Below are 288,358 nucleotides of genomic sequence, written 5' to 3' on the forward strand. Positions count from 1 at the left end.
TAACTGGCTGTAAATTAGCCTTGTGATTTCCGTGAAATAAAGTCTGCCTACAGGTGTAACAGTCTCTGTGCAGTTTTGTGACCTGCCATGACTTGAATTCTTACAGGTTTTTTCGTAAAAGCAATCAAGGCAAATTTAATTCTTTGCACTCTCATTCAATGAATTCAACACATGGAAAGGTCACTGCTAAAGCAAAAACCTATTCCATAAACCTCTTTCACTGTCTGGCTAGGATTAAAAATGAGCTCTTCACGGTAAACACTGTGCAAGCAACACGGGCTTTTGCAGTCAGCGTTTCTCCTAACTTCCTCAGTTTGATTTAATATCATGGAAGGTGTGGTGGCCATTTCAAGTCTTGAACTTCCTCTCTTGCCACCAAGTGCAAATTTAATCTGTTAAGGGTCAAAAAGCAAAGCTGCAAGACAGGCAGAATGCAAAAATAGCTTAAGTGTTATTGCCTATAAAAGCTTGTAAAATTAGGGGGGGTTGCGGCTTCATCCGCCGTGCGACCGAAGGTCGCACACAGCACGCTCTGATCCCCGGCCTGGGACTCGAACCCGTGGCCTGGGGCGGAGGAGGGCGGGTGTTGGCACGTGCGCATGCGCGCCGCCGGCGGGGCGGTCACGTGGCGGCCGGGCCGGGCCGGGCCGGGAGATGCCGCGGCTGCTGGAGAAGCTCCCGCCGGGACGGGCGCTCGAGGTGGGCTCCCCGCCGCCCTGGGCGGGCCAGGCGGGCGGGGTTCGCCGCGGACGGGGTTCGCCGCGGGCGGGTCGGGAGGCCGCCTTCAGGCACCTGTGAGGGAGGCAGGGCCCGCCGGCGGCGCGGGGCCGCGGAGCGGGCCGCCCCTCCCGCCAGGCCGCAGTGCCAGAGGACTGTGCTTTGGGATCCTGGGGAGGCCCGCGGGCTCGGAAATGAGCGGCTTGGGCTGGGCTGTGCGGCCCCGCAGTCCCGGTGCGCGGGTGACCGAGGCGCCCCTTGCCTCGGCATCTCGGCAGCACTGTAGTTGTGCTCATAGCTGTTCAGTCCGCATGTAAGTCCAGGGTGAATGTGAACCACGTTGTGATTCCTGTGGCCAGAGCTCGTGAACTGCCCTTAAGGGGACAGTATTCAGGGAGTACCTGTTCGGGGCTTTTTTGTGTGGTGCCGGGGCTGCAGTCTGGAAGCATTGAGGCAGTCCCCAGGGGAGGGAGGGTTGATAACTGAAGTGCTTGATCAGTCTCATATGAGGTATGGATTAACCGTGAGAGAATTATGAATTATGTATCACATCGTTTCAGTTCCTTCATAAGATAGTTGATGGCATCTGTGGCCGTGCGTACCCTCGATACCAGGATTATGGCAGTGTTTGGAGCTTGTCAGAGTGGATGCAGGTTTTAGAAGAAACTATAACATATTTCAAAACTGCAGTTGGCAGAAATATGTCTGATGAAGAGGTAAGGGCTCATCACTGATTTGCCTTGACTTGGGGAGATCATGACTGGAGTGATTTGTTTTGTAGTTTGTTTATTGTAAAATATTTTAATAGTGTAGGATTTGAACGGTAGTGGATTCACCTTAAATAGGTAGAAGGTAAGCAGCATCTGGAGATACACTGCCAGGACTTCTACAACAAAAAGTGAAATAGATGCTGATTTTTAAATATTTTTCTAATATCACAGGATACTTGATAAAATACTGGTGTAATCACTTAAATTGGTATTTTGAGTATCCCCACATTAAATCTGTGTCTATAATACTGCTCATTAACAATAAAACCAGTTCACTTTTTTGTTTGGTTTTCTTTATTTGTTAGTACTGCATTGAAGTGGTGTAAAATGTTGACTGTATGTAAGTAAATTTTGTAAAAAAAATATAAGTGTGAATGGAGGACCATGTGGTATAGGGACTGTAATTCAGGACATTCCTATAGCCATGAACTTTGCAATATCTTGTTCTATTATTAGGAATATTAATTCTTATCTCTTCAAAACTTGCAGACCTAAATCGGAGTTGTTTGGGGGTGTGATGGTCTTTTGATTTTAGAGTGGTGTGTGAGAAAGCTGATAAAACCTCTATTCTCTGGTGTCTTTTAATTTAAATGATTTTTCTTTTCATCTGTGTGTTGCTGTGGTAAACACTGACTCTTAACTATTAAAGACAGAGAGCAACCACAAAGGGCAGCTTAGATACTGTAGTTATTGCAGGTGGTACATATTAATTCTGTGGTTCATAGTGCAAGTAATCACGGTTTTAGTTTTTATTTTTGTAGGCTGCTCAGCAGATAATGGAGTTAAATTCAGATTATCAAGAAGCAATCACAAAATGTCTGAAAGGTAGAAAGGAAGAAATCAGGAATGCCCTAGTAGAAAATGTACATGCAATCTCTTCTGCCCAGCTGCAGGATTTTGACTGGCAGTTAAAGGTGAGAGTGTTGCTTTGATATTGTTTGAAAGAAATGTTCTACAACAGAGAAGTAACTTGATAACAGTCCCATTAGCCCTGCTCCCTCTGCAGAACGGTTCAATTTTTGTAGGTACTGCAAAAGCATATTAATGACTGATGCAAAAACATATCAAAGACTTGCCAGAAACTTGCAAATGTAAATTTTAAAAATGAGTTTTATTTTGTTTTCCCCCTTTTTTCTTTTAAAGCTGCTCAGGGTGACTTGGTGCTATTCACATAGCACTTTGAACACCTGAAAGTTTTGTAGGCTGTTATGATTTTGAGGCCTGAATAAACAGTGCTTTTTCTCAAAGGAAGAAAAAGAATATGCTTAATTTTAAGATTAGTTGACTGATTCAGGAGAAGTTTTCTTGACTTTCTTCAAATGTTCATATTTTTGCAATGGACATTTAATAAGTAGTTTGAAATAATTTATCATTAGACTTCCTGTTTTGGTAATAAATCAGTGATATTGGAGTTGCCTAAGTTAGGATGGTGGTTTGAGGTAATGAAGACCTTAAGCTCCATCAAAGACTTAAAAACATTACTTATACTGTTTATATTTTTGCTTAGACTGTGAGAGCTGTTAAACAGATTTGTAGAGCTGTTAAGTAGTTTTCCATGTTTACAAGAGTGCTCAATAGTTTCTGCAGCAAACAGCTTTGGAAATCAAAGAACAATGACTAAAACAGACAAGCTTTTGCAAGAGCAGATGTGGCATCATATTGTGCTTTAGATGAATTGTTACTGGGCTTGATCTCCTGCTAACTGCATTTACTGCTGACAAAAATATGGACATATGTGAACTTTTGTTTTTTGTTTGTGGCTTCTTTTAAATTTTTTGTCTAGAGAATTTTTTCAGTTTCTTTCTGTTTTGTGATACAATTTCTGGTACATGTCTGAACTATTATTTTTCTTAAAACCACTTTTTTCCCCTGTGAGCTGGTTATGATTTTTCTTTATTTGCTATGATTGAAGTCTACTGCATTTTGTTCTCTGTGAGAAGGGTGGTCTTTATTCAATATATTGTTGGTACTAACAAAAAAAAGTCCCAATAATGGAGGAAAAAGCCCTGAAAACAGCAGAGATGACTTATTTGAAGTTAATTTTGTCATGCTGATGTTTGTTCTGGCGTTAAAAGCTCAGTATAAAATACAGATGTGATATTATGAAAGACTAAAACTTTAATGGCTCCACCTTATACTTTATTGTTGTTGTGTCAATCTGCATAGCTTGCTCTCTCCAGTGATAAGATCTCTATGCTGCAAATGCCACTCCTCAATCTTGATTTGGATGTGAGAGAGAATGGTGAAATTAAGCCAATTTCTATAGAGATGAATAAGGAAGAGTTGCAGAACCTAATAAATGCACTGGAAGCTGCTAATAAGGTAACTTTTACTGATTCAATCTTTTGTTCCTGACTTGTTAGGTACTGATTTATTTTCAGCAGAATTCATAGAATCAGAATGATTTGGGTTGAAAAGGATCTGTAAAGGTTGTCTAGTCTAAGCTCACTGCAATGAGCAGGGATATTGTTGACTAGGTCAGGTTGCTCAGAGCTCCCTCCAGCCTGACTGAGGGGTAGGGCATCTGTGTCCAGTGTTTCACCACACTCATTGTAAAATACTTCTTCCTAATATCTAGACTAAATCTAATATGATTTCCCCTATCCTATGCTGAAAGATTGGCGAGAACACCCATGTTTCCCTCAGCTTCACAAAATGTCAGTGTCTGGGAGAGTTACTTGGTTCATATTAAGTCCTTTAATTTCCATGGCATATTGAATCAGGAAGAAAGTCACAAAGATTACAGTATAGTGACCCAAGAAGAGAATTTCAAGTGAAACTATAAGGCTTCTGAGACACTGAAGGGTCTCAGATTTCTTAACAGAAAAGGCTAAGGAAAATGAGGATTTGAAAAAAATGGTGTTTACATGAAATTATAGCCCTTAAGAGCTTTCACAGCTTGCTTCTGTATGGATTTTGTTCCCTGCAAAACTAAATAAAAATAGTATGTGAGCAAGGATTATATCAGGACAGACTTCAGTGTTCACATGCCTTTTGTTTTGCTTGAGGGTCTGTATGGAAACTGGGGGATGTGGTCATCTCCATACTTTTGTGGGCACATGAGGAGGAATTCACTTCAGAATTTGTCCCTTGTATCTGGTTTGTGCAGAAGGAATCTCACTGGACCCTGGACTTGATATTCTACTTTTTGATTACAGGCAGCTGAAGAATGGTTTGCATGCAGTAAAGGGTAAAGAAAGTTATTTTAAGTGATGGTTTTGTGAGATTGTAAAAGAGAGTAATGATGTGCTGTCCAGAGGAAAGATGCTTATTCAATTGCATGTTATACCGAAACAGAAAGCAAAAGGTTTCTTTTCATAGGCTGCTTAAATTTTGTTTTGGACCAACTTTAATCTCATTCCTTTTCTCCTTTTTGCAGGTTGTCTTACAACTGAAATGATGGAATTCAGATCAACAGTATCTGCTGGTGATGAATCCCTAAATGATTTGGGGAAAATGTGTTTACTGCTAAGTGGAAAGGTTTTGGTGCTGTAAAATACTGAAGTCCAGAAGAGTGTTATGACCAAATGAACTACTAATCCTTCAATAAAAGTAATAAATTCTTTTATGTGTTTAACCAAAAATATGAAAATCTAATGTACAGTTGCTTTTATTACTAAAGACTTATAGACATTTGGAAGAAAATCACTTAAAACATGTGCCATAATTGTTTTGGTAAAACTTTGGCAGTGACTGCACAGGTGCCTGGTAAAACTAAGGCATCTTACTGGCATTGTATGTTACCTTATCTAAAGTGCCATGCTAATAAAGAACAAGAGAGTATTTGTAGCATTAATGTATTTATATTTGTAAATATGGTAAATAAACACCTGACTTTGTGTGTGAATAATTGTCATGGGCTGTTTTTTGATTTATGAATCACTAAAATCAGTCTTTTTAGATGTTGGGGAAAATGACCATTACAAACAAAACCAGTGTAGAACAAAGAACATTTGATGGATGTGAGCTCTGGAGGTTATCTTGTCCAGCTTCATGCTCAAACACAACCTAGAGCAGGATGTACAGGCCTGTCTCCTGAATATTTCCCAGTGATCGAGGCACCACAATTTCTCTAGGCACCCTGTACGGTGCTCAGAAGTTGTAGAAAAAGCACTGCAGCTTTATTCAGAGTAAAGCTGTAGTTTTTAGCTTAGTTTTTGTATCTTAGTTGGTAGCTTTTCAATTAAAAATATTAGGTGCAGTGCTGGAGAGGAGCTGACCTATATAGACTATGAGAAAGAGCTCACTTAATACAGAAGGTAATTGTAAATTGTAAATTCTACTCTAAACTTTTCTGAAAGTTTAGTAGTATGTGACAAAAGTTAAAAGCACTAACACTAGGGAAGGGTACACCAGAAATCTTATGGTTTCTACTATTTATTAGCCATTTTTCCATACATGAAGAACAAATGATCTGTAATGCTTACATAAATACTGATGTGTGGTTCTCATTGTGTGCATGTGTGTGTCTTAGGCAAGTCTTGTATATAAATAATAAGGAAATATAAATAATATATTTCCTTATAAATAATAAGGAAAATAATTGATGACTTTATTCCCAGTTTTGAAATCAGGGTCTTGAGTTTATTCCACTGTATTTTGTTTTCATATATGCGAAGTTTCATACACTAATATAAAATAATGGACTTCAGAGTACTGGTCACAGAAGAGGACAAGAAAGAAGCCCTGTATAAAGGCTTCTATAAAAAGGATTTTAATGGGTTTAATAGATAGGAAACCTAAATATATTGTTTCTCTTATTTGTACTGATACATTTAATCAGATACTCATGTTCAGTGTCAGCAATTGAAGAATGAAGAAGTGGAGAAGTGGGTAAAGAGTTGTAAAGATGAAAGAGTGGAAGATGTATCTTAGTGAAAGGAGTGCAACCTCTAACAGATATGGCTTGATCATAGTCCTGAATTTCCATAAGCAACAAATTTCATAATGGATCAAATAACAGATAAAGGCCTTGTATAAATGGTACAAAATTCAAACTAAAAATCAGGTTGGAATTGATCACTGTTTAATTTTATTAAGAATCTGGAAAGAGTTACTGCAGGTTGTCCAGCAGTGTGTTAGGAGGATGCTGGTTTTTAAATTGTGAGTAAGGAATAAATTTACCAAGTCTCTTTATTTTATTTATAGGTATATTTGTGTTGACTATGCTTTTTCCTTTCCTCTAGATCTAGTTGCTTTATAGGAGAATATGGCCTTATGTGTTCAAATGCTCCATGTATTGTGTGATGCATGTCTGAAGGTGTAACTCTTGCTCATCTGATGGGCATGTATTGCTGAAAGGCTTTTCTGGAGAAAAGAGGCTTTATTTTTTGTTTTTATTGTTGCCATGCTGTTTTTTATAATTTAGGACAAAAGGACTGGAAACTATTTTATTTATATTTGCAGATTTAATAACAGCAATTTATTTAATAAAAGTGTATACTATGATTTGGGATGTCATTTAGATATAAGAAACTTGTGTGCTGATATATTCATACAATTTATAGATGTACTGTGAAAACAAAAAAACCTATACCTAGAAAGTCTGTACTTCAATGAAAGGTGGATATTTAAAACTAATTTTTAGTCTGTTGCTGAAGTGAACTTTTGTGTCGCTGCTTCTTAGTTTTCAAGATGAACCATTCAAAAATACAAAATAGTGGTATTTTCTCAACAAAAGGCCACAAATAATAACTTCCATTTTTATGTACAACCAGTGAAACGTCTGTTGCAGAATCTGCTACAGACACTACTTTCAATATTTGTGACTTTTTCTTAATAGTAGCCTTAAAGTGTTTACATAGCTTCATTTTAACTTCTCTAGCAACTTATGTAATAATGGATTTTTAAATTAAGGGTATGTGGTGGTGTTCATTCTGTAGTATCATATATTTGTCTGTCCTTTACTGCAGCACTGAACAGAAAAGGCTGAAAAAATCTTTTTTCAGTGATTTTTTGCTGTAAAAAGAAGACAGGTTTCTGATGCTGCTGTTGTTGACAGAAATAAATGTGCAATGAGATGCTTTTTTTATAGGTGTTAGACTTTATTGAAAATCTGAGTATTTTTAATATAACCATCAAAATTATATTTTTAATAGGGGGCATAACAACACAGTGTGAATGGCTAGAGGGGGACAGGAGCTCCAGTTGACAAGCAGTTGAGAAGTAGCAGCTAAAACACGGCATTGCATTTGAAAAATGCATCCTGACCTTACATCTCTACAGGTAAATGTAAGGCACAAAATGGCCTCCAGCAGATGGCAAGTAAAAGGACCAGAAAGAATGGAGAACAGAGCTTGCTCTTTGTATTGTCTGTCAGATTTTATTTTTCTTTCTCTTTGCTCAGAGAATTAGGTACTTCTGGAACAAGCAAGGTCTCCTGTTGTGACAGAAAAGGCCTTTGTGGAGACTGTACCGGACCAGATTAATGAAAATGCTAGAGCTTTCACAAGACCCATTACACTGGTGTCATCTTCAGCTACACTTTGCTGAGTGCAGGTAGACATGAGTGGGTAGCAAATAGGACAAACCTACACAGGACAAAAGCATCTGAAACAAACTCATGGCCAGGAATACATCTTGAGGAGAGTTTATGGTGTGAGGAGCCCCACTGACAAAGAAACTTGGGCCTGTGACTAAGAATTAGGCCAAAGGTGTGAGAGTTTGAAGAGACTCCATTAGCATTAAAGAACTGAATTTTGTCCTTGTTTTTCTGCTCTATTTGCCTATATCTGTATTTTCCTGCATTCTTCCATGTGTGAGCTCATTCTAATTAACTGGCTACAGCATATGGATTAGTTTTGGAGTTTGCACATCCCACCACACTAACTGGTAAATATTGTTCCCAGGAGATGCTGCCTCTTTGGCCCAATTCTAGAACATGGGTTCCTATTCTCCCAGTCCTTACCTGGCAGAGCAGCTCGCTTCTGTGTCCTGCAGTGGCATGGGCAGAAAGCCCCCCAGCTAACCATCATAAATATGTTCAAGAAATCTCCCTGGTTTTGCAGGTACTAAGGAGAGATCTCTTGACTATGTAATTTACACCAGAAACAAAACTTTGCACAGGAGGCTTTTTGAACCAAGAGCTAATGAAATCAGTACCTACAATATAATAGACACATTGTAGGAAGTTTTAATTTCACCACCTAAAAAGCACCTACAGAAATTCACATTGCATAAACAGACCTGCAACTTGAATCAGAAAATCAGCATATCTTGATCCAAAATATAAAAGTGAATTGTAAAAATAATGTTACTTGCCCTCTGCTGATGTTCATTGCACTTTTCTTTGTTTCACAGAAATCTTTCCTTGATTTCAGAAAAACTTTTTTTCATATCAACCATGTCAGCTTTGATCTTGGTATGCTAAAGGGAGCCAGAACTGCATATGAATAGCAAATTGTCAGTATGGAATCGACTGTTGTTATAAAACTGCTTTTGCAACAAAGCAATTATATATGCCAAGAAGCTGTGTTTTTAAAAGATGTAAATATGTCTGTAGAACATTTCTGAGTTCTGAAGCAAGCCTTTCTGATGGGAAACATGTTGAGACATAATTATGCTTTCCTCTGAAAGGTGATTTTAAGAACCAGTAACACCCTATCCTGAAATATGCACATTTTGCTATAATTTTGATTTGTGACTTAGTATTTATAATGCAGTATCAGCAGTAAAGGGATTTTTGCTCTTCTAGTACTAAAGAATGCTTTCCTAAGTGCATCGAGATAGTCCATAATGGTTTTTTTACTCTTTAAATCAACCTTAATTACATTTGGTAGTATACACTCCTTCCTCTGTAAAATTTTAGTCATACCTGCTTTAGGCCTTCTCCACAAAGACCATATGACTCCCACCAAAACCTGGAAAAGGGGGAAAATATCACAAAGATTCTTTGGACTTTTGCAGGCCTTTGTGGAGAGTACTACATAGAGAAGGCTCTGGCTATTTTCAGGAATTGGGTTACGCAGCTAGTTTAGCTAATAGAGTAATGAAAGGCACTGGAAGGTGTCGGGCTTTTTCTAACTAGGAACTGCTACAGGTCCACAGGGACTGCTTTGGTGATGGACTATCTGTGGGGAAGGATACCTAGCATCATATAGATTAAATAAATTTTTTTGATGACTACAGTAGTTTTTTGGGGAGAGGGTGAAGGCAGTGGTTTCAGATCTGCCATATTTCTGTTGATATTGTTTTAAATGGGAGCCAGGGCAACGTTGGATCATCTAATGAGAACTACTATTAACTTCTTTTGTAAAACCCAATTCTGAATTCTTTACCTATGCCAAAGTCTTATTCAGCTCTTCCTTGAAATGATGATTAGCCTGATTTATTTCAGAAATTTTAGCTATAGTGTACAACATTCAAAGATTCTTCTGAAAATCTAAAAAAAATCAGGTAATATGTTGTCAGCTAGATCAAAACAGCAAATGATATTTCAGAGATAGGAACAAGAAGACTGGTATGTTCACAGATGTGAATAAGATGGCTGATGTTCTCACCAAAACGCATGATCTGATGAAAGAAACCATCTTTATTCCATTTCTGGCAGTGTGATTGATTTTGTACTTTTGTATGTGACTGTGCAGGTACAGAGAGCCAGGGATGAGTTAAAAGAAATTGGTGAGAGATGATCTCTAGCAATATGACATGCTTCTGCTGCCATGTAATTATTTTAGTTCCTCATTGGTATTGATAATCAAATGCAATTGGACTTTGCAAAAAAAAAAAAAAAAAAGTAAAAGAGTGAGTACCAAGCCATTTCTTAGATTGGTACGAGCAAGAGACAAGAAGGGATGTTTTTATAATTCTTTGGGACTCAAGATTACTTACAAAATAATTGAGAAATACACATGTCAAGGAGCAACATCATTAGAGTTAATTCTGCACTCCAAGGCAGCAAGTAGACCAAAGTCACTTGGTCTTCTTTTAAGAAATGCCAGCTTTTTTATTTGTTACTTAATTCTTTCAGCCTGTGCAAATACATTTTGGCATTATTACATGCTGAAATTCATTATTCTTGTGTGATCTCTTGCCTTTCTTGGGCTGCAGGGTGATTGGTTGCCTAAGGAGGTAGGAGGAAATGCACAATCACAGATGTGGGGAAGTTATGCTTTGTAATAGAGAAACCACTTTTAAAGAATTTTTTTACATAACAGATATAATCTAGCCTTTTTTTTATTGAGGATGCATGTTAGCAATGCATCCTCAATATGTGAGAATTCATGGGAACAGGCTCCTTGGGGATGGGAAACATGGCTCTCAGGTCCTAGGTGACTTTCCTCATGATTTATGTCGAGAAATCTTCCACTTCCAGTACAAAGGGAAGGAACATTTCCTGTAAGGGTGAACTAGGTGGACCAGCAGATATTCCGAAATTGCAGTCTCTGTACTGTTCAGTGGTAGCATAAAGCAATGTAATGTCGAAAATATTCCTGTTTCACTGAAAAGACTGTTTTTTGTGTCTAATAAGGCTGGAGTTCATCAAGCTTCTTTTTGCCAGCGAAGAGGGGTGAGCTTTGTCCTCTGCTAAGCTAGCTGCTTTGTTGAAACTTGTAGGAATGTAGTACCTCAGATCCTTACTGTTCTTTTAGCTTTTGGTTGAAATTATCAATGGTTTCAAATATTGTTGGGAGACTCCCAGGTAGGCACACAAATACACATGCTCAGGGACAGTAGAAACTCAACGCCACAGGAAACTGAGCTAAAAATGACTTCCAGTAGAAATTGCATGTGAGCTGCACAAACTGCATGGGAGTTTAGCTAAAACCTAGTTAGCAATAGGACCTTACCTGTGCTGATCTTGAAGTCTGGTTCCTCAGGGTAGGGAAACTACTGAAGTACAGCTGTGAGGGAACTTAGCATTACAGCATTATTCACATTTATTGCATAAAGCCAGCCACATTACTCCAACTTATTGATGGGAAGAGATTGTGTTTCTTTTGTGCTCCATAATTTGTAACTCCAGATGGCAATGTACCTGGGTAACCCATAAGTGGACTCGTTTTGCTATGCCATGCCACTAATAACCACTCACTTTTCTTTGCTGTCAAGCTATTGCTCTCAGGTGAGAAATGTTTTCTTCTACTTTTTTCTCCAGAAGTAGTTGTACCTACAATTAGTGGCTCTTGCCTCTGTATGTGATGGGTTGTTAGTCCCTGCTGCCAAACTTTGCACCAAGAGCTGGCAGCTGTTTCCTGACTCAAGGTCGTGGCTTCAATCTCTTGATGCAGGCAGGCCTTGGTGTGTGCTGCTCAAAATGGACTGTGGGGCTGGGATTTGAATAGGCATGTGTTCAGTGTCTCCTGGGGCAGAAAGGTAGATCCTGCTATTTTGGAACATGCGGTTCTTAAGGAGTTTTGCATCTGCCCTGCTCTTGTTTTGTTAATGGCTTTTACTCTGGTCCACAATTTTTTTTTTTTTTTTTTTTTTTTTTTTTTTTTTCTTGGAACTGTACAATGTAACTGATTTTAGTCCACATACCTATCAGAAAAATATGTGTATGCAGTTGTTAGGGACCTGCAAAAGAAATGCTGAAGACCAGTAATGCTGATCTTTGCCCTTGTAATCAAAAACAAAGGATCCTTTTTTTTTAACCTAAAGTCTTTTTTTGCTGTCATGTTGGATGTTGGCTCTTCTAAAATGTTCACTGCAGCTGTGAGGAGAGGTTGCAGTATCTCTTCACCACTGGATCAGCTGGGCTTAATTACTTACCTGAGATCTGTCTGTGAATATCTTTGGGAAACCAGGTAGTGCAAGACATGAATCACTGATGGTTGTTATATTTTACACTACAAATCTGGAGAATGCATTACTTTCTTTGAATTACGTTCTTTGAATTAGTTTTTGTGTAAGTACAAAGCAGGCGAATTCAATGGCTCATGGACTTAGTCTGTTAAGTCTCATGCCAGTTCAAAGAATTCAAAACTATTTAATGGGATATGTGTTTGCAATGGACAGCACATATGGTCCTACTGCTGTCTCCCTTCTGGTGCTATTTTTTGCAATTTTGGAAAGTTCAGTTTGCAAGACTTCCTTATGTTCTCTGTATTCTTTATTTTACAATACCAAAATAATATTGTTAGTTTCCACTGAAATATTCTTGATATAAACATTGTTAAACTATGATTAAAAACTTCATCCAACTGCCCCATGTGGGATTCTTGTTTAAAATTATTTGGAGTTGTTTCAGGGAGGGAGGGGATAAGCATACATAGCCTATTCAGAAGAGCCATTTGTCTGAATTAATATTTGTCCTAAATCACCTCAAGTTGTACTTAGTGGCTCATTAATCTTGTAAGATTGTGCAACTCTGTAATAGACTGGAGGTTAAAGGTTGTAGCAGCAGAGAGAAGACATCTGAGAAGACCACCAAGTTCTGCTGAACTTGGGATGAGATTGGGGCTTTGGAGCCCACAGAAAAATTGATAGTTTCAAAGACTCCCTTAGATTAGCAATGCCAAATGCCTGGTTTGCAGCCTTACAACTTTTGTAGTGAGTAAATTAAATCTATTCCCTTTCTTGTTTGGTGATTCTGTGATTCTACCTCATTCTGCAGAAACCCACTGCACAAACAAAGGGAAGGGGCTGCAGGCCCTGGTCTGTGAGAAGGTGCAACTTGCACAATGTGACAAACCATAACATGTAGGACGGTTTAATTTATTATTATGTTCTGATTAAAGAGATTGCAATGTTACTTGGCAATAAGGTAATCAGCTGTCCTTACTGCCAGGCAACGAGGAACTACTGAAGAAGTTTTCCACATCACTTTTTTATTTGTATCCTGACCAATGTTTCTTTCTGTACCAGCTTCCATTGATAACACCACCTCAGTACCTACATAGACTCTGTTGGCTTGTATATCTTGACTCTCCTAAAGTATGAAACACCTGCAATACAAAAAAAAAAAAAAAAAAAAAAAATTAGCTATGTTAGGCAAAATAGTGTCAGTGCTGTTAGGAAACAATTAGAAATAGAGAAGGAAAACTGATTTCATATAGATAGAAGATGACTGACCTATTGCTTCTCAGTTGCATAGACGTTGCTAGCCCTTTGCCTGTGGCTCCTTGGCTGGAGTTGTGTCAGGCAATAGGCAGCCAGGTAAGAAAAGGCAGCTCCTCAGGAGGAGTGCACCCAGCATTGCCAGTGTGCCATAAGACTCAGCTGCAACCTGGTTCTCAGTGGAATAAAGAAATCTGAAGGAAACTGTGTGCAGAAATTTCCTCAGATCTGTTCCCAGAGATCTACCGACTTTTGGGAAAATGTTGCAATTGCCAGCCACAGGAAACCTAGGCATTAAGAAAAATCTTGGCCTGGGGTATCCCACAGAGTTGCTTCAAGGAAACAACATTTGTTTGTTTTCTACTTTTTAATACAAAATTACATATGGCACATCTGTTCTCATAAGTATCAACTTTGCTACTTTGTGGAAATAACAGAATTCAATTGAGATGAAATCAGCTGATTCCTTGCTTGGATACTCAGTGGGATTTCCCTCTGCTACCCTTTCTTTCTTTTGAAGATGTCTGTCTATGAAAATGTTATTTGACCTCTCTTTGAGTGATATTTCTCAAACACACTATGGAAATACTTCCCAGTAAAGCTATTATTAGGTTTGAAGTGAAGCATGGTGCAACAGTTATAATCCTTTGAACTGTAATTTCTTCAAATTTCTCTACACTCTAAATGGTGAAAGACAGTGACATAGATACTACTAGTAGTTTGACTGTGTTGATTGGAAGCATGCTGCTGTGAGCTGCCAAAGTGTGATAAGAAACAAATTGGGACAAATTTCCACTTTAAAAAAAAATTAAATTTGGCACAGAAAGGTCATAAACTTTGTAAAAATCAAGGTAGACCAACTTTTCTCAAGATGCTCCATAAAAGCTGATCTGTACTGTTCTGATCTAAATGTTGTGACCCTGGATTTGTGTCGGGTTGTTATTTTTTAAAAGCTTAAATCTAGAAGTGTTCCATGGCGGCGTATCTTATGTTGAACATGGAACATTATAGCTACTGCAGTTCCTCAGAGTTAATGAAATTAAGAAGGAAAAGAAACAAATCCTATTATGTTAGTCTGTGGTAACATTATTACATAACTTAGTGGACATAATACAGCCAGTAAACAACATTAAAAAGAATAAACATGATGGGAAAGACCATTCTGGACCACTTGTCTATCAGGTTAACATCAGTCAAATCAGGGATTTTGACTTTGATCTGGGATGCCCTCCTGCGTAAGTGTCCTTTTTTATGGAGCCTTTGCCTGTCCAGAGCACTCCTGTTGTAGAGATCTCTGCTGGAAGTGGCTCTTCTGTACTGCAGGTTGGCACTGTCGTACGTGTACGTGGTGGCTCGGGGGTCATGGAGGCTCGTGAGCACCTCTGAGCTGCAAATGTTATTTCGTAGTTCAAGTGGTCCCAGAAGCATGTTTCCATGGGCATCCACCTGTGTCAAGGAAGGAATGGGGATTAGACAAGCTCCTCAGTCAGCCCAAGGTGTTTCTCAGATGGCCCTTTTGGCTCTAGTGTCAGGGTGCTGCTGGGGCTGCAGTGACAGTCCTGTCTAGTACAGCATTCACAAAAGTGAAAAGATACTGAATATGCTTTCCTAGTGTGAAATTAAATTAGCTATTCAACATCTAACCACCTTCCATCCTTACTTGGCTCCTTGGTCTTGTAATTCAGTTGATTGTCTCATCCTCTGTGAAGTAAGACTTTTGTAATTTTATCTTTTACTTGGACCACGACCTTTATGAAATACTGATTTTTTAAAGTCTGGTGACTGGCACCTGAAGCTTTCACATACTCAAGATGAAAAGAAAATGTTGCTGTCACTGCCCATTTTAAACAGTTTTCAACTGTTTTAGTGCTGCAGGTTAGTTTCTAAAAGTTTTGTAACAATGGGTTCATCATATGAAGAGCATGTAGATACACATGTATTTTATCAGTTATTGTAAAATACTTGTGGTGAGAACTGAATTTGGGCAAATACTATATTACAGGGATGAAATCATAGTACATTAACTTGTTCATATGCAGATAGAATAATCCATTTTATTCAATGAAAACTTATATTCAGTTGCCTTTTTATGTGTTAGTACCAGAAGCAGCTGTTTCAAATATGTTTGTCCCTTTATTTGTGCTATTAGTCAGAGCACTCTTTTAAATAACTAAGCAAAGAACTGGAAACTGCAAGCAGTATGTACATGTCTGGCACAAACAATTATATATGTAAGTAAATATTAAATATTTTTGTATCATTGTCTTCTCATGTATGAGTGTAATTAACCATTAATTGCTACATTGCTGTGAAGTGCTCTCCTTTTCAAAAATCTTTAGTTTTCTACATATTTGTATTAAAACCTCTTTTGAAAAGTTTTTGTGGTATTTCCAGGTTAACTTCTAATTTCTCCACAAATACTTAATAGATGTTTCAAATTCACAGATATTTAAACATCCACTGTAGCTCATATTAGAGAAATATACATCTGAACACTGGCCTCTTAAAAGAAACTTCAAGGTCTTCACCTCAAGGCTTGAATATTAATGTTGTTTTTGGTAAACTGTGGTATTGGACCTATCCCAAATTTGTAACAAACTCGATCATGTCTGTGAATGCCTTTATATCAGTGAATAATGCATTAATTATAGACAATATCTAGTTTTGTGAAGCACCATTGATATGCAGTGCTTTGTTTGTACTCTGAGCTTTACATTTTTAGTAAGACATAGCAGTGCTAGGAAATGATATAATAATCTACAGCAGATTTGAAGTACGTGCAAGAAAAAATTCAAACAAAACACACAGGGAAACCTAGTTTTTGTGGGTTGCTGCAAAGGAAAGATGGGACCAAATAAAGTTTCAGTTCCACCTGGCAATGGGGAAGATGTTCCTTCCCATCATCAGGAGAAATCTTTACATCATTAATGAGAGCATATTTGCACTGTGCCAGACTAAGCACTTACTAACTGAAAGAAAAGCGGTAAAGGGACTATTTGTACAAAAGCCACACAAGAGAACTGTGGGGTAAAAAAGCTTTCTAAGTGAAGTAATAAGTCATCACAGATAGAAAATGCACTATTCTGGTTTAGAAATTGATTCTGTATGTGCTGAAATGAGCATTCAGTGGTAACACCCCAATTCCCAACACTGTTTTGGTGGGAAAAGCTCACATGTTCTGGGTTAGAAAAGTCAGCTTGTTACAAATCAGCATGGTGTTTCAAATGTTTTCTTGAGATATGGGCTAGACAGTTCATACTTTTTAGGTCAGTTGTTCACATTTAAGAAGAAGGAAGATTTAAGCTAGGGTCTCCTACTCTCCAGAGGACTGCCATGACTATGGGACTATTCATTTACTCTGAAGACCTGACATGCTTTCTGTGGAAAAAACCCATTGATCTCAGAATTGTCTCTGTGTAAAAAAGATTTTTTTTAAATTCTCAGAAATTTTGACAGGTGAATATTTTCAGTTTTATGAAATAGCTCTTTGAGCTGTCTTTGATTACATAATCTAATGTGGAAGTTAATTGACTTCAGTGTTATAATAATAGTAACAATAATGCAGGCATTATTAAGCAGTTATTATGACTTTTCTTTTGGGAAGAAAGCTTGTAGCTGCCTACATCTGAAGTAATTCAGAGGGATCGTTCTTAAACTAATATATCCTGACAATTTGTTATGAGCCAAGCAGTACCTGAATTCCTGCTCTAAGCATTCTGAATGAACCTGTTATTTTTAAAATGAATTTAATTTAAACTATTTTAGGCAAGATGATTTGTATGTCATGAAGCAAGTTGGTCTTTAAATTGCAATCTTTGCAATTCAGAGCCAAGAGCCTTACACTGATCTTGACTAAATTAGCTCATGGAAGAATAAAAGATTTTCTTATGTACCTGGTCAAATGCTCTGTGTAATTTCCCACATCATTATAAACCCTTTCAGTATATTTTGAAGCTCACTGCAAAGCATTAAGACTTGTGCAGCTGATCTCCTGCTGCTGAGCCAACAATTGTGCTGAAATCATTCTCCTCAGATGAACTTGGTTCATTTTAATCTAATTGTAACACTAACTTCTTACCTTTACTAATTCTCACACTAACTCACACCTCCAGCCAAGGTACGACCACCCCTCACTGGGCATGTGCTCCATATTTTATTGACTCTAAGAGTGAAGTGAGAGAATTCTACACCAATCAGTAACAAAGGTGTGTATAACTAGAGTCACTCAAGTTCCACGAAAATGTAAAGGAACAGGATACAAGTAAGTTGGAATGGGGAAAAGTCAGGGAAGACTCCATTGTAACTACTGGCATCGTTTGATGGGCTGAACCTGTCTTCTACCCCACAGGAATGCCTGTTGGGTAAGAATCACTCTGTGTGGGCTGAATACTTTCACTGGGAATTAGAGTTTGTCTGTGTATTGCTTTAAATATGGTCTTGCAGTCAGATACTATCACTGGCAATCCTTGAACCTTAACCAGTCACCATTTTTTATTAATAAATAGTGATATTCCATAAGCTGTTATTATGAGTCCTTCCCAGGTGCTGGCTGTTGCTGGCAGTGGGTAACATCAATAAAGACGAAGGGGTCATAAACTGGGAAGACCTGCTGAGGGGTCTTCCTTAGGCTGTCCCTGACTAAGTCAGTCAAATCAGCCTGTGATCCAGCAGGGCAGCTCCATAAAGGATCCCCCTAACAGGATGCTGACAGACTGAGCTCAGCTTTCCTGGGCCACTGACAAACACTAAGGGTTGAATGAATGTCCCCACACTACGGGGGATGAAACATTTTTTCATGTGACACTTAGAAAATTAGTTTCCTGCTTAGGATCATCCAGTGATATTGTAACTGTAAAATAGATAAATTAATAAAAAGAAAACAACCCAAAGCAACAGGCCTGTACTGACTGCATAAAATATAGTCAGACAGCTCTAGGAGAAGTGCATATTAGCCTTCCTTGACAGAGAATGGGTCTCAAATGCTGTCTGACTCAAATGCTGTTCAATGGCTGTCTGGAATGAATTTTTAATTTATTTATTTTTTTTTTACCTTAACTGTTGGGAGATAAAAGGCAAGGATGACTGTTTTATCTCAATACAAACCCATTGTTTCTTCCTCTTAAGGTGAAAGACTCAGGGCCATGTTACTCACACAGGGTGTCTTATTGGAACAAATGCTGTAGTGTTACCACAAGCTGATCTGCAAAAAACCAGCTTATGATTAGCAGGGCTATACTAATTCACAAGGAGATTTACTTGAAGGTTAAGATATTTGTGTGGTTATGTGCTTCCCTTCTTTTTCCAGTAGCCACTGTATTGGAAAATTGTAAATTTTCCTTGAAGCCTGTGTCTGGTCTCTGGCTTTCTATCTCAGGTGTTTAGTGTTTCACAGGATATTTAGAAGGAAAGTGTGATGCTGTGCAGAACTGGGGAGACAATCTATCACTTGACTTGTGTTGATCAACCTTTATAAGCCTTTTGATGGTGTAGCCCCTTTCCCACTCACATTATGATTGCTTCCTACCTTTTCTTCATACTTAAGAGATATCTTCTGTGTAATAACTATTCATGCTATAATTGTCTGGGGAGAGAGAAGCGGTAGCATGCATGGACTATCTAAATATTTTCTTGTTGTGTGGTTTTTCCTATTTATCCATAGCTATGGTGATGTCAGTGACATCTAGCTTTGACAAATGAACAAGGAGATATAAACAGTCTTTATACTTTATTCAGAGAAACAGAAATATTGTTTGCTACAAATTAATTGTTTTTGTATATTAAAAATAAAAATTGCATAAATTCTGAAGCTGGAGAGATTTTATTTCTATCTTCTTCAGTCTGTGGAGCATGGAACAGCCACCTATGAAACAGCAGTTCTGTTTCATTTTTCATCTGGTCTTCTCTATACTCTTAATATCGTGGTCAGTTTGCTGAGTGTTGCTCACACACTTAAAGCTTGTGTTATCTGGTGGAGGAATTTGAACTCTTTTAGTCTTTGGAGTTGTATGTCAGATGGGAATGATCGATATCTTCACCTGGCACAAAGAGATGAAGCACCGTCACATATCTTCTAATAGTTACAGGTCCCTGTATGGACAAGTGGTGTGGGTCAAGAGTAAAAGAGAAAAAATGTCCTATAGCTATACATACTTACAACTGTACTTCTGTTATGCTCAAAAAATGACTTTCCCCTGCTCTGGTGCAGGCACCATAATACCAGTGAAAAATCTCAAAAAATGATGGAGAGAGGCTGGGAGCTGTTCCACTGGAAGTCACATAACCTTCCTGTGTCCCACTGCTCTGGTCATGTGCACTTTTCCTGCCAAAGACAGAAATACAACTGTTGGAAATCAGCATTTCTATGCTGAGTAAAATTAATGTTCACAATCTCTCACATCAGTGTGTGGAACACAAAATTCACTGATACCCATTCACATGTATGTTTATGTATATGTGTGCATATATTTGTATTTACAATCACAAACCTGCACTGTACAGGCAGAAAGCAGTCTGTTTGCTTAAAGCACTCTTAGTCTCAGAATGGGATTGCTGTCTGAAGTGTGAGCACCTAGAAATCCTGGTACAAAGCATGTAAGACTTCATTTTTCTATCACAAAAATGATGGTGTATGCAATGTTGTGCTTTAAAAACTTTCCATCCCATTCTGAGTACTAATCTCAGTGTAATCTTTGCTGCATAACATTTAGACAAAAGCTTTTAGTTATGAGTTATAGCATTTTGTTAGTTAACAAACTCTCCAAATATGAAGGAGAAGAACTTACCTGCACTCTTATCCTTTACTCAGTTCACTGCACTGGGGCACATGTAGCCAAGGCTGACCTCTGAAGAAGTCTTGATTTCCTCTTCATCATGAATCCTTGCTGTGCTGCTTCTCACCTAGGCTGGGTTATCTCAGGAGCTGTTGAGGTAGCTGGTCAGAATTTGTGGGTTATGTTGTTTTTTCCCTTCCTTATTTTCCATAGAAATGGATAGACAATTTCTGTGCATGACATTCCATACTGGGGTGGCTTATCTCCTCTGCTCTGTGGAAGACAGTACTTCGTGGAGTCTTGGAGACTGCTGATTGTCTGAACTGAATTTGTGCCCTCACTGTAATAAAGCATCTTCTACACAATGGGACAGAAGGCAAATGGAAGTAAAAACTTTTAATGGGCTCATGAGTTTACTGAGACTGAGGATATGATGGCTTTGTTAATGATGTATAGCTGTAGTGGTGGGACACCAAACACACAGCTCTAGAATTAATAAGATATTACAGAGTTTCTGAAATGCACTTCCTGATGTGTATGCGACACTGTAGCCATCTGTCAGGATGAAGTCTTCGTAGAGTTCTATGTGTTGGTCTCGAATACAGTTTTGTCCAAATGTTGTCACCTCAGGCCACAACTGTAAAGAAGTTTATAGGACAGCCTGGGCAAGATCTCGTTAATACTTGGATGTAATATATTGTAAGTAAAGCACAGGAAGGAAGAAAATTTTTGGTTTGTTAGGATATATATTTTCCTCTGAGTCAGACCGGGCCAAATACACCTGAGGCTTCAAAGGATTTGTTTCTGAAAAACTGGGAAAAAGTGCAATAGGTTTATAGATGTTTGCAAGTGTTCAGTGATGTATTGCAAATTAAACTCTTCCTCGTTAAAAATATGTCCACAGTATTACTTCCTGAAAGTTTTCTGGCTTGTTTTTGAAAGAGGGGATGTAGGGATAGTGGTGGTGTGCCTGAATTTAGCTGAGGGAAAAATTCTGACATCTATGAAAGCTGTTATAACCTAGCAGCAGCATCCTTGTCTCCCTCAAAGGTCAGTGCTACAGGCTTCATTCAGGGCTCACTGAATCAACAGAGCTTGTCTATGCTTTTTATTTTTGGTGAAGTTACTGAATGTAAAGAGGAACTTTATTATAAACATTTCTTCTATATCACCTTCTAAAGCAAAAACAAAAATACAGTTGAAGTGGTAAATATTTAACTTCCTTGTACACCTTGTATTTCTTCTGCAAGAAATACAAAGAAGAAAGAAATAGGTGTCCTGAATAATCATGTGCATTTTCTGTATTTTCCTACTCTGTTTTCAGTTGAAGATGGGACAGACCATACATTGCTGTAATCTCCTTAAAATACAATTTTTCTCTAGGCAATCTTAAATACTTTTGCACATGTGTTCCACCTGTACTTATCTCTATCATCATATAAATGAACATTTTCACAGTAAAAGTAATGTTTGAAAAGATAGCTTGAACATTTTACCTGGACTCTCTTTGTTTCCAGTCTGCTTTTCTCTCCTGTAGCATGTCCTGCTCTGCCTGCTGTCTTTTTTTGACGTTGAGGTCCTTTCCCAAAGAATATGTAGTTTACAAAGGCATATTCCAGCAAGGCCAGGAACACAAACACAAAGCATCCCATCAGGTAAATATCTATTGCCTTGACATAGGGAATCTTTGGCAAGGTCTCCCTGAGGTGGGTGCTGATGGTGGTCATGGTCAGCACAGTTGTGATTCCTGTGAAGGAAAGAAACAGACACTGACTAATAAGATGAGGAAGGAGATTTGAGCACAGAAGACATAATGGCAGCATTGCACTTCTCATGTAGATGGTGTAATTATGTAAGCAGGTTCTTAGCAGCCAAAGGAATGTGTTTTGCAGAACTGGAAAGGAACACATCCTTGCAAGTCTGCTGATAGCACCTTCCTTGGCTTTTCATACAGTGGAGGGTGAACTAAATAACCTCCAATAGAAGTTCGTGTTGGAACTTCTTGCCTTAATTTTTGCAATAACTGTGCTAGGGAATGTGATGTTGGCTGACCTGGATAGCAAAAGTTGATAGCTTTTCTTTCTATGTGAGAAAATGCTTCTTACTTCATTTACAGCAGTAGCTCTGCTTGACCCTATAGGTGACTTGCATTGCTGTGGGGATCTGCAGTAAGTATCTAGCTTTTGGTATAAATGGAGGATTGAAAGGAGAAAGGGAAGCCTTTTGATAAAGTGATGGTCTTTGATGAAGAGAAGGTCATATATATATATGCTTGTACCAAAACAACTTTTCCTGTTAACTAGGTGCTTGCAAGTAAAGCATTTCCATCTCATTATGTTATCCACCACTGAACGACTTTTTTTTTCCTCATGTGTTTTTTCTTTTAGCTGGCTGAAATTACTTTTTAGTCTGCTTTAATCACAGGTCATTACTGCATGTAGATAATAGCTCTAGGCACAGGTGTAACAAGTTTAATTTGCAGGGAGATGGGACAAAATGGCTTTTTGGCAATTGAGTTGAAAAACATATATGCCTTAAAGCACAGACAGCACAGCAGATCTTCATTCTTATGGAAAGTTGTAGGAAGGAATGTGGTATGGGAAAGAACCGACTATAGGTAAACCAGACTTATTTGGTGCAAGCTGGTATATCTCCACTGATGTCAGTAGGATCTTGTGTATTCCTTCCAGTCACAGATCTGGCCTGAGAGAAAACTTTTTAACATCAACAGGGATTCTTCATGCAGCACAGTGTAGATACCCTTAGACACCTGAATTAGACTTTTACGCTCCAGTTTGGAAGCAAGATGCTTTTGGCCTGATCCAAAGACCATTATGACAACAGGAAGTCAGTCAGAATCCCAGCCTAAGTGCGGATCAAGAGCTTCAGCTGTAGACAAGGTCACACCTGCCTGCCTTCCTGACAACCAAAGTCCTGTGCTGCCTGTGTAAGATCACAATTAATGACGATACAACCAGCAGAATGGATTGGGTGCCACTGTTTGCAAAGGCAGCAAGCGTCCACATAGTTCAGTCATTTTGAGAAGGATTTACCTAGAGCAACTCTGGCTGCAGAGGCATCGTAATTGATCCAAAAAGACACCCATGACAGAATTGTGATCAGCGTGGAAGGCATATAGGTTTGCAAAATGAAGTATCCAATATTTCTTTTAAGCCGGAAGCTAAGCGATAGTCGAGGATATGCTCCTGAAAGAAAGAAGTCATATAATGACTAATGCCTCACAAAAGGTAGGCACTGATATTTCTGGGCTGGAAAAGGACGGGACAACTTTTTTTAACTTGTCAGTGCTTACCTGTTGTAAATTCCACTCTCTTTGATACCATCTTGTAATCCACAATAGAAAATTGTGGGAGCTCGATGTTATTAACTCCTGTTACTGCTGACTCTCCATTCCAGTAAAATTCAATATCATCAGTAGTGTATCCATCTGAAACAGAGGCACAATTTGATTATTGACTTTTCTTTGTGTTTTATTACTTTGCTTAAATAGTTGCAGTTCAAGTGGAAGGAGCTGCTGTTAATCAGGAATTCAGCCTTCTGTTGTGTGACATTCCTGTTACACAGAAGCCTTCTCTATGCCCCAAGGAAGCTTCTAGACGTAGAAGAGGAGAAGACAGAAAACAAGGACAGAATTCATTATTAAAGTTTGTTTTTAGCTAGCTCTAATGCAACTACTTTTCAGTCAGGCTTGAGCTTCTCAGTTTGCCAACAGACAGATACATCATCAGCAAAACTTTTAAACTCTCTTTGGAGGAGCTCTGACAGTAAAACCAGGTTCAGTTCCCAGATTTTAATTTGATTTCCTATGCAGGACGTGACAAAATACAGAGTTGGGAGCCAGTGGAGACAAAGATGATTCTAGAAGAATTAAGGTGCCTGTAGTATCACCTGACTATGTCTGTCAGAGCTGTAGGTAACCCTTTGATATTCATGAAGCATTTTATATTTTAATTAGACCATGCCATCTTTGATCTTCTGTTATCACAGAACTATTTCTTTTTTACTCCAAAACTAGCACCTTTCTTCTGTTTCCTTTTAACAGTGATGTTCATTATTTATAATGTAATTAAAAATTAATTTGCTATTATATCACTGGAAATGTTAACATTATTGTTGCCATTTTCAGAAATATTTTGATTGAACTCAGAAGTGACTGAGTTTCAAAAAAATCTCACAATTGACAACATTTTTATACTAATATTTAAACTTGTTCCACTTTATTGCATTTTTCTACTTTCCCCAGATAGCTACCAGAGGAGAGAACATCTCATGTATTTTTAAATTTTTCCTTCAGGTGTAGGATTTAATCAGATTTAAATCATATAACATGGATCAAATAAAAACATGTGTTTGAACTCAAAGCTTTAGAAAACTTGACAGTACTTTTGCCAGTTGAACCAACTGTAGCCTTAGAAGCCTCCACAGAGTTAGGAACCTATCCTTTCATATGCACAAGTAATTCAATATCAAGCTAAGGAAATTAGTCTTGAGATGTCTTTTCCTATGATGGTGTTTGGTAATAGCCTCATCCCTGGAAGGCTGACCACATGCAGAACAGATCCATGGTTTCCCTGGTGACAGTCAGAGAAGCTCTTATGACTTTCTGCCAGGCTCCAGAGTTTGCTTGCAAAGTCTGCAGCTATTGAACAGCTATCTTTTGATGCAAACACACAATGATGGGTTGAACAAGTTTAAATGTTCACAAATTTTATTTCTGAACTGCTCAGTGCCATGGTGCTTGTCCTTTCAAACCAGAACAGTGTTCTAACTATCAGAATTGCTCTGAAAACCACACTAACCTACGTAATTTGGATTGCTGCTGCAAGCTTAAAACTGGGTTTCCTATTACTTATGCTATTTTCTTTTTTCTTCATTTTTTTTCAAATGAACTATCCCAGGGTGGTGACACAGAGCTCTGCATAACTGGTTTTCATTCCTTTTCACTGCAAAAGGTCAAGCTAGCTGCTTGGTGGTGAGACTTCAGCAGCTGCTTTAAAGGCTTTGCACACAAACCCCAGGGCTGACATGAGCCACAGGTAGGGTGTGATACAGAATGGTTGAAAGTGAATGAAGACTGCTAAGACTGTTCAAAAGACCAAGACTGAGATTGGCAGGGAAGTGTTAACTTCACTTTCTTGCAAATCTGTTTCATAAAAACCTTCTCTTGAAGGATTTCTCTTCTCAGAAAAGGCGGTGCAAAACAAATGGCATTGGAACTGTCATCTCATACTGAAAGGGCATTGATTATGTGTAGACTTCATACCACACAGATATCCTCTACATGAGGTAACACCCATCCTTTGTCTTTAGGGGACAGAATAAAAACCAAAAAGGGCCATCATTACCTAGATGTTGAGCAGCTACCTGCTGCAAAGCCACAGGTGAAGGTTTAGATGTAAGAATCCTGAACTCTGCCTCAGAGTTTGGAAAAAAACATGAAAATGATTCTTCTGTTCTGTGCTGTCATCATCTGTTGCCCTTTTCACATCCTGCCCTCCAATTTTGCTCTGATTGTTCCATTTGCTTGGACAGTGCAGGCTGGGACCCAGGGCAGTGAGAGGAGCTACCTCCAGTCCTCAGGAGCTCCTGACTTTACTTGCAGCTTCTTAAGGCAGCCACAGCCAGCCTCTCTGCAGTTTCTCTGACGTTTTGAGGAAAGAAGTAATCGTTTGGCACCATATTGTGGCTGAAATTCCCTTCCCTGAAGGTGAATTATAAGTGATTTAGTTGTTAAAATCCACAAAGGTGCCAAATAAACACCTGGGATATCAGAAGGCAGATTTCAAAAAGAAAACAGGGACAACCTCCTACAAAAAGTTTGCACCATGTTATTGATACACTGTGTGGTCACGTTGGATTTTTGCAAAGGGAAATGATGTGAGTTTTGTAATGCAGACAATGTGCTCTCCTCTAGTCTTGCTTTCTATGGCTTTGGCTACTAAGCAAAAAGTAGAACTAGTAGGTTATAAAGTCAACTAACCAAAAGCAAGAATCTTGCATGTGCGGTATCAGCTGGTGACAAGCTGTCACTGCTGATAGGCCATATTTTTAATCTCCAAAACTTCCAAATACAACAAAAAGTTGAATGTGAGCTACTACTTTTTCTGAATAAATCGATTTTTTTTCTTGAATTAAAGCTTCCCTAAAGTTGATGGAAATTATGAGAAAGGGATAGTGATGTTTTTCATTCAGGAGCATTCACATTTTTTAGGTCCCTTTAGTAGTTGAGCTCCCTTTAGTAGTTGTGGTTTTAGGTACAGTGAACGTCAGTACATTCGTTATTTCCCTGGCAGTCATGGTAATATCTCTGCTAGACACTAACAAGGTGTAAATTCTGCCTGGGCAGTTCATTCCCTGACAGGATTGTTACTGTGTGATGCCCGTTCCTTTTGTGTTTTGCACATTGTTCTAGGTGTGTGAGAGGCATTGTTTTTCATGGCTGACAATGGCTCCCAGGTTCAGGAATGTCACAGGTGCTTGTGTTTTATAGGTGTCGAAATGGCTTTTTTCTAGCAAACTTAGGAGGAAGACAGTTGGCTGCAGGTTAAAGACAGGAATTGATGTCAGCTCTGAACAGTGAGCAGGTGACAGATTGCTCCTTCTCCTTTTTCAGCTGGCTTTAAGCGAGGAGCTGTAGTGATGTAAATTAAGAAACCTTTAAGTGTGGAGCAGTACTGACTACTGGCTAGCAGGCGATGGAAACCCCTTATTTCGAGCAGCAAATGCCTTAGCGTTTACAAAGAAAGAACAGCTATTTCAGTGATAGGAAAAGTGACTCTTGCCACTGCAGTGGCCAGTGTTAATGCTGGTTTGTTCACCGAACTTATCAGTACTGCCCAGGTAGTCCCTCGGCAGCTCTTTTGCCGTGTAATCCTCTTCCCTCTGCGTACGTATCCGTAACACCAATTTAAATGCATACCTCTGCTTTTGTGACAGGGAGAGCAGCACTCGCAGCTGGACTGTGATGTCCGAACACGAATTTCATGAAAGCCAGAGACACCGCGGGCCTGCAGTGTTTCAGCGATGCTGACAAGAGCTGTCGCGGGAGAACGGGAGAGCGCCGGAGGGCCCGGGCGGGCGCGGGGAGCGCCGGGCGCCTGCGGCAGCGCGCCCCGGGGCCGCGCGGGGGCGCCCGCGCTCCGCCTTGGGGCCGGGGGTGCCGCGGCCGGGCGGGATTGCGCGGGGACCGCGCGGAGATTGCGCGGGGATCGCGCGGAGATCGCGCGGGGATTGCGCGGGGATCGCGCGGAGATTGCGCGGGGATTGCGCGGAGATTGCGCAGAGACCGCGCGGAGATTGCGCGGGGACCACGCGGAGATCGCGCGGAGATTGCGCGGGGATTGCGCGGGGATCGCGCGGAGATTGCGCGGGGATTGCGCGGAGATTGCGCGGAGATTGCGCGGGGATTGCGCGGAGATTGCGCAGAGACCGCGCGGAGATTGCGCGGGGACCACGCGGAGATCGCGCGGAGATTGCGCGGGGATCGCGCGGAGATTGCGCGGGGACCACGCGGAGATTGCGCGGGGATCGCGCGGAGATCGCGCGGAGATTGCGCGGGGATCGCGCGGAGATTGCGCGGGGATTGCGCGGAGATTGCGCAGAGATTGCGCGGAGATCGCGCGGGGACCACGCGGAGATCGCGCGGAGATTGCGCGGGGATCGCGCGGAGATTGCGCGGGGATCACGCGGAGATCGCGCGGAGATTGCGCGGGGATCGCGCGGGGATCGCGCGGAGATTGCGCGGGGACCACGCGGAGATTGCGCGGGGATTGCGCGGGGATCGCGCGGAGATTGCGCGGGGATTGCGCGGGGATCGCGCGGAGATTGCGCGGGGACCACGCGGGGAGCAGAACGCGTTTGCTCCCAGCTTCTGCAGCGAGCTCGTTGCTGTGCTGGCATCCCTAGCAGTCTAGCTCGCTTAATCAAGCAGTTTCCCTAGGAATTCTCTGCGTTGTTTTGTTGATCTAAATAATAAGTGACCGCTAAAATTTTATTTATTTGTTGTATAATTAATAATCGTCCCTGAAAAAATATTTGTTCTACTTAAACCTTTTTTTTTGCTTGCTAGATTCTTTTCCATGTTCAAAACCACTAAAAAAACACATTTAATTGCCCAGCTCGAGATTTAAAACTTCTACTTCCTAGAAAATATTGTCTAGAAATTAAAATACAGCACTTAATTGCCTTTTTTTTTTTTACTCTCAGCATCTGAGTGTTTAAGTGAGAATGCTTGCTCAGAAGTACCACAGATCTAAAAAGTAACTATATATACACATGGCAAGAAATAGGTTATGTATAAATCTCCCTGTTCACAGAAAAAAATACTTTAGAAATGTTGCTGACATTGTGATATAGCCAAGTTTAACAGTGTATGGGATGTCACCAGGCTGTTCTATTTTACACTGCAGCACTTCTCAAATATCTCTGGGATAACTGAGGATGTGTGTTACATTCACAAATACAAGTAATGGTTCCACTATCATTAGCAATTCAAGGGAGATGTCCAAACAGAATCCTTTTTCCCTTCTGATTCTCTGGGGCAGGTAGCTCTGAAACACCCAGCAGTCGGGTCTCTTCCTTCGGATCTAAATAGGTCTTTTCAAAAGGCTACAGCAATTCCATGTGCATAAATTAGTTGACCCTGGATAAGGACAGGGTCCTTAGGCTGAGGCTGAGGCTGTACCCCAACCCTCTTCCATTCCTCTTGGGCTGTGTCTTTTGTAACAACTTAGTCTTTGCTGCTAAATGTCTTTTTTTTTTTTTTTTTTTTTTTTTTTTTTTTTTTTTTTTTGTTATTATTCCTATGATTGCATTTAAACAGGAAGATAATGCATTTCTTCCACAGGCCACCAAGGCAGTCCATACAGTGGTAAGTATATTGTACTATTTAATCTTAAATCTGACATGAATGGGGCACAACACATCTGAAGATGTGTTTTGGAAATCAGTGTAACTAGTTAACATTAAGGTAATAGAAAAGGTTTCCTGCCACTTGTGTTTGAGTGTGTATTTGCATGTAAAAGGTTTTTTTTTTCACTGAGAAATATTTTTTTTTCCCTGGGGATATGAGTTAGCCTTAGCAACACTGGCTCAAATGAAAACTTGCTTAGACTGCTGGAGTACTAAACATTGTCAGTTATTTAAGAAGATTTCTCAAATAAAAATAAATGTTATGTATGCGGCAATCTGTTCCATCCCAGTTGGAGACATAACTTCCTATCCATTAGAAGAGGAAAATAAACATTATTACAGCATAAAGTCACTCTTACAAGATCCTAGTTCAAAGAATGAATTATAACTTTGCCTTAATTTGCAGGTACCTTTAATGTTGGTTCAGTTTTACTTGTTTTCATTTTTTGCCAGTGAGACTTGACACCAACCTGAAAGACCTGTGGGATAGATATTATTTGGTTTTGCTTAATATCTGCTTAATGGCTAACACAGCAGGGCTTGTCTGTATCACTGTGTCTCAACTGAGGGAAATGAAGGATTCTGGATAAGTAGTCAAACTTGTATTGAAAATGCCTTCCAGTTAATTTGGCTCCTTCTACTGGATTATGCCAGTGAACACACATCAATATGTTTTAGCTAGTAGGGCTTTCATGTGCAAGAGTACCTCCTGTAAGGCATGTTGGTATTTTTGTGTCATGGTCACTAGTAAGAATTTCATTCTCATTCTCAATTCTCGGCTGTGAAAAAAAAACAAACTAAGGAATTATTGGAAAGGGAAGCAAATGCACAATTCTTTGTTTGCATTTCCATATTCATGCCATTCACGTTGTGCTATTTCATGGAGTTTCCTTTCTTTGCCCAAAATAGCAATCCTAAACTGACTAGAATGAAGGACACACTTGAGTCCAGTGAAGAAAGGACCTGTCTGAGTCATGATTCTTTATCCTGGAGGCAAGGTGGCTGATAAAAAAAGTCTGTAAGAACCTAAGTTAGCATGGTGAGCTTGAAGAGCACATGATTATTCACAGACCAATGGACTTTCAGACCAAGAAAGCAACAAATCATGTCTCGTGGCTAGTTTGACAGAAATAAAGGGAAATTCAGCATATAGATAAATTGGAGAAATCACGCATTGACATGAGTGTCCTTAATTTCTGCTTGTTCAAAAGCTGCCATAGAATCACAGAATAAAAATCTATCCAGGTTGTTAAGTATGATACTATTTCCGACTGGATGCGGCGAAGCGCAGAACGCTTACTGGAGGTGTTTGGTGAGGAAATATCAGCACATGTGTCCTAGGCTCTGTTCTACCTTCATTGATATGTTCTGCTGGCCACTCTCCGAGACAAGATGATGGGCAAGACGGACATTTGATCTAAGACAGTACAACAATAAGGGGTCTGACATGTTCCAATGCAGCCTAATTTACCCATCTCATTTCTTTCACCTTTACAACACATTCCTTTAGTCACTGGAGTAATGACTTTTAGCCTGATGTTAAGAGCCTCTGACTCTACACATCTCTGTGTAATTCCTGTAAATCTAACTGTGATTAAAAAGTCTTGATCGTGTCCACACATTTTGTGTAGTAATAAGCAGTGTGCCCATAGTAGCTTAGAGGATGTCACTGAAAGTTCCTTATATGCAAATGTTTAGTGAGCAGTGCCTGTGATTCAAATTTGGACTTGAATAATTTTGATGACCTATTGTCTAAAAAATTCCCACCAATAATATATTGATTTTTAAATTTTTTTTCAGAAAGCAGGCAAACAAAATGTGTTCATGACTGGTGTCCTCTTGTACAGCCCAGACATTTGTGTAATTGTACATGTAATATGTACAAGGTGCACAACTGCTGTCAAAAGGTCAGCCCTAATACACACATCATACATCAGTTTCTACAGACTTTTAGCAAGTTTCTCATCTTATAAGTTATTTTGAATGGCTCTGAAGCATGAAGTTTTAAGATGGCACTTTAGTTACTTTGGTAGTTACATATGCTGAGGAACATTTTGTTTAATCGCTTCCACATTTCTCACTCGTTTGCCTGGATCCTCTTCTTTTGTGGGGTTGAAACCACCAAAGTTCTTGAGTCACACTGTCATGTTCTTGTCTAAAGACTAGTCAGCAGTGACTAGTGCAGCAACTATGCATGAGGAGATTAACCCAGTCTCCTTGCCTTGTATGCCATTTCACTTGCTGGTGGTACCAGACCATTCTTGAGAGCTTGGAGCTGGAAAGAGAGTATTTGTTTCTTTTCAGTAGCAAGTGTCAGAAATCCCAGCCATCTTCTCTTCCCTTCATTCTGAGATGCTTTTTTCCAGAATCTGTTTTGCTATTTCTGCTTCTTCCTTTCTTAATCTTCTTTTAAATGGACATGCTACTGGTTACCAGCTGTATCTCAACTGCCAGAAAGGTGAGCCAGAGCTCCTGACCTCTTCTGGAGAGGTTTGCTTGCTTTTATTCCCCCTCTTTCTTTTTTCCTTCTAACCTTTGTTCCCCTCTGGTTTTATGAGGAGGAAGTAAATATCCATTTTCAGGAGCTGCAAAATGCAGACCACATATTGTTTTACTCTAGTCCTGGCAGCACAGGCTAGGAGTGCTGGACTCAGGATGAAAGACCTGGACATGTTGAGAGAAATCTGCCCTCTCCTGAAAGGCTTGTGCAATCCTTCACCTTGTTTGCTAACTCAAAGGACTTCCACACCTTCACACGAACATGATGAAGGTAACTTGCTTGCAGTGCTGTCAGAAGCACATTTTATGTAGAATTTGTAAGTCCTATGCAAATCTTTTTTCAGCCCCACCAGTTTCTTCCTCACTCGTTTTTTCTCATTTGAGCTGCTGTACAATAGATGACTCTCACAGTCTGAGCCATAATCCTGGAAGTTTTTTTCTGACTTGAGTTGCTTTACAAAGTTAAAAAGGGAACAACACTATTTATAAGCACATTATGTAAACATTAGCAACAGAGGTTCAGCTGCTTAGCATTCAATTAATTTAGTTCAGTCAATATTGCATGGTACACAGTTTTGTCTGCTCATATTGTAAACACATCTTGCCCTTGAGCACTTATTTCATTTGACTAATTAAGATCTACTTCTAAGTGCTCTCATTTTGTTGCCAGGCAGACTCGCCCAACTTTAGATACAGCTGTTGTACTTGGTGAAAAAGGCATTTGAAATCCAGGTCCATCTGGTTGGTGCTTTAGTGTGTCAGGACAAAACCTGCTCTTTAAGGCAGTAGGGTCTCTGCTTTCCACAGGACTCAGACTGGAGATGAATCAGGACATTGTATGTTTCTTACCTTTGCCAGCATGTCTTATACAAGTACACATATTTCTGTGCAATATTGTGTTCTCGCCTGAGACAGTGAAAACCCTTTTAAAATTTTATTTATTTAATTCAGGTGCATAAAGTTTTTCAGAGAGGTAAATGTGGAAATGTGGGAAATGGATTTGTAGAAAGAATTTGTTGTCTCACCCTTCTCATGAGACTAAAAATGAATTAAGTTTTTAAAACACCTCTCAGTTGCCCCATCTCTAAGCAAAAAAAAAAAAAGTATTGTCCGACATGAAACCAAGCACAAGCCCACTGTACTTGGACGTTTTATAGAAATAGTGAGAATGAAGTTCTCATGGTGGTCTGCCCTTTCTTTTCTGATTCTTCTGCCCCCTAGGGGAAGAGGGGAGTGACTGAGTGGCTGTTTGGTATTTAGCTGCCAGCAGAGCACTACCGGTGGAGTCTCACAAGAGCAGACTAGAGGGACACAACCACATCCCTTTGGTTCAGCCCAGGGAGTTGTTATCTTCCTGGGCTGGGAGTGCACAGTGCCAGCTCATGTTGAGCTTCCCATCCAGCAAAGCCCCCAAGTCCTTCTCCTAAGGACTGCTCCCCTTCCATTCCTTAACCAGCCTGTAATTGTGCCTGTAGGCACTTACAGAATATAAATGAGTAAGAATGGAAATAGATTACTCAGAAGACTGGCCACATATTCTGAGCTAAGTCACTGAGAGTATTAGCCAAAATTGCACCTCACCAGGAAGTTGCAGGAAGAGATAGCAGTACTGGGTAGCAATCTGGTAACCTTTAAGTGCTGCTTCAATCAAACAGGTCACAGCTCAGATCTGTAATTAGAGTTACAGTGCAGCCTTTCCATTTCCCTGGACATCAGCACTATGGCTATGTAGCCCTGATCCTGGGGTCCAATTCCTCATGTGAAATGAGTCATTGTGTAATTCAGTTTCCATCTACATGCTGATGGTCCCTTTTAAAAACCAGGCTTGCACTCCAATGGTAACAGATATTTGAAAGACTGAGGGAGACAAATGGGCACCTCTCTGCACAGATGTTTCCTTCATGGCTAGGGAGATCTGAGCTACAAGTCTGGGAAACCTGATGCCGCTGTTTTCAGGGAAGCCTGATGAATTGAGGGCTGCCAATCACCAGAAAATAGAAATTAAATGAAAAATTGTATCAGTATGAATGATGTCTTCAAACAAAACTGAAATGCTCAAAATTTTCTTCTTGGAGTTTTCCACATGCACTGTGGTTTCCCCGTAACAACCTATGCCTCTTTGCATAGTTGCAGTCTACTCTAGCACTTAATGCTTGTTGCTATGGTTTATGAGAAGGGTGAATTAATAAATAAAGCTGTTAGAAGTGGTAGCAGAAAGCTAATGGAGGAAGCAGTAAGAGTTTTATCTGAAGGGCTCAATTCTGTTCTCTGTTCTGCAGAGAAGTTTCCTGAGGGCTGGAGGACTTGCATGTGAGTATACTGTTCACTTAATAAAACTACTTAATATTAATATTGTCCCAGGTTAGGTAAGTCATCTTCCCACACTGAGATTTGAGGCATTGTGTTTTGTTATTTGTCAAGAAGCCATACATAAAGATCAAGTCAGAGAAGGGATAGGCACTGAGTAGATGATTTCTTAAGATTTATAATATCTGTAAATACAGATGCATTGGGGGAAAGGCTTCATTTTCATAAAGTGAAGCAAATCCATGAATACCAGAATCTTCCATTTTTTTTCTGGGTTTTTTTCTTTTATACAGCAATTCACACCTTGGCAGAAGACACATTGCCTTGAAATACATAAACTATACTTATGGCTGTGACATTCTAGAACAACTGTATTGTCTCAAAGCACAGTATACCAGCTCTTCCAAGATTGTTATAGTACCGGGTGCAGAGATTATTTTTCCTTCAGCTCTGACTGCAGAAATACAGACTAATCTAAGAGCACAGCTGCTTCTGGAGAAGTCAGACCCTCTCCAAATAAATGCTTTTTTTTTTTTTTTTAAGCAAGCTAAGCTTTTTCCTTTTGCTGTTCCCCTGGCCTGACAGGTCTCAGAGGCTGAAGACTGAGACTGGATGAGGCTTTGCTGGGAAGTGATTCAGCTCCAGATTTCCTGTCCTCTGTAGTCACCAGGGGACACCCTGGGCCGCATATTGGTACCTCTGAAATTACTGAGATGACACTAAACAAGAAGAACAGTTGGTGAAAATAACTCTGCATTCCTCTGTGTGTAATAGAAAAGTGCTTAAGACATACCAAGCTTTGCTAATTTCATATGTTCATGTTCTGGAATTGTTGAATGTCAAATATTTGCTATTAAAATCTATGCATGCATATAAAGACAAGCTATCAATCTTTTTGAAAATAAAATGTGAAAGTCATAAAGACTAAACTATCTGCATCTGAGTAACTTGTAAATTTGTGTGCAGTGTAAAAATACATTCTGAAAGTAAAATAACTGATTTATAGTCCTCTGGGGAAAGAAATATTCTCAAAGTGTGGAAACAGAGCAGTCACTGTGGCTTAACACTAGTGTGCTGTGAAGAATTAATTATTTTAGCTCAGTGGCTGACTTAAAAGATGAGTGTTAAGGAATGACATAAACTGAGCCAAAAATACATTTTAACTTTTGATGTGAAAAAAAAAAGGAAGCATGCAGTCCTACTTGGCTAATTTCTCAGTTGCAATATCAACAAGCTATTTGTGAATCTGCCTCTCAAAGTATCTAAAAAACAACTTGCTTAGCTTCACTGCTCTGTGCTAGTCTTTCTGTCCCTGTGATGTCTAAATCGACTGCTGTGGATGCTCATGCTGTAACTTTAAAACTTTAAAACCTCTCATGTTTTGCTGCCAGCATGTTCTCTGCAGCTCAGAAGGATGGCATGTCAGAAGCTAATGTGGATCCACAGATTGTTGTGTGCGTGCAGAGTCTCCACGGGCGAGCCCTCTGAGAGATTATTTGCAATGATACAAGCTCAGTATGTATATTCTGCACAGGGTATATGGGGTAACCTAGGCTCTATTATCTAAATGCCTTAATAAATTATAAAGTGAGTTTCAAATTGCAAAATGTGTTGCCCAGAGAGTAGTCACTTTGCTGTCCCATTGGGCAATATATGGGATAACTTTGGCAGCCTTTTGTGCTGATCTCCATTCCTGCTCTTGCTGGGGTGTTTTGTATGGTACTGTCTGGCTTGTTTTCTGAGTATGCTGTGATAAAATGTGCTTTTCTGTGTCCTGCTGTTGCCTATTCTTTTGTTAGGCTTTGTGGGAGCTTGAATATGGCATTTGATCCAGGGGCAGAGTCTTTGTGAAATAAGGTGATTTGTGCATGTCATAGTGCAGGCAGCACTGGGAGTACAGCAGGCATGGATGGAAACCCACGTGCACACTGGTGAGTTGAGAAAGCTGTCAATAGGATGACATGCTAAGAACATCCTGTCACTAATGGCTGGCACACTAAGTGAAGATGGACAGGCAGGAACCCTTCTGACTTTTTCATTCAAACAGTTTGCATTGCATCACATCTCTGCACTCTGCATTCAAAAGATGCACTGTTTGAATGATCTGAGTTTTGGAACCTCTCTCTCTTCTTATTCCACCAAGTTTGGAAGAAATTTAAAGCTGAGTATGTATTTTAGAACACTTAAAGTAATTGGCCAGAAGCAGAAGAGAGTTTTTATTCCCAGTGTTATGCTGTAACAACCAGAGACAAGTCAAAGTGGAGAAAATGAGGGTTTTTTTTTTTACCCAGGGTTCACAGGATCCATGGGAAGCAACCCATTCCAGAGAACAGGTTTATGGCTGACCTGTGTCATGGGAGAGCAGGGGCAGTCTGGCAGGAGAGTGAGTGAGAGAAGCTCTTCATTTACAGATGTGGCAAATCTAAGCAACTGGTATTGGGGGGCTGCCCTCTTTAGGAACATCAGAATTAGAATTAGAATTGCTTAAAAAAGGCATTGTGTTCATCATCCTTCCAGACTTTTTTTTTTTTAATTGGGAAGGGGCTTTGCAACTGGCTTTTAGAATACTCTGAGCAGCAAGCTACTTTGAGAAAGGAGAAATTATGCTTTCTGTGGAACCAATTTGATACGCTTGGTGAGAAGCAGGATGAGACCAGATGCCCTTTTAGTGGTTTTGGATACTTTAGGAACAATATATAAGTGGATCCAGCTCAAACGTCTTGCTGCCTCAGGTACGAGAATAGCAATATTCATTAGTGAATTTTTATTGCTAGGCATGAATAAATTACTAGATATCTGGTGCCTGCAGACAGGCAAAGGAAAAGCTGTATGAGAAAGCTTGGATTTATGACAGGTTTTTCATCTCTGAAAAAAAAATCCCTATTTGTTTGAGGTGTAGGTTCTTACATCCTTGGTAGTTCAAATGCAGTCATATGCTGGATCAATGCAATCTTGTCTCAAGCAGAGAGATGTGATGAATCTGTTCAAATCTCATTCCCTCAGATGGCTCTGTGCCAACAAAGGTGATAATGAATGTTTAGGTATGAACTCAGTTGTTTTTTTTTTTTCTTGCAATAAACTATGTAGAGGTTCAAGTGGAGCATTTTATTGATTTACTTTAATATCACTCTAAGTTGGCTGCGCTTTCATAGAAGCATTACATATATTTAGGGTTAGATCTATTTCTATATGAAGAAGGGACAGCCATAAAAACAATGGAATTAAAACAGAATCGCCATTTCTTGTACTGTAGGCAACTGAATAAATCTTCCTCTTCTCCCCAAGTATCTCTGTTCAGGTTTCTGTGGGCTTGTTCAGTTCACCCATTCAAGTGGTTTCTGAGGGTGCTGCTGACAAGGCTAATGCACAGTTCAGTGTTGCAGTGTTGAATCATGCTGCAGCATTAACTGTTGTCATAGAGACACAGATTTTTGAGTCCAAAGGGACAATTTTGATAGTCAGCTCAGACCTGTTGTAAAACACATAGTAGCTTGCCAATAAGTAAATAACTTTGCCAAACTGGAGCACAGCTGGGCCCTCCCTCTCCCGTGACAGTGAAACACATTTCACTGAAGTTTGTGAGATGCTGTAAGTAAAACACCAAATGGGAATTTCATTTATTGTAAGAGTGATGCTGTCAGCACACATTTTTTTTCTGATGAGTGAAAGCCAGGTGCAAGCTTACTCCACAAGATCCTGATGTTACTGTGATACTGGCAACCTCAGAGGGACAAAGAGTATTAAAACAATAACAGTATTCTGTCTTACCCTCTAGGTAGTGCAGTGAGGTTAGCAATTGTACTTGTAAAGAAGGATGCTAGAGTGGGGCAGCTGTATGCAGTCAGAGACCATCCCTGGGTGATATTATTGTAGCATTTTGATGCTACTGACCCTGGTTGATTGCCTCCTCCTTCTGCTTGCTCCTTTATCAGCTGTGTGTCTGCACCCATGCCAGTCCAGAGCCTGTCGTGGCTGCTGCCAGGAACAGTGGACTTCTGCCAAGGCACTGGGTTCTGAGCTGCCATAGCAGTTGTAGCCCTTGCCAAAGGCTACCTGATACAGCAGAACTAACAGCTGGGGGATTTAACATCTTAAATTGCCAAGCTGACATCCATCAGAGCTCATGTGAGAGTGCCAAGCAGTCTGTGTAACCTCCAGCCGAGTACTAAGTCTCCTCTTCCCCAGTACACGCTAATCTGTGAGAAATGGATTGTTACAGATCCCAGCTCCACTGATGAAGCAGTTTCAGTTATAAAATCCCTTGATTATGTACACAGAAGTTTGCAGTGGCCATCATGGTATTATACACTGGAACAGGTGTAAAATGTCTGATACGGTCTCCCCATCTTCCAGTGCAGAATTTGGAATAAAGTGAACTGGTTGGGTAAAGCTGTGAAAAATGTGTTTGAAGGAACATGTGCAGCCAAAATGCTCCACTCCTAAATGAATACATTTCCCTCATTATCAGCCATACATACATAGCTTCTGCAGTCCTGTAAGATAGCTTTAGAAAAGCTGGAAATGCAATTTTAAAATGAAAATAATCTGCTGGCTCAATAAAGGCATGCATTATCCATGCCTTTGCTGTGCTGCTGGACAGGTTTGATAATAGAGCAGCATTTGGTTCCTTGTGCTCTTTTCCATTCCTGTGTCACACAGCTGTTTTGCTGCTATTTGCAATGCCTGAAGTTACTCACTGTTAAGTATTATTAGAGAACAATTCTTATCAATTTAGGTTTTCAGGGACTGTCTGGCTAATTACCACAGCATCCCTATGAGGTGAAATGACTCAGTGCCTTTCTGCTCACAAGTAGTGCAATGTTCATCTATTCTTTGATGAATTAATCTGTGGGACTTCCTGGTTCCTCTGGAACATACTCCTTCTGTGGCAGGAGTCAGTTACCTTTAAAAACTCATGGGAACCCAAAAGAAAGCCAGGTTGTGTGTGCTTCAGCATTGGTGCTCTGTGGCAGTGCTGCACAGCTGCACAGCTGTTGTGGATGCATTGGGGAGAATTCAGATTTTGGAGGGCAAAATGTGTCTCCAGATTGCTTGTTTTAGAAATGGGGAAGCACCCTGGGACTCTCTGAGAAGCCACTTGCCTGCCAACCTTTGTGAATGAAGGAAATCCTGTAGCTCTCACAGTACAAAGTACTGCTCTGGAAGCTGGTGCCATGGGTTAAGCCACAAAACTGTGCACAGTCTAAAATTGAACAAGCCCACTTTCCAGTGCTTTGAAAATGGTTTGACAGTGCACATACTGCACAGTATCTGTCTAGTGGTGAGAAATGCTGCTCGCTATTGCAGACTTGCTTAGTGATTTAGAGACTTACTTAGTGACTACAGCACCACCTTCCCTGGGCCTTTTACTTAAGGATTAGCTCTGTCCTGGGGTTTATTGAATCCCCATCTGTCCCAAAATTGTGGTGGATAAGCCTTTCTATCAAAGAGATTTTTTTTTTTAACCAAAAAAAAAAAGTAACAGTTTTATTTTCAACCTAGCTCAGTGAACATTTGTATACTGTCATGACAGAAACAGAACAGAAGCTCAATAGCTGAAGGGTGATGCAGGAGTTGGAAGGAGAGCTTGAGGGTGGGAGTCTTATAAACTGGCTCTGTCATGGAAGCAAATGGCACATGCCTAAGACACATGGCATGAGCAGAGAAGCCTTAGTCATGGCTACGACCTCTTTATTCACCTATTTCATTCTGTCCCCTCATTACTCTCAAGGGAATAAGTGGGTACTACTGAGTGCAGAGTACTCTGGACAAATGGCTTACTTGTACTCAAACGCCTAAGAAAGAAGCAGGCAGCTTGGCCTTCAGAACTCTATTCTTCCAAATATGATGTCCTGCTTTAGGGCACCGGAGGACATATGATCAATAATTTTCAAGAATTTTAGTCATGCAGAGAAGAACTGTGGTGCATTAGAAGGTATGTTTTAGGTGGACAATTGTCAAAGACACCAGTGCCCCTGATACATCTACTGCTTGTGGGCTTCCAGTAGAAGGTAAGCACATCTGTGCTTTTAGAAAATCATTCAGTTGTTAGTAGAACTGACCTAAATACTTATGAGAAGAAGTTGACTCTCCAATTTTCACCTGTTGCAAATTGTGATCAGCTCAATGAGTCTTAACATATCAACATATGTATCTCTGGAGACATGAATTATTTATACAAGTGTTCAAAAGGTCTGAAAAGCAATTTTCTTTTGGGCATGTGTGACTGGCCACATGAATGATATGGTATTCTGTCATCCCTGATTGTGTTAGCATTTTAATTGCTTATTCCATCTGATGCTGATTTTGATTCTTGATGAGGTCTCAGTGGTAGTACTAAATCCATTCTCACTGAACATTTAACCCTACAAAGCTTCATTAATGTAAAAGCTTGTGAAAAGAGAGGTATAAACCAGTAAAGTGTCAATCTGATTTCATTATTTGGGCTGATATATGCTAGCTGATAAATGCTTACCTACTTTCATCCTCACTTACTTATGACTGAGCAGGGGACTTCAAATCAACTACCTCCCAACAAATAAACTAGGTATGTGTTCAATATGAAGGCAACTTCACTATTGTCACCCATTTTGGTTGCTGTGGTATTGTACAGATATCTGTTTCCTCTGCTAATCAGGTGGAAAAGCGATTGAGGAGAAGTGTTATGCATCATATTTTGAAAATCAAGATTTGACTCATTCTCCAAAGCATCCATTACATGCCTTAATAAGTTTAAGCCAGAAGATGAGCCAAGTAGCAGCAAGCAAGAAAACTGTTTTGTGCCAAAAATAGGCAGGGAAATGCAAAGCCCAAGGATGGGAAGACAACCATGCATCTTAACAAGCAACTTCTTAGGTCCTGTGAAGTGGTGGATTGTGACATTCTGACCGAGTTTTGAACTAGCAGAAAGTGGCTGGGGACATTAGTAGCATGATGGGAAACACTGGAAAGGGAAGCTACATGGCCAGCATAAGAAAGATTCTTTTCCAAAACCTTCACAGGCACTTCTCTTAACAGCCACCATCATAAAATAAAGAGATGATAACAAAAATTTGTAAATGCATGTTCCTATGTTCATGGAAGACAATGATAAAGCTCTCATTAATCTTGGTGCTGAAGGATCAAGTTATTTCCTTTTATAACCTCCAAACAATTTGGTAACAGCAATTGATCAATCCTGCCACCACCACATGGGATGGATATTAATCTTGATTTTAGAGACGAATGTGCTAAGGTGAAGTAATTAATCCAGGTTCAACAGTGCTTAGGCACTGAAGATGGACAGTGCTTGATTGTTGTCCCCTGAGCTAATCTTCAAAATATATCCTCCTCCCTTCCTTGACAAGAGATTTTAAAAGACATCTTACAGGCTTGGATCAACCAGTATTGTGAATGAAACACATTTTGGCTTGTGTATTACAGAAATACATTTAGTACGTTCAGTGTGCAAGCTCACTGAACCCATAGTATTTGAACAACTTGCTCCTGTTTTGCCTAGCCTGTGAATGTGGTTCAATTCTCAGCTCTCATTTGGCCAACCCTTTCCCTCCAATAACTTACAACTTTCAATTTCTAGTGTGCAGTTTTGTTCATCCAGAGGATATCTGCGTAGATCCATCATGCAAGCTGCTGTTGTTGTGATCCTGTAAGAGGAAGGTGAAAAAAACCAATGAGACTTGAAACCACATTTTACTTGTTTGAGACGGCAAGATTTTCTTTAATGGGTTTTCTGTTTGTTTAAATACAGAATGGTATGCACTTGGATTCCTGGCATGCAGTCTTTATAGAGCTTGTAAACATGATTAATTTATGCAGCACAGTATACTGGTTACAGCATAAAGCATAAAGCTATATGTTGAATATTGTAGAGAAGAATTTTGACTCAAAAATTTACATGTAAAAGTGTTTTGAAGAACAATTCAGTGAGATTTCTACTTGGACATCTTTTTTTAAATGTTCCTAATTGAGACGTCTTCAAATTGTTTAGCATATTGTTTTATTTATAACTCATACTGCTGATATCTTTCTTTTTCCATTTCGTTGTCACTTACTGCTGTTTAAATTTTGTCTGATAGGTATGTGTATTTTCATCCATGCTGTGGAATACCTGATAATACCTTATTCATTATCTTTATGCTTTCATTATCAGTTTATCATTAACTATGATAATTGTACATGGCATCTCAAAAATGGCATGAGGCAATCAAACACTAGTGAAATATAACATTGTACAGTGGTTACTTCATGAACATTGAGATTAACTATGATTGCAGGCTGGATGTTTCAGATCCTTACTTCTTCTAAGAGGGCATGTGAGTTGATAGTTGGTCCCTAAGGTATTCTCCATGGCCTACGACTTTTTGCAAGGCATTTCCTCTCCCTTGTTAGACCATAAATCACAAGAACACCTAAGAAAATATTTGCTGATAAGTCTGTGACAGTGTGGGAGGAAGGTTAAATGACTTCATGAGGATGGGGATCAAATTTTAAAGCTCCCTTTGAGAAAGACAATTAGATCAGTGTTTTCAAACTCACAAAAGTGAGTAATCACCTTCATGTGCCTTTTTTTTTTTTTTTTGGTGATAGATGGGTTCTTAAATGCTTATAAAACTTCTGAAGTTGTGAATGGGCAAACTTAGCTTCTAATTTTATTGGTCTCTCTCCTTCTCTCTCCAAAGATTTATACCAGGTAAAGGCAGATAACCTCTTTTCTTGATCTGGATTTGGTCCTGCTGTTCCAGTTCCATGTTAATGAATACCAGAGGAACACATCTTGAGATTTTATTTTTGATGTGCTGAAAGTCAAGCACACTTACATGCTGTATTGGGGGGATAATCCTTGCTGTCCCTGAACTGTCAGAATTTAAAAGGGAAAAAAATGCCACATGCTTTATTACTGCGACATGCCTCAAAATCTCCTAAGTCTACAAAATGCATCTGTCATATGGAACATCTAGCAAGGGCTGTAATAAGAACCAGCCCTTGAAAGTACTCTGGAATACTGTGTAAAGTACCATGAAAATGGTACATTTATACCTTTTTTCAGGCTGATTTTGTCACATTAAATAGAAGTGCATGCATCTTAACATGCATTTGCCATAAAAAGGACTTCAGCTGCGGTAGGATCTCATTTAGCTTAGCCATGTACAATTATACCTTACTGAGAGGCACTGAAAAGACACTCATTTGTCAGACACCTGCTTAATAATGTTTAAGATCACACATAAAAATATATTAACATTAGTCACAGTTAAATGCTTTTTAATGAAGGTTTCATAGGTAAATGTTTTGTTCCCAATTAATAAATCAGCCTTTATGGTAATTTAGTTCACCTGTATCAACCAGAGTGTTTTCTAAACCACTGTGGTGAGGTTACACTCCCCCTGCTACTTCCTCAGGCTGCTCTATGATCTCAGGGACTCCCACTAGGCCTTGACTTTTGGGCAATGAGTTGAGTGGTGAAGTGTACCTTGACCGTGCCAGAAATTCTTGCATGGCTAAAGTGGGGGTGGCACTCTCTGTACCAGGGACTTCTGCTGCCCCTCCAAGGTGGGGAATAAGAGATAATCAGTCATCCTCTGAACGCCCTTGAATGTTATTTACCTGAATTGTAGCCTGAGTGGAACCGTACCGTCGTTTTTAAGAATTCCAGTAATTGCCAGCTTGGATGGCAGCCAGGATAGAAACTCACTACTGACTAAAGCCAAGCATTCTGTGACTCTAAGCAGCTGTTCTAAGAGATGTCCTTTGAGCTCTTCTGGACTGCAGTGGATGTACCTCTCTCTTAGAGGACACCTCTCAGAGCTTTGCAATACTTGCTGCACCGTCACTGAAAACTCATGGTGGGACCCACACCGGCACCCCAACTCCCTCCTCAAGGTTCAAGTCTCACCCAAATAGAAATGATAAGGTATTTAACATTAGTATTTCATTGGATTTGAGGGTAATTTTTAACAGGTATATCTTTGTAAATTTACTCAGACAGAGACATTGTGTCTGCAGATGTTTGTGTGTGTGAAGTGATTGAAGCACACTATAGCAAGTATAGAATGAATGTTGCCATCTTGGATCTATAGTAAGTCATGCAACTCTCATCTGCACCCTTACACTTTTCTAAACTGTTTCTGATCTGATTTTCATTTGTGTGCTTCATCTTTGTAGTAAGTAACAGAGTAAGCCTTTCCACAGCACTTTGTGAAGTTGTACAAATTTATATTAAACCTGCTTTTGCTAATATATTTAACAATGATTTTTGAGTAATTCTAACCACTCATTTGTGATAACCAGAGCTTGAATTTGAACCAGTTATTCCTAATGGCAGGGTATCTGTACTACTGACTTCTGCAGTTTTGCATATTTTACATAAGTTACATAAGCAACAGCAATTAGCTATTCTTTACATCATCAATGCAAATTGATAGCAAAGTAGTAATTAATGCAATTGTTTATATGTGAAATTGAAATGTTCTACATAATCTTTTCCCCTGACATTGTAATTCTGACAATTGTATTGTCTTCTCCACCAGCCTGCCAACACAATATGGTCCCTCCTAAAGCTGGAGGTGCTTAAACTTTATTGGGAATCTTAGGTTTCTATGCAAATAGCTATGTGTAATTGCAGGAGTGCTTCAGGATTCAGCAACCTTCATTACCCGTAGTTCATAAATCTGCCTTTCAAGCACGTTTCTCACTCTTGATAGAGCTCAGCTGTGTAAAATTGTTAATGGCATTATGCTCTGGATAACCACAAAACTTATTTAAGCAGATAAATTAAACCCAGATGAAATCATAGTAATTGTCTTGCTAAAAAAAAATAAATTAAGTATTTTATTATAAATAGAGTAAATGAATCCCAGACCTGTTAGTGGTTGCACTGTCTCTGGGTGGAGAGAGTAACTGATGGCTTGCAAATGCACCAGAAGCTTAAAATTAAAGATATTCAAATGCAGAATACAGGGATGTAATGGCAAGAAGGAGATTGCAATACTCTGAAGATAGGGCAAAGCTCCAATAAATCTGTGTTCAAGAGGATTAGACCTGAAAGACCCTTGGGACAAGCAGTTTGTGGCAATGGCAGAATATCATGAAGCTCTGTAAATATTTAAGTGGAGGATTAATCCTACACTTGAAGCAGAGCTATTTATATCTCAAAGTAGGATGTGTTTCTTCCAGGCTTTCCATTCTTAAAATACATTTTAAGTTCAGGTGTTGGGGCTAATTTCTTTGTTTGTATAGTGCCTTTTATTCTACTGTCCTTACATTCTTTAGAATCATTTGGCTACAAATGCTAAAAGTGGGATTATGCAAAGAAGACAAGCAGTTAGGTGGAGATATTTCATTATGCTACTTAATTTCACTCATGTCAGTACTCAGACATTCTGAGATGGAATGAAGTCTGAACTGCCAACAGGCAAGATAAATAGTATTTGCATAAAAGCAAAATCAACTGATTCAATTTTTTGAAATTGTGGCTTGGGGTTCCAGTTATTTGATCCACTGCTTAGCTTTTTCTTTGATGCCTTATTCTCTGAATATCATATTCTTACTCTATAATCAAGTTATTTTTTGCTAAATATAAAATTAAATTTAAAAAAACCCCACTGATGTCCAGTATTTGCAAAACTGACTTCCTTAAGTAATACTGTCAGAGATTTCCCTGCAGAGCAGCAGGTTTTGTAGGAACAAATATTAAAACTTAGTATTTTGAGTTAAATCATCAATGAGCAGTTAAAATAAGTTCAGAATGAATACAGGAAGTAGATTTATTGTTCAGTACTTAGATAATTTCCTTAATATGCTGTCAAAAAGCTGATCCTCAATTCTTGGACAAGAAATAGACGGAATATTTAAGACAGCAATAATAATTACATGTGAAGATGATAAGAGCTAAACAATGCAAATTCTGTTGTGAAATGTTTCCTTCATTTGGAGGTCAGGTATCAAATTTTAATATGTTTGTTCTTTTTTTGTCAGTCAACAGAGCATAAATTATAAATGTACGTGAGGATATGAACTGGGATAGACTAATTTTTTTTCCTTAAAAGCTAAATGAAATCTTCAAATCAAATAAAGAAGAACCATGCTTTTCTTAACCACTGCAGGGGCTAGGGCTCTAGTACATGCTGGAAGTAGACTTTCATACTCCAGGTAAAAATTTGCTATTATTAAATCAGTGTTAATTTAACTTCACTGGTATCAGGGAACTTAGTCCCCATGGAACATCAGAACCCAGATCAGTATCCCTGGTGTAACTGGTTTAATTTTTCTGAAACGGGAAGAATCTTGATGTTTAAGATTGAGTGGGGATGTCTTGTAAGTAGAGTTACTGAAGGAATAGAGGAAGGCAGAAAAAAAAAGTACATTTAATCTGCAATTTTTTTCTCTGTCCAGGCCATGTACAAGGTTTACAGTTATCATACCTGCTGACACCATAAATTTCCAAGCACAGCCCAAGTGCTTGACCCTGGGAGAAATGTCATTTCTGCACCTGCAAACATGCCCAACTTCTACTGCTTGGAGCAGCCTACTTGTAGGGTGTACATTGAGCATCAGCATTATTGGTTTGGTATTGGGTATTTCATATAATGTTGTGTGCACTTGGGAAATCTGTATTCAACAAGCCTGTGTGTTGCTTGTCTGGTCAAACTCCATTAAAGTCTATTAAATTCTATTAAAAAAAGGAGTTATGAGTATTAGTAAAATTGGCAAGGGCCAAAAGGTGATTAAATAATAATGCTTTCACAGATCTCATTAGGAGCTGAGAGAAAATTTGCAGTATTGGATCTTTAGATTTAGATATGAGTACATTAGCAGGTGAAAACTTTTCTATTTTTTTTAATTGGAAAACAATTATATTTCAGCTAATTTTCCCAGTAGGACATATATTTGTGATTCTAGGGTGATAAGCTGTCAACTGCTAGGTCACTGCTGTAGACTGCATACTTTGAGATAACACTGAAGTTTATAAGAAGAGCTTTTCTATGATTTAGCTTAAAAAGTACAATACACATTTCCTTTTGATCTTGCTCAGAGAAATAGTAGAACTGAATAATCATGACAAAATAAAAAGGACCTTGAGGAAGATGTGTAAAGAGTAATACACAGCTCAAAGACTTTTATAATATTGGGTAAAGTGACCTATAACACTTAAGTTGCACAAAGATTAGGCACAGAAAAATGGGTAAGACTATGAGCTTTCTGTTGTATTTTATCAATACCCTGAACTTGTCAGTGTTTGCTTGATTTGCCTCTCCTTCATCTTTGTCCCTTTAGTGGCCCACATTGAACCTTGAATGAAATGTGAGCAGCTTAGCAATAACGTCAGTTGCCTCGGGTATCAAGGTCTTGAGCTAGTAAAGCTGCAGCCACAAAGGGACACATGGGAAAATTTTGCAATGTCTTTCAAGGGCTGAAACATTGCTTTTAAGATAAAAAAGAGCTGCAGTGGTCAGCGACAACACCCCCCAACAAAACCACAAGAAACTATTGAAAAAAACTAGAAGAAGAAATAACTAATTGTAGCACTGACTAGTGCTGTAGCACAGTAATGGTCACGGATTTGTCCTGAGACCTGGAGGAATCATTCTGGGTTTGTCTTTCCCTGTGTCGCTAGTAGCATTCCTGAGAGTGAATAGACTTGTCAAATGTAGAGGAGGAATATTGGGTTTTCTCTGAGTTGTAAATACAAATGTCTGTTTTCAAGCAAAAGACAGGCATGAAAAGTTAATCTGCAGGGTGTCAAATTAATCAACTGCACTGACTTGAAATAAGAATGCTAAAAAAATAACAAGTTAATGAAAACATGACTCCTATTGCTCTTTCCATTCTCATATGTTCTCCCCAAAAGCTACTGAGCTGTCTGTCTGGGCTGTCATGTTGTCCTGTAGGTCCTCTGAAACACTCCTTATCCCATTCTTATTTCCCCCTGTTTGTATCAATTTAACAGCTGCCCAGACAAATGAGGCAGAATTTGACTGAATTGATTCTTGTACTGGAATCAGTTCATCAGTTGGGCTCCATGCCAGGCCCTAAAGATAGTTAAATAGCACCATATCAGAAGAGAGTAATGATGAAGGCAGTGCTCCCACAAAATGAATTTTGTCAAGTTATTCCCATTCCCATGTCAGTGGTAATATTCACCACCAGTGAATTGCCATGGTCAGCTCATTGCTGGTAAGCTGCCTGAGCTTTGTCTGAGACCGAAGTCCTGGAAGAGTCAAAACTCTATTCTTAAAGAATGTTCCCTGTCTGTCTCAGCAGCAGAGCCTAATCCTGAGCTATATATTCAGTCTCAGGCAGGGGCAAGCCACTGAGCACAGTGACATTCGCTGAGGAGAGAAAGAATGGATTGTGTCTGTCTTTATATGCCCAAACAGTTACCGGGTCTGATGTGGGATGTATTGATTGGAATAAGCATGTGTCTGGTCTTGCTGTTGTGGTCACTTCAGTTTGCTTCAATTAGTATTCTTTAACATGACCCAGGCACTAGTTTATCACATCTGTTTTGTGCCTACAAAGCTATGCAATGGTCAAATGCTCTTCTGCTAGACTGAACTGACTGTGAATTTGAAACCTGTTATCCATTTGCTGTTTATTCTTCCTTGTATTTTCTTCCTTTTTTTTTTTTTTTTAAATTTTGTTTTGTTTTGGTTTTTTTTTTTGTATGTTTCTTTGTTTGAATGATGAAGCGTTGTTTACTGGAAAAGGTCATTAAAGGTCATTGCTGATCTTCCTTTAAGTATTCCAGGGTCAGAAATCTCTTGCAGAACTTGGAGCATATGGGTTTTGTGATGAAGGCTTTCAGATGCAGCACCCTGCAATAATGGTGATCTACAGGGCAATACTGCCTAAGAACTTGCCTGCGGCAAGTGATGACTTCAAGCAGAATTCTCTGTTCCTTACTCTGTTTTTTGTTGTAAAATTTAAGCTGGTGGTATCATTCCCACCTTTAACCTCTCTTCTGAATGCAAACAGATATTATCAGGTGTGTTAGGCAAGTGCTACTGAATGCTTATGTGAACACTGTGCTTTTGTATTTTATGTCCTGCTTGGCAGTTGTTTAAAAAAATTTTGCTGCTGGAGCTGTAGATCACTTTTTTCCTCCTGTATTTTTTTCACAGAAAACATTGACTTCAGTCAGTGCAAAGTAGGAGTGTATCAAAGGTTACATAATTTTCAAATAGAGTGTTGTGGGCATGAAAATATTTTGGGGAAGGGGACGTCACATTTCAGTTGTCTTGGGAGATTTACCTTGGCAGTCCAAGTAATTGTCAGTAAATTCATCATTTTTTGCTTAAATCCTTAATGATTTTCTGCTGCCAGAACTCTGCTTCAGCTACATAGTTACACAGTTAAATAGCTGCTTAGTACTATCACGAAGTAGGGATGGGGTGGGGAAAGGCAGACAAGCTGACTTGCTGGCTTCTGCCTTTTCCAAGGGGAGAATCTGAAGCTCCAGCAGAGCGGTGGATATGAGGCAATGGGAAAGGGAGAGCTCATTCATGAAGGACATGAGGAGAGTGGTGGTGAGACAAAAGGTCTGTGAGAAAACATGTTGTTCTGACTAAATTAGAACCTTCTAAAATCAAAACCTTAAGTCAGATATGTACTTCGTAAAGATAATATAAAAGCTTTATTCTGTTCAATGTAGTGCATCAGAAATAGTTCAGAGTAGAGTGAAGATGAATGGTGGAATAATGAAGATGCTTGTAAATATCAAGAATAAATATTAAAAAATTACTACATTTTTACAGTGTAAATCTTTTAAATATTAAACAAAACTGTGTATTTGATGCTTCTAAGCCAAATTTCAGTGCAATGAGAATTTTTACTGCACAGCTATAAACCCATGAAAATAAATTTTACAGTATAAATCCCAAGAGGCCTATAACCATACCAGGGCAACTAAGATACTTCAATAAAAAGTGCCTTAGATTTGGAGCTCAAATTTACTGCAAATAGTACTTTAGTTTGACAGTGCAAATATGTTGCAAGATAAAACGAAATAAAGCGAGCCAGATGGGAAGTGTTTAGCATTAAGGAAGGTCCAAGAGAGAAATGAAGTCAGAACTGGTTTTCAATCTGTCTGAATTAAAAAAAAAAAAAAGGTGATAAATCTGTAACTTTTTCAATGTCTCTATCCAAACTTCCTAAAAGTGACTAAATGCTAGAAAGGTGCAGATAATATCCACTGACTGAAACACCCTGCTCAGGAGAGAATATAAGTCTGCTAGATGGCAGCAGTGATGTTAGTGTCATCTGGTATGGTCACCTTTTGGGTTGTTTGTTTTGTTGTTGCTTATTTCAAAATAAAACAAAATTAGACACCAGCATACTTAGACACGCTGCTTTGGCAGAAGCACAAACAAGGCAATATCTTCCATATGCAGCCTGGTTTGGAAGGCTTCAGCATGTGCTTGGTCAAAACAGCTGGTGGTTTCTGGTTTGTTTGTTTTTTTTTGTTTCATGTTTGGTTTTATCTTTGTTTGATTTTGGCTTCCTTGGGTTTTTTCTTTTTTTTTGGGGGAGGAGCGGAGGAGAAGAGATGCTTTTTTCTTCCTGTCTTGATTAATCTCAGAGCAGCAAGCCTGACAGAGTTCAAGAAGCATTTGGACAGTGTTTTCAGGCACAGGGTGTGATTTTTGGAACTGTCCTGTGCAGGGCCAGGAGTTGGACTTTGATGATCATTGTGGATCCCTTCCAACTCAGAATATTCTGTAATTCTGTGATCTTTAATATTCTGCAGGCTCAGACTCTGCAGGCTTTTGTTCTCTCCTAGCAACACATCTGCATTTGATTTTACAAGTAGCTGACATGTAATTCCTCACAGTCAGTATCTTGTTGTGCCTGTTTCTTCTATCTTTAGCTTTAAGAGCACAGTACAATAGACTCTTTCTAATGCTATTGTGCCTTTATTTATGCAATGTTTATAAGGACAGAACAAGTTAAAAATCTACTTAGTTGACAGAGATGCTCTTTACCATGATGTTAAAATACTGAATTAAGACTGAAACTTATAAAACAGACCAACTTTTCTGCTTATGTTGTCTGAGTAGTTAAGGAGAATTTTTTGATAAAAACCAGGTTGTTTATGGTGTTAAATTCTCATTTTGTGTCGTTTCATCATAACCTTTCTGTGTTGCATGGCTTCTTGAGTCCCAAGAGGTAGTTGGATAATTTTATTTAGTTTTTTTTAATCATTCTCACAGGACATGAGGAAAATACAGTTTGGCATTGCTATGTGATTACAGTGCCATATTTTCTGTTGAATTTCATAGTTCATAAGTTCTTCCCTGAACTGTTTTGATAATGTAAGTCAAAATAAATTACATGGGCATTCTTTCATTAAGATAAACTAATAAAAATGTAGAAAAGTATGAAAGGCATTGTGTCAACCTGTAGAGTTTTGAAACTCTCATCCCTATATTTTCTATCCTGTATATTTTTTGCTATTATTCTCAAGTCTAGTAGCTAAATAACATATTACTGTTAAGGTTTAGTGTCCAGTGGCTTCACAGAATGATTTCTTTTCCTTCAATGAACACCTTATTTTTGTATCGAAGGATGGAGTTTGATGTAGAGCACTTTCTGAGAGAAATGGGTCACGATCTGGATGTGCGTGATTTATATGTTTAAAGTGAAGGTTGAGCTACCCCAGCCTAGGCCTCAGATGTGGGCCTCAGAGGCCTGAAAGCCTGTCGCGCAGTTAAGAATAAGTTTGTGGCGCAGTCAGAAATTATGTTAAGGTATAACAGAAAGTACTGAGCTATCTAGGTGTGAATTAGTATAGGTCTGCAGTGTGAAACTTTAGCCACCTTAAGACAGGAACAATGTTTGCTTGCCAATGAGGGTGTAAACTATCTAGATTGTAAACTATCTAGAAGTGTATAAAAACTACTGTCTGTAAACAATAAAGGGAGAATGCCGGATTAACCATATTGGTTTGGAGCTGTGTTTGTTCCTGTCCAGCTCACCTTTTTATTTTTGGTCCCTGTATCACTTGGTGCCTGAACAGGGACAGGAGACTCCGATAAGTTCCAAAAAGTCGTTCAATTAATAAAGACTGTCGCTTCTGTGATAGCGATGGGGAACGGCCCCCAAAACGCTTGCAGGAGGGAGGGACGGGGTGGGGTGGATCTCAGATCCCAAATAGCTTTTAAAAGCGACTGGGATTGGCATGCCACAGCACTGAAGCCTCCTGTGAAAGGTCTCCAAGTTGTTTTTGTTTTTGCCTTTTTTTTCCCCTGTTTCCTTTTTTTTTTGCAACTAGAGATCACTGGAAGCCTCTGAAGCTTAGACGGTGCCCGCACGGCAGAGGTGCTATACCCTCCACGGCGGACATAGACGAATCAGAGCAAGGTGGCTGGAGCGGGGTCGCTGCTGGGTTGTGTGAGGGATTTGGAGCGCCCTGCAAAGGTTGGAAGGTAAGCCACGAGCCGAGATAGAGAAAGGCAGTCAGAATGGATATGGATTGGCATGCGGCTTTGCGACTCCTGATTTATGTCCTTTCAAAGAGAGGTGAAAAACTCAAGGACACTGAATTAGAGCAATTAGCTGTTGTAAAAAGCACTTTTCCCACATCTACTTCAGACCGTGTATGTCTCCATGTCGTGTTTATAATAAAGTTGTTGTCCCAGTTCCCCTATCCCCAAACAACCAGGGAAAAAGCGGCTCCAGTACCATCCCCAAGCCCTTTCCATCTACAAAGCAGTCACAGCAGCAGAAGAAGCTAAGAGAAGAGGCCACTGTGCAAGAATCCAAACAGAAACAACTGTCTTTTTTATATTATTTAAAGCGGGGAATTGTTGCATCCCAGGTTTGGGTTTACATTATGGGTTTTTTTCTTTGTTAGTTTTCCAGTTCTCTGTACCCTCGTGCATCCCCCGGGTTTTTCCCTACTCCTGTAGTTTCCGTGCCCATCTCCCCGTTCTCGCGGTCCCACTCACCCCAAAGTCTCATGTCCGCCCCTGCCGTGTTCCCATTGGTCGCTGTAATACACGTCATCACCGCGATGTCTGTACCCATTGGGCGGGAGGGCTCCTCGTCCGCCCTGTCCCTTCCCTATTTGATCCCACTCCTGGGATCAAAGGAGCATGCTTGAGGCCATTTGCATCCGTGCGAAGCTGGGATCGGCTGCAGCTTTTCCATCGCAGCTCTCGCAGCGAATAAAGCATCCAGCCACCACGCGGACGGATTTGGACAAATTCCCTGCCTCTTTGTTTCTTCCCTTGCGCCGACGGCAAAGCGCGGCCAACAGCCCACCCCGGAGCGCGACAGCAAAAGCGCCCGGAAACTGTGGCGAGCCCCGGCCCTGACGAAAAGCTGAGATGCCCAAGCCAGGCATTCGGGAGCTGATCGGGGCAGACAAAAGTAAAGAGCAGCCACGATTAGCCCTATGGGCAAGAGATAAAGGCAAATTACAGAAGCCCTCACTCCTCTTTAGCGAGACAGAATGGCAGGAAATAGGGTAACTATTGTGGAATTCGGCTGTAGAGGGCGGAGAGGACAAAAAGTCCATTCTAGAGTTTGGAGCTGTTGTAAAGAAAGTCTTACGAACCTTGCAAAGTATGTCAGCCGGGCAGAAGGCAGCCGAGGCAGCAATTCAGGCATTTGAGGGACCTGGGGTTGAAAAAACAGAAATTCCGAAGCCATCTCAGGTCGAGAAATTTTTTGGTATTCATGATATGTGGCCAATGCGCGGACAGAAAGCCCAAGTCAGCGCATCTGTGCTGGAAGTTGTAGCACATCTGGAGACGCGAGCGCAGACAGCGGAAGTGACTCATCCGGCTGCCAGGCAGAATGAGGGACAACAGGAAGGGAGGCAGCCGCACCACTTCCGGGGCGGGGTGAAACCCGAAGGAACAGGTGGAGTTGATGATGAAACGGGGCTGGCTCAGGTGACGGACCACGAGGGCGGCGACCAGGGCAGAAACTAGAGCGATTAGGGTGGCGACGGGAGCGGGGCGGTGCCGCCCCAGCACCCCCCAGGAGGCGCGGCCACTGCCGCTGGTGTGCGCACGTGTGGCGAGCCCACCCGGCTGCCGGTGCTGACATCCGAGACCCGCGCGTGAAGAGGGGCGGCCCCGCCGCCGGTGCTGCTGGCAGAGACGCGTGGCGGGGGGAACGGCTTTGAATCTAGCTGCGATGGCGGGACAGCAGAAGCCACAACACAGACTATAGAGATACAGCCCACCACAGCCTGGCCACGTTACACAGAGGTAGCCCGACATTGCCCACTTTCCTCAAATTCTGATACAGACGAGTCAGAGTCAGACCATCCCAATTTTAAAAATCGTAACAAGAGGCGATCACAATATAAAACTCCAAAAACAAGTACTTTACAGCAAAGAATAGCTCAGCTTGCTAACCTCTCAGCTTGACTAACTCGGTTAGAGGACTCTCCCTCTGAGTAATAAGGGATGCAAAGCAATCAGACTGCAGCATTCATCGCAGCTGTTCAAGACACCATGTAACAGCAAGGACACATTACTGCAGCTACTTCATTAAAGGAATTCCCAGTGATGATCTACAAGCATTTCTGCCTTGGCTTCCTGGCAGTGATGCCAACTGTCCTCAAGTTTGTACCTCTGAACAGCAAAGAGCTCTGATTGTCTGATTTGAGGTTCAGGAAAAAAAAATGGAGAGAGAAAGAATATTTTTTGCAACCTAGTTCAAGATGTCACACTTGCCATTGTTTTTCAATGGCAAAGGAAAAAGGGGGAGTCCCAACCTGGTTCAGCAACAATTCTGCTTGAATGGGTGTTGTTTTTTACCTGTTCAATGCAAGAATCATGTACTGACAATGTTAGACCCCCCCGATTGATGATCAAGGCCTGATTTCGGACTGGGCACAAATCCAAGGGGTCTGAAAGCTTTAGAATTGTGGCAGATGGATGTCACTAATATTCCAGAGTTTGGTAGGCTGAAATATGTCCATGTCACTGTAGATACCTACTCAAAGTTTATTTGGGCAACAGCACAGACAGGGGAAAAAGCTCTCCATGTGAAAAGGCATTTGTTTGCCTGCTTTGCAGTTATGAGTGTACCTGTAGAAATTAAGACTGACAATGCCCCATCATATGTCAGTCAATAAATTGCCATATTTATGCAGAAGTGGGGGGTGAAATATACCACAGGGATCCCTCACTTCTCTACAGGTCAAGCTATTGTAGACAGAGCAAATCGTACTCTGAAAGAATATCTAGCAAAACAAAAGCAGAATGAGGAGATTGATGTATCTAATTGTTTGTCAAAAGTATTGTTTACCCTAAATTACTTGTGTTTAGCAGAAGGTAGAGAAGAACCTGCAGTTGTAATACACCACCAAGCAGTGGAAGAAGGAAGACCACAAGCAATTCCGGGACTTTATGTGTATCACAAGGACATGCAAACAGGTGAATAGCAAGGGCCAAGTCCTGTGTTGTTTAATGGTAGAGGTTATATGTGTGTTTAAACAGGTACTGGTCCAGTTTGGGTACTGAGCAAATTCACCCGTGTGTGTCCACAGGCAGAGATTCCAGCCAACCGTGATAACAACACTGACGACAGCGACTTACCTGGAACATCCCACGACAAGTCCAGTTCTGATGAAAATTAATTTCTTAGAGTATTAGAAATTAAGTTAGATAATTATCAGTACAATTTTAAGTTTAGTATAAGTATAGTTTATATTTAGAATTAAGTTTAGAAGTAAGCCTGTTTCTTTCATGTTAAGAAACATGCAGAACAATCACAAACGGGAAAAATATGTGGTGGGTCACAGTGTTTTTGTTAAGTAGTGTTTTTGTAACTAAAGTATCTGGAATCCTTGATATTGATAAAAGACAAAACATGTGGGTCACGTGGGCCAATCAAACAGGGCAGGATTCATTCTGCCTGTCGTTAAACACACCATCTAGTCCTTTCCGTACTTGTTTAATTGGAGTTCCACTGGGTTCCATGGCAGAATTCAAAAATTGGACCCAAGCCAAAATAGACCCAAAAAGTGTTCTGGAAGTGCAAGCTGCTGCAGTTGTGCAGAATCTTAAATTCATTAGTCTCCCACCTCAAGAATTTGATCTTTTGGGCTCTGTCCCAGGAAATTACTGTTTGATATTTGGGCCTCATGCCATGAAACCAAAACCAAATTAACACCAGCCACATGATAGCAACACTTGGTTGTCTCCCAGATACCAACTGTATTGTAACTATTCAGAATATTGTAATAATCAGATACAATCCGTGATGCCATCAAAAGGGGTGGCAAGAAAACTGGCACCAGGAACTTTCCTCATTTGTGGAGATCAAGCCTGGTCTGCAGTGCCTTACAAAGCTATGGGAAGCCCATGTTACCTTGGTAAATTAACTCTGTTTGCTCCCACCATCCATCAAGTTATAGGTTTGCCCCAGAAGCCTCGACGAACCAAACGGAGTCCTCTCCAACTAGAACCTCATTGAAAAGACCATGTATCACTTTGGGGGTGTACCTCTGTGGTAATATCCTCAATTTTTGCCCCCGGGGTTGCATCAGTGCAAGCTCTCATGCAATTGAGATCCCTGGCCTGCTGGACCTCAGAGCAAATTAATACCACATCTAACATGTTAAGTGAGCTTGCCGCTGACGTGAATGACGTTTGTCATGCAGTTCTGCAAAACAGAGCTGCCATTGATTTCCTTCTTTTAGCACAAGGACAGGGTGTGAAGATTTTGAAGGCATGTACTGCATGAATTTGTCTGACCACTCTCAATCAATCTATAGACAATTAACACAACTGAGAGACAATATGAAGAAAATTGTTGTAACCTCTCAGTTTACTGACTGGCTCAATTCTTTAGGTTTCACTGGGTGGTTCATGGAATTAGTTCATTTTTGTATTATAATTTTTATTACTATTATACTTATTTTAGTCTTTATACCGTGCATATTACAATGTGTACGAAAGGTAACTAGCCACGCCTTCGAATCCATCTGGGTAGCTCAAAGGAAAAAGGGGGAATTGTAGAGCAATTTCTGAGAGAAATGGGTCACGATCTGGATGTGCGTGATTTATATGTTTAAAGTGAAGGTTGAGCTACCCTGCCTAGGCCTCAGATGTGGGTCTCAGTGAGGCCTTGGAGCCTGTGGCGGAGTTAAGAATAAGTTTGTGGCGCAGTCAGAAATTATGTTAAGGTATAACGCAGTGTACTGAGCTATCTAGGTGTGAATTAGTATAGGTCTGCAGTGTGAAACTTTAGCCACCTTAAGACAGGAACAAACAATGTTTGCTTGCCAATGAGGGTGTAAACTATCTAGATTGTAAACTATCTAGAAGTGTATAAAAACTACTGTCTGTAAACAATAAAGGGAGAATGCCGAATTAACCATATTGGTTTGGAGCTGTGTTTGTTCCTGTCCAGCTCACCTTTTTATTTTTGGTCCCTGTTTTAGTTTGAAACCTTTATAGGAGAAGTTAAAAATGGGTTTGGAAATGTTACATTTTAAAGTTCATATATTGCATCTTCTACTACTCTCATATATTCTTCCTGCATGTAATTTAAAGATGTTTTGGAAGGGAAAATATTTACATATACGTTTTACTTATTGTTACCCTTACACAAAGTAAGTGCATACCTGGCACACTGAGAAGAACTGTGAAAAATTGTTTTCCTTTGATCTTCAAACTCCTTTTGCTATGTTCAGGACTTTCTCTTTGAGTATGCTAAAAGCTCTTCAATTTAGCAAATAATTTGCTAATACTGATAAAATTTCCTACAGGTGACTGAGTATAGCAGAAGATTGAGTTATTCCCAGTGAAAGCAAAACGTCCTGAACAGAACTGTGCAGTATTCAGGCAGATTTACTTATAATCTTGTGAGCATGCAGGCCTTTGATTTTTTCTTAAGAAAATGCTTTGATATTTTCACTGGCATCTTAAACATAAGCCTGACATTTTGCCATTAGGAAATAACAGAAAAAAGGAATTAAAAATGGAATAAAAGATCACTAGTAGTGAAAGCTCATACATATATATCAAACAGCCATCACCTCAATGCTCACAAAAACAGAAACTTCCATTGCCATTGAGGAAACTTTTCCAGCTTATAGGGAGACTTACAAAATATCCTCAAAGACTGATCTGGAAACTAAGCCTTATGTCTCTATCATTCCCAACCACAAGAGTGAAATTATATGGGTAAAAAATACTTGTGGAAGAGGCTGCTGTTGATAACCCAGGCAGTTTAATTACACAGAGCTCTGAATGGCTGTACCTGCAGAATGGAGGAGGTAGGGACTACAGTATGGGTTGAAATATTTTAGATGAGTTTTTCTGGAAAGAAAATACAGATTATCTGTGGGTTACAGCAATTGTTCTAACATGTACTTACCCTGAAATGTGTTGGTTTGGTTTGACAATGATTATTTTTGGTATTTTAATCTTGCAGTCCTGAAATGTTTGAGTTTTGGTGGTAGTTTTTTTTTTTTTTTTGGTTGGTTTTTGGTTGGTTTGGGTTTTCTTTTGTGTGTGTGTGTATGTGTTAATGAAATGGAATAAACCTAATTCTGTTTATATGTTCTTTAATGATAATCACACAGATCACCCATCAGTTTGAATTCCTTCTATTTAGCAGATAGGCTGTCCATTGAATGATTATCATGAATTCTGAGAATATGGGATATTTTAAAGTACTTTGAGTATTTAACTAATGCTAAGCATATGTGTCAGCTATGCAGAGTTCTCCTTTTTAGTGATTTGCTTATGAGACATAAAATAAGGTTGCATTAACATACTATATATAGCACAATTAAGTATTACTGAAACATCTGTGACACACCTTCAAAACAAAACCCTTCTCTTTTCTTATTTTCTCTCAACAGAGTCCCAGCAGGGGGCTCCCAGGTAACAAAAATCTGTAGCAGTCTTAATACACACTTGATGCCCACACTTGGATGTCAGCAAATATTTTAAAGCTTTCTAGAATCTGAGTTAAATTACTCCTTAGAGTAGTCTTTTTTTTTTTTAAGCCTTTTACTTAAAGCAGGTTTTACTTGCTGAAGTCTTTTGGCTCATCTTGAAGTGTTTCAGTGGGAATTACTTTTCCTTGCATCCAAAGGTAGATAGATGGTGCAAAGTTGAAATTGTTGCCTTAGGGGTTTTAAAAATCTGGCTGATACAGGTCTTGTTCCAGTTAAGGCTTATAATATCCCTGAGATACATCTTGGAATCCTTATGCACTTTAGTAATTCTCTGTAGATGGGTTAAATTTATACTCTGTGTTACCAAATTATATAAAGAGCAGAATTATCAGTCTCAGGTAAAGAAATAATTTAAAAAATGAAATATTGGCATACCTTTCTAGAATCCTGCCAAAAAATTTAAAAGTCCTAATTTTATAGCTTTTCCATGTACTTCTTTCAGTGAATGACTCAACAGCTGGAGACATTGTAACAAGACAAGTATGCCAGTAACCAAATGTATTTGAAATTGTGCCAGCTGGCGTTAATGGAATATTTCTTAGGAAATGCTCTGGCAATCTTTTATTCTCACTCCTCTTTCCATATGAAAATCTGACTAGAGATTTGTGAAAAGTATTCTTTTCTTCAGAAAAATTTCTCCAGAAACACTTATTCAGGTATGGAAATATTTCTTGCAGAATAGTTCAGGGCTAATCAAATAGAAATTGAGATTTTTTTTTTTAATTGAACTCCATAGGCATATTCCACAGATAGTTTCTGACAGAAGAAAATAACAGGAAATGGGTTAGACATTATTTAAATTAAATCCTTCACAATAAAATTTGTGCAGTTTTTCTTTGTGTCCCTTGGCCAGGAGATATTAAAATTGATAAATGCAGCATTGAAGATATATGGGTAATTTAACTATATTAACTGTTAGGCCTTTAAAAACCTGCTTAATATTAGCTCTCATTTTACTAAAAAATAGCTATCCTTAAGATATTGGGTCTTTTGTTTGTAAAAAGGCTTATCAGCTTATCAACAAATCTGAAAACAAGTTTGAAACACTTCATATCTACTACTAAACCTCAAAATATTAAGTTTTCCACACCAGATTTATTTTTCAGGTTCTTGATTTATACAAATACAATAGGAACAGGACTGGAAGTAGATTTATACTTCCAATATAGCCATTTCATCACACTGTCTCACATAGTTTACAAATCCATCTATCTAAAGACTATGAAAAATGCTGCATTTGCAGTCTCTTGTGATTATACTCTCAGAGGTTGCTAGAGAGGCTCTGTTAAAAGAGACATCAGCAGCATGCATCAGAACATCAGATAATTAAACTTCCCAGGCCTGAGAAGTTCCAAGTGTTTAAAGTTCCCAGGTTTCTTCTGCTTGTGCCGTGATCCATGGGAGATGTCAGATTACCCTTTGCACATAACTTATCTTCTCAGACTATAAACTCCTCTGTCTGATGCATAGAACTGATGGTACTATAGGAGGGCATATATATTTCTTCTTGGATGACTGGTGTCTGGTTGAACCAAGCCTATTGTTATGCATGTGGCTTGGAAAAATTCGTCTTTGGCATTTTCTTGTGAATTTTAAGAACTGGACACTTTGCATATGTGGAAAACATTTAGTTTTGCAATAAGTAAGCATAAGTAATTTGTATGTGTTTTGGTTTGAATTTTTTTTTTCAAAGAGAAGCTAGGTGTAATGAGTATATATTCTTACTGACTTGACTCTAGAAAGGACCTGTGTGTGTTTTTTCCATTTGTAGGCTTGTGTTTTATTTAGTAATTTGGGTTTTATTCTGTGTAGGTGTTTTCTGTTGTTGCTGTATCTGGGATTTTGTTGTTTGCTTTTCTAATGGAATTTCAAAAATTGGAGCCAGTGTTTCTGTCAGTGGGACATGTTGCTGGTATTGAGGTTGGAGACTGACTGCTGTGTTACCCTGACCTGTGGGCAGGTACCTCAGCTGAGGTGTAACCAGCCACTCTGGGTGCAGACAGCATTGCACCCACGCTGGGGGAGCTGCAGCTCCTGCCAGATGTTGCTGCCTGATGATTTACCCAGAGACTGAGGAATAGTTCACTGTCAACTCAGACTCCTGTGTAGGTCACTTACATATACATTTGCCTACTATAGGTTTTAAGTGCTGAATGATTTTCAAGTTGCTTTGTCCACACTTTGACTCCTGCTTTAGGCTCTGAGTAACACCAGGACTTCTGATATTTCTAAATTCTTCCCTGGAAGATCATGTCTAATTAGATTTGTAATCCAAAACTACATGAATTATATTTGAAGTACCTACCTCCTGTCTGCTCAGCTTGATTTCCTTATTAATGGTTTTATAAATGAAAGATTTTTATTTATTTTTATTTCTCACATATTTTGCCTCTTAAAATGAGGCCTGGCAATTATAACACCATGTATGTTGATACTACAGAAGTGCCAAATACAGAAATGTACTACTGTACTTTATGGAGTAATTAATTTTATATTTTACACTTTATTATACTCAAGGGCTTGGCTATTACCTAGATTGTGAATTCCCTTGCAGTTACTTTTAAGCCAGGCCAATGATATTTGAGAAGAAAGGCTAAGCATCTTTTTAAGTGGCGATATTTATAGAAGAGTGAGAGTTAAAGGGAAAATATATTGCCTGACAATTTTTGGAATGCATTATTATTTGCATCTTTGCACTGTCCTCAAGAAATGGATTTTAATTTCTCATAAAATTACTTAAAAACACTGCATTTGAATGCTGTAGTGAATTAAATCAGTGCAGGGTTGTTTTTCACACTAATACCCTTAAACACTTCATATGGCACCAGCCAACCTCCTGCTTGCTGCAGCTCTGACATGGCCTGACTGCTCTGGGCTTTTGAGTAAGGGAATGTCTCTCAGAACAGCAGCCCCCACAACCTGGCATCATTTACTAATTTTCCTTTTTCACTTTTATGTCGCTAGCAAATAGGCTGAACCAGCATTTGTTCAGGATTTCAGCAGCTTTCCAGGTAGTGTTTATTAGGAAAGTGGTTGTCTCTTTGAAAGAACACCTAAATTAAGACTCTTCTCTCTTTTCTATCTAAGTGCATTTATCAGTTTGGAGCAGGTCTGGTAAAATACTTGATGTCTCCCCTAGGACCTTAATTTACCTGCCTGATACATTTATTGTACAGAAATGGCACAAACGTCCTCATCCTATGCTCCTCTGATTTTTGGTTGAATAACTGTTTCACTGATCAACATCATTATAAATTAAATGAGTTAAGTTAGTTCTAAGCAGCTAAAATTTGTATTTTGTCCTTCAGTATTAACTGTTCTCAGCATGCTTAAAATTAATAGTAAGTAAATTGGACATCTGCAGCAAAGCACAGATTTAATTACTATCCCTTTTAAATTTTTATAATTAGAGATTTTATAATTTCTTTTTAATTAATGTCTTTTTAATGAAGTTCAGGACCTGAAAAACACACATAATGTGGTACATACCAAAGATATGGTGATGTGAAATATACTAAAATATGTTAACATATCAGGACTCAGCATAGATCTATTTTATGTACCTGTATATAGCCTTATTTAAAAACATACACTAAACAATCTGTACTGCTGAAATATATTCCAGCTGTATAAGTTAAATTGCAGTGGTTTTTAAAATGTTTTTGCCTTTTTCATTCAAATATTATATATTATATATTTTTAATATTATCAGTGTTGCAACTGTATATGTCCATTTGGTGTTCCTTGCAAAGTATAAGTGGCAAGAAATGTGTTAAAAATCTAGTATTTCAAGGAAAAAGCAAATATTATGACATTATGCAAATTAAAGCACTAAATTCCAGAGTATGCAGATTAAGCATGTGCTGCTTCACTGGAGTGTATCTAACTGGCTACGCTGAAACAACAGGAGTTACATGGCTCAGTTGTGAAAAGCTTGTGAGGATTTTCTTTCTGGTTACTCAGCTGCAGGATATCTCTGCATCTGAGCTTTTACAGTGTGTAAAGGAGAAAGCTGAGCTAGTAAATACACAAAAATTCCTTTCTCATTTAATGCCTACCCCCTAAAACCAACCAAAGAAGGAAATAATTGTTAAAACTTGCCTATAGTATTATTGGGTGAAGTGCTTCTTAGAGTGTGTATATAAATTTATCTGAAATACCTCTTGATCAAAAGTACTTCAGTGCTACTCTCTGTCATTAAATTTTTTTTCACTTGATTTTTATCTCCCAATATGTTTGAGCCAACTATAATAGTGTTAGTTATACACATTAGAGATAAGCCTTGGTAGGACTGGAGTTCTTTTAAAAGTAAGACAGTAAAAGAATTGAAGACCATTTTATTTAGAAGTGCAGTTTTGATGTAGATGAGGTTGACAGTGAAAGAGTAATAATTTCAAAGTATTGGAAGATATTTGCACTTCTAATATGGGAGAAAAAGAGGACTTAGTCAGATTTAGTAGGCAGAACACAGCCTGTAAAATAGAGGATAAGAAAATAATCCAAAATCTATTTATACCAAGATGGTAAGAGATGGTGATGGCTGGAAAATATGTAACCCATACACTGCAATGTCTTTCAGCTTTAACATAAAACATTTGTTAAATATTGTCTAATCATTTTTATTTGTTTTTTTGATAATATTAATGAGATTAAATAGTTATTAAAAATAGTAATATACTTAAATAGTTGACATATAATTTCAGTAATCTGAATTTGATCTAGACCCTGCTTGAATTAAGTAGTCTTTGAAAAAAGCTTAGTGGGCTTTGCACTACAAAATGCTTATTTAGTTCTTCAAAGTGCTGTACTTGATAGCTGCAATCAATTACAGCATCTAAAGCTTGTGTTGAAATTCAGGCCTGTGAAGCCAGTTGTGACTCCGGCAGACTGTTTATGTACTTCAACTACTGGTTACAGGGGCCAATGCTCATATATTTAAAGCTGAGTCCATGTTCAGTTCTTGTGTGTTTCTGCTGGCTTTTTTAATAAACTCTCTACAGAGATCAGTTCAACCTGAAGTATGTCCTCCTCTTCCCTCTGTATTATATGAAAGAAATGATGAATAATTGCTTGATTTATTTTTGCAAAGTTCTTGTATATTTTTAGGGTCTATAAATATAAAGAGTGTCCCAAATTGGTTCTCGTGAGTCTTAAAAAGCTCATTGCTAAGTCTTTTGCCATTGATGTGTGGAAGAAATATTTTTCTAGGACTTTCAAAATTATCACCTAATAAAATACTACTTTATAATTTGTTCTGTATTTTTTCTGTAGTGAAATAAAGTGTAGCTTTTTATTTCACTATATAGATGACATGGATTTTTCTCATTTAGAAGAACTGCAGTCTGGTTTTTTTTTGGCTGGACCTGTTTAGTAACACAAGTAGGACAATCTATTGAGTACAGTGTAAATTGGCTACTTGTTGCCATGATGGATTGTCCTCAAAAGGACTCAATAACTGACTCTTTAAGGAAATCCATGAAGGTGTTTAGAGGAAAGCCAAAACCCTATAATCCCAAATCATGGCAATGCAAAAGCAATCCACAAACTATTAAAATTTCACTGCAATAAAAGAGCTAAACAACTGTATAGCAAATTCCTTTAATAACACTCTCAGCTATATTGCCAAAATTGAGGTAGTAAAAAGGTAAGTCTTCACTTAAAATTACTTTCAAGATCATACTAAAACCTAAACATTCTGCATTGAAATACAGCTTTTCTTGCATTCCACCTCAAGGATATGCTTCCATGGATATTGCATGAATAAATGGTTAGTAAATCCAATGCTAAATTGATCAGTTCTCATTTGTGAACTGGCTGGAGGTAAGTGAATTTGTCTGCCAGTGTTTGCCTCACAGAAAACCTTCTTTGTGTAAGAAGTGGTGAAAAATCCTTATGTTGAAGACAAAGATTATTCTTCCCCTTGTCCTCTTGCAATTACAGCAGTGCCTAGCAAAGTGGCATCCTCTGCTGTAGCAGTATAAAAATGTGTGGTCTCACTGAAACCAAAAGTTTTAGATGCTCCAAGCCACCTCTTCACACCTTGTCATGATATGCTCAGTCCCCCTGCCTTGAAATAAAGAATTGCTCTAATCAAAGGTGGGTTTGTGTCTGAACATGAGGAGAGAGAGAAGTCTGTGTAAAGGTGTCACTGAAGGTATGTTACACTTCCTAACACCTAACTCTGATGAAGGATATGCTCCTTCCAACACGCATGAAATTCTGCTGTTGTTTACTGTGAGGCGATGTCATGATACAAGAACAGATGTCTCCAAAGCAACACTGTCATTTTTCTGCTAGGGAAAATCTGAGAAGAATTAAGAGGTGGAATAAAATACTAGCAAAGGATGATTTAAATCAGAGCTTCCATTCCTGACATCGTGACATAAGAATCTGAATACGAAATTCAGTACAATAAATTATTAATGGTTCCTTAAATATCTCAAAGACACATTACATGTCTAGCATCTTACTTGAGAAAAGTGAGAAAGGATAAGCAAAAGAAGCAACAGTATGTATTGGTTTAAGATTCTGGAGCTTTGGGAGAGATTTCCAGATAATCTTGCCTGAACAGGGAATAGAAGTAATGAGAGACACTGCTAGTGCCAGAAGTGTGAGAGCTAATGGCATCCAATCACTTGTTAAAAATGGGTAAGGGGAAAAAAAAAAGGAATAATCCAATATTTTACCAGCTGTACAGGCACCAGGCTGGCACTGTCTCATACACCAGCCTCACAGTGCTGCAGGTTTGCACATTGACCCAAAGGGATTTTTTCTTTGTCTTAGAAAGCAGGTGCTATACCACAGAGAATGATAATAGCTGCTGGTGGGAGTACTTGACAGAAACTGAAGAAACGTGATCTTCAGGTAGATAATAATTAACAGCGACACTCAACTTCCCTGGGATATTTGAAATGAGATTCAGTGGAAATATTACCATGGAGTTAAATGCATTTGTGTGTGTAGTTCTTGGGTGAAAGTGTTATTTGGTTTGTAATATTACACGTTTTTTCTACTGTGAGCAATTAACAGAACTGCCTTTTGAAGCAGGAGACATAAGAACAATGTACAATTTTAGAGGTCAAAAGGTTTAGGAGTATTCTCTGTCTGCACAAGTTCATAGCACACATTAGTCTTTAAACGGTGGGGACATAGCAGCTGAAAGTTACTGGACAAAAATAGCTAAAGGAATTGTTGAGTTTATAATAGAAATAATAAATAATGGAGACATAGTGAAGCGATAATGCTTTGTTACATGATCTAAAACCACTCCAGTGTATCATGTGCATGTTCTCCTTGTTTATTCATCTGTAAAACCAAATGGTTAACCTTGGCTTATTTCTCCTCACCTCTGTTGAGGCTGAACATTGCATCAAAGATAAACTGCTGTGTACATGGGTGCAAGCAAACAGGTTATTTAGAGCTGTTATGATTGTTCCAATTTCTGTTTAAAGAGGCCAGTAAAATTTCATAACTGAGCCTGAATGGAAATATTAATTCTGGACTGAAAATAGAAAAGCTGTTTAGGGAACAGGAGGCATGAGGGAAAGGAAGCATTTAAATCATCCTTGAGATATGGTTAAAGACCCTGACTAATTTTTGAGGAACTCAGACTCTGGTTGTAGCATAATTGGTGTTGTTTTTCTTGTTCAAGTCATGCTAGGCCAACACTCTGTCTTCAGCAAAGAAAATGAAACTCGCAGGTCACAACCCCTGTGAGAGGTTTGGTGATACTGTCTTCATGCTCTCTACTGCACTGATGCTAAATCAAGGTAATATGCTGCACAGTTTCTTTTCTTCTTGAGAGACTAGATTGGAACTGTGGTCAAATTTCTGAATGCTGAATTTTACCTAAAAGTATTTTCTGCAGTGTTTTGTCATGTTTTGTTTCTTACAAGGCATGTATGTCACCTGGAATATGAAAAAAAATGATGCTTACATGAATTAAAGGTAGCCTATAGGCTGACAGAAACATATTTGTTACCATGAGGAAAGTGACCACTCGTAACACATGCAAGTTTAGTGCAATAACTGCCATCTGTTGCATGAAAAAAAAATTAATGTATCTTCATTTTTTCTTCTGCTTATTTGTTATTTTTGTCTTTGATTAGAGCTTTCTTGTGGGATGGGGACACTACATGTGTTTTTACTCCCAACTACAGGTGAAAGTCTGTTCACCAGATGTGTCTAAACAGCTGCCTTTTCTTGGACAAAACATGGTGCATGAGCTTGAGCTGTGAAAAAGACCTGACAGCTCAGCATCTCTTCCTGCATGCAGCTGGTGATGGCAATCCTGTCAGTGTGTATGGGCCCATCTGGCAATATTTGGCCTTGCTGCACCCTGAGACCCTGCTGCCTTCTCTGGGGTGAGAAGGTGGGGAAGCCCAGCAGTGTGGGAGATTTGGAGGTTCCTCTTGTGGCAGTGTGCATTAAGGGCATGAGGCAGGGTGAGGGAGGAGAAGGAAATTGCACAGAATGCAAGTGAGTGGAATATTGAGCACTTTTTATATTAGTGTGGGACTTTCTGCCTTGTTTTGTTTTGTTGTTTTTTTTTTTTTTTTTTTTTTTTCTATACAAGCAGTGAGTTTGAACAGGGAATTAACTAGCAAGGCTGCAGCTGTTGCAGAGTTGCAGAATTGCTGCATTACTATTCAAATGTAAATGGTTATTGAATCATATTCAAACGAACAACCTTGTTATGAGAAGGAAACCATCTTGCTGTTGCAATGGAGGTTTGCCTGAGCAGCTGTGAGAGAAAGAGCACGGGCATTATGCTCAGGCAAGGTCACAGCTTCCCAGCCGTGCTGCTGTTCTGTGGATGAAACATGTGATAGGGCTTGCAGCAGGTTCACCAGACTTCTTTTGCTATTTCTGCAGAAGGCTGTTATTGATACCTGATGCATGGCATGTGTGTGGGAGCACATCCATGGCATGCATTTCAAGGTGTAGTTTTGTAGTTTATATTGTATACAACTGCTTGTGAGGAAGCGCTTGGCTCTAACTCACGTTCTTGCCACTGTGCAAATTCTGGAACATAAATAAATTTAGTTCCTGGCCTTAAAAACAAACACGTAAACAATCAATCAAACAAACCAAGCAACCAAAAAAAATAAAAGGAGAAATACTTTGAAAATTTGTCAGACTGGACCAAATAGTCCTCTCCTAAAAACTGTCCCATGGGAGTCAGTTTGACTGAAAGGAACTGTAGGAGGTCTGAAGGCAATGAGGAACATGTAGTCTGCAAATGCTCAAGTTTAGCAGATAATAATGTCAGCCTTTGGTCTAACAGCTATTTCCGCATGGGTCCTTTATTTTCTTTTTCACAACTGAAGTAGCAGTTTTGCTGTACCAGAACAGATCTGGCTGTATTAATATTAAAGTGCCTGTGTGGTTGTTGGTAGCAACTGATGCAGTGCCTGAGAATCTGACAAGTTCAAAAACAAATTCACAACCAGACAAAAGAATACTTTTAAAATAACTTTTTGTTTCTTGAGAAGCTTGGACTGATGGGTGGAAGGCTGCCTTTGCATGGTTAGTGTTGTGTTTATGTTTTTATAGGCTAAGAGGTAATTTTAAAATTCTGTTTTCACTAAGCTCTAAGTTATACTTTCCCAAATATTGTTTTAATTTTCAGTTGCTGCAGAAATTTGGGGTTTTTTTACTAATTCCATCTTAAGTACATTTTTGAGGTATTTCAGTTAGGTTTTATGCTTTATGACTTCTTTTCTGATTAACTGAACTATGTTGTCAGGTTTATATTCTCTAAACATTATTTTCACTGTTGAATGATAACAATGATCAAAGTTTGTTTCAGGCAGGCAATATTATTTCCAAGCAAAGCTACCTTAACTTCAAAAATAATATCATAACGGCCTAGCCAGGCTCTGCAGCAATCTCAACATAAAAAATAGCTTGGTTTAGTTTTAATCTTACAGTTGTGTACCTTATCATTAGATCACGCCTGTTCAAACTTTAGGATATATTTTTATCTACAGGGGTGAATATGGTTTGCATTGTATGAAGAAACAGTCGTGTAGTGAAGAAGCAGTCATAAACCAAGGCAGATAAAGGAAAACCTATACTCAGGCATATAGATAATATTTAAATAATTTATGCAAATCTACAAATTTCTCCTTTGTATTTTCTACCAAATATCAAATTTCTTCAAATGACTTCAAATTTTAAATTCCCATAGTCCTAAAGAACTGCTAGAGAAATTTTAGAAGGAAGGAAGTGTTTGTGTAAGCTGTGATTGATTACTAGGTAAGAACCATAATGAAGAACTCTTTAATAGTTTTAACATACTCAGAAGAGCTGAAAGAAAGAGGCATTAGGCTTCATTAGCTATGGCTGTAGCTGATAAAGGTAGTGTTGCTGCTCTGTGGAAAATCCTTGGGTATGTTGTGGTCAACTAAATGGAGTATGTGCTGACTCATACGTGAGAAACCAGGAAAAAAGCATAGGAAAGTGGCATTGATTCTACCTGCACTTCTGCCAGCACAGACAGATTAAAATGCCCAACATACCGTAGGCCATAAAGGACTGTCCCATCTGGATGGAGTCGAATCATTCGGTTTTTCACCGTCACCCCATGGACAAATGATTTCTTGTCATTTTGGAAATACGTGTCCGGTACCCAGAGCTGGTCAGCCACTCTGTTGTCCAGAGTTAAGTTCAAAGGTATTCCAGAATAAGAGAGCCTTTTATCCCTCCAGGACTGCTGAAAGTACATGGTCAAGGTGTAGTCCTAGAGAAGAAACAAGAAGGGCTTTTTGTATTTTCATACCGAATGACTGACCAGAAGTTTATTTTGGATGAATCTCCGTAACTGAATATCAGTAGCAATAGGAAATTTAAGGATCATCAAGACATTGTTACCATTAGGTATGATCATGAGTCTTGGCTTGGTTAGTGTTGAACTTGACACTTACCAGTGGCAAAGACGATACCTAGCTTTCATAATCTCTTGACCCAGAGGGAATAGATGGCACGTTTGGGTCTCCAGTCTGTGGATCAAACTTGGTTTCTAATTTTTTTTTTTTTAATGTGAAAAGAGCAGTGTTTAGTAACTGAGCTCAGCTAAATAGCATTGCATAGCATTTAGGATATTTTTCTGATATTTCCTCCTTCTAATATTCACTCCCTTCACTCTGAAAGATTCTTCCCACAATGCAGAAAGGCCTAGCCCTCCTCAGAAAGACCAAATACAACCTCAGAACATCATGGATAACTTCCCATTCCGCCTCTGCTGGAGTTGCCAAATGTAATGACTCTAGATAGCCAGGCATATCTTGTCTCAGCCTGGAAAATGTGCTGCTTTCTGTCCTTGCCAATTGGATTTTACTGTACAGAAAATCAACAACTTGGCTATCATGTTATAACTCCAGTGAAATACCATTTATACAGCCTTTCAGCTTTCACTTTGAAAAGAAATTGCTCTAAAGGCTTGCAGTCTGATTTCCTCTCTTGAATACGTCTTTCTGGGAAATTGATGATTTTAAAAGTAGTCAATTTTTTAAGTGGAAAAACCCATGTACTTTGTAGCTCGTGGAGTTCTTAAAAGATGAGCAGAACAGCAGTATGTGGACTATTAGTTTTCTCTTTGTCATCTCCTCCCCCAGCCTTGTTTTCAAGTGACAGGTCACTTTGTCACAAGTTTTTATGGTAGAAGTGCATCAAAATCATAGCTATTACTGAAAAAATTGGTCTGGTCGGGAGTAAGATTTTCTTTTATGTGATAGAAAACCTTACCTCTGTCATTGTCACAAATCCTAGCCTGGACTCTAATTCTTGATGAAACAGCATAAAAGCTGTCTGATACAATTTGCGCTCTTCATCTACAGTGGCTTCTTAAGACTGTATCATTGCCATGAAATCAAAGCAGAGTTACCTTCCAAAAAGAATTTCTACCTGAAATTTCACATCCAACAGAGCTATAATACAGACTTGAGAGTGAAAGTCCTTAATAAAAATACTCTTCTTCCTTGCCCTGGGGCAGTAGTTTTCTTTGGGTTTTTTTTTTAATGGATGAAATATCATGATTGATGATCAGCGGTTATATATATTAGGACATTTACTTCCACTGTCATCACAGATCCCAGATTTGCAAGGACTTCATAGATATGCCCTTTTTCAGGCCTGCAAATTGGTTGCTACCCACAGCAGACACAAGAAGTTGTATGCTGAAGGTTTGTTCATTTTTTTTTGCTGACCTGGGTCACTAGGAAGAGGTCAGAACATCTTTCCTTTTCAGACCATGCTGGTCAAGGCCTGGAACTACAAAGTAATGCAGTGAGATATATGCTGCACTTTGCTGAGTAGGTGATTTAATTTAAATAGGGGTACAGAGGAGCAGGAACACCAAGGAGGAAAGTCTTTGAATGTACAACTTGAATGGAGGTGGGTTAGAAGCAACACTTAATTACTCTTAGCTCCTCTTACACATATACAAAGACCAGTTGGGAATTGAATGAGAGAAAACAAAAATTAAAAACAAAACCAAAAATCAACTGAGTGTGAAAGAACAAAACAAAACCTTCACCCAACACCACAAATACCCCATAAGCTCCCACCGCTATTCTGGTGCAGTTTTCATACATTTTATCTGTTTCCTAATCTGCCCTATTTCAAATCTCTTTAGGTAAAAAAGCTTTCATAGATGACTGATAAAATTCGAACCCTCAGTGCTGCACCTGCTATCCTCTACATCTCCTGCCTGATCCAGCAGAGCCTATGTAGCCTGCAGCACAGATGGAAGAGAAATTCCAATTATACATAATTATCTTTTCTCCTTCTTGCTTGTCTTTATATTTTCACTAGGCCTTAAGGCTGCTTTTGTGGAATTTTTATGCTGTTATACAGAAAACCAAACAATTGAGCATGGTGTCTATGTAATGGTTCTCAAAGCTCAACCAAGAGAAGAATAGCCACGGTATGCTACAAGAGACCTTAAAGGATGTGATCAAGTGAAAGATAAAGAAATTCTGTCCCTTCACTATGACTACTAGAATTTGAGTTGCTATTTTTAGCATCATAGTCTGTTAAAAAAAAAAATTGTTTCATCCAGCTGTGCTTTACACAAAATGCTGCTGTTGGCAACACCACAGTAGAGAGAGTGATCCTCTGATCTGCAATTGTGCTGTACTATGGAGAAGTACATGACAAGTCAGCAAGTGTTAATGAGGAAAAAAAATCTGAGCTTCATCCTAAAGGAATCTGTGTTTCCTAACCAAGCAAATTTTCTATTTTTTTCCATTCCTCAGTACCTGGACATATTACTCATTCAGTATTTAAATAAGAAAAATAGTCTGATGTCACGATTGTGAGAGTCCCTGTTGAAGTAAATTGATATTTTAAAAAGCATAGTCAAAGACTGTTTTAATGAAAAGCTAATTATAGTTGCACTATAATAACCCAAATTTTATAGTTATCAAATTTCTAATTGTTTTTTTTAATGCCTTACCCTTCTTATCTCTCATTGGCAAAATATTAAATGCTGGCAAGCCATATGGCTAGCCACATCTTGGAGGTTCTTGTATTATTTTTTGTATTGTACCGTGGTGTGAGTGAAGTGAGGATTTAGTGACTACTTGTCTTCTACCATGTAAAATTTGCTGGGGATTTTGTGGTTTCAAGCTCTAGAGTCTATGAATAATTTCTGAATCTGTTACATCTGTAGTGGTAATTGGCTGCAGAATTTTTTTAGCTTCTTATGAAAGCTTCCCAAGATCTCAAGCATAAGTCTAGATATGAAAATAAATCACACTGTATTTAACTTTCATATTTAAAAAAATCTATTCATGAATTTAAGAAGCAGGGCCCAATGTAAAATTAAAAAAGAGAATCTGTTTTTGCAGCTAAGTGTTCTTTCAAATGATTTATTTTTAAAAACAATTCATGTTTTATAGAAACACACCAAACTTTTTTTTCTGAACTGTACTTTTCATCATTTAAAAAAACTGTAATTCTCCTGAAAAATCATGATATTTCAGTAGATTTAATAGTGCTGTTTAGGTATCTCATCTAGTTTCCATTTTTTCCTTGACAAATTTTGATTTACCAGTATGAGATTTTTTTATTAGTAATTGTGCAAATTTCTTGTTTCTTTTTATCAGAGCAGAAATTTGTAAGTGTGTGTAGGTAGATGTGTACTATAACTTATAAGTAAATCTGTATCAGTGCTTTAATAAGGTGCATTAGGTTGCTAAGACAAATACTTACATGCCAGTCCGAGGTAAGAGAGGTTCTGTGAAAATGTGAGTAAGAGAAACTAATCTATTTAACTCAAAATTGAAAGCTATTTTATAATCTGAATTTAAGAAGCATCATAGACAAATACTGGTACCAAGCCTCAAAGTATAAATTTCTCAGTAAAGAAAATGAATGGACCATTGAAGCATATTGTACTTCAGGTCAGTAAGGAATAGACTGAAGAGTTATTGTGCAATAATATTTCTTTTTTAAATTCTGTTTTATTTCCCTATTCTTTTTTTTTTTGGTGGAGTAAGAATATATAATGTAAAGGCAAGAACAGATTTCTTCCTTTCCTGTTAAACCTCTGTAGATCTCTGAAACCAGAAAAGATACATTAAAATAACTGAAGAATTTGGACTTGCTGGTAATTTCTACTGTGTGATTTACCAGTTCAGTACAGCAGAATATAATGTGGAATACATTGCTATATTATAATCTAACCTTCTGAGAGACACAAAACTAGAACTTCACTGTGTTTGTCAGCTGAATTATGGATTCTGGTGGAATAAAAGATGAGTTCACATGTCTGCTGTACTGCTAGTTGTTTTTTTCTTTTACAAAGTCCACATTTAAAGGAGAAAATAGGGAATCTTTTAGTGTGCAATGTTCAGCTTGGTAGTCTAAAAGATCTTTTGTTTTTTCCTTTTCCAAGATGGCCTTAATCTAAGTTCTGCTATCATTTAATGAACTGAAGAGCAGGTTAGCACATTGTGATATATTTCAGTAATAGCTGAATATCAAAGCACACTCTGAAAGTCTTAACAGCTAAAAATTAATAATGTGGATGCAGTTATTAGCAAAAGTTAGCAAATCAAGTATTTTGTGAATATTTGGCTGTTCTAGGTCAATATCAGACATTAGCTCTCTACATGAGTTTGCACAGCAAAATGAATGCACGAAGTGCACCAATGTCATACGTCTAATAAACAGCAGTGTATATTGGTAGTTATGAGATGAACACTATACACCCAAACAATCTTAAATTTAAATTTTGTCCTTGGGAACCACCCACTAATACAATATCTGGCAGCCTCACAGAATTGTGAAATTCAGATATGTTACAGCAATCCAGACAAATGTAACTGAAATTGCAATTTAAAATTAAGTATGGAGTGATAATCAGAATATTAATATTGACCGCAATAATGCTATAAATACAGAAAAGCGATATATGTAAATCCTGCTGTGGCTGCAAACTCTTTTTAATTGGGAAAGAGTATTCTCCATGTTCATCTGATACAAGAATAGGAAGGGCAGAGTTTTGAAAGAATGGCGAATATATAAATTTGCAAATTGTAAAAAATTTTACTCATTCCTATGTTGCAAGAATGCTAATGTATCAGAAGCAGCTGTTTGTTGTTCACCAAGTTAATTGTCCTACCTTGGAACTACAAGGGAAGCTCGATATCTTCACCTGCAAAAGAGCTATTTTATGGTAAGAGGACACAAATGGTGATGTGGGGTTTTGGGTTTATGTTTGGAATTTGTGTATGTTTTGTGTTGGGGTTTTTTTTGCTTGTTTCTTTGCAGGCTGTTTTTGGTTCACCCCCACCTCTTGCCTGCCCCTGATGCTCAATTCCAGATACTGCACAGAAATTAGTGGAAAAAATTTTAGCTAGAATTAAGGAGGAAGAATATACTGGTTCTACTCATGTTCTTTTCTAAGAGTTTTAGGGGAGCTGCATCTCTTTATTAAGTCTCCAGTCCAGCTAAGCAAGGAAACTAGGGAAGTAGGAGGCACAGTACTGGACCAATTGTACTTGCCTTTCTTTCTAAGGACACGGTTCAAAGTTCCTGCAGTTGTTTTCAATGAAGACTAATGCAGCATATGTTACCCAGCTCTTCTCCTCTTCTATCCAAAGTAGTGGGAAGAGAGGAGAAGGAGCATGTACTCAAATTATTCAGTATTCCCTGGTCTGGTTCACAGGAGGCCATGGTTCTTGTGAGCTACACTTCTGACAGGGAAAATGTAAGAGAAAGATGGGACTCCAGGACAATAAGATAAACCCTTTCTATTTTCCACACAGGAGCTGTTTGGTGTTCTTTAACAGGATCAGAATTTTTACACAGCAAACTTCAGTTTTGCAGAGATCATATTTTTCCCCCAGAAAATTACAGATCATTTATAGATGTGAGACTTCTGTAGGAGAAAAAGTTGTGTGAGGTCTTGTTAGGCCAAGTGCCAGGTCCTATGCTTTGGTTAAACAGCCCCAGGCAGTACTACAGGCTGGCAGCAGAGTGGTTGGAAAGTGGCCCAGCAGAAAAGGACCTGGGGGTGCTGGTAGACAGCAGGTGAACATGAGCCAGTTGTTCCCAGGTGGCCAAGAAGGCCAGTGGCACCCTGGCCTGTATATTAAGAATAGTGTGGCCCACAGAATCAGGACAAAGATTAACCCCCTGTACTCAGCTGGTGAGGCTGTACCTTGAGTGCTGTGTTCAGTTTTAAGCCCCTCACAGCAAGAAAGACATTGAGGTGCTAGAGCACTTCCAGAGAAAAGCAACAAAGCTGTTGGAGGGTCTAGGGTGTAAGTCACATGAGGAGCAGCTGAGAGAACAAAGGTTGTTTAATCTGGAGAAAAGAAGGCTTGGTGGGACCTTCTCTCTCTCTCTCTACAACTACTTGAAAGGAAGTAGTCAGTCTTTTCAACCAGGCAAGGAGCAACATGAGAAGAACCACAGAGTTCAGGTTGGACATCAGGAAGATTTTCTTCACAGAAAGGGTTGTTAAACATTGGAAAGGACTGCACAGTGAGGTGGTGAGGTCACCATCCCTGGAGGTGTTCAAGAAGCAACCAGATGTGGCACTTAGTGCCTTGGTCTGGTTGACAAGGTGATGATCAGTCAAACGTTGGACAACGTGACCTCAAAGGTCTTTTCCAACCTAAATGATTCTGTGATTTTTTAAATTTTGTTTGATCCAGTTGGTAGTTCCAATTGCTAATAAAGAGTCTTGCATTTTTGTTGTTCAAATGTGCTGATAATTCTTCAGGAAAGTGTTGGCATTTATAACTTCACAATTACGTATGTGGCATCACAGTTGGGTCTTACAGAAAGAAGCAAAGATCTAGCAGGAATCCATATGGCTGTAATGATGATGCTCTTTATTGCTCAAAGCACAGCCAAGAACAAGATTAGACTCATAATAATGTTGGAAGTGAAGGCATTACTGTATTGGGACCCAGTATTACTCCTTGAAGTCAAAGGAGAAGTCCCCATGACTGCAACGGGACAAGAATTACATCCAATCATTACTGGAAAAGCAAAACATTTCTCAGTTGTAAACTATGTATTTTGTTGCATTGTGTTCAGTGTTTTAGTAACATGACTTAGCAGAAGCAGTAATAAATGCTTCTGACATGTAAAAGGGTTGTTGTGACAGTGGTGTTTCATTGATTTTGTATTATTTAACACAGAGGAGGGTAAAATCCCAATTTTGTTGTTCTCTTTTGCCTCCTGAGGAGAAGAGTAAGGACTTCTAAACTTAAATACAATAACCCACTGCCTTGTCCTTTGCTGCTTTTTTCCCCTTTATTTGAGCTTTGCTCACCTGAAAGTCTTGAATGTGCCATTTGCTCTTTGTATTGGAAGAAGAGAGATGATGTTACTAAAAGTAATATGGATCACTTTGATTAGAAGTGGACCTCCAAAATTTAGAAGGAAAGTAAGACAGCAGGTAAGCAGATGAGCTACTGTTATCCTCACTGCAAGCTGGAAGCCCAGTTCAAATTTAATACCGTGTATGTCTTAAGTGGCTATGTTGCCAACAAAAGAATCAGAACATTTCCACGATATGATTCATATTCCTGGAAAGATCAATCAACTGCTTTTAGTAGGAAACAAGCAATGGTATGTATTCCCATGATATTTGATTTTGCTTTTGAATCTGCTAGTCTTTTTTGTATAGAGGGTAATACTGTCATAAAGATGCATGAGGGGAGGAGTAGAGAACAGGAGAAATATGGCACAGGAGATATGCACACTTAAGTAAGATGTCATGGTAATGAATGCTGGAGTAAAGAAGTAAAAATGTAGTAGCATATACAGTAACTATATTCAATGTGTTCATGTATTTTTTACAGGCGGAATATAACAGTGTCCTTGATACTTTGGCTCCAGTGAGGACACTTGGTGTTTCAGAAAGAACAACTGAAGAGAAAACAAAGGAACAGAAAAGCTTCTTACTGCCATGTAGCCCACAGACCAAGATACGTTTATAAAAGCCTACATGCATCTTTTAAGAGCAAATGTAGACAGCAGTAAGAGAAAAACATGTTTTCTGTCAGATATTTCTCTCTGTGACACGGGTAAATCCAAGTTTTTGCTAAAACCCTCCAAACAAACCCAACTTGTCCAGGTGGCCCATAGCTGTCTATCTGTGTCTGAGGACTCCAGTTAATGCTCAAGACCAAGTATTGACAACTACAGTGGAAAGTTTTTCTAGTATTATATACTGCTTTGTGCTGAAGTCCAGAATATTTTAGCATCTACAACATCCTTTTCTGAGTTTTACAAAAACTTGTCTGTTCATATGCTGGCATGAAAGGAAATGGTGGAATGACATTTGAGGACTGTGACCTTGTGCTCAGGAAGTGCTGTCCTCATCCTCTCTGCAAACAGGTGGAGAAAGTACTCCAAGGAAAAGAAATTTTAAGCATTAACTGACATCCTAAAATACTTCATCCAGCTTGGAGATGAAGCATCAATACAAGGAGTAGGATTGGGCATTTGGGGGAAAACTGTACTTCCCATCTTCTTGTGTGGACTATATGGATGTGGCTCTCTACTGATGGGAGGACTGGGGCATAGATGAACTCTGAGGGTTTAGCACATGAAATGTGATGTGAGGACTAAAGCAAACTAAGCCAAAGATAGTTGGGAGGGTGCAGCACTTTCAAGTTCCCATTGAGGAAAAAGATTGGAAGAAGGAAGAAGAGTGAAGAATTAATTAAGCCCCACTTCCCTTGCTACCTATAAGCAAGATAATTGGAAAGCAGCCTGTTTTCTATCAATGGTTGTTGCTGAAGCACTTGATTATTTTTTTCCTTTGTAATTTCCATCTAGCTCAGCAGGGGTGAACTATGAGACTGTTACGGAGTGCGTTGTGTGTCTAAGGAGGATGACACAGTGCTAAGAGCTCAGTAGAACTCCTTGTGGTGTCAGTGCAGAGTGCTGCAGGTGAAGCTTAACTGATTGCAATCTTAGGAGAAGATGGAAGAGGTTTGTTGACTTTTGTCTTGACCCCTGTTGTATAAGCACTGACAGTACCAGAAATCTCACAGGAACTGGACAGAAAGTTAAAGAAAACATAAGAAAGTGAGTATCAGCAATGTAAAAATGAATTGGAGTCACTAAAAGAAAATCCCCACAAACCTTAATTCTGTGTTAAGCAGGGCCTTATCTTAAGCCAAACTTTAAAGTAAGAAATCAGAAATAAAGACAGCCAACCATAGCTAGACTCTTTGGCTCCAGAAGATGCTTAACTATGAAGGAGGGAAGATACATATATCTTAGTATGAAGTTGGGCTACCTTTATAAAAACAGCAACTGATTTTTTTTAATGCCTTTATATATTTATAAAATTTATTTTTTTACCCATTTAGGAGCAGGAGTTATTTCTACTTCTATGGGTCTGGTGATTGAAATATATTTGATTCTACCTGCCTGGTTCTCAGCTGTCATTCTACTATATCAAGTCTCTTTAGTTTCGAGCGAAGCAGATGGAGGTCAAAGTGACATGTGATGAGTCAGTGGCTCTACCTGGAATAGAAACAGTAATTACATAGCTGCTGCCACATCTTTAAACTAGTGTGTACCTTACTGGGGTGTTTTTGGTGTGTGTGGGTATTTTTGGTGGTGTTCTTTTTTAATTGGTTGGTTGCTTTGTAGCTTTGTATGTGACTACTAATTATTTTCTTTTTTTTTCCTAAATGCTCAAGACAGCTTTGTTTCATTGTTCATTAGGCTTATGATTGAATAGTATTCTATAAAATGGTCATGATTATAGTGACTTATGTGGCCAGAGATATTTTTCCTGTGTATTTTTGGCACCCTGACTGCTTTACAGGTTTCTAACCCCTAAATCACAGGTCAGGCTGATACTAACATTTTGTGCTGTATTTGGAAACCAGGGATAGAGGAACATTATGTCATTTCTCCTTTATAACGACATTTCTCCTTTATAATGACAGTCAAAGCAGGGGTATTTTGTGCTTAGAGTGGATAACACTAAGGGTATTACTGACACTGTCATTGTACTAGAAGACTACTGCCATGCTGGTTGCAAAATCCTCTGGGAATTTCTAGTCCAATCTCCTGTCAGAAGCAGGACTGTCACCAACCCTGTCTCAGGTTGAGATATTGCTTTCTCTAGCAAATCTTGAAGACCCTCAAGAATGGGAATTCCACAATATCTGTGGGCAGACTCTTCCAGTGCTACATTACCTTTTCGGTAAGAAATATTTTGTGACATCTACTCTGACCCTCGCTATGTGCAGTTAGTAGTTGCTGCCCTTCATTATTTTGTCTGCCACTACTGAGAGTGGTTTCACTGCAGTCTTCCCTTCAGGACACTGAAGGCTGCCATGAGGTTTTCCTTTGGCTTTTCTCCTTGCCAACTGAAGTGAGGCAAGTTCCCATGTCTCTCCTGACAGGTTATGTGCTCAAGGCCCTGGCCACATTGATAGCTCTTCACTAGATCCTTTTCAGTTTCTCAGTATCAGGAAAGAAATGGGAGACACTGTTGAAAGCGCACCCATACTATTACAGAATATGGGAGGGTAATAATTTCCCTCTGTGCTGCCCATATCCCTGCAGTCACTTAGTATACAATCTACATGATGGAAGTGCACTTTGTGGCTTGTATTCAGCTGCTGCTTAATCCATGAGTTTCCCACCCGCTGAATTCTGAGTTTCCTGGCTGGACCTAGAGATGGGTATGTTTGTTGTTTTTTGTATCACCAGAAACCTCCTCGATGACACGTGTTTCACAAGGGCAGGCAGCAGTTTTGAAATTATTAGCAGTGAACTCCTCATTAACTTTTGACCCATGTTGTATGCATCTTCATTTTACAATTAATGTAACTAGAGAAGCCTTTGTTGTTGCCCTGTCTCTTTTTACAGTCACGTCCAACTAGGATTCAAAGCAATATTTTTATGTTTCACGGAATCAAAGACTCATTTAGGTTGGAAGGGTCTCATTGAGATTGAAAGAGAATTTGAGACATGAAAGTCAGAGGCAGCCTTAGCTGCTCCTGAAATTCAGGGCTGTGATCCTGCTTTTTGTTGCTTTTCTTTCCTCTCAGATTCCTGAATTCTACCATTGCATAGTCATTGCAATTAAGGCTGCCTCTGACTTTCTTATCTCAGACAAATTTTTTATTCTTGTAACTACAAGGTCTAGCAGATTATGTTTTCTTGTTAGCTTCTCAGTTACCAGGAAGTTGTCATCAGTGTGTTCAAGAAGTCTTCTAGATTTCCTGAGCCCTCCTGTATCATGTGTCTGGCAGATAGAGCAGTGGTTAGTTTCCCATGAGGAACAGGACCTGTTCACATGAGACTTCTTCCAGTCGTTGGAAACCAAACAATATTGGTTTGGCTGCTAATCTTGATCCATAAGCTGTTGTTTGGCTTCTGATCCATCCCAAAGCAGAGCTCAAAGTGTTCCAGCTGTTTTCTCACATAGAGGGCAGCTCCATTTCCTCTCCTTTCCAGCCAGTTGACCAGTAATTCTTGATGGTTTCCTTGCAAGTTCTGTTGCCTTGTTTCTCCCTCCTGTATGCTCCCTTCTGTGTTTTAGTTCATGGAGAGGCTTCTGTCTTAGCCTGCCAGTTCTGCTGGTGAAATTCTGGCCTTCTTGCATGACACAGTGGATTGTTCCTGGTTTTCTTAAAAATTCAGCCTCATCTCTTTCTGCTTGATGACCGCTTGCTGGGGAATGTTACTTAGCAATTACCCAAATAAGCCCAATTCTACAGTCCTGATGTCCTGAGTCCTAACTCCACCGCTCAGTGTCTCAGCTATCCTCCAGATCCTGAATTCTGTCATCTTGGCATCACTGCAAACAAAATGTCATGTAAATTCTAGCTTTTTATCTGGGATGTTTCAACAAAAGGCTTGAGGAAAAACCCTTCATGCGATTTCCCATGAGCTGCATAATTTAAATATTATTAAGCTGCTTACATGATAATCTAACATCACAGTCGGTGAGTATACAACACTGATGTAGACTCTCTATGGAAAATTTGCTTTTGGTTTTTGCAGGGAATCAGATTGCCTTTAAATGCATGTATTGTTGACACTAAATCCTCAGAGCAGAATGCAGAGTGTTGATAGTAAAGGAATTTGTTTAATTTTAACAGCATAATCAATTGGGTAACTAATGGCACTGGCCAATTTAATATGATTAATCTGACTGAAACCCTACAAAAGCAGTGCTGTTGCCAGTCTCATGGGAACCAACATTTCAAAATACCGTATGTTATGTGTAGACATTTTAGGAGAAGAAAAAAAAACCAAGAAAGAGCAAATAACCCATCAGTCAGTTGGAAAGCATCTGATTAATACTCTTGAGTACTGATTAGGATATGGAGGTGCAGGCTCTCTTTTCTGCAAAATATGTAACTAAGGAGACCATGGGATTACTAATTGTCTGAGGAGTTGAGTAACTGAGTGCAGAAAATTGGGATTGGTGCCAATATACTGAAAATCTGGGAGAGTGTCTGCATGTAAATGACTTTATAAATAAAACAAACCTCAAAATCAGTTTTATTTAATGCTAAGGGCAGTAAAACCTGTCTCTGAGACTGAAGTGTCAGAAGGCTTTCACCTCAGTGAAGCCCAAGACAACTGCTATTCCATCCCTTCATGTGTGACTGCACACATTTGAATAACTTAGGAAGTGGAAGGAATCCAGGTTAGAGATAAACTTTGTCATTACTATTTTTGCATGGTGTTTTTTTATGTAGGTACATTCATTGATCCTGTCTCCACCTCCAATGGCTATCCAAGCATTGGCTCTGTGGCAGGAAAGGACACCTAAGAGTGAAGGACGAAGCCAAAGCAGCTTTGCTTCACAGCTTGGAGCAGCTGTGAAGCAATAGTTCTAGAGTGGGATTTACTGTCCCAAGAACGAGGCAGGAAAAATGAAAGGATCTTGTGAAAGATCACAGGATATACGTACCACTGTCCTCAGTCAAGGCAATTTTCATGTCTTCTAGTCAGAGGAGGCCAGGGTGAACCAGAATGAGTTAGCAGTGTGCTGCCAGGCATGGGGCTACAGCTGAGACCAGGTTTGGTAGCTGTGTACAACTGTTCTACAGTGTCAAGTCAGAGTGACAGAAGAAGCTTAGATCTATTGCCAAGGCTGCACCAACCCTTCTCAAATGACTGTGACACCCAAGCATCTCATGGGTTCTAGTAGCATATCTACTCTCTTATATTTGCTATGTAAGTTTATTAGCATTTTCACAGTACTAAAAAACTGCAGGAGCTCAGCAGCCAGTCAACTGTTTCAGTATTACCTTGCCTCTGTTTGCTCCAGCATGGTGACCTCTGAGAGGGGCAGATGGAAACTTGCTGGCAGAAGCATGGAGCTGGTTTGTTGAGTTTATTGTCTGGGGTTTTTTTCACATGTCCCTGTGCTTCTGAAATAATAATTTTTGGTCCATCCTGAAAGGTCAGAAGAAATATCTGTAGCAGTTCTTTTGTACCCAGCTTCACTTCCCTTGGTGCTTTCTAGAGACAGCTGAGTCACACTACAAAGGATAAAGTTAAAACATCTATGTGACCCATACTTGATGATCACTGATGCAGATGGCATAAGACTGGTGTGTCCTGAATTTATTGCAACTGATATGATATATGCCAGAGGGACTATTGAAGGCTGAGGGATCCTAAATCCATGGGTTGTTGTCCAAGAAATATTTTTTTCTGAAGCTTTAATTTCTGGAGTCATTGTAAAGCCTTAACTGTGTCAACTAAAAGTCCTCATGAATATTATTCCATTTAGAAACAAGCAAACTGCTGTTTGTTACTGGTAAGTTTTCACTGTTCTGCTAATTAGACAATTTCAGTCCAGGAGAGGAATGGAAATTCAGTGTGTTTTTGTAGTGAAACAGACGTTGTTCCTATGCATTTATTCCTCCTTCTACAATATGACTGCTTTTTGTTTCTTAATGCCTCTACTGTGTAGTAAGACTAATTTTCCACTAAAATAGACTTGTATTTAGCCAGAGAAGCTGTACATGCAGTTGGCCAAACTGTGAAGCTTAGGTCTGTGACACTATTGTTCAAAGCTGGTGTGGTATTTTCTCACCTACAGCTTTTTGCAGGACTGGTTTAACTTCTTGCAGAGCTAATCACAGGTGCTGTTATCAGAGCAGTATGAAGTGTAGCAGTTCAGAAGGCTTGGCTTTTCTGAAGACAGTGTTCATAAATGAGGTGTTTTTGGACACAAATGGAAACCAGTGTCAGTGAAGCAGCACTCCTATAGAGGAGTAAACTATGGGAAAGATGTAACTCTTTTCCTCTTGCCACCTACAAAGAGTCTGTGGTAAGAAGGGGGTGACAGTGAGAAACTGACCTGGGGGAACTCCAGGAGATCAGCTGTTTGGAAGTTTTGATGCATGAGAGAAGTAATCAACTCATGCCATTGTTCCTGGTATGAACAACAATGCAGATGATGGGATGGATTTCTTCTTTGTGGTAATGGCGGTGAATCTTGCTAATCTTCAGTATGATAAAATAGCTCTGGCTGGTGGCTTCTAATCAGAATTAAGGCCCTCACAGGTAATGAGACAAATGAAGCTACAGCACAACGTAGGATGCAGCACCATGCCATGCAGCAAGAAAATCTTTGAAGCGATATGACAAGTGCCTTCAGTTAAGGTTCCTGATGGTATGGTGTAGGTGAAGTCAAGTATGGATTTAGTAAAATGAACCTTTTCCATATTTTATTTGTTACTTGCCTTACTTAATCGCACAAACTTTGATTAAATAGTTACAGAACCAGTGGCTTTGCATCAGTAGACACTGAATGCTAAGAGATAAACGTGCTGGCTAGTCATAGGACTCTCCAGATGGATATGTTTTGTCTGAATGGCTTTGTAGTTTCTCACTTATTTATAACAGGAATGGCTGTTAGATCTGCTAGGGTATAGTAATAAATTTACTGAACTACAAAAATAATTTATCCTCCTTCTTGCTTTCAGCTAATTATAACATCTTAAGGTATCTCAGGATAGTATGAACATCCGTTCCCTGAAGATCGACTCTTCTCGGACAATAATTATAGAGCTAATGAGTGGAGTGGAGAATGGAGTTTAGGAAACAACAAGGGACAGCTCTGCCTTTCTTTGCTCTCACCTTAGTACATTCCTTTCACTAGACTGACTTCCTAACATACCTTACAGCAAAATTTCTAGATGAAATAGTCCATTTTCTTTGGAAAAGGATAGAAAATCAGATAGTGGCTCTGGGACTTGAACACCTTGCTCTAACAATTGGTGTTAGCAGATCATCAGAAGCAGATAGTCCTGCCTCCTTTTCCAACCACTCTGAACCCTAGAGCACAATACCACAAACAGATCTCCAGCATTCACCAGTGTTGTCACAGGGAGATCATCTATAATTTATCATAATTTGAGTGATATAAATTACTCTTCTGGTATGCTTTTCTATTTGCTATTTTTAGTGATAGAAGTGACACCTAATTTGCACTTGTTAAAACAGGTTTATGAAAGTGTGTTGTAAATAAATCTTGGGAGGAATATAAATTACCGTAGTTCAGGGTAAAATAACTTCCCTTTTGTGGGTCAGAATGAAAATAATGTCGGTGGGGGGAGATTGTTCCACTTCTCTGTGTTGGAGGATTCTTGTACCTTTTTATATAGTATTGGATGCTGGCTACAGTGGAGACAGGACTTTAAATGGACACCAAGTCTTAGCATGACAGCTCTCTTGTTCTTAGACAGCGAATGTAAACTCTAGGGTTTCTCCTAGATTGCAGATGTGATAAAACAGACAAAAAATGTTGGCGTATTGAGCAGTGAAATAGCTGCAGAAGAATTAGACCTTTGTGGCTTCTGCAAGAAATGCGTATATAGGTAATGTAATCCTACTAAGAATACGTAGGGGACAGGATGGGAGAATAGCTTGGTTTTGGCTACAGCAAAATGAAGTTCAGTAGGCTTAACAGGTATCATTTGTGGTCTGCTGCAATGGCAGCTGCCACAGTTTTATGACACAGATAATGCTTTATGTCTCACCTCCAGGGGAGCAACTAAGACAGCTTAGTCCCTGCCCAGCACTTGTTTTTTATCGTATATCCTCTCCTATCACCAACCTGATGTTTGGGAAAAAGCTTTTCTGTAATGGGGATATCTGCTACATTAAAGATTAGTGTTCTGTGTGAGAACAGTGTTTTTATTTCTCCTTTTTTGTATTTACAGGAAGAATTCTTGTTCTTTAATCTTGATTTCAGTAAGTTTTTAATTGTATTCTGTCTTCAAATTCTGTCTGCAAAGATTGCTTGTCATAAAGATACCTATTTTCTACAATGTAAGTGTAGATTCAGCAGTAGGTGTCAGTTCAATATTGGGTGAACTGTTTAAATCTCTCCCCAAGCCTTTTCCTTCTTCATTCCATGGAGAGTCAAAGTCTAACAACTGAAAGGTAATCACTATGGTTACAGCATCCAGTTCTAGCAAGAAATCCAAGATTTAAATCTTAAAGCTTGTAGCAAAATATATATATTTGAGACACCCCCAGACATTTGGGATTGTGTTTCCAAGTGTTAAAACAGGCATTGACAGTTTGAGGTAATTCCATTGCAATGCTCTGCTTGCAAGACAGTGGTCTGCTATTATAAGTGGATTGCTTACATAAGAGTTGAAAGAATACTTACTAGTTTAAAATGCATCTCAAAGCAATACAGGGTTTTCAAACTCAGAAATCTAAGATTTAATCACTGCCTGGTTTGAAGGCTGTGTCAACACTGTCAGCCAAAAGAAAGATTAAAACTTGGATCTTTTCCAGCTGCAAATATTATGAAGACATCTTTCTGAGCCATTTTTAGGCATTACAAGAACCATGGACATTATGAAGCACCAGGGTTTTGCAATCCTACAGCAGACAACTTTATGGCCCAGGTGGTGGATATTTCATATATTGAGGTCCCTCACCCCAATTAGTAACTGATTTAAATCCATCTGTTCACAGATGGCAGAAAATCGCTGCTCTACCACAGTTCTCTCTAACAGATAGGTATCCATCCAAAAGCCAAATTAACAACCCAAGACCAGAATTGCCCAGGGAGATTTCTTGAGATGATATCAATGCCTGAGCACTGTTAGTGCTGGATTAGTGGCTCTTTTCAGAGACAAGTCTAGTGGGAAAATCTAGACAAATAATGCTTTTAATCTGGCAAATGTGTCTTCTGACTGTAGCTCAGGCATAGGAATGAATCCAGATAGAGAACACCTAATCTGGACCATTCTATAGTTCAGGGTAAAATACAGGATTATGCTTTATGCTTAATGGATGGGGAGAAAAGGTGTAGAGTTCTGAGAGAATGGAATTTCTAACATGACTGTTAACTAGTGTAGGGCAAGAGATTCTACATCCCAAATCATGACAATGTGTGTTTTGTTACTGAATTCTCAAATTGGCACTACTTCCTAATCTCAAAGGGCTCATCCTACCACTTTTCATAACATTTTACAGTATCTTTGTTAATTCTAGAGAAAAGAAGACTTTGAGATGATGTGATTGCAGCCTTCAGTATCTGGAAGGAACCTACAAGGAAGATGGAGAGAGGCTTTTTACAAAAATATGTAGTGACAGGACAAGGGAGAATGGGTTCAAATGGAAAGTTTAGATTAGATATTATCAAAAAATTCTTTACTGTGAGGCTGGTGAGGTACTGGAACAGGCTGCCCAGAGAAGTTGTGGATGCCCCATCCCTGGCAGTGCTCAAAGCAAGGTTGGATGGGGCTTTTAGGAACCTCCCCCAGTGAGAGGTGTTCTCACCCAATGCAGGTGTGTTGGAACTAGATGGTCTTTGAGGCCTCTTCCAACTCAAGCCATTCTATGGTTTTATGACTTATTCTCTAGATACTTTTTCATAATAAAGTGCAAAACTAATTAGAATTTTTAATCAAATCTTTAAGCAAAGCCTGTTCAGTTGTAAATAGCACTCAGTATTTTTTTATTTGATATATGACTTTTTCAACTTTATGATACTGGTTTTTAAGTCTTTGAAGAAATTGAAATCTTATATAATGTTTAACTGCAAGTAACTTTTCTATTTAGTGACTCATCTTAATTGTGGTTTATTTTTGTCCTGAATCTATTAAATATAATATTAGATGTAGAATATTCTCTGCCAAGTCTTTGGACTGTACACCTAAGTCAACTGTATCACAACTAGCTAGTACATATTTACCACAGGAGTTGTTTGTTTGTTTGTTTTGGTACATAAATTAGGATGTGGCAACTGCTGCTGCTGTTCTCGCTTGATTTTTAGGTTGAGGATGTTTAAAAGATGCATTGTTTCAGATTAAGTTTCATTTGTATATGAGGTCTGAGTTTAACTGATAACTCCTTTTACCCTGGAGTTTTTGTTTTGCTTAGAGGAATCTCAGGAATGATGTAAATTGTGTGGTGCTTTTTTTGTTTGTTTGTTTGTTGTTTTAATACCATAAGGGACAAAATTAGAAACAGCTGGTGATGAAATAAAATGCAACATATGCTTGGCAACAGTAGATCAATGTCACTTCTTGTTTATTCTGTGACTGATTCCCTAGATAAAAGAAATCTGGTGGACCTCAGCTATCTAATGTTAGTAAAACATATTTGATGGCATGATATAAATGGAAGACTATCGGTTTAGAACAAAAGAAGTGTCATGGTTTAAGCCTAGCTGGCAACTAAGCATCATGCAGCCACTTGGTTACTCTACCTCTCCCAGCAGGATGGGTGCAACACAATTGAGAGGGTAAAAGTGAGAAAACTCATGGGTTGAGATAAGAACAGTTTAATAACGGAAATAAAACAACATTAGTAATAAATCATAGTGAAAATCTAAATCACAAAGAGAGAGATAAAACCCAAGGAAGATAAGTGATGAAAATCAAAGCAATTGCTCAGCACTAGCTGACCACTGCTCAGCCAGGGCCTCAGCAGTGGCACCCTGGCCACTTCTGCCCTGGTTCAGTGCTGAGCATGGCACCATATGGAATGGAATATCCCTTAGGTCAGGTGGGGTCAGCTGTCCTGGCTGTACCTCCTCCCAACTCCTTGTGCATCCCCAGCCTCCTCCCCAGTGGTGTGGTATGAGGAGCTGAGGTGGCCTTGCCTCTCTGGAAGCACTGCTCAGCAATAACCAGAACATTCCTGTCTGATCAGCACTGCACAAACCCAAAACACAGCCCCATACTGGGCAACTGTGAAGAGAATGAACTCCACTCCAGCCAAACCCAGAATGGGTAGAATGTAGAAGAATGTAGTATGTAGAATGTAGTATGTAAAATGCAGTAGAATGGTTAAGATTCTAATGGTTTAAAGGGGCTGCGCTAGTACTGTATGATGAGCACAGAAGTAACATGACAAAGGGAGATTACAGGCAGAAATACTCAAAGGATGAGATTTGGGACTAATTTTTATTTTCTCTTATATTTTTTCTGCCACTAGAAAAATCAAAATGTAACAATGAAATTTGCAGCTGATATTAAAGTAAGGAGTCACTGTTACCATCAGAGAGTATCAGAATATCACAATGATCATCTTGAGTGCTGGGGTAATAAAAGTAGGATTTTATTCAATACTGAAATGAAATGAATTATAAGGAAATATTTTATAAGATGAGACCTTGTTGGGGAATGGGATGAGAAAAGATATGAAAGAGCTGAATACTTACCTATCTGATATGTCACTTGAGCATCAGGAAATAGCAGCATCAGAAGGAAGCATGAGGAATTTGGGGTTTGCTGTTAGGGGATGGAAGGGTTGGCTTTTTTTTTTTTATGTCAGCAGACAAATGGAAAATGAAAAGAATTTTGGATCACCCAAAAGTAAATACTTAATTAAAGTTCCTTGAAAATATTTTTAATCAAATGACACCTCATATTTGCTTTTTTCTTCTTTTTTTTTTTAACTACTTTAATAAATAATTAGGTAGACATGAATATACTATAAAATACAATCTTAAAAGTTAATATATCAGGCTGTTGACACAGTATTTTTTTAACACTGGAGAGGTCAAAATTTATAAATTGTGAAAAGAAATAATAATTTAAAAAAATATTTCTGTTGTGAAGACCCTCCCCAAAGTTCCCCTTAAATGATTCAAAGTGTGTGGGTGTTCAGCCTCTTTCTAAGGTACACCTACCAGTTTTTATATGAATTACAGAATCATGGAAGTTGGAAGGAAGCTCCAGAAATCCTCCTCCAGCTCACAGCATATCCAATGAGATCAGGCTTCTTGGGGCCTCATGCACCTGAGTTTTGAATATCTCCAAGGATGGAAACTCCACAATCTCCCTGGACAACCTGTTCTAGTGTTTCATCGTGCTAACAGGGGAAATCTTCATCCTTATGTTCAGTTAGAATTTCTCACATTCCAACTTTTTCCCCTTGTCTCTCATCTAATCCCTATGTGTGTAAGTTAAATGCAGAAAAGCTCATGTACTGAGCAAAAAACTTCATTAGAACTGATTATGATGATTAATGATATTACATGATGATACTGACTTTCATATTCTTCTTACATATTCCTGCATGATGTTTTAACATTTGCTTTTGAACAGGAAATGTCTAACTGTTTAAAAGCATGTTAAAGTAGCATTATGTTTGACAACACAAGATAGCATATGGTTAAAAGTTTCAACTGCACTATCATTATCTGTAAAATAACTTTTTCTCCACTGAGTTTATATTTTAAATTCTTGGTTGAAATGCTTAGCTTTAAACATATACACAAGAAAATCAAGTAGATCGAAGGGCTTCTGTAATTTGCTAAATCTTCTTCACTTACAGATGAGGGAAAAGTTCTCACAGGCACGTGTTGAGTTGGTGATTTTAAACCCTGACCTGGTGGGGAAAACGTGTCTCCAATTCACGTGTAGGAAATTACTTTCATTCACATATGGTATTTTCTGAGGTAATCTCCTGCATTATTTTACCCTGTAATATTCTAGTAATAGCACCTGTGTGTGTCTATGCTGTTTTTCTTTTTAACTTAAAGTGTTTCGGAAAAATACTGAGAAAAAAATTTTTTAGCCATGAAATGCTGTCATGTCTCAGCAGAAAAATGACAGAAATGGAGCTCATGAAGAATTAATCTAGAACATTTTACTGTGATTGAATTCTTACTAATAAAGAAGAAAATAATAGTGAGAGCTTTGAGTCACTTTGAGTAACAGCTGTTAGAAGTCAGATGTGTTTTACTTTGTTTTAGACTTTTGTTGAATTCCCAAGTGTGAAGAAAACTGAGGGATGAGGAGGAAAGGAAAGAAAAGCAACATTTGTAGTTTAATTGTACCAAAGAAATGTTGGGAATCAAATATTGTATTTGCATGCTTATAAAGATGCACAGGTAATTTGCAAATATATCACACATTTTCTTTAGCTAGTGTTTGCAAGCAATATTTCTTTCTGGCCAATGTACAGTGTATAAAGGAATAATAGCTCAGCTCAAATAATAAGTCTATAGGAATGCTTCAGTGTGTATTTTGGCATAAGAATTGGCTTCCAGCTAAGCCTTTTGTAATCATCTGAAAGCTTAGATAGAAGAAGATTTGACATTTGATTTTAGAATACCAGTTTGTTTCCCTTTCTTTTCTCTAAGGTATATCATATTTCCTTAATAAAAAAAGAAACATTTCCCTAACAGAACATACTGATATTACGACAAAGGAGCATAATAGAAGCCATAGGGACTAAGACAGTGTTTGCATTAATTTCTCATTTGTTTGCAAATATTTTTAATATCAATTTTTACTTTGATGTGGCTGTTTTGTATGGCTATGACAAATAAGATACTTCCTATTCAAGCCATGGTGCTTCTGGCTCTCTTCATCTCCTGAGCATATGCTATAAAGCCACTGAGGAATCAAAATAAAACTGGAGCCTGTACAAATTTTGAACATAGTGCAACCTGCCTCTTTAGTTTTTCTGTAAACACTTCTTTGGTTAGGTCAACAGACAGCCTGGTTTTTGCCCAGGCTTACAGAGCTTCTTCCATCAGACTGCAAAGAAAGGCTACAGGAGGGTGTGGTGGCTATGGCAATACAACATTTGTATGGGGGCAAAAAGAAAGTAAAATTGCCAGTGGAGATGCTGAGAAAGAGGAAGAGAGTATCGCAGGAGAAAAAAATAAAGATCTTATTTCAGTCCTGGGAAAACCTGGAAGAAGAAATTACAGGAGAAAATCAGAAGCTTTATTGTAAATTTATCAGGGTGTTAATGTCATACAAGAATAGTTTCTGAGCCTCTTGATTTTTATACTTGGTTAGTTTAAAATACTGAATTGCTCTCTCAGAACTTCACAAGCTCTTACATACACTTCAGATATGTATGAACATACAATTTGATCATCTGAACTTTGGCACAAGTTTTCTCAGGCACCTTCTGTAACTTTTTGATTGCAGTGTCCTCTCAGGAAGAACATTCAGCTTGACTTAGAACAAAACTTTTGTCTGCTGCCATTCAATCCTATGTTATTACTGAGCACACCATTCCTTTGTTTCCTTAACTGAATTTAGATGCAGTGGGATGGGGGTCCAGGTCCTTTTCTTGGAAGGAGTTAGTAAAGTAAGATCTTTATTATCTTAGCCAAGCCTAGCGCAATGGGGCTAGAGCTCTAACACACTCTATGAAGGTTTGTTACAGACATTCTAAAGTGGAAAGATGTAGGCAATATAGCCAGCAGCAAACCCAGGAAATTCTAACAAAGTAACATGGGATTCGCAGAGCTCTTTAAACAATGAAAGGCAGCACACCACCTTTCCACAAAAAAAAAAAAAACTGGTAAGGGCAGATGTTGACTGCCTTTGGAAATCAATCTTTTCTGACAAATGCATTAATATGTATTTCCTACAGCTGGTAGTATCAGCTGTAGGAAATCTCCCTGATCTCATAAAGACAACTCCTACATTTCACAGATGGTGAAATCTAAATCTGCTTTTGATGCTAGTCTGGATCAGTGCTTTCATGAAAGAAATCTAAAATCCTAAAATCTAAAACCCTTCCCTTAGCTGCTGCTTTCCACTGCGAGTGGCCACATGTAATTTTTTTTCCTACAATGATGAGGTAATTTTGAAAATGCTTGTTAAGAGATACAAAATAGGTAGACTATTTTGGGGACATTAATGGAGAATTCAGCACTAAATTCTGTGATTATACATGCTAGCCACTTGACCATTCTTCTGAGTTTTTCTTTTTGTGCTTCTATTTCTCTAGCAAGTTGAGTAAATTTAGCATTTAATTGCTATTCCTGTTCTGAAACTTTCAACCTTCTACTTTGCAACTGAAGCAGGGTTAATTAGCCCACCCTAAAGTTCAAATACCCTCATTAGTGTGAGATTCACTAGCCATCAAGTATTACTGAATAATGATCCCATCAAGAAAATGTATAATATTACAAAGTGAAAGCAGCAGAATTTTCTGAATGTTTTGTTCACAAGAACTTACATGTTAACGAGCACAGACTTATGTCTGACAAGGACCTTTAAAGGAAATAGGAGAATCATATTAAATTCAGAGATATGCTTTTGATGTCTGTTTTGCTGTATTTCAGGTAAATTAAAAAGTCTGTGCATGCTGCTTTGACTATTCTGACAACCTGAATTTTGAAGCAATTGGCCTGAATTTCTGCAATTGTTTCTGTTTTTGTTATTTGCTTATTGTGTACCACATAATTGGTTTTTCTTTCTTAGTAAAACTGATGTCTTTTATGTAATGAAGTTCACTTGTGAACTGACTAGTTTTGAACACACTAGAGGAATATGCCCATTATCCTACATAGGAAAGTTTCATATTACTTTCAATCATGGGAATGTGTTTACAAAGACAGTATTTGGAGAGGCTTTGCTTTGGAGTAAAATGATGTTTCACTCCCTGCAACTGTATCAGTTCCACCATGGTTTAGAATTTTAACATAAAACATGCCCCAAATAGCAAAAATATGCCTTTTTATGAGTGCATCACACATGACAAAAAAAGAAAATTCTCAACATTTGATCAGTACTTTAAAGACATACTTGCCAGAGATACTCATGCGATGATGAATATCAGAATACCAAGATAAAGATTTAAATTTTTTTTTTTCTGAACCTAAGAATTTTATTTTGTCTGAAATCCATTTCTTTAATTTTTGCTTCCAAAATCCTCTCTTACAGGATAGTCTATTTTTCCATCGTAGCCTTTTACTATGTGAATATAAAAAAATTCATTTATCATAGGAATAACTGCTGATTACAGAAATGACTAGTATGAAAGGCTGTGTCAAATTCTTTTATATAATTTGTTTTTTAATGGACTTGATATAAGGTGCTTTAGAAGATGAAGGGAGAAGTAACTCTACAGAGAAATGATGGGTCAAGCTTAACTAATTCTGAAATGAATCCCTAAGAAACATGATCTCTTTCCATAAAGAAGAAAGGCAAGTTATTTGCTACTCAGTTAATCCTTTCCTGTTGAAAGCATCACTGATCATGAAAGCTCACAGATCACCGGGCCAAGGTATCTCTCCTCTCCAACAGTGACACAAAGCTGGACCTTCAAAGCATGATGGTTACTTCAACATATTTTTTCATAGTTTTCAACATTATGATATACTTTTCAGCTTATTCTAGCTAGCATGTCTGCTTTGGTTTTTTCCTCTCTCTAAGGCAAGTCTAAAGCCTACAATCTGTTAGATGTTTTAAAGCTCAGCTTTCTTATACAAGTCTTGTACTTTTCACAGAAGCTGGAAGATGCTGCAAAGAAATGCCTTGTAGCACTTATCTTCCATTTGCGCAAGAATCTACATCAGAATATGGAATTCAAGAGAATGAGGTTTCTGTCATATGTTCCTAACTCACTTTTCTTCACTGTATTCAACATATTTCAGCAGCCATTGTTAGCTGTAGCGGATATTTAGTTTATTTAGTGGTATTTCATGTAATTTCTCTTGACTATGAAAGTAGAAAAAATTTCTGTTCGTTTTCCCGTAAGTCAAGTATATGTGATGCATGCTTAGACACCTAGTCCTTCCTGCTTCTTATGTCTTCCTAATTCCAGCATCATCTTAATGGGAAACATTATTATGTGTACATAAAATGGAGTCCACAACCTGGCCCACAGCTGACTTCCAGGTGACACTGAACCAACAAGTACTAATCTCCAGAGCTCTAATGGTCAGGAGCCTGAAGTTTTGCCTTCTTGTGTCCTATTGTCACTGGTTCAACTATGTTGAGCAGATGTTCTCTGCTGTACCCTCATTAGACCTGGTATATCAGGCATCCCAGCCAGAGGACCTATTCAAACAGACAGTGGCTTTAATTTACCCAAATCCATAAATTTTATCTGGGAGGAAGACAAGGTGAACAGTGGAAATAATGGATCAGCACAACCTTTTTGCAGCATAAGCTGGTGGTGAACTCCACCTGTGGTCTGGAAAGCAGGGTGAGCAACAGGGTGCCCATGACCCTCAGGCAGGCCTGTGCAGCTCTGCTGTTGACAGCAGATACACCAGGACACCTGTGATCTGCTGGAAGGTGTGCTGTAGAGTTACTTTGTGAAAAGTCCTTGGTACAGGGACATGACCCCAGCCTGTTTTTGTAGCCTTCTAGATCACCTCACCAGTCATGGTGAGGGCAGTGGATTCAGGCTTGGAGCTCATTTTTGTGAGTAGACTTGAGTATTTACATGATTTGATCAGCAGAAGAGAGGAAAACATATTTATATTTGATTGCATAAATAATGGAAGCAGATTATTTGAACTGAACAGTTTTGTGGTTTTCCTAGAGGAAGTGAATCACTGTTTTCATGTTTTTAGTTCCTCATATGGCATTTGAGGAGTCCCAATGACATCTTTGTTTTACAATATTTCAGAACTTTTCTAAGGGTTCTAACTTTTCTTTGGCAGCACACAAATTACTTGGTGAATAATATTTTCTTCTGGCTTATGACTGGACTTTGTCTTAAACAATAATGTTTAAAATAAAGTAGCAAATGTTGGCTTTTTGTTTTCTCTTTTAATGTTTTTCCTGCTTTGGCATCTCCCACATTTATTCTTCCTCTTCTGTAATTTCTAGCTGGATTCAATTAATAAAAACGTGCCCAAGACATCTATCTCTACATCATGAATTTTTTTTACCTTTCTGAATTTATATCAAGCTATTTCTTGGTGTACTTCTTCAGGGATTTCTTAGTCAGCTGTCTGAGTCACAGAAATCATATGGGAATTTCTCCTTCACTTTGATCCTAACAAACACTAGGGTGGTGCTGGGTGAGAAATGCTTTCTGAAACTCAGGGACAGGAATACACACTTCTCCTAGAAGTTCAGAACATTAAAACCATCCTGTGTTGACATGAGTCAATACAGAAGTAGCTCTTATTTAATTTTTTTTATGGTAAAGTCTAAGAGTATAATTATGCTTGCCATGGTGAGCTGTTCTTTTGAGTTCAGTACTTACCAGCTTGCTTTCCCATTTTTAGTTTGCATTTAATTATCATCAGCCTCTAATACTGGTAGGACAAATTGTCTCTCCAACTACATTGCAGAAGAGTTCTGTGTTTTTATGTTTTCCTATCTTATGTATCTTTGGCAACCCACCAAGGATAGACCATTTTTGTTCACTTTTTTGTCCACTGTAAGTAGACCACAAATAGTCTGATTAAAATCCTGTGTCTGTGTAGGTGGGGGAAGGAGGCTTGAATTAGAAAAGAGTTACGTAGCCACCTGAGATGAAGCATCTATGAATGACTGTTGGTGAAGCATCAACAGACAAATAAGTAAAAAGAAGCTGTGCTATGTCTGTTTGAGAATAATAGTTACTGCATATGACAATACTTACTTGCATCTGTATGAGATTCAGCAAATTAGCACTACATGTAGGTTCTGATCCAGGGACTGGTATGGAAAGACTAGTTTATAAAGAAACTTATAATATGGACAAGAACTGGAAAGATGTTTTGTGCCTTCTTCCCTGACACATGCCTTCTTCCCTGACACATGTAGTAGTGACATGTACTATCTGGTCCTTTGTGAGAAACCAAGATGTAGGTGCATCAGAACCTTGTGTTAGCACACGGTTCACTTCATCATGAGCACACATCACTTCATGAACACATGTCTACCAGAAGGAAAACTAGATATGCCAAGTGCTTCATTAGTGAGGTTTCAATGAGCATTAATTGATTTAGGGCATGTCTCTCTTAACTAAATGTTGGGCTTATACTTGTGTTGACTAAACTCTGAGTAGTTTACTTGAAAGTATAAACTTCAAGCCTTGAATAAACAAGTACACAACAAAGGAGTTTAGAAAGGATGATCTTTAGAACCAGATCACAATGTCTAAAGGACCACATGGCACTGTAAGACTTTTACAAAAGCCAAAATATAAAATAGGTCACTTATCCTGCTGAGTGGTGGCAGATGTTAAAACAACTGTTCTGTAAATGAACTCTGCTCTGTGCTAAAGAGCCACCTATGGAGATTTGAGTCAAAACCCTGTGATAAAACATTTTTGAAATGGACTCATAAATATTGTGCCACACAAATAGGAAAATAATTAAAAAAGAAAAAGAAAAATATGCTCAAAAATTAAGTTGGAACAAACATGAATTAATGCTATTAATTTGTCTGTTTTACAGAATATGACATTGCTAATCCTTTGATTACCATTTTTAGTGTAGATTGCCAGCCCAGTTATACTGCGGATATTATTTCTTTCTCCAGAGGACAGTTTTATGAGCAAAACCTCCTGGGCAATCACTTTGGAAATCTGACATGGGATGCCAGCAGTCTTTTTTGGGACATACTCTTCAAGGATTCTGTTTTTTGGAAAGGGAAAAGTCTAAAAACAATCCCTGAAAAATGTCCTGATAGAGTTTTGCTTTGTTTAAATGTCTTTTCTTTGACACACGATGGAGTGTCATGCAGACTTTTAACAAGTTCTCAACTATTTCTGCCTTAACTCCCATGACCTCAATTAACAGGTCTACAGTCTACAACTACACCCAGGACTTTAAAAGCCAGGCACAAACCCCAGAAATGTGCCACATGCTGAAACACTCCCAAAGAGCATGTGTATGGCTTCTAGCAGTTTTTAAAAAATCAGGCCACTTATCCAAAGATGTAACTAAGAAGAATTTGGAAACAAGGAGAAATGAAAACCATTCTAGCCCTAGAATGCTGTCAGAATTTTAAAAACAAGGCTTATTGGCAGCTTTATCCACTATGTCATGCTTTACTGTTCTAATTTTTATGTGCTATTTTGCCAATACTTACTATTTTACCTATTTACAACATTCAGTGGCTTGTTTTATAAACCATAGTAAGACTAGACATAGTATAGATTTTTTTTGTTGCTAAAATATGTCATGATAATGGTCCAATCTACTGTACAAGCGACAGGTAAGGCTGAGGAATCCACTATACTCTACTATAACCACTTTCAGAAATTTATTATTTATATTTCTTTAATGACCTTTGTAAGTCATTTATGTGTGGCATCTTCAGATGCTGAAAATAAAGACTTCCAAGCTATATGCTAAACTCTGAAGGAAGAAGAAAAATAAGGTTGGGGGTTATGGGGAGAGCTTAACAGACTATTCAAAACCAGTTCCAATTCACAATTAACAAACAAATCTGAATGTCTTCTTGCAAATTAATAAGCTGCTAATACCAAGAAATGTAAACATAACAGCATTTGTGTAAGAATGATTGTGATGAGTTTGCACTGAGCATTTTTCTTGTTTTTCCTTGGTTCTAACTTCTCTGTGCTCCAGCTCACTCACCTGTAAAACAATAAATCTTGGCTATTTCACAGAAATGTTCTGATCTTAATTAATTACACTCATTAAAGGACTGTAGTTATTTTATTGTGATATAGAAAATGTCACACTTTAATTGGTAAGAAATGTCAAAATCGGTATACATGGGAAGCAATATGTCTCTTAAAAGCTCTTTAAACTTTTAAATTTGAAAATCAGAAGGGAAGAGAAATGAAAAATAAATCAGGATAATTTTTCCCTTTGCTTCTAATTTAGCAAGACTTGTTCAGATTGAGAATGTATAGACTTTCAGAACTGGAGACAAAACAAAAGACAGCATAATGTCTTCAGCCTAGAAAGAGGGTCTGGAACTCCATTACCGAAGGCATCCTTTTAACCTACCACCTACTATGATATAGCAGCTGAATCCTTTGGAAAGCTATAGCTCTGGCACTAGAAATAGTGTCTTTGTACTGAGTATATTTTTTGAGACCTTTTTCTTTGATTTAGAACCAAAGCAAAGTGTATGTGTCATTGCCTGGGGAACTGCAAGCATGTGGATCCTCTGAAGGCTTTTAGTACATTTCTGCTTGGTATTTTGGTAGACTTGCAATCCCAAGCGATTTTTGGATTCCTTAGGAGGGAAATTGCCTTTCATCCTTTCAAGTAGTTTGGATATAGCAGCTACTCTCAACTTAATTAGTATTTATTGCTTAAAGCACTCCCTGCAGCTACCCCACAGGAGAAAATTAACATTTGGTTAAGAAATTTGCAATTCCTTGATGCAAATCACAGAGGGAAATATATATATATATATATATATACACATGCACACACACACACATATATATATATACACACACATATTTGAGGAAATGTAAATTCAGGCCTCTGGGTAGGAACACCACCATTCACTGGTATATACTGGAGGATACTCACCTGGAAAGTAGCCTGAACATAAGCCAGAAATGTGCTCTTGTTGCAGAGAAGGTTAATGGTACCTTGGGCTGTGCTTGTCAGATGGCGTGTTGCCAGCAGGTTGGTGAACGTGATAATTTCTCTACTCAGCCTTGGCAAGACCAAAGCTGGATATTGTGTCCAGTTCTGGGCTCCTCAGAACAACACACATGGAACTACTGGAGAAACTTTAGTTAAAGGGTCACAAAAGTGTTTAAGGGACAGGAGCACCTTTCCTATGAGGGAAGGCTGTGAGAGCTGGGACTATTTAGCCTGGAGAAGAGAAAGCTCAGGGGAAATGTCATTCACGTCTGTAAACGCCTGAAGGGATTGTGAAAAGAGGACAGAGCCAGGCTCCTTCCAGTGGTGCCCAGTGACAGGACAATACTGAACAGGCACAAACTGAAACACAGTAAGTTTCTCCTGAATGTCACAAAACATGCTTTCACTGTGAGGGGTGACTGAGCACTGGTACACATTACCAAGAGGTCATGGAGCTTCAATTCTTGTAGACATTCAAAAGCTGTCTAGGAATGGTGCTGTACAACACACAGTGGCCCTGCTGGAGTTGGGTTGGACCAAACTACCTCTAGGGGTGCCTCCCAACCTCAACAATTCTGTGATTTTTACCAAGGTAGAGTTTATGAAAAGTTTGCAGTTTTTAGGTGGTTTAAATCCTGGATGTTTATGTAGCTACAATGCTGACTGAGGAGAATTAGGCTTTTCTGACTTAGGCAATCACCCTTCACCAATACACATTTATTCAGTAGTTTGAAATGTTTACTGAGATCATGCAAAAGGTAAATTAGACTCAAATGGGTTTATCTAAGCTGTAGTGCTTCACACATTCTGCTAGCACATTGCATGCTGCATTAGCTGCTTTCTGCCTTATTACTCTCTAAAGTTCTAAATGTTGTGTGAGAGATTTGGCTTTCCACATCTGATAGCTCTGCTGCTGCAGTTAGTGGTAATGGGTGAACTAACAACCAGTTTTACAGAGAGGGGATAAAGAAGAAACATCTCATGAACAGTAATATACCTTTTCCCTTATGTCACAGCAAGCTAGAAAGTGAGAAATGCAGGCAAATGAACAAGTATGTCATGTGCTTTGGGGACTTTGAGCTGACATACAGTATTAACAGGTATCTATTATAAGCAAGGGAAATTTTCAGGCATCCATTCATTAGAAAAAAAATGGAAAATCTTGTAAACTTTTTATTTTTGCAAGTGTTTTGTTTGTTTAACTTCTCAGTGAAATTTCTGGGTACCTGAATTTTCTCTTGCTTCCCACTTTTGCACTTCATTAACACTTTTGTTCAAAAGTTCTATGGAAGAGACATTCACTAAAGAGACACACTGGGCATGTGGTGAGCTCAACTGGCTAAAACACTTCCTGGAGTCCCATATGTTTAGCTTTGACCTCTATATATAATTTCTGTGGCTGAGGTAGAATGATGGTAATCTGCATTGTCATTTTGTTTCTGATGCTGATGTTTGTTGAAAATGATGTTGTTGTGCCATACAACACAGGCAGTTAAAAACAAGCATTCATGTAAGTGTCTAGGAAGCATTTGGATGATCCATTCTGAAGTGGATCTGATATAGAGACAAGCAGCTCCAAATAGAAGTATGATATGAACTAAACTCACTCCTCATACTGAAAGGGAGCTTAATTATATTATTCTATTTACTGTAAAATTGTAGACATCATATTTATTTCAAACTGGTTTAAAAATAGGAAATGACTGGATTTTTTTTTCACGTGGAATAGATTCATACACACAGCACCTGGTTTATATTGTGAAGTGTGCTTTCTAGCCAGGTTAATGGGTAAAAATCTGTGGCAATGAAGAACTGTACTGACTAGTTTGGCACTGAGATGACTACAAGGAAGAATAAATCTAGAGCCAATAAGGTAACAACTATCAAAATGATTGTTCTTAATCATTTGTTGTGTTATGAAGAGAGAAGAAGCCAGTAGTCACTGAAGAAGACTTTAATGCATAACATTTAGCCACCAGTAGCAAATTAGGAATTTAGGATTTGAATGTCTGCAAAATTATTTACAAAAGAGAAATGAGGAGTTGCATAGTACAGCCTGCAGCTGTGATAAGTGAAATCTCTGGTTACATACAAATTATTTCAAGACCAGTGTTCCAAACAGCTCACAGCTGAACCTAACTCAAGACTGTCAGCTGATGGCAGCCCATGTAATACAACAATGAAGAAAGAACATTATGGCAGCAGAGAGAATCAGAGGAAATCTACAGCTGTGATATGTGTATGAAAAGTCTCCATTTTCTTTGAACTTTTCCTTGTATCAAGTATCACTCCTACTAATGCTTCAGATTAAAAAAAAAGAAGTCTGTTGAATATATTTTTCAGTTGCAACAGAAGCTTTTTTTAAGAATGAACACATTCAAACATATACAGGGTACAACAGGAGATTTCTAAACTACAGAACAACAACTTCTAGAAAATACTGTTTCCTTAAGGAGGAAAAGATACGTTTGCTGTGCCTGTAGGCAGCTGGCCAAGGTGCTGAACACTGGAATGGGGGAATGTGTTGTAGTGGCACAATAGTGGGGTGAAGGCATACCCCAGTATGTCCTGAAAGCCTGACTGTGCCTGGTTATAAAAGATGCAACATCAAAGGAAGCAACATTTGGTAATTTGCAAACTCAGGTGTACTCTTAAGAACTGGAAAGATACCAGGGCAAAGAGACTATTTCTGCAAGTCTTATGTGCTGGAAAAGATGCTGAAATTAGTTGCATTGTGGACTGAAAAGGGAATTTGGAAGGGATAAGGGGCTGAAGTAAGTGCCAAAATCCATTTTGTGTCTGAAAAAGTTGAACTTAACAAAAATTTAAAGGAAAATTTTATTGTTTAGTAGTGGTCAGACGTGCCTTTTATTTCATATACTAAGTGCCTTCGTTATGAAGAAATTTTAATGAACTAGGTCCCCAAACAGCAAACACTATTGGCAGTAGGATGTGATGAGTTATTCAAGCAGGATAATCCTGGCAGGGTGGGGAGGCTCTGCCTTCAGAGGCACAACACTGTGTGTCCTGGGTGGAAGAGGGCTTCTGTCAAGGGTGTACTGTACAGCCGAGCTTGAAGTCATGGCACCTAATAAGTGTGCAGCTTTAACTTTGGTGAAAAAGCAAGTCTCTGGCCTACTTGGGAAGAGTGTCTATAACATGAGTTTCAGATGCACTTGAATTGTGGCACTTGTTGGGAATGGTGTAAGGCAGCCTTAAAGACTTTTTTTTGCCTTTTGAGAGTCTCTAACACAAAGCCATTACTTCTAAATAGTACAAAGAATGCTTAGGGCAATACACTGAAAAATAAGAAGCCCAGCAGAAGAGTATGATGATTACTTCCAAAAAACTGTTTTTGAGAATATTTGGCTTCTGGATGAACAGAATTTATGAAGCTAATAACTCTTCTCCTGGCTGGAACTGATAGAAACTGCCAGAAGCAGGACCACTGTTGGGCAGTTTGGGATCACTTGAAGTATCAGTTGAAGTTACAGCTCCTGTTATAATGGATCTGACCAAAGATACATGGCCTTTGAGAGCTTCTGCATAGTAAAGTAAATTGGTTTCTTTTCCTTGGGGCCTTGCAGCCAGGTTTTCATGGCTTTTGCCTGCACTGCTGGGAGGTAAAGCATCACAGTGAATAGACAGGGCAGCTAAGCTGCTCCTTTAGAGGTCTTGTGCTCACCTCAGACCTGAGGCCCCAGGAAGCTGCTGTACCAGCTCACTCCTCAGAGAGTGACTTCTTGGCTTTGAATTGCTAACTCTGGATGACAATGATCTATAATGTATTGCTCACTCTGCTTTTAAAAACAACAGGAAGGACAAAATGCCACAGTGAAAAGAAGCAAGGGAACAGCTAAGCCATGTTAACATGCTTGGAAAAGAACAAAGCCCAAGCAAAGCCACTGTTAGTGTCAGAGTTCCTTGGCTGCCACATTCAATCATACAAATCCCAGTGATGTTTGCAGCAGATGTGTTTTACTATTTACGATGGGCTGTGGGGAACTTGACTTTTAGTTGGATTTGTTTTGGTGCTACCATCTTTGTTGCCCTAGGCTGTTTCAGGTCCTCTGAGAGTCCTGGTGCAGAGCTAGTTTTTTTCTCAGATATCCTTAAAGTTACTTTCCTATATGTATCACTGGAACACTTTTTTTTTTGAGTTGACACCATACTGAATGCAATATTGTAGGTCATGTATTTTCTTAACAAAATCAGGCAGAGGGGTAAGCTTTCTGCTGTAAAATTTCCTTATTGGTCTGTCAGAAAGAGTGAGCATTGAGGACCAGGCAGTAATTTCCCAGAAATACGAAGAGCTGCATTTGGTGTAAATGTGATGAATTAGGCAGACTTTCAAAAGGTTGCCAAAGGAAACATTCTGCAAATTAGAGAGATCGTCTCAGATCTACTTTTATTTAAAAATCTGTATCCACACTAGTTTTGAGCAAGGACAAGAAGATGCAGCAGAGCATCATGGCAACAGATGATCAGCACCCAGCAGTTGTGAGGACAAGACACTGTTACCTAGCAACTTCTCAGAGCTGTCTTTTATAAATCCATCCTGTCATGGATGTCATGTATACATCACAGTTGGTCTTCACAGATTTTGCAGTACTTAGTACTATAAAATATATCTTCTGAGCAGTAGCATCCTTGGCAGGTATTAAATCATGCCAGTCCAGGTTTTTCTTGCCCTACCTGTTCCTACATCAAGGTGATGGCTGTGGATTTTTTTTTTTTTTTTTTTTTGCATAAGTTACCATAAGTTGCTTGAGTTCAGAGATGGGGCAGTGTTTGTGGGAGCTGTTGTTTCTCAACCTCCTTCCTTCTTTCTCAGATTGAGAAAGAATGGAGAATGATCTGTGTTGATTAACATGCCTATAAGCCGCTCTCCATCTTTTGCAGCAGAAGGTGACTATGATCTGTAATTTTTTCTTTCTTAGGTGAAGAACCCTTACTCTGACTCAGTATTAAAATATGATATGAATAAGTGGAGATATCCTCAATTTTGACAAGTGCCACTTTACTATACCTCTATAGATTTCTCAGACAGATTATTTGATTCTGCATAGACATTTTGGATGTTATAAGATTACAGATATTCAGCAAGACTGATTTAAGGCCTTAACTTTTCTTTCTACTCTTTGCCAAATAATCACATTTATTTTGAGATAATGCAAGTACACCGTTGTTTCCAATGGCATTTGGAGTAGGAATTTAGAAATTGCAATCTTTCTTTAATGAAAAAATACTGTGCTAATTCCTGCATTACCCTTTTAAATTACTTTCCATCCTTTGTTATAAGCAGAGGGAGTGCAGCATCTCTTGCTTTAATAATTATCTGTAATTTGAGGTGTTATGAACGGGACTATTTCTCTTGGATTCTATGACAGTACAAGAAGTTCAACAAGCTGAGCTTTCTCTATGGCTCCTAGAAGCTGATAGACATCACATCTCATAAAAAACCAAAAAAAAAAAAGAAAAAAGAAAAAAGAAGATGATATTAAAAAAGAATGTCAAGTTTTGAAGTGACCAAATGCAGTAGTAAAATATTGTGGCTTGTGACTTCCTCATGGTTACTTTAAGTGACTTGATATTAACTTGTACACTATCAGTGATACTGAGAGGACTGAGTTCCCATTCTGGCTTTATTTTGTGGGTTTTCAGTATTCTTTCTATGGGAGAAAACATCACTGGAAATTGTCACTATCTATAAAAATCTCATAAAGAAATTTTAGGATAGAAGACTGTCACAATAGTGGTGAATTCAACCTTAAACATGTTTAGTGACAGAATTGTTGTTCTGTTTAGTTTTTCTTTGTATGTTTTTTGGTTTTGTTTTGTTTTTGTTTTTTTGGGAATGGATTTGTTTAAATTTCTGTCTGTAATAGAAAAAGCAATGATTTTAATGACAGAAAAGGTTCTGCTATGTCTTTTCCTTTACCTATTTTGTATTTGTGTCAAGATCTTGATAAATTCAGAAACCAGCCTGAAAAAAATGTGATGTGATTCAGTTAATAACACATTCAAGTTCTGTACTCAACAGTAATACTGTGTACAGTATCCCCATCCTGTATATATATATACTGAATGTGTATATATACAGGACTGAGAATAAGAAGCAGCCCTGATCAAAACATAGCTTACAAAATGAATGTGGACTACTGTCAAGCTGTTGCAGAAGGAAAAGTGGCATATGCTCAAGTGGGATGTGTAAAGAGAAGGAGAATCTTGTATTTAAAACTGCTGGTATTTAACACAGCTTGTATTTAACACTGTACAGAGAAGACATATAGGGGATAAGATAGATCAGTCTTCAAATACCTGAAAGACTATTGCTGACTTGACTTGCTGCTGACTTTTTGACCTGTGAAGTTAAGACAGGATGGGCTTAGAATGCAACAAAGTAGATGTCAGTTAGCAAGGGGAAAACTTTCTAATACCGAGGATGCATTTTACATCAGTTACTTCAGGGCGTTACAGGGGATCAGTCACTGTCAGTTTCTAAGTCCCTATTAACCACAGGTGTTGTGCAGGTACTATAGCACCAGTAACTTGCAACATTCAAAGAAATGGACTGTGGGACTTTCTCAGCTTCTCTGGAATTATGCCAATATGTCTAACTGCATTATTTTGTTATCAGTATTTGGTAAGAGACAGGACAAAAGGTAACATAGTTTTGAAGTACATTAATTTTACAATTAACTTTACAATTATTTTACAATTACTCAAATACCTATTCATGCCAATTCCTAACATTACAGTAGCAAATGTTAATAGCATCTAAAGAAAGTGTCCTAAATACATATAGAGTGATCTCTATAATACAAATTATCCTTTAACCAGACCCGCAGGTCATCCTCAGCTGCAGTCTTGCTTTTGAGGTTCCCTACACCCCCAAAACCTTTATTGTCGTCTATTACCACTCCTAACTGGAAAATTTCCTACAGACAACTTTTTCAACCCCCTTTACCCTTACCGTGCATAGTCTTTCAATCTGATGATGACAGGTGGTAAACTGTAATCAGGACCACCCTTTCTAATTCGTGAACTCAGGACAATGGGCACTGGAGAAGAAAAAAATGTTTTTTCACACCAGCTGGATTCCTACATGCTTTTGTTTTGGCTCAGTTGTTCCCTTTATCAAAGTATTAAGACTTGTAACTTAGATGATGAAGTCTTCTGAGTCAGAGCTACCACCTACTGTTTGATTAACATCTTGCAGATGGGTTTTCCCTCTATGTAAAGATGTCTGTGTCTCTCTTTGGTACTTGCTCTCTTGCCCTTCACTGGCTCAGAGTGCCTAAGGCAGTGGATCAACTTAATAACTGGAATGATTTCAGGTTAAACCCTTGGCAGGACATGAGTAGAGCACTCATTCTGCAAATGGCTCTAAACAGCAGAGCTTGATTATTTGATTAGTGCCTGATTTCCAGTTAAACACTTAATAAATCTTATTTATTATGGTATGCTGTGCACAATATGTGGCATATGAAAGTGGACAGCTGTTAAGATGCCCACTTTGCTGTTCAGCATATTGGCCAGCCAGACAGAGTGCAAATGAAGAAAGCTGCCAAGCCCTGTGTGAGGACTGGGCATCACAGGGAGAAGAAAAGAGGGCATGGTAGGGAAAAAAAAAGGTAGATGGGTAGTAGCAATGATGGAAGATAAAGGAAGTGTTTTAGGACCTAGGGGAGGGGGCTGCAGACACAGCTTATCAGGTGAAGCGTAAATATTGAACCTACTTGTTTCAAGTGGATTTACCATCTGTTTTTTTTTTTTTTTATTGCATTATATTGCTCAACATTAAAACACAGGGTGGAGCCAAGATAAAATTTTGCAACCAGTTAGTTGCTGAGCAAAGTGAACTGAGCACAAACTAAGGGTTAGAGCACAACATTCCCACCTCAGGGAACCTGCTCTCATTCACAGATTTATTAATTGGAAATGCTCCTTTTGGCCCTGTGAACTACACTGGAAGATGGCAAAAATTTTAAAAAGTCTTTCAGAAACACTAGTCATTGAGCAACCAGAGAATCTTAACAGGAAAAGGAGCAAAACCTGTCAGAAGTGTGGACTTTAAGATTTTTGGGATACTCTTATTCCTAGGAAAATCCATGACAAAGTACTTGGTAACATAAAAGAAGACAAGTTTAGAAAAAATGGCATGTTTCTAACATGGAACTTCTCCTGTTGTTCTTTTCTGGCAAAAACGTCATTCATTATCAAACTATTTCAAAGAAACTCCTTGTGGTAACACATCTGCACAAGTCTATTTGGTCTAGATAGGAATTGAACTCAGGGAACCTGACTTTTTTAAGCAAAAAATTAACATACCTCCCTGTTTTGAAGGTTTATCGACAAAAAAACCTAAGTGCTGTTGATTGCAACATTAACACTTAAATTGGTACAGAGGGCAGTAAGGTGCAGCATTTTTTCCTATAAAATGTAACTTGATTAGTATAGTTCTTTTTATGTTTTTATGTTTATTTGACATACCTTATTTTTAAAGGAAGTTACATAGTTTCTGTCTTTCATAATTTGTGGGTCTCTTAACTGCCACCATGCCTTCAAATTTCAGCCCCATAAGCCTTGGATGATGAAGTTTTCTTCAGCTGAAAGTAATTTTAATTTGAAATGTACACAGAAAACCAGTACCTTATTTTTTTAACTCAGCAGTGCAAGTCTGATGGCATCAGATGCCCCTAAGACCTAGTGCTTCTATGACTTAATTACACAAATTAAGTCTACAAATTAAGCCTGACAATATCTGAAATTACTGTGATTTGTTCTACCTTCCCAACTCCATTCCCATGCTTGAGAAATCAAGAGCATAGGCAGGAGAAGCATTACTGTGCTCCTGTTCATTCCCTGGCTGCAGCATTGGAAGCAAAGGGACTTGAAGCCATGGTATGAAATGCCTCCTCCCAGCACAGGGATGGGGCACACATAGGCTGTGGTTTTAAGAAGCACTGCATGTAAGAAGGAGGCATGAAATCAGCTGCAATAAATAACATTATTTCTTTCCAGGAGCCTTTAATTGCTTTATACTCTTATGTAACTGGGACCACTGAGAGTGTGGGTGTGTGTTTAAATGCACATCAGTGTGTTTCTGCCACGTCATTTCCAGATGGCAAATATGGAACTGGAGAGTATCTCCAAATAGAGCTTTGCTACAGCCACTCACTCTGCTTCAGATTGGGAGTGGAGAAAAATGTTTATAAACATTTGCAACTGATTCAATTACCCTGGCTTACTGATGCATTTTATTGCTGATTCTTGATTTTTCCTCTTGCTCACTATCTCACATAAACTGTCCCCCTCATTTAATAAATATTTTTTTCTCTTTATATGAAGTGTTATTTCACTTATGAGTTGTTATGGTTTGACACTGGCGCAATGCCAGCGCTTTTATGAAAATGCACTTCTCTAAATAACTGCGGTGAGATGTGATTAGGAATAGAGTAGAGCAGGTTTAAGCTTGATAACAAAGAAAAAAGCTTTATTAAACTACTACTACTACTATAAAATACAGGTACTAAATTCTGGATGAAGACTTTCTAAAACACTTCTCCTCCCACTTAATTTCCAAACAAACCCACAGTGAGACACTACTCAGGATCTTGATTAAGTTGCTACCCTTCAGATAATCAATACTTAGTCTATTAAGGGAGACAGGAGTCTCTCCTGTGCCACAGACCCCCATGAAACACAGTTGTTACCCTTGTGTCTCTATGTTACACATGGCAAACGCCTGGAGAACTTCTGTCATGGCGACACTTTTTTTTCTATGTTACAGTGCTCTCACTACTGCGCATGGACAGACTGCTCATAGGGCTCTTTTAAGGATGTTTTGCTAAGGACCTAAGAAAAACAACAGTTCAGTTTCTCATCTTGGGACTACAGTCCCCCCCATTTTCCCCTGGGGCCGATGGTTTAAGAACAGAGATCTTCTTCTTCTCTTCTTCTTCTCTGAAGACAGAGGGCCTCTCCACACCTTCTTCAGCTTTCCTCTGGTCTCTCTATTCCTCTGTTGGTAATCACTGAAACAGGTCTCTTGGTCCACCACTGCATCCCCTTAAATGCAGTCTCTGTTGCAGGAGAATTTGGTTTAATATATGGCTAATAAGAAAAGTCCAGCCACAAGCCACTCTATCATCTCCTCCCAACTCAAAAATTTCCTCTTCCAGCATCTCAGATCCCAGACTGTCTCTTTTCTACTTCAAATCAAGGAGGAGTAATATTTTACAAAGCCTTAATTTCCCAGGAAAGGGTTAAAAGTTCAGACTCCCTGGACGGCTGAAATCTCTGCCCAGCAGCCAATTCCCAAGGCCAAGGCTGGGCACCTTCCCACCTTCCCCCCCACTCCTTCTCCTCCGCGCCGGCAAATTACAGGTGCCGTCCGGACTCTCTGTCTCTTCCCTCTGCGGGGGGGAATGACAAAGGCATCTCCGCTTCTCTCCACCCTTCCGTCCACAGGAGCTGGCTCGGTTCCAGTCCTTCTACCCCTCGACTCACCTCGACCAGGCTGCATGGCTTCCCCTCCCCCACCCAGCCCATGGCTGGGCAGGGGAGATCTGCACTGCACTCTGACCGGAACTAAAGAGAGAGAGCTCCTGAGAGCTCTTGCTTTTAACCCACTGTGTTCTCAGAGGCATATCTATACCTTCAGTAGTCACTCCAGGTGCCAATATCTAAACTTGACCACTGATTGGTGTGACCCAACTTCTTAAAAAAATTAACTTCCATATCAAACCACGACAAGAGTATAAGAATTTTTTATCATACCTTTGGCAGACATTTTATGCATCTTAAAATTACAATAAATTGACTGATAACTTGCTGGGCAGACATTTCTTTCTCTACGACAGTAAAAATGAGCTTAGATTATTATTTGGACCAGATTCCTAACATCTATGGGGCTGTGCTTTGACCTGAAAATTTCTACCTTGGTAGAACACAAACAAGGCTCACAGTAGGCGAACAGTTTAGTTTATACATTTTAAGCCTTCATAATTGCCCTTCAATAATCTGAAAAGGTTTTGTCAGGTAGCAGAAAAAATGAGAGAGCTAATGTAAAAAATAATTTTTACATCATTAATAGCTGCAGCAAATTCTCCATCTGAATCCAAGCCTAACCCTCTAGACAGATCCCCATCCTGGGATGGCAGATGGAGGGATCAGTTCAGGCTCTAGATTATTTTGCAAATTTCTCTTTTGGAAACTGAAGTAACTCTTCTAGGATGAATTTGAGAGTATTCTTGTTCCTCCAGAATTAACCCTTATACTAGCCAAAAACAGTATGGGAAGACTTCTGGAGTTAGAAGGTACACTGTATGGAAATTCAAGCGTAGAAAACTTAAGCTTATTTCATATGTAAGTGCTCCTTGGTCCTTATGGATTCAGGACAGCGAAATCACACTTTGCAAATTGTGCAGGACATGTGCAATGATAGCAAAAGATTTTCCTCGTGGCAAAGCATGCTGTGTCAGGATCTGTAGATTTCTGTTGTGAAAAGTAAATGGAAGATGCAGCATGAGCTGCTTCGTATCCACCCATATATTCAGTGGGCTGCAGGTTTTGTACCAGTACAAACAAATAAATTTACTGCCTTGAGGATAAGACAATATAACTCACTAATTCTGACAAAAAATCAGTGTCACAGCCACAAGAGCGTGGCTCTCAGACACCATCTACCTGCGTGGTTTGGAAGCAAAGGCTGAATGAACTCTGTTTCCTGACATTTGTGTCTGTTTGTGTATTCAGTTTCATCTAAAGCAACTGCTTTCCCTGCCAGTACTGAGCTCATGTACCCACACTGTGCCCTGCTGTCTGGAGGAATGTAAAGAGAAGGTTGCCAGCTGCCTCTCCCTCCCACCAAAGCAGCTTTAACTGCACAGTGTTTTCCTTCAGTGTCAGTGCTGGCAAGCACAGCAGAACCAGGGGTGTATTGCAAGAGGAAATTACCTTCAGGGATGCATGGGGAGAGGGCACTTGAGTGAGTTGTTTCAGGGAGAGGCTGGAATCTGGAGTAGAGTTGGGGTCACTGCTGGGGGAACTACAGCATTTCCCTCCTGTGTTTACCCCTACAAATTTTCTGTGTCCAGCACTTGCTTAGTTTAGGTAACTGCTTATTTTACCTGAGCCTTTGTCTTCACTAATCACAACTTTCAGAGCTCTGTTTTAACCTGTTCTGTCTGGTAACCACAAGCCAGTAAGGAATAACAGTTATGTTCCCATACATTGCACCAGCAGTTAGGAATCATGTGGCGATGCAGTGGGAGCTACTGACTTCCTGCCTCACACCCTTTTTAGCACATGCAGTCACAAAGGAGCAGGATGCTGCATGTGCTCCAGTTTGTAATTCCCAGTACAACCACTCATGCAGAGCTGCTGAGCGTGTATTTCAGTTAGAATTACACACACCATGTATTCTGATGATGAATTTGCTACATGACTAGAGAAAGCTAATAAATTATTTATGACTTGACAGATTCCTGTTCATAATCCTTGTGGCTACTGCTGTATTTCTGCTAGATTTTAGCACCTTTGAGAAGGGACTTCATATTAAGAAATTTGTCATCTGAAAAATAAAGTCTGTCTGTGCATTTGGTACAGAGGGACTTGAAATATCCAAATAATCTTCTAAGCAGGCTTATTTTATCTTTCTAGGGAGGTTTTACAACTTCACTGTAGAAAATCCAGAAAAATATATTGTCTCTCTTAATAAAAAATATCTTTATGATTTAGCTTGTTATTCTTACCTCTGCTGAAAATGTGGTCATGTAAATGTTGTGTACTAAGAATTTGTAATACAGGTTCTTGCATAGACCGACATAGATTTCTAGACAGGTGAAGAAGCCCCCCTTGACAAGGGAATATGTCCAGTCCTTACTCTTTGCCAAGGCAATGAAAGAAGATTTTGATTGTGAGTTTTCATACATTCCTACTTTGTAAGTTTGCTAGATTTCTGCTCAACTCTTGGGGAAAGAGATTCCCACCAGAACTGCATATGCAAACATTTTAATCTGGTATGAGTATGGTTTTAATATTAGGCATTTATGGAGGTAGGGCAGGACCTCAGATATGTTACACCTCATGTTTTCTTACTCAAAAATATGCAATTACTTGTATAGAAGCAACTTAGCACTGCAGTAGGATAACTTTGTTCAGACCATTCCTTAAGGAGGTGTTGTGGTTTAACGTAGTTTGTTTTTTAGTTGGGGAGGGAGTCCACGAGCTATGGAAGAGATTCCCTGTAAGGACCTTGGCAGCTTCCTCCAGACCTGACAGAACCAATCATCTGGCTAGCTGGAATATTGACACTGTTAATCCACTCAAGAAAGCTGAACACGTCTCTGTGAAATCACATTTAGAAGCAAACAAACCCTGGGAAAACTCTCCTTTCTGGCCTTTGAACAGGTAACTGGATGCTGGCAAGACCAGGACACCAGGCCAGGCCCCGCTCTGATGCACAGCCAGGTCAGCTCAGTGCGCGGCACGGCTCAGCCGAGATTCTGCTGCAGCCGAGTTCCAACCACAGCCAGTGGGCCAGGACGGCTCTGCTCAGATTTGGGCGGAACTGAGCTGGGCCCCGCTCTGGCCGTGAGCTGCTAGCCATCCTGCTGGGGCCGTGGAAAATCATGTGGCTAAGAACAGAGGTGGCCCTGCAGCCCCATGCAGAAAGCAGCCCCATGAGCGTAACTGAACGTGGCAGGGGCCAGAAAACAGCCATGCAGCCAGAGCAGCTGGTGCCTGTCAGAGATCACATAACCATCCACAGGCCCGCGTAAGATAGTAACTCTTTCAGTGCACAGATTAAACTTGCAGACATCAATCCTCTCTCAAGTGAGAAAAAAGGAAAGGGTGAAGGCACGTAAAGAAAATAACATGGAGACACCAAGGTCAGTGAAGAAGGAATCAAATCCCAGGTGGGAGGAGAATGAGGAAATGCCTTAGTCTTGGGCTGAAATTCTCTTGTGAGGCTATGGGGAAGATACAATTGATATATCACACTTTTTTCCCCTGTAACTCATGGACTGCATTGAGGGCATGTAGTGTTCCAACTAAAGCCGTGAGCAGAGGCACCCACAAGCAGATGTTGAAGTATCTGTGATCCACTGAGAAGCTTGAACAGAGAGAAATGAGAGACATGAAAAACCTTGCCCCAGGAATGGAAAAAGAAAACCTCTGTTCCCAGAGATAAAGAAGAGAACTTCTGTTTCTATTCTAGAACATCTTATCCTTAAAACTGTACTCCTATAAGCTGAAATGACCCATGGTGGTAGTTGTGGGAAAACTACCCACAACAAACCATGGGAAGGACCTCACAATTGCAGATTTATGGGTGGCTGATATTTGTGAAAATTGAAACCATGAGAGAACTGTTCCTTGTGGAAAAGTCTCCATGGCATGGCAAGAGAGACTCCTCTCTCCATGTGGACTGAAGAAAGATTATTTTAAGAGTGGTAAACTGACTGAAAATACCAAATTTGTCTCTTTACGTTGTCAGTGGAAAAAACAAAGTTGGGGGGAGGAGAAGTGTTCTGAAAGTTTATTCTGATTTCTTATTAATTTTCTTCTAATTCTGTTAATAAAGTTTTCTTATACCCTTTAAAATCTTGAGCCTGCTTTGCTCAACTCTTAATCCTTATCTCACAGCAGAAAATGAATAAATAATTCTAGTGGGTACTCTGGTGTTTAGCCAGCACTAAACCCACTACAGAAAGCATGAAATCAGTTACTCTAGAACATGGAAACTGTGTTTTGCACAACTGCTCAAGCCCAAAGGCAGCCAAGTGAAAAGACAACAGTACTGTACCCTTCTCCTGTGATGAACATCTGGTTTGCACATCTACACCACGAGCAATCAGTTAGGAAGACAGCTTCTGTCTGGCTAGGTTAGGCTGAGTGACCTGACCCCATGCTCTAGTTTCATGCAGATGACTCTTTTGCTGCAAGTCTTGCTACAGGCAACCTAAATGGCTTCTGACTCATGCCTGTACTGAAAGAGAAATGGTTCAACTGTATTTCTGGATGCCAAGGCAAAATTAATCATCCCTGCTGAGTCTGGACTAATTATTTTGGGCACAGTGCTGCTTTCCCACTTCTAGACTAAAACTAGTATCTTCATGTTATCCTGCATAAAATGGAATCCCTGGAAAGGGATTAGCTTGATGATTATCTTACACTCCATCACAGGGTGACCAATCATTGCCTTGGATACCTCACATTCTCCAGGTATGCTGTAGAGTGTGGTCTAATTCAAGGTGCCATTCCACCTACTCTATCACACCACTGCAGGCCTGAGACAAAGTGCTGCTATTCAGATTTGGTCTCATGAAACTGAGTGGAAAGAGCAGGGAACAGGGCTCTAAATTTAGTCTGTTTAGAATGCCACACCACTCAGTATTCCCATCTATTTTCAAAGCTGCAATAAAGCAGCATGGCAATACTAGTAAATGCCATTAGTTCTTTGAATTGAAATAATTACTTCCAGCCAACAGTAATACATTAGGGCAATTCTCATCTACTACATTAGAGTAATTCTTGTCAGTGTGAACATAATGAATCTGAGGAGTTTACAATACAACCATCCAACTAAAACTTGGAATATAAATTCTCAGCCAGTAATCACTTCCTTTTTTGCCTCTTTTCTTTTTAGTCAAGGCAGTATGATGTTTTTTTCCAGTCAGAGAGTCATAAAGTTTCCATTTGAAGTTTTTATTGGTCTTCAAAAATGTAGTTGATTGGTAAATGTGATTTTGTTTTAAATGATCCTTCCCTTTTCAACAAATATAATTTTCAAGCTTTAAGATATTTACCTTATTTACCTGACATTTTTTTTTTTTTCAGTTAATAGATTATAAATTTTCATTACCCAAATATATTGATATATTGTCATACATCTTGACTGGGCTATGAATATTAAAGTACTGATCTTGTCCCATTTTCTTTAGAAACCTTTCCAGGAAAAGAATATCTCAAGGATACCAAGAGTGTATTCTTTTTTCTCTTTAGTGTTTCATAGCTGTATTAATAAAAACAGCATCCTCAAAGAGCATCAGCATTATGTGAGCCTTTGAAATGCTACAGAAGCCAGTATTTGTCACTGTAGTTCTTAAATGTGATACTGATTTCTCTGTTGTTGGTATAACCCCCTGGTATAAATGGAGTTATTGACTTATGTTGGAGAATTAAGTCCTGCTGAGGCTGTTACCACTACAAAGGTTCGGGAATGGGACTGGGAACTTGATTACAGCTCCTTCTATTTGTGAACTGGTCTTTGCTGTTCCTACTCTCTGTCTGGACTACAGTCCAAACACTACATTAGTGACAGCTAAATCTGAAGTGATTTAGAGACTTCAAACTGGTTGAGAAAACAGTGTGTTTTGATTCTTCAACTATTTGTGCTAAATTTTGAATTATTTTTGAACAATCGTAGTGAAAAGAGAGGAGAGAGCAACTCCTACTTGCTCCAAAGAGATGTTGGTTAGACAGTGAGCAAACACTCTCTGACAACTTTTAAGACATTATTTCAAATGCTCTCTGACACCTTTAACAAATAACTTCAATACCTTTAAAATGTACCTTCTAATAATCACATCTTTGGTTATCAATGGTATTGAAATATGCTGATGGTTCTAATGTAGAAAAGCTTGCTAGAAAACTTGATCTATGTCACAGGTTATGAGAAGACCTGTACAGATATTGAGTAATACCATTGGTGCTTTTTACCCAATGGCAGATTTACAGACAGCTAGAAAATCCCTCAGATTTGAACAAAGAGGAAACATTGAACTTAATGGCTGCACTCTGGAATGATTACTGAAAGACAATATCCTGCACAGCAAAGGGGAACCACCAGTCACAGGATTGTATCTATTTATTTGATTTTCCTTTATGAGCTATTTGTGTTTATTTGTATGATACTTTGCCTCACTGGCAATCACTAAAGGAACGCCTCTGGAAACCTGAAGTGTTAAATATTCCTTCTGTTTCTTCTTCACAACTAACCTTCCAATACCACTGTAATGGAGAAGCAGAGTTTTATGCAAGCTGAGCAAAAGGAGTGGATGAACCGTCAGTTTGACCAAGAACAACAAAATAGGGAAAGAAACAAAAAAATTTACAGCAATGTATAGATAGGAAAGTCCAGTTTTTCTGAAATGTCAAAATTTACAAAAATGAGAAGCAATTCTGAATCTCTTTCACGCCCTTCCCGCCAGTCTTCATCATTATACTATCTTCTATATTTTCAGATATTCTGAACCAAATAGTTCTGGGAGAACTTCCCAAAGAAACTAAAAATAAATGCAAGTAAATGCAAACATTGTGACCAAGTGCTGTACCAACAGATTTGGCCGCATCTGTCCATGCTGGCCACCATCCACTTGGTTTAATTCAGGAAGGATTTTTACTTGATTTTGCTTCCAGTTGTTTTCATTCCAGAACAGATGAATTACAGAAAAGAAAGTAAAAAACTTTGTAAAAAAAGTTGTCTCTGCAGCCCAGCATAGAAACAGATTGTATCAGTGGTTTGACAAACGTGTCAGACTCACTCAGTGAAAACAAAATTGCTTTTTATCTTGCTGTTCTATAATCAGTTTACAGATTATAGAAACTTATAGAAAAGACAAAATAGTCTAAGACTTGGAGAATCCATAAAACCACTCTTTTTTTTTTTTTTTTTGCTATTGTGTGCAAGTCCAGTAGATATTGTTAGTTTAAGTCTCAGGCTTATGATCAACAGGTTGGAAGAGAATTTTAAAAGAAAAATGCATGTTTGTAGGTATCTTCTTTCATAAAAAATCCCCTTAACCACTTTTTTTCCCCAACTGTGTGAGCAAAAATAAATTCTCAAGTGATTAGGAACTTGAATTATGAGCATTCAAAGAAACTCCTCCATGATCTGAAAATGCTGGAAGCAAGTCATAGTCACCTAATAAAACATGAAAATACAGATGCAGAAATATATCATACAGAGAAATAAATCCTTCTTTGCGACTCTGTTTCTTATGCTTAGGTAATTCTTCTTTTAAAATGAAATCAGAATTACCATAAAACATCATCCAGTCCTTTAGTAATAAATCTGATGGATGTTGCTAGAACTGGTCATGTTGAGAAGCTCAGAGCTCAGACCTTCAGCAAAAGAAAAGAATATTGCTACATAAAATACAACTGCAACTCTACAGCTGACTTAGGAACTGAATCAGGCTATCTAGAATCATAGCCTAAGGCTCTAAAACTAGCCTTTCTAGTCCTGGTTCAGGGAAGAACACCACTGCCTTTTACATGATCTCTAACAACTTCATAAATTATGTCCTTGTTCATTGTCCTGTGCAGTTTTTTGTTACCAGATAGCATTTCTCTGCCTGATTCATACTTTTGACTAAGTAAATGTTTAAGTAACTGTGGCCAGGCATTCATATCTCTTTTGGACGTTACTTTTTTTTCAAGTATCTTATTTTTAAAGGGTTGTTTTTTTTGCTTGGAGAGTGCAATATACACACAGTTCTTCTGCTGCTGGTCAACTATTGTATTCCAACAGATGCAAATACTTGTAGTGGAAAGCAAGGGACAGATTAATGGGTTTTGAAGTATTTTTTGCAACAGATTTTTGAACACTGACAATTTGTTAGCAGCAAATGTCAAGTGAAGCAGACTCCAAAGGATCCTACAAGAAAACCAGTAATACCCACTTGAAAACATGGGAAACATAAAGAAACAATGGTTGCCACAGGTACAGGAAGAATGGTTTGTAAAATCTTCAGGATAAAATTTGAATTTCTGCACTGCACTGTGTTTTAATTTACTATTTAGTTCATCAAGGGAATCCACTGATATTTTCCATGGAACACCCTAAAGGGAGACAGAGACTCACAGTATTTTGATTCTATATAAACTGAATAACAGTATTTTAATTATATTTAAAAAATGTTTTATCTTTGTGTAGAAGTAGCAAGAAAGCTAAGAGTAAATTTCACAACACTGTTTAATATCATGCTCAGTTGTTAGTACTGTCTGGTTTACAAAACATTTTCTGGAGCAAGGAGGCTATAGAGTAGAGTTGGGAATTTGTTTCAGTTCCAAAGATGATAATATCTGTTCACAATCATGGTAGAGCACTACAGGATTGGTTCTCATCTTTGGGAAGATTTCTGTGAATTTTGCTTTTGCTTTGTTTGTTTAGCAATGAAGAGTAAAGTGATGCTTTAGATTATTCCATTCCATTTTCCAGTGTTAATACCAAGTCCCTAGCATAACCTATGCCTTTTGTGGACCTTGATGTTAATGATAATCACTAAATAAATACAGGAATTTAGGAAGCATTTTTCAAGACAGTGTTTCCCCCACCATAATTCTGCCAAAATCCTCCTACTCAAATCCCTAGTTATGCAGCTACCCGAGCAAACACATTTAACACTAGTTATTGAAACACCAGTTCTGGCTTTTTATCATTTAAGACACAGCAAGGGATGAGGACAAGAGATAGGAGCCATGGGACAGCAGAATGCAGAGTGCTCTCTTTCGAAAGGAAATTTTCTTGGCCATCTTTTCCCATCCAGCTAAATACAGGCATTAAAACATGGTATAAAATAAAATTTAAAAAATTAAAGTTAAACTACATTTTGTATTTCTCTTTTTATTATGCTTACAAGTATCTAGATAGTAGAGATTTAATCTGTTAACAGATGGACAAAAAAGCAATTGTTTTGTATTTAATTTTTAATGTTTAATCTCTTCTGAGAGATTTTGTTGCTCAGACACCATCTTTTACTTTAATGAAAAATGTAGTTATTTTTAAATTTTGATTGTACTATGACAGATTATATACAATACACCATCTAGTACTTATATTTCAGTCTAACATGCTCTAGGTACATTATTATCATATTATTTACATATTTTTTCCTGCTGATCCTTTCTGAAATACATTTCACTGATCCTCTGATAGATTTTTATCACTTGACTCTGAACTCAAATTGTCAGTAAGACTGTCTGGGTGTAACACGACTACAAAGAAACCGAGAAATTGCCCATATCTGCTAACAAGGTATTATATCACTCCCTGCTAATCTGAGAAATATATTCTACCTTGATGCTTAGAATCCACTTCAGGGAAACATACTGCCCACCCTCACCAAACTCAGAAACATGCTGGAGAGAAGATGACTGGTTTGTTTTGGTTTCTTTTTAAGCGCTGTTCTTGACCTCAGTCAAAGGTATGCCTCACTGTCTGCACTGAAGACTCACACACTATTTGCTTTTCTTGCTTCCAGTACCATTTCAAAATGTCAGTGTTCTCCCTGGAACCAGACAAAAAACATCGAATGCCATCTAAATGACTCTCAAAGTGCAGGCTAATTTCAGCAGGTCTGTAAGTAAACTCCAGCTGGGTATCTTCCTAAAAGGTACCAGAAGTCCCCCTTCACATTGCCATGCAGGTGTCCTGTTGCTCACCTTTTTGACAATGAATCAGACACCCTGTGAGCTTTCAGCTTTGCTGACCCTTTGTGCATATCTCATGTCAGAAGATATTGACTATGAAAAAAAAAAATCTGGTAATAGCCTACTGCTGCATATTCAATGGAAAACCCAATGCTGAGAAAATGAGCTGGATTGATGACACTAAAAAATGTGTTTACTTATCTTATTGTAACATATTTTCACTCAGCCTTGCATGAAAATTCATTCTTGGCACTGATGTGGAAAGCAGTATAGAAGTTGCCTATCTACTGAAATTCATGCTGTGGAAAATACCCTCTCTCCAGGAATTTGATTGTTTCAGGTCTGTAATAATGACCAGGCTGAGTGGTCAAAACCTTTATCTACATCCTCATCTCAGAGATGTTGATTCCAAACTTAGTTCAGTCAGAGTACCTAAGAACTTGTTGAGAAATAACTTATGCAAGCGAAGTACCTTGAACCTGTTTACTCCTAGTTCTTTTCACAAACAAATTTAATATATATAATTTTCCAGGATGACAACCAGAAAGTTAAGTGAATGAAGGAAGTAATGTATTAAAATAAACAGGTTGCAGGTACATTTAGGTAAGATTGCTTAGATGTAAGAACAGGCATGAAAACAGAATTAATAAAATATTATTTATAGTATTAAAAAAACAGTAGGGCTCTGCTATAAGGAACAAAATTACAGGGAAATGAGGAGGTTTGTGAATGATATACTGAATTGCAATTACTTTCCATCCAACATCTGAAAGATGCTTTGTTCTGGAATACATACATATGCAGAAGTTGGCTTTTGAAAATATACTTTGTCTGCTTGTCCTCCTTTCATCTGAATATGACTCATTCAATACAGACTAGCTACTGCCAACTTATAATAGTGTTGGTGAGCAAGGGTCCTGATCCAATGTCAATGTGTAGTGAAAGGTACAACTCCAAAATGGACTACTCCCATGATGTGTAATGGCTTTACACATCAGTTGTTAAATTTTATCAGCAACATCTGAAAATACACCTAGGAAGCAGAAACATAGCCAAGCATGCACTTCCAGACTCCCTAAGGCAGATCCTTACATAGGCTGGTACTTAAAATGGCGTATGATGTGCTGTTTTTTTAACTTGAAAGTAAGTAAAATGACCATTGATTTTAAAGATACCATATCAGAGGAAAAACTTGAGGGAAAAAAAAGCACTAATGAATGTAAAACAAAGGAGAAAAAATGACTGCTTTCATTTTGTGAAAGGAGCAGATGCTTATATGTGATACCAAAATCATAAAATGAATAGATAAGAAATAATGTCTTGGAGTCAAGAAGAACACCCTGACTGAGATAGGGAAGGACTGCTCAACAGTGTTCTGATTTTAGCTCCTGGAGTCTTTCAGACTGGCTTGGAGTAAGAACAGTAAATACACAATGAAGGATAGGATTCTCCTCACTTAGTGGATGGACTAGGTTAGATAACTTCTCTCATTTCACACTTTACTCTTAACAAATGTATCAGGTTTTGACATGGATCTAAATATCTTGTCATTCTTAGGTCCTGTCATTCATTATCTTTAAGCAGCTAAAACACCAGTTCACTCAGTTATAGGGACTTCTTGTCAAGTGCATGAAAATTTCCAATTGGCATACACCAGCCATATTATCTTGTGTTGCCTTTGACTGGTCCTTCTCATAGAGACATGGCCAAAAGAATGAATCCAAGAAGCAATTTTATGCACCAAACCACAGTATCCATACAGTTTTCAGATGCCTTTACATTAGTTGTGCAACTGGTCTGATAATGTGATAATGCTTGAATCCCGAGATTAAGAATTGCTAAGTGAACAAAGTGTTCCTTGCTTTGAATTTAAGGAGTAACATAAAGCAGGGAAAAAAAATCTTTGTCAAGGTCTCATACTGCCTAACTTTAGCCTCCTAACATTAAAGAAATATTAGCATAGACTTTATATGATAGGATTAATAAAGAAAGAGATAAGGATACTTCAAACAAATTATTTAGAGGAGGGAGGAAAACTTTCCTCTTTGTCAGTTTAAGGAACCTGCATTACCTCTCTGGTGAGTAGACTGGTAACAACTGAAGGTATTTGGCACTACTGCACTCAATGCTCATTCCAGCATATCAGTAGCAGTGTTTCAGAATTTAAGTACTTGACCTCCTCATCTACTCAGGAACTTAAACTAGGTATCCACATTCTTTTACCCCAGGGATGGCTGACTTTAAAAGTGCTACTCCCAGCATAAGACACAATTTACCAAGAGGCCAAAGGGCTGAAACTGCAGTGCAGAGTTGTCTAAGAGCACATTGGGCCTGGCACTGACAGAGCACCCAGTGAAGTAAGTGTCCACTCTAGAAATAAGAATGGCAGGCCTAGGAAGAGTATTTTCAGTTATCAGCCACACACTTTGCATGAAGGCTATTGTTTGTTAGGGTGCACTAAAACTCTTTCACAAATACCTAAAGAAAAATGTCCTTTCCACAGAGGGAAATTTCTGCTTGTGCTAACTGCCCTAGTAAGTGTGTGAGACAAAAAGCAGAATTTATGCCAGTCTTTATTGTTTCTTCCTCCCCATATGCCAGCCTTGCAGTATCTTACAAAAGACAATATGAGGACTGAGGGATAAATGTGAAAATCTGCCACCTCTCTAATGATTAGCAAAACCTTCTGCTTTTGCATGTTGTTATCATGTTCCAAAAACTGGGAAAATAATGTTCTGAAATTAAGTAAGGTTACAAAGCCTTCCTAACAGAAAAATCATGTAAGTTGCTTACCTGTTCTGTTAATCACAAGAAATAGGCATTTAGTGGCATCAAACACTAAACAGAAGGAAAGAGAAAGCTTCATGCTTTGATGTCTGATTCTTCTGACAAATTACTATCATTATTGTCTTCCCCTGTGAAACCATGTGCAAACAATATATCATTAAATATTAGAGTGAATATGTAAGCTAAATAAATAATGAATACATGAAGAATTCCCAAGCCAGTGGAGAATCGTATGTGCTTTGAAAGCTAATGCTGACAAAGTGTGCATGATGCTGTGTGGTATTCAGAAACTTCTCTTTATTCTTATATTCACTACGTTCATCTGGAAACCTACTGTACTGGGCAAAGTACTGTGATGAGTGAAGTTAAATTCACAGTTGCCTCTTGATATATCATAATATGTCATTCAGCAATACCACTAAGGAAAATGTAATTACTATGCAACATCTTGTGCTTTCTTGGGATTTCTCACTAGGTAAGTAAGAAATAAATTCCTGTCAGGACTGCATGAGTATTGTTGTAGAGATGTAGGAACAGACCAGCTGGGTCATAAGCCATGGTGCTGTGTTGAAATAACTGGTCACAGGGGATACATTCTTTTTTAGCTGCAGGCTATATGCCTTTTCTTTCCACCTGAGTGTGCAGAAAGTTGCTTACTGTCCAAATGAATGCTCGTACAATGCATTTAATTCCCATACTATCCCTGCAAGGTAGAAATCTTAACAGAGAAGCAACTGAGGGCCAGAGAAATTAAAACAAACAAATCAATCGAAAAAATCCATGTTAAGGACAGAAATTTACACTTTGGTTTCACTTGGTATCTCTCCTCTGAGTCTCCTTCCTTCCATAAAGCAAACAACATATAACCCCTGTAGGACTGATCTCCTGCTGAACACAAGAGTGAAATCTAAGACACTGGCCTCCAAAAGACTTTCTGAGCATGACCCAAGCCACCTGAATCACTGCCTTCTTCTTTGGAATAAGGACCTCCACTCACAACTTTGTTCTGCTGCTGCAATGACCGCTGTGATTTCCAGGAGGAAGAGGCATTAACACCCATACACGTTCCCAGTTTCAGTACAAAATTCAAAGCTCCTATTATGGATCTATTTTGATTTCTTTACTTTAAAGTCAAATATACAAATAAAATCAAAGGTACATACAAAGAACAGAAGAGATTCCCACTTTAAAACTTTTAAAACTTGCATGCCATTCTGATAATGTGGTTGTGGATGTGAATAATAAAAAAGAAGATGCATAGGTACTTGTTCATGTTAATTTTGTTTTCACTGGATCTGCCTCAGCATAGACTAAGGAGCCTGAAGTCTCAGATTACTCTTGGAAAGAGCTGATAGATTCTTATAGCAATGTTTAAATTAAACCATCATAGAATGGTTATGGCTGGAAGGGACAAGACCACCTAGCTCCAATCTCCCTGCCACGGACAGGGACAGCCTTCACTAGACCAGGTTGCTCACAGCCCCATCCAACCTGGCCTTAGACACTTCCAGGGATGGGGCATCCACAACTTCTGGGCCACCTGTTCCAGTGCCTCACCACCCTCACAGTAAAGCATCTCTTCCTAGTATCTAATCTAAACCTATTCTCTTTTTGTTTAAAGCCATTAACCAGTGTCCTGTCCCTACATGCCCTTGTAAAAATGCCCCTCCATCTTTCTTGTAGGCTGCTTTAGGGACTGGAAGGCCGTAATTAGGTTACCCCTGGTGTCTTCTCTTCTCCAGGCTGAACAATCCCAATTCTTCATATGAGAGCTGCTCCATCCCTCTAACCATCTTGGTGGCCTCCTCTGGACTTGCTTCCACAAGTCCATGTCCTTCCTGTGCTGGGACCTCAGAGCTGGACACAGCACACCAGGTGGGGTCTCACCAGAGTGGAGCAAAGGGGCAGAATCCCCTCCCTCCCCTGCTGCCCACGCTGCTTTGGATGCAGCCCAGGACACATTTGGCTTTCTGGGCTGAGTGCACATGGCTGGGTCATGTCCAGCCTCTCATCCACCAGCACCCCCAAATCCTTCTCAACAGGGCTGCTCTTGATCTGTTCATCCCCCAGCCTGTGTTGATACTGGGGATTGCTTCAGTCGTTGATTTAAACACTAGGCTAGGATGCATGAATACAGCAGCTGGAAAATAGTAAAAATGCTTCAAGGAAAACCAAGCTGTCTGCAAGCCAAGACTTCACAATGACAGAGAATATATTTCCATGAGGGTAACAGACTTCTTGTTTTTTCTCACTTGATCATTTTCTTTTTTTTTTTTTTTTTTTGCATTTTGCTTCTCAGAGGCATCATCATGACAATTAACCATTTTTAAAAGTTTTATTCTTGATGTTGTGTGTGTTCAGAACAGTTTATTCTGTCTTGAGTTTACACATGTTTCTGGCAGAATTTTTCCAAGAAAATGCAGTTACTGCAGGAAAGTATAATCGCCTTGAATATGGTTGGTTTGACTCATTACTGATGCAACTTCACTGATTTTCAGAGGAACCTAACCAAAGAACAAGGTGAGCTGGGCACGTTAATGCTCCAAGTACTCCAGAGAAGCCCTTTGGAGCTGATTATTTTGAAGTGGAAGAACAGCTAATAAATGGGAACAATCTTTTCCTCTACCAAGATGTCAAATATATTTTTCTTTCTATAGCATTTCTATAAAAGATGACTCATGAGCACATGGATATATATTAATCTTAGCTAATAGAGTATTTCAACCAAACTGTATTGGTTCAAAATTGCATTTGGCTTGCTGTTGCATAAAGTTTGTCCAGCTTCTTGCTCCCAAGTTCTTGAATATTGCAACATGTTTTACTGATCATTTCTGTTTACTGGAAGTTACATGAAATACCAACTTTCCATTTTGTTGGAATAAAAATGGAAAAATTATGCATACTAATGAGTTTAAGAGATTCATAATGTTTTAAGTACAGAGCTCCATATTTTTAAATTCCTTTCCATTACTCTGTGCTGAATTCATTATTGTAATCACTTGGATGAGAAAAAAACAGCACAATTGCTTTATTTCAAGCTCTTTCTAGCCCCACAAACATCCTTGGAAAAAAAAAAACCAAATAACTATGCAATTAATAAAAAATGTTGCCTGCATTGTAATAGTTTCTATATAGAAAAATTATAAAACTATAAAAAATAATCTACCACAGTATTGCTGTTTCAAATCTGTTGAGAAGAATTAGCCATCTGTCATGACAGCAGCTTGACCTGATGGGCCCTGCAGAGCAGCAGTGAGATCAGCAGGGCCACTGCTGAGCCAGCAGTCCTTTCCTGCTGAGTCAGGCCCTGATGCTATTCCTTGGCACAACAGGTTGTCCTCAGCAGTGCCTCTTCCATTTACTTGTTCTCTATGATCTGGAGCACCACTGATACCTGGATTTCCAAATAGAAACTGTGCAAAAGTCATTGAAACCATGAGGTTCCACAATAAACCCAGGTAATATGCTTGCCTGAGTAATATGTCAGTATCATTTGCAGATTAATATTTAATTTCTGAATTCACAGGTGGCCATCAATCCCATGTTTTGTTCCCTTCATAGGAAACCAGTGAAAAAGCTGCACTGCCTGTGAAATGTGCTACTGTGAATGAAGCCTCTGAACCTCATCCATTTCTCTCCTTGACCAGTGTATTATTTTGATCAGTTAACAGTTTATGGAAAAAACAATGATTAAAGAAAGGATAAATCATAACGGAAGAACACAGGAGGGGAGGGTATCATTCCACACTTGGTTATTCTCCCATGCTGTGAAAGAGCAACAACACAGAAAATTACAAAGAAACAAAGGTTTAAAAATTATGTAAACTGGAGAGCTGAACTGCTCCTGCAAGCTGCTGAGTAAACTGTTGCGCTAGTGGAGCTAATATCATAATACTTCCATTTTAGTGGTGTAAGAAATTTTATTGGTGAGCATTTTCATTGAAAACATGGGACTACCAGCACCTAGTCCACTTGGATGGAACAGGAGTCCTTGGTGCACTGTGATAATTAGTGCTTACAGGAGCTCCTGAGATACACAAGCATGAGCACATCTACATGCCATTGACTTTTACTCATGTTACTTCAGTTACACTTATGAGGTTCTTCAGGTTAAAATTATGTAACAAAATTAACTTCATTCCTCTTTTAATATGATTAAGATCCTGCATAATATTTAGACACCGTTTATCTGTTCCAACAGTGTTAACTTTGCTAACTCTTCAGTTCTTTCTATAGGCAGTTAGAAAAGGCATGACTGAAATTCTTCCATCTCAGTCAAATGGATTGATGAGTTTTAATGGAGAACATTTGTTCCAACCTTTAATTAAGTTTGGCAGTCTGTAATCATAAATCTATACTTTGAAACTATGCGAGCATTTAAACCATACAAGTCAATCTTGTTATAAGGTGGATGTCTGAGTGATAATGCAGCTTTCTAGAAGCTGCCTTTGAATCTTTGAAATTACCTTTCCTTCATGACATAAACCATTAAGGATTTGCCCCGGCAGAGGATGAAACCAACCTCAGTGTGACACTGCTTTGGCCAAAAGAAACCATTTAATCTTGAAAGGTTATTGTAAAAGTTGATAGGCAAGAAATCGGATCTACATTTTCCATCCCACGTAAACCTTAACCACAGTTATTGCTTAAAGAAAGAATCAACTGCATTATCTGGTGTTATTCTGCTAGATGATTCAGTGACTCCTATGACCAATTTTATTGTGAGTATATTTGCAGTAGTTTAGCCTTTGGGGTGGAAATAATTTCATTTTAATATGTTTTTTGGAGCACTGCCAGCGTTACAGGCATTTTTTATGTGAGAGAATTCTACAAGCGTGAAAGTGCATACCTTGAGATTCTGCATTCTCTTTCTAGAAGAAAATAAAGAGTCTCAAAGAGCATTAAAGTATAAAATCTTTCCAGTAGCCATCTTGGCTACTTTTCAACACCAGCCAGAAGACCTTATAGTTATTTTTTTGGGCCTTTACTGATGCTTTAAAGTCCAGCACACTCAAAATGGATAGGAAATAAAAAACTACACAGAATTCTCCCAAGAAGCTGCTGTTTGGAATACAGTGACCAACAAAACACATCAGTTGGGGATACCTCTGAATGAAGGCAATCTCTGGGTTTGATTTAGCAGTTTCAGCTGCTGTCCAAGAATACCCGACATCCTGTGAACAGGAACAGGTCTTTCTGGTAATAGCTTTTGAGGTTGTTACTGTTCCTCCACCGAGGTTCTTCCCCCTTTTCCCACCTCAGGGTGAACTAGTGGTGCGAGTGTTCCTTCTCTTGGCTGCACAGCTTCAGCTCCAGGCCTGTACTGAGCTGCAGTTGGTAGATTACTTGTTATTACAGCCTAGAGGGGTATGGAACTTTTCTGGCAATAGAGTACAAAGTAAAGCTGATCAGAAAAAAAAGGACTAAGTTTTGCAGGCATTTGAAATGCAATGCATGCCTTGAATTTCCTTATGAAGAAAAATTCTTAGTTTGGAAGGTTCTGATACTCTCTTTCAGAAGTCAGATGTAAAATCCAAAATCAGAAGTAAAAGGGTAATGCAATTGTGGAAAATATGAAAGCTTTTGCCCTGTCCTGCACACAAGAAAAGAAACATAAAATTTAATTTTATGCATTTATTTTTCTTTTTTTAGAAAGAAGTTAATTTACGAGAATGGGTTCTTTTGTGTTAATCATTTGTGTTCCATTATTATATAACTACTTGGCACTGTGAATGGTTCAAAAGGTTTGTACCACAGAACTGTAGGACTTGTGCACATTAACAGATCACCAGCTTGATGTTTCCAGTGGTCACAGCCCAACGATATTGTCTGATGCACGTACACTAAACAGGCAGTGCTGGGGGAATCCTTTCATTGTCCTTTCCACACAACTAAAAAGCTCATCTCTTTACAGGCATATCTCTTATTTAATGAAATCCTACACACCTCAAGCTGGGTGCTAAAGCTTCCACTACTAAAGGGGAGGGTGTCACCCCTTTAATTTCATATCCATCATTACGATATGATTGATTACCTCTCGACTGCGGGAGTCAGGAGAGCTGCATTTGTGGGGAACTGTGAGATTAACATTAGACAAAAGAAATACATATTTTCTAAAGGGCATTAACAGCTAGTTTGTCTAAGCCTTGAAATCAAAAAAACATTGTGTCTGTCAGCCTAAAAAGAAAATGTGGACCACAGCTTATATCAACCCTGAAGCTGGTCTCAAGTTTTTTGAACGTTTGAAAAATTAAGATCAGATTTCTGCATCATATGAAACAATATTCACATTATTGCTTTGTAAGTTTTGCCTGTTTATCAATTTTGTTGAAGAAATGCTTATTCTTGTCAAATCAAAAACAATCCAACAAAACATCCACTGAGTGACCCAGCCATTTAACCTCAAGCTGCCCATTTCTACATTAATTCCACATTCCACTCTCTTAATATAATTACTCCTGTTTGGAATAGACAGAGATGAAATGATCTGTCCTTTATGTATTATTACTTGATTAGTTTTTCCATATTTGCTGGAAAAAAAAATCAGTTACTGAACATTCTTACTAATATTAAAGTGCCTCTGCATGTCTTTCATGTTCTTTAGGACAGTTGCTATATAACAAAAAAGTACTTCTCCTGTCTTCTTCTGCACTACAGCTAAGTAAATTTTCATTAATAATTATTAAGCTTTATGACTTTTCAGAAAAAGAATTAGTTTAATCAAATTAGTTTGTTATGAACATCTTCAGATAAATATATTTAGACCAAGGACCATTTATTATCATTTGTGTTTCCACACTGGCTACGGCTAAAGGAGTTTTTGACATTATAGTTCTATATAAACCAGGCTTACTATTACAAAAAATGAGACTTGGCTGCTGTGATGCAAAGAGGCATGAGATGGGGTTCATAATGCCAATTTGGTTCCCTATTTGAATTTATTTCCTATGTTGAGATTCACAACAGCCACCATGCTAAGTTCTCAGATACTTAATTAAGACAGGAAGGGGAAATAAGATGTGTGAAATTCTGGCTACTCCAGTAAACACAGCTTAAATCTTTCTCAATCTGCAAAAAGTATCTTAAGATAACCTGCATACAGACACAGAAGTCCTTCTACCATTTCTGGACCTGGGGTCTAATGCACAAGCAGTGGCCTGCCAGGATTAATGGTCAAATTTTCAGTGCCTCGGTTCTAAGCATTACCCAGTTCAAGTGTTTAAGCCCTCAGATTCTCTTGGCTAAACATCTACCAATGTAGGATGCCACAGCCACCTGGGCTAACATCAGCCCAAAAGTAAGGGGAAGGCCTTGGCTCTTCTAGGCCCTGGGTGCTTCTGGGGCAAACTGGAAAACCTCGGTTTGTCTGAGTATATATATATATATATATATATATATACACATACATACATAACAAATACATATATGTTTATGCAGTTGGCTTATTTAATTATCAACTTTACATAAAGGATACAAAAAGTGAGTTGTTTCAGCTAACATAATTTCTTTCTGGGGCAAAAAGACATTACCCAACAGGCTGGGATGTTAAATAAACTAATCTCTGCAAGATTTGTGGCTTTTTTGGTAGATCAGATAAAGGTAAGAGCCTTGAACACAAGTTTAGAGAAGCTAAAGGATTATACATTCTTTCCATGACTTCATTTACCTCATTTTGCTGGGATATGAAACCTCCAGTCTGTGATCTCACAAACTACATCATCAGTGTAAAATCAGTATGGTGGGTCACGAACAGTGTTCCCAATATAAAATAAAGGGCTTTCTTCCTTTTTGTTTTCCTTTCCTCTTTGGTGTCTTTTTTAACTACTCTATAAAAGGTTCTTTATCATATGCATTTTTTAAAACTTCAGGACATTTACATGACATCTTTTGCCCATTATAAAGGTTTGACCATCTTTACTTCAGTAAGGAACACATTTTAGAGAAAATTACAACATGAACTGCATGTGAACTTTTTTGAGTCCACTTACTTTTCTTGACTGTTTCTTAGTAGATAAATACATTATTAGTTTGCTTGCCCTGAAGCACGACACTAATTACTGTCAATCATTCTACCCATGTTTACTCTTGATGTACAAGCAGCACCTTCTGCCAACCACATAAAGGCATCAGAGTAAACCAGACATCACGGCAGCTTAGTAGATCTAGTCATAGCATGGTTCTTAATGAAGTCTATATTCATGTAAATGTCTATTATACTTATGGAGCTCTGTCATGAATGAAAATTAGCTGAACAGTCATTAACTGAGACAAGGAGAAAGGTCACCTTGTGCCTTTGGAAGGTAATGCTTGCACTTACTGTAGCAAGACTGTGAAAATCAGATGGAAAACTAAACTAAAACTTATGCTACATTAGGAAGAAAGCATGGTTAGAACCAGGCAATAGTCACTAGGATATTTACATTCTACTTATCCTGCTTGTTTTTTGTATGACAAGCTCTTCAGATAATTACCTGCAAAAATCAACATAAGACAATGTATCTGATGTCAAATGAGAGAGTCAAAAGAATGAGCATTTCAATTAATCATTCCGTAAAAGCTGATATGGCAGCTCACCTCAGTATTATTGAACTACTAAGCAGGTATGAAACAATGCTATTTAATGAGCTGAGAAGATAGGGACTGAGTAGTAAGGGAGAAAAACCAGAACAGTTGACTTCAGGACTGTGCAAGTCTTGGTTCATTAATTAAATAAAGTATTTCACAATAGTCTCTTAGATTAGAACAAGCCACTTCAACCAGCCAAGCTGCTTGAACAGGCAGTTACTACTACTGGTGTTCACAGAATTCAAAATAATTTTGTTGCCTATATCTGAGCTTTTTACCCAAGGACTGGACGTACTTGGACGTACAAATCAGCCTGTTGACAAGGCAGACAGTCTACAGCCATGACCATGTCTCACCCAACACACCAAAGGAGAGCACTTCCTTCATAGCCTCTCTCTCTCTTCCTCCCTCTCTCTCTATAATCTTTACTTTTATTTATGCACTGAGACTGGAAGACAAAATTTAACTCTGTTGGCACCACGACTGGGATTATGTGTCTCTGTCACGTTGGATACAAGGTTTCATGTTCCTGAGGACAGCCAAGGGGTAAGACAAGACAACTCCCACCAATACTGCTAGGGTGAGACTGACTGAACTCTTGTCAGGAGGATCTCACATGATGAGGGTATTGCTCTCTTGGCTCCTATTACCGGTTTCCTTCAGCAACAAAGCTGCCCTATTGCCAGAAGACACTATAAATTTAATCTGAAAAACATTTCTGGCTCTGAAGCCACAGAACAGTAGCTCTTACTAAATAAATTTAAAAAAATCTATAAGACACAGTTTATAGGAAAAGAAGATGAATTACTTATGTGACTGCAACATTAAGCATCTCAAGGTTGTGATTTCTCATAAATAAAAAAAAAAAGTACTAGAACAAAGCATATTTTCCTAGGTAAAAAACCTTTTCTTCTTATACCAAGATATCAATCGCCTTGTTTTTGCAATGATGGATGAAACTACTGATCACTGTCCAAAACTAGGCAGACAATCTCTAACAACACAATAAAGACCTTGCAACACAGAACACTAGATATAGGTATGTACAGGTAGCACTTGTGATATCAAAGCTCTTTTAAACTGATTCAGAATGGAGACTCCATATTTTGCCTTCAGGAATGGCAACATCTACAGCTGGGACCAGTTGCTTCCTTCCACTGTGAGATGTGGTATTTTATGAAATGAAAACATTTTCTTACTTTTTGACCAGTTTTAGTCAAGCTGCTCCTTACACACAGAGATTATTCAAAGAATCCATTTAGCATATAACTTCTTTCCCAGAGGCTGTGCAAGTGTTAGAACGGAGAAGAAAGCTTTGACAGGTACAAGATGCAAATAAGAAATGCTGTGAGCTGGTGCAACACAATTAATGCCCTGTGAGATGGCCACTGGAAGCTGTCTCATCCACTCCCCTACAGATTAACAGTATTCCAGGTGCTGAGACTTTACAAGATAAATTCTGGACTTTTCAGAATAGGTGTTTTTGTGTTTTGCTTTGTTTGGCTTTTTCCAGCTGTGAAAGCAGCAATCCCACTACAGTGCTGTAGAAATAGCTTGGAGTCGGAGTAGATATGTTCTTTGACTATTTTGATAAGGTCTAAGTTCTGTTTCCTCTGCCTTATCCATGTGTTCTGCACCACATTCCTCCCTGAAAGTACAATACAGCAAAAGGAAGATCAGGAACTGAAACTTGCAAAATGTTGTCTTTGTGTGGCACTAGCAGTCTGCAGTACTTGGTATGCTACACGCAACCTGACAATTCTGTTTCCTCCCCACTCACCACACACATTCATAAGCAAACAAAACAGTTGCACACAAATGGAACCTGTGATACATATAAAAACAACAGAAAAAAACTAAATAAGAAAACAAAAAAATCTATGAAGAGATATTGTTTTAATGACAGCTATTAACTGATATACCATGGAAAAAATCCCCATCATTGGGTAAATTACTTAAAATGGGCAAATATCAACCAGTGAAATCAGGATGGAAATGTAAGGTTTCAAAGCTTCTTTTAACTAAGTAGGTGTTCCCTTATGTACAGAAAGCAACTGAGATTTTCAAGTGAGATCAAATATAAGAAAAGAGAGAGCAAAATGCCCATGATGCCCTGACTAATTCAACATGATTTTGTACAACGTTCAAACTTGCAACTGATTCATTGTTTTCTTCTGGGAAAAGGCTGTCAAATGAGGCAGGCACTAAAGTCACATTTTTGCTCTTTAAACCTGCTTGTGTATTAGCATTCCTTCCTGCAGGAGAACTGAAATCAAATGCAGTATGTTTCACACCTGTAGCTATGAGACTTCTGATTTTGATAGCTGGAAGCATCCTTATGTTCTTATTCTGCAGTGTCGTTATTTTTTTCCCATCTACAAGAGAGTGTTTTGTAGAAGTCCTTATTTTCTCTTTGCACCTTCTACTCAAGGTTACTAGCATGAAAAGTGAACTGTCTAACTCTTTAAATAATTTAACATGAAAATACGCACATCTGGCCATCTGCTGCTACAGTTCAAGAAACTCCAGCATTTCCGACGGCAGCTGCTGACTACGCAAAGGGCAAACCAGGGCAAGAGGGACTCAAAACCTCAAACCTGCAGCAGGTATTCTGACCAGAGCAGGGAGCTCTTCTGAAGTGCCACCGCAGGCATGCCAACATCATCTCAAAAACGCAAATTACTTTTCCTAGGAACTGCGACGTGCTCGGTTATTTTGTGGCAATCGCTGCGGCTCGGTACGCGCATCCCCGCGCAGCCAGGCTCCCGGCCGGTTGCATCGCGGGCCCCGGGGCTGCGGCAGCGCTCGTACGGGCGGGGCGGAGTGGGGTCCGGCCCAAGGGTCACTCACCATGTTGACTTCCGAGACCACGTCGATGCTGGCGATCTCTATCCGCATGCCCACATCCACGGGCGGACCTGCAGGAGGAGCGGGAGGCGGCGTTAGCGCACCTGGGGGGGACCGGGGCGCGGGTCGGGGGGCCGCGGGCGCCTCACCTCCGAAGTCAGGGCGGAGGCGGATGTCGTAGCCTTGGAGCAGCCTGTCCACAGTCTCCTTCACGTAGGACATGTTGCTGGGCCCGTCGGCGCTGCGGGAAGAAGCACAAGCGGGTTAGGGAGGCGGCCGGGCGGCCCCGCGCCCGCCTCCCTCCCTCCGTCCGCAGCCCGGCGGCGCTCACCTGCGCGCCGCGCACGCCACGGCCAGCGCCAGCGGCAGCAGCAGCGCCCGCGGGCCGGCCCGCCTCGCAGCCGCCCCCATGCTGGCCGCCGCCTCACGGGGGACGAGGCGCGGACTGGAACTTGCTGCGGACCGGCGAGGAGAACCAGTTCCCGGGAGCGGGACGCATGCGCGGAGCCGAGCGTCGCGGCCCCGGGGCGCTCCTCTGCCCGCCCCGGCTGCCCGGCCCGGCCGGGCTCTCCCGTCCGCGGGCTGCTGAGGGCGCGGGGGCCGAGGGCGCGGCGCCGCAACAGGTACCGCGGCAGCGCTGAGGGCGGTACAGCGGAGCACAGCGGGACCGAGACCCCCGAGCTGCCCTGAGGAAGGGGCTGCCGCCGCCGGGCGCGCCGCCACCGCTGGAGCGCCGGCTTCTCGTCAAGGGACAGTGAATAATTGTTGAGGGCTCTTCGGCGTACAAATTCCCCTCGATGTTAGCCATAAAGTGAAAGAGGCATGGCCAGTTCGAGAGAAATGGCACGTTTTGGTGCAGGTAGCGTTTTGCCGACTGGCGGAGGCTTGAGGACGCGCCCGCCCCGCGCAGCGCTCGGCGCTGCCTCAGCGGGCTGGTGGCGGGGCTGCCCCGCAGCGGTACCCGCGGTGCCCTGGGTAACTGATCTCTAGTTCCAATGTTTAACCAATGTAATTGGTCTTGCGTTTAGAACTTCTTTTTTAAGACTCTCGGAATGGATGCGCTAATGTAACCTGACCTCTCTTGTGCATCATTGCGCAGTGACTGATCGGAGCCCTGTGAATAGTTTATGGCTTTGCCGGTGCCGCTCGCTTTCACTGCACCATAGCGCAGCATAAATAACATTTATTCCTTTCAGGGTCAACCCATCTCCTCTGTGTGCTTCACAGTCCTGCGTGCGGTGCCCTTGGGATACGCATTAGAGGCTTTTGAGTCGGCTACAGCGTCATGCAGACTTGTTTCTGAGAAATGGCAGACTTGTTGATCCTTTTTGTAGCTGAAATATGCCAAGATATTTGAAAAATGCTGGAATATTGATATAGTTTGTGACACACATTCACAAATGTGATAGTTTTGAGTAGCTTTTGGAACAAATTTTTGAGCAATGCATTTTTCTATGAAAATTTGTCCCTTTTGGAGAAGGAGCCCAACATGCTTCCTGAGCGATTACTATGGGAGTCCTTCATCTCACATATGCTTTCTCCAACCATAAGTGTACAAATTTATGAAAACAATTATTTTATCAGTTCTTTGTAATAGAATATAATAAATATTTTCAATTTTCATTGAGTCATTTTATATTTTATTATTTTCCTCCTAGTTCACTAATTAGCTGCTGAAAAATGTGACCTCCGAGCTCAACTTGAGTGTACTTTAGGATTGCTGTTTGGAAAGAGTTTTGTTCAATTATAATTTGCCTAGCTTGGGTAGAGCACTTTTTAACAACAACAACAACAAAATCCTACCTATAGCTGTCTACCAAATAGTATCTTTTTAATTAGAGTTGTATCCCACACAGCCATCATAATGTTACCTGGTTCTTCTGAAGCACTGAATTAGGATTTACCATAGAGCCATATCTTTTACTTCTTGATGGTATGCAGCATTACATTTAGCTTTGTTGCAAGCCATGTGAAAGTCAGATATGCCTGTATTTAAGGGAGAGCACTGCTCTCCATGGCTTGCCAGAATCTATCTTAAGGCATAAGCACAGGGGTTTATTCTATTAGAATTCTCAATCTGCTGCACATTTCAGGGCAGCTTTAGTTCAGATGAGCTGTAGTCTGGCCCCTGGACTGAATGCCCATTAGTGGTTGAACTGTTTTACGTGAATTTCTGATCTTTCCATCTGGGCTGAGAAGGCATGAGCAAAGCCTGTCCTGCAGGTCTCCTGCAATCAGGGATGTCTCAGCCCAGCAAATATATTTCCAGGAGGGATGAGGATGTTCTTATTGGCAAGCTGGTTCCTCTGAGAGCTCTTCCAACAAAGCTGTCCTGGCTTCTGGAGACCAGCCTTGAGCTTCTTCCAGTGAGCATTCCAAAAATAAGACCCAAACTGTTGAAATTCAACTCAATTTTGTATAGCTTGATTACTGGGGACATCTGGGCTCTAAACTTGGGATTTGAAACAACTGCAAATATCCTGCAGTGTAGAGACAATACTGAAAAGATCCCTCAATAGTGGGGGATTGGGAACAAAGAGATTTATATGGTATTTTTAATAACCATACAAAGGAGGAATTGCATGGCATTACACTGCTAGAGCAGAGGGTGTGAGAAGGATTTCTCTTGCCCTGTGCGGGGGGATGATGGAAACATGTCTGAGACCTATTTTCCATTGTTTTCAGGACTGAAAAAGGTAAATTATTATCAGCAGGACTTCCACTCTCACACGTGTTGCTAGCTGAAGTAGTCAATGAATTAAAAATTTGGAAGTTCTGCTCTCTTTGCAGATCATCATTTTCTAGGAGAATATAGCATGCTTTTCCAGGCCACCAATGTGGAAGAATTTTGATGTAATTTTGATAAAACACTTTTCATATTTGTTAGACATATGTAAGCACTAATAAATGAAGCCAGTTGAAATCCACTAGTTCTAACATATTAACCATGACTTTTTTTTCATATTCTAAGGCATATCAAATGCTTACTAGAAGCAAGACAAATAATATAATCATAAAGCATGATGCAGAAAATATCCTGGGCCAAATGCATGTTCATTTTTTACCTTCATTATGTTTAAACTTTCAGGAAGGCATTTTTTTTCTTACAGAAATTAATGTTTCCACTTTACTAAATACGTTTTTTGCACTGCTCATTTTAATTTGGCACCAGAAAGTGCATATCATACAAATATAATGTCCTGCTCAGATAATATTGTCTAATTTAGAAAAAAAGCAAGATCACTGAAAAAGAGGGAAATTTGGAAATTCTTTCTGTGTCCTTCTAGATAAGCTCTGTAGGCAGGAAGACTACAAGTTTTAAAAAATAAAGGGGAAAAAATGCAAAAATTATGATTTCGCAATTTCTCTCTAGGGAGATTTTGTGCCTTCTTAAAAGTAGAATGAAAGTAAGTGTCTCTGTGCTTCTGCTCAAAACAAATGGGGAGCTGTGTCCCTCATACTGTAGATTTTGTATGTAGAGGTGGTGACTGAATGTGTTAATATTTGTGATACTGACAGGTTTTGAGAAACTGCAAATAGGGACTTGCAGACTCGGGATACTCCTAATCTGTGTCCATTTGGAACTGCTGTGTGGATTTTTCATACTACATACACAGCTGAAAGAAAAATGAGAATTAGGATGGGTACACATTTTTTTTTTTTACTTGGCACTGAGCAAGCAATGTTTTGGAGTAATTATATCAATAATATAAATTCCAAATTTTAAATCAAATTTTTTTTACAATTAAGATGAATGGTTGGTTTTGAAAACTATGAAGCGAAACCTTGGAATTGTGAAATGACTACCTGTACAGGTAAAAAACAAATCTTGTTCATATTTATACATAAAGAGGCAGGTCACTTATTTCATCTGCTTGGTGATAGCGCTATTGTTGTTTTGTACCTACAGTAATCCCTTGAGTCAAATAGAGCTTGTGAGCCATCTTCTCAAATGACAGAAAACTACAGGCTGGAAGTTCTTTTAGTGTGCCTTGGGGATTTCAGTGCAGCAGCAAAGCCATGCAGACAATTGACAGGAGCTGAGGACTGCCATGCTGAACTCATGCTTTATCCTGGGATCTGTAGGCAGTGTGATACTGCTACACACTGAGGAGATCACCTCACTCTCACATCTATTTCCCTTTCTTTTGGGTCTCTCAGCAAGCCCTCAGTCTTATCTCAGGAAAGGAAAAGGTTCCTCTTTGTGCTCCATTTTCATCCCTCTTTTTATACCCTGTAAAGATCAATTATAGGGTATCCACTTTCTAATGGATGTTCTACTTTGTTTTAAAGGACTGTAAAATGCTCAGGGCAGTTATTTTAAGGAATTAATAGTAAATACCAAAACTGTGAATCAAAGTTACTCACTTTTAATAGTCAAAATGAGAAGACAAATTATGAGCTATAGGATTTTGTCCTGTAATATGTATCGCCAGTGAGGCGCCAGTAATTTAGCGAGTCTTTAATCAGGTCAGCTACACATCTGTACTACTCATTTGAAACTCTTTCATTAGATTTCCAGCTTTTTTAGACCCCCATTCAACATCCATTCTTAACATTACAGAATTTTCTTCCTCTCAAGATGCATTCCCAGCACTGCATCCCTAATGACAGAAAACCCTATAGTAGTACATTTTCTTTCCCTCCCTCCTCACCACCTATGGGAAGCAACCTTGCTTCCAAGTCCTTCATCCCATGTGTGAAAGATTCAGAAGCTCCTTCAGCCTCTTATTCTGGCTCAAAAGAAGTAGTAGGGGCTGAAGATTAAGGTCTTTGTGTCAGTTGCTATAGAGATTATCAAAAAAGACAATTTTAGTTTCAGAGAACAAACCATTCAGGGTAAGTAAGGAAGACCACAAGTGTTCAGACAGACATGAAGAAGGTGAAGGCAGTCTATATGCATTTGTATAGTTTTAATGGACATATTAACTACAAGGAGCCAGTCACCTCAAATGTTGCTGGAAAAAGGAAGGCAGTTGGAAAAAGGAAGGCAGCACTGCAGAAGCTGGTTTTAAGGAGGTATTTAGAGAACAGAGACGTATGAAGTATGATATTTTTTTGATTTATCTTTAAAGCTACTTCAGATGTTTCCTTTTATACAGCTCCTAAAAGTTGAGTTTTTTCAGTAGTGACAATCTGTCAGAAGCAGGACAGAAAGAGTTAACACCTGATGTTTTATCCTGGAGAAATTGAGCACATGTATATCTTTTGATTACAAGCAGCTCCCTTGGTTTTAAGATGCTGATGCATACAGTGGCAAGGTGCTTATACCTTTGTAGGATTGAGAACTTTGCTTCTATGCAATTTAGGCCAGCTCCTGTCTTAATTTGTTCAGGTTGTTTTGTTTTTTGTTTTGTTTTGGTTGTTTTTTGTTTTGTTTTTTACCCAGTTTTGCCTTTTCATTGTTTTCTGAAGCAGCTCACTGCAAATCCTTATTAAAATTTTCAGGTTATGAGTAGTATTCTCATACTCACAAGCATTTTACCACACAGAGCCACTAGAATGCAATGTGTCTCTTTCTCCCATTTCAGTGATGTGATGCACTCACTACAAACACTTGTGAATGTGAGTCATGTAAATAAGAGCCTAGCTTGTTTTCTTCTAGCAATAAGGAGATAGAATGGCTGAATTTAGTCACATATGCAATTTCTCTGGAGATATCTTCCATACTTGTGTAGCTCACAATGTTCTTTTCTCAGGAAGAACTAAGTAAAAACTGGATTAAAATTAAATTTTCTTTGAGAAAATATACATTTTTGCATTATATACTCTCAAGAAGTTTTGAATTAAAAATACTCCTCAGCAACCTGGTCTATCTTTGAGGTTAATGCATCTCAGAGAAGAAAGTGAGCTTGGCTCTGCAGTTGAGCAGGAGGTTGGCTACTCAGCTTCTGCTTCCAATTTCAAGTATTTTGTGATCTTGTGGACTTAAAGGGTGGTAACATTGCTTTCTGCCTCTACTTCTGGTTTATAACTCTTCCTTAGAAATGGTAGTTCCAGTTCCTTTTTAATCTCCAGTAGCCTCTGCTTATTTGTTGTATTATGTTGCTGAGAAGATTAAAGATCCTGGCTAGTTGTTCCTTAAAACTAGTTTTACATTAGAAGTTTTGGGGTTTTGACTTAAATCTGATTTGTGATGAAAACTGATGCTGAACACAGACCTTCTCTATTGGCCATCACTTCTAGTTTTAAAATGAAATCTTACCCAAAAGTATTCTTAGCACACTGATGACCCAGACTCCAAATCACATAATCCTCTAACAGCCAAGTGCAGTAAGAAGGAAAACAGACATTTTGGTTGAGATTTTATAGTACTTGTTTTTTTAACAATATAAAGGTTGTGCCTGTATATGTTAAAACCCTAAAAAGGAAAAGCTTGAGCAGAGCCAAGAATGGGCATCGCAAACAGAAACAGTTCTTTATCTTGCTGATGCACCTGCCTCATGAAAGGTAGACATTTTATATTTCCACTCATTATCAAGGTCGTCTGCTGCTTCCAAAGATGGAGGTGACAATATGAAAAATTTGCATTGTATCTCAAGAATATGTTTACAAATATGTCACCTCTCACATTTAAGAGTGAGTTTTATGGAAAGAGCAAGATATAACAATAAAATGTGCCAGACTGAAAACTTGCAAGCTGTTTTCTTTGGTGATGGCAAATTCCCCTGGAATTCTGTTGTCAATTTACAGTCATGAAAATGACAGCATTAGGTACCACCATGCATAGTCATACCTACGCTAGGAGAAAACAAAGTGGGCATGATTTTAACAAATGCAATAGTCCTACACACCAGCTGCTTGCACATTCTTTTCTTGTCTCAAGAGCGCATTTGAAGAGTGAGACAGATGCTTCTGGCTTGCTGAAATAAAGACCACATGTGAATCTCTTCTGCTGGAAGTCACTGTCATCAGGGAAGTGTAAGACAACAAGTAATTTTACTTATCTCTATAAGTGATGTAGGGGTGCAGGTCTAAAATCCATGATTTATATATGTTGTGTGGGCTGGCAGCAGTCACTGGAAGCAGTCCATATACTGAGAAATGGATTGCACCCTGTCATTTTAGCTGCTTTTAGCTAGTTGAAAGAGATCCTTAAAATAAAGGCTAAAATAAATGCAAAGTTAAGAATTTGAAGAAAAAAAGAAATTGAACACAAAGACAGAGAACTGGTAAAGATGTTTCTCAGCCAGATCACAGAACTGGGATGCTTTAGGTTTTTTTAGCCCCTGTTGGTATGTCTTCCCACTGCAGTGGTTGGCACTGGGGCACAAGGATGCTCCCAGGGATAACTTATCTGAGAAGAGGTGCTCAGGAGAGATAGTTCAAGAGCACAGGGTATTGCTTTATTCACTGTTCATACGTTTTGGAACAGACTGAACTTTTTATGGTTGCCTTCAAACCCAGCTCAGAGGGTGAAACCATTGTGACTTCTAGAGCAATCTGTGACTTTTAGAGCAATCAGCAGCATGTTAAAGCTCAGGAAGCAGTAAAAAATGAGATAAGGGATGCAGGAGTGTCCCCTTGTTCCCTTGAGCTTCTCTTGAGCAGCATCAAGTATTTGTGTGATGACAATATTAGCTTCAGACAGTTTTTAGTACCATTTTGGGACAGAAATGAATAGAGGTTGAAAGATTTGGTTTTGTGTGCAGAAGAGGCCAAAAGAAGAAATATCAATATATTAATATTATGGAAACCTTTCTCTCTCATCTTTTCCTACCATAAGGTTTGGTTTTGAAATCCTTCACATGAGTTGACTTCTCATATTCTCAACCTCTTTGTTGTGTCTTCCTTTGTCTTGCTAAGTGCCTCCTTAAGTGACTTGTTCTTTAATTCAGAGTGTTTCTCTCCCTTCACCTGGTATATTAAGGCTCAATTTTTACTTCAGCTCTGGACATTATCAAAGTTTTAATTTCAGAAAATCTGCAAAATGTGTTTCAGTGAGAGGTGCTAGGCCATGAGAGTGGCACACAGGCCAAATTCCTTTTCACCCCCCTTTGAGAAAGCAAAATATTGCCTGCCTGTAGTCAGAAAGGGAACTGAAGAATTATAAAATTTGTATAAGAGGATTAAACTGCAATAATGAGGCTATAAGAAAACAAAGCATTTTAAATATAGAGAAAAACCCAACACTGTAGTAAATAAGGAACTCAGAATGAAAAACGCTATCTTGTTCTGATCCAGTGTCCTGCATGAGTGGCAGGGTTTTTTTTCACTTCAGTGAGTTTTGGAGCAGGACCTAAATGACCCTAGTATCTAAACCATATATAAGTGAGGGTAGATTTTACTTCTTGGGTAAGGAAAATATCACGTATAGCTTTGGGTTAATAAGACAGCAAGGGCACCTTATCCATCCTCTTAAAACCATTCATCTTGTGAAGTCTGCCTCCTGGGATTGTTTCTGTTAAATATTCAGCTTACTTTTTGTCCCTTGGATTTTTCACCATTGGCAGTGGAAGTCTTTATTTCTCATGTCTGAGTGGGCTAAGAGGTGAGGGAGGTGATGGTGAAGGCCTGCTCATGAAGACAGGGTATTTCTCAGATAGTATTAATTTCATGTACTCTCATATCTGTGTCCAGCAGAGAAATATTTAGAAAGCTGATTATGTATTAAACTTCTGAAATGAGACACAAAGTTGACAAAATGTCTAAACTACTAAGGACATGGGTATTGGTTAAATACTGACCTATTTGGTAATAATACTTAGTATTTCTATAAGTTTTTAATTCCCTGTGTGCATTTGAACTTATTACTGCCTTCAAATATCCCTACAATATATGGAAGTCTTTGCTAAAATTTGAAGAACAAGAAATTCAGATATGGAGGTGTGGGGATCAAAATTTTAAATGCAGATTTGGGTATTCACCTCCACAAGGCCTGTGTCAGTCTTATGTATAAATTGATGCACATAGACTGAGCTACACTTGTTAGAAGATTTGGCCTAAATGACTTATCCAAGGTCACATAATTCAATGGCAGAGCTGAAAAAGGATCTGAAGAGTGCATCTTTAAAGGTACAAAGCAACTGAGGTATGATACTATTTCTGTTTTTAAGTGCATTATGCCCTGTGAATTTTATAATTATAATAATGATCTTTTTTCATGCTGTTCTTGAATAATTCAATCTAGTACATAAGACATGAAATGCTGCAGCTGCACTGGATCAACCCCATGGTGTACACAAACTAGCACACCCTGTGACTGTGTCCAGAAGTTTATATTGGTACTGTTGCAAACTACTTAGAGTGGACTTGTCACTGCACATCAATTACCTATCGGTTCATACACTTAGGTAAAAGCAAAAGGGTGTTGCACTTTGTCAATTATTGTACTTCTTTCACTCTCTGTAGGAGCAGACTACCCTCCCTTCATAAGAAATATTCCAAGAATAAGAAATACTCCAGGAAGATTGAAAAAGGGAACTCCTCAGAGGCCCTGGACCTATCTGGTCTAACTTTGAGGCTGACTGTGCTTTGAGAAGTTTGGACCAATGACTTCTAAAAGTAATTTCCAAGCTGAATTACACTGCAATTTCCCATTGTGTGGGAATCATTGTGTGGGAAGAGGTGGAGACTATACAATGGATAGATACGGAGACTATTGACTGTGCAAGAGGTGAGCTAGCTCCTGTGGAATGGGATTAGATCCCTCTTGCTTACCAATGAGGACATGGCCCCCTGCTAGGCTACCACTGTAAAATACCTCTCTGGGTGAGTAGTGAAGATCTAAGAACTAGTTATGGAAAGTGGCTAACAAATATCTTGTTAAATGGTCTTAGCTGCCACTGCTGTCAGCAGGAGGGAACAGCACACTGTGCTTCCTAAGCAGTTCTCAGGTCCTTGCAAATGATATTCAGGTACAGCTCAAAATACTTGAGAGAAGTACTTCTTAACTTTTTCTCTTTCCTACCTGCTCGTCTTTACAGTGTTTTCTTTGTCTGATGCCTTTGTATTGATGCCTATAAGACAAATCCACCCCTCTTGTGCAGCCCACTGCTGCTACTTTTTTTTCCTCAGTAACTTTGAGATGTGAGTAATGCCACTCCATGCAACAACCACCAGATGGTAATGAAGAGCAGACTAGTTGTGTGTCTTTTGTAGATTTAGTGTATTGCCACAATGGCAAATTTTGCTTTTACTAGCAGAACTTACAGGTCTAAACACCAATTTGATCAGCTGTTTACCTCTGGGCCAGTCTGCTTGGCAGCTCTATCTGTATTATCCCCCCAGTCATTCCGTTTGCTTTTATAATAAAATATGTGAAAGGGAATATTCTCTACCTAACGCACAAATGCTGATATCATCATTTAGTAAAAAAATGATCTCATTATAAGGAAGGTTTGACTATGCATGGTGTACCACTATAAGAGCAATCTCTTGTAAGAAGGTAGATGCAGAACACCTTTCAGTGACTGTATTCCTTACTTCTTCTGCTGCCATTATGTTTCTCCAAATGTTATGAAGGATATACCTCTTTCAAGGTAGAAAGTCTGTTACTGTGCGTGCTTGATGTCAGCAAAGTGTTGAGAGATGAACCAAACCAAAGCAAAGTTCTTAGGTGAACATCATTGTCAGTGAAGAGGTGGTGTTGAGCACAGCTCACCAACCCCGCAGCATGGCAACATGAGGGAAGAGCAGCATCAACAGAGCCTCTTAAGTACTGCTAGCCCCAGACTTTTGAGAACCAGAAGTCAGCACCACAGGGCTCATGAGATTCAGAAGCTTCAGTTTTACTTACCTGCCTGCAGGATTTTGAGTTCTTTCTGCAGTACTTGTGTATACAAGTAGTCAGATTTTCATGTAGGTCAAATTTTCATGTTTTTCCCTGGCATTATAGAATCCAGAGACTTTGCAACTCTTTCCTTTCCTCCTTTTAAAGAAAAATGAGGCTCCTCCTCCTTTGGTGCAAGCCAGGCTCCAGGAAGGCAGGAAGAAAATCACTGAAGCTGTTGCCAATGGCCTCACTGTGAGTCAAGGACCAGGCCTGTGGCTTCCATGGAATATTTAAGTCATTCCCTAGGTATCTGCCCATGACTCATATACTTCTGGGATTAGTAGATGTGTAATGACTGGGAACAATGAAGTCTTCCAGGAAGGCAGTTTGTTGGTGCATCTTCTCTCTTGTTCCTTCTGGGAGCAGTTGCCAGCAGCAGGATGCAGCTGTCTTGAAATCAGTAGGCAGAGCAGCAGGCTCTGCCTGAAAGCAGGAATCTGAAGGACACTGCGAGTGGGAGCATCCAGCCTTCCTCCCCTCTTCTGAGCTATGGCAGCTCCCACAAACTTCCCCTGTCTCAGCCCCCTGTCCCTCTCTGCCCTGCCTGTTGCTTCTGAGTGCTGCAGAAAGTATGCAACTGCTGCTCGTGGCAACCAAAATTTTTTGGCACACTTTGTATTAAACATGGGAACACTGACAGGGAAAGGCAGGATACAGGGCAGTGGCTTCCCAGATTCCTCCCCACAACCTTGGCTGCCATGTTCTTCACCTCAATGAAAGAGAGACAGATTTGTATTGCTTTTAGGAAAATCTGCATTTCCTTCTATATGAAGAGGGTTTTCTTATCTTGCTTTTCTGGGGATGCCCATTTTAGAGACAGAAATCAGGACATCTCATTGATTCCCCACTTTGCCACTGAGGACATGACTGCAACTTGTCCTGATGGCCCTGGCTGCAGATATGACATGGGTCAGTGACGTGCCATATTATATGAGTGTGTGTGCCAGGAAAGTATTGGGGTCAGATGAGAAAGAAGAGATGAAGGCACATGAAACCTCTAGTGCTTTCTTAGTGACAACACTTTTTGCCCCAAATTGCAGTTCCTGCAGTGAATGCTTCCACAAACACATTTCCATTGCAGTGTGTAGAGTAGAGGTCCCCTTAAATATGAAGCTCACAGTTTACCTCCTTAAACATCCACGTGTCAATCACTATAATCCATATAAATCTTTCTGCAATCAGTAATAGCAACATATATATATATATATATATATATATATATATATATATGGTACTCAAAGGATTTTCTAGTCTTATTCCAAGCAATCAAGGACATATATGTTAAAATAACCATGGTACTGTAGAGCAGTCTTGTAAATACCATATGTCAGAGGAAAAAATACACAGCTAAATGCATGTCGGCATCAGTTCCTGCAGTTTCGTAGGAGTGCTGGCCATGGAAGTGAAGCAAAGCTGGACCAGCTGGAGTTTCAGTTTTACAGAGAGCTTATGCTGTGCTCTGATAAGACAAGAAAACTGACCTAGGACACAGCAGACTGAATTAAGCTCCTGTTCTGTTACAAATTTCTTATATTGGAAGCAGTTACATTTCATACATTATGTTGCATTGCCACTTAAGCTTTTTGTGTCTCTATTCCTAGAAAAACAAACAAACAAACAAACAAAAACCCAAAAAACAAAAAACAAAAAATAAAAAAAAAAAAAAAACAAAAAAAAAAACGAAAAAAACAAAGCAGAACTTTCTTGTATCCAGTCCTTACTCAGTCCTGTTTATCTAAACTGTAAGTTCTTTAGCGAGGTAAGTGCATAGGCAAAAACTTTGTGATCAGAGATGGAAATAGGAACCTGGAAAGAAAACTTCTAGAACTACATCAGGAAAGGGAACTACAGGGAAAGCTGGAATGGGAGAAGAGCCAGAAAGAGATTATTCATCTATTTTACTGTTCCCATAGCAGAACTTAAGTTTCAATCAATAGACCCAAAGTCTACATTCCTTAAACATAAGGAGGTGCAGTCAAGGCCAACAGTGTCCTGGTATCTCTCCTGATTGAAAACTCTTTGCTGAACAGGTAGTACAGACTTTCCCTGAACTCCAGATCAAAGTTTTCATAAAGCAAAGTCATGTAGGTTTCCATGACCTCTTTAATCAGTGTGGATGTTGGAGAAGAAGGGAATGAAAGACACTTTAGTTAGTACAGTAAAGGTATCCATGTCTTTTCTTGCCAAAAAGGGAATCAGGGTATGCATTTTCCAAAGAATGGATACTCAACCCCTGGTTTTTTAAAAAGGATATATGTGCAGAGAAGTTGCTTGTTCAAGACTGTAAGAAACTCTACTGATATGAATAGAAACTTAAACACCCAAGAAATCAATGACTTACCTATTTAGGTAAAGAAACATTGAAATACTTGGCTGTGATCCCAGTTTTATCTTCTCTAAGAGTTAGAGGTTTTTAACTATGCAACATATAGATGGGCATTAAAGATTTTCACAGCCTTTTAAATCTTAGCTTGTCTGTCTTCATGCATTTGATACCAAAACTAAACCAGGTAAAAATCAGCTGAATAATTAAATCTGTTGGGTGAAAGGATGGAACCTATGATTTACCTATATAACCTATAGTGTTGATAGAGCCTATGGTTTACAAAGACGGGGGGGAAAGCAAAATCAAAAAGTACAAACCCTATAAAGTTTAGATAATGAGTAACAGAAGAAAATAACTGACTTCCTTTTTTTTTCCCACTTAATCTGATGGAAAAGTAGAAATGGGAAGAGTGATGAGAAAATCTGCTTTTCTGTGTTGTAACAAATAAAAAATGATTAAGCTATACTTAAGATCCATAGCTTAGGATAAACCTGCTTTAGAGGCTTGGCCAGAATGTCTGTTTCATCAAAAATCATTAGTAGGATACATCAGTAGAGGGACAGAAAAAAAAATCTATTTAAAAAATTCAAGTGCTTTCTGAGCATATGGAGCCTGGCAAAAATAGTCCCCTTCTTACAATAGTCCCCGATGGGTGAGATTTCTTCAGAGAAATCTTGGAAGAATTGGTGGTAAAAGCTGGAGAAGCTGGGAAAATGCTGAATTCAGCAAACACTTTTGGTGACCATCAATTCAGCCTGTGACCACTAAATCCTTCTTGGAGTCATCAAGTTATTTTAGAGACATGATATAACCCAGATATTCTGTGAAGAGATCAAAGACCATTTGAAGCAGTACTTTACAAAACAGCATACATCTGCTGGTGACAAAGAAGAACCTCTGGAGTTTCTGTGTGTCTGTGCTACAAATACATTACCAAAAAATCCCCTAGAATAGCTCTTAAGTTGTAATTCTGAAAACATTGAAATTCAGCAGGGTAATGCATGTATCAGATGCAATAAACAAATACTCAGAGGTGCTATGTGGCTTACAGGACTGTTTACTGTTATTTTGAACTGCTTTAAGTTTCCTTCAAGTCTAGTTTCATAAATGCTTCATCAATCTGATGATACAGCTGATATCAAAATGATACAGTTTTTTCAGATATCAAGGACAACAGTTGGCTTTTGGTATTAATATTATGGATTTCTTGATAAAAATTTCTGGATTTAAGGGAGATATTAGGAACTCATAAATTTGAGATGTGATATAATTAATTTTCTGCGTTTAGAGAAAGTGAATTGTCATTTAGTTTTAGCACTTGTAGGGAGTAAATGCACTCATGTGGCACCCAGATACTGCATCAATACAACCCGGGCAGGCTTGGTGTGACAGGAGGGCACTATGTCTACATTTTCTTAGAGAAAACAACATGGGCATCTTTTTAGAAGTCATGAGTATTTCTTGTCCTTGCATGGCATGTCCACAAGTCTTGTAACCTGATATTACTTTTACTGAATGTTACTTCAGTTACTTCACAGAAGTACCTGTACTGAAGAGACAAAAGGTATCAATAATGTTCTTTGTTCTGAAGAACTTGGAAATCATTGAAAGACCAGCTCAGTTCCTAGAATTGATGAAATTTCTTTGATTTCTAGTTGTAGCAGAACTACTGACTCCAGGCATGGATTTGAGAGGGGGTTGTGTGATAGCATTTCCCACAACGTTCATGTGGTGAGATCATTACTGGTGAATACCACTTGACTTTTCTGTTTCAGCTCACAGGTGTCTATACATATCCAGAAGGTATTAAAACAATCTAAACCCAAGGGTGTCCCTAGCTCTGCCCAGGTGTTTGTTTTCTTCCTCAGCAGCTGCAGTAAGTGACAGTGCCATAGAGCCACGTTTTGCTCCAAGTTTGTGACTAGCCAGCAGGATTCTGCCTAGTTCTCAATTACCCTCTATTGCCCTCACTTTAATTTTTTGAGTTTCACTTCTGTCAGCAAAATTTAACTGAGGTATCCATATATAAGATAATCTCACTAGGAAATGTTTTGAATATTCTGTAATAAGGGTCTACTTTTTATTTCAAGGGAGAAAAACTTGACACTCTCTTTACTGGAGGCGAGTTCTCAGTATCCCCTGGCATAGTCCATGCTAGGGCAGAAGATTGATCCAGAGAAACAAATCACAACACTTTACAGAAGATCCCAAGTGGCTGATTAACCCAGAGAAATTTATCTGACTCTGGTGAAATTAGACTTCTGAAGAGCTGTGCATCCATCCTTCTGTTGTTCCTGATCAGATTGCTAATGGAGACATAGCAGTGGACTCTCTCTGTTGTGCTGGTTTTCACCTGTGTGTGGAGTTAAACAGAGCCTCATCACAAGAGCTGAAGTGACCTTGGTGTGACATCCTACTGTCTGTGTTGTCCAGGTTTGTAAATACTGCACAGAGCGTGCATGCCATCCATAGGCAGGCTGCCCCACTCAGTGACGTTTTGGCAGCACATTTGTCATTCTACTAAGGCAGTCAGATCAGGATCTTATAAAGCAGTCAGGAGATGAGGATCCTTGTCAGAATCTCAGGAAGCAGACTAGTAATCTGCAGAGGCCTAAATAGGGCTTTTAAAATTGGAAGCAGAACTGACTGCCTAAGACAGAGTTTTTTGAAAGATAAACAGCGTCAGCAGGCTAAATGGATTTCAAGCACAGCTTTAATTGTTTTTCAAATGAATCAGCAAAGGGCACCCTAGCTGGAGCAAGCTCTGAAGTACAATCAGGAAGATTTCAAGTGTACAGTGGTTTTGAAGATAATCAGGCATTTCAGTGCTAAAAGATACTGTTGTAAGTAATGAAGAAAGACTTTTTGCTGTCGGCATTGACAATACTGTAGTCTTTGAGTCAATCACAATACCTGCCCTATGTGCATGATGAATTTCACCACCCTCATTAAAATTGACAAGCACACTGATTTTCAAACCTCAACGATTGCCTCTGAAGCACACTTAATCAGAAGAACAAGTTGTTTATTGCCAATACTTACTGTGTGTGGAACACCACCATTCACTTCCTTCCCCCAGTCTTCCCCCTCCACCCAACCATCCCAATAGCTTGTGACAGACTAACAAGACTTCTGAGTGGATGTTACTGTAATTCTTCAGAATCCCTTGGACCTTGCATAATGGATTTTTTTTGGGTCACCAAATCATGTTTCCTAATTATAGGAATGATAAGAAAAGAAAGAAAGAAAAAAAAAAAAAAAACCCAGATACAATGTGAAACGATTCCCTTATACTGGCATTTTTTGCTTTTAGAAACCTGGGATAACCCACTCGCTTCCATCTGTTTTGGGCGCGCTTTGTTTTAACCTTGAAGTCAAAGCTTTCCTTCACCTCCTCTTCCCACCTCTCTCCTGCCAGCTCCTCTCCTACGGGAGCGGAGAGACCCTCCTGCTCCCAAGCCCTCCTCGCTGGGGAATTAATCGCCCCCGCCCGCCCACGCCCTCGGTTTTGTTCCCCTCGAGGGAAGCAGAGGCGATCGGGACGAGCGTAGGCTCCGCCACCGCGGTCACCCCCGCGACGCCCCCGGCCTCCCTTCTCGCACCGTCACCCCGCCTCCGCACCGCCACCGGTGGCAGCGGCGGCCGCCGGCCGGGCCGCGAGGGGAGCGCGGGGCGGAGCGCGGGGCCGCGGGCGGGGCGGGGCGGGGGCGGGAGCGGGGGGAGCGGCGGGGACCGGCGCCTGTTGCCCCGAGAGAGTTAACGGTGCGGGGAAACTCGCTCGCCGCTCCTCCGCCCGTGCCGGGCGCTTGGCAACCGGGGCGCCGCGCATGTGGGACCGCCGGGGGCCGCTGCCCCCCCGCCGGGCCCCGCGTCCCCCTCCCCGCCCCGGACAAGGCGTTTAACGTGCCCAGGCGTGAAGTATGGCATGCAAAGATGGTTTCTGCCAAGGAGCCAGCCATCGCCATGTCCTCGGGTCTCTCCATCGCCCTCCTGCACTGCCTGTGCCTGGCGACCTGGTGAGTAGCCCGGCGGCGGCGCCGGGGGACCCGGGCGGCCGGTCTGGTGCCGCTGCTCGCCGCGGGCTCCCGGCGGCTCCGCTCACCCGCTCCCTCTTTGCCTCGCAGTCTCACTGGGCCGCCGGGGCAGATCAAAAAAGAGGAGAAATTGTGGCCGGAGAATTTTACCAGCATCCTGAACAGCCTCCTGGATGGCTATGACAACCGGCTCCGACCGGGATTTGGGGGTACGGTGGCGGCGCGGTGCCGGCGACGGGCGTGGGGTCGCTGGGCTGGGGCTGGGGAGGCAGCGCTCACCGCTCGGACCGACCTGTTCCTGACAGAAAACGTAGAAGCGTGTCCCCACTCCATGCTCCGGGGTCCGAACCCTCCGGGAGGGGCCGGCAGCGAGGCAGCGGCTGGCCCGAAAGCCCGGGGGGTGCTGCGCAGTCCCGGCCGTGGGGGCCCCGCTGGGGCGGTCCCGGGCTCAGCCCCCGCTTTGCTGCTCTGCCCACATCCCGGGCTCGGGCTGCTGCTGCGCTGGAGGAAAAATAAGCACTGAAGCCGGTGTGCGTTGGCTTGGTGGGGATGGAGTGACCTGTCTAACACCCAGATTCTTCTCATTGTTGGCAGGTTTTGACCCGTAAATGCCGCGATCGGGTCCTAATAGAAACAAGTGCACTTTTACCAGGCTAGGAGATTGGGTCTGATGGATTCTGTTCCCCTAGTTAGGGAAAATCAGAGCTCAGGTGCTAGTTCTTTACCACAGTTGCTGAAATTCCAGCTCTGATTTAGAAGTAGTAGACTTAATTGCTGTATAGGAATTAGACGTGGCGGGGTTTCAAATTTGCCTTCACCTGTGTTCTGTGTGTGTGGGTTTTCCTTTCTTTCTCTCTTCCTTTCCCTAGGCTGTTAAGATGCAGTTTTGCGGTGCTGAAGAAGTAGCCAAGCTTGCTGTTCTCTATGATTTTGATGTTTTTGTGTAGGGACTTGGAGCCAAAAATCATTAAGATCCAGGCAAAATAAAAGTTTATTTTGTAATCCGGAATGAAGATATTAAAAATGCAAATTTGAAAGTAAAAATAATATAAAAATATTTATAAATAAATGCTATAGACCTTTTTATGATGCTCAAAGCTGTAACAAGGTTTTTATAGGCTGCTTCCAATACAGGATTGAATGAGATCCTTGCGTAGGTTTATGTTGCAAAATACTTTCTTCCTCCTCTGAAAGTACCTTCTCCATACATGTGATCCATCCACACTGACATGTATGCCAGCACATTCCCCACATGCCATATGCAGTGCTCTCACATGCATGATGGTGATTGCTAAAGGACAGCACCTGGCACCCATGGACCACTCTTATTATTTTGAGTGTGTGGAATAAATGAAGCCTTCTTAAGTTAGCTTACACATTAAGTGAGAAGGAAGCTAAATATATTAACACACGGAGGAGTCATTGGGAACTGATAGTCTTTTGCAATTTAGTCTTTGTGGAGAGGTTACAGACACTTCTGCACGCGTACAAGAGATGTGCTAAGTTTGGCATCATTTTAGGTTGAATGCCAACTAATTAGTCATCTAGCAAAGATGCTTTATGAGCATTATCAGATTTCCAAAATTAAACAACTACTAAATATGTAATATATGGTGATTTTTATTTTAATACAGTTGTCCTTTGCAGGATGTTTTGCAAGAGTAGGTATTTTTCCCCTGTAAGTGTGGCAGACTTTCAGCAAAACGCAATCAAGGAGAAAAAGTTAATTGTATCTTCTCGAACTTTCACATTGGCAATATTGAAGTAAAGGAGAGAGGGAGGAAAAAACTCAGATTTCAGCCTGGCGAAAACACTTCAGGGTCAACATTTCACAAAATAGATATTATTTTGCTTCTTTCTTCCTCATAACCATCTCTATGGTTAACATTTAACAACTTATCTTTCAGTTTTGAACTTTTAAGTAAAACGTGGGGGGAAAATGCTTTGGTTTTAAAAATGATGCTTGCCTCTTCCCTAGTTCCTTACTGTGAAAATTATCTACATTTTCGTTGAGAAGAGCAACTTTGGATTAAAAAAAAATTAAACAACAAAACCAACCAAAGAAAGAAATTTCTGTAATTGATCAGATTTCACTTTTTGACATTGCTCAGAGTAATAACTACAGACTATTTATTGAAATAGAAAATACCAAAATCAACTTTTACCTATATTTTGGGGCTTTTTCCTGATAAATCTTTATCAGAAGGTGGATTTGTGGCTTGAAAGTGGGTCACTCACTAGTTTATAGCATTGGAAACATAATGTCAGAGAGGATGGAAATATTTAGAGTTAGATGGAAAGTATAGTGTATTTTAGTAATGTTAAAGCTATATCACTTTCTGATGAACAGCAGAATACTTATTTTTGCTTTCTTGAAGCTTATTCACCATCTAGTTTTCACAGGGCCTGAAATGAAACAAAGGTTTTATTTTAAGGACAAAAGGCCTCACAGAGGACTAACTGACACTCATTTTAAACTTCAAATTGATGAAAATATTTCTAATTCTGGCACAAATTATGTTTAAAATCAGATATCGGGGAGGTAGCCAAATTCTGAATTTTGCTGGCATGTTACAGCATTACCACAAATAAAAATACATGAAGATAATTCACATGCAGAGCAAAGTAGAAAATGTTTGATTTTGGAAATTTCCTACAACTGGATCAATATTCTCCATACTATCATTAATTTGCACAATTTTTGGTAGTTATGGAGGAGAAGTTAAATTGCCTCAGCATGCTTACAAATGTGGATGTGGTCTCCTGGGAGAGTTGTGAACCCCAGTGGAGTATGTGGAAGATTCTCTTGGTGATACTTATGCATTGACACCTTGCATTATTAGTTCCCTTTATTAAGTTAATTTAATAAACTTTAAAAGTTGCTATCACCTTACTAGGCACTGTGAGGTTTGGTTGTGTGAAAAACAAAACCAGAAGGGTTTATCAAAATGGTTACTGAAGACCATTTAAGTGAAAGTTTCCATTAAGCTGAGGCAAGGGGAGAATCTAAAGAGAGAAGCAAAGAAATGTCACCTAGAAATTGAATGAAATAAAGCAGAATAGGCAGTTTAATGTAGGAAAGAAAAAAACCCTGCAACTGCTGTCAGGAAGACTTTAAATGCATAAGAGTTTTGCATTTGAGTCGATGGAAGGTATTTAGGGACTAATGAGTAAAGTAATGCTGTATGATGTTTGAGAATAGTGTGGTGGAAGTGAAGTTAGTTCATTCCCTACAGTGTATGCTCTGTTAGATCTTGATCCTGAATTTCAGCATGCAATTTATAATCCGAGTAGGTTTCCTGGTCAAAACAACTCTATAAAAACAGTGTTTTTACAGAATCTGCTTGTAGTGTCATTAATTAAAATCATCATCTGCTCGAAAACTTCGAGAGTACTACCAGAGTACTATTTTGATTCAGCCGTAAAAGTTTGAAGTAGAAGCATTTCTAGCTAAACCCTGTCTTCAGTTTTCATCTGCTTCTAAAATTTTGTGTATTACATGAAAGTTACACAAGCTGTATTTTCTCTGAAAATCACCTTATTATTTTTCTGGTCATTAGTTTCAAAGTGACAGTAGAAGTCCAAAGTCTTTGAAAGGAGCATTATTCACTTGAGGTAAAAGGCCTGGGTCTGATTTGCCATTTTAAACCCTTGCATGGTTTCAGACTTTACTTGAGTTACTCTTGATATTAGCAAGGGCCTGCAAGAACTGATTCAAACCTGTATTGGATGGTAATTTTAAAAAATGTAATGGTGTCCTTGAAATTTTCATGGTACAGTAACTAATCACACTTAAACCTGGACTTAGGGATGTAGGAAGGCATAAGGAGACTGAAAATGATGAGGGTGACAAGACTGTGTGCTGCCACGTATCTGCTAATTTTAATGATTTATGCCTTTCAGACAACATTTGATCTCTGGCATCTTGCTTTTAATGGCCAATTATATGGCCAGACCAAAGAAAGAAAGTGGTGTGTGACTTGTCTCCTGCCCAAGGCTCTCAGGTTGGCTGTGAAACCCGCTGACTGCAAGCTGCGGCATTGCCCACAGCCTGTTGCTGACGCGTTGTGGTTGCCCATCAGCTGGTGAAAGCTGGAGCCCTGTCCCTTCCTGAGTTCTGTTCGTTTGTGTGAGGTAGAACCTGGCATAAGTTTTGTATCTCACTATCAACTACTGGTGTTAGCTCTGTGGCTTTCTCTTTGGAAATTGCCACATCTGCTGCTGACTCCTGAATAAAAGGAATAGGACTGTGTTCATCTATTTCCCTTTTTCTTTTCTTCCTCCTTTTGTGTTCTTTCTCATGATCTTGTAACTGTGGAAGTGCAGCTGAGTACTTTGTAGAATTAGATATATTGGCCATTGTCTCCCTAGGAAGGGTAGGAGAAGGATTCTGTGCCCCTTTAGTCTCTGTTTTGTTCAGCTGATGAACAGCATTTCTGAAGAGTTTCATTTCCTGTCTATGCAGGACTTTAGTCAGAAAATAAACACAGAATACATTTGAAGTGCAAAGGCAATTTTCTGTTTTTAGAGAAAATAAAAATATCTGCATGATTATTTGCCCTTACTAGGAACTCAAGCATACCTTAAAGGTTCCATTGCTCAGCACAATAGATATTATAATTTTTTTACTATTTTTTTACTATTGCGATTGCAAGTGGACTTGAAGTGAGCATTGAAAAGGGAAGTGGGTAATTTTTTTTTTTCCGGCACTTGTCCATTCTTTCTCAGTTGGTGAAAGTTGATGACTCAAAGATTAACAGGATATGGAGTTAGATACCTGTAGGTGACAGATTTGAGTTTGGCCTCGGTTAGTAATGCTTGAAGTCATTACCATCTGTCTGTTGTTCAGTGATCTGTATAAAATTAGCTGATATTCTTAGTCCAGTTCTTAGTAGACAGGTGTCCACATCATGAAAACTGGCACCAGTATGAGGCTTATTGGCTGTCTCAGCAGAGATGTTTTGCTGATAAATAGGCAAAGAAACAGTAATCTCCTAATTTCTGGAGGTACACTTTTCCCTTTTCAGGCTCAGACATGCTGATGGATGAACACTCATAGAGACAAAGGTTATTGTGTGTTGCTGTGTTTGTTGTATTGTCTTTTGGTAGAGAATGCAGCCCATGTATTTGAATTCAGCTTTAATTTTTTAAAAATGCCCTACCTAGTTGTGTCTTCTGAGCAGAATTCTTACATATAGCTGGTGACCTTAGCTGTTCTTTCTGATAGAATGAAACAAGAGAACATATTTCATATGATGGGTTTTTTTTCTTTTTTTTCCTCACTTAAAAAATGTCAACCCTATTCAGGCAGCAAGAATTTGGAAAGAGAAAACACCAAATCTTTCACACGTAGTTATATTTTAAAAAAATCTGTAGCAACTCCTTTTTTTTTTTTATGTAGCTGTAGGAACTGATGTAATATGATTTTATGTGGTTTATATATCCTGAGATTGATCTCATAATAGCACCAATAACTGCACAGCATAACTGTACTTTGTATGATGAAACCTTTGCACAGACTTGTTTGTTAATGTTTCCAATTAGTTGTGGGAACCTTGATGGCAAAATTTGCAATATACAGAAAGCTTGTGCAGGATTTGAGTGTTTACATACAGCAGGGATCTCTGCAGTGACAGTTGCCTATGGAGACACAGGGATAATGGAGCCCGAAGTCTTTCACTGGGAGCTGTGCTGCAGTTCAACCCATATGTTGACATAAAATGCATGGGAGAGCTCTCTTGCATTCCTCTTCCCAGGGTTAGGGCCTGGCATCACTTCTTCAGCCCACGTGTAACATCTATAACACTGAACTATTCTGGCTTTTTGCAGGGGTTGCTTTTAATCCTGCCTGAGCTTCTTTAAAGTATATTATCTTGCCAGCAATGATTCAGACGTAACTGTTCCCACTGCAGTGTGTAGGACTCTCCTCCTATTTCATTGACATAAAAATACACACCAGTATGATATAAATAGTTCTTCAGCATTCCTGAAGATTTATGGTGGATAGATACTTTGTGAAGATCCATTGAGGGGTAAGCCCAAATGGTCATATTTAAAGTTAATTTGCCTTCTTACAACTCACTGCATTTTATTGCCAGTAATAGAGTGTTAAGGATTCCAATAGGATCTTCTGCTTGCAGAGCCTGAGTTGATTAAGTGGTGCAACACATTCGTTTTGGAGGACTGCTTAAATCACCAGTAAAAGTAGGTTAGGTGACTACAGATCACCTCCTCGTTGACAGGAATTCCCACGATTAATAATAGTTTAAAAAAGAAGCAGCAGCATGACTCACTATTTATACCCCCACTATTGTTACCAACTATGTTTTCTTCTAGAACAAGAAGAATAAGAGAAGTATTGGTGTCACCATAGATACTCCTGGGTTGGCATTAAGTACTGGGATGTGCTAGAAATTCCAAGATTTGTCATTTCACAACTGTTAAGGCCAGTGTAGGTGGAAGACGTGGAGCATGAAAAGGCTGCAATTGGAGAGAAAGCATTAAGGAGATAATCAGCTTCACTGTCTTTGCTCCTACCAGACACTGAACTGTTTGACCAAGGTTTTGGCTGCAAATCAAGGATTTGTATGTCTGTACTAGCTGGATAACTGTTATAATGTTTAAAGTATCTCTAGATCCGCATTCATCTGCCATTTTCTAGTGGAATAAAATGTGATTTTCACGTCTCTTTTGTCACTCTTCTGCCATCATGTTGGACAAGCAACCAGAAGTATTATGAGGCCACTTTTGTGGCCACATAATTGTCTGAGAGTTCCTGCTTCCTTCTTTCTCATGGGTCATACTAATAACTATTTGAAAGCAGAATAGCAGTTACTGAAGAGTGAACTCAAACATAGTTTTAGTCTTGTGCTGCTGCTGTAATGTTTCTAATAGCATTATGTCCTAGGCTTGCTGATTTGGAGATTAGCTTCTTGATTTTAGCTTTCCCCTTTTTTCTGAGAAACTCCAAAAACAAAGTCGCAAAAGCCTTTCAATGCCTATTGCCCATGAAGCTCTAGTCATTTAATAAAACAAAAGAAATCAATGTTTGAGAAAAAGCAGCTCATGCCTGTAGGAAAATCTGTCCCTTTGCTCATTTGGTATGATTGTAAAATTACAGTGTTCTGTGAACTAAAGAAAAGAGTATGCCATCAGAGGAAAAACACTTAAAGGTCTGGAGTTTATTTAAGGGCTATTGCTATTTAGTTTCTTACAACTAACAAGTAAAGCAGCTCCTGAAAGGAATTCAGGCACTTGTCTCTCTTACTCAGTAAAACGGGATTACTGAATATTGAGCTCAGTTCCTGAAAGAGATTCTTTCAGGAACTGAGTTCAGTATTCAGTATTCTCTTTTTATTAAGTAACAAAGACTAATTCCTGTATTTTCTTATTAAAGCTATGTGGGAAAATGATTTTTTTTTTTTGCTTCTGTAGAACTGATTGCAGAAATATTTCAAGATCAAATGAAATACATATTTATGTATTTAAGTCAACCCTGAATAAATTTTAATAGTGTGTTTATGGGAGATCAGTGGTAATTGAATCTCTTCTATTTCTACATGCAAATATGACTAGGATTTTCTCTCCTGTTTTCTAGCACTATAGATAAATGCCTTCACTTCTCATCTCTTGGAGTTCTTCTGCTCTACAGAAATCAATATATTCAGGAAATGTCATTGGACTATGTTAGTAAAATGAGTAATCTAAACACTCATGGATTTCCCTGACTGATGAATATTTTGGTATTTGTAGAAAAGGGAGCAGCTTCCATTTGAGTAGCTTCCATGTTTAGGGAGAAACCCATTGCAAAACAAATGGCATGGTATGAAACTGGAACTTGGAGGTTGCTTCTTAAAAACCTCTTTGAGACAGATATGCCAAACTATACAGCTTTCCAGGGACCTCTGAGCTACCAACTGTCATACAGTGGAATTTCTTTAGAGTTTTTTGGAAAAAAAACGCCCTTCTGTGAAAACTAGCTTCCAGCAAAGTAATCTTATTGACATTTAGATGAAAAATTCTTAGCTTTTCTTCTCTAAATAATTGGCAAATTCTGTAGTAAAACAATTTTACATGGTTTTCTTTTACTTTTTGTTCACAGCTTGAGACTTGTTCTATGTGCAAGAACTTCAATTTCCCTATTTTCTTATCGCTTACTTCTTTTTGTATCTTTTACCATTTGATTCAAAGTGACATCTGTGAAGACTGATTTTTAATTTTTTTTCCCTTTCAAGTGGGACATATTCTTCTACTGCTAACTCTGTTGAGTCGTTTCTCCTTTCATTTTTAGATTGCAAATATTATGATAAAACCTGAATCATCAGACTTGAGCCACTTATCCTTTTTAGTAATTTGATTTTAGAAGCTGGTTGTGAATTTGTAGATCGTGCACGTTTTTTTCAAACAGAAATTGTTTAGCAAGACCTTCAGTAGATTTCTTTTTTAAACTTACGATGTGAGTTAATTACCTGAATTAAACTGTTAGCTAATGCTTTGATCACAAAATCATCATAACGGCTGATAATGACTAGCAGCTTTCTAGACTATTAAATTGGGAAGAGACCTAAATCCCAGTGAAATTAGTGCATGTTTTCTTTGCTTTAAGGGGAAATGTACTGAAGAGCGAACACCCATTTAAGATTTCAAGGTAGTAAAGGCAATAATACATTAAAGTGAAACTGCTTTCTCTGGTGGTTGATTTGCCGTAGGCAGCTGTGAAAGTGCAAAACCTCTGTTCAGTGCACTGTTTTTGACAGTGTCCTAAGTATCCCTGGTTCTTTCAAGACAGACATTGTAGCAGAATGTGGATCTTGGTTCAAACCCTCAAAGGTACTTAGACCTCCAACTTTTATTTTGGATATTAGTATTAAAGCGCTTAAGTACATCTCGGGAAATGGATGCAGTTCTTGATGCTGCAATACTAAATTGCTCAGTACATGGCATGCTAATGTCTGTAGTCCAGTTATTACGAGTAGGTCCAAATATTAGTAATAAATGCTTTGAGGAATGTGGATTTCCGGGATTCGGTGCTTGTTGTAAAGTAGAATGGTGTTTTTAGTGAGCCTTTTAATTTTTTGGCATCAGTTTTCTTAGCCCTTGAGTCACCATTGGTTTTCTGAATGGGGATTTGCATGGAAATGCTGCTTTTGATTTACTTATGTGGTAAAGGTAATTGAGCAGTGCTTCTTATTTGAGACTTATCTGAATTGACCTCTATTTGCATTTTGCTCTTGCTCATCCACAGAACCCTGAAAGCGGTAACTGTTCACACACCAGGATCATTTATGGGAATTGTTGACCTGCAAAATTCAAATTTTCTTGCTCACTTCCTTTTCATACATTAGGTCCTGTTACAGAAGTCAAAACAGATATATATGTCACCAGTTTTGGACCTGTTTCTGATGTAGAAATGGTATGTATTTCTGGGATTAAAATGTCATTTCCTGGTTCTGAGAAACCGTTAGCTGCAGTAGGAGTGGTTGCTTCATCTGTACTGTTCTGTCAATCATGCAAATTAGGCAAGATTAGTAACAGCTTAATTTACAGATTATAATTAGATATATAAGGCCTGATTCTGCTCACACTTTCAGTGGGTTTTGGCTGGCTTAAGAAATTCACTTCATAGGATTTAAAACAGATTTTCACAGCACAGAGGCAGAATCCAGCCTTGCAGGGAGTGTATAAGTAAGTCTACTGTGGGGAAAATGTGTAATATTTTTGAAATTGCTTTTTGTTTCTGAAACTTGTGTTATTCTCAGGTGAATAATAATGACATCACTTCAAAAATACTTGTTGACATTTTCATTTCTGATGAATGCTCTTTGCTGATCTTTGTGCTCCTTTAAGCATCACTTTCAGCAAATATTTGTCTGATAATAGTTTTCATAAGTATATGCAAAAATTAAACGTCCAAGTGGCATGCATGAAATAGTAACAGAGGAGAAATATTACATTTGCATGTTCTTTGGTCCTGAATGGCTTTTGCTTTCAAGGTCAAATCCAGAAAAACTCTCATCAACTTTTAAAATACAGTGATATACACTTAAATCATACAGCAGTTGATCTTTTTATAACATACCCAAGAAATCCCATGGAAATAATACAGCTATGTGTGCTGAACTCAACTTCTTCATGGAAAATGCAGTTTCAGGGCAGTAATTTTCTTCCCATATAGTGCTGTTGTTCACTTTGTGTTGCACCTGACTTAATTCTGTTATGTGGAAAGGTATGTGATAGTAAGCTATTTTTTCAGGAGCTACAGCCATGACAGCAGTCTCATGTTGAAATGCCTCTTACCCCTTCCCTGGTTATCATGTGCAGGATGATGCTTATCAGAGTGACAAAGGGTACAAGAATGTGGTCCCAAGGAAATCTAGTAATATGTGCTTCAAATCTGCAGTGAGGGCTGCATGGCACCTCTCAGGTTTCATTTTCATGGGAAGTTATTAGTTATATTGGAGCATATATCTAGGCAGAAGTGAGAACATAGACTGAAGATGGGTGAGGAACTTGCAAAAGGAGAGTTTACAGCTGATATTTCCCCTTTCTTCATTAGGGATGATTTAGGAGGCTATTTAGGGATGCAGGAATTGTTTCTGGAATACTCTTTAGTTAATATATCCTTTAGTGACCCCATGTAATTTTTAATGTGGCTACACTCATAAAACTTGCTGCAACAGTGACATGGGCTATAGTCTCAGTACAGGGGATGACCAGAATGTCTTTTTGGTTGCTTTTGTACCCATTTTCATTTTTTAATGAAAATGGTTGAAATCTTATATTACAAAATCTGTCGTAGAAGCTAATAACAGAAACAGCTACTTATGAGCTATGGCGTTGCCAGCAAGAATTGACACTAGAGGAGACACTTTTCATGGATTAGCTATAAATCACAGTGGAGGATACAGTCATGGAAAAGAAGACATACAATCCTAAAATGCATTACACTAGTAGACCTGCCTCCTTGCCAGTGCAAATAGATATGGCCTTATAAGTAATTTCAATAGAAACATTATGCAGAAGAATTTTAAATCAAGCCAGAAAACATTGTTTGGCTTAACAACAAAATAAAAACTGGTAGTTAGAAAGGAATTAAAGCCTTCCATGTGACCTTCCATGGTAGCTTTTTTTTGTGAAATGCTTTAGCTTCCTGAGATGAGAAATGCATAATTTCATACATTCATTCATATGTGATTTCTCATGATGTGCCTATGTCTGCAGTTCTGCAGTTTTTTGCATGTTTTCTTTGGAGCATCTGAGTGGCTTTTCTGAGGAAGTTAATGGGATAGTTACATACTTTCAAAAATAGTAGATATATATGCAAATCTCTATATAATTTGTGATCCCTGTTTTGTGGGCATGGCAAAAGACTTACTTAGCTTTCCTCAGTTAAAAGCTTACTTTCCATGACATGAAGTTAGGGTTTCTTTCCTAACTTTAAAGTGGAACTAATCATTTGTCCTCATGTTTTCAATTTAACCAGCAACAGCCGACCTATGGATATATTTTCTTTAAAAATCTGTTGACAATTCTTGTCAGAGATCATTTTGTTTCCGTTTATATGCTTGACTTAAAATTCAGTTGCCTGCTTCCTGCAGCCTAATTAAGTTAATTATTCCTTAATGATTAAATGTGGAGCAGTTTATTGATATGACTAATGTAAGAAATTAAGCTACTAAGAAGTACACAAGATACTTTAATTGGTGGAAAGATGTTTTTGTAGTGGACTTAGGATTTTCTTTTCTAATGATTTCTCTGCTCCTGAGGGATTTCTTCTTTTACAGGAAACACATATGCAAATATGATCTTTGTTTTTCTGCAATTTGATACAGGAATATACAATGGATGTCTTCTTTCGTCAGACATGGGTAGATAAAAGATTAAAATATGATGGCCCTATTGAAATTTTAAGACTTAACAACTTGATGGTTTCGAAGGTATGGACTCCTGATACTTTCTTCAGGAATGGGAAAAAGTCTGTTGCACATAATATGACAGCCCCAAATAAACTCTTCAGAATAATGAGAAATGGCACCATCCTATACACAATGAGGTATCTAATGTGTTTGTTTGACTTCTTACAATTACTGTATGCAAAAGTTGTATTGCCTAGACAAAATGGCAACCAGAGACTATTTAATTTGTTCCATTATAGGCTTACAATAAGTGCAGAGTGTCCCATGAGATTAGTGGATTTTCCCATGGATGGTCATGCTTGTCCTCTCAAATTTGGGAGTTGTAAGTTGCAATTATCAAATTTCTTGTAACTACAGAATTTAAATAATAGAATTAAATTTTGAGCAGTTACTAGACTTTCTGAATTTATACAGTTATGTCTTGATATGCAATCTCTATGCAGACAAAGCTCCTGTTAAGTTCCTCAGAACTTCAATTTAGGACGTCAAAAATTAAACCCAGAGAACTAAAAAGCAGGTGGTGATTCAGCTATTATGTTAAACCCCACTATTCTGGATACACAGTTGCTTGAAATAAGTCGTTTTTCTTGGTTCTTGGGGAGGAATTGGCTACTCAGTGAAATGAGAGGTTCTCTGGAGAAGGTAACTTAAAACAGCCAGGTAAAAGACATGTAGGGAAGCAGGTTAGCTGACTTTCTCTACAGGTAGTGAAAGCACATTGGCATCTTAAGAAAGAGGTGAAGGTTATGTGCAGAGATTTGACATCTATTTGTAATTGTCTCTCTGCTGGCCTGTAAGAGGAGTCTGCGTGGCAAGTTTAGACTAAATAAATATATTTTTAACTGATGAGAAAAATCTTAGTGCAGATGACTTTTCTGCTTGAAGTCAGATGTTCGTTTTTGAAAAATATCCAAATTTTGGATAGAGGAACAGTTTGGGATTTCTGCATAACAAACCAGAGAGGGTAACTGTGGTTCCCTGATGTGAATCCAAAGCAGAGACTTCTGAGACCCCCTGGAAATGGTTGGTGCACTCCATTAACTATCTTTTAAGCCTTCTTGGTCATTGAGTTCTCTGCTTTAGACCCTCCAATGGCTGGACATTAATCTCTTTTCCTTGACCCTAGAGCTCTGAAATGAGAAATTGCTGGAGAACCTTCAGAGATTTTCCATTGCATAAATTTAGCTTGTAGAGCTGGATAGTCAGCCTGAATGAGGGTATGAATGACACAGCTCTAATATGATTTTTCATCAGTGGAGACCAGGTGCTGCACGATTTGTCTTTGGTATCAGCTGTATGATAGGGGTTCTTTGATAGTGGGGGCTCATTCACAGTAACAGGTCTTGAGACAGAATCACCACTCAGAAGGAATTGCTGAACACTAGTCTGATATTTCCCACAGTGAAACTTGAAATAACCTGTAGCCATTTCAAATGTAAGACTGATTTGATTCAATTTTAACAGGAGTTTGGACTGTGTAGGGATTGAATGCTAGCCCTAAGAAATGTCTTTTGCATTAAATGTAAAATGTTTCTTTGTATGTGCTTATTTTGGGGCCATTGTGAATTTTTTTACTGACCTACAGTTTCTGGCAAATATTTTAAACAGAAGTTTAAAATGTTGCCATTTTTAGTGTAATCATCCTTTTTTGTAAAGTAATGTACACCCAGTCTTCAAAATATATCCTCCTTGTACATACTCTTTTCTTTTTTTTTAGATTAGTATATTTTAATAGTAAAATTTTAGTTAGAAGTGGCTAAAATAAAGAGAAACTTTGCATGCCCAGTAAGGGCTGATTCAGAGGAGATTTGTGTTTAGTCTTCACATTCATATATGAAGTGAATTTAAATGTGACACTTGACATATAACCTCAGCTCTTATTTATTATACTCCAAGGGTGGCTTTTTGGGGGTAATTTAACATGGAGGGTATCTTCTGAAGTCATCCATGTGTGTTTACTGTTTGGTTTCAGTAGGTTTGGCTTTGGTTCTTAGTAAGGCATGAGAAAAATTTCCTATTTATGAGAACTGATGCTGTGTTGTAGATGCTTATCCAAAGAGTGAAATGATTTATACCTGGACAAAAGGACCTGAGAAGTCAGTGGAAGTTCCTGAGGAGTCTTCCAGTTTAGTTCAGTATGACCTGCTTGGGCATACGGTATCCTCTGAAACTATAAAATCTATTACAGGTAGGAATCTTGTCAGTAAAAATCAGCTTGAGGTAAAACTAACCTGTTACATTGCCCAAAGCATTTTTTCTTTTTCTTCCTGTAAGTTTTACTATTTTGAATGTCATATGGTATGTATTAAGGACTGAGAGTGTAAATCTGAATTAGGTTTCTGTCCTTGAGATTTACATTTGCAGATTCATTACAGTAGATTGCGACAGTCTTTCGGAAAGCTAGAATGAGATCATTACTCCAAGGGACAAAATGAGCATTTAATCACTGCTTAAAATGCGGTTTGAAGAGTCAAGAGGATGCCTGGGTGAGGAAGTAATTTCTCAGCACTGTATCCACATTATGTGCAAAAGACTTCCTTTGTTTGGTGGTGCAAACAGCTCAGGATAGAAGTACAGCATACAGAATGGGTTATTAAAACCATAAAAACCCTCTATTCGGATAAGGGTAGGCACAAATATGTTAGTCACAATAGATACTTCTGCTGATTTGTGCTGTAAGAAATAAGGCAAATGGCAACTACAGGCATCCAAAATGACTGAAGTATCACTGATGAGCAGTGTGGTGATAAACAAGCATATTCCCAAAATATTTTTAAAATTTGGAATCATTTTCTAAGCATCAGCAGGTTTGGGTGTTGTGAGATAGTCAAAATTAAACCAATAAAGCAAATATATTTGATGTATTGCTCTACGGATGTTTTACTCAAAGATAAAAGGGCATTTTGCAATTCACTAGGAATTAACTTCTCAGCATATAGATTATTACGAGTTAACAAAAAGAAAATTCCTTGCTGTCCCAAAAGACTCATTTTGTAGTGCTTTATTTAGACAGTTTATTGAATTTATAGTAAAACTGCTTTTTTGGTCTGTTGCTTAATATGTATTATAACATTTTAGGTAAATTTAGAGTATTTTTAATTCTTCTCAATGATTTTTGCATTTGTTTCATTATTGTAGTGGGGCTGACTTATAAACCTAGCAAAAAGTTGAGATGCTGGCATAACATTTCATGTGTATTGTTATTGTTTTATTCAGCAAGTAGGTGCCATAATGTTATGCATACTGTGGCAGGCAGATAAATTGTGTCTTGGGATTCTCTTCTCCAACAGCTGTCAAAAGTATTTTTAAAATCATGCTTATACTGTAAAACATAATCCATTATTAGTTGTATTATAGCATTTTTGAGATCAACTTTCTTGTAAGGACATACTGTTTCTGGGATTTTTAAAAAAACCTTCATTCTTGTTCTAAAGAAGATATCTTTCTGTACAAGTTAAGTTATATGAATAGCATCACCTTAAACAATCCTACTTGAGAGTCTGAAACACAAATTTTATACACAGAGAAAAATCTTCTTTTTTTTTTTTTTTAGGTGAATATATTGTTATGACAGTTTATTTCCATCTCAGACGGAAAATGGGTTATTTTATGATTCAGACCTACATCCCATGCATTATGACCGTGATCCTCTCTCAAGTTTCATTTTGGATAAATAAGGAATCAGTTCCTGCTAGAACTGTATTTGGTAATTATTTCCTTTTTTTAAACTTTTTCTTGTACTTGCTCTTTTAATAACTCTCACTAGAATAGGCCTTTTCAGTGCCTTCGGGTATACTCCATGCTATTGCAGAAACAAGGGAATAATTGAAATTCAGATGGAATCTTGCTATTGATGTATGATCTGAAGAGAAACTTGGCGTATATAACCAGAAGGGTGGCATGGTAACCTGTGGCAAATGGCTGCTCAGCTTTAGGGATTCTACCTGCTTGAGGGAACAAACTGGAAAGACCTGGCTCTGAGTAATACAGTCAAGTCCTTAGTCTACATCCAGATCAGCTTTATCCTCCAGTGGACAGTAGTGTAAGTACTCGAACTCAAGGTTTATAGAATACTTGTAAAATAAATTGATTTGGAGTGTGTGAAATGTTCCAATGTCTTCTTATGAGGTATCTGTGTCATCAATGAAAGCTTGCTATGAATAAGGCTTAGATTCTGTTACTGTAATTTCATATTTAGTGCTTTTCTTTCCTTTCTACCACTACCATCATGAAAATGAATTACAAAAGCAAAATGATCACAAGATATTAAAATTGATCTTTTCAAAATACAGCTTGAATGAGATGGCACAGTGAAAATAACAGAAAATCTTCACTGGAAGACAAGTGCATGAATCTAAATGGAAATATGTTTCCTAACAAAGAAATAGGATAAAAACATTTTAAAAGCTGCCTAAAGCAGGAAGAGAACGTTCTACTACAAGCCTCTCTATAGACTGCTAGATGCTGGCAAGAGTGATAGGGGCAGTTATACTGGCAGCTCCAAGTCTTGCAGAAGAATGATTTAATAGAGAAAAATCTGATAAAGACTGTCAGTAAACTATTGGTGTCACAGACTAACATCTCCTGTTTGTTTTTGGTTAATGTTTGGTCATTTGTTTCACTTGACTATTTATACATTTATTAATCAAATGTTTTTAGAAACAATTCAGACAAAGTTTTTGCTTGAAATGGTCAAAGGTCCACTCAAATCCTTAGAAAGGATAGGGCCAAACGGAGATAGGCCTCCTCCAGGGAAAGAAGCAAAACCCAAACAACCAACTTTCCGTATTTTTTTCTCAGACTTAAACATTTTCAGTGGTGTGGTTTTCAACACCTTTCCACTGAAGAAGGTTTTGTGAGCTTGAATCTGTCTTTCTGATCCTCCTGAAAACTCAGAGAAATCCTTTGAGCTGTCATGACCTGGCTATTCATCTTTTTTCATTTTTCTTCTTTAGAAGGAAGGACTGATTTCATTGTGAGCATTTCTCTGTATGGCAGTGTTTAGGTGAAGCTTTTTAAAATTATATTACCTTGATGGAATAACATCATTTAGCAAATAGGGATGTGAGAAATCTGTTGAAAAACATATTCTTAATGAGTTTAAATTCTTCTGAGCATAAGATTTGCATCTTGAAACAGAATGGGTACAGTGTTCTTTTCATAAGAGTAAGGACCTTTCTATTTGTAGTCACTCATCATTGAGGTTATCATGCTAGGATTAATGCAGTGTTCACTACATACTTGGGGTTTTACATTTCTATGGTATGGGATATTTTGGATGAAAAAAAGAGAGAAAGACCTCATTAATTTGTTTTTATACAGCATGGGTTTGCATGTGAAGCACTACCATGAGGTGGCCATCTTTTGAGTTCACTGTTCATGCTTACACACTTTTTAATTAAAGTTGTTTTTTCAGAAGATGAAACTCTAATTAAATTTCATTGGTTGACTAGTAGCAGAAGGTTGTAAAAAACCCTGATGGTTTCTTAACTAACAGAGTTTTTAGCATAATATTCTTCCTTAGTACCAAAATAATTTGTCATGATTTAGTTTCCTGGATTACAAGTGTGATCAGAGGCACAGATGCAGAATAATAGGTGGCATTCAGAACCATTTACAGGAGAAGTCATGTTTTTGTTGTAGTCTGAGGAGTACTCCCCAATTTAACAACTTAAATCTTATTCAAATGTTTAGAAAATAACTTGTAAAAATTATACTGGACTTATTGTGAAAAACATATGAAATGAAGGCTTCTGTATTTTCTTCATGTGATCGTATAGGTGAACTGCTGAAGTCATGGTTTCTGTGCCTCCTTTAAAGAGAGGTAAACTGTTTGTGGACTTAGCTGCTCATGGATATGTGATGCTTGCCATGACTTTAATCTAATGCAGTATTCACAAGCAGCAGAGAAAGACTCACATGCAATTTAAAATTCTTCATTTGAAGGAGCTTGCCAGTTCTTGCTTTGTTTTACTTTGATTCAACAGTTCTTTTGCTTTATTTTTTTGAAGGGATTACCACAGTGTTAACAATGACGACGCTGAGCATCAGTGCAAGACATTCACTGCCAAAAGTATCCTATGCTACTGCCATGGACTGGTTCATAGCGGTTTGCTTTGCCTTTGTGTTCTCTGCTCTGATTGAGTTTGCTGCTGTCAACTATTTTACTAACATTCAAATGGAAAAAGCTAAAAGGAAGACGGTCAAGTCCCTTCTTGAATTTCCAGTTGCTCCAGTACAAAGGAAAAGAAGTACAGAAGAGACATTCACGGTATGTTACCAGCTCACGCAAATGTTTTCTGTATTTTTGTAGTGTTTCTCAGTAAAAATTGGCCTTTAGCTTCCTCCCAGGCTCCCTTTGAGCTAATGATGTGTCAGATTAATGGAAGGCTAATAGTACGCTATATTCAGTTATAAAAACCTGTAAAGCATGATTTAATTCTTATTTTTGTTATTGAATAAACTCAGGGGCAGGGTGGCAATTATGTCCATCCATACGTGCAGTCTCTTCTATGTTTGTGTTTTGGAGGGCAGTTAGAATGGGAATCTTGGGGAAACTAAGTTTCCTTTTCCACATTGATTCCGTACGGCTGATTATAAAGGCCAAGGTATTGCAGATTATAAGGGCATCATGTTATCTTATGTGGCTAATGTCTTTAATGAATTAAAATGTGTTAAAGCATTGCAGCTGTACCTTGGAGCACTTCCCTAAACATTACAGTTCTCCTGTACTGCACATGTTGCCTTTCAAGAGTTTTCTTTTTTTATCTGTTACAATTTCAGGATTTTTTTAAGACTGTTGGATGGAAACTTTTTGTCCACCATAGATATAATTTTTATGCAATTTGTGTATCTTTGCACAGTAGTTCACCTCAATTGCTGATAAGGTTTTGTGGCTCTGTTTAACAAAATGCTTGCCTGCTTTCCTAATGCTTTGGATTGTGTGACTTGTGGGGGAACTGTTTTAGTGTGTGGACTATCTAATAAAGGCTTGATCTCGAGTTTTCCAATAGAGCTCACTGGTGATTACCCTTTCCTCTCTTTTCCCATTCCCAATAAATGGTGCTTGCTCTCTGAAGCAGTTGTTCGTGTGACATGTAGCTAACAAAGGCATTGCAGCACCTGTCCCAGCCATGCAGTGGGCCAGTACTTCCCAGCCATGACTGGCTCTTGGCATCACCACTCAAGAACTGAGACGCTGACAGCAGCATTGTGATTTACTTACTCTTCCTGTCAGGCTGACTTTGTAATTTCCTTTGGCTGAGCCAGGATTTAAGAAGTGCTGTTTTAGACTAACTCTTGTTAATTTTGTCTTCTGTCTCTTTTCACATCTCGTTTGTCTCCTTCCCTATTCATCTTCTCATTTTTGCCTTCCCACCCGTTCCATTTTCTATCGCTGTGCAGCTGCTGTCCACCCACTTCCATTTTTCTTCCTCTTATTTGCTCTCCTACTGTAGATCCTGTTTTCAATATCCTGGCTGTATTGTTATGTTAGCTCCCATTTCTGCTTAAAAGGATAGATATGCTCCTGAAGAGTTTGTTATTTGTCACTCCACTGGCTGCTGGTAGGAGACAGGAACCAATAAATGTGTTTATAGTAGCACGTAGTTCACCTTGTACACAGAGGTATTAGTGCTATGAGCTTATGCTAAGCTTCTTGACTTGCTTCTTGTGCAGCATGAAGTTTAGTAGAGTATCTTGGCTGCTCCTGAGGAGTGAAAATAAATACTGCTTTGGTGATAGGTTTTATTTGCATACCTAGGAAAATAAATTACTTAAGAACAGTTTAATCCTAGGTTTATTTATTAGATTTTATTTTAAACAATAGGGAAACCAATTGTTTAATCAGATAGCTTAATAAAACGTATTCTCATGGAGGCTTCAAAGAGGTCTTTTGATTCATGGACAGAATTGCTTTAAGTTAGTAGTGTGCAATGCTTAACCATTTATACACATTTTGGAGAAATTCCTCTTTCTCTTTTTTTTTTCCTATCATTCTTCTTATTATTACTATTGCTATTATTATTTTTATTTTAAAACAGCAGCAACAGAACACACATCTTCTTTCAACTTGAAAGACAGATAAAATGAGATGTGAAGAGTTCTATTCCACTGCTTAATTAATACTGCTGGGTTAAATGTGGGAGCATTCTCACAGATTGGGAGATTTTTGAAAGCACTCAAGGGAGCAATCTACTCAAGGGGTTACACATTGATATTATGAGTATGTAAGTGAGCGATTGTACCTTGAGCTGTGGTTTTTTTTCAAGGCTTTCTCCTTAATTCTGCTTATACTAAATTTGAGACTTTGCTCTTCCAAGACAGGTGTACAAGGTGAGCCCACAGCTACTGTTAATAAAGGCTTAACTATTGTGCAATCCTTTCCACGACTGGAGGATTACTTCTGGTCTCCCATTGTGCACAACAGAAGCTATGATCACTGCTCTAATTCTCTAGAACCTAACATGGATGCTACACCCTGCTTTCCAACCTGACATGTAAAATACTCCTTGCTATATTTTGCTTATAAGGACTAATATAGAATTTTAAAATTCCTTATTATTATTATTATTATTATTATTATTAATAATAATAATAATAATAATAATAATAATAATTATTATTATTATTATTATTATTATTATTATTCCTTATAATGAATCTGACTTTTTGTTCTGCACAAATACTGTCTAGTCAGTGCTGATAATGAAATCTCAGTTTCCTTGGTAGTGAGATTGGTGGTGAGTTTGTGATACACAAAGAATTCAGGACAATAGCCAGACTGTAGCATGTAATTTGTAAGCAATGTTTCTTAATGTAAATCTACACATTTTTTCTCAATAGATAGGCTTGATTTCTTGACCCAGTAAGTAATTAAAAATCTGTACTCTGCTGGCACTATTGTGGTAGAAATTCTGTTGGTAGCAGTACAATTGCCAGAGCTCAAGGAAAAGCTGTATTTTAAACATTAACTTTTTTTCAAACAGATTTTGTCTATAATACTAAATTTTCCAGTCTCAAAAAATTAAAAATTTTCTCTCAGCCCAGGGAGGTAGTGTATGCTTATTGGGAAAGAAGATGCCTGAATACCTAAACATTACAGTTCTCTCTGTTGAATATCTCACCATTTGCAATGTGCTTTGAATCTTCTACTAACTGTGGGGGGAGATCCCTGTCTTAAGCCTATTAGCCCTATACTTTAGCCTACCTTGAAATGGCATACCAGTGTCTCTGCCCACTGTTTTTGCAATTGAGATGTCGTCTGTATAGGTCCACTGCAAATGAGGTTGTTAAGGAAAACAAACACGGTGACATTATACTTTTAAATAAGGTTTTGTTTTATGAGCTGTTGATTCTGTATTATTAACTAGTTGGTTAGTAATGGTTTCACGCTTTTGGTGGTTTTTTTTCTCAAGTAATATGGTGGGATTGTCCTTGAAGGATTCTATGAGGGAGCAAGTTGGGCTATGAACCTGGATTAGCTATAGAATATGGAGATTTTTCTATCTGATTATATTAGAAATTAGGCATATTAATAGTACTTTGATAAAGTAAAGATAAATTGCACATTATTAAAAGTCCTTTTTTGACAGGTGTATTTTTGACCAATTTCTTACCATAGAATTAAACTGTGTTTTCTGTATTGAATCAGTTCATATATTACTCATGCTAATTAGAATTTTTAATGGTGGGTTATTTTTCTCTTTTCAGTCATAAAAACTTTTATAGTTGTCTTGGATCAAAGGAAACTCCTATCATTTATCATTATGATCAAATGATTTGGATATATTACTTCATGTTTTATATTTCTTCACTAGAACCAGTAAATCTTTACTGTAGAAAATGTGGGCTGTTTTTCTAAGTTATTATCTTATGTAATTATATTTACTTATTTGGAGTCCCATGATGGGTGTTTCTGATTAATACATTGATTCAAGTAAGCATTACATGCAGTCCATAGCTCTGAAATACATCTAACCCAAGAGAGATAACTTAAACCTTGGTTACCTGTGATTTCTTTGTTTTGGGAGCAAGTTAAAATGCTTTCTGTTTAGAAGGAAAGAACCTGTCACTAAATGTTCTGAACTGCTTTTGTTGGTATAAGCAGAAATGTTGCTGCAAGTCAATGTGTGATGGAAATGAATGATTTATAGTTTGTTATTGGACTCCTGAGTCTATTTTTATGCTTGTGTACTATTTCCTTTTCACTGTATTCCTATGAAGTTTATTTTTAAAGACCTACCCAGTTTTGGAGATGAAGAATGCTACTGAAAAGTAGTCTTCAAAAAATAGACTCCTAAACACTGGTAACATGAGCTTCAACCTCAGCTGTTTGTTAAAAGAGTGTGAAACTCAGGAAAATCGGGTCAGACTCAAAAAAACCTTTTTGAATGGAATTATTTCTTCAAACTCAGTCACAAGTAGGTTGTAACTCTCAATTTTTCTTCCTCTTTTCTGAAGACAATTAAATGTCATCTTGTCCTTAGCAAGTCCTGTAGCATCTAACGGGGGAACTCAGGGGTCAAGCTCTTCACTGCCATGTAGGGACACACTCCTCTCCTTGCTTGGGTGCTATGTGACTGAAATCCCCCTCGCAAGTTTACGAGAAATGTTGTCATGTGGACAAGCTGCATACTGCTTTTGTGTGATTCAGATGTATTTTCTCTGGTATGAAATACTTATCTTTTAGTCATTTATGGGCCCAGCTCAAGTTACGTGGTGGGGTGGGAGAAAAGTAGAAATCCTTTGGCAGCCTTTGGGGAAAAGAGCTGGCCATCAGCCAGATTAATTGCTCTAGATGTCTGTTCACCAAACTCGTGACTTACAGAACAAAGATTGGGCCTGATAAATTGTTCTGATGGGCTGCATACAATCTTGAGGCTATAGGTAGGACACTTCTTTTTTCAATGTGCCATTTTTTTTTCTTCTTGTTGTTAATCCCTGAAGCTGATTAATGGTGAGATGTCAGCAGATACACTCTTGTGTCTAAGGTCTAGACTTTAAGGGAAACTGAAAATTTTAGCCTCTGGACCAAAACTTCTATTTGAATACACAGACATAATGGAGAGGTACAAAAAACGTACCAGACCTAGAGTAGTACCACTTACTTACTTTGCTCCTTCTTTGGAGTAGTAGAATGATAGCTTCCTTTGTCCCAGCAATAGTGAAGTGGAGCTAAACCCTCCTGCCTCATACATTAATGGAAGTATCTGAAGAGCAGCTTGGTCTTGATGGCAACACTTGGGCCACAGGTCTGGTTACTGGACTCCTTATGTGGATGCACAGCTTATCTCCTTTGTGTGACTTAAACAGTCCTGCAGTTAGGACACCATTTCAGGTTTTAAATACAATGACCATTTTTTTTTGCTTCACTACTCCTCCACTGCCTAGGGTGTTACGGTTTGGCTTTTTAGGGCAGTGACATTTAAAACTCAGATCCTAATGAAGGAAGTCAGGCTTGAGAAATGCATAGAGTTCATCTAAATATAAGGATAGGACCCTACAAATAGAGGCTGCTGTGCCATTGAACAATTTCTTTACATGTCAACAATTTTCTACTGCTCTAAGAATTTCATTAGTCAACATTTTTGGTGTTGATGATTTACACTCAAGATATGCTGGTATCAAGTTTAAATAAGATGAGAGTGGGTGCAGGTCATAAACAACTGGCACATTTTGTACTAAATGCTACTTGAGAGATAGGAGAGATTAACCACCTGGGAGAAGGTTGCAGTAACTTAGTGGGAAGTTTCAATTTTTGGATACCTGAAGATAGATCCAAAATGGTTCATGAAATATTTTGTTAGCTGTGATGCTCAGGTACAATGTTTTGTTGGTCTTTTTATGCTTCCTTGATATTATTTGCCTTGTGTTGTTTTGCTGCTTTGTTTTTTGGTGCAGTTTTTGGGTGGTTTTTTTTTTTTTGAGGGGGGATGTTGTGTGTTCATTTGGGGCTTTTTTACTGTTGGTTTTGGTTGTATGGTTTTTTGGGGTTTGTTTAGGTTTTTTGTTTGGTTCTTTTTTGATTTTTGGTTTGGTGGGTTTTTTTGTGGTTTTTTTGTTTGTTTGTTTTTATTTTTTTACTTGGTTCACCAGACTTAGACAGTTCCACTGATCAACTGGTGCTGTTCATAATGTATAAAGCTAAATATGGGCTCAAACAATATGACTTGGGCATAAATGAGACATAAAATTAAAAAAAATGTATTTAATATTTCACATCATATTTCTTTTTAAAATCACAAATTAAAGTGCTATATTCAAAACTTTTGTCTTTCTTCAACAACCTGATATTACTCTACCTTTAATGTGGTTGGGTTGTGAATGAATTTAAACTGTAAGTAAAAACTTTACTGCAAAGTGAGCAGAGTAATTAATGGAAGTAGGCAATGTAGTATGGGATTTGTTCCTAGATTCTGACCCAACTTAACTGTGATGTAAACTCCACTGAATTCCAGAATTCAGTTATAGTGAAGATAGAAAATGGTGGAGTGCTTGATCAAAACTGTTGGGATTTAAAGGTGGACAATGGAGTTTTTTCTTATTGTAGTGGCAATGGTTTTTTTTGGGAGGAGGTTAGGTTCATTGTGAGGTTTTTTTTTCAATATGTACAAAAAGAAGCAGGAGTTTAGTTGCAGCACCTGGTGGATGACAAAAAAATCCTTCTGGAGTGCTATGTTCTTCAAGCCTTATTAGGAAATGTTATAATTGATCATTCTACAATTTCTTTTAAGTATTAGTAACTGTCACAAAGTAGACAAGGAAATATGAAGGATATACTTGGCTGTTACTCATCTGATGCTAAAATACCTGACAGTGTTTACTCTAAGTAGTGGAAGACTTTATTTAAATAATAATAGGATAAGGCTTCTTTTTGAAAACTAAAGCAAAATGCAAAGTACATCCCAACATCCCAACATTTAAATAGTTGTTTTAAATTCCAAAAATATGTGTGAATGTCTTTCTCTGTCATTGTGATGATCCACTAGAAAAACAAAAAGACTGCCATGCACCAAAAAAATATTCCTTATGTTTTTTTCATTAGAATATACAGTGCATGTTTCTATTTAATAATAAGTTAATTTCCTGCCAATACCAGTTGCAGGCATTCAGATAGGTCTTCTGTTGATTTCATGTCAATTTCCTCCCTTTTTAAAATCTTTTTTTTGTAGAGGGAAATGTTACATAGTCAAAAAATATGTGGTAGCATTTCAGAAACATCAAGTCAAGGGCAATCCTTTATGGTAACGGGTAAAATTTTCAGATTGTCCAGCATCAACCCTTATACTGAAAATTGTTGGGGAGTTTAGCGTTTTCCCTGTGATGGTTAGTATGAAATGACGTCTCTGGATGCAAGAATCTTCATATCTTCTGCTTAAACCTTTTAATGTATTTATATTTAAATATTAGTTTTGTTCTCCCTCCACAAAGTTTTCAATACTGGTGCATCCAATGACACCAAATCACTTTTGAATTTCCCAGCTGTGTGTGAGATTTCTGGCTGACTTCATTTTTATGCTGGGACAATTGGAATCAGATGAAATAAGCATTGAGAGGCTTGGGAAAATCGACAAGGCAATGAGTGTTCGAAGCACTTTCAGCAAACTACTAAAGCTAATTTAACTACAGCTTTAAGGTCAATGAAATTTGAAAGATACAGAAGATAACTAAGGTCCTTGCTTCCTAATCAAACATTATTTTTCCTTTCAGAAATGTCACACAAATCACCTCCACAGTTCATTAGGACATGACTTAGGCTAACAGCTTTGTTCCCCACCATAGTTATGTTTTCAGTTCTTTCATTTTGTCATAGTATAAATAAAATCTTTAAGAATTGTGTGCACCAGTGCTTAAGAATCGTATACATGCTTACTTAAATTTAAATACATACACATGCATATATATATATATATATATATATATATATATACATACACGTTTGCATGTGTAAGGCTTTTAGGCAGTACACAGGTGGATGGGTTTATTTGGCATATTTTTGGCATCTATTTATTTTAAAAAAAATTTTGTAATTTATGTTTTGTGCACTTTTGTGCCTGTCTAGTGGTAGACTATAGAATGGAGTGCTCTTCTTACATCTTTTCCCCTCCCATCACATGATTCAGATTGCAAAATGAGCAGAGTGGATAGTCGATTGGCTAACTTATCTCCCCTTTGTTGTTTCTTTCCAAATAATTTGCACTGCTCTCTGCACTGGTAGAGCTAGGGACTAGAATTCATTGTATTTTGTGGCAGATGGAGCTTTTAGTTGGCCATATTCCAGGACTCTATAAGGCAACCCAAATTCTCTAATATTATTCCAGTAAAATTCTGATTGACTGGCTCTGCAACATAATAGTAAACCAGGGTAGATTTCTCCTCCAAGTTTTGCTTTTGCTCACAGCAGGTCAATATGGTGACTCAGTGGGATTTGGGACAAGCAGCATTATTTACACTGATGACAACATGCTGCTTCCCTGATAAATGTCAAATAGTGTGAATGTGGCAGGCTATACAATGTCCTCCCAGAAGAACAGACTGTTTCCTTAGGAAGGATTGGTAAGGATAAAAACCACTATGGTAGATTTTAATAGTAAAATATTACTAAATTGCCATACAAACAATTTTGTTTTTGCAGCTAGACAGTAAGTGATGTCAGACTTTAGTTGTTCTAAGCCTTCCAATTTTTGAATGAATTTTTGCTTGGATTAATTGAGTTCTTCCAGTTTGGGATGCCCATGCTCTCATATAATGCATTACTGACTCTCTTATATATTAATTTATCTGTATCTCATTGAAATTGTAGTAGTGCCATCATGAAAGATGCTAATTGTATCCTTGGAAAATTAACAGAAAAGCATAAAGGTGTTTATTGGCCAGTTTTGATTTCATTCTACTAACATCTCATTGTTACATGTCTGATTATTCTAATAAACAATTAAAATTCTTTGCAATTTTAAACCTGCTTTGATTGTGGTGCCCTTTTCAGAAATTTTTTTTTTGACTGGTTGGTTTTGTGTTTGGGTTTTGTTTTTTACTTAGGAAGATGAAGTATGCAAAATTGTGATTAGACACCTGAAAGGCTTAATTACTAAATTTCCCTGGGTAGGCATGTACAGAACTGACTTGCTGCTTTGTGTTTGCCATGCAGCTTAGTTGGATACCTACCCTGTTTCAACTTGGTGGCCAGCATGCCTATTACATACAGCCACCCACAAATCCCACGTGGTAGTCTGAGCAGACTTGAGGCCTGCCTTTTCAATATGGAGAATTAGATTACTAGCCAGACTGCTAGGTAGTCCTTGGCATGTGAAGTTCTATCGAAGCTGCTCTCATTATGTTTATTTTATTTTATTAGCCCCATATTATATGGGGCTATGAAGAAGGAAAGGAATTTATTCTGGAGCCAGCTTGTCTGTGCATGCACTGCAATGGGAGGGCAAGACTGAAGTGTGGAGAAAGCAACATCTCTAGCAAGGAAGGATGATCACTTGTCCTAGAATATCCAGTGACCTGGTGGGGAAATTCTTGAGATGTGAAAAACCTGTGTTGATGTCCCTGTGACAGTCAGGGCAGATTTGAGAAGTGGTCTCCTATCACCAAACCCATGCTCCCTTCCTGGTTGCTGGGTTACAGTAGAGAAGGTCAGAATCTTTTCATGAGTGTTTTCTTGCAGTGTGACTTAGCTGTCTTGCCTCAGGGAAGAGCTCAGAGCTGGAAGCGCTGGATACAGTTGGGTGGCTTCTTCTGCAAAGCAATGTAATTTAGGCTGTGATCCTACCTAGGGCATTTCTCTCCAGCTTTGACAGCTGCTTGCTGGATGTCAAAGTGTTAGCTCTCTCTCCCACTAGAACTGGTACCAGATGGTGGTGGTGTGACTTGTAAAGTCTGTTGTGCATTTATCCCTGGGAAAAGAGAATTTACTCCTTTAAGTATTGTACTACCTCAGTCCAAGAAAGAGATACCATTTTAGTGATATCCTGTGGCAAAGATTTGTTGTGAACTAGAAAATTTATTGACCTGCAGCCGTAAGCTCTCCACTTGAGTAAACAAACAGTGCAAAAGCAGCCCTGGGAACTTGCTCAGTGATGCTGTGAAGCTCTGTCACAGGGTAAGCTTGACACAGGTCTTCAGATGTGTCTGTATATCCAACCCCACAACTGCTGAGCTATTTTCCAAGGAGTCCTGAGGAAGATTAGAAGAATGCATCTGAATTATATTGCCATTACATGGCTCTAGTTTTAATGTGCACCTGTTTTTCAGGAGTTGGTGATGGCTGTGCTTCCTAGTGATCAGAGAGCCTAAGAAGGGGATTTTCCATGCTGAGTACTACTGATACTCTGTTAGCTCAGGCAGTAAGAGCTGCTTATTTTGGATTCACATCTCAAAAGGATGCGCCCATCATAAAAACTGTGAAGAAATTTAAAATTACAGAGACTAATTTAAATTTGCTATGTAGAGCACTAACAGGCTACAGAAAGATGCTCTTGAGTTGCATGAAACAGCTGACTGTACAATGTTGTACCAACACAACAGTTTCTTACAGCTTGCAGTGTTCTCACTCCTTTTGTTTTTAAAAACAGTCTTAAGGACAAACTTCCCTGGTGTCCTGGTAATCACTTTCGTCATTGCTGCATTCTCCCCAGGACATGGCTTGTGACTTTTAAATTATGTTCTTGTTTGTTTTACGGATTCTAGGTTGGCCTTATCATAAGAAATATGCAGTGCGGTTGTTACCAGGTCTCTTTGTTCTGTAACAAGATGACTAAGTTTGTCAGTTCAGTACTGTGTATTGCTGTGCCTATGATCCCCTTCCCTTGAACCTCAGCTCAGCTGCTGCATGCTACTTCACTCTGCGCTAAGTTTGCAGTCTTGACTTCATTGAGGTGCAAAATTGCCTTGTTTGTCAAAAACTGGTAATACATACAAAACAATCCAGTACTTTATTTTTTTGGCTCAAGTTGAGGCTTACATAGACTTAGAAAGAGTTTCAGAATTTCCACATTATGTGAGCAGCTGTTTATGGTGTACAAACCATGTTAAATATTGAAGAATTGACTCATATTTGTGCATCATTTTAGTGCTGTAGTAAACAGCAGTATCCATTAAAGTTGAGCTTAATTGGAAAAGCAAATGATGTGTGAGTTGATTTTTGGCAATAGATTTGTTGTAGGGTTTTTTTGTTTGTTCTATACATTCTGTCATAGAAGCTGACCATCAAATTTACTCCACAAATCTGCCACAGTATTTAACAGTAAATTTTATAGATTTATCCTGAACCATGCTGAAAGCATCTTTCATTGTATTATTCATGGTTAATTGCATGTAAATCCACTGGTAAAGGACAGGATACAGCATTAATTACTACATTTTACACACACTTGTAAGGATGTTGGTACAGATGTCCTATCTTCATGCCAAATGAAATGGACTTTCTGTTCTAGTACTAGCAAAAGGGCATCTTGCATCAGGATATTACACATAGGAAGAATTTGTATTCAATGATTCTTTCCCTAATTTAGTTATTTTAAAGATAAAACGTATGAGAAATAGCATGTGATACTTAAAACTAAAGCAAAATCTCTATGCCTTTTAGAGCAGTAAATGCTTCCAAAATCTTCTTGCATATTGCATACTATGTGACAAAATTTGTCTGACTGAATTTGAACCTCCTGTCCTATCCTACAGCCTCCTTCCTCCTCAGTGAAGTATGCTTATGTATTGGATGGGAGTTTTCTAAACCTGTTTTACTGAGCATGTTTTTTGTTTTGCTTTCTTTTTGAAGTTGTATTTACTAAGGAAATATTCATTTATATAGGAGGAGTGATTATCAATCTCTTCTGAAAAAGGCTGTAGTCCACATTTTTCCATATTTGGCCAATTCCTTGGCTTTACTACACTCACCTATCCACCTCTGACATGATCAAAGTTTTGGTGATGAATGTTTGAACTCCCATCAAGGCTGGAATTTAGTTTTCCCTGTTGCTGATCTTGGCTGTTAAAAATAAAATAGGCATTAGTGTATCCCAGCCAACCACAGAGCTTTAGCCAATGAAGATGTCTTACAATTAGGACAGGATATGTATTCTCAGAGCTCTTCAGAACTTTGTTTATACACAGACAGGAATTGTGCACTCAAATCACCCAAAATTTTGAAATTCATCCATAGTATTTCTGCCAGTAAAGGTTCAGAGGCTGAATTCTCCTGACAGGATCTATAGCAAGAAGGTTTCCTCTTGAAGGAGGATATATCAGAGCAAAGTACTTACAACTTCTGATTTGGTGGTGGTTACGATCAGAGTTTCTGGTGTGTGTGGAATTGGTTGGACCAATTGGTTGGACCTATCAGATGGGTAGGCTATTTCAAAGAAAATGTGAGGTGTCATTTACCTGAGCAGAATTTGTTGTTTTGTAGACAGGCAACCTTTATCAGATCTATTAAGCCCGGCGCTGCACAGTGTAATAGACTGGATGTTATGGTAGTTTCCAGGCTCCCATTTTGCATTCCTGAGCTACACAATTTAAAATGTCTCCCAAAAATCTTACTGAAATGCCTCCAGAAAATCAGAACCTTTCTTAATCTAGAGTGAGAATGTGAAAAATGTGCACTCAGTGTTTCCTGTGGAGCCTCGTCTGGACTAGCACGGCAGTCCTGTTGGCTCAGGACAATTGGGTGGTTTCCTGACTTGCCCTCATAAAAGATTCCTTACTTGGATAATCCCTTCCTATCTTGGCTTGCATTTTCATTTGGCTCCTATTTGATTTTCATGTTGTATTTCTTGGTTTTGTGCCTGTAATGGGTTGACCCTGACTGAACACCAGGTGCCCACCAAAGATGCTCTATCCCTCCTCTCCTAAACTGTGCAGGGTAGAGAAAATACAAGAGGCTCATAGCTCAAGATAAGGACAGGGAGAGATCACTCGCCAATTACCATCACGGGCAAAACCGACTTGACTTGGGGAAAATGAGTTTAATTTATTACTAGTCAAATCAGAGTAGGGTAATGAGAAAAAAAACCTCTAGATCTTAAAACATCTTCCCTGCATCCTTCTTCCTGTGCTTAATTTTACTCCTGAATTAATCTCCTGCCCTACAATGGTTCAGGGGGGTGGGAAATGGTAGTTACAGATGGTTCATTACAAGTTATCTTTGCCACTCCTTCTTCCTCAGGGGAAAGAATCTTCACACTCTTGTCTTGCTCCAGTGTGAGGTCCCTCCTGGGGCAGACAGCCCTCCATGAACTTTTCCAATGTGAGTCCTTCCCAGGCTCTGCAGTTTGTCATGAACTGCTGCAGTGTGGGTCCCTTCCATGGAGGGCAGTCCTTCAGAAACAGGCTGTTCCACACTTTGGCAAGGGGACCTCCATGGGCTGGAGGTGCATGTTGGTCAGACACAGGGGAAGTTTCTGGCAGTTTTCACAGAAGCAACCCCTCTCGCTGTGTCATGCAAACCTTGCATAGTCAGTGCTTCCAAACTAAAAGGCGGTAGTTTTGTGTTTCTTGCTGTTGTTTTAAAAAAGATAAAGTGAAATGATTTTGGGAGGTAGCAAGTGTTTTTCATACGTTTATAATTTTGTTGGTCAGATTGTCATTATTACATTATCCTTTTACTAGGGGTATATACCATAAATGAAGTGACTGTGGAATGTTTTCCTACCACAAACTGAGCATTGTATTTTACTATGTTTTACAACAGAATTTGAGTCATTAAGGCTTGCCACAGAATCAAGCTTGTTTGATATTTTTGTTAGTGATCTTGTCGCTAATCTTCAGATGATGTAGAGTTGTGAGATAGCTTCTGACTGAAGGGAGGAAGCTTCTGATAGCTTTCTAGAGGAGAAATAAACTAATGAAGGAAGAACTGAGTTATCTTTGCAATGTTGAATAGAGAAATATTTAAGAGCCCTATGTATAAAACCAGTAATAAGAATTTTTGCTAGAAATTTTTTAACTGGACAACTCAACAAGGAGGGATACCTGAGTGCTTTAAATGAGGAGAATGAGCTATTGTCATGATATTATCTTGAATAAAACAAGTGCAAGGAAAGGATAAATGAGGAGACGTGATGGTCCATGCGCTGGTGAGGCCATCCTGGCAAGGAGAGTGCATTCTCAGCTTTGACAAGGCATGGATCTGGGTGCTCCATGAAGCATGCTTGTTTCAGTATCTTTCAAAAGCAAGATTCTAAATACAAACTATTACAATAACATTATGCAAGAACAACCAGGTGTCTGTGATACATTGTCTGTGGAGCATGTTAAAAATGCAATTTCTGATTTCCATGATCTGAGTGATTGGAAGGTGATTTCCAGAGAATTAACAAAAAATGTGCCCACATTTTTGGTGCTTGTTATGCTGTGTTATTTTTCGATCTTACAATGTTATGTATTCAGGCTTTATGTGTACATTTATGTGTACGTTATGAGAAAAATTGTGTTTCTCTCTAAACTTAAGGTTTCTGAAGTATTAGAAGTTTTCTGTGTCAGTAAGAAGAAAGCAAATACCCAGTAGGCTTTTACACAGAGGCACATTTTGGTGATTTGAAATAGTATAGATAATTTTATTCTAGACTAGAGGCTCTAATGGAAAATAAGTAGTGAATCCAATAGCAACAGGTCTGATTTGGTCATTTAGATGACAGTTGAACTGGGGAGGAAGATGAGGTATTATGCAAAAATATTGATGGAAACAAGTTCCTACAAAAGAAATGGAGATGGCTGGAATGTGAGGATCCTGACTGTTACCTGTCTGTTTTACCTATGTCTGTAGATGATAGTGCACAAAAGGGAAATACACTGAGATGGTCATTGAAAACAGGTGACAGGATAAGTGAACAAGAACATAAAATGGTGCCTCTGTAAATTAATTGCACCTAATTTATTGGTTTGCTCTTTGGACTATTCTTTATGGTTGCATGTGGGGTGACTGAAGACGTGGTAATTCTATTCTCCAGCAGCAGAACTTCTAAGATACTTGTCTAATATAGGCAGAGAACAGGAGGGAACCGAGACATGTCTTGGTTCCAGTGCAGATCTACTTTGCAACCCCTGTCCCAGCCCATGGATTTTTGCTTCCCAGGCACTGCTTGAGAGCTTTACAACACATACTTGAGCAAAGCCAGGTTGTCCAATAATCTGCATGTAGGAGATAAAACTCACCTCCTCTCATTGACTAGTGTTAGCTTCTCCATGGCGCAGAGATGTTTTGGGCAGTGAACATTGATGACTTCCATTTGCTTAGCTTTGCAAGCCTTCAAGTAACATGCAGCACTCCATCAGGTACTACCAAGTCTCTAGAAAATGTACCCCGTCCTGATTGTACTTTTTCATTTCTATTTAGAAGTCTTGGAAATGGCTTTACTGTTCCTGGGTCATTGACAACCCTAGTATGAAAGTATCCAATTTTCATACCTGTGTGTACTTCTGCACGTCCCAAAGAGTGACTCAGGTTTCTCTATCAAACAGTAAAACTAGTGTTTCTTTCAGGAAATACCAGCTTCTTCTGGTATTTCCTTCTAGTCCTCTGCTTCTTTGGATTGCAGAAGCAGAATAATAAATAAAATGGACTGACATGCTTCTATGCAGGAAGGAAAGCTGTAATTTAAGAGGGATTCTTTGATATATCAACTGTGAGCTGGCAAATACATCAGCCATGAACAGGCATAAAGCTGTGACAGTTTCAGATAAATTCAGGCAAACAGTATTGCCAGTGACAGATTTGTACTGCAATTAACAGGATTAGGAACCAGCATTCTGGTCATGATTGGAATACTATCAAGGGATTTGATTTTTTTTTTTTAAATTTTTTTTTCAGAATTCTTTTCAGCTTCAATTTCTCTGTTTCCTTCAGCAGAACAGTGAAGCACAACTGATGTGGCAGACAGACACAGTGTCACTTGTCGCTACTCAAGGTACTGCTAGTACCTTGAATAACACCTAACCTACTCTCTGGTAGTGCTCTGTCACTTGGCTGGAGAGATGTGCTGTTGGATAATGGAGGAAAGACATCACTGCCTGCGTTCTCTCCCTTTGATTTCTGCTGTGAGCTTTGGCAGGGTTCTCTGGGGAAGGGGAGCCAAAGGCACAGTCAGTATGGTGCAGGGCAACGCTTGGGAATGGTATCATCAGAGAGGCATAAAACATAGGATTTTTTATATATAACAAGTGGGTGTTTCATCATTTTTGTGTTTAGACCTGTGTACCCTATCTGTCCTCAAGTCTTTGTCTTCTGGAAAGCAGTTTTTATCTTAATTAGAAGATATTCCCATATAATATCTAAAGTATTACATGTTTTACATCATATTTAGGCTCAGCACTGAAGGTCAGAATTCTTTAGATACCTTTCCAGAAGGAAGTTCAGGAGATGTTAGTCTTCCTCTTAAGTGCAGAGAAGAAAGGCAGAGGCCAAGTCCTACTCCCAAAAGTCAGTAGAATGTTAAACTCTGATGGATTTCCTATTCCTGTACTTCCTTATCTGTATTTCAGTTTCTCATGCAGCCTAATAAGTACTATTTGGTTGAAGAATATCTTTCAGAAGGACATCCAGACTTGCCTGAAGACACCAAGTGATGGATAATTCACCACTTCTCTTACTTAATGAACGGACAGGAGTAGTTGATGAAAAACTAATTTATTCTCTGGTTCAGTTGTGCCTGGTGAATTTATTGCCTGTGGTTGATGTGAAAAAGCGCTGGCTTTATTTCTGAAAGAGCAGCAATGTGGCAACTTGGTTTGCTCAATACATGCATTTTAAGAGCCTCTTCAGTAGAAGAGTTCCTAGTATATGGTAGTTCTTTTTCTATAGATATAAAGAATAAATAAATCTTCATGGCTGGTAAGTTGCATCTAGAATGTTTTTATATCATCAGAGCAATAGGTAGACATTGGAGAATCTTGTTTTGAGCTTGAACCTGGAAAAAGCTATGACTCTAACCCAATAATCCTTAGCTTCATGGCGTTCAGTTTGTATAGGCACTGCACTGCATGGAGTGTGATGCATTTAGATGTCTTCACACTGGTATTCCAGCCACAGGTAAAAGGAACTCTTGTTTCTCACTTTATATGCTATTAAATCTATTTTCATCAGTTTTGGTATTTTTGTTCTTCAGGATCAAGCTATGGTTATATTTGTGAGTATTACTCGGATACTGCTTGATTATAGTTTCCATTGCTTTTGTTTGAGTGTTTATTTTAAGAATGACAAGTATTTTTTTGTAACTTTGCAGAGTACAGATGCCAACTCAAATGTGAGGAAAAGAACGAATGCCACAGTACAGTCTGAAGTTGATGGTGGGAGCCGAATTGACACAAGGCACAGTTCTGTCCAGCCTCCCTCTGTAGCTCAGGGGTCTTCTGACATTACACCCCACTCCCTTTCTGCATCAAGTCCCAACCCTTTCACACGAATCAACGCATCGGAGACATTATCTTCTGCAAGAGCTACCCCTCCAGCTCCTCCTTCTACCCCAATTTTAACTGGATTTGTATCCCAGCATGCCACAGCTGGATCCCCTTCCATTCAGCACTTGCTTGGATCTAGACTGGAGCAGATTCAGACCACCACACCTAATACATTAGGAGCCTCTGCAAAGCCATCTGCTGTCATATCACCTCCTCCCCCCGCCTCCCACTCTGGCACGAGTAAGATAGACAAATATGCACGCATTTTATTTCCCGTTACCTTCGGAGCATTTAACATGGTCTACTGGGTGGTGTATCTATCCAAGGATACCATGGAAAAATCAGAAAGTCTAATGTAGTTTTGCTGCTATGTAGTAGTTCCTAAATTATACTCACATTTGATGCAGAGTTTCTTCTTTTGAAACTATTTAAAAAGGTCAGTAATTCTTATTTATAAAAGCTGTGTGGTACTTTCCCATTCTAAAGGCTGGAGTTATTGGGGATAATTAGTTAACTCTTAACAGAGTAATGGGTAACAGTAATGGGTCTTCCTCCCTTCAGCCAGCAATGAACCAACTACTCTGGCTGCACAGAACTCGCATTTGGGAGGAACACGCACCTGAAAAAAGCAGAGGCAGAGGTGCACAGCTGTGCAGTGGAACACATCTGACTGCTAGGAATGTGCATGTTGGCTATTAAAAATGCCTGAGGCACCTAGCACTGCTGTCTGGACACAGCATTGCATTCTCTGAGTGTGAGGTCTATGTCCTGTATATTTTGACAGTGCTTGCTAGAAAAAGACTTTCCCTGCCAGATTAAAATTGACAGAATAGGGGGAAGAAAATCAAGAGCGGCAAAAGGGAAGAGAGTCCAGCCTGGGAGAGTGCAACTCCAGGAAAGTTATGCAAAGGAGTTGTAGAGCTCCATATATTTTTACTAAGCATTATTTTGCAATGTAACTTGGGAAATTCTCACACCAAACTAAGAATGAGTGAACCTTGTAAAATCTGAAATCTGATGTAATTCTCGAAATTTGATTTTCTTGTTTGGTAAGGTGATCTTAAGAGGGCAGTTCTTCGACCTTGCTGACCAGCTTGAGTGGATTTATTCCTAAATTACATCAGTTGTAGTAGATGAGGACCAGACCACAATGTTCTACTTTTTATTTGAATTCTTTGCTTTTTCTTTGGATGCTTTAGGTTTTTGGTTGGGTTTGGTTTTTTTCCCCCCATACTTTTCAGTTACACTCCTGGTTTCCTTTAAACACGTATTCCATTCCTCTCCCCACACACCTCCTTATGTAATGTTTGTGTCAAGTTAAATTTTCAACAGATTTAAAAGTGGCTTGAAAATTAAGCAATGAAAGCCCCATTTCCTGTGCATAGATAAGTGTGGCATGCCACTGAGTGAATAAAAGACATCCTTTTTTGAGAAGGACTGCTATGATATAAATAAGAAAGTAAACTTTCTAGGTGGATCCCAGGCTAAAAATGTTAATTTATGATCCATTTGTTTACTTTACACTGTGGCATAAATAGGTGCTTTTCTTTCTAAATTGTAGTATGCAAGCAGGCAACATTATTAAAGAATTGAATAGTTAAACCTGATAGAAATCCTGATCATAAATGTTATTTTCACTAGAAGAGGTAGAAAACAAATTGCCAATAAATAAAAGAAATATTTGTACAGAACTGTTTGGCTTGGCAAATGGTTAGTGTTTCTGTACATGTGGCAAGCAAGAATCAAAGGCCAAAGTCTCAGCTATGATCTGGCTGTGTCTTTAAAGAGTCTGGACTAATCCTTAGCTTCAGTTGACTGAATAGCAGATGGGTAGCCTATCGTCAAAGCCTTATGCTGCAGGGCAGATCAGGCGAGTGTTGAGTGGTTCTGTGTCCAGATAATGATCAAGGGATTTATGGAGACCACAAGCTGCTGGCAAAAAAGGCCTGCATAAGACTGCCCTAGACTATGCTGGGACAAGAGTCAGGGTAAAAAGACCCCATAATGGTGAAACTGTCTCTCCAAGCCTTTTAGCCAGCTCATGGCTGAGAATCTGACCTTTAACTTGTGGGATCTGGTAGATACCTGGCAAGAGATACTACAGTGTGTAATGTGGATCCCAGACGGTTCTTTCATGTGTAATAATGAACTGTATATGATAGAATGCAGTGAGAATGTCTTATGTAACTTTACTATAATTGAGTGATATAATCAGTTCCTTAGTCTTTCTTTTACTTAAGGGATGCTCTCAAAAGGCCAGGTATGGCTCTTTCCTTTTTCATCTTTTACATCTGGAAGATGGCTGAGACTACAGCACTCGTTAGAAAAACATTATTTAGCGTATCGCAGAACTGGAAATGGAGCACCCGTGCAAGATGCCTAACTGCAGTAGTTTGTATCTTTGGATGTACTGCTAGTTGCTGTAGCTGTTTCCTCTCTAATTAGGTCACGTTATTACAAATTGTTAGAATAGAAGATGGTATGCAAGGGATTATTTATTTGGTTAAACCAGAATAAACAAAGCTAAACCTCTGGCAATTATTGATTATAGTTGTGCAAATGATAAAATACTTCTAGCATGAAGAACAGTGACCTGCTGTGTGGAGAACATAGTATTTGCACCAGAAGATAATGAAATTACTCTTTGCTTTCCTCTGTGATGAAAACCTAAGATGTTTTCTCAGAGGCAGAGTTTTAAACAATTCATTAGAAACAGTTGTCTGTTCATTCCACCCATCCCTGTATACTAATTTTATAATCAGCTTTTTCAAGTGCATTGTTCAGTGGGATCAACACTAGTTCAGGCTGATTGATCTAAATGTGCTGCTTGAATTCACTGGTAGTTTCTGTTTAAAGGCTTATAAGGAGGGAAAAGCGCTGCAAAAATAATAAATTACAGATATTTATTTCTATGCTTCCATTTTGGGAGAAAGTTTTAATGATACCACAGAAAAAGTTATGCATTTTAAATATCTAGTGTATTTCTGTAGTATCTTCCAACACTTCCATGCCTAAATTCAAATTGAATTATAATTAAAATATCATTATGAGTCTACGACTAATTTATTGAACTGTACTACATTTTTATGTTGCAGCAAGTGAAGAAATTGCCATAATTACCTTTCCCAAGTACATGTGGACAATGTAAATAGAAAATTATTGTTAACAGTTGTTCCTCGTTATTTTTAATCTCCCTGGATGATCAGAAACAGTAAAACAAAAAAGAGCCTGCAATATACTCAGTGATACCGCAACTTGAAAGCACAAAAGGAGGAATATACTAAATATAGTATATTTATGCCCAAATGTTATATATAGTATATATATGCCCAAATGTTCAAAACTGCTAACTGAAATCCTAAGGGAGAACATTACAGGCATCATTTTAGTGACCAAATAGAGATGAGACCATTAGAGATGAGTTTCAGTGAGATGAACTCTACAGGAGCTATATTTTTAGGTTTTTGTTCTTTTTTTCTATTGGCTTTGTTGAACAATTTTTTTTTCTTTTTTTTTTTGACAGTATCATAGGGGTTTAAATCTAACCAAATGCTTCAGATAAGTTCAAATCTATCAATAGGAAAGGAAACTAGAGGGAAAGACAAAAATCTTTACAGGGAAACAGAGATAGTTCTCCACTGATATTTCCTCAGAGACATTGTTACCAGCAGCAAATCCCACAGATTGCAGTGATGCAGCCCTGACCACTAATGCAGTCACTTGAGAAAAACAGTTAAAACTTGGTTCAGGAAGATTACCTTCACAGGAACTGAAGTGTAGTTTGTAGTCAATTGTGAGCCCATGGTTAACAGGTTTCACTGCAACTGTGAAAATAATGAAGATGAGAAAAGTGGCAGACTTAGACCCCAGCCCTTCAAGGTGACCTGAACTCTTGGAGCTCACCAGCAGTACAGGAATCTGTTTCTCCTCCTATTAAAATTGACTTGTCTCCATCAAATGGGTGTTGGTATTGCATTTCTTCTCCCATGTGTCTTTGAAGGGGAAAAAAGATTTTAAACTGTTTAGCTATCCACTCTACATTACCCTTTGATCGGGCAAGTAAACTGGATGATAATTGAATGAAAGAGGTAAATAGTTTAATAAGGAATGTGATTAGAGCTCTTCTGTTAACAGGAGATGAGAGTTACTGGTTACAGTGTGTTCAAGTGTAGTCTTTGGCATTTCATCGTCTTCACCATTCAGAATGGACCTTACCAAATAATGGGGAAACCAAGTAAATGTATTTAATAGGATTAACCAGGATTTGTACAAAGAATTGAATGAACTCAGCTTTTTGATATGCCCAGAATTCCATCTTCTTCCACTGACTGTGCACCTCGTGTATGTCATTTGGCCTCAGTGTCCCTTAATGCTGTAGCTCATTGTCTGTGTGCCATGTGAGAACGTCAGGGTATGCAGTTATCTATTTAACCAATTTATCCAAAGCCTAACTTCCCATATTCCTTGTGTTGTTAGAAGTGTAGTCAAGGCCAGAATGGGAGAAATGACACACAGGATTTGTAAGAGACACACATTGGCCATCTGGGACATTTTCCCATAGATATTACAGATTTCTTAGGAGACTCTTTTTCAGTGTGCTATAGCACACTATACATATGAACCCCAAAAGCTGCCAAGAGGTATGTTTGGATAGCAGAGTAGATCATGGACTTGGCACACTTCCTATAACTTTTGCTTGACTTAAAAGATTGAGGAGGAAAGAAATTTTGGTGAGTTGTACCTTGTCTTCCTGAGACTTGCCAATAGGGCTTGACCTCACTAAAATAGAAAGGGTTTGTGTGGCTAGCACTGGTTATGAATTGCAATACAGACAGCTGACAAAAACTCACCCTTGGTTTTATTTAATCCTAGGACTGAATAACAGATTAGAAAAAAAGGAGCTGTAGTGTTGAGAAGCCTAGGTTTACTATAACATCTGCTGATGATACTGATCAAGCTAAGGATGATCAAAGTTGTGGAAGTCATACAGAACTTCAGGGCCATACAGCAGTAGGTTTGCAGCAGGTCAGTGTTAAGTGGGGAGAAAAGGAGGTGCTTCCCTTCATACTCTGACAGGAGTAAAGCAATAAAGCATAAACAGTACAGCTCCTCAATTTATATGTGGTAGAACAAAACTGCATAAACAAATGCTCATACTCAAAGAAAATCCGAGGGGCAAATAGCATTATGGAAGTCAGTATTAACTACCAGACACCAACCCCCAAAAAACAGGGGAAAAAATCCAGGAAAAAAAATAAAATTAAGTTAAATGACAGTAGCATCTTTTAAAATTATTTAGATTTTTTTTTTCCAAGAACTTGTATTTCTTTCACTGTGGACTTCCAAGGTGAGTTTACATTTTTTTAAGAATCTCTACTGGTATCCACTGACACCAATATGCGTTTTTCATTTACTTCAGTGCACTTTAAATGGGAAGTTTACTGGAAGGAAAAATGTGCCATTTTGAAAGAGTCTGATATGCATTAATTTGTACAATCTTCATTTGTAGGCCTCTCCTTGAAGTCAAGATGTAGCTATTTTGTAGAATGTGAGTGTGGGGAGAGTTTCAATGTGTTCTGAGTAAATCAGATTCCGAAAGTCAATTTTTGCCACATCCCAGGCAAGTGAGAGTAGTGTGAAGTACAGAGCACCCTGTAAAGATTTCTTTTGCTAATGTTATATTCCGTGTTAACTGGAGGGAATGAAAAATGCAATTACTGTAAAATTGATAGAATTTGCAAAACATAGTTTGTTTTTACATGAGTTAGAAATGTGTTAAGTATTTATTTCAGAATTGAATAGCATTGTCTTCTAGTCCATAACTTAATGCATCTAAAAGTATCTCTTAGACTTTCTTATGCTTTTTGTATTATTCCACTGGGAAGGATTTCAAAGAAAACCAGTTAATATCCGTTGCAGTTCACTATATTTTTTTGGTCATAATTCTATTTTCATTTTATTGTGCAAGAGGAACTGAGAGCATGATGGCTATTTCAAAATAAAAATAACAGTGGCAAAATAAAAGCCTTGAAGATTCCCTTTTTTAGAAAACCTTCCAAACTCCCATCAATTTTTGAATGGTTTTAAAAAAAACTAGTGTAGTTTAAGCACTAAAAAATACTAATGCTGTTGCAGCCTGGATACATATATACATATATCCCTTGAAATAATATAATTTCCCTGGATTTTAAGGAGGCAAACTCAAGGTGCGCTTGCTAATAATTCTGTATTGAAATAGTACCTTTCTGGAGAGAAACACCATGTGAGGTAGGTATTTTTTTAATCACTATCTTCATATACCTTTTTTCAAGAAAAAGATCTGGAGGAAGAGCGTGACATTAATGAATTAATCTTCAAATAACATGAAGATCTGGGTTATTTCCTGCTGGTCATCTTGTTGTTCTGTCCTTGCTTAGTGTTTTTGTGAATGCTGTATCCAGGTTGCTGTTAACTGACAGCAGTCTGTGGACGATCTGATGACATAAAGAAACACTAAAGGAAATAATTGTTTGTGAATATGCTTTCATCCTGGGAAAATACTTAACTGGAGTTTGGTAGAAGAAGCAGATGACAGTATGAAGTGCTCAGCTGTACTTCTGAGCTCAATACACTGAAAAATATAATTGAATACTGCTTTGTCTTGCATCATCATCTTGTGCTGGTGGCTCATCTCCATGGTAAGTAAAACTGCTATGAGGATGGAAGTCTCAGAAGTAAAGAATGTCTACAAGTATTTCTTCAAAGTTATTTTGAAATATGAGATAGCTAACCTTATTACTAAGAGTAATGTCACAGTATGCTTTATATTTGCAAGCTTGAAAATCTCCTTTTCTGTTAGGATGTGCCAGGTTGTCAGATGAACTTTTCATAAATAGATGATTCTGTATGTACATGTATTTCATTTTTTTTGTTAATTTGTGGCAACATTCTCTACCACCAGACGAGTGGTGGACATTTGAGGTGTTGCAGATAGCCGGAGCTCTTAGCAATTACTTTAAAATATTTATTTCAGAGATACATGCCTTTGCAAAGTAATACCAGCAGTGCTTTTGTGGTAAAAAATAATGGACCTGTGAAAAATCCTGGTCTTGAATACTCAACCCATGTTTGAATGGCTGATGGAGCACATCGGGCAAGGCAGGACTCAGGGCATTTTCATTCTGAGAGGTTTCTGAATTGGAGCTGGCTTCTGTTCTGCCATCTTCTGGAGCAGTCTGCACCAGAGGGACTACAAGCAGAATCCATGGGCTTTTTGCAAGCTTTTTTTAAGACTCCACCATAAAACTATATTACTGCTGAATGTAGCACTTTCACCTTCTTTATTACCTTGCTTTGTGTGTAGGGAAGTATTTCAGTGCTTGTGGGGAAGCAGGATGAAATAACTAAACCCTCAGTTTTGTCTTGTTTCCTTTTGGCTTGTTAGCAGTAGTGGGACCTGTCTGATATGGCTCCCATCTAAGTGCTGGTAGAAAAAAGGGTGTGAGGAGCCTGGATTGATGCTTTGAGCTGGGTTAATGCTGGTGTGAAACCACAGTCTGAGGATTCTCCTCTTACCTCCACTGTCATTAAAACAGAGGCTCTCTTAGGCTTTCTCAAACCTCCTGTGGCCCCTGTGGTCATTTTTTCTCCACAAAGGTGATTTTGTGAATTATACCAATGGCAAATCATGGACAAAAAAACAAACAAACAAACAAACAAACAAACAAACAAACAAACAAAAAAAACCAAAAAAAAAAACCAACAAAAAAAGAGGCCAGAATTTTGGAAAGACCAAAAATCAGTGAAGTTATCTGAAGAGACAGAAAAGAAGGGAAAACTTATATATGGATGAAAAATTTAGTTTCTTGCTATGAAGCAGTTATTTTAAGATATGTCCTAATAGAGGTACTAGAACTGCATCTGGCAGGAAACAGCCTAGAAATAATTATTTCTTCATTATAAGTATAATGAGAAAGTATTAAAGAAAAGTGTCTAATGTCCTATTATAAACATTTGTGTTCCATTGAAGCTGTTTTTGAAAATGGTACTTTATTTGTCAGCCAGGAAGAATTAGGACACAGAATGGGAAGGGAAAAAGAATGAGTTTTATTAAGTTTTACTGTTTCTCTTTGTTTTAGAACATTTCTCAACCAAAAATGTAAACAGTAATATATTTTTTTAAATCTTTCTGGGACTCTATATATTTAATTTTCCATAATGAGGCACTTTGGAATGTTTAACATTTAATTTGCTTTATGTTCAAGACACTAAATAGAGAGAATGCTGTTTCTGATTTAATTCAGTTATCACAGTGGATGTGGGTGAAGAGAGCAGCTTTCATTACGGTAACAACCAGTTTTTTTAAAGTATCACGCTTTCCTACTAAATCTGAAGACTTCATTCTTGTACCTGAATTCACGGGAGCTGTTTAGTGCTGAGCATTTCTGATAATCCAGTCAGTGCTACAGTGTGTGGGTTGCACCTGTATTTAGGGTTGCCATGTCTGAAAATGTGCATCCCCAAGTTGGCACCTGCACAGCATGGATCCCACAAAAGGCAAAGGTGTGTGTGTGTGTAGCCCGCTTTGTGTGCATGAGAGCTGTTGTGTTGCTCATGTGGGAGAAGATGGGAATCTGTGGTCAGAAACAGAGGGTAAGGAGAGTGTGGCTGCATCTCTCAGAGGCTGAGCAGAGCTTATATTGGATTAAGCCACTTATGAAAATGCCCCCTAAACCCTTTTCCAAATAGGCAGCGTATGAACAAGCTGAGTGCAATGTGGAATTCAACTCCAACTGCAAATCCCGCACGAGGATCAGCACAGTTAATCTCCCCTAAGGGTTCTGATGCTGTGGCTAGAAGACTGAAAAGATGTGAGGTAGCTCCTGCTGCCAGCTGGAGTGCCTTCATGTTGCTGTGCATCCAAGCTGTCCTGTAGTGCAACAGGGTCTTTGGAGTAGTAGGGGTGGGATGGAAAATACTTTTTTGGAGTACAAAATAGGGCAGAATGGAAACTTCCTTGAGATCAGCACTGCTCATATGCACTGTAACAGCACAGAAGGTCCCAGAGGAGCACCGAGGTGTATTGCAGTCTTCTCTGCTCCTTGCCTATCTGCTAAATGTTTTGAAATGGAGAGTGGTGGCAATGACAAATGCAGGTGTGATAATGAAACAAAAGATGACTAGTGCTGCTGCCTGGTAAGTACCCACAGTCTCCTGCCAGCAGCTTCTGGGCCTTCCCAGAGACAGAACTGCATTGCTGACTTTTTTGTAGGCATAGTTATTATGCCCCTACCATCTTCCCCATATCTTAAACATTGGAAAAAGGGGGGTTTCTCTTTGATGCTCTATTTTGTTGCATAATTATCCACATTTCTCCATTTTGTTGCATAATTAAGAAGAAAATCAAACGGAATTCTTCTCATTTTTTTAAACTTTTTTTTTAAAGAGTCTTCCTCACCTGCAGACATGGAAATCATAAGCTCCATTGCAAACTTCAGGAAGGTAGGAAATACTTCTATGCAAACTTCTGTCTATGATTATCTCACAAAGATAGCTTTTGTTTTCAAATAAAATCTCTAATTTGGAGGATATTTAGTTAAAACTTTAAAAATTATATATACAAAAATATTTTTTCTGTACTGAAAATGTGAATTTTATTTGTAGACATTTCACTTAGGAAGGTAAGGTGAAATGTATGTGGGTTTTCTCTTAAGCTAAACTGGATGCTTAGCTGTGGGATATTCAGTAGCCATTTCAAAAATATATGGATTGTATTTTTTCTCTTTGGAGAATGTGGAGATGATATATAAACAGAAGGTGGACAAATTCTGTGGAGAGGTTTTAAAATGCTGCTTCTCACTTCTTCTCTGGCTATCATATGCATAAAGATAGTGAAATCAGGTAAGAAAAGATATGTAAGTGAAAAAAATACATTCTTTCATCTTCACATTCTCAGTTGGTCTTACTAAGTATGCAATTAACCCGCTTCCCTGTACACTTCCAAGATTTCTTTCTGCTATGCCATGGGTGAACTGTGGAAGACCTAGGAATTTTTAGGTTCAGTACATCAGTCCAGTTAGGAGGGCACTCAGTGCTGGCCTTGCTGAGTTAGGAGCGTGTTTTTGTAAGTGATGGAGCAATGTGTTCAGCAGGAGAAGGTATCCCAGTTCTGGATAAGAACAGCTGAGGCATTTTGCTGAGGTAAGATGTAAGAGTTGAATTAGGTTTAAGGGCTGCTCATTAGCTGTTTTAAACTTCCCCAAATGCAATCTAACCCACTCTTTGGCATGTTCTGCTACTTTTGTGCTGTTTTGGTTTGTTCAAATTCTGTCCCTGACTTTGCTCCCTTGCTGCATGGCTGAGGTGAGGAGCAGCGGTTTCTGGGATGGTGTGGGATTCCCATGCCTTCCCTTTAGCCACAGGCTCTCTATGCATCACATCTCCATCACCAGGAGGACAGTAGAATCTGGGCAGGGAGAGGGCGTGCATCCATGCCAGGGGCAGATAAACCCTGGCAGTCAAGCAGCAAGGCACACTGTAGGGCTGGAGTCCTGAAGTGTGGTGCGTAAGGATTTAGGGGTGGGCTTCAAGCTCCAGTGCTGGTGCAGTGGCATAAACCAACTTTGTCTGCTTGAGAGACAGGTCAGTTGTAGAACAGAGAAAAGTTTTCAGGTTTCTAAATTTTCTGGATGACTGCTAGCACTGCCAACCCACTTGTGCTCCGTGCTGCATCACTAGCAAGCATACAGAGCAGAGACAGTATGTTAAAAGTCCATCTGCAGACACACACTTGCTGGTAGTAAGTAAATAAGGTACCTAGAAGTTGCCCTGGGTAACTTTTTCTCCTCACCTTTACCTACCACCCTTGCACTCTGCCAGTCCTGATATTCCAAAGTGCTGAGGTACTTTAGTGAGCTGTTAAAATCAGTCCATCTAACAAATGATGGAGAGCATCCTTTCTTTCACTCTTTCTACTCACAAATTCTCACAGCTGAGAGGCAGACTGGGAGATATTAACTTCTGTGCTAATTTGAAGTTTAAGACCTGTTTACCAACTGAGAAAGCAAAAAAAAAAAAAAAACCAAAAAACTTACATGTGATGTGTAGCAGCTGCTATATCTTGTGTCATTTTAAGCTGAAAATGAAAAGAAGTTAAAAAAAAAAAGATGGTATTTACTGATATTTTGTTTTACTGTAAACTTTTCTTTTCCTGAGAAGCCCTGTCCATTGCAACCAAAACATCTGGGTTTAGGCTTAGACATTGCAAGGAAGACTCCCAGTGAAAAATATGAAGCTTTTGGAAGTACTTTTATCTTTTTTTTCCTGTAAAAGTAGTGGCATGCAGAAAATATACTTAAAGCAAGCATAGTAAAAATGCTTTTTAAATACCCCCTGTAGGAAAGTCCTATCTTCTCTGTCAATAACTTACTACTTCTGCAATATGTGGCTGTCTTAGATGCATGTTGCAAGAATTCCTGTGCCATTCCAAATTCTGATGTTTATCCCTTTGTATTGGCTCATACATGGGGAAAAACTGACAGGAAATCAAAGCAAGGGAAGCCTTTGGTTGAATTATTTTTACACTATTCTTGGTGCACATTTTAGTTGCATGGAACAATGTGGCTGGGAAGATTTTAAGAATCAGAGGTTAACTAAATTATTTGAATAACATGTTCAATGCTGGTCACCTGACTATACTAACAAACTTAAAAGGTGGTTTGATAGCTGTCAACTTGTTTTGCTATTGTGCAGCTTAACTGTTACCTTCCTGTATTATGAACATCTATGTATTTGGAAAATAAATCCATCTTGCAAGAAAGATTGTGCAAAAAAATTGTTCCTATTATACTCCAGTGTATTGCTGATGTCAAATAAAATACAATTGTGAGAGTTCTTAAACAGTTGTCTTTCTAATTGTGGCCTGAAGCAGAAAGAGGAAGGAATACAGTGAACCTCTTTAATATGGATTCTCCTGAAATTATTGCTGTAACATTGATGCTAGCTAAATGATTCCATCAACCTGATGTTTTAGATATGAACAGATAAAGGGATGGGTATCATGAGCAATATGATGAATGTTAATCTTCTTTATTATTTATTAAGATGGCAGAGCAGTCTACTGATGTGTCATTGTCATGATGTATCTCACTATGTCAACAAGCTAAAAACTAAATTAATTACCTTGCCTCTCTCATAGCAGCAGAAGAAAATAATACACAGATTAGCAATGCTCGCTTTATTGTCAAATTTATTTATTTTTTATTCCTGTGAGGTAATCTAAGAGCATTTCCTTCTTGCCTTACCTGCCAACAGACCATTCGTCAGCTGCTCTATTTCTTTATATGACCTAAAGTGATTTTCTATTACTCTTTTCTTAGGCCTGGCAAAGCTTCTGTACATTAGAAGCCACAGACTTGTAAAAGCTGTGTTTCAGCAAAAATGAACTATAGCTTGCAGCAAATATGTGTATAGTGGCATGTATGGAGAAATCATTTTGGTATGAGTAGCGGCCCATGCAAAGCAGGGAGTGAGGAATCCTAATTTCTTTTGCTAAGTGTGGCCAGGACCATCAAATCTCTTTGCAGGCTGAGCTGAAAGCTGTCAGAATGGCTTGCAGTGCTGCAAAGTACTGTAATTGCTGCTTGATTCAGGGACAGATGTTGATGCCAAGAAATGTGCTATGTTTGACAACCACAGCTAGATCATAGGTTTGGGAGACTACAGCCCTTTCTCCTAGCTTCTGTGGCTGTCATTTTAAGCCTGTAGCAGAAATTAGTCATACATGCTGCTGCTGCCACTTAATGCTACATGGCATGATACTACCTGCCCCACATCTCACAATTTACTTACGTCTCTTCATTGATTAGATGGGGATTGCTGCCGTTAGGTTATAGACAAGGCCTGTTTAGCATCTAAGGAGAGTTTCAGTGGATTCTGGGGTCAGATTTTATGTAATTTAGAACTATGGCTGCTGATAGTGCAAGAGAAATTTAGCCTGCAGGCTGAAAATTATTAGGAACTCTACCTGGGCTCGTGAAAAACACCTCCTAAATTAATTTTTAATACCTCTTTGTGTACTGGGTGTGAGTAGTGGTTCTTAAGAACACTAGATCCATTTATGATAGTTAGGACCATGAGACTTCTGTTTTATATATTTTCAGTCTGAGTTTGAGGGAATTGATCCTGTGTTTTCTGTCTGAGTGGTCTTACTGTGGGCCCATGAAATATTTGAGATTGAGCTGGGAATAGGTGCTCTCAATTCACATTAAAATATATTTACTTTTATATGTAGTACTTAGTACTTCTACTAAGAGAAAAGCACAGCTGAGGAGGACTCAGGAAGTCAGGTTCTGGCTTTTTGCCTACCATTGCCTTCTGCCCTTTTTCCTCCTTCCTTTCTTCAGGTATCAGTCTGAAGTTTGTATTCTCAAATTTGTATTTGGATGCACTTTTGGAATGGCCCTGGAGAAGACACAATTAAGTATGCTGTTCCTTGAATAAAAATCTTGGTCTCAAATGCTGAATATTAGTGTTCATCTACTGAACAGCCTCTGACTTGGTATGTATATAAAGGTAAAACCTGCTCAACCTGTTCAGTGGTCTGAGATGGTAACACTAAAATGTCCTAGTGTTAGGACACTAGGACACTAGTGTCCCAGGAAACCAGCAAAATGACAGCTCCAGATAGGAGTGAAGAAGCATCTGGGAAAAGGCTGGCTGTAGCTCATGACATTTCATAGCTTATGCTAGCAATTGTCATGTCAGGAGGGCAGCCAGCACAGGCACAGAGAGACAGAAGTTGTGTTGACTTCAGCACAGCCTAGTGAGCCTGGAGGAGGAATTCAAAATACAAGGTGAAGGGTACCCCCAGTCTGAGTGCAGGAAGGAACTGGTAGCACCCTTGTGCTATTAGGGGAGGGAAGATGGAGGTGTGAGTTGATGTGATTAAGCCAGCAAAATTTAGAGATATTATAGATCAAAGACTTGGGTTTCAGATTTGCAGGAGGGTCTTTAAGAGGAATTGAGAACTTACCTGTATTGCTGAGCTGCTTTAATGCTGATGAAAGACTTTGGATGGAAATTATGTGTCAGCCCTGATGGATAGTGTGAAAGGAAACTTGCTGGAGACCTAGGAGGTGTGAAGCTGTTGGGACAAATTGCCAAAGGCATTCTGGGATGGGCAAAATGTCCAGATGTACTCACTGTATTTATTGCAATTTTGGCTATTTTTCTTAAATGACCTTTTCTGTTTGTTCTGTGCAGATTTTTACTTTCTCGACTGAGAAAATTTAATTTCAAACTACAGGAAATTCATTAAAAATGCATTGAAGTATTTTCTTTTCCAGATAGCAAGAAGCTGAATAAAAAGCTACTCTGAAGTGTCATTCACAGCATGGGAGAGCCTGCCAAAATGACACAAACAACTCGGGGCTCCCTGGTGTTTCATCTTCTGTGATTTTTTTTTTTTGGTGTTTGGTGGTTTTGTTTGATTTTTTGTTTGTTTTTGTTTGTTTTTTTTTTTTCTTTTAATGATTGCAGATGGAGGTGTTGTTGCATCCTTCCTTTACAAGGCTAATGATTAGAGCACTTGCCCATAAAAAACATTGAAAGTCTTCTGCCTGTTTTACAACATGTGTCAGCTCCCAGCTGACATAAAATCTGTGTGTATAATAAGAAGTAACCACAGCCAGTGAGCCATTATAGCAAAAGAAAAGACCCTGTGGGGTCCCTTGAAGCATAGTAGAAGGTATTTTGCTTCAGGAGTCTTTCCAGGATCTGAAGATCATCTGAAGAGACGGATGATTCCATTGCTGGTTCAGGAGATAATTTCATACATGTTTTTCACAGTGTTTCTGGACCCCATGTTTGAGGAACCTATACATGCAGGAAGCCTTAGCACCAGGTAATGTACATGGAGATGGAACAGATGTGTTAAAATGCCTGCAGATTTGGCCCTGAAGGGAACTGAACTCAGCTGAAGAGGCCCAAATGCTGTGTGGGCTGTATGGACACAATTCCAGCCACAGGAAGGCTATTTTTCCCCAGGGACACAACCATCCTTGGAGTTCCACGGCAGCTTTATGACTAGGTGTTATAGTGGTGTTAATATGAGGCTCAAAGAAAGAATTTGTAAGGGTAGAGGTGCCCAGTTGGAAGTTAAAGAGGCGTGATTACTTGCACAAGTCTGGGCCTATCAGAATTATTTTTGCTACTGCAATATACCAGCCTCTTTTTTTACCATGCATTTGACTTTGATTCCTCTATTTATCCTCCTTAATAACAGTCTTTGCTTTTATGGAAATGGATTACATCTGTCAGTTCAGACTGAAAGTTGTGCTTGTGTTTTTTCTAAATTTCCAGCTCCTCTAAACAGCATTGCATCTGTGCTATGTGATTCATTGTGAGCTATAAAGCACAGCAATGATTTGGAGACAGTGTGTGTAAGCTCTGCTTTGTACGTTGACAGCTGAAGGTCGAGAAGCTGGGATGCCTTAGGAATGCAGAAGCAGACCCCTGCCAGATTCCCTGGCTATCACAGGGAAAGAGGTGTTTGAGATGTGTTTCCATTCTCTCCGTGTGGCTTGAAGCCGTGTCTGAAAACTGGCACAGCTGGCATTATTTTAAAGCTCTTTTATGATGTTTTACATTTATCATATAAGATTACAATAAAGGCCACCTTTGGAGAGAAAATATGGTAAATTCTATCCCCGAATTTGAGAAAATATAAACTGTTTATGAATGTAACAACACAAGTAGGGTAATTGTTAAATCTGCATAATGTCTCTAACTGGATGCCTCTTTTCCTGTAATTTCAAGAGCCTAGGATCCTAACAACATCTTGGCTTTTGATAATTTTCACATTCACCTAGATTTGCTAAGATGTCAATACTGTTGCTTTTGAATATATTTAGTTATCAAACTTGTGACCACTTAGATATCATGGCATCTGTCTGGTCTTTTCAATCAGTTTCCATGTAATGCATGTTTTATCTTGCCCTTATTTTTCCATATGTTGTCAATAAGCTGCATTCTAAAATACAAGCAATTAGTCTTCTCTGGGATATGAATAGAATCACATGAAAATAAATGGCCATCAGTTTGATATTGCAAATGGTGACAGGGAGGGAAGTTGTTTTAGTATATTCTGAAATTTGTTAAAAATACATGCATCTGCATGCTGAGAAATGTCTGGAAAGAGCTTGTCTCTAATGGATGGCTTAGTTCTCTATCCAAGGTGTCTGTGGGCAAAGCCAGGTAAGTAGGCATATCAAAACCTACATATGAAAATTTTTGTTCCTGTGCTGGATGTGCTTTTTAAGTGCTTAGGCATTGAGTGCTCTCTCTGTTGGAATGCAAAACCAGTGCATATAAATGCTGCCAGTAAGGAAGAAATACGCTCTCATCAGAGGGAAAAATTGAGAAGGTGTGCTAGAAACATGAGACCTGCAGAGTTTCCTGGGGGGAAAAAATGCTGTTAGCAGCAACTCACCCAGAGTTTTTAGCCTGGAGAAAACATACCTCACTGTAAACTTGAGTGAAGCGCAAAGAAGTGGTTGAGGAAAGATTAGGATAAACTGTCTTCTCAGTTTTCCTTTGAGCCACCTCCAGATAGTTCCTCTTTAGCATCCTAATCTTTGAAATCCCTTTCTGAGACACCCTAACTCTCAGAAAAACATAAGGAGTCAGGGATCCCAGAGGAGGAAAACCAAGCTCTTTGATTCTCTGGATTGCAAACTCTGGGCTAAAATCAGCACAACACTTTAGGTGCTGGTTCCTCCCACTGAAATCCAACATCCACACCTATGGTAAAGTTTGAACTTAAACCCAAGCAGATGCCATGTCATACTGATAGCATAGCAAAGGCCTTTCTTCCTGCATTTTTTTCCTAGGAATGAGGAAGTGGAGAGAAATGCAGGTAACAGAGAAGTAAAGCTGGATAATGGATGGGAAGAAAAGATAACTCTATTCTCAGGTAATATTGGCATAATTTGAACAATATAAAAAATTGTTCTCAATGGGGTCACTATTTTTATGTATTTTTCTTGAACAAGTATGCCATGCAAGTCTTGAAAACACGTTTACGTTTGGTCATGTAGGAACATGTGCTGAACTCCAAATTAGATCTTTGATTAGTTATCTGGCCTCTATCCCTGCACATGCTCTGGTCTGGTTGTTCAATCATATGGGAAGAAATGACCTGTGGCAGGGGAAGGTTACAGGTGCTTTAAGTGAGAGCCTGAGCATTTTTTTGTGTCACGCAGCTTGCTTTATTGTTTCTTTATTCACATGAAAATCAAATTCATTGAGTAAATTATATAGTGTGAGCATCTCTTACTTCTGTTATCATGGTAGTAGGGTGTGCTAAATGGAGTAAATCAACCAAATCATTACTTAATCATGTGCTTAATTCATTGTCATGGATTTTTCCCCATGAGTATTCAGTATGTCCTTGCAAATGCATTGCTGTTGCATTTGCCTGTAACCATTATTTAGGTTTTTTCACTAATTAGTTAATACATATTACATTAATGTTTTTAAATTTGGATGAAATCAGTAGTACTTAATTCAGGTTACAATGGTCTTTGTGCTATGTTACTAATATGTTTATTTAAAGAATTTGTAGGGAAAGTTGTATAAAATAAAGAATTTTGCAAGAGTCATGAAGAAACTCACAAGAGAAGAAGACATTTTCTACTCTGTGTGTGCTAAAACTACAAGAGAGTGAGGTACAGATTCCAACAACAGCTGAAGTACAGTGGAACAAGGCCACCAGATTTAATCTCAAGTCCTGGGTTTTTGTCCCTTTTCTTTGTTTGGTTTTGCTTTGTTTTGTTTTTCTTTAGGCTTTGTCCCATATTCTGTTTCTGTCCGTTTTGGCTATTTAGTTCCTGCTTTTCTTTGTCCAGTGTTCTACCCCCATCTCTCTTTGTAACTGATTCCCTCAACTAACCTAATAATTGAATTCAGTGGAACTTGAGGACATGCTCAAGTGCTCTCCTGAAGAAGGATGCTCTAGTTAATCAGAATAAAATTGTCTGTGAAGTAAATAACATTTATTAGAGTTTTCTGAGTTATGAATAAATGCAAGAACAATTTATGTTAATTTTGTCACAAAGCACTTTATTAATAAGTTGTTCAGGCAACTAGATAAACCTCTCAGACACCTGCTGTAGAAGAGAAAAATCCCCACTTATATATTAATTTAGAAGTCTTTGCTGGCATCCCCAGTGCAGTAGCTATACTGTGCAGTCCCGAGCTTGGATGGTAAAACTCCTCACTGCGTGAAAAACCGGCTGGATTGCTGGGCCCAGAGATGGTGGTGAATGATGTTACATCCAGTTGGCAGCTGGTTGCTAGCAGTGCTCCTCAGGGATCAGTGTTTTGGCCAATTCTATTGGATAGCTTTAGTGATGATTTGGATGAGGGGATTGAGAGCATTCTCACTAAGTTCACCAACGACACCAGGTTGGGTGGAGGTGTTGATCTGCTGGAGGGCATGAAGGCTCTGCAGAGGGATCTGGAAAGGCTGTCTGGATCGATGGGCCAAGGCCAACTGTATGAGGTTGGCCAAGTGCTGGATCCAGCACTTGGGTCACACCAACCCCAGGCAGTGCTACAGGCTGGGGGAAGAGTGGCTGGAAAGCTGGTCAGCTGAAAATGCTGGTTGACAGCGGATGAACATGAGCCAGCTGTGTCCAGGTGGCCAGGAAGGCCAATGGCATCCTGGCCTGTATCAGAAATAGTTTGGCCATGGAAGTGATTGTTCCCATGTACCTGGCCCTGGTGAGGCCATCCCTCAAGTGCTGTGTTCAGTTCTGGGCTCTTCCCTTGAAAAAAGACATTGAGGTGCTGGAGTGAGTCTGAAGATGGGCAATGGAGCTGGTGAAGAGTCTGGAGCACAAGTCCTCTGAGGAATGGCTGAAGGAGCTATCTGACAGGAGGTTGTAGCGAGGGTTGTAGTGGGGATTGGTCTTTTTGGCCATGTCTCAAATGAAAAGATAAGAGGAAATGATGTTAAGTTGCTCTAGCGGAGGTTCAGATTAGATATTAAAACATTTTTGCATTGAAAGAGTGCCTGGATATTGAAGTAAGTTCCCTGGGTAGGTGGTGGAGTCACTGTAACAGGAGCTGCTCAAGAGGCATCTAAATGTGATACTTGGATTGTGGTTTAGTGTTGATTATGGGTTGAGGGTTGGACTAGAATATCTTTGAAGGTCTCTTCCAAACTTGATGATTCTGTGAAAGACATAATTTTATTTAATTTTTGGTTCTGTTTCTTCTTGACTATGTCCATGCTAGAAGGCAAAGACTTACCTAGTCTTTGGGGTGGTTTTGGTCTGCATCAGCTAGTCAAGTGGTTTCTGGACACTAGTGGGAGCTCCTGATGGGAGTTTTCTCAATACATAATTTCCCTCACTGGAGGGCAAGAGGAGTAAATGACATCACTCTGTTCAGTGCCAGCTGGCCTAAGCAGCAGGCACAGTCCTGGGCAGGTTTAGCCTCGTAGCATAAGTGCACCAGGCTGCAGCAGGGTAGAGAACAGTCCTTGTGCTCCTTAAAGGACTATGGAAGGATGCAGTAAACTTTTTTGTTGGAAGTAAAATTTTTAAAAGCAGTTGCAGAGGAATACCCCACAGGATTATAATAATCCTTGCTGGAGGTCAAATTTAACTACCATTACATTGTGTGCCATTAATCCCTGTGTTTCAAAATGAAATTGCATTGGCTCTTTACAAATGCTTTTCATTGCCTAGGAAATAAGCCTAACACAATCCTTCAGTTTGAGATAAAGCTATTTAATATTTCAGACATCTCAGATGATCTTGCTGATGCTGTCACATATGAACTTCACAGCCTCTGACTGCATCCAAGCAGTGCTATACAAACAATTCACTTGAGACATCCCACAGCATATTCCACCCAGACTAAGATATGGTGATAATCTTGTGAATCATTAACCACATGGCTGATGTACACATAATCTAGATAAACTCTGCACTCTTTGTAGTCTTTCAGGTCTGACAATAAACAGTCTTGACTCTTGCATCAGATGGTGGCTGATTTTGCTGCCTTCTTGCAGATCTTGCAGATCACTTGAGTCCATGTCATAATCATTAAACATAAAGGAAGCACTGGGGTTCTTTGAAGCTGAAATGTGCCATAGAGCTTACTTTGACCAAGAGAGATGTCATCAAATATGACATTATCATAGATTTTTGTTTTCTTTGGTGTTAAAATTAGGCTGGAAAACAAGAATGATTGAAAAAGAAATCCTTGAAACAGCTAAGTTTTCAAGTCAACAAAACAAAGATTTTGAAATTTTCAATGAAAAACTTGGAAATTTTTTCCAGTTCTGATGGAAAAAGACAGATTAATATAGCAACCAAACAGGGATATGCATGCCCCATTTTAATACTCTTGATCTAATGAAAGAATTTCAAGTGAGGGGTTACATCAGCTTGCAGACTTGGAAGTGATAGAGAAATAGAGAAATATAGCGTTCTAATTGTAAGAAAAAGAAGATCGAATCAAGGACAAATCTTGTTTTACTTTGCTGCCTATCTGCACAGGCCTATGACTCTGTACTGCAGATGCAATAAGGATATGTACCCTGCTTGCCTTGAAGTGCAAAGGGAGAATGGGAGAGTTCAGGTACATGGGAATGATTCCTGACCCAGGTGAAGAGCTTGAGGCTAACTCTGCTTTTTTTCTTTCTGGCAGGCTCTGGGTCTGATTTGCAGTCTTAAGTAACAGGATTGTTTAAGCCACCATGATCTATATGTTCTTTATCACTTATAAAGGAATGATTTTTTAAAAAAAATTAATTTTATTTAAATAGTTGAATATCTGTGCTGGTATTGCCACACTGAACCAAAGTTCATGAGTGTAAGTAGTGACTTTACAGAAGTAAAAGACTCATATGCTTGGCTGAGTCAAAAGCTCAGGTGAATGTGGGGCTAAACATGTACAAGCAAAACATATTTATAGATCAATTGCCAGATTTTGACCTGCAGAGAACTATTAAATATAATGGCATTGATATTTCCAGCAACACTATATTTAATTCCAGATAAGTATCAGGTATGAAACTTAGGAAGTTTTATGTTTTGAGGATTTCAAGCTATGGGTGTATCTGAAGTGTAGGGTACTTCATGTATCAATTATTGCTATTAATAAAAGAATAGCATTGAAGTTAGGAGAAGTTACTGATAAATGTAGAATGGCATTTTGGCTAAATTATGGCATTCTTAGATAAGGCTGTAGAAAAGAATTAATCAGATTTAATAGCAAAGAAATTAGCAGTGGAGAAATACAGCGTCTTGGTAGGTAAAACTTGTGGTGAATTTTTTATATACAAGAAAATGTTTAGAACTATGGAACTAATAAATCAGGAAATTATGAAGGAATATGATGCAATATGAAAACATGGGGCCAAAAGACCTACCTCAGCTGGAGAAAATGTTTCCTAGCTTGAACTGAATAGCAAGCACATCTATAACATACTATTGCAGTAGACTGAAAAATATGTTAGATGCCATCTGGAAAGTTGCAGTGATTGCACTTTTTAAAAATTTCCTTCTAACAAGAAGCAATTTTGCAATCTCAGCTCTGGCAGAAATTATCAAGATGAAATGCTTCTTTACCTTTACTTAAATGATACATTATGCAAATTGAAAACAGCAATTTAAGGAAACAATTACATAAAGTGAATAGCTTCTATGATCCTCAAACAGGAAATTGTAAGGGATAAAAAAAGCAAACCCTAAATGCTCTTGACTTCAAGCTAGTACAGAAAAAGAAGCTCTATACCTTTCTTCATATCAGGAATGGCAAATGTTGGAGTCCATTAAACAGCAAAGAACAAATAAGTGAAGTAATAGACCTGACAAAAACTTGAAATGTGAATGTAGTATTGCTGGAGACATAGAAGGGTAATAAACAATTTACTTGCAGGGCAGAACTGAAAACTGATTCTTACTCTGACCTAAATTCCTGTACCCCTTCATATTTTTCAGCTTTTATGGGATTCATGGCTCTTTACTGGTGGTGTCAAACAGCCCAGTGCTTGCTGACCCATGTCTGCCAGTGAGTGGTTTTTACTAGAAATTAATTTATGTCAGGCTTTAAAACTGAGAAGATGGTAATTGTCTCTGTGTTTGGGGAAAAACAGAGACATTCATGTGGTAACAGAACTGTGTCCCACTTCACTAATTCAACTACACTCTGTATTACAGTGATTTTAATTATGTTTCCATCTTGTTGACTTCATGTGCTCTCTTGATTATCTGTATGTAGAAGATTACCCTTTAGTCTTCTGCATTTTGTCCAGCAGCTCAAACTCATGGGTTGACACACAGGCAAGGAGGGATACCTTTGGCATTGGAAATAATCTTTGGCATTAGGGAAAAGCTGCTATTGCATTCAAGCACAGGAGTGTCTATGGGGTTTTTTGAGTCTTCGTTACTGCTTTTTCTTTAAAAAAAAAACCTGTATTAGAAATGTTTGAATACTGTTGGTCTTGCCTTGAATATGTGTCTAGATTAGCTGATCTCTTATGGTCCATATTTCAAGAAAAATAAGGTGCATTTCCTTTATTAATGAAAAAAATTAATCAAATGTGGGATTTAAAAATATTATTTTGGTTATTGTTATTGTTATTATTATTATTACTATTATTATGAATATAACTCCTTGTGTTTCTTAAGAGTTTGTGTCTTTGTTATAAGCTCTCCTGCAACAGTCTTTTTCACATAGAGTAATTTGGTGACTAACAGATTGTCTGCCTAGTTTTCTTCTAATCCCATTCAAACTCCCAGTCTATATATTAATTTTTCTTGGGTAAAAAAAAAGAGGCTACATTTGTATGTAAAATGATCAATATATTAATTAAAAACAAATGTAGTTTTTACAAAAGCTTCTCTTAGACTATGATGTTCTCAATATTGCTTTTAGATTTAACTGTGCTGCAGCTCAGCTTTACCTTGTTGAATTAGTATGTAGAATGTAGAGGCAAGTGGTGAGATCCAAACTGTGTTTCACCTAGGCAATTCCAGTTTTGTCTTATCTTCTGTTCTGATGGTGCAACTAAAAGGTCCTGCTCTTCTCTTTTTGCCAGCCCTCCACCTGCACAATTTTCTGAATAAATATTTCAGCAGTACATTGATGGAATGGGCTGTGGTGCAAAGGAGTTGTGATGTCGAAGAAGCAAAAGTTGCAGATTAATTAATTGAAGCCACGTGTGACAGTAAAAAGTGGAATATCAATAAAATGAATGCTTCAGAATGGGGAACAAACTGCATCCTGTTACCTTAAAGAAGGGTAGCTGTGATGTACTGGAGTCACAACTATTAATTATTATTGATTACTGCTGCTGTCATCACTACTGGTATCACTGTGTACTGGGATAAGGGTCAAGAAGCAGTTGGGTGCATTGGTATCTTATACTCTTGGAAATATATTTAATTGGTGCAAAAATGTTGTATACTTTTAGTAATGATGTATTTATTATCCTAATCTGTTATTATTTAGGGTGTGTTTGTGTTTTCGTTATTTAGGGTTAGGTGTTAGATCTTAATTGCGAATGAAAGTGGAGTTTACTAGATAGATAGTTTGTAGTCACATGTTCTTCTGTTCAGGCTTCCCTCTGTTTCCTAATATTATAATTCACTGTCGAACCTATGGTTGAACACAAATTTTTATCAAGAGATAGTGTGGTAAGCACTGTGAATGTGAAAAAAGTTCTGATAATACAAAACATCCTGAGATTAAACTGACATGTGTCAGTTCTCTTCAAATTTTGTGAAAACAAAAGTAGGTCTATAATTAAGATGTCCAATTCTCAGACTAAACTGTGAGATACAATGAATGAAGGAAACTGAACTGAAGACAAATGGAAATAAGAAGATCAGAAACTGATTCGAAGGCAATGTATGGGATTTACTTAAGGAAAAAAAAAAAGATCAGGAAATTTGTGATTCAAATATTGTACAAAATAGCTCTGCATCTTTCTAAATTAGTAAATTCAAGTTTTTGGGAAGAATTTAGATTGCCTTCAAGCAGTCAAAGAAAGAATGAAGATATGAGTTAAATGCCTTAGAGATCAGAAAATTAGTAGGGTAAAGAAAATTACTGTCAACCTCAAACACAGAGTTAAAGGGTCTTTTGCTCAGTAGATAGAGGAGATAATGGCATTTATTATTAAAAAATAGTATTAGGATGGAGAAATATTACACAGAAACAATACAACAATAACTATAGAAGGTTGTACTGAAATAATATTCAAATGCATGAGTAAAGTCATGAGAATAAGTATCTACCCATCAGGGATTGAAATAACAGTCTATTTAATAGAAGATCTTTGATTTCTGAGTCAAAATTTGTGGGTGATGATAATGGAGAAAGCATGATTAAGGATGAGACAGCTTAGTGAAAAAAGAAGCAAGCAAAGTAGCTTCATGCAAAACTAGAGGCAGGTAAAAAATAAAGGAGGCATTTGCAAGAGTATCGAAGAAACCATTACAATCAACATATAAATTATAAAAAGAATAATTAATTGGTTTGGCTGAAACTAATCAGGTGTTAGATTAACTAAGTGGACAAGAGTAAGAAGGTAAGGAAATGAGAAAATAGGTCCATTAAGTTTTAAGAAGCTAATGGGTCAGAAAAAAATAGCTGAGAATTCAGAATCTTTTAAAAAGAAAATAAAGATGTTGAACTCCAAAAAAACCCAGCTCAGTTAAAATCAGTTTTTCTCATTTCTTTCCTTCCAAGAAAAAAAAAATCACATAGGATTAAAAAAAAATCAACAAATGAGAACATGCTATTTTTAATTTTTAAGTTAGTTTAGAGGCTGTATTCAATAAAGTATTAGAGACATACACACTTAGAACTGAATGTACAGGAATTTTTGCTTGTTTATTCACCACTTCTGAGTGAGAAGCTGTGTAATTGCACTTATTCAAAGCAAGTAGCACTCACAGTGTGTCTGGTCCTGAGTGATTTATGGGCATTATGAAACCTGTTTAAACAGCCTCTGTTTAAGGCTTTGGTGGATGAATGAGTAATTTGGCATCCTCTTGCGACTTGGGTGGGAGCTAGATGCTGAATTAGGCAGGCTGAAGCAGACATGCAGAAGAGTAGAAGGCTGTCAGTGAGGATTTTGGGTGTTTTCAAAGGGATTTGAGTACTTCCACAGTTTGAAGGTTGCTGAATGCAATTATATGGAAAAAATCGGGGTTGGATAAGTCCTGCTGTGGAGCTTGCCTACCTCTTCTATTTAACATGTAGCTGTTAGCTCAGATAATTTTCAACACATAAAGACCTGCTAACCTGAGCTCCTATCATTCACTTAAAAACAACCACCCAAACTGATTCATTGTGATCTTTTTCAGCACACTTAATTTCATTATTGAGGGATATCTGGTAAGAGATTTGACAGATCCTGGAGCCCTGAGGAGCACAACTGCTTTAACACCCATGTCTGCCATGTAGCTGTAGCCCCAGGACCCTGTCTCAGTCATATTTGGTAAGGTACACAGGAAGAGATAGACTTTGACCCAAAGACCTTACAAGCTTTTCAATGTTTATTTTTTATACTATTTAGTTTTTTACATTTTCTATAATCTATTCCTCATCCTTTCTTTTCAGTACTGTGCAGAGATTTTCCCCTCTGCAGTGCCAATCCTTTATCTTTCAGTGCGTGTCTCTAGTGCTCTCATCAGTCTGTTCATTCACTCATCCCTGTGCCTTTTCCCCCCTTATAGTCTAGTGACATGTAAGCTGATCACAGAAATCTTTATGTTCCTTTGTTCGAAGCACCTTGGCACAGTTCTTCATTTCTTCTTGCTGCCTGACAATTGTGCTCATGGCTTTGTCATCCCAGTAAGTGGGAGTACAAGAACTGGCAACATCCTGGCATCCTTTCTGAGCGCACGCACTGGATGGTTTTGTTGAATGCTGTTCTGTCACAATGTTCAAAGCAAACATCTACTGCAATGCAGCTGTTTGAGCTGTGCCTGCACTTGGTACTATTTTTGTTTGCAGTTCAACATATTTTCTTAAACCTCTTTTAGTAAACTCAGATACATGCTGCAGGCTGATAGCTTTTCAGAGAAAAGCATAATCCCTAGGAGCTGCCTGCCTTGGCATACATGTACATGCTTTTCAATATGTCAACAGGCAATTATTCTAGAAGTGTTTATTCCCTCAGCTCCCTGAACCCAGCCCAACAATTGAGTATTTTTTTCAGATGCCCTTACTTAAGAAAATCAGATGAGTGCCCAGAACTGTGAATTTGTCATCTGTGGATTGATGCAGTCACTGTCCTGATGATTTTGTTATTCAACCTTTTCCACTCTTTTGGAATTATATTAGAATACATATATTTCAGAACCAGGATCATGAAATTTATATCACTTATATGATAATGACTATGAATGTGAGTCCTATATTTTCAAAACCCAGATAGTGACATTCTGAAGAGAGTCTTCACTAGGTTTTTTTTTTCCAATTTCCCTGCTACAATGCTGCTGTAGTAATTTCCTGCTTCAGTAACACAGCTTACCTCCACAACATCAGGAGAAAAGCTACTTTGCTGTTTTTCCCAATCAAGATAATTTCAGGTTATAGGATCTTGCTCTGTGCATGCCCAGGGCCTCAGTTGCAATAATCCTTCAAAGTCGTAGTTTATTCAGTAATTAACTTGTTACTGTATGGCTCATGCAGTGTACAAGTAGTTCAGATCTTTATGTAGAATGGTCTGCTGATTTGAGAATGGCTTAAAATATTTTTCTTTGGGAATATATTTTTTTCTCATTAAAAAAAGTGGAAGTTGCTTTTTATGTCTTAGCCAATTTAGAAACGTTAGAGATTATAGTCCCCCACATCTTTCAAAGAATGAAACCTGCTAAAATGGAATTTTTTTCACATCGTATCTGGAACTTTTTTTCTAAAGAAAAGTAACTGTTACAGTGCTCAGAATACTTTGATAGTGTGATAAAAAATATATACTGCTGTCTGGCATGGAATGATTGCATGTTTGAGATCTGGATTTATTCCCTTCAGTTGTCTGTTAGTGATGGGGACTGTAGTTTAAATCTTTGACAGCATTTATATTGCATATATAGGTAACTAACTATAACATCTATATTGAAATTTACATCTAACATCTGTACTAACATTTCATTGCTATTTAACCAGGTATTATAATAGTAGTATAGCTTTCTTAAGAAGGGCGAGGCTTTAGGACAGCATGAGTTTGCCCTCCCTCCCTCCTATTATAGGAAGATCTCATCTGCAGCTGGTGAGAAATTGTGGGAGCTAAGATTCATCTCAAGATGCAGTGCCAAGGCCCTGCCATGCTTCATCTTTTTCCTCCACAGTAAGTTCTATTTTCTGCTTATTACGGCTGTTTCCTCACTCGGTCCCTTTTGCACAAGGTGCTTTGTTGTGTGTGCTCCTGGGGACTGTGTGGGCAGATGCAGATCATGGGAGGGGATGATGTGAGCAATTCACAAAATCCTTTGACATACAATACAGGCAGAACATATTACTGGCCAACGTGAGGAAGCACAGGTGATGGGAAACAGCTCACAGGTTCAAAAAGTTCTTCTTCAAGAAGAGGAAAATATTGAAGAAGAGTCAGTGGTTTTATTTTACAAAATCACAGAATCATAGAATATTCTGTGTTCAAAGGGACCCACAAGGATAACTGAGTTAAACTCCTGGTCCTGCACAGGAAAGCCCCAAGAATCACACTATGTGCCCAAGAACATTGTCTAAAAGCTTCTTCCAACAAGCCTCCAAGTGAAAAACCTTTTCCTGATATCCAGTGTAAACCCATCCTGACACAGCTTCAGTCCATTCCCTCGGGTGGTGTCACTGGTCATCAGAGAGAAGACATTGGTACTTGCCCCTCCACTTCCCCTTGTGAGGATGTTGAAGAACACAATGAGGTTTCCTCCTCAGTCTTCTCTTCTCCAGGCTGAACAAGCCAAGTGACCACACTCTCCTCCTACAGCTTTCCCTTCAGACCCTTCACCATCTTTGTAGCCCTTCTTTGGACACTTCCTAATAACTTTCCATCTTTCTCAAATGATGGTGCCCAAAACGACACAGGACTTGAGGTGAGGCCGCCCCAGCTCAGAGCAGAGCAGGACAATCCCCTCCCTTGCCTGGCTGGTGATGCTGTGCCTGATGCCCTCCAGGACAGGGGCATCTCATCAATGAGGACCCCCTGTAAGTGGTCCTGCTCTCCAGCATCTCGTTCCTCAGTCTGTCGATACATCCAGGCTTGCCCCATCCCAGGAACAGAATCCAGCACTTGTCTTTGTTAAACGATTTTTTTTTTTTGAGGGGGGGAAAGAGGGAAGAATAAAAGCCAAGAGGAATGTTTCTGTTTCAGAGTCTGGAGTGCCCTGTGCTCTCACCTAAAGAAGAGCAAATTATTTTCTTGTGGTGACTTTAACTAAATGGAGGTGATCTGATCCCTTCCTTTTGATGCAAAGTGAGTCAATTGAGGATTTTAAAATTAAAGGAGTTGTGGTATTTACTGAGCAGACTAAAAGGGGGCCTGGACAACACATCCTTATTGCCACATCCATTCTTTCCTAGCCGCTACCACAGGCAATACAGAGGCATTATCCACTTGGTGGGAAGAAATGTTGAAGAAGAAACAGTGGAGGTAGGACCTGGGCCAGGAGGCTTACATAATCCAAGCCTGAGCACATGGAAAATCTCTTTGCCGGAAGAATTTCTGCTTAACAATTTTGAAGTAACACTAGTGCAACAGAAGCATGCCACTTTTGAACGTGGCTATTTTGATAGATTTGACTGTATTGGTAAAGTTCTTGTATCTCATGTATAAGAACACAAACATCTAGTTTGCCTCTTTGTTTTTCCCTTAGTATTCACAGTTTGCTCTGGGCACTTGCAGCATTTAGGAAGAATATCAGTCTGATTTGTTGCCTGCAAGAGAGTCTAATTAAAACAAGAGAGCAGGATGGGAACTGATGACACATAGTGCAGCTGAGCTGCTCCCAAAGCTGAACATGGCAGCTGTGGTTTTCGTCATTTGCAAAGCCTCAGCCAACACGTTGGCCCACAGAGTTAAAATAAATGTCTAATTATGTTGTTTAATTATTTCGGTTCCAAATTCCTGCTTGAAAGTATTGCAAAAGATGTGAGAAAAGCACTGAGAGTGCCATTATCACGCCTGTGGCTTGCCAGTAAATCAGAAAATAGGATGCTTTCTCTTACTCAGGTTCCTCTCTTCCCTGTGCCTGTGGTCAGGCTGCAGAGGAAGCAGTGTGTGTGCTTGAACCAGTCTCCAGCCCTCTCCCCTCCCCTGTCACTTGGCACTGACTCACAGCACTGTTTTTCAACATGATGCTAATTAGCTGCTGAGTAGTGAGATACTGTGAACTCTGAGAGAAAAGACAGAAAAAGACTTCAAAGATGTTTACCATTTTTCCCTTTTTTTTTTTTTTTTTTTTTTTTTTTTTTTTTTGTGACAGTAATAAAAAAAATCTTATTACTGCTGTCTGGATCCAGCAATTTCATATGTGCAGGAAGACATTGCTCTAGGTTATTCTGGGGTGAGGAGGTTGTGACTTTGTTCTTTGCTTTCCATGGAGTGGACGAAAGAGAGGGAACAAATATGGATTGCTGTGCTAAATTTGGTGGCTATAATTTGACAGGGTGGTACTAGGGTACCAAGTGGAGGAAAACTGATGCAGGAAGAGAGATTGAGATTCCTGCATCAGAGCAAGCTCTTGGGAGATCTTGTTAGGTCTAAGTCCATTTTGGGGCACTGACACCTTTTCATGCACAGCTTAAGCAAATGCTCTTGGTTAAAGTGATAAGGACCATTAGGTCCTTCAGAATCTCTGTTGTTTTAGACCATATTCACAAAATCACTTGCCAGTAAATCAATTGATAATGTCTCAATTAATGGGTCCACGGTCTTTGGACACAGGCAGTCTATCAGTTAAGCTGTTTGTGAACCAAATGTTCATCAAAATGGTCTTTATCCAGAACCCTGGAAATAAAGTGACTTTTTACACACAAATGGTTCTCACTGGTCATGCATCTTTAATTAAGTGGTGGCCCACTTCTGCCGTACTGTGTTATTCTTAATTTGTCATTCTTCAAATGGCTTAATAAGAGATGAATGTTGAATCCACTGTAAAAATGTAGGGGGAAAAGTCTTTGAGAAAGACTTTTGTTTTTCATCTGAGCCCATTTGTCTTTTATTTTCCTGATGTTAAAGGTTTTCCCTTGCCCAGTATTGAAAATTCTGCACAACATATAACCAATATAGTCAGTGGCCCACTTTCTATTAATTTGTGTGATCAAGGAGACCTCTGAACTCCTCAGGGAACACTTTGAGTCAACAGTTTGCATTCATCAGGCTCATATTTCTCACACAAATAAACTGTGACTGTAGCTGATGTGCTTGCTTAGTTATCTTGAGATCATTGTTTTGTTCTCCCACAAACTGAGTTTCACATTTCTCAGAATTATACTGAGACCTCTTTGTTTTGACATGGAACAAATAAGAGAGGAAAATGAAAGCTAGAGGTCCAAGAAGTCAAGTCTTTTCTCTATCCAGTGTTTTGGCCTTTCTTGATTGATGAACATTTTGAATTCCAAAGGGATTTACTGGAATAACAGTTGTTAATTATTGCAAAGTGAAACTGGCTGAAGAGAAAAAATATTTGTCTCCATAGTTAGGTGCCAGTTTGCTGCAGATCCCTCTTCAGCTAAGGGAATATTGATACTATGAACAATGACTGCACACCACAGTCAACTGAAAAACCAATTGATTTATTAGTACTTTTTTTGGAGCATGTGGTCAGTTGGCGATATTCTCCTTTTCCAGTCCAGGTATTCTGATTTTAATTCTCAGTTTCCTCTCCAAACAGATGTTTTTTGTAATTAGAAAATTACAAAGCGACTTTCTGAAAAGTCTACATAGAAGGAAAAGTACATTTAACTTCTTTTGTTCTAGTATATTATGAGGAGTTCAAATGTGATGACTGCATACAAATTTTGGTGCCCTGTGGTAGGAATTTAAATGAAAGATTTTTATTTCTCTTAAACTGGAGATAGCATAACTTACAATTTGACAAAATGCAAATTTGGAGGAAAATTAAATTGAACATTTTCAGCTGCCCTTGGATCTCTAAACCTTGTCAGTCCCTTTCCTTGTTTCACTTTTTGCATGTGCAGATCTGAGTAGTATTTTATTCTCATATGTATTTCAGGATTTATTCATGTCTATTTGTTTAAACTGTGTGATGCGTAAATGTGTAGATTTTTGTTAGCCTTTATTCAGGTACCAGCCATAATTCCTTTTTATCTTGACCATTATTTTCATATAATTCAAAGTCAATCTAAAATAGCATTTTATTTTCTGTGTCTTTTAGCATTACTCTTCTACAAAAGAACTGAAAACTGCTCTTATATTTTTTTTAGTGAGGGAGAATTACTTAATGGATATTAAAATATACCATGATTACTCCTGCTTACTAAAATCCCTGATCTGATCCCAGGTCATGAGAAGCTAGAGGGGACAGAAATCAGTGTTAACTGTACCTGTCCAAATGTGAATTTTCTCCTGAGTATGCAAAGGAAGGTCATCAATCAAAACACCCCATGCTGGACCTCTGGCTTACCACTGCCAACTGTAAAGCAGAAGGACTTTACAGCCAGCATGAGGCCAGTGTGGTAGGATGTGCTGCTGCTGTCTTTTGCAGCTCATCTCTCTGCTCTGTGAAGGTTCTTTTACTTATCAGATGCAATGAGCATGAGGCCTCCAGACCTGAGATTTCATTGTGCCACAGGGCCCAGAAGGGCAACCATGCTTCCCAGGGACAGCAATCTTCCTTCAGCTGTGAATGTGCGTGCAAGAGGGGAGTACAATTAATATTGCACAGTGCATGCTTTGAAAGAATACTTCATCAAAACTGTGTCAGCTTTAAATTTTTAAGTTGAATATTATCCTGGATTTTCAAACACTTTGTTAAGTAACAGATACATACAGGTTCTTGCAATTCTAGAGGAGTAAAACTTTCACAGCATGTCAATGGCACATCCTGTCACTGTCAAAAGAGCAACAGGTGAGATTTCCAAAGCAAGTATTATTTAAGCTAGCAAAAGGGATGTTGAAAGCTGTTATGTTAAGGATAACTTTCCACATCACAATCCATGCTTGGAAAATGTTGTGAATAATGTTTTCTTTGGAAAAGGCTGCAGTAAAATGGAAATGGAGGAAGGAAGAAACAAACAGAATGTAGTATATTCAGACTTCATTTCTGCCAACTTGTTAATGCCTGTTACCTTTATACAGCTTTTCTGCTGTTAAAATAAAATTGAAAAAAAATCCCTCTCTTACATTTCAATGAAAAATTTAAAAGACTGAAATGGACACATTCCTGCAATATCTTCTTATTCAGAACATCTCTGGAATTTTCTGGTACTTCGGTGAAACATTTAGGTGTCCCACATTGTTTCTTTTCCAGTTTTCAGTATTCCCCTCATGGGGATGGTCACTGGCTCCCTGACTCATCATGCCATCCAGTTGCTGTATCTCTTTTAACTTTAAGTGTATGTTTACATAGTTAAATTAAGTGTTCTGTAAATTAAATGCTCTACTAAAATCCAGGCAGGAGTCTGCCATTGGTAGATGCAGACTTTTTCCTTCAAATCCATTGCCCTCTCCAATGAGAAATTGCCACAGATCCCCCTTCTTCTAGGTTTCTTATCCATCCACAGAGGTAGTGTAGGCCAATATCAACTTTAAATTTCAACTCTCACATGAGAGCAGCTTTAGATATTTCTGTTGTAAGTTTCTAAGCTACACTGCAAAATTTTTGAGTGCTAATATGGCAGCTGCAAGGCATGAGTTGTATCACTGTGAAAGCTGGGCAACTTCACAGTGGGGACACCAGTACCTGCTTGGGTCTAGATCCAAAAGGGGCTTACTTGCCTTTTGGGCTTTGCAGCACCTAACTTGAATTTAGAAATGAGGAAGAACTCTTCAAGAGATCAACCCTCTTGGATAAAAAATAATCTGGGTATAGCAGCAAACTTTGGAAGTGTTACTACCCTGACTTTTACCTTATTGTAATGGTAGCCAGAATTAAATGCAAGAAATTTGGGCAAAATTTGAACATAATTAGTAATAATCTCAATATATTTTCCAAATACATGACTGAGTGAAATTCTAGCTCATTATTTTCATTTTTTTTTCTCATAATTAAATGCATTTGGATATTTTATACTTAGGAACAGTTTCTTCTTTAATTCTCATTAAAAACCATGACCAAGTGTAGCTTTAAAGTCTCACAAGTTTTCTCTTTCAAGATTCAGAGCATCAAAATTATGATCTGTCTGAAATTATAAATAAGACTTCTTCAGAATGTTTGCCTTTATGATCTCCTAGTTTGCATTTCTCTAATATTATTTGTTATTTAAAATACAGCTTGCCTTGTTTTGTTTTGATACTTGAATTTCATGCTACAGTAGCAATAACACACTCCAGGTAATTCATTTCCAGTTGAGCTTCACTCTGCTTGAGTGCTTAAAAAACCATTTGGCTTTCTATTTGTACCTTTCAATGCCTCCTGCAGTCTGCAATAACCATTCAAGAAATTCACTGCTTGTCATGGCCTATTGGTTTAAATTAAGAAACTAAATTTAGAAACTCCACATGCTCTGCTACCAGTATTTCTGGTGGAAAGCTGTCCTACCATGGGAAATTGCCAATGGACTTCACCATCCCTGAAAAAAATCAGCATTAATAGAGTAGAAACAGAATAGAAGAATATTTTAGCTGTGTCATCTTGGTGAAATATAGTGTAGATATAAATGTGAAACCTGTCTAAAAAAAAAATCCAAATTATTTTAAAACAACCTCTGCTTTGGGGGATTCAATGCACCATGGAGACCCTGAGGTGGCATGTGACATGGCAGCATCAGGCAGAGATACTCACACAGGTCAGAAGGCACTACAGGAATATCAGCAAAGCAACATGCCTGTGCCAGCCTATGCTGCATGATAATCATGCCTCTTGGTGACAGCTTTTGTGGAGACGTGTCTATTGCCTGTGATGTAAAGACAGCAGTTCAAGAGCATCCTAAATCACCACAGCATTTTGCCTTCAGGATAGCCCCCAAATCACTTTTTGCTTGACTAGGACTCCTCATGTGGTACCTAAAATCCTGGGGGGACTGACAGTCAACAGAGCAGGTTTGCACCCTCAGAAGGGATGCCATCCAGAGGACCCTTGACAAATTTTAGAAGTGGGCCTGCTCAAGACCAAGGGCGAGGTCCTGCACCTGGGTCAGGGCAATCCCAAACACAAGTACAGACTGGATGGAGAATGGATCAAGAGCAGTGCTATGGAGAAATATTTGGGGTGTTGGACAAGAAACTTGACATGAGCCAGCAATGTGTGCTTGGATCCCAGAGGTTAACCATGTCCTGGGCTACAGCCAAAGCATGGCCAGAAGGCTAAGAGCAGTCATTCTGCTCCTCTACTCCACTCTCGTGAGACCCCACATGGAGTTCTGCATTCAGCTCTGGAGTGCCTAACATAGGAAAGTCGTGGACCTACTGGAATGAGTCCACAGGAGGGCCATGAAGATGCCCAGTGGACTGGAATACATCTTCCCCTATGAGGACAGGTTGAGAGAGTTGGGGCTGTTTAGCCTAGTTAAGAGAAGTCTCTAGGGAGATGCTATAGCAGCCTTCCAGTACCTACAATGGCTACAAGTGAGCTGGAGAAGGACTTTTTGCAAGGGCATGTAGTGATGGAACAAGACGGAACAGCTTCAAACTATAGGAGGCAATATTTACATTAGTGTTAGAAAGAAATTCCTTACCCAGCGGGTAGTGAAGTGCTGGAACAGGTTTCCCAGAGTTGTGGATGAGCCACCCCTGGAAGCATCCAAACCAGGCTGGCTGACGCTTTGAGCAACCCGGTCTAGAGGAAGGTGTTCCTTCCCACAGCAGGATGGTTGGAACTAGGTGATCTTTAAGGTCCTTTCCAACCCAAACTTTGCTATGCTTCTATGAAAGTGTCACACCCAGCAGTGGGTGTTAAAGGTCTCAATTCTCCTATATATCTAAGACTACTGTATCTCCCATTGGAAAGGAATATGACTGCTCTGTACTACAGAGGAAAGCTGATCAGTAAAAGCACATAACCAAGGGTAAACACAGTTGTTATGTAACAGGTGGCAAGCGAGTCTGTAAGAACTCCTGCCACAACCCCAGCATTGCAAATCTGATTCTAGATAGCTCAGATAAGTGAGGTGCTCAGTCTAGATTATTACACTTGCATATCTGCCTGGTTTATCAATGCTTAGACTTGGCAGATCAGTTTCTGATCAATCTGAAGGGCAATTTCCCCTACAGCATCCTACCAAATACCATCTAGAGATACGTTTACATACAAAACTGAAAATCCAAGCATTTTTAGTGTTCACTTAATGGATAGGATGGGATCCCTTGCAATAATGTCGTAGAAGCCTGTATTGGGAAAAGAAGTTGGTTTACATGTAAAGGTTCAGTGACACCATTGGGATGAGGGAAGTCTAGATTAAATACTTTCAGTAGATCTGTCCTGTCCCAGGGGAATGCCCTCAAGTGGCACAGAGCACTGGATAAGTTGTGACCTGTGTTAAAACTGTGCCCTTGTGCAGGTACACAATGTTAAAGTTTTATGGATGCCAGAGAGAAGAGTATAGCTGGGCCCTTGGTATATCTACCTAGTGTTTTCAAGCAGATGCCAGCTTTGTATCTTCAGGTGTCACGCTGGCTGAATGTGAGCCAGCTCTCAGCTGAAGCTGTGCAGCTCTAGTTGATGCATTGCTGGCTCTAGGATAATCAGAATCAAGATTTCTTTAGGCTGGTTCCACTGCCACTCCAAAACAACTAGAGAATATTCAACCTGCTGATAGAGCAGGCACCTCTTAAATAAGGGCACCCAGCTTTGAGGTGCCTCGAGAAGGCCTTAGACTTCAGTCAGCAACCTTCAACTGTTTCTGGGCTTGTAGCTGTTCTCCTTCATCTATGTCATAGAAATCATACCGAGTTTGGATTGATCACAGCATGATCAAAGCCATGCTGTGACAATAAGCAATTTGAGCTTCCCTTTTTTCTGTTCCTGACTAGACCACTACAGAGCTTCTCAGTGTTTATAGCTTTATAACTTAGTTATTTATCTCCAGGTCACATCACGAGCTGTGTATTGACTGCAATTTGATTTTTATTTACTGTGTAGCTCTAACTTTAAAAAATAAAGTTATTGTGGAATTGTGTTTGAAAGCCTTGTCTCTTTACTTAGTGTTAGCTCATATGCTGTACCACTCTTTTTCTCTTTTGTGATCAGTTTAGCATGAAAAGCTGTTGCATATTTAGTAGGCATTTCCGTTTGCAGACTTTTTTTCTTTTTAATCTTAACACATTTTTGTAAAACAGCGTAAATCTTAATATGTAAAGGATTAATATGTGCTCTTCTTTTCAGATGGTGTGAGCATTAACATTCCATAAATAGCCCAATTTCCCCCGAGTTGTTAAGTAGTCAAATACTTCCACTAAGGACATTTTTACTTTATCATCCAGAATGTGAACAAATTTAAATTTAACTGACAATTATTGGTGATGAATGGAAGTAAAATATATGAGTGTTTTTCTAATTTAGTTTCCTTAATCTCATCTTCAGTGCTGCTAAGTAATTGCTTGAGAAACCATCAAGACAAAAGGCTCATAACAGGCTCATAGACTCCTATTGCTGTGGCGCCAACCAATTTATGTTGCATCAGCATAATCCACCAAGAGATTCTAGCCTCTGATCCCAGGAACTTTAAAATTCTTTTTATTTGCATTAAGGCTCTCTAAAGAATATAAAAATTCAAATTCAACCTCACTGTGGAATTTCTGTGTTCAGCAGCTGAACTGTCACTATGGGACATCACCTAAAAATCATGCTTAATTCCAGACACACACATTCCCTATGAGATTTTATCTCATTTATGTTAGTTGCATATTCTGAAGGCTCAGTATCTATACAATCATTAAAATAATCTCCTGATCTTCAGTTAATTTGTTCATGTTGCTCTTTTATTCTGATGTTTGTCAAATATAGCAAGTTCTTCCAGGGTGCAGGGGACCTGTTTCTTCAGTTCCAAGAAAGCTACTTGTGGAGCCAAACCTCAAAATTCAAAAAGTCACAATGGATAAGAGTGGAGTGCCTAGAATACCACCTGGTATTCTAGGTATGGTACAGATAATTGGAAATAAAACCAGGAGTGGTAAACATTTGCACCAGTGGAAGCCAGCCTGGAGTAACAGTATGCTGTGCCAATCTGTACTGTACTAACTGGGTAAAGAGACAGCATTTGGGCATCCAGATGATATAAAATTTTCAGAGCTTTAATAAGCAAATTAAACAAATATTTGGCTCCCCTAATTCCATTACATTCTAAAATGCATTTAGGTATAAGAACATGGTCAGACTTCCTCTTGGGGAATGATCATCTAATTTTGGTCACCTACAATGAGGAAAGATGAACTTCAAACATAGCTGATGCAGAGTAAGACCACTAGTGTAGTAAGGGTGGTTAGTAGCCCTCTTAGAAGCTCTGCTTGTGTGGCCCCATCAGATTAAAGCTGAAAGATGACAGCAGACTAATTATCTAATCTAATTAGTATCTAACATATTGGAGATTTAATAATTTATTCACTTTATCCTGAGTTTGATAACTTTTCATTCTTTTTTTCATAATTCTAATTCAATTACTGTTCTTAAGATCACTTATGTAGAAGCCAAAAGGTAGATTTGCTTTCTTTAAACTTATCTGAATTCAACAAAAGCAAACAAATAGCCTGTAAATAATAGTATTATTTATTTACTTTTTCTTTGAAATACACAGAGTTGGTTTCTTTCTCCATTGCATATGAAAAGGAGTCAGATTTCACACACTATTACATTACAGCTTGAAGCTTGTCATCACATTGAGCAGATGTAAATGGTACAGGAGACTACTTGTGTAAAGCCAGATGTTCATACTTTTCTTGTTCCAGAGAAGCAACACTGATCTCCTTTTGGTTATTTTATATCTTGGAAATCAAAATTCCTCTAAACATCAGACTACGAATAAAAATCTGTTGTTTTCTATACTTTGTAAATACGTTCTTCAGACTTGAGATAATAAGACTATCATGAAATTGGTCATTTATTGCTCCTGCAATTCCAGGCTAATTAAAATTAGGCAAAGAAGCTTCACTGGGCAGTCTTAGGATTTCTTCTGAAATGGTATTTTTCTAATGTTCACTGTTCTCAATCTCTTTTCGTACGATTTGATGGTGGTATATAATTAATATTCACATCTTTAATTTGGTGTCATGGTTCAGGAATTGTACTCCAATTTGGTGTTTCCACTGAGACATTTTAACCCATACATGTCTCATTCACTCTCCTCCTCTCCCTGTAACAGGATGGAGTGGAGAATTGAAAGCACAAAGGTGAAAATCACAGGTTGAGATAAGAACAATTTACTGGAAACAGCAATGAGATAAGAAAGTGAACCGTAAGAGCAACAATGTTGATAAGAAAGTGTACAAGACAGGCCAACGATTGCCATGTGGTTGCTCAAAATCAGCATTACCCACTGCGCTTATTGGATCAGATGGGACCCTCTCCCCAGCAGAGACTCCTTTCCCCCATGTCCAGCAATGACATGAGGTTGTATAGAACAACCTTTGGCTCCTGGCCATGCCTCCTCCTGGATGCTGCAAAGATTAACCCTGTCCTGGCTGAAACCAAGAAATTTGGTTAAAATATACAGTCATGTTTATTGGACAGGACTATCCTGATGGATAGATACACATCTACATTCCCAGCTACATGTGTTTGTTTTCTAAGGTTTTCTGATGCATCTCCATTCTGAGCACATGGCTTTTTCCTGAGATTGCACCATTCATGACTTCTTGAGAATCTGGATTAAATGAGTCAGGATTTTTTCAGGAGGATTGAGATAATAAGGTAGCCACATTATAACAGCAATGAAGAATATCCCTTCTCTGGCAATCACCTAAGTCAGGAAGGCTACAAAATTCCTGCAGCAGCTGTAATTAGATCACAAAATTTTCCTTTATTGGTAAATCAGAGGCTTCATGGTTTAAACAAAAGCTATGCCACTGATTTGAGCTTCACCATGGTCTGCATGTGAGGTGGAACGGAGTTTAAACTCTGCACTCTCTAGAGGTGACCATAACTCTTATTTAAACACTTCTGCCTTCTAGAGAAGGCAAAGATTTTCTGACCTAAAGCTCTTTCTAGTCTAGAACCTCCAAATGTTAAGAAAATCGTACAACTGGAAGGTGATGGAATTTTCATACCAGATACTCTCCTTAAGGCAGAGAAGTTAATCTCTAAATCCTTTAGCCAAATCTCCTGGGATGTATACATGCAAACATTATTTGTCTTAACATAAACCACAGAAAACTCACTTTCAACATTGTGTTTTAACAGTGAGATGGTGTATAAATAGTGTATTGGTTTAAGCAACACTCCAGCTGTGTTCTGATATAAAAAGTGATCTGAAGAGAGAATATCTATGGTCACCTGGACTGACAGTCCAGTAGTGACCAAGCAATTTCCTTACAGCAGGAGCTGTCTTTCAAAAGACTGCTAATGGAAAAGAAAAAAATACCTTTTTATTTACTAGGACTCTTTAAATTAATTAATTAAAAGGCACTTTGGAGACTTGCTAGACCTCTGTGTAGAAGGTAAAGTTGTTAGTACTTATTTGAAACAGAACTTTAATTGCTATTAAACCCTGATGAAAGTGAAAGGATATTTCAGAAAAGGGCCAATGAAGGAAAAAAATATGCTTTGAAGATTTCATAAATTTTTTCTGCCATAAAAATAAAGTCATTTAGTAAAATACTGCATATGTATGAAGTCAACTATGTATTCACAAGCTGAGGCTTAACCAAGAGCATTGTGTGAAGGTGTTGAGTCAATATGGGAATGACAGTAGCTAATTTTGAGTCCAGCCAAGCATGAATTGACTTCATGGCTTTTTTGCTAGTCTTTTTCTCATCCTTTCAGAGCTGTTGAAAAGGTAGAGTTATGAGGCCATCTTTATTATACTAGCAGCTCTGTACTACACCTGCCTAAGTTCTATAATATTGTGCATAGCCTCTTCTATATTCAAGATTGCCAAAAATAAAGGCATGAGATCCTACAATACAGCTTAATAGCGGCCCAATTTATCACTGTTTTGCACTATGTTGACATTACAGAAACATGAACTTGCAGAACACCGAGAGGGCAATAACATCAAGAACAATCAAATAGAATTCTGAAAAAATATGTTACCTTTTCTACTAGCTTTGTATAAACATGCATATATTCTGCAAAAAACCCAAACCCAAAACCAGAAAGCAAAACAAAAAAAACCACCCCAACCCCAAGCAAACCCATAGTAAGTTTTAAATCTAAACACTTTCTCAATGACTTCTTTTTTTTTTTTCTTTCTCCTGAGGTTGGAGTAGTTAACCTAATACTGTGGTATTTAATTAAATTAGGCTAATATTGGTATAGCATTTTCTAGCAAAAATAGATACTCCAGCAAATATTAGTGCTAGCTAGGATTTCAGTTCTGAATAGGAAACAAAATTCTTTATCTCAGACTTTTGATTTAGCAAATAATGGCTATATTCAACCGTATACTCAGTATAATTTCCATTTTTATAACTTTATCTAGCACATTACAGGAGTGGAGTTGTTATAGTACTTTTCTGTTTCTATCCTTCTGTACCTCAAATGGTAAAAGTCAGTGTCAGGGTCTCAGTTTTTAGCTGTTCTCCATGTTTGAAATCCCTGGTAAGAAGATGATAAATTGAGAAGGATCATGAGATGTTTGCTTCTGTGCTGAGGTCTGCTTGCAGTACAGCTGCTGCTCTGTGGTACAGTCACTTTTGGAAGATGCTCACTGGGTTTGCCTGTCTTACAGCTCCAGAGATGCTACCCTTCTGTTTATAAAGTGAATATACCCCGAGGTATATTTGTTCTAATCAAATCCACTTTCACTCTCTTTTATTTAGCATTTGATTATTTACATATTTTAGCTGGTTTGTTTTTTCAATTTGAATATAGAGTGTACCATTTCAAGAAGTTGCTCTCTGTGGATTCTTGCAGAGAAAACTTGTTGTTCTTTATTGGTATTGCTGAGATGATAGATTTTCAAATATCAGTGTCATGATTTCCTGGTAAACTGTCCTACCCTGAAGCTGGATGTCCCTTCCTCCCGACCCTTGGTTATGGGAATAAGCTGAGAAGATTCACCTGATTTTATTGAGGATGGCCTTAAGTGGAGCAAAACCCATTCCTGTTGATTTCTGCTCTCTGAGGTTTTTAGGGTGGTATCTCTTCCCATTTTTCCCCACAAGATGTTTGCTGATGAAAAAGCATATGAGGAGAAAGTGGATCTGCAGCTTGATTCACCATTACTTCAGACTTCACAAATGCCCAGACTGAGAATTTGCAGATGTAGAAGTTACCTAATTTTTCAAAAATTACTGGTCTTATTGTGAGCTAACTATGATGTTACCTGGCTTTGTTACTGCCCCACAGAGGAAGTCACAGTCACAGTGGGCAGGAGTGGCATAGAGGAGGAGGTCAGCCCATCTCTCAACAACTCAGACCCTCAACCCACAAGCAGAAGAGTGTGAAGATTGCTGCTGTTTGAAATGGATGACCTTAGCCATGGTGATTAGCTGTGCTAACAGTCCTTTCACAAGGGTGGGCAGGAGGGAAAAAAGTCTGCATGTGGCTCTGATTTGTGTCACTCTGCCAGCCAGTCCATGATGCCATTCGAGGTGTGAGCAGTTTTTGTTGCCTCCAGCTGCCTGCTATGAAGTGCTGTTGCCTGTTTGCTGGCCCCTGTAATTAAACAGCACTGTTTGATTTAGTAGGATCTAATGCTCATCTTGATAACAAGATATACAGGACAATGGAAAATTAAATTAAATTATCTGCAAACCCAGTGACCCACTTTCTATTTCAAACAGAACAGAAGGGTTTAAAATATACAATTTGTTCATTTGCCTCGCAGAAGAATGTGTTGGGAAGAAACAAGTTATGTGTTGCATAATACTCTAACAAGAAAAAGCTAATGTGATATGACAAATTATATGTAGAACTGCAATGATAAAATAAATTGGTCTTCTGGAGATTATTTTAATTGTTGCTTTTTGTCTTTCATATGCAAATATACAAGTGCTGGTCTTATAAACCATTTTACAGCTAAGAGGGTGACTTATTAGCTGCCTTGATAGTAACATTCACAAAGTGTTGTCTTCCCAATGCAGGGAATATGTATAAGAAGGATCAAGCCAGGATGACTCTGTTCATTGCAATTTAGACTTTATATTCTAAGGTACTTGAAATTAGGAGGAAGAGGTATAATAGCAGCTAAAATTTTGATCTTTCTGTAGAAGAAAATGTATTTCCAATTTGCCAGGTAGAGAATGTTGAAACCTACGATAGAATGATGCCAGCTACTCAATCAACAGGTTCACTATCTGTGTCAATTTGTATGGATCATAATTACTCTTGTTTTAAATAATTGCAGCTATCAGTGCAGACCTTTGAACAACAGGGAGCATGTTCAAAAAAAAAATAACCTTTTCATTAATTAATAGTGCTATAATTTTCTTAAAACTTCTTTTATTTTTCTGCTTATGCAACTGTCTATCACTCTTTGGCTAATATGCATGTATCACATCCTTGTCTGAATATTTTTTTCCTTTTTTCTTGATTTAATAAAATGAAAGGTCCTAGCAACAAGGCAAAATTATAATTGAAGAAAGGCTTCTACGAAGACAAGTGTTGCTTTAGTTGTCTCCTGCTTGTACAGTGTTTCTTTCTCATCAGCTACTTTCTTACTTCTCACTGTTGTGTAAGTTGACCATTAACAAATGAAGAAATAATAGGAAAAAATCCTAAAGGCTCTCCTTGACTCCTATCAGCATTTATGATATATTTAATATATGTTTAATGTATGCATCTTCCTGGCTTAAGGTGAACCACTCAGCAGTTAGACTGCAAACCCCCAAATTGAGCTGACTAATCTTAAGTTTACCTTCAACAATATTTATATATATACATACCAGTTGTGCATGATACTGAGCCAGTGGGGGGTTTTTTAACAAAAACCAGGGAGACTGAAAGCAGATAGAAAAGAAAGGCTATTTTGTCTGTGTTCTGTCCTGAAACTGTTCTGTGATGCTGTTCCCAAAGGATGTAAAAATCCCTTTAGACTGCAGTGACTTTCTGCAATGACAGTTGAGTCATACATTTGTCAGGTTTTATGGTTTCATTCCTTATGTCTAAGAACCAGCATGCTAAATTTAAATTTATTTTTTCCAAATAATAAAGGAATTGTTAAGAAGAGTCAGAAACCTTTGCTAAACTTATAATCATACTTTTCCTGTCTCAAATATAAAATAATAAACCTATTTTATTTTAGCTTGATTTTTAGAATGCCAGTGAAATGTCGCCCATTGTTGAAACCAATTAAACCCATTTTTTATGTCTTGTATCTGGATTCCCTGATGCAGATGGACTGAAATTACAACACAATCTTTACCTTCACACTTACACATCTTTGCTTCTCTCTCTGGCCACCTATATTAACAGGACTTAGTTTCTTCATGAAACTAGGAAAAAAAAGACAATGCAATTAGGAATATAAACTTAGGATATAAAGTAGGGATAAAAATGTTTAAGGTGGTAAAGACATTTCTTAACATCTTTATGGTATGTACAACAGCACATTCCACTTTGTCATATTCATCTGATAAATGGCAATAACTGAAAAAGAAGAAGAGCTCACAGGGATACAGACAAACATAAATATTCACAGAGAGATGTGAATCCTTGGTGACTTTAAACCTCATTTCCTTGAGGCAAAGACCAAGTAGGGGAAATTTCATCTTGTCAGTTAAACTGAGGAAAATCTATGATGAATCTTCAACACTAAGCCTGCCTATAATTTAACCTGAAAATGCTAAAAGTTGTAGCTTACAGTAGTAATAGATGTACCTGGTATTCAGGGCATTACCAAAGATTTTTCTTTATTGATTATTTTTTAGCTTGAGCTTATGATCAGTAAAGCATGCTGTCAAATCTGACTAATGCCACTGATGTTTTTCATTTATAGTGCAGAAGGATAGAAACAGAAAAGATAAAATATTGCATTTACTTAATGGTATTAAATGGTCAGTAGCTGATTATTGCAATAATCATTCTTCAGATAACTCTTACCCATCAGTTAGGGTATTTGATAACAGACTCAACCTCCTGGGAGAGTGTCCCACCCATTAGAGATATAAAATATACAGTGAAACTGACAGCTCTAAGTTTCCCTCGGTCCTTGTGTAGAACAGCACTTGCTCTGGATACTGAGATATTTGTACCTACCAGAGCAGCAGGTGAGATTTTGACATGATAAGACTTGGTTTCAGAAACCTAGCTGTGCCTAAAAAGGGAATTTGGCAGCTATGTTTACGGCCCTGAGTCTTGTCCTTTTTGCCTGAAGGAAAGACCTAAATAGATCTGGGAAGGGAGGTACTGAAGGCAGCTGGCAGATATTTTGAGAAGCAGAGCATCCTAACTGTTGGATGTGAGCCCTTCCATCCCTTCCCACAATTCATCTCCTACTGCTATAAGACATAATTTCAGAGGGGGGAAAAGCTACTATGTCTGCATATAGAGCCTGTGGGTTTCTTTAATTTTAGGAGCTACTAAGTTTTGGGGCCTTGTAGCAGGCTGTTAATTGAATACTTGCAAATTTGAGTTCTTTTTTTCCCCATCTCTGATATTCAATTTACTGACAGGTGGAAATAGACATGTTAAGATATGTAACTGTTTAGAAGCCCTTTAGGGTTTCTGCTAGCTGTGGGGATGTGGGTAGTGGTTTCTGCTGCCATGGTGTGGCAGATCCCTGCCCATTATTAGACTCAGCAGGGTTTGGAATCAGCTAGTTAAGGAGTCTTTTGCTCCTAAGGGTTAATATTGCTATATCTGCCTTCCCCTGGGGAAGAAATGCTGCCTGGTTTGGGTGAAGAGAAAAATGAGCAAAATATGGATGTCTTTGTCAGAGAACAGTGATTAGTTCCTCATTAAGGAGACAGAGAGACACACACTGTAACTATAGTAATCGCTGCATATATGATGCTCTACCACCTCATTGTAACCCACATGGTTACAACAAAGATTTCAAGCTATTGTTACTAGTTTGTACAGCCATTCTTCCAACTGAAGAGTCACATAATAAATGCTTTTCAAATATGCATATATACATATATATATATATATATATGTATTTTTATATTCTCACACGTACATAGACTCAGAGAAACTGAGTTTCCTTATGATTAGCCAAACAGATGGATAAAACCATTAGTATAAATACCTATCAGTGGTATTTGTAATATTTTTTTTCTTGCTGACTAATGGAAAAGAAATGCCATAATGACTCAGAAACCATGTCATAATTTAAGAATAGTTATATCTGTGCATATATTTCTATGCTCTGAGCTATTACATGGTAAAATTCAATTACATGTTAAAATTCCAATAAAATACTATTAACATTTAAAATTTGAGTTAATGAAGTATGTCTCAGAAATCCTGCTGCCTCTATCAAAGCATGTTTCTGATCTCTCTCAAGCTGACAATGCCATTAACCTGTTCCACTGCACTCTGCACCTAACTGCATTAATGCATGATACTGTTCACCTATTTGGAATAAAATGACTAACATTTAGCCCACTGATATGATCAAGCATAAATCTGAAAAAGGCAAATTGCTGGCAAATGTTCTCCCTTCAAAGGAGGTTGTGGCAAGGTTTACAATGTTCATCCTCCTCTATCTGGCCAAAGTATCCTGTTCTGTACTAAAATTAAAGGGCAAATGTGAGTTAAACCTAACACCTCAGCAGCTATTTCCAAATCCTGTATTTTATGGACTTTTAGGTAGAAATTCTGAGAGCTTCCAGTCAGCAGAACTGACTATCTTTCTTTGGTTTGAAACTGATATTGCCAAATAGCAAGTCCTTCCATTTACTTCTGATAATGAAATCACTTAGCAGTAATAGTTCTATCAGCATAAGGGTGACCAAATTTCAGTCAAAGCCTACCAAGAAAGTCTTTGCTCATGTGAGGGGATACCATAGCAACTGAAATGCCAGAGATGATCAAATACATTTCTAAACTATTTATTTTTACAACAGCGGAGTCTAAGTCCAGCCTCCTAGTCTTACAATCATGAGTATACTTCCAGACACTGAAATCAGGGGGGTTTTATGGATTACAAGACCTATTCTGATGGCTGTTTTTAACTTTTAGACTGGTTAAGTGAAAAGTGTTAATTTTTTACTGTTCTCAAACAAGCTACTACATGTTTTCTGCCTGCCTTTATCTTTTACAGTGAAACAAATCCTTTCAGCTCAGTGAAATATCTCCATTAGCCTGAATACCAAGGCAGAATTTCACTGAAGTGTGAGGTCCACTGAAATTTCTTCTGTTTCCAATAAGGTACAGATTTCCTTCTTTCTTGAAGAAAAATCAGGCTTTTCAGGGCCAGGACCTTCCTGACACAGATCCTGGGCATGGGTTGTAACTCGCCTTCTGTAGCTATAGGGCCATGCAGTGAGTTACCCTGGCCCTCACAGCAAACACTGGCCACAGTGACTCCTGGGACATTCAGTTTGCTTTTCTTGCATGTCTCCTGACCTGGGAGCATGTGGAGGCTGAAGTTGCTGAGTTATCCAGAATGTTCAGCATATCCAGACATTTGCAGACCATAGTAGATAACTGATACAGTTATCACAGAGAAAAACCTGTATGTGTGAAATCTGCCTCATCACACCAGGGCTCTGTTAGGTTTAGACTAAGGTGCTTTTGGTTTCCTAGAGTCTCCTCCTGGTCACATTGCATAACTTCTTCCCCAGAGATGCTTCTTGCCTATGTGTGCAAGAAACAGCAGCAACTCAGAGCAGGAGGGCGCTGACAGGTGAAAAACAAGGAGCCCTGTATTATGCCTTTAAAAGCTACTTCAGAACAGGCTGTGAAAGAATGTATGTGGCCTGTAATTACTTCTTGTCAGAGTATGTCAGAAACAACCAAAGAAGCTCTTGAGATGTATTGCCTTAGGTTCTTGCTGCCAGTAACATAGAAAAAAGGAATTTGTGACACAGTTCTAATTTGTTGTTTAGAATACAGTTAATTTTAAACCCGTCAAAATTTAAAAAAAACCTTACAAACCCATCGCATGTTTCTCTTGTATTTGAAGCACAGGATGTCAGCCTGGGCATCTTGGGAGAGCTTTAAAGTTTTTGTCATTCTATAAATGCAGTGGTATTTTCAAGTGTACCATGATGTACTAGCAGGTACACCTTTTTCTCTTTTACCTTTGAAATGGAACAATACTTTCTGGGATATTTCAGAACACAGAACAGACATTCCTTAATTTCTGCAATACTTTTTGTAATTAGTTACATTTTCTTTTTCATCCGGCATGAATTTTCTCATTCATTTCTTCCCCTTTCAGATCAGTCAATGGACAAGTAAACACCTAGAATGTCTTTTTGTCTCTACGCTATTGTGGCAGGCCTTTAAATTATTCATATCCCACCTGATGTCAAAAACTGTTTTATATTTGTGCAACTTCAGTCTCTGAAACAGGGAAGCAGAGTAGTGTTCATTATGATTATATGCATGTACAAAATGAACACTTGGAGCAAAGCTATGGCATCAGCTAGTTGAGCCTGGCATTTAGTTACATCTCTAGAGCCGAATTACACTATTTTTTTCCATTAAAGATGAAAATCTTCTGAATTTCAAACCTAGTTTTATTGTGTGTATCCTACAATGTAATTACACTTAAAGAGCGTAATATAACTTTTTCTGCCATTTGCAGGGAATGATCAGGCAAGGAATGGAAAAATCATGCAGATGAAGAGATGTTTTGAGATTGATGTTAGCAGCAGAATTTTGGTTTTTTTCATCATGGGTTGGTTTATATGCCACTGAGCCTCCTGGGAACATATGTGTTCCACATGTCTCAAAGTGGTAAAAGAATCTTACCTTAAGGGTTAGCAGGGCTTGTGGAGAGAGCTTTAAACTAGATTTGAATTAGTCTGAGAAAAGGAGGCTCAGGGAAGAACCTTATCACTCTCTATGACTGCCTGAAAGGAGGAGGTAGTGAGGTGTGGGTTGGTGTCCTCTACCAGGTAGCAAGTGACAGGATGAGAGCAAATGGCCTCAAGATGAGCTTGCTCCTGGTCCTGGTACAGTCAGCCTCTTGAACTAAAAACACCCAATATAAACTTAACTCTATGATTTAAAGGGTGACAAACTTCAGTGAAACAATTCTCACTGCTGTGTACAACATCTCGAGACCTGTAAATGTCTGGCTGGAGGAATATTCAGGAAATGGATGGGTGGATGAATGGGCGGATGAAATGATGGATTAACAGGAAACAGGCACAGAAATCATCCACGAGCTGAGTGAAGGAGAGCTAACACTGTGTTGACTGGATGAATTCTGACTGGCACCTGAACACCAGTGGGAAGGGGGGAAGGTTTGACATTGGGTCCCCACAAACCAAACGTAAATGCTAACCTCTCCTAAATCTTTTCTTTCTCCTAAAGAAAAGTAACTTTGGAAAGGCATTCATGATTTTAAAATTTAAGAGTATTTTAAACCATCTACATAGTGCCACCATATTTCTGAGAGGTACACAATCTCTGAGTAATGCAAAACATGGACTATTGACTGCCATTTTTGTAGAAGATTATTCATGTGCAGAGATGATGTTACCTTTTGGGGGATGTATTGCATTTGGTTCAGGTCAATAATGACTACAAGTAATTAGTTTTAGTAGCTTATGTAAAACAAACTGGTTGTCTCAATTTTCAAAGTATATGTGGCACAATAAAAGAGAAAATAGGAAACTAATGCTTATTATAGTAGTAACTTAAAACCTTAATCCAGGTTTCCTTAGCTTAAATGCTTCATTCAGCAGGATGTATAAAGAAGACTTGTCCTTAGTTTCACTTGAGCCAAGCACAATTCAGCCTCTAGTCCTTCATTTCTTTTCACCTCCAACCTATTCTTTCAATGGTCTTTCAAAAAGCAGTTAGTCAACTCTTACTCTAAAATAACCATCATATTCAGATGGGAACAAGAACTTAATAGTGTCTAGTGTTTAAAATACTATTCAGGAGTCCCTTTTACACTCTAGTTTTTAACTGTCTTGGTCTTGAGGTAAATCTTGGCAATAACTCTTTACCCAAGTTACAGTATTTCTTCAAACCTGTTGTCAAGCATATTTTATGCTAATTTGGGATTCTTGGTGACTATTCCTCAAGTCAAAACATCTTGTTATTGCTTTACTTTCCTTATACTTCAATGTGGTCCGAGAACTTGAGCAGCTATGAAATACTCCAATTTTGGTCAGAGCCCTGGAAGCTATTTTCAGCCTCAGATGATATTTCTGGTCCATTTACCCCACTGGGGTGTCCTCTTTGCCATGGCTGCAGTTGGGCTGCATTTCATAACTGCAAGTGACCTCTGCCACACTGGCCACTTTGCCAAGTGGGAGGTAGCACCATTCACAAGGCAGACACTCAAATGCTGAGCTGTTCATTTCCACAATGCTTTCAGTGTCAGCTCTTTCCTCTCCCTTCCCAAAAAGTAGCATAACTTTCTGGCACACTCAGTATTTTCAGCCAGACATGAAAAAAGGGTATAGATCTCAAAGACATGAAATTGGTCCTAGTTTTGTAGGTGGCTGGTGAGAGGGGAGAGATTTTGTTTTCTCTCTGACAGAAAGTCTGGGCCTTCCTGGCTTCTACCTTCTCTTCGGTTCACTTATCACCCAGTACAATGTGGGATGGAAATCATACAAACATGGGCTGCTTCTTTCTCCATGCACAGAAGAATAGATTTCATGAGTTTTCCTGCTCAGAAATTATTTGTTCTCCATGTGTAACTTTTTGTATTAGACTAGTAACTTCTTGGCAAGGTGTAATCCAGAGTGAATTTTCCAATAGCTTTTTTTCTGAAGTCATGGAAATGTTCAGCCTAGATTGGCATAACAGTGAACAACTGCTAGCAGCAATGAAGCAGTGTCACGGGGACCCTTGGAAAATACGGATTGCACAGCATGAAATCAGAATATACTAGGAGAACAGAAAACATTCATGTCTGAAAAGAGGCTAAAAGGGAACAAAAATTGACTTTAAATAGAAAATATGAAGACTCAGAACCGGAATGGGCCTATTTCAGAGGAGAAAATAAAATGAAGAAGTTTCATGTGAGGCACTGTAAAGGTGGCAGAGAAAGATGCTCCTGAATTTTAGTAGTGTAACTACTGAGGCTGCAGGCAATGAGGCTGCAGTAATGACAGAAAACTTGAAAATATACAGCAAAATTCACAGAGGCACCATTCCTAACAGAGTAGCAGTAAATATTGCCCTAACCAAAGCAGAAGCATATGCACTGTTTACCTGCATATACTCTGAAAAAAAAAATTATATATATTTTACATATTTTTGTTATAAATACACCTTTATAACAAAGTGGAAGACCAAATGGAAGAATAGTAAAATATCATGTAACAGGGTAAACTATAAAATAAGTGAACAATTGGAAGATGACAAAAATCTATATAAAATATAGTATGAAAGGCAACATTCCTGTATGTTCCAGATTAGCTTTATTAACATTAAAATTTTCATGCTGTAAGAGATTTACTAATAGAAAATAGTCATGATGGGAAGAAGAAAACCTAGAAGGTTTATTTATTATTTTAAAACATATTTAATAATATTAAATAAGAATGCAAAATCTACGCAACAGTTCAACGTGAATCATTGTAGCCTTTCAGAAAGTAACAGATTAATGACAGTGCACAGTAACATTATATCGTAACATTAAACATACTCTGTTTAAACATTTAAACATACTCTGTTTAAAATGTTTATAAATTAGGTAATAAAGACATTTGAGCATAAAATATTCTAAGGTTTTAGTAAAGTCAGGTCCTGCATTCTAAGATGCTTCCAAATACTGTTTTTCCAGGTGGGGTTCCTGGCAATATCAGTAACACAAAATCAGCCTAAGTTTTAAGGCATGTAACAGTGAACTTTTTCAACAGCAATGAGCAGTACAATAGTTATAGTTTGCAAAAAAATAATATATGTGTGTATGAAAACCAAACAATTTTACAGACTAAATTATTAAATTGTAAAAAAAATCCCTACTTGTGTAAGAATTTATATTGAGGGATAAGTGAAGTCGTTCAGATAAACATTAAACATGTTTTAGTGGAGTTTTACATAAACACTTACTTTAAATTATTTGATACTTTTAATGTGGAGACGTATGTCTTAAAGAAAGCCAGGAGGTCCCTTGGATACCTGCGAGTATTGCAGTCTCTTGCCTTTGCCTACGCTGTCATGATGTATTATAAGAAGCATGAATTGCATTCAAACTGAGTTTATTTCATTCCTTTGTTTACAGCTAGCTCAGGATTCTCTTTTTCTATGGAAATACAGGCATACCAATCCTATTTAATTCCCCTGAACTCTGCTAAAATGGTCATGATTTTTCTTTATATAATTGCACCATAGTACAGGCTAAATCTGTTTAACTAAATCACTTAAATTCTTAGTAGTACCCCTATTTAAAGTGATAATAGAGGATAATAATACTTCCTAATCACAACTTCATAATCACAGTCATAACTTCGAGACTTTCAAAGTAAGTGTGGTCAGAAATGCAGAGATGAAGCACAGTATTGTTTCCCATCATCTATAGCTGCAAATTTTACCTACAACTGATGCCTATGAGTAGACTACAACTGCTGCATCCACACCTGGTGGAACCAGCTTCTCACAATAGATTTCTGCTTCTACAGCCCTTAAACATTCACCATACCATGCACTCATATGGCCTTCATTTGTATTTGTCAAAGTAGCAAATGGCTTATTCTTATCTGATTTAAAGCATGACACATACAGTGAGCCATGGCAGGAATGGCGAGTATTCTCAATAGAAGAGAAATTAATATATTAGTGCTTCAGAATTTTACTGTTATTTACTTGAGGAAAGTAAAAGCCCTACCAAAATTCTAAATACCCAGCAACACCAAAAAAACAGTGGTGCTTGCAGTTCTTGTTTTGACATGTTCTGTATTCCACTTCCTTGTACAAGCAAAAGGTTTAGATGGCCTTAAAAAGATTATCTAGAAATCATCACTAATTTTATTTTTTGCATATGGATATTGTCTAGTACTGCAACAATCATAGGACCTGAGAAATGTGTACTTGTTAATAACAGCTTAATGAGCTACTCTCTCAGAAAATTAATTAGTCAGTCTCTAGGTTACAGTCATTTTTTTAAAAAAGAAACTCATTGATAAATCTTTTTTGTGGTGTTTCTTTGGGTAGATATTAGATGATGATGTCAGATTCAGTTCTGCACTCTTTTGCTAATGATTGCATTGGATCAAGGAGGACACTAACAATTACAAACTTGTCAGAAGCAGGAAAGTAAGTAGCTGAATCAATGCTTGAACTGTAATTAAAAAGAGCCCTGTAGCTAACAAGAAAACTGTGATAAATGAAGCAAGAAATTGCTTGTTATCTGTTGTGTCAACTACTCTTTGACATTAATATTTTTAGAATAAAAGAGTCATGAAAATCTTCTGTCATGTTTACAGTTGCAACTTAACAGCCATTATCATTATGAGCAAGGCTGAGGCATGGGATGAGCAAAATGACTAGGGGAAAAAAAAGGATAGTTTTAATTATGCTTATCTGTCTGATATAAAATCTGTCTCAGAATAAAATAATCTTTTTTTGCTAATCTATTAATGACTTGGCCTTTACCTGCTTCCCAGTAGCTTTTGATTTCTCCTGTTGCAATCTGACCAGCAAGTGACTGTGCAGGTTAGTACTGCGCATTGCTTCAGCCTACTTGTGGTGCCACGTCCCCCATCCTTAACAAAGACAACAAAAACTGGTTAATGCCAGTCCCTGTGCCTCCTGCTCTGCCCTGGCCAGGCCTGAGCCCAGGACCTACCCCCAAGCCCACGGACCCCTGTGGGCATGGTTCCCTCCTCCCACCCATCGAGGGTGGCGATGATATCCGGCTGCCCAGGCTGGACACTCTGAAAGCATGCTCCCATCTGCAGACTTCTCTTGCCATGCCTGCTTTGGTGTGCTGAGCTAGTCCTCTTATCTCAGAGCTTCCCTCAAGTGAATGGTATTCCTGCACAAGGTAACTCCAAAATCTCTGCAAATCTCTCTCGTGTATGTGTGTGTTCAGTATGCTGAACATCTGAATACAGTATTTTACCTTATCAGGAGTGAGCCTTGATCTATTATCAGACACCAAAAATCTGTGTGGTCTTGATGTTACAATTTTCTGACAAAACCAACAGAAAAAAGTTTTCATCTCCTTTGTTCTTTGCCGAAAGCATTTAAGTACATTTTATCTGAAAATATTCTAGTTTATAACTACTAAGACAATCAATTGCCACGAGAAAGCTCTTAGATATGCGTGATTAGTGACTAGAGGCACTGATGAGCTTTTGATTATTTATTTTGTAAGCAATAGGATTTACTTGTAAAAGAAGTAAGAGTAACATAGCATTTATTATAAACTTCAAGGCACTATTATTAAGGCAAATTTCTTTAATGGATTCAGAGATAAAGATTTTTATTCATCTATTTGTTTTATACATATGACAAAATAAATTATTATAAATGCATGAGAATCTCTATGTTTAGCTTAGATCACTTGTATCATCATACTAACAGAGATTCTTAGTGATGGATGATGCATATAGCATAATACATTCCTAACCACAATTTTTTTAGCACAGCTCTCTGCAATGATCTTGCTGAGAAAGGATGTAAAAAAATTTAAAACTATTTAAGCAGATGATCTCTGCCACTATCAACTGGCCTGGCAAGACATCTTCATCATCAAATTTGCATTAAAAAAGTTAAAGCTGTTATTTCTTGCTAGACTTCCCTTCTCCTCTGGAATTCCTCTGGAAATTTACATGAGAAATTCCTGAGAAGCTGCAGTGACAATATTCTGCAGCCACCGTATAATTCCTGTTAGTCTTTAATACACTTTAGAATTTTGTAAAGTCAATGGCATGTGTTGTTACTGATTTAGTTCACCCCTCTACCCTGGCTGACAGTTTCCTACTTTGCCCCTTTCTCTCCTTGAAAAAAAAAATCTGCTGAGTGAAATATTTAGAGGATATGGAAAAAAAATCTGCCTAGAAATAAAAAGTAAGAGGCCATGATTTTTAGTGTTGTGTTTTGAATGATCATTTGATCATAGATGATGCATACCTGTGCTTAGAAGAGATACCAGTTCAGCAGAAAAACTCATATGAAAAGTCAATAGTTTAAATTTGAAACTGAGCAAAATTTAAATTTGAAATTAAATCAGTGAGGCCATTTGTGGCCCAACAGTTGCAGTTCAAAAAGATATTATAGTCTTCACAGCAATTACAAGGTGACATATAGTGGCCTATTTATGCTACTGTATGTCACTCAGAGACTTAAAACATTCTGAGTGTGAAATTCTATTGAAATTAAGAAATAATACCAAGGGTTCCTGAATTGAACACCTTACGTTGTTTTATACTGTGCTTGTGCTGTTCCATGGATAAGCAAATGCTCAAATTATGCTATATTTTGGCATATAACAATTCCTGAACTCTTTCAAAATAGAGCAATCTGTAAAATAAAACCAAATAAAACCATTTCTGTCATAATTGTGCTTTGTTTTCCTTAAACATTTTGACAGTGCAATTTATCTCCTAAGTGCCAATGTCCAGGAAAAAAATTGTTTGCTAATCTCTTTAGTTCTAGGGTTTAATGTGATGTTAATAATCATGCCCACAACTTGCATAGATTTAGCAAAGGCATGAATCACAGCACAATTATATCTCAGTGAATTGAGGAATTTGTAAGCAAGCCAAAGTACTTAGCAGTTCCTGCTGTAAAAGTAGTATAAGAATATGGTACAGTGTTTCCAGATGCAGTTCTATTACAAGCTGCAGCAAGAAAAGTCAAGGGGAAAATTTCATATTTTAGTGCGAAAGAAAAGAAGAAGCTTTTCATGCTAGGGTGATCTTAGTAGCCACAAAATAGTTTCAATTGAGGCAAGAACAATAGAAGTGTAATTATTAAATATAGAAACCCAGGAAATTCTAGTCTAAAACTACCTTGTAGCAATGCACATTTGAAGGGTGCTTTATCCAGATTGCAAAGTAATTATTGGTTTCCCTATCTCACTATTGCCTGGCTTTTTATTGCTGAAAGATTAACTGCCTTCAAAGACTGGCAGTGTCCTGGGAGCTTGTGCAGGCTTATGTCCCACTGGAGGGAAAGGCCTGGCAGAGGAGGGTGGGGAGATGCTGTTATAGCCTTTCTTTTTCCTACAAAAAGGTAACTCATAGGAAACAAGGTCTAAGGGCCTGGGGAGGCTGTCTGGTCTGGCACAGCTGAAATAACTTGGCCAGTGTTTTACAGCTAAATGATGAGGTCCCCTTTGGCTTACCAGGAATGGGAGTTTACCCTGTGCCTCAGTTGCCATGGAAGGGGCCTGTGGCTCTGGTCTCCAGAGTAAAGCAGGGAAACTCTGATGTATCCAGTTCTTCTGGCCCAAGAAGTACCAATTATGTATAAATAGTTCCTGACAGATGTTTGTGTGATGTGATCTCAAAAACTGCTAGTGATGGAAATTTCTCTGTTTCTAGGAAGACTACCTTAGGAAAACTATTACAATATTTAGGGCTAGAAATACCTCTCTCTTGATCTCTAGACCAAATCCCCCAGGTGCAGTATAAGTCTGTTGTTCCTTAACCTTCCTAAAATGGATACAGAAACAGACTGATCTACTCTCCTTACAAGATGATTTTGCATATCAGAAGGATGTTCAGTCTCCCTCTAGCTTTTTTCTCTTCAAACTAAGTAGCTGCAATTAATTCAGGCATTCCTTATAGGATATTTTTTAGCCCCCTGATTATTTTTCTTGTCTTCCTCTAGGTTCTCTCCAGCTGATCCATGGATTTCTTGAAACTGATACTCTGTGGGAAGAAGCAGTGCTGAACAGAACAAGTTGGATGCCTTGCCTATAGCCCCTTTTTTTCTATATATGCATCAAGACAAAAAGGCAGCTTTTAGACTGATGATGCTGGGCACTTAATTACTAGGTCAATAGACTTTCTTCTTGTGTTTGGGCAGTTAATCCCATCTAAGAACAAATACAAAGTACTTTCCCCTCCCCCCCCAAAATTAATAATTTCAAAAATTTCTCAAAATTGATTTTGAATTTCAGGAATTGATTAAAAATGTCACCCAAACTTCAGTGGCATCAAGCTGGAAAATGTCAGTCTGCACATACCTGTGCAGTTAAAATATACATCCTTCCTTCCCATATGTTTACAGATCAAGTCTGTAACTCTACAGAACTGACATATTCATACCATAATTATGGGCAGTGAAAACATTAATTATACCACTGTTAACCACCTTTATCATAAAATCATTTAGGTTAGAAAAGAGCTTTAAGATCATTGAGCAAACCTAACCTAAATCCTGTACAGTTTACTGTTTTATTACATTCTGTTATTATATTCTGTTAGTATATTTTATTACATTCTGATATTAAGGGGGTTTTAATACAAAAGGCATCTTCTGACTAATCTTCTAACTGTTGAACTGCACAGAGAAACCAGATGTGGTCAAAATATTTAGAATACTTCTTAAACAGATTTGAATATTCTGGACCAAACTCTGTCATCTTTTTCATACAAATCTTCATCTGTATGTTAGTAAAGTACCTTCTAACTGAGTAGATGTGACCTTTTTTCTTGCTCCTGTCTCTGGACTATTGTTTTACTCTGAATGTTTGATAAAACATTCAGCAGAGCCATATTTTGCCTGTCACTTTCTCTTTGTGAATGTTCTTTCATTACTTCCTTGAGTTTCCTGCTCTGTTTACTTCAGTCTCTATAATTCATTGCAGTCTTTTTGATAGTCTTTCAAATTTTAGGAAGCATCAGCATATTTTCTCTCTTTTGTTCAGTGACAGTTTGTCTTCAGCTGAAGTCAGATGATGTCTCTTCACTGCTGGTAATATTTCTGTTACATGAATTTCTGTTGTCAATATTTCTTAGCAGGTAGGCCACTGCTAGGAGCACTGTAATAAACTGCCACCCTAAGGCATTAGCTAAGTCATAATGCAATAATCTGATATTGGAAATAATATTAATTGCATGATGAATCAGAGATATCTAGAGGCTTTTCTAAGACTGTAAGTCATATCCCATATGCACTGTAGTTTGTTGAGCTGTATACAATGATAAACAGAATCATTCTTTAATAATGTTAGGGTGACTGTGGATTATTTTCTTTTTTTCTGTTTAAGGTAAGATGGCATCAGTATTTTTCCTTTCTTTGTTGCCTAAGAGCTTTCTGGTAGTGGAGCTTCTGTGTGTATTTAAGTTAGCAGAAACATTTACCCTCTTCTCACCTATGCTATGTGCACTACCAGTATAAGAAGCAAATAAAAATTTAGAGGAGTAGAATGGTTGCAGTAACTTGGAACTGTCTAAGGACAAATGAATTGGGCTTTAGTACCTTGGACCACTTTGTAACAAGACTTCTTAATTTTCAGAATTCATAGTTCAGCAGAATATCTCTACTGCTTAGACACATCTTAGCAGTGTAGGTAGTACATACAGTGTAGATGGTACCGACATACAACTAAATACAGTTGTAAAGGAAGAGTCTTCCAGAACCTTCTCTTTCTGTTATGCCCTGAGCAGCCTTGCAGCTGATGTAGCTGAGCAGGCCGACCATACTCTGAAACTTCTGTAAGATCCTCAGGTCACTCCACCTCTCCACCTCTAACAAAAGCACCCTCACAGACATGAATTCTAAGCCCCCAAAGACTTACAGAGATCAATAAAAGCCTTGAGTCCTATGGAAGTACCTTTCATATTAGTTGTTTTATCTGGTAGGTTTTTTTTCTGTGAACATCCAGTACTTTTTTTAATTGCAGTTCAAAAGGTAAGGAAGGGGGTGGGAAACAGGCTGAAGTACCTTCCTGGCTCTGTAGGGTTCCTGAAAGAATAAGTCTGAGACGTGTTACTTGCCAGCGTTGAACATTTTCTTAACTCTCAGTTTCAGTTGTTATGACACATTCAACACCCCTAGTCAGTCTTCCAAGCAAAGCACGCAAAAAAACGTATTGGGTGATCTATATATTTTAGAGCAAATAGCATCTAAATTGGATACTAGAGTGAATAGACCCCGGTTTGTTGGCAGAGCATTACCTTTTTCCCAATATGTAATGTCTGATTTGCTAACACAACTGAAAGAAATGCTGCAATTGTAATTAAATAAAATAGGCATGAATGTCGTAAAATAGAAGTGTAATAAAAATATGTAAAACAGAAATATTTGTCATTGTTTTTGTTCTTTTAATTCTTCCCAAAGATATCATAACCTGTCAGACTGTGGCTGTTTGTCTGATTTGAAAATCTTTCCTTTCAACAAAAAGTGAAATGTTTCCATGGAGATCAGCCAGAGATAGCCAAATGACGAACTTCTTGGCTGTACTTTCAGTTTGGTTTCTATGGTTTCCAGACAAGGAGGGGGTAACGTGAAGTCACTGAGCTTTTCTTTCTTTCTTTCTTTCTTTCTTTCTTTCTTTCTTTCTTTCTTTCTTTCTTTCTTTCTTTCTTTCTTTCTTTCTTTCTTTCTTTCTTTCTTTCTTTCTTTCTTTCTTTCTTTCTTTCTTTCTTTCTTTCTTTCTTTCTTTCTTTCTTTCTTTCTTTCTTTCTTTCTTTCTTTCTTTCTTTCTTTCTTTCTTTCTTTCTTTCTTTCTTTTTCTCTCTTTCTCTCTTTCTCTCTTTCTCTCTTTCTCTCTTTCTCTCTTTCTCTCTTTCTTTCTCTCTTTCTTTCTCTCTTTCTCTCTTTCTCTCTTTCTCTCTTTCTCTCTTTCTTTTTCTTTCTTTCTGTCTTTCTGTCTTTCTGTCTTTCTGTCTTTCCTTTTCTTTATTTCTCTCTTGCTTTCCATCTTTCTCGCTTTCTCCCTCTTTCTCTCTCCCCCCACCTTATATTTTTGCAGGTTAAAGGTTATTATAAAACTAGTTGTGTGGGCCCACAACAAGCAAGGGTAATTGTTGTCATCTTGGTCTTTGAAAAGCCTTACATAGGTCAATTGTGCAGTTTTACATTTGCCCTTATGCTAAGATAAATAAAAAAGTGATAAGACTTTCTTAGCATTCTGAGCAAAGTTATAGGGAAATAAGTTTATAATGACTACAATTACCTTGACTGGGCACACAAGGAGAAAATGGTAGCAGGATTGACACTGCATGCTTCTTTTTAAAGGATACAAAAGTTAACAATGAAATACTGCATCTTGGAAATATCTCAAGGCCTTCAGAATAAGAAACACTGCAGATCTCACCATCAATACTAAACGGAATGGAGAAATGTAGGTATTAGAATAGTAAGCAGGGTAGCTAATGGATTTCTATACAGTGTCAAGAGAACTCCATAAAGCAAAAGAAAACTGTCACCTTGACATCTAAATTCTCATCTTTCCTCTCACTCTGCACATTAAAGTTGTTTTCTTCAAAAAGTATCACATGGTTGTTTGGAACTGGTAAATACATCCTTTCCATGCTTCTTCAGAGAATGTTACAAAGCACACATTCCTTCTTCATAGATCCAAAAGGTATTTTCCTCTCCATCCTGTTTCACTGTTTCTGCCTTTCCCAAGTACAGTAACACAAACTTATTTCTACTTCTTCTCAATGTTTTTGAGGGCTAATTCAATTCTCTTCTGCCACCTCTGCCATGTTTCTGAGAAGGCAGCTTCTGTCTGTTGCCTCCAATTCCATCCTTAATTTTCTGACTCCCTTGCAGAAACAAATTTTTGACATTGCAGAAAGAGTCTTAAGTAAGAATGAAGAAAACAAGACGTGATGCTATTGCTATTTGGAACTCTCTGAAGTGAGGACTGAATGAAGCTTGATGAATTACAAAGGCTCTTATATCTGCCCAGTATGTAACACTGCAAATTTAACGGTTCTTGCTGTCTCCAGACAAGAAACTGATGAAAAATGAAGTACATCACCCAATCTGCTGTGATGCCTAAACCTATTATTTTCAAAAAAAAACCAACCAAACAAGAAAGAGTAAAGAGTAGGAACTAGTTTAACAATTCAAGCTACCCCTTCCCATTGAAAAGCCTGGTTAAAGAATTGAAAAGCTGGCCATGATCCAACAACTTCCATGGTCCTAAATTAAAAATAAAAAAAAGCTAAAACCCTCCTAGATAACAAACATAGGGCACAATACATATTGAAAATAAGATCACAGAATATTATTCAGACATAAAATCTCTTCTTTCTAAAAGCTTTGAAAAGTATTTGAAATCTCTGCAGAAAACAGATGGTTGGCAGTAGCAGAATTAGAGAAAGAGACCAGAAGGCATCACCACCCTGACCCACAGTAAATTAGTGAAGGGACTGCAATACCTTAAACGTGTGCAGCAATGGAAGGTGGCAGGTGCTGCTGCTTACCCTCCAGTTGATTCCTGGTCACAGCGTTCACTGTTCTGCAGGTGAAAGGAGAGGGAGACATGGGAATAAGCCTTGCAAAAATGGCACAGGGAAGGGTCATCCCTTCCACTTACAGCAGTCTCCCCTTAAATTGTCATGTATGGCTACAAGACTGCAAAGAAGATGAAACAAGCAGTGGGAATCTGGTACAATTGTCTTAAATACCCTGAAGTGAGATGCAGTTTGCAGAAGCATTGCTAGGGAATATACTGAAATTGGTCTGTGTGGTATGAGATCTAATTAATACAAACATCTAAAATATTCATCCTTTACTTCGAGATCATTGTATGAATGGATTTTTTTAGGTAATGAAATGTAATTTTTGTCTTGATTAAGTAATAAAAGACTAGTTCGCTGATGCCCATTCTTAAAGCTTGACAAAACAGGGTTTCACCTATGTAACAATTCCTAATTTTGTGCAGTACAGAGTAGAACTTCTTACTGGCTTGCAGAATGGCATCTTAAGTCTTGTAGAAAAGATTCTCTATGACAGAAAATATTTTCCCGGAGGGTATAGACTGCCTGTTGCTTAGTGGATTAGCTTTCGGTGAAGACTATGCATTGTGTTACTCATTGCCATTACTCTGCTTTCCTTTACTTATATAACCTGTTAAGAATGATAGTTAATTTTCAAAGTTTTTGCTCATCAAACCAGTATTAGTTGAGATGTGGTCCATGTGCCAGATGTACTTTATAGTAAAATTCCTGCCTTCTACGGTGTGATTCTGTTGCCATTGCCTGTGTGCATCTAAGAACTGTCTATCTAAGAACTAGCTATCTTTGTGTCTGGGAAGGGGTCACACAGCCAAAATACTGTGGTGTCAATCAGAAGCTGCTCTCATTTCACAGCATTACAGAATTGCTACAGTTGGAAAAGACCTTCAAGGTCCCCTAGTCCAACTGTAAACCTAACACTGTGAAGTCCACCACAAAACTATGTCTCTGAGTGTCACATCTATGTCTTTTAAATACTCTAAGGACAATGATTCAACCTTTTCCCTGGTCAGCCTGTTCCTTTTGTGAAGGAATATTCCTTAACAGTCAGTCTAAATCTTCTTTGGAGCAACTTGAGGCTACTTGCTCTTCTGTCACTTTTTACAGTGAGAAGAGACTGACTCCCACTTGGCCACAACCTCCTAGCAAGCACTTGTAGAGAGTGGTAACTTCCCTGAGCCTCCCTTTCTCCAGGCTAAACATCCCCAGCTGCCTCAGCCACTACTCACAGGATTTGTGCTCCAGACCCTTTATCACCACTGCCCTTCTCTGGACTCACTGCAGCATCTCAATGTCCTTCCTGTAGTGAGAGGCCCAGAACTGAACACAGGATTTGAGGCATGGCCTCATCAGTGCTGAGTACAGGGGGACAATCACTGCTCTGGTCCTGCTGGCCACACTACTGCTGATACAGGCCAGGGTGCCATTGGCCTTCTTGACTTAACTGGCCCATGCTGGCTCCTGCTTTGCCACTGTCAACCAGCACCCCAAGGTCCTTTCTGCTGGCAGCTTTCCAGGTCTCTGCAGCGATTTCCCTGCTGTGACCAATCACATACCCGCTGTGTGAAAAGCAATGCTTCTTTTTGACATGTGCCAGATGTGCATCCTGCAACATCCATGACCTGCAAGGATGAATAGAGGAGCTAGCTGTTCTGCCTGCTCCCTCACACCACAGTCCCATGACTGATGCTGCCATACAGTAAGGATGTGACTGCACTTTGACTGGGTACTGGATGTGCAAATAATCGTGACAGAAGAGGGGGATGCAGCTTCCAGTGCAGCAGAAATAAATCTATGACCACCCTCTGGCTGCAAGTGTAGGTGTCACTTCCCTCCTCTGCACATTTTTTGATAAGTTGAAATAGAATTTCATACCATAAATTATCTCCAGAAATCCATGTCTCCTCAGTTATACCTTTCTTCAGTGAACTCTGTTGCTTAGAAAAGGAGAATAAATTAACAAGCACGAGGGTTTTTACCTCTGATTGCAGCCCTGGGCTATCTCCCTCTTATCAGAACTTCACAGGAAAACTGCTGGTTTTCACCCTTCCAAGGAAATCTTTTCCACTTAAGCTCATGACTCTTCTTTGCCTCTTTTAATCTTGGCAGAAAGTCCTCCCCAACCTGAAGCTTAGCTAAACATGCTTGGAGATGACTGCAAGAATACTTCAGTGTTATTCTGCCAGCATAAAAAACAAGGAAAGAGACTTCAGTGGCAAGTCTGAATATTTGGCTTTTGAATAAAAAAACTGGAACAAAAAAAAGCTTCAAGAAAACAAGCTTGATGTCATCTAACTAAAATTTAAAGACCAAGTTAACTAAATGATTTTGCTTAAAATCCCCAAAGGAATTTTCAGAGAGATTGTGACCAGTGAAGTCAGAAGAGCCCATAAAAGCAGGTGGATGATAAAGGCTTCAATCCATGGTGAACTAGGTTTGTCTTTGTGAATTCCAAACAACAAAACTTTCTGATGGAAGGGAGAAAGAGGTTAAAAAAAAAACCCAAAACAACCAAAACCCCCCCAAAAAAAAAGAGTTCTTAAACCTGTGGGGAGAGCTCTGTGATGTGCTGAGGCACTTCCAGCTTGTCCAGTACATATATTCCCCAACCTTGACTACAAAATGAAAATGTTAGATCTCTCCACAAGTCTAGCCATCTCTTTCCAGCTCAACTTACCATACCACCTAACAAGCATACGATGACACTGCTGACAAGAAGCCAGAATTTAATGTAGTTGTAGCTGCCCTTGACACTCTCAGCACTTTCTGCCGTAGACATGCAGGACACTGAGACTGTAGACTTTGCATTTTAACTCAGTCAATATCTGTGCAAGGAATGGCTAATTGCTCCAGAACTTGGGAAACCTTAAGCAGAAATAATAGGTTGGCTACTGAAAAGAATATAAAAATTTTTCTTTCTTTGTAAAATTACTTCCTAAAAGTATATAGCATGGTGCAGGAAATTAAAGGTCTTGAAGTCAATGTTCGGAGTCCTTTTAATATTGAAGTTGAACAATGAAATTCAAGATTCTTAATCTGAATGCTTTGAAGAAGGCATATTTTCCTCTTTTACTGGCTTTATCTGCTCAGGATATTATATTGAGACATCCTTTGTGTGAGAAAAATTATTAATGATCTGCTTTAATAGTTTTGTAGCTTAAAAATTTATGTTTATGAGCAGATATATCAAATATCATAGTAAAATCTGCCTCCCAAGCAGTCCCAACACAGTGTCTCCATTTGTATGGCAGCAGCAAGGCTCAGTCATATTCATTCCCGTTTCACGCATCTTTCAGAGGTCATCAGATCACTTGGCCAGTTTAGATAACCTGTCCAACTCAGGGAATTCACAACATGTGGGATGGCAAAGAGATGCTTTAATGTGAAGATTTTCACTCTAAGAGCATGAGAAATGATGGAAGGGAGGGACAGACAGGAAAAAGGGATGTTAAGGAACGGTATGTGTTGTGGGGGAGGGGGGTAGTGGTGAGGTGTGAGGAAAAGTTATTTGTGATTAAAGAGACATTCTGTGAATGGAAAAAAAAATTATTTTGAATCGACGAAGTGGCAAAACAGGAAGTTAAAAATTTGGTCCAGACAAAAAAGAATCATATTGAGTGCAAAGAAGGAGGATGCAGTAGTTTTGAGACACTCCTGAAGGACTCATCTTTGCTAGGAAAAAGTTATTTTTAATACACATTCAAATTTTCATGTAGTATAAGTTGCATCTTTCTTCTAAACATACAAACTGGTCAAATTGTGTGGAGGGCTGTACCAGTTTCACCCCTTGCGAGTTAAAACTTGTGGTTTAATTTGGTGCAAATGGCATCCTGAACTTTGACTATTGCTTTCTCTCTCATTGCTATACGCCGTTTTAGGACTGCACCCGCACCAGCAAAGATCCAAGTAAGCTCGAGTGTAAACTGCATTTCAGTTCCTGTATTGTTGTAAATGTACTGCAGGCATGTCGGGACGTTTTACTGAAGGGTCATCTCCATACGTCTGCTTTGTCGCAAGTCGGCAGCGAGCCATTCCCTGCTGAGCCGAGGCTGCTAGCCCCTGGCGTGCGAGGTCTGGTGGGAAGCTCGGCCCGTGCTCCCGCGGGAGCCTCCTCCTGGCGCGGCGCTGGGCAGAGAAGGAGCTTCTTGCTGCCATCTATTGATAGCAGGGCGGAAGGGTCAGGAGCCGCCGGCCGCTCCCGCATCTCGGCTTAGAGCTAACGAGGAGGGGCTATTCGCGGTGACTGAACAAGCAGAAAATGGTTTCAGTTTGATGCAGGGTGAGCGAGGCTTCTGCATAACCCAATCTCAGCCCCGGGTCACGGCGTATGAGGGTTCAGAGCCGCAGAGAGAAGGGAGAAGCGCCTCTGGGGCTTTGCCAGAATGAATTTTACAGTGAATGACAGTAAGAGTTAAAAGAGCTGACACAGAGATCATAATACTTGTAAAGCAATAATTGCTGGACAGTTTGGAAGCATGACAATCCCTTTCCAGGGCTGTGCAAAAAGAAGAGGACCACGAAGGCTCACTCAGGGAGAGCCAAGAGGAGAGCAGGACCCTGCGACAGGAAGGAGCATCCTCCTGCCGGCACGTGGGGACTGAAGGGGATTTGTAGGGATGTGGAAGGATGTGACGGGCTCTGTAGCTTCACCGACCATGGACAGCGTGCAGGGTGGCTCTGAAAACTGCGAGGGAAACACGGGACCAGAGGTCTTCAACATAGGATATTCATATCAGTGGGTGGGGAAACTGAGTCAAAAGACTCAATGCCTGAGTTGCAGAAGTGTGTGCTTTGCTTTTTGTGCAAGCACCTTTGTGATTGTTGATGTTTAATTCCCTGAATTTATCTCAGTTTTGTTTCCATATGGCTTTTTCTCATACAATGACTTTCTGCCCGCAGGAGGTTGCTGTCATTTTCCCATACATTTCAGGGACTGGCTATGAGCTGTTTCTCCTGTGAGTAGAAGGAATCAAGAGATATTTATCCTTACTATCTTTGCTCACAAACACCCATTAAGAGTAAAGCGCCACCAAACTAAATTAAAAAATCTTATACACACATTATATGTGAGCTGCTTGCTGTTAACTTAATATTCATATGAAAATTCTAAAATTAGAAAATAATATGGACTAGATGAAAGGAAAAACTCTACCTTTAAAAATTAACCTAAAACCAACACACTGAGGTGTACTCAAGCCAAGTATGGTTTCTGTCTAGCAGAGGTTTTTAATATATTTTTTCTGTTGTTAGTGTAATTAAACATAATTAAAAGATCCTCAGCCACTGCAGTCTACATGCAGAAAGGTAGCATATTCATGCCATTTTCATTTTTCTCACAGGTCACTGGGGGAAAAGCAACACTGGATATTGCACAGATTATCTTTGTGTTGTGTTTGCTATCAAAATAGAATGCATGTAGGAAAAAATATCTCTCTCAGAAATAACCCAGGCTTTATTTCGAGTAAAAATAATTAATAGATAAGAGTATTATTGTCTGCTTCTTAGGATCATACAGCCTCAAAGGCTGTGATTTTCTCCTCAGGACACTCATAACTGCTCCACTGAACCAAGCCAGCTGCTGAAGACAGCACTAAGCCTGGACATAGCTGCTGATACTCATGGTGTGTAGCCTGGTCTGTGTATCAGCAGAACAAGCACAACCTCTGAGCCACTGTTGCTGCTCTCATATAAACGTGAGTGCTCCTTGGTGAAGGTGGGAGAATGCAGTTTTCATCCCCTCAGAGATGGTCAGGCTTTGTGGCTGCCTTGCCAAATGCCTCAGATCCTTGTTTGCTGGCTGTCCTCACACTTGCATACTCCCCATGCCAGCTCAGACTGGCAAGGCTGGCCCACTCTCCTGTTCCAAACATGCTGTGTAGCCATGATGTGTCCTCTTTACTGGGAAACACCTAGGCTGCCTCTGCTCAGGTGAAATGAGCAAGATTCTGCTGAGGTATCTCCTTTCTTGCTGGCATTCCAAGCCTAGCAGGAATAAGTTACTCTTCATGATCTGCCTCTCACTGTCCATTCCCAGTGTCACCTTTACCATCTGCCTCCCCAGTTTCATGGCTCCTTGTTCAGGTGAGTGTCGTGGTTTGACATGGAAGTGAATTATTTCAGGAAGTTGAGTCAAACCAATCAGTGGTCAGGTTTGGATATTGGCACCCGAAGTGACCACTGAAGGTATGGACATGCCTCTGAGAACACAGTGGGTTAAAAGCAAGAGCTCTCAGCAGCTCTCTCTCTTTAGTTCCGGTCAGAGTGCAGTGCAGACCTCCCCTGCCCAGCCATGGGGCTGGGTGGGGGAGGGGAAGCCATGCAGCCTGGTCGAGGTGAGTCGAGGGGTAGAAGGACTGGAACCGAGCCAGCTCCTGCGGACGGAAGGGTGGAGAGAAGCAGAGATGCCTTTGTCGTCCCCCTCCCCCCCCCCCCGGTGGGCCAAGAGACCTGTTGCAGTGATTACCAACAGAGGAATGGAGAGAACAGAAGAAAGTTGAAGAGGGTGTGGAGAGGCCCTCTGTCTTCAGAGAAGAAGAAGAGAAGAAGAAGATCTCTGTTCTTGGACCCTCGGCCCCAGGGGAAAATGGGGGGGACTGTAGTCCCAAAATGAGAAACTGAACTGTTGTCTCTTTTGGTCCATGGCAAAGCATCCTTAAAGGAGCCCTATGAGCAGTCTGTCCATGCACGGTGGTGAGAGCACTGTGACATGGAAAGGAGAGTGTCACACTGGCAGATTTTCTCCCGGTGTTTGTCACGTGTGACATGGAAACACAAGGGTGGCAGTTGTGTTTCCTGGGGGGTCTGTGGCACAGGAGAGACTCCTGTCTCCCTTGAAAGATTGAGTATTTGATTATCTGAAGGGTGGCAACTTGATCAGGATCCTGGGTGGTGTCTCACTGTGGTTTGTTTGGAAGTTAGGTGGGAGGAGGAAGAGTGTTTTGGAAGGTCTTCATCCTGGATTTAGTGCCTGTGTTTTATAGTAGTAGTAGTTTAATAAAGTTTCTTTCTTTGTTATTAAGCTTGGGCCTGCTCTGCTCTGTTCCTGATCACATCTCACAGCAATTATTTAGGAAGGTGCATTTTCATGGGGGCGCTGGCATGGCGCCAGTGTCAAACCATGACAGTGAGTCAACCCACAAAGCATTTCACTTGGGTCCATTTGATTCATATCAGGGAGAGCAAGCATCTACTATACAGTAATTAAGAGAAAGCAAAATTTTAAGACTGCTTTTTCATCAGTCTTTTCACTTAAACTCTGCTAAGCTACTTCCCAAAGGTGAACTTTTTCTGGGAAGCACAGAGAAAGAGTGACAGAAATAAAAAAGAGCACGTGTTTTTGAAAAAATGTTCTCTAGGGGATGTCAGTAACAACCCGAAGGGTTGGAAACCATTTTGCAGAGAACAACAGAATGGGAAGGTTGTGCCAAGAGGACTGAGACATATGCATAGGCTTTGCAAAATAAATGTCATAGGGAGAATGTTAAATTGTTTTTTTCATGATGCATTTTTCCACTGAGAATCTATTCATGACCTTAAGGAACAATGTCAAGACAATAATGTTTAATGCTGGAATTATATGTTCTTGCTAATATCTGTATTCCCTTTGATGTTGATGAGACTACTGAAAGAATGCTACATTCAGTTCTGAAGTCTATAATTTACAAACAAAAAAAAGTATTGAAGAAGATTCAGAAAAGAAAAAAAAACAAAACAACAATGGGGGAGCAAGTAGAAAATAAACCTTTAAATAGTTTCTAAAGACTTTCAGTCAGTTTAACTTATCAAGGAGAAATTTAAGTGCTGAAAAATCTATTTATAACAGTGAGAACAAACTTTGATAAGAGATGTTCAGTATCTGAACAATCTGATGTTCAGTATCTGATTTGTGAAAAAAGAAATATTTAAACGTGAAATAAATTAATATTCTTATTAAAAAGTAACCATCCATTGCAATGGCTTGTCAGAGTACAACAGGTTCCTCAGATCTAGAAAGCTTCTATTAGTGTTTGGACACTTAGTTTCTATTAGTATTTGGACACTTATTTAATTATTGTGCTTTTTTCGTTTGGCTTTTGTTTTTGTTTTTGCTGTTAACATTACCTATCAGCACTTTACTGTCATTCTTAAATGTTGAGCATATCTTATTAAAATACAGTATTATTTCAAGATATCAGAAGGTCATACTGCCCTACTGCTGTGTGCTCTCTTCTGAATTTTCAGAAACACCTGATTGCTTTTGGCATCCTTCTTTTAATTTTTATTAGACTAGGCACCATACTGCCTGACTATACAAGCACCACAGATCCTTAACACAGGAATCTCTGAGAGCTACAGGACTAGAAATTTTATCTATGAACTAATTGGAAGTGCCTTAGACGTGAGAAGTAGTATTTGACATTCTGTGTGTGTGTGTGTTCAGGTTTTTCATTTGATCCTCATAAATCATAACAGTTTCCATGTAGCTCACACTCATACACTGGTTATTTCATCTTCCATAAATCCCTGAAATATGGAGGGGGTGGTCAGTGCTGTGTAACAGGCTATTCCAGATAAGAACTACTTTGTACCAGGTGAATTTTATCTGAAGTCAGTGCAGAGAGCAAGCGGAGGGCAAGTCATATATATGTATATTCAGTGTTGCTAATGCAGTGGAGGTGTAACTGCTTTCACCTCAGGAGTAGGAAAGCTCTTGGGACATCTTTTGAATGTTAATTCTTATACCATCTTTTTTAGGGATCTATTTTACCTATTTATCAGAATGAAGAGGTATCTTTACCTTCCTCTCTGCAGTTGCCACAACATGGAGCAGGAGCAGACAGATAAAATAAAAAAAAATTTGGAACAGAATTTTGCAAAAATGAGAGGATAAAATATTTCCTGTATGGCAAATTCTTGAAGTCTAACCAGAAACACTCAATTTTTATTATTTAGCATTTTAAAATATTCTTTGACTTTTTCAATTAAATGATATTAAAAAAATATTTCCAAGTGTGAATTTATCCCGAACGTACAGATGGCCTTCGCTCACTGTACATAATTCCAGTTTTACTCCTGATTTATTTTTAAAAAAATATTCACTTGTCAGATTATCTGCTTTTCAAAGCATAGATGATTCTTAAGCAGTCTTTAACTCCAATTAAGAACAACCTTTCAATAAGTTATGGCTTATTACACCATTATATACAGAATTTTGCCAGTATATAGCCAAAGTTTTGTGCAATTGTATGAAAGCTTGAAGGCTTGCTTTTTAGAGTAAATATATCTGCAGATAAAGTTGGAAAATAAGTGAGGACATTTGATGTTATAGCAACAAAAAAAAAATTCTATTTCAGTAACGTAGAAGTTACACTGTTAACTGTATAACAAGTATGTTTAAACAAGTCTATGTTTAAGACTTGACATTTTTTGTCTCCTTTTCAGACAAAAAGATGGATATGATAGACCTGTATGAGCTTTCAGCTCATGAGATATACCATTGGCATCACTTCTGTTTTTTTGGTTGCTGTCTGCTCAGTATACTTCTTTTATACAGTATACTTCCTTTATACATGCAGATCTCCTTCTAAAACATAAGCATGACTCAATTTTTTGATAAGTTATCTCTGTAAGTTGCTGCTACCCCTACAGGAGTGATGTGTCCTGTATAGCAAGAAGACATTCTTGTTGTATTGTTTGTGTTTTGACCAAAGAGTTTTTAGATTTATAGCCATTTCTAGAAAGGTGAAAATCAAACTTCTACCCAATGTTCCATACTAGATATGATTCATAGTGCCACATTGTATACACTATTGTGTTTATTTAAAAACCTTGTTTAAAAAAGCACAGGATGGAAAACAATACAAAATTTACAAACCCTCCTAGAATCACTTGCATTCCTTTAGATTGAGTACACTTGGGTTCAGAGCGAAGAGGGTGGCTTCCCTTTGGCTTCTGTTAGTAAAACAACAGATTGCATATGGATTTCCTTAACTCATTTAAGTATTCTGTGTCACCTAGAAAGCAATCAAAATACAAACACTCGAGAAATTGCTCTTTGAGTGTTAAGGTCATGAAATTCACTGGAAAGTTTCTCACAACAGAATGTTAGGGCAAAATCAGGATCAAAATAATGAGAATTATATGAAGAAAATAATAAGTTTTGGTATCAATATTGAAAGCTGTTGATTGATGCTTCCAGAAAATAAAACATTTTTTGTTTACTACTGACTCCTTGATTGCTACTTATCACCAATACAGAATATGAAAAATGGGATAAATACTGTCACCTACAAAAAATTAAAGGCAAAAATTTACCTCAGGAAAATTCATTGTCCTTATTGAAGCAGGAAAGTCTGATTTATGTATCTTTTTCCTCATAATTTTTTTTTCTGTGTGCGTGCATGACTCCTGCAGCAAATCAAAAAGCATAAGATTGAGGGTGGTATGTCTCAGAGAGGCTATCTGAATTATTTTAGGATTATTATGCATCTGTTCAAAGTCCACAGACAACGGAGTAGCAATTCATGAGCAGGTTGTAAGATTATGTTTATCATCATAAAAATGGATATAGTTTTGATTTCCGTTTTCATTGCTTGTGAATACCTTAAAATTGATGTAAAGGCTCTGAAATGTTTCCTGAATTATTATTATTATTATTATTATTATTATGTCACTTTGACATAATTTAACAGAACTATTAAATGTGACTTATGAATCGAGTGGCTTGCCCACTGGATGTTGTTGTTCATAAAATGCACAATTTTTTATAGTTGTCATGGTTTGACACTGGCACGATGCCAGCGCCCCCATGAAAATGCCCTTTTCTAAATAATTGCTGTGAGATGTGATCAGGAACAGAGCAGAGCAGGCCCAAGCTTAATAACAAAGAAAAGAACTTTATTAAACTGCTACTACTATAAAAAATACAAACACTAAATCCAGGATGAAGACCTTCCAAAACACCCCTCCTCCTCTTACCTAACTTCTAAACAAACCCAACAGTGAGACACCACCCAGGATCCTGATCAAGTTGCCACCCTTCAGATAATCAATACTCAGCCTATCAAGGGAGACAGGAGTCTCTCCTGTGCCACAGACCCCCCAGGAAACACAACTGCCACCCTTGTGTTTCCATGTCACACATAGCAAACGCCCGGAGAAAATCTGCCAGAGTGACACTCTCCTTTCCATGTCACAGTACTCTCACCACCGTGCATGGACAGACTGCTCATAGGGCTCCTTTAAGGATGCTTTGCCATGGACCAAAAGAGACAACAGTTCAGTTGTCTTCAGTTTCTTCCTGAAAGAATTCATTTCCATGTCAAACCACAACAGTAGTGTTCCCAAAGTTGCTTTCTACTCAGCTTAGAGTTTGGATGTTTTTTTGCCTTCTCCAAACACCAATGCTTAGTGTTAAGACCAATAGCTTTACATGCCAGGTAAGCATCTCTCCAAAACCAGATGCCTGCCATGGAAAGGCAATGCCAGGAAGATACGGAGGTGCTGGGACTCTGTGGGAGCTATAACCATTAGCTGCAGGCACATGTGATACCTGCACTCACAGTTACCTGACAAAATTTTTGCAGGCAACACCCCCAGAAAACTTGTTTTCACATGCTGTGTCCTTGCAGCACACATGCCACAAAATGAAGTACTTTGTCACCTGCTTTAAACTGAGATGTTTCTCTACATGGTGTTACTGTTTACTGTATCTGGTGGGCTAATAGAAGGCTCATTCCTCAAAAACCACTGACCTATGGAACTGCACAATGCATATTCTGTAGGAAGAACTGGAAAGCAACCAGCCCAGTCGTGCCAAATTTACCAATTCACCAGTCAGTCAGGGATGACTTTGGGGTCATTGACCACCAGAGACCACCAAAGAGTCTCCCAGGACAGAAGATTGGATGTGTAAAGGGGATGGAAAATAGGTTAATGATTTTTGGGAAATAATTATCATCTATATGTTAATTCTGGGAGAATCAATGCACATATATGTAATGTGCAGTACACAAACAGGAGCTTTTTCTCTACTAAGCATGCATGATTTTTGGAGGAGATATCCCCTTGTGCATCTGCCTGAATAAAGAATACCTGCTTCTTCATGCTGCATTGGTGTTAAGGAGTCTTTTTAATTTTGTTGATTTTTGGTAACACTTGCTTTCATTGCTACAGTTAGAAAACCTAAGTAAGAGAAAAGATTGAATACAGCAATTTTAAATGGCCAAATAATCCACTACTGAAATTAATTTGAAGGTTTTTCTTCCATTGAAGCTATTTATGCTAACAGAGTTGCTTTGGTAGAGTATTATCCCTTTATGCACAAGAGTCAGATTTGTCCCAGTGATTTCAAAGCAAGTATGTCTGCCGGAAAGGAGCTGTTAAGTGCACCAGAAGTCTGAGAGCAAATTAAGAAAAATGTTCTTTATATCCTCTCTGATTATAAGGATTAATTGTATGCATTCTTTCCTTCATCTCCTCCAGTCATGTTGCCTTGATGAGTGTTATATGGATTAGCAAAACAGCAGAGTGTCAGAGGAACTGTGCTTTTTTGGTAAGTTTGAAGTGAAACAGGTACTGTGGTTGTTGCTCTTTGTATTCTGCCTCTTGTGTTGAGGTTAAATTAAGCACCCAAGAGGGCTTAGAATTCTCTGATTGCCTGGTGCTGGAAGAGGCCACTTCTGCTTCATGCCAGGTGACACCAATACTTTTGGGTGGTGTGTGTGTGTGGATTTTTTGGTCTGTCTCTGGGAAAAATGGGGAAAACTGAACTTATGCTATTGCATGAAGCTTCCTTATAGAGACCTATCCAAAGCAGTCTGAGAAAAACACAACTCTGAGACATTTTTAAACTCTTGGAAAGAACTGCAGGATGGGACATTACACTAAGTAATAATCCCTTCTACTTAAAGGAGAGATAAGTATTTATATTGCATAAATGCAATCAAATATATTGTGTTAATCATAGACATGGCTGATGAAATTGTGTAAAGGAATAATCAAATATATATGACTACTTTGCTAAAAATCATGCAAGCATTCTTTGATATATCTGAGGAATAAAAGGCCTTCACTTAGAGACATAGATATTATTAAATGTTGATTATAAATAATAATAGAGATGCAAGTGGTTCAAGAGTTATCCCTGTTCTGAAGCAGAGTAATAGCTCCATCATATGTGGTAGGTAGGTTGGCAATTGTAACAAAGGGAATTGTGAGATATTTATCTATGAAAATTAAACATCTCAAATCTACATGTTTTGACAGCAAATACTTGGACCTTTAAAGGCATTCAAATTGTATTCTTACTCCAAATTATGTTTCTTCACCCATGGACACTCGAGGATGTTGAAACAATACAGCTGGGTGATATAAAAAAAAAACCGAAACAAAACCCACCAAACAAAAACCCATCTCCCTCCCAAACACAGCATTCAGTAATACCTGTGACCTGACCAAGAAGAAACATACAATGGCTGAGAATATTGTACCAATCTTCACCAGTGAGGCACCAAACCAGAAAGCATTTCCTGGTCCACTCCTATCTCCATCAAAACCCAGGAGATGTAAGCTGAAGTTAGAAACCTCCAGTTTCAAAGCATCAGGCACCTTCATATAAGGATAATTCAGTATTTCAGAAAAGGGGCACTGGATACTGAACCAATTTCTGATATCTTAGAATGGAGGCAAAATACTTCCTACAATGATTTTATATGTTCTGTTTCTCACGCTCTCTCTCTTTTTTTTTTTTTTTTTTTTTCAAGGATGCACAACTAAAATGTATATTTTACTTAGGATGATTTTAACATTTGCTGCCACATAAAAGAGAGCTGGACATGAGCTGGCAATTGCACACTTGCAGCCTAGAAAATAAACCATCACCTGGACTGCATCAAAAGCTGCATGGTGAGCAGGTCAAGAAAAGTGATTCTGCCCCTCTGCTGTGCTGTAATGAGACCCCACCTGCAGAGCAGCATCCAGCTCTGGGATCCCCAGTAGCAGAAGGACACAGACTGGCTGGAACAAGCCCAGAGGAGGCCACTAAGATAGTGAAAGGGATAGAGCACCTCTCCTGTGAGGAAATGTTGAGAGAATTGGGATTGTTCAGCCTGGAGAAGGGAAGGCTTTGGAGTTACCTAATTGTAGTCTTCGAGCACCTGAAAGGAAGATGGAGGGGGGATATTTAAAAGGGCATGTAGTGACAGGACAAGAAGGAATAGCTTTAAACCAAAACAGAGTAGATTTAGATTAGATATTAGGAAAAAATACTTTACCCAGGGGGTAACCTGGGACTCAAACAGGTTTCCCAGAGCAATTGTGGATACCCCATCCCTGGAAGTGTCCAAGCATCTGGGATGCTGCTTTCCCTAGGTTTGGCTGGCAGGGGCTTTCTCTTGAAACTGAAGGTAGTGGTGGGGCTTCTGTAAATTAACTTGGATGTTTCATTATTTCCTTACCTTTGACATTGTTCATTTGTTTGTTGTCTGAAAAAAAACAGTTTATTTATTCATCTAAGAAGTGTAAAACTTCAGTATAAATCAACTGATGGGGTTCTGTCTTGGTGTGTCTACAGGAATTTACAATGATCCATGACAGTGGTTACCCAAGTTTTAAACCCTCATATATCATTGTGAAGAATTAGATTTACTTGTATCCTGCATGCATGTCATAAAGAAATGAAGAATGTGTGCATTTAGTTGTTTAGTAGGCTGTAGATCAGCAGTGATAGGAAGGCCAGACAGATGAATGTAGGCAATGTAGTGCCTTCCTCTTTGTTTAATCTCTGTAAACATGGCATGAAATTGGAGCTTTATTTCTGTCTTTTGTTCAGTCACTTACATTTTTATGAGCTGGCTGCTTTCTATCCCCATTTCATTCTTCTTTATTACCCTCCTCACCATTGTAAGAGATTGCTTCATAGATAACTAGACCAAAATTGCACTTGGTAAGAAAGGACATTATTTCAAATACTCCTGCTATTATATTTAGAAAGCAAAGAAAACTGCCTTCCGTAAAAAAAATTCTTTCTTTTTTACATTTTGTAGAAAAAACCAGTATTGAGTCATCTTTGACCCTAAGGGCTTAGTCTTTAACTTAGCTGTAGTGTGTCTGAGGGAATACATTTGGAAATATTTCTTGCCTGAGAGACAGGAAAAAATAGGAAAAGTGGTGATCTAGTCAAGAGTAGAAAACATGAATCATAGTGGCTTGGTTTTTCTTTTCCTCAATCTAGTATAAGAGCAACCAGACAGTCTTATTGTTAATCTAGTTGGGCCAAACTGCTTCTGAGTGACAGTATTCTAGGTAGTTCTGTAGAAATCACTATGGCTTGAAAAATGTGTGGAAACACTCCATGAGTGTCAGTGCATCTCATTTGACACAGAATAGAAAGTTATCCCAGAATGGCTTCCCATTAATTACTGCAATTGTTCCAGTTAAGAAAGATGCATACAAAAAACGGGCTTGTTAAAACAAAATATTGTCCATTCTTATCACTTTCAATACTCAATGAAGTATGTTGAATTTATGATTTTTTTTTTCTGTTGAAGGTGGTATTTAACATATTAAATTAAGGAACTGATCCTTGGGTGGTGTGATTAAGTGTTTTGTAAAATAAGTCTACCAATTGTATATAAACTTCTTTACCTTTCATACCTGTTCAGATATATATTAATTCTGGTACAGCTAGAGATAAAAGCTTGAACATATAAACTTCAATTTATTGATGCATGTATTTATATTCCTGGATCACTGATCAGGGGCAGTTAATTACTAAACCCAAAAGTGCTGCCTAATTTGAGTCTGAAAATCTAAATCATGTTGTGACAGCAAGTTCTACCCTCTGCTGTGCCTCAGTGTGTGGCTGGATCTGTCAGATGTACAGACACTGTGCAAGGGGCTGGAGACCCTTCAAAATGATGTATCCTTAAGTAGGAGACAATGAAAGAAAATTTTCAATCATTTTGGAAGAAACCTAAGAAAGGAGGGAAGCTAGGGCTTTTTTGTGAAACACACAGCATACTTGGTTCTTCAGTGGCTTGGGTAATAAATAGTATTTTGCTTTAACTATTTACTTATGTATTTGTTTTTAAATATTATACATAATCATCTTTTGTGACACCAGTATTACTGGTGGTAATTTAACTAGTAGTAGTAGTAGTAGCAGTGAGATTGAGGGAAGGATACCATTATGGTATCACAGTACAAGGTCAGAATGATCAATTCAGAAGCCTGTATGATTGAAGTCTTGATACAATGACATTAGTAGTATGAATTTGGTTTTGGCGCTCCTAGATGGGTGGAGCCCATTCTGAAAGTGAAAGTTTTCATGAGGAGACCTCACATTAGGAAAAATGATTACTCCTGTGAAACTCTGCTGCACTTTGGGAAAAATTGGAGCGTTGCTGTTCTGAGTTCAGAAGTCTGCCTGATTCTCTTCATCAGCACACTTAATTTTAAATAAAAGATCTGTTATAAATGATTATTCAACCTCCTTTTAAACACCAAAAAGGAAATCCAGAGAAAAAATATGCTAAACTAACATCATGAATCTGATTAAACTGGGAAGATGCAGAGGTAGGACCAAACAATTCTTATTTTTGTGCTGAGTTATTTTACACTGTTTAGTTTGTAAGGTTACTTCCGTGATAGACTGTAACAGCTGCCTAAGCATAACTTTAATGAGGTAAGGACTAGTTTTGCCTGGACAATAAACGGTTCCTATGTTATGCTTCCCTACATTAAAAGTATTCTTGAGACACATCCTTTCATGTAAAAGAGGTTTAGAGAGTAGAATGAGAAAGAACAGACTATGAAATGAACATGCTAACAGGAACTTAAATTTTAACCTCTGCTGTTGTGCTGGTATTATGGTTGATGGAAAGTTGCATTGAGCATGCTCACTGCAGAAGTACTTTTTGACTAGACAGGACTTCTGTATGAAAATAGATGCTTTCCCCAGGAGGAGGGACTGACCTACAAAGGACAGCTAAAGAATGAAGCACACAAATTTTCCTGGAAAAGTAACAGCAGTGTTTCCAAACTTTGATTAAAATATTTAGATTATTATATTCTCTCCATCCTTGTGTAAAATCCAACATTTTGGTTGTGGCTAGAGGTACAAGATTCACTGGAAAACTTAAGAATGAAATATAAGAATGCATATACATCATCAGAAACTAGGTAGCAATGAATTGAGTCAGAAGGGACTGCTGTGCACAATTTTTTCTGCTGCGTACATTGCTCAGAGAGGGAGTTGGAGGACAGATCAGATTTGGCAGTGAAAGGCTGGAAATGCTCTAAGTGATGAAGCTATCCATCATGAGGATAAATCCTGGGTATGTTGTATCAGTACTGACTTATTAAATGGATTCACACTATGAAATTTCCTTCTGCAGAAGCTTGTTTCAGTATAAATGTATAGAGAAGTCAGCTAAACCTTTCCAGATATCTCGGGGCTTGTTCATCTTGTTTGATGGGCAAGAAAATTTAGCATTTCCCTGAAGCTGAATGGGCTCTGACCCAGCAAATTATTTTGGTTCCAAAAGGCATTTGAATATTGAATTTGGGCTATGCTTAAATTCATAGTCTTTTTGCCTTATCTGATTTTTCACCAGAGATTTTTCTGGGAATTTTTTTTTGCTGTTCTTGTGTTGTATATGCTGGCAAACCCAATGGGAAGAATGATGATGTTTAACTCCAGTTCAGAAGGCTGAATGATTTCTTTATTATAATTATGCTATAATACATTAATATACTATATAAAAGAGGATACTAAAAATTACATGTTACTTTCTCTTACTATCATATCTAACTACTAACAACTCGTGACCCTCTCGTGAGAGTCCAGACAGAGGTGGATCTGATTGGCCATCAGGCCCAAACAATCCTCCATGATCTAACTAAGCATTCGCTCTAGGTAAACAATTCTCCAAACACATTCCACAAGAGAAAAACAAGGAGCAGAAAAAGAAATTGTTTTCTCTTTCATTTCTCTCTGTGCACCTCAATGAAAAATCCTGAGAGAGAGAAATGTGCTTGCCACATTCTTGAAGTCAGCCCTGTCCATTGTGCATTCTTATGTAGGAAAGGCAGCAAAAATTTATGTGTCTTTACAAATAGCAGGAATTTGTCCCTTGGGAAAATTATAGTAATGACTTTAAAGATACCAAACCTAGAAGCTGAAATTATGCTAAATGCTTCTCAGGAATCATGGAATGGCACTGTTGATGTTATAAAGATAAGTGAAATTGGCTATTTTCTGTAGTGGCCCCCTTTTGCAATTTAAACTTAATAGGCAATATTTAATAATAACTGAATATAAGAAAAAAATTCAGTATGTTTTCAGGAAAAAAAAAATCAGGTGATGTTTGTCCATTTTTTACAACTTAAAACTGACAAGTCATAGACTAGAGTGATCTTCTAGTTGACAGTAAGTGGTATTTATGTTCTTCTGAGAAGAGATTAATCTAGATGATTTCCTAGAGTCTCTCTTAGTTCTTCATGTTCACAGTTCCTAGATGCTGACAGCAAGGGAACATTCAATCAGTTCAACATGAAGCTAAGTAAAAAACACTTATGATTTTTTTGAGCTGCATAATTAAACTCTATCATGTATTGCCCCAAGATATCATTGCAGACAGATGGCAAACAGGAACCGAAAAAGTCTTAACATTTTATATATCTCTTCACAGTATTTACAGTTGCACTAGAAGTGGGAATTATAGAAGGGATATAAACATTCATACTTCTGCTGTCTGTCAGATGGGAAGATGAAATAAAATCGGTTAGTGTCAAATTTTCTTGTTTTAGAAAACCATTCATTGGTGTATATAAGACAAATGGTCAAGGTCTGTGTGCTAAATTCTGTGCTCTTTAATTGAGTAATGGCTTTTTCCTGGCAAAACCCTATGGAATTCAGCTCAGCTATGTCTTTTCTATGTGAATCATTTTTCATGCAGTGCTATGCGCTGCAAATTAGGAGGCATTAATAACGCCAATGCAAGTCCTAAAAAATTAACTGTTTTCATGGGTAGGAAATTATATCTCTTGCCTACCATTAACCAGCAACCAGTGGCTCCTGTTCAGTATTCTATTCACCATGGAATAGTTTGATACGTCTTTAAACAGATGTTTTAGCGGTTTAGGTTTAAAAGATTCTGCTTTGCTGAACAGACATACAGCTGGCTGACTGGCTGTACTTTGAGCACTAGTGGAGTTAGAGCACTGCTTTAGGGAACTAAATAATAAAAAAACAGTGACTTTTAAGGTTAGTGATAGAATGAAGTGCATGTTCCCATAAGTTTAGGAAGACAGAGATTTGTATTGCTGTGATACTAAAGCAAAACTAGCATTCATAGAAGATCTAAAAATTTTTTTCTGTGATGAATGCTTTGAAAAATCTCTTCAGAATGTTGCTAATTTACACTACTGGAATGAACAAATTTAGAGGTGATTTGTATGTACGCTATTCATAGCACATCTGAGTGCTGCATATGCTGAGCACCAAATTCCACCAAAGACATCAGTGCATTGCTTCTCAATGAGACTCTGCATTAAGGAAAACACACACTGCTGAGAGCAGGATCATTGTTGTTGAGAAAAAGTGCAGACAAACTGGATGGGCAAAGAATAGATTTTCAACCCAGGGCTTATTGGAAAGAAAAAAATAAGTCAGTTGTTTCTTTATATGCTACATTGTAACAGAATATACAATCTATATTCTACGTAAATAACTTTCTATTTTCAGAAGTGTGTAATAATTTCAATGACTTTAGTGTGTTGCCAGTGTTTAAGTTAACTTAATTGGTATAATCTATTTAAGTCCTTTAGAGCTATTCCATCAACTTAGTGACTATTCCATGAATCACTCAGGGAATGTGTGAAAACACACCTAGGTTTTGGAGGAGAAAACTTCCACTGTAATTTCAGAAATTCTCTTCAGACCTTGGGAACTGTTTCTGACTCTAAACAAAGTCCTTTTTGGTTTTCCAGTATCATGTTTTGTTTGGATTTCTTTTTTTAATTATTAGTTTCTTGTAGGTAACCTAAAAAGAGTAGAAAGACAAGGAGATCTGTTGCAAGGATGACACATGCCTCATTGTGTATGTAATGACATATGACCAAAATCTGTTTAGAAAGCAGAAAAATGCTCTGGAGGGCTCTAAACAGGTAATAATATAGATATTTTTAAAGTGGAGGAAAAGCAGAAGTTTGTTTGCTTTTTTTAAGCTTCTGTAGGAGTACTTCAGCTATAGAAAAAAATGGCTCAGCTTCAGTGGTTATTAGCCCAGAGAAAGCTGTCACCTTGACTCTCTTGAACTATGCACTGCAGAGTCAGTAACAGTAGTTGCCAGTGTTGTTGCCAATAATTTTGGCACCCAAATGGCTTTGGTTTTAAATGATTTTATAGAGTTTTGCCTTTTTTTTCAGAAAAATTCACTTTTTCTGGTTTGAGGTTGGTTGAGAGGAAAGAGGAAAACACTGTGCACATACACATACTGAAGTGCATGAAGTCTCCATGAAACCATGCCCAGAAAAAGTTTCTATAGCTTTCTGTCTGTGGCATCATCTCTCCTAGATGTACCAACATGGCATGAAATTATCTTTCACAAATAGAGCAACTGGTTTCTGTGAGAAGTGTGGTGAAAGCAGTGGGAGACAAACACCAGAGAAGAAAGGGAAGTTTCAGGAGGGTTAGGAAAAGCATTCAAAGTAAGGAGAAATCAAAGTGTACCTTCAGGGCTGTAACACATTTTAGCTAGTCTAGAAAACACTTTGGCTTCCTGCTGCTTGATTTCTCACCAGTAACACAAAATCCCACACTGTCATTGAAGACTGGAGAGTCAGCAAGAGCCTCTTTTCCTTAGCTTGTACAGGCAGCCACAATTCTGCCCATGGCTCCCGAGCACAGTGGGATTGGACATGCTCCACTTCCCATATGGGTGCTGAACATGTGGCTCAGGATCCTGCTTTTGAAACCAGCTTAAAGAGAAATGCAACAGAAAGGAGACTAGTTTAGCTCAGTAGCTGGCAGTGCAGAAGGAATGAAGGAATTGTCATTTATTATTAGCTATTTTAATTATAAAAACTGCCTATAGCAATCATCAGTCTTCTGGCTAGAATATTCCCTGTGTAATGGGTTTGGTTCATTTGTCTGTACCTCCATGCACTAACAAAGTGCTGTGCTATGTTCAGTAGTGTTTACAAAGCACTGGGACTCTGGGATGAATGTAGCCAGAAAAATATTATAGGTATTTCTGAAAGAACCAAGCATTTCCTATTGAAATTGATGTGTTCAGTGCTTTGAAGTTCCTTGAGAACACAACTATGATAAATTCATCATCATTAGGTTGTGAGGTACATTTAACAACTGCAGCAAGGAACCACACCAAACTTAAACCAAGATTTTCTAAGCTCACATGGCAAAGTTTAAGTCTGGTGTAGCCAGTGTCTTTATATACACTCAAATACAAATATTTTGACTTTGTATGTCTTACTTGCTGGTGCTTTAAAAAAAAAGTATATATTTAAAGATCTTGGTCCATCACTTGTTTCTATTGATCATCTGTAGGCAAATAAGGGTTTGTTTGTAGACATATGAAGTTAAAAATAATAAGATTCACAGCATTGCATAGGACCTGATGCCAGATAGTTTCATAAGAACCATTAGTACTAAGACATAATAATTAAAATACTCAACACCTGATTTATTTTTATTAGGAGAGGAGGAAGAAAATGTATCATTACTGTAGATGCTAAGAGGTTAATACTTGTAGTAGGGCAGCTCTGCACAGCTTTCTGAAAAGAGAGGGAAAATTTCTCCCTAAAGGGAACAGGAAAACTCTGTAATAATTCTATTCTTTAAATTTGCTGATGGTTATGCATAGTTAATGAAGTTAAATCAGTAAGAATTTTCCTTCTATTCAGATGAAATAAAGCTCATCATATAAGAAGTGTGTGACATATTGCTGGCTGAAAAATGTCCAAGAGATTTAGAACCAACTTCCCACATGTAGTAGGATTTAATAGCTGGCTCCTAAACATCTTTTTCTTGTTAATTATTTCAAAAATATGATCTTTTTAACAAAAACAAAAAAATTGTATTTGAGTTTCAAATTATAAGGAGTATTTTTTTTGCATAAAGATATAAAGTTAGAAGAGCCATTTTCCATACAGAATTTAATAATTATACCAGGAATGTAGGAATCTTTACCCAAAAAAAAGCATAAAAAATCTTGGTTAATTATATACTCTTCTATTTAATAATGTAACTAACATCCTGATTTTCAATAAGGTAAAGAAAGAAGACCCCAGAAACTACAGGTCTGTCAGTCTCAATTCAGAGCCTGGTAAAATCATGAAAAAGATAAGGAGGTATTGAAAAAATCTCTAGGACAAAGCAGTCATTTATCACAGCCTACAGGGCTTCATGAGGGGAAGGTTCTGCCTGTCCAACCTAATTTCCTTCTGCAGCTGGGTGATCTACCTAATTGATCTACGAACTCCAGTCAATACAATCTTTTTGAATTTCAGCAAAGCTGTTGATGCTGTGTCTCACAGTGTCCTTGTGGGCAGAATGTCCATCCCACAGCTGAACAACCATGTTAGGCACTGGGTGAGCAACTGGCTCACAGGTCTGGCACAGAGTTACAGTGAATGGGGTGACATCAGCTGGTGTCTGGTCACCAGTGGGGTTCCACAGGGCTCCATCCTCAGTCTGGCACTCCTCGACATCTTCATTAACAACTTGTACGTAGGACTGCAAGGAATACTAAGTACGTTTGCTGATGACACTAAATTGGGAAGCCCTGTTGACTCCCTCAAGGGCAGAGAGGCCCTGCAGAGAGACCTGGACAAATCAGAGAGATGGATAATTACCAACCCTGTGAAGTTTAACAAGGATGAGTGCTGGACTCTGCACCTGGGATGGGGCAATCCTGGTTGTCTGTATAGACTGGGGAATGAGAGGTTGGAAAGCAGTGCTACAGAAAGGGACCTGGGGGTCCTGGTCAATGAGAAGTTGAACATGAGCCAGCAGTGCTGTGGCAGCCAGGAGGGCAACAGGTGTGTTCAGGGGGGCATCAGGCACAGCATCACTAGCTGGGCAAGGAATTGTCCTGCTCTGCTCTGCACTGGGGCAGCCTCACCTTGAATATTGTGTGCAGTTTTGGGTGGCACAATGTGAGAAAGACATTAAGCTACTGGGGAATATCCAAAGGAGGGCAGCAAGGACAGTAGGAGAGTCTGGAGGGAAAGCCTTAGGAAGAGTGGCTGAGGTCACCTGGTTTATTCAGCCTGAAGAAGAGAAGACTGAGGAGAGATCTCATTGCAGTCTCCAACTTTCTCATGAAAAGAAGATGAGGGGCAGGAATTTATCTCTTCACTCATGATAGGCGACAGGACTCAAGGAAATAGCATGAAGCTGAGTCAAGAGAGGTTTAGGTTGAATGTTAGGAAAAGGTTCTTCATCCAGAGGGCGGTTGGGCACTGGAACCAACTCTGTCAGGCTTGGTGCTGTGGCCACCCAGAGAAGAGGTCACAGCACCAAGGGTGACAGAGTTCAGTAAGAGTTTGGACAGTGCTCTCAGGCACATGGTGTAACTCTTGGGGATGGTTCTGTGCAGGGCCAGGAGCTGGACTTGATGACCCTTGTGAGTCCCTTCCAACACAGCATATTCTGTGATTCTATGTCTATAAACTATATATCATGTGTTTTTTTCTAATTTGAAGTTCCACAATGTGTCCAAGTTGTCATCTGTTTTAAACTAAGGTAACTTGTGCTTTAATACTTTCAGAAACCTTGCTAGTTGACTATGTCAAACTATTGAAAGAATTGGCAGAGTAAGCGGAGATAATGATCCCTATAAATGACCTTGAACCGTGAAGCCATAAATAGACCATAAATGCCATTTTCAAAATATGACATGAAATTTTATTCTCATTATACAGTATGCATGTAACTCCCAGAAGTGATTCAAGCAGAGATGATATATTCCCAGGCTATACCAGCTCTACCATGAGAACAGAATGGGAAGTAATTTATGGTTTCTTCAGTTATAATATCTTAATAAGATACATGTGACGAACTGATTTATATGTGAAAAACTTAAAATGCTGACTTGTTCCGCTTATCACTTGAACTGCCACACTTTATATTTTCACATTTAATGCCTTCACATAAACTGGTAACATTTTCAGTAATCCCTACTGAATCTCTTTAATTGCCATAAGGAAGAAAAACAAAAATGTTACTTCAAAAAGAACTGGTGTAGCACTACACTTCGATTCAAGTTCAAATCTTTACATCTAAGAACAATGAAATTTGTTTAATGACCATGTAATTGGACTTTGTTCCGGTAACAAACAATACCTGTCAGGAAAATGCTGTCAATATCCTAGTGATGTGTGGTACACAAGAACATCCCTTCCTGACTGGTTTTTGAAGACGCCTCAGAAGAACCATAAGGGGTAAACATCTTCTTTCTCTTTGCTGGTAGGTCTATACAACCTTGGTCCAGTGAATATTTCCAGGCTCTTTTCTTGCTTGTCCTAAAATGTAAGGAGAAATAGAAGTGTTGAATTGCTTGGAACAACTGCACAAAATATGAAGGGGCTCCAACAGAGGACTACGAGGAAGGCTGCATGTGAATATAACGTGAGCAAGAATAGGAGAAAGGGAAATTACAGTTTTCTTTATGGAGAGCAACTGTGGGAAGGTAGGTAATTCAGGTGCAGTCTATAGGAGTAATTTAACACAAACTAACAAAAAAATGCTGGGTTTTGATTCCTTGGTTTCTCAAAAGTTACTGAAAGCTGTGGGAAGCAAGTTATTGCAATTTTACAAGCTTGATTTTTGTGCAGGAATGGCCACACATTCTTTGGCAATTTATTCCTTGTATCTCTCCTGAGTTCAACACTAGTGGAGTAAGTAATTTTCCTTCAAATACATTAGCTCAATTAATGACTTCCTGCTCTAAGTATATACAAATAAAAACTCACTGACAATTACAAATATGAATTGACTCAAATACTAATATAATTTTAATTTGAAATGTAAGTTTCAGCACCCAGTAACTTGTTTCCTTGCCAACAGTAACTATGATTTCTTGCTTACAGCTTGTGTATCTGTGTATAGAAATACAATATAAGTCTTCAGTAACAAAGCAATAAAGAAATCAAAATGGATAGACAGATCAAATTATACTCCACTCTGAACATAACGGAAGCAATTTGCTCTTATGCAGCAGGCTTTGATTATAACTCTAATTCCTTCTTCACATAGTCTGACTCCTATATTAATGTGTCAATTCAAGTACTCTTTACTCTTGTCCTACATTTGATTAAAAAAGAAAAAAAAATCACATCTGGGCTATATAATTTTAGAATAGGCTCCATTAGTCATGGTGACCTCGATTGACCTTATTTTTTGTTTTAGAAATATGCATATCACATAGTCAAATGAGCTAAAGACCCATTTTCTAAGAGAATTTAGAAATGAGAATGTAACGTTATTGAAAAGAGAGTGAGCCTGATCTGAAATCAGTGTGTAACATTCCATCATGCAAGAGACTAGGGAGAACAGGAGGCATGCATAATCCAGAGGATGGGGTTAGTGGCATGCAAAATTCAAAAATGTCTCTGCAAACAGTATGGATATAGTATTTTCCCTTACCACACTTCCCTTACCTTGCAATGTATAGGAAAGAATGTGCAGTGTAGTAACCAAGCTGTATATAGGGGAGAATTTATGTACATAAATTGAGAGCCAAACCTGCACAACTGGGCTGCTCCAACATGGTAAAAGTTGCACTGGGACATAGTCTGCTATGCCTTTATAATTCCTGATTTAGACATCTGAAATTTTCAGCTTCCCATTCCAGGATGCTAATTATCATAAAAAGTGTTTTTGTATACAAATTCAAATAATTGCTTTCATGATTCTCAGAAAATAAATACTATCCACACATGTGAAGGTGGGGAGGCACATATTCAAAAGCTATGAGGAAGATTTTGTCTGTGGATGTTTATAGGGGAATGGTTGAGGGGTTGGTTTTATTTTCCTCCTTTAAAGAGTCTAAATAGACTTACCTGGCTTACAAAGAAGAAGTGCAAACAAGTCCAAAACAGATGTCAGGACCCAGTTTCCCCAAACATTCAGCTTCTTTTATTCATTGCTGTAGTGTGTGGATTCCTATGAGGTTTAGGCCTCCAAAACACTTTTCTTTACTTTTCATGCACTGAAAAAGTTTGGCCTTTTTTCATTTCTGGATAAGTTCAACCTTAGCAAGAAATTAGTTCATTAATAAATTAAGAGGAGTGAATTAATTATTAATTGAAAATGGCAAAGATTGAGATTCTCTGCAAAATTTCTTTGTCGTATGTGCACACACAAACTAGAAATAAGAAAAGGCCATACAGAAATACTTTCAGGAGACGACAAGGGAGCAAGTGAGGAAACACTTGAAGAAGCAAAGACTGGAGGACTTGCTGCTCTGGAGAATTTATGGCATTCTGTTGTGGTCAGGGTGAACACTTTGCCTGTCATTTGCTTGAAAATGGGAGAAAAACACCTATTTGTACCGATTAGTAAATTAGGAGTAGAGAAGAAAGGGATTGAGGTGGCAAGATAATCATGAGCCTTTGACACATTTAACTTCTGCCTCTGGAAACATAAGAGAATCGTAGCAAAAACAGTCTCTCTAAACATATGAAACCATTTTGAGCAGGAATTGTTATGGTTTTTATAAAAGTTGGTTTTTATTAGGCATGTTTTGAATTGTTCTTTTAAAAGCACAGTAGAAAATCAGTGGCTGTACAGACTGCAGCAGGTGAAATGAATATATTTGGATTTAATTTCAGAGTTTTATCTCATTTTATGAAATCAGCTGACAAAAATTAATTCACATTTACTTGAAAAGAATACATGTTCCAAAACAAAGACCTTGAAAGCCTACCAGATGTATTAAAAATAGTATCTCAAACAAAATAGTTATTTAATGACTTGTTTTTTCTTATGATGGTAAAACATATCCGTGAGTTCCAAACATTCAAAGTAAATGGTAGGGAAAACATTGATTTAGAGTCAAAAGACTGGATATACAGGCAAAAAAAAAAAAAAAAAAAAAAAAAAAGTGACAATACAGAAAGGTATCTGTTAAAATTGGTTAAAAATTTTGTAATTACTATAGACATAGTAAAATATAGTAATATATCTTATTATTCCCAAGAGTGTCCTTAAAAAGAAAAAATATGCACAGGGGAATGAAAGAAAACCTGTCCAGAAACAGTCTTCTGTATTTTGCAATTTTGGCCTTAGGGTTTGTATTTATGATGTTAATTCCACAGGCTTCAGAGAGCTTTTTTTCCCAGAAGTGGAATGCCTTGAAAAAATATCTTTGGAGAAAACTGTGAATTTTCCCTCCTCCGAACCATCTCAGTCAAAGATTTCATCATGGAATCTGTCCTTATGTGGTTACAGATGAATCAGGCTTTGCTGGAGAGTGAATTACCAGATACATAATCAGCTTAAGGTGAAGAAGAGCAACAGAAATAGATAGAGTGACATATGGGAAAAGAGAAAATGGCGTTAAAAATGCATAGCTTGGCTTCAGAAATGACTTCATCAGTGATGGGATTTGACGATAGTTTGCAGCTATTGGGAAAAGTGTGAAATAAAAAGAAGAAAAAACATGGTGTGAAACTTAGAGTATTTTTGTTTACACCAAGATTGAATTCAGCCATATGCTTTCTGTAGAGGTGGCTGTACATTCCTTTCAGCCTATATCCACTAGATTTTTCAACAGTTTGTGCTCTGTGAATAAAGAGGTTATACAGACCTAATATTTCACTAGCTCTTTTCTATCCATATCTCTGCCCAGATCACATTTTATAGGATGTGGAAAATTGTTATATTCATTCAACAGATAGGAAGACTTCCGGTGTGACTGCAGGAGGTATCCTAATGCAGGCTTGTACAACACCTGCAGAGCCCAGTGGAAAGCTATGCCAAGACTATGAACCATGGTATACTGGAAGGACCTGAATTGCCTAAATTGGCTTAGAAAACGTTACACCACAAGGGTGTGGCAGGGCAGGGAATGGAACCTGCTTGATTCCTCACTTCCCATGTTGATGTTACTGTGTCATACTTCCTCTCTCTATTTAGTTAGACATGTGGTTTCATTTCGAGCTTGGCATGATGGGAAAATAATGCTGTGGTATGGAAGCAATCCTATGCTATGAACAGAAATATCACTCAATTCAGCACTTTCACAAACAGGAATAGGCAAGCAGTTAGTCTGAGACTGTAAGTAATTCTATTCCTATGATGATACCTCATTTTCTCCAGAAGGAACACAGATTTTTTAAATCTGTAAATCTATTCATTTCATTGTGAATGCTGCACTAAACCACATGAAGCTGTGGTGAAAACTGAATTAATTTCAAATAATGTCTGCAATGTGGCCAAAACCTTCCTGCAGCTTTATCTTCAGACTTCCCTTCTTCCTGCTTTTTCCTCCCAGTTCCTCTTATAATTTTGTTGGTATGTGGAGTTGGTTGTTGTTTTCTTCTCGGTCAGGCCATGTGGTCACCTTTCCATTGTGGCAGTTTTAGTTAAAAGTTTGCTTCCTAGTAGCTGGATGTCTTTTCTCATTAGTTGACTGTTGCTTGTTAATGATTGAGCTGCTGCTTCATGTTTACCACTTTCTTTTCACAGCTCTCATCTTGTTTCTCCAGTTGACATGTCAGTAGACTCCCTGACAACATCAAGTATCCCCTTGTGTTACCTCCCCTCCTCTTGCTGCTTCTGCTCTTTCCTGTGCCTAGAATTTTGGTTCTTGTTCAATGGGTTTATTGTTTGGAACAAAAGTGTGCTACTTATATTTCTGAATTTTTATTGAGCTGTTTATGTTCTGCTATATGTTTGCCTTAAGATCTAGAATTTACTAAAGATAGGCAGGCTATTTTGAATTTTTTGTGGCATATTTATTGCACATAGTAAGGCAATGTATAATTCTGGATATGCCATGGTGGTTAAATTATGTATGTTTTATTTGTGCAAATGCTTTGGACATTTTTAGTGCTTCTGTTCCTAACCAGCTTTCTGTGAATTTTATTTGTTAATGGTGTTAACAAAGACTTGAGACTGGACTTTATCATCTATTTCAGAAATGCAATATAGGTGACATAATTAGGCTTCTTGATAAGGAAGCAAGGTCTGTTTTCAATTGAAATATATAGGTTAATTAGCATGAAATGTAGATCAGAGACACTGCACAGCAAGACTTTGTTTTTCAAATTCTGATCTTCAGATGTCAATATGTATTTTTCTATTGACTGTGCCAATGAATGCATGAATGGTGTGTTTTACAAAATCAAACTTTAAAGTAGGCTGCTACTAGTGTAAAATCTTTTAGAAAAAGAATTGAAGGCAGAGTATTTACCTCAGTGGAGAGTATTAGTCATGCATTAATGGGCTCCTCTAAAATTTTGTATCTGTGTCACACAGTTCCATTTTTGTCAAAAAGGGCTCTCAGTCTGCCCTCTGTTTGCAAGGAAGGTGTCCTAAAACCATGACTGCTTCATGTATACTTACAATTATTTCTGTTTTGAGGAACAGAATAATTCTTAGGCAACTAAACAGCTTTTGCCTTAACATGCATTGACCATGGTTGTGAGATGACATGGTAGCAGCACAAGAGAAAATGTCCTGGGATATAGTGATATTTCTTTTTTTTTTCATTTATTTGAATTTCATTAATATTGTATATGTACTTTATTGTATTGCCACTATGTATAGTAATAATACGACAGCAATAGCTTATACTAAATTATTACAAAACCCTGGGTTACGAGGGGTCTACAGCAGAACTGTCTCCATTGCTTTCCTGATATGACTAGTATATGACTAAAAGGTTAAAACAATGTGACATCTGACATCCAAAACCAGTGCAACTAGTGGGACTTGGATAATAAAGCCATCTTTGATTGTCTGAACCTCAGTTTTGAATTAGGCACTAAGGCAGAAGGAACCTTCTGACTTGTGCTAGAAGCCACGATGTTTTTTATGTGGAGTCAGTGGGTACCAGCTCATGACTTGGACATTGGATAGTTGAGTCCCTCTTACATTTTGTGTCCCTTTTCACAATTCAGACAGCTTAGCTCTTCCCATCCTATGCAGACTAATATGTCAGCTATTCCTTTCTGCTGTTCCAGAGCTTTACCAAGACTCAGGTGCTGTCACAGTTGTCTGCAGTCATTTGTGTGGGAGGTGTGTGAGGGGACTTACGCATTAACTGTGCTGAAATAATTACCATATTTGACTTGACTAATACGTGGTATTTTTTGCAAAAAAAAATTCTGGACAGGGGATAGAAGAGTATTTTACTCATTAAACTCTGTCTTCAGTAATTCTATGAAGATGAAAATATAAAATGCTTTGATGTAAAGAAGCAATTATTTCTAAAAGATGTAGGAAGCACTATTTATGAAATAGGCACCATTTGTTATGATTTTTTGTACAAAGTTTAAACTCAGAATACTGAAGTCTTTGGAGAATAAAATGTTAAGTAATTCTGCAGTCTAATTTTTTTTTAGATGCTGCAGTTTCCCTGTGTTGCCATGGTAACATATTTTCTGTATAATTGCCAAGCTGCCTTACAGTGATGCAAATAAGTAAAGAAGTTGTCACATGGCATGACCTAAGCTTATATTTGAGTGGTGATTTACTGCCCACAGAGCAGCAATAACACCAAAGATATCCGTCACCTGCAGGATAAGGAATTACATGTCGCTGGAGTGCTGCAGAAACAAATGGCAATGAATGTGATGTGCTGGGACTTGCTGTTAATCAGGACTAGAAGCCCTCCCCCAAGACTGCTCCTGCTGAAATTATTTTTTCTTATGCTTCACGTGAGTGGAGGATCAGAACTTTTAGGGCTAACACCAGCCCCAAGGATGTTACTTAGGAATTTAATTTGTCTTGGAGATACAAGAAGTCTGGAGCAAAGAGATTTGCAAAGAAAGAGTTATAGCGCTTAACAGCAAAATCTGGCCTCTTCTCTGAGATGAATTAGTCCTGGTATCCAAAGAACTCCTCTCAAAAAGGAGTGAAAAAAAGGGGAGAATTGGGGAAGGGGGAGGAGAAAGAGGAAACCAAAAGGGGAAAAAAGGCATTAACAAGTTTTCCTTAATTTCTGTTTGATGAAGGCAGCACTTACATCTTGCACACTTCTTTGGGATATTTTTGATGGGAACCACAAATCCCAGTGGTTCCTGGGAATTGTGGTTCCTGGTTCCCCTTACAAGAACTCTTCTCTTGGCTGAGCTTTCTGCCCTCAGTCCTCATTGTATTGTGATGTGTTACTCCATAAGGAAGAAAGAACTGGGGTAATATCTGGTAATAGCTTAGTGATGAGCCCTGGGCATTTCTGAGAAGTAGTCTGAGAGTGCTCATCACCACATTCAGCTCAGGTTAAAAATAAGTTTCTTAAAATGCAAATTTTAACACATACAAGTCAGAAAAGAAATAAAATCCCCCAGCCAATAAGCCACCACAAAGTGCAGTTCTGCCTCAGTCTTGGCACTGCAAAAATGCCCTAATTGCTCCAAATTGCACATTGTTAGGACACAGTAACTAGCTCAGATGTTCTGAATACCATTTGCTCAGAGGTTTTCCACTCTTATTGGACCTCTTTGTTCTTTAGTTAAAAATGGATTCTGCTAAAGCTCCCTCTTTCACTGCCTCAGCATTTCTGCTAGGATAGGTGCTGGGGGATTACCCTATATTGTTGAGGGTTTTAGCAGTTCTTTCTGTAAGAAGCTCTTTTGGTCTTTGTTAGAACCGTATTGTCCCTGGAGTGAGTTTCTGTCATTGTGCTCAGTAGACTTTCTTCTTGGTTTTCTTTTGCATGGCTGTGAACTTCCTTCCTCTCCCGTGAGGCTACTTGAACACCAGTAGTAAGAATGATGATTTCTTATCCCTTGCTCCAAGGGGTTAGGTTTAGTTTCTCTTTCCCTCCATATTTGCCTCTAATTAATTAGAATTGTAGCAACCTCACACAGATATTTCCACCATGTTCCTTAATTAGTCTTCCTGGCTTCTGGCTCTTTCTTCAAATATTTTAAGGCTGTAAGAGAACTTCATCTCCCTAGATTAGGAGGAGGATTCATTGCTTATGCACAATAGAGAGTTTGTGACTTCCAACTTTGCATTAGCTTCTTTCTCAGAGACTATATGTGGCAAAATAGTAAAAAAACCAAAACAAATCTGACATCTCCTGCTTTCTGGGAAAAGCTCATGCCATTGCAATACGTATCACTGTAATTGTAAGCTATTATGGATACATCATGACTGTTTTCTTCCAATGAGAACGGATGTAGAATAAAAAAATAGAAGTGCAAATTAGGGGAGCTACTATACATAAAACTACAGGATAGATTCAAATTGCATGTAGCCCACAGCCTCATGGGAAGCATAATAATATTTTTTCCTCTTCCTTCCTCCCCCTCTTTTTTTTCTTTTTTTTTCCTTTGAGGAGAAAAGTGTGGTAATTTAATAGCTGTATTTCAAATAATGATTGCATTTCAAGAGTCACTTTTTGCTTTCACAGTATGATTGGTCTTTGTACTGTCCTTTTGGCAGGAATGGATTATGGATCCAGCTGGAATGGCAGAATACAAAAAACGTCTGAGCATATCTAACGGAAAATATTACCTAAGAGAAACTATTATACATCCCTCCTATGCAGGAACTGTGAAAAAACATCACAATAAACATTCTGAGCATGCAAGCTCAAGTCCACAGACTTATCACTGACACTCAGGACAGGATAATTCAATTTTTATTATTCAGGACACACAGCTAATGCAATATCAGATTCTTCCTTTTTTATTTGTTTTAGAACAAGTAAAAAAATGTATTAATTGTCTGAATAAAAAATTACCATGTCCATATTAATTCTCTGTCAAGCTTGCTTTAAAACTCTGGTTATTTTAAATATAAGAGTTACAAGAAAAAAAATCGTCTTTGACGTTTCTGTACATACCACCATTTAATCAGGAAAATCACTGGAGTTCAGAATTGTTCTCATTATATTTTACACATCCCATTAAAAAGAATGCGTAAGTTGTTTGAAGGAGGAATGATTTTGTTGTTGTCTCTATAATGGCAGGTTGGTCTACTATTTGTACCCAATGCTAATAAAGCTAATAGTCTATAATTGCTATGTGCAATAAAATTCTTGTAAATGGGAACACATAAAATTATTGTGTGCACCTTCGTAAGGTAGATGAAGACTTGCTTATATGAGTCTGTTGGGGGAAAAAAACAAGTATTTCAAATATAACACAGGAATTTTAAATTGCAAGCGGTGTTTCTTTCCTTCCCTTTATGATTATATTCTGTTTTAATCTTTTCCACATTCTCTCGTTTTTGTTGTCCATCCTCTGTTGTTCAAATGAGCTACCGATACTTAAAATCCCAAGGGAATATTTGAGACATTTTCAACTTATGCGAGATCTTGTTTCATCCTCAAAAGACCAGCAAAGAAATACTTTTCTCTCCCTACTATTTCTAAAATAAAAAAACAAACCAAAACAACCCAAGTCTTATTTATTTTTTTTAACTTTTATAAATCAACTTAAATTTCTCTTAGTCATAGCACTGAAAATAATGAAGGAAAGCTATGGATTTCCATCCTGAAAATTGTATCAATATTTTTTAGATATCTTTCTATGGGACTTCAGTGTATCAGGTCCACTCTCAGGAACAGAGGCGCAGACACGCACATGGAATAATTGTGTATATTTATCTCCCACATCACTCTTGTTCTGCCACTTTTATGACATGAATGCAGAACAGAAATCCAGAACCTCAGGAGTTCTTGCCCTGCTGTTCCTACTAAAGTGCTATTTAGGTCTTGGGCATATTACAATGACAGCTTGTTTCCACGCTTGTAGCCCCTTCTGCAAACTGAGCAGGAGGCTATTTCTTACAAAGTTGTCTCCCTGGGGTGTCCTAAGGATTAATTGCTGTAAGCGCAGTTCCTGGAACACATAAAGTTCCCTATAAGTATCCATCATTACATATTATAGTGCTTCAGGTACTTAACCATATTAGTTTTTCTTACTTAAGTAGCCCCAGTGATATCAGTTTCGATTAATTAATTTTACTATTTTCCATTATTCTTAAACACAAACTAAATGGCTTTTCCATGGGAAAGCAAATTAATCAGACAGCTGCTTTCTTCTGTATTTAAAGTGTACTTACCTCTGTCTTTTTTCATTACTTTATTCACTTATGTTCCAACTTTGTCAATAAACTTCTTACTCCAGTGATTTTCTGACTTACTATTTGTATTAGGGGAAGTAGTTTAAAATATTGGAAGTAGATGATTTGCACAACCCAGTAGCAGAGAAATTAAGAAGAGGAGAATCAAAAAGCATCACATATCCTTGCAACTTGCAGAGTTTTCTGTACCAGTTTGAAGAATAAGAAAGGAAGACGTGGAAATGAAAATTTCAGGAAGTTATGACTTGACCTGGCATGTGAAAAATAGGTATGTTTTCTAAACCAATTTCATTGACTTCTAATTAATTTAGCATGCAGTTAAAATTTTGCTTAGAAGGCTGTTCTTAAAACTCACGCCTCATCCACCATTTTTCTATTCCTTTTATTCACTAGAGCTGCCACCTCTCTTGATGTGTAGTCTTACGTATGCAGACAGAAATTTTCTGCCCTGGACTCCTATAGGCAGAGGGTTCCATTTTCTGCATTGTTTGGATTTCCCATTAGCATTCCTAGTGTATGTACAAAGGTGCCTAAACATAATTAATACATTTTCCAAAACCAAGTCAACTCATCCTCTTGTCTCCACTCTTTCCACTAAAAAAGTGCACTGACTTCTTCCATTAAGTAAACAGAGTTTAAACAACTCATTTAGTTTAATCTGCAGGAACAAATAGGTAGTGAGACCTAATGTGATGATCTAAATTAATTCCTCACCAACAACCAAGGTACTTAATTCTTTCTGCTTATGTGGTTGCATTCCTATCTTCAGGATTTTCTTTGTTTCATTCTCATTAGACATGTGTTTTGTAGTATTAGAAATGTCAGGATAACTCCAAATTTAGGGGTCTTCTCTCTCTCCTTATTTAAAATAAATAAATACATTGATAAGTGCTATCATGAAGCTGGTTAATTACTTAGGACATTCATGGCTAGATCAAGATAATCCTGGTTCCTGCTGTATGTGAAATGTTCCAACCAAGATGTACTCCATATATTCCCTTGTCTTAAGAAGCATTTACTAGGGCTAGAAACTAGTTAAGGCTGAATTCCACATAAGTCTAAGCATGTTCCTTAGTTGGGGGACACATGCAGTCCTGTTGACTCTACATTCTTATCTGTAGCCTTAAATTTGAGTACCTGGATGAATCAGAACAAATTATGAAAATGCTGAAAGGGGAAAAAAAAGTTAATTTGCTATAAATGAAAGAATATACAAAATACATTTTGATTTGTGGAAATATATGCAGTCCTTTCCCACTCCACAGAAAAAAACCTCAACATATTGCACTTGCCAAGTACCAAAGGGATATTAAAGACTTATTACCTTCAAATTTAAAATCTGCCTTTGATTTGTCTTAGTTCAAAGCCTTGGAGCTGTAATAAATTTCTGAATTACCTTATCTGGCTTCTGATATGTCCTTGGCAAGGACACATATTTGAGGCAAATTAAAATCTTGGACATTCTATAGGAGAACACTTATCCTGGGATTCTGTAAATAAACACCTTGTTTATGAATTTAAACTAGCCTATAGTCATGTATCAACGTAATCATGTCTCAGAATATGACAAGATATTGAGCATGTGAAGCTGCCCAGAAACTGAAATCAGAGATGTTTGGTACATCAAAGATCACAACCCACATTTTTTCTGTACAAGCAGTGATGTATTACTATGCAGCCAATGCTCAAGATTCAAAGAACTTCCACACTCACAAAAAATCATACAAAATAATTAGATGATTTTAGCAGTTTTCCCCACCCTCTGGAGGGGTAACAACACTGGGGGTTTTTGTGCATTCTCTCACTTTTCTTTTTCCATCCAAAAGTATCCTGCACTGTAGCAAGGGCAGTCATCATCTGGCTCCTGGCAGTAAAAAATGCAAAGCTGATCAAGTCTGGCAAGAATTGACATTTGGTGAAAATATTGGTGAAAATAGCCAGTGTCTCATTTACTACATGCTAAGATGGTTGCACCAGGAAAGTACTAATTACAGGTGTGTAAAGATGGAAACATCTATGTCCTTCATGCCTCTTGGAAATCTCATGCTTTGCCTGGATCTGACCATTCTCCTCCCACACCAAGAGTCTTAATTGCTCAGAAAAGAGCTTGAAATGAATCTTTCAAATTCATCTATAATTCTTCCAAGGCACCCTAAAAGTTGCACTATATGTACAATTTTACTGCTCTCAGATCACCTTCTAAGAGTGTGGATATGGTTGTCTTGTGGCAAGTTAGAGGTTGATTAAAAGAGCATGCAATTCACTGTTCTTCAGCAAAATGTTAAGGTACAGTTTTAGTGGCAACTCTCGGATCTCTGGCTAAAATAGGTTTTTCCAGTAGGAACCTCTATAAATTCCAAACATGTTAATATATATTATGCAGAAGTTAAATATGTGAGATAAAGATTTTGGCATTGTGGATTAGAATTGATACATTATTTTTTACTTTAGAGTTTGAGCTTGTGCCCTTGAGCAAATTTATTAAAGAATATTCCACTGATTTTGAAGGGCACAGTAATAGGGTGATCTGTTTTCTGTATGCATAATGGCATCTGGGATCAGCCAAATCAGCCTGCTATTTCTAAGGAATCAAATTCTTTGAAGCATCACCAACCTTGGCTGGGATGGTGGAAGAGAGAGAATACAGGTTTCCTAATGTTGTGATTACCTGCCCATTGAAAGGCATGTTTTTGTAACATAAGAAAGTTTAAGATCAGGAAAAAACTTGTGATGACTTACCATTTAAAATACTTTATGCATAAGCTGGGGTCAAAGACAATGAATTATTTGGATTCTATCTAATGTAGCTCTTTTGTTTTTTAAGCATTATAAGTTTTGACCTTAGAAACTTCTTTTCCTCTCGTGACTTACTCATCATGGTGGTTCACTAACTGATAACAAGGATCATGTATCATCCTTAAGGCACCAAGTCACTCTGGACATGTGGATTTCCTGGCTTCTTCTCAAGACAGCAATATATTGAAAAGACCAAATAGAGAAGATGGGAGAATAGTTCTTAATGGTGTATTTCTTAGGATATCAGTAGGAGAGAAATTATGGTTATGGATCTTAAGGTTGACTTCCCAAATAGCTGTGTCCGTACAAAATATGAAATCTGTCTCTGAAACTCTCCCTGTGGGGCAGTAAGGACTTGCATTAGGAGTCCGAGATATATCTACCAATAGACTGATAGCCTTAAAAAGCCTAGTGCACTCAACGGTTTGCATTAACAACAAGGAAGTGCAGACTGATTACATGTGATCACCCATTAGGCTAAAAATTCTTAAAAGCAAAAAAAAAAAACCCCAGGTGGCCGATGATTTTCAATAAATAATGTAGAATATTGTGAAACACTGTGGTTTGGTTATGGTCCAACTATTTACTAAGTTTACTAAAAATGGATGTCATGACACCTTTTGGGCACTAAATCCATTCTAGAAAATTTATATTTTTCTGATCCTTTTGCTCTTGGGTGCACTGGAAGGCATCCTATCCTGTGGCTTGTCTTGTCAAAATGGATGAGAAAAGCTCTTACTTTTCATGATTTTATTATGCAGTCTGTTGCCTAAAAATAAGTTTGCTACTTGTATCTTGATATAAAACTTTCCTCAATCTTTTAGTCACTTCACAAATGTGGGCCAAATACTGCAAGATCAAAATAAACAAAGTAAGAAGTGTACACATTCAGATTGAAAATGAATCCTATTTCTGTAAGGTAGGGAGTCCTTTCCTCAAGCTGACCATTGAGTCAATGGACACATAGAATCACAGAATATTCTGAATTGGAAGGCACCCACAATGATCATCGAGGTCAACACCTGCCCCTGCCCAGCCCATCCCCGAGTCACAACATGTGCTTGACAGTGTTGTCCGAACACTTCTTGGTCTCTGTCAAGCTGCTGCTGTCACTGCTTCCCTGGGGAGCTTGTTCTGGTGCCCAATCACTCTTTGAGTGAAAAACCTTTTCCTGTTATCTAACCTAAGTCTCCCCTGACTCAGCTTCATGCTGTTTCTTCAAGTCCTGTCACTGGTCATGAGAAAAAAGAGATCAGTTTCTGCTCCTCCTCTTCCCCTCACAAGGAAGGTAGAGACTGTGATGAAGTCTCCCCTCAGTCTCCTCTTCTCCAGGATAGACAGACCAAGTGACCTCAGCTGTCCCCCCATACAGCTTCCCCTTAGGATCTTCCTAGGTGAGTTTCTATCCTGACACTGGGTTGAAAAGAAAGTTCACTGTGGCTAGTCAGTGGTTCATGAGAAACAAATTCTTCAAATAAGAAGTAAAAAATATGACCTGATGGGTAAATTCCTTTATACACTGCAGTTTATGAACACATAATTAAACAATCATTCAACTGTGGGCTTGATTTATGGCAGACCAACTCAGGAATATACAATCAAGTTCTACTCTTGCCTAGTTAATTGATTGATGAGAAAGGAACTTGTAATTTAATAAACCTAAAAGCAACAAACATTTTCAAAGTGTTATTATTTGTCTTGGGATATGGATTATAAAATATGCAAGATGACCCTCATTTCTTGCTGGAATCCAAGGCCCAGGCTTTTCATGCATGGCTTCTTTTTATTCCTTCCATAGTAAATCTCAGTCTTTTTCAACAGAGACACAACATATTTAGGCTTGAAGTCTCATACATTGTGAGCACTCAAACTGCTTTATTGTCTATTTTTCCCAAGATTACCATAATTTTCTCCCTTTTCCCAGAAAAAAATATGACTGCTAATGTCACGTCCCTTCACTGTATCTGGGAATATTTTGCTACTATTCTTTCTTGGAATCTCCATATCCACTGCTTTCCATTTCAACACCTAGAGCAATTTTTAAATGAAATAACTAGCAAGGAGAAAAATAATTATAATTCTTCATTTCTTAAGATATTTGTAAATGTTAACTAAAATCCTCTGTGCAAGTTTTTCATTATATGTCTGTGCAAGGTTATGACAATTGAAGAAATTCTTCAGTCAAAAAAAATCCTCACAGCAGAAACCATATATCTGCTGGTGACACAAAAATTACTATGTTTTATAATTGAACATAACCCAGTATCACTAGGGCTTCATTGAAGAATGCTGCTATATATTGTGCAGTTATAGATAATAAATATAAATATGGTATCTAGAAAGAAGTATCTGAAGAATATACTGTATTTATTCTTGATCTTAGAGAAAGGTACAGAGTAATATATTCCCACTGTCTTTGCCTTTTGAAAGGCATTTGGTGTTGAGGCATTATTTTTACTTTGAAAACTTTCTTCTTAGAACAGATTTCATTGTTAAAAAGTCATGTTGGTAGAGGACAGCCCTCGTGCTGGCTGCTTTCCTGAATCAGAATGGCTGTGTACCTCATACATCTTGGCAGTGAGTCTACCTTGCACTACTACCAGAGAAGTTGTGGATGCTTCATCCCTGGAGGTGCTCAAGGCCAGTTTGGATGGAGCTGTGAGCAATCTGGTCTGGAGGAAGACCAGTTCCAACCTCTCCCCATGGCAGAGGGGTTGGAACTAGATGATTTTTAAGGTCCCTTCCAACCCAAGACATTTTTGGGTTCTAGGATATGCTAGAGCTCAATGAAAAATTAGCAGCAGATGAATCTCTGGTGGCAGGTGGAGGAAGTGGGAAGGCATGACTAGGAAAATGCAACAATGCAATTTCAAGATGAAGTTAAAAAGCATTTTCAGGGAAAGATCCAAATGGGGGGTGGGGGCAATAAAATGTCCGGCATGATGGTAGCAAGGATTTGCATTGCCTAGCAGCTATTTATTTTAGTATTACATAGGAATTATAGCTGTGTGGCAATCCATGTACAGAAAGCAATTAGTGGATAAAAATAACATAAATCCAAAAAAGGTAGTTTAAATCTAATCTAACTTCAGAAACAATTCTTTGTCTAACTAGCTAAATTTAATCAGCTATTAATAATGCAGTGATCTTCTGAGAGATTCAGCCCATAGAAGTGATTTACTCTTAATGTGGCCAGAAAGCAATGTTCTAAAAGGATAAGCAAAAGTTTCAGACTACAGAGGTTTCTTGCTGCTTATGTACTTATGACTCCTTCACTGAAAAGGAAGCAGCAGGTATATGCTGGGATCTTATTTTTGACAACAGATTGAAGGTAAGACTGGATAGACATGACATCCTAAAAAGTAAAAAGTGTTCCAGTTTCAAATTGACCCATGTGTAGGTACACAGTTTGTGGTCATTGAGAGTGGGGCGGGGCTGGGCTGAGCCTCATCCCCAGTGGGCACAGCTGTGAGAAGCAGGTGAGCAGCATTGACAGCAATGAGCCATGGAGTGCCCAGGTTACTGACCAACCACCCAAGGGAACAGAGCACACAGGTGCAGTGCATGAACATGAGGATATAAAAGGTTGAGCTAAAGAACAAGAAGGGAACATGCTTGATACCTTTTGAAGTGATGTGGTGTTCTGTATGCAGGCACCTGAAGCTTTCTGATGAGGTGCGGTGTTACTCTGTTTGGGTAAATGCTTAAAGCCTTCTGAAATTGTATGGTGGTGCTCTGTGGCATGGCATGTCTTGACTGTGGCATGTGCTGTGGCATATGACGTCACATCCATGTACCTAAATCTATTTATTAATTGTATTTTCAGGTCATAAGGAATAAATCTATCTTTGTCAAAATGTATGTATGCAATAATGGATATTGCTAGGTCCAACAAATCTCTGCTAAATAAAAATCTCCTTGGCTGATAGTATGTTTGCAAGTACAGCTGAGCCTGTCAAACAGCTGATGGCTGACATGAAGGCCAGTTCTGTTCCTCCTTCTGCCTTCTACTTAAGCAACTTCCTTTCTGGGTTCCAGTACAGCCTCACAGACATGGGGTCCTGTTCAATGGTTAATTTATTCAGGAACCTGAGCTGACAGAAATACTGTTGTGTAGTTCAGGGTTGCAGCTGGGGGTTAGTTTCCTTCAGCTGTAATATGAAACTGGCTTTTACTTTCATATAAAAACATATGCATTTAGGAAATTTACAGGTTATAAAGAAACAGCTGTGTCAGCAGAACTGGACATGAGATGGACAAAACTTCTCTGCCTTTATATTTACTAACATCTGTTGTCAACTCCCTTTTGCTATTTT

General features: G+C 38.6%; 3 protein-coding genes across 13 annotated transcripts; 2 read left to right on the plus strand and 1 right to left on the minus strand.

Moving 5' to 3' along the window:
• The first annotated feature begins 633 nt into the window (after window positions 1-633).
• On the plus strand, window positions 634-67,209 carry COMMD8 (COMM domain containing 8). 3 transcript variants are annotated; one of them, XM_068188420.1, is made up of 6 exons: window positions 634-699; window positions 1,278-1,433; window positions 2,249-2,401; window positions 3,654-3,809; window positions 4,867-4,908; window positions 67,197-67,209. In XM_068188420.1, exons 1-5 carry the CDS (start codon window positions 655-657, stop codon window positions 4,885-4,887), a joined length of 531 nt encoding a protein of 176 aa, XP_068044521.1. In that variant the 5' UTR covers window positions 634-654; the 3' UTR covers window positions 4,888-4,908; window positions 67,197-67,209. The 3 variants fall into 3 exon arrangements, with proteins under 3 accessions (XP_068044521.1, XP_068044520.1, XP_068044519.1); XM_068188419.1 differs by lacking the exon at window positions 67,197-67,209 and having other exon boundaries at window positions 4,867-5,337; XM_068188418.1 differs by lacking the exons at window positions 4,867-4,908; window positions 67,197-67,209 and having other exon boundaries at window positions 3,654-3,857.
• Window positions 13,419-134,315, minus strand: GABRB1 (gamma-aminobutyric acid type A receptor subunit beta1). 7 transcript variants are annotated; one of them, XR_010998468.1, is made up of 11 exons: window positions 134,126-134,315; window positions 133,944-134,035; window positions 133,798-133,865; window positions 69,446-69,666; window positions 41,552-41,634; window positions 23,568-23,702; window positions 23,308-23,460; window positions 21,751-22,001; window positions 20,267-20,611; window positions 19,639-19,803; window positions 19,193-19,519 (listed from the first exon to the last, which is right to left on the minus strand). XR_010998468.1 is itself a non-coding variant. In XM_068188416.1 (9 exons), the coding sequence occupies exons 1-9, from the start codon at window positions 134,203-134,205 to the stop codon at window positions 14,583-14,585; spliced, it is 1,431 nt and encodes a 476-aa protein (XP_068044517.1). In that variant the 5' UTR covers window positions 134,206-134,315; the 3' UTR covers window positions 13,421-14,582. The 7 variants fall into 7 exon arrangements, 2 of the variants coding, with proteins under 2 accessions (XP_068044518.1, XP_068044517.1); XR_010998471.1 differs by having other exon boundaries at window positions 19,193-19,803; window positions 20,267-20,403; XR_010998470.1 differs by having other exon boundaries at window positions 19,193-19,803; window positions 20,267-20,415.
• Window positions 134,316-150,554: 16,239 nt separating this feature from the next.
• On the plus strand, window positions 150,555-187,925 carry GABRA4 (gamma-aminobutyric acid type A receptor subunit alpha4). Of its 3 annotated transcripts, none has more exons than XM_068188415.1 (9): window positions 150,555-150,910; window positions 151,019-151,137; window positions 160,273-160,340; window positions 162,760-162,980; window positions 163,083-163,165; window positions 164,888-165,031; window positions 166,397-166,549; window positions 168,855-169,114; window positions 169,627-169,764. In XM_068188415.1, exons 1-9 carry the CDS (start codon window positions 150,828-150,830, stop codon window positions 169,747-169,749), a joined length of 1,254 nt encoding a protein of 417 aa, XP_068044516.1. In that variant the 5' UTR covers window positions 150,555-150,827; the 3' UTR covers window positions 169,750-169,764. The 3 variants fall into 3 exon arrangements, with proteins under 3 accessions (XP_068044516.1, XP_068044514.1, XP_068044515.1); XM_068188413.1 differs by lacking the exon at window positions 169,627-169,764 and adding an exon at window positions 186,066-187,925 and having other exon boundaries at window positions 150,575-150,910; XM_068188414.1 differs by lacking the exons at window positions 160,273-160,340; window positions 169,627-169,764 and adding an exon at window positions 186,066-187,925 and having other exon boundaries at window positions 150,586-150,910.
• Window positions 187,926-288,358: the final 100,433 nt, after the last annotated feature.

Source organism: Anomalospiza imberbis, chromosome 4 (assembly GCF_031753505.1).
Source record: "Anomalospiza imberbis isolate Cuckoo-Finch-1a 21T00152 chromosome 4, ASM3175350v1, whole genome shotgun sequence".
NCBI classification, from domain to species: Eukaryota; Metazoa; Chordata; class Aves; order Passeriformes; family Viduidae; genus Anomalospiza; species Anomalospiza imberbis.

What these genes read in the sequence shown, in the direction of transcription:
- GABRA4 (XM_068188413.1), top strand. Translation starts at nt 150,828, where the DNA reads ATGGTTTCTGCCAAGGAGCCAGCCATCGCCATGTCCTCGGGTCTCTCC. An exon ending in GCTCCGACCGGGATTTGGGG is followed by an intron (nt 151,138 to 160,272) that starts GTACGGTGGCGG and finishes TTCATACATTAG; the next exon opens with GTCCTGTTACAGAAGTCAAA. An exon ending in TCCTGCTAGAACTGTATTTG is followed by an intron (nt 166,550 to 168,854) that starts GTAATTATTTCC and finishes ATTTTTTTGAAG; the next exon opens with GGATTACCACAGTGTTAACA.
- GABRB1 (XM_068188416.1), bottom strand. Translation starts at nt 134,205, where the DNA reads ATGGGGGCGGCTGCGAGGCGGGCCGGCCCGCGGGCGCTGCTGCTGCCG. An exon ending in CCTCCGCCCTGACTTCGGAG is followed by an intron (nt 133,866 to 133,943) that starts GTGAGGCGCCCG and finishes CTCCTCCTGCAG; the next exon opens with GTCCGCCCGTGGATGTGGGC. An exon ending in TGCAGCCAGAGTTGCTCTAG is followed by an intron (nt 22,002 to 23,307) that starts GTAAATCCTTCT and finishes TTTCCTTCACAG; the next exon opens with GAATCACAACTGTGCTGACC.
- COMMD8 (XM_068188418.1), top strand. Translation starts at nt 655, where the DNA reads ATGCCGCGGCTGCTGGAGAAGCTCCCGCCGGGACGGGCGCTCGAG. An exon ending in CGCCGGGACGGGCGCTCGAG is followed by an intron (nt 700 to 1,277) that starts GTGGGCTCCCCG and finishes ACATCGTTTCAG; the next exon opens with TTCCTTCATAAGATAGTTGA. An exon ending in GAAATATGTCTGATGAAGAG is followed by an intron (nt 1,434 to 2,248) that starts GTAAGGGCTCAT and finishes TTATTTTTGTAG; the next exon opens with GCTGCTCAGCAGATAATGGA.